The sequence below is a fragment of the Gavia stellata genome, chromosome 8, assembly GCF_030936135.1.
Source record: "Gavia stellata isolate bGavSte3 chromosome 8, bGavSte3.hap2, whole genome shotgun sequence".
NCBI lineage: Eukaryota > Metazoa > Chordata > Aves > Gaviiformes > Gaviidae > Gavia > Gavia stellata.
The window spans coordinates 43,714,055-43,972,977 of NC_082601.1; the positions used below are offsets into that span (position 1 = coordinate 43,714,055).

The 258,923-nt window shown below is 52.9% G+C and overlaps 9 protein-coding genes and 35 non-coding genes across 52 annotated transcripts; 21 read left to right on the forward strand and 23 right to left on the reverse strand.

Annotated features, from left to right (window-relative positions):
- Positions 1-19,369: 19,369 nt before the first annotated feature.
- POFUT2 (protein O-fucosyltransferase 2) lies at positions 19,370-33,802 on the reverse strand. The gene is made up of 9 exons (XM_059820403.1): positions 33,645-33,802; positions 32,559-32,809; positions 31,308-31,452; positions 30,851-30,961; positions 26,828-26,894; positions 23,289-23,414; positions 22,532-22,712; positions 21,547-21,670; positions 19,370-21,268 (listed from the first exon to the last, which is right to left on the reverse strand). The coding sequence occupies exons 1-9, from the start codon at positions 33,800-33,802 to the stop codon at positions 21,115-21,117; spliced, it is 1,317 nt and encodes a 438-aa protein (XP_059676386.1). The 3' UTR covers positions 19,370-21,114.
- A 96-nt stretch (positions 33,803-33,898) lies between these two features.
- On the reverse strand, positions 33,899-35,063 carry YBEY (ybeY metalloendoribonuclease). Of its 2 annotated transcripts, none has more exons than XM_059820681.1 (3): positions 34,998-35,063; positions 34,235-34,303; positions 33,899-33,989 (listed from the first exon to the last, which is right to left on the reverse strand). In XM_059820681.1, exons 1-3 carry the CDS (start codon positions 35,061-35,063, stop codon positions 33,903-33,905), a joined length of 222 nt encoding a protein of 73 aa, XP_059676664.1. In that variant the 3' UTR covers positions 33,899-33,902. The 2 variants fall into 2 exon arrangements, with proteins under 2 accessions (XP_059676664.1, XP_059676663.1); XM_059820680.1 differs by having other exon boundaries at positions 34,725-35,063.
- A 170-nt stretch (positions 35,064-35,233) lies between these two features.
- MCM3AP (minichromosome maintenance complex component 3 associated protein) lies at positions 35,234-61,812 on the forward strand. The gene is made up of 28 exons (XM_059820341.1): positions 35,234-36,038; positions 36,134-36,357; positions 37,053-37,131; positions 39,006-39,153; positions 40,261-40,457; positions 41,389-41,528; positions 42,031-42,228; positions 42,451-42,719; positions 43,386-43,548; positions 44,125-44,285; positions 45,512-45,756; positions 46,498-46,688; positions 47,669-47,769; positions 48,731-48,862; positions 49,474-49,587; positions 50,104-50,256; positions 51,596-51,793; positions 52,101-52,169; positions 52,857-52,991; positions 53,411-53,564; positions 54,016-54,274; positions 54,642-54,739; positions 56,083-56,473; positions 56,583-56,840; positions 57,580-57,709; positions 58,733-58,939; positions 59,591-59,741; positions 60,226-61,812. Exons 1-28 carry the CDS (start codon positions 35,234-35,236, stop codon positions 60,382-60,384), a joined length of 5,529 nt encoding a protein of 1,842 aa, XP_059676324.1. The 3' UTR covers positions 60,385-61,812.
- A 240-nt stretch (positions 61,813-62,052) lies between these two features.
- TRNAS-GCU (transfer RNA serine (anticodon GCU)) lies at positions 62,053-62,134 on the reverse strand. Its single transcript has one exon. It is a non-coding gene; the product is annotated as a tRNA-Ser (tRNA).
- Positions 62,135-62,245: 111 nt separating this feature from the next.
- Positions 62,246-62,318, forward strand: TRNAM-CAU (transfer RNA methionine (anticodon CAU)). The gene has a single exon. It is a non-coding gene; the product is annotated as a tRNA-Met (tRNA).
- A 226-nt stretch (positions 62,319-62,544) lies between these two features.
- On the reverse strand, positions 62,545-62,617 carry TRNAM-CAU (transfer RNA methionine (anticodon CAU)). The gene has a single exon. It is a non-coding gene; the product is annotated as a tRNA-Met (tRNA).
- Positions 62,618-62,827: 210 nt separating this feature from the next.
- TRNAS-GCU (transfer RNA serine (anticodon GCU)) lies at positions 62,828-62,909 on the forward strand. Its single transcript has one exon. It is a non-coding gene; the product is annotated as a tRNA-Ser (tRNA).
- Positions 62,910-63,965: 1,056 nt separating this feature from the next.
- LOC104253591 (vitelline membrane outer layer protein 1 homolog) lies at positions 63,966-64,663 on the forward strand. Its single transcript, XM_009807097.2, has 3 exons — positions 63,966-64,007; positions 64,094-64,209; positions 64,354-64,663. Exons 1-3 carry the CDS (start codon positions 63,966-63,968, stop codon positions 64,661-64,663), a joined length of 468 nt encoding a protein of 155 aa, XP_009805399.2.
- A 610-nt stretch (positions 64,664-65,273) lies between these two features.
- Positions 65,274-65,347, reverse strand: TRNAT-AGU (transfer RNA threonine (anticodon AGU)). Its single transcript has one exon. It is a non-coding gene; the product is annotated as a tRNA-Thr (tRNA).
- A 291-nt stretch (positions 65,348-65,638) lies between these two features.
- Positions 65,639-65,710, reverse strand: TRNAP-AGG (transfer RNA proline (anticodon AGG)). Its single transcript has one exon. It is a non-coding gene; the product is annotated as a tRNA-Pro (tRNA).
- Positions 65,711-66,004: 294 nt separating this feature from the next.
- On the forward strand, positions 66,005-66,086 carry TRNAS-CGA (transfer RNA serine (anticodon CGA)). The gene has a single exon. It is a non-coding gene; the product is annotated as a tRNA-Ser (tRNA).
- A 740-nt stretch (positions 66,087-66,826) lies between these two features.
- Positions 66,827-66,898, reverse strand: TRNAA-UGC (transfer RNA alanine (anticodon UGC)). Its single transcript has one exon. It is a non-coding gene; the product is annotated as a tRNA-Ala (tRNA).
- A 250-nt stretch (positions 66,899-67,148) lies between these two features.
- Positions 67,149-67,220, forward strand: TRNAP-CGG (transfer RNA proline (anticodon CGG)). The gene has a single exon. It is a non-coding gene; the product is annotated as a tRNA-Pro (tRNA).
- A 277-nt stretch (positions 67,221-67,497) lies between these two features.
- Positions 67,498-67,569, forward strand: TRNAA-UGC (transfer RNA alanine (anticodon UGC)). The gene has a single exon. It is a non-coding gene; the product is annotated as a tRNA-Ala (tRNA).
- A 288-nt stretch (positions 67,570-67,857) lies between these two features.
- Positions 67,858-67,939, forward strand: TRNAS-UGA (transfer RNA serine (anticodon UGA)). The gene has a single exon. It is a non-coding gene; the product is annotated as a tRNA-Ser (tRNA).
- A 531-nt stretch (positions 67,940-68,470) lies between these two features.
- TRNAA-CGC (transfer RNA alanine (anticodon CGC)) lies at positions 68,471-68,542 on the reverse strand. Its single transcript has one exon. It is a non-coding gene; the product is annotated as a tRNA-Ala (tRNA).
- Positions 68,543-68,812: 270 nt separating this feature from the next.
- TRNAP-CGG (transfer RNA proline (anticodon CGG)) lies at positions 68,813-68,884 on the forward strand. Its single transcript has one exon. It is a non-coding gene; the product is annotated as a tRNA-Pro (tRNA).
- A 293-nt stretch (positions 68,885-69,177) lies between these two features.
- TRNAA-UGC (transfer RNA alanine (anticodon UGC)) lies at positions 69,178-69,249 on the forward strand. The gene has a single exon. It is a non-coding gene; the product is annotated as a tRNA-Ala (tRNA).
- Positions 69,250-69,600: 351 nt separating this feature from the next.
- Positions 69,601-69,672, reverse strand: TRNAP-AGG (transfer RNA proline (anticodon AGG)). The gene has a single exon. It is a non-coding gene; the product is annotated as a tRNA-Pro (tRNA).
- A 529-nt stretch (positions 69,673-70,201) lies between these two features.
- On the reverse strand, positions 70,202-70,283 carry TRNAS-CGA (transfer RNA serine (anticodon CGA)). Its single transcript has one exon. It is a non-coding gene; the product is annotated as a tRNA-Ser (tRNA).
- Positions 70,284-70,559: 276 nt separating this feature from the next.
- TRNAP-AGG (transfer RNA proline (anticodon AGG)) lies at positions 70,560-70,631 on the forward strand. Its single transcript has one exon. It is a non-coding gene; the product is annotated as a tRNA-Pro (tRNA).
- Positions 70,632-70,982: 351 nt separating this feature from the next.
- Positions 70,983-71,054, reverse strand: TRNAA-UGC (transfer RNA alanine (anticodon UGC)). The gene has a single exon. It is a non-coding gene; the product is annotated as a tRNA-Ala (tRNA).
- A 379-nt stretch (positions 71,055-71,433) lies between these two features.
- On the reverse strand, positions 71,434-71,505 carry TRNAP-UGG (transfer RNA proline (anticodon UGG)). The gene has a single exon. It is a non-coding gene; the product is annotated as a tRNA-Pro (tRNA).
- A 947-nt stretch (positions 71,506-72,452) lies between these two features.
- TRNAP-AGG (transfer RNA proline (anticodon AGG)) lies at positions 72,453-72,524 on the reverse strand. Its single transcript has one exon. It is a non-coding gene; the product is annotated as a tRNA-Pro (tRNA).
- A 529-nt stretch (positions 72,525-73,053) lies between these two features.
- TRNAS-CGA (transfer RNA serine (anticodon CGA)) lies at positions 73,054-73,135 on the reverse strand. Its single transcript has one exon. It is a non-coding gene; the product is annotated as a tRNA-Ser (tRNA).
- A 276-nt stretch (positions 73,136-73,411) lies between these two features.
- TRNAP-AGG (transfer RNA proline (anticodon AGG)) lies at positions 73,412-73,483 on the forward strand. Its single transcript has one exon. It is a non-coding gene; the product is annotated as a tRNA-Pro (tRNA).
- A 384-nt stretch (positions 73,484-73,867) lies between these two features.
- On the forward strand, positions 73,868-73,939 carry TRNAA-UGC (transfer RNA alanine (anticodon UGC)). Its single transcript has one exon. It is a non-coding gene; the product is annotated as a tRNA-Ala (tRNA).
- A 1,013-nt stretch (positions 73,940-74,952) lies between these two features.
- Positions 74,953-75,026, forward strand: TRNAT-AGU (transfer RNA threonine (anticodon AGU)). The gene has a single exon. It is a non-coding gene; the product is annotated as a tRNA-Thr (tRNA).
- A 663-nt stretch (positions 75,027-75,689) lies between these two features.
- On the forward strand, positions 75,690-75,771 carry TRNAS-GCU (transfer RNA serine (anticodon GCU)). Its single transcript has one exon. It is a non-coding gene; the product is annotated as a tRNA-Ser (tRNA).
- Positions 75,772-80,906: 5,135 nt separating this feature from the next.
- Positions 80,907-81,203, forward strand: LOC132317434 (beta-keratin-related protein-like). The gene has a single exon (XM_059820757.1). The coding sequence runs from the start codon at positions 80,907-80,909 to the stop codon at positions 81,201-81,203; it is 297 nt and encodes a 98-aa protein (XP_059676740.1).
- A 5,624-nt stretch (positions 81,204-86,827) lies between these two features.
- TRNAP-CGG (transfer RNA proline (anticodon CGG)) lies at positions 86,828-86,899 on the forward strand. Its single transcript has one exon. It is a non-coding gene; the product is annotated as a tRNA-Pro (tRNA).
- Positions 86,900-87,069: 170 nt separating this feature from the next.
- On the forward strand, positions 87,070-87,141 carry TRNAA-UGC (transfer RNA alanine (anticodon UGC)). Its single transcript has one exon. It is a non-coding gene; the product is annotated as a tRNA-Ala (tRNA).
- An 893-nt stretch (positions 87,142-88,034) lies between these two features.
- TRNAA-CGC (transfer RNA alanine (anticodon CGC)) lies at positions 88,035-88,106 on the forward strand. The gene has a single exon. It is a non-coding gene; the product is annotated as a tRNA-Ala (tRNA).
- A 1,737-nt stretch (positions 88,107-89,843) lies between these two features.
- Positions 89,844-89,915, reverse strand: TRNAP-AGG (transfer RNA proline (anticodon AGG)). The gene has a single exon. It is a non-coding gene; the product is annotated as a tRNA-Pro (tRNA).
- A 794-nt stretch (positions 89,916-90,709) lies between these two features.
- On the reverse strand, positions 90,710-90,781 carry TRNAA-UGC (transfer RNA alanine (anticodon UGC)). Its single transcript has one exon. It is a non-coding gene; the product is annotated as a tRNA-Ala (tRNA).
- A 359-nt stretch (positions 90,782-91,140) lies between these two features.
- On the reverse strand, positions 91,141-91,212 carry TRNAP-UGG (transfer RNA proline (anticodon UGG)). Its single transcript has one exon. It is a non-coding gene; the product is annotated as a tRNA-Pro (tRNA).
- Positions 91,213-92,152: 940 nt separating this feature from the next.
- On the reverse strand, positions 92,153-92,224 carry TRNAP-AGG (transfer RNA proline (anticodon AGG)). The gene has a single exon. It is a non-coding gene; the product is annotated as a tRNA-Pro (tRNA).
- Positions 92,225-93,128: 904 nt separating this feature from the next.
- Positions 93,129-93,200, reverse strand: TRNAA-UGC (transfer RNA alanine (anticodon UGC)). Its single transcript has one exon. It is a non-coding gene; the product is annotated as a tRNA-Ala (tRNA).
- A 409-nt stretch (positions 93,201-93,609) lies between these two features.
- On the reverse strand, positions 93,610-93,681 carry TRNAP-AGG (transfer RNA proline (anticodon AGG)). The gene has a single exon. It is a non-coding gene; the product is annotated as a tRNA-Pro (tRNA).
- Positions 93,682-93,957: 276 nt separating this feature from the next.
- On the forward strand, positions 93,958-94,039 carry TRNAS-CGA (transfer RNA serine (anticodon CGA)). The gene has a single exon. It is a non-coding gene; the product is annotated as a tRNA-Ser (tRNA).
- A 486-nt stretch (positions 94,040-94,525) lies between these two features.
- On the forward strand, positions 94,526-100,680 carry FTCD (formimidoyltransferase cyclodeaminase). The gene is made up of 14 exons (XM_059820667.1): positions 94,526-94,579; positions 95,384-95,567; positions 95,948-96,076; positions 96,267-96,355; positions 96,608-96,787; positions 96,876-97,013; positions 97,317-97,448; positions 98,115-98,176; positions 98,948-99,077; positions 99,216-99,377; positions 99,638-99,681; positions 99,763-99,901; positions 100,309-100,404; positions 100,594-100,680. The coding sequence occupies exons 1-14, from the start codon at positions 94,526-94,528 to the stop codon at positions 100,678-100,680; spliced, it is 1,626 nt and encodes a 541-aa protein (XP_059676650.1).
- Positions 100,681-105,792: 5,112 nt separating this feature from the next.
- On the reverse strand, positions 105,793-135,551 carry COL6A2 (collagen type VI alpha 2 chain). Its single transcript, XM_059820306.1, has 28 exons — positions 135,382-135,551; positions 130,456-130,587; positions 128,916-129,514; positions 128,595-128,615; positions 127,834-127,899; positions 127,207-127,260; positions 127,053-127,097; positions 126,842-126,868; positions 126,537-126,563; positions 126,391-126,435; positions 124,390-124,443; positions 123,937-123,999; positions 123,603-123,665; positions 122,565-122,654; positions 121,627-121,689; positions 121,156-121,218; positions 120,960-121,022; positions 120,360-120,422; positions 119,892-119,942; positions 119,462-119,497; positions 119,040-119,102; positions 118,735-118,797; positions 118,410-118,445; positions 118,119-118,164; positions 117,383-117,535; positions 116,678-117,130; positions 116,305-116,343; positions 105,793-107,373 (listed from the first exon to the last, which is right to left on the reverse strand). The coding sequence occupies exons 2-28, from the start codon at positions 130,556-130,558 to the stop codon at positions 106,766-106,768; spliced, it is 3,057 nt and encodes a 1,018-aa protein (XP_059676289.1). The 5' UTR covers positions 130,559-130,587; positions 135,382-135,551; the 3' UTR covers positions 105,793-106,765.
- Positions 135,552-158,345: 22,794 nt separating this feature from the next.
- Positions 158,346-184,180, reverse strand: COL6A1 (collagen type VI alpha 1 chain). Its single transcript, XM_059820434.1, is given in 35 exon segments — positions 158,346-160,382; positions 161,160-161,189; positions 161,612-161,810; positions 162,017-162,191; positions 162,498-162,607; positions 163,697-163,830; positions 164,707-164,715; positions 165,605-165,641; positions 165,983-166,018; positions 166,791-166,856; positions 167,346-167,408; positions 167,889-167,924; positions 168,009-168,059; positions 168,546-168,608; positions 169,099-169,161; positions 173,118-173,180; positions 175,545-175,607; positions 175,782-175,817; positions 175,906-175,959; positions 176,132-176,194; positions 176,630-176,692; positions 177,461-177,514; positions 177,761-177,805; positions 177,907-177,933; positions 178,300-178,326; positions 178,416-178,460; positions 179,302-179,355; positions 179,632-179,676; positions 179,777-179,797; positions 180,006-180,026; positions 180,112-180,234; positions 180,435-180,594; positions 180,917-181,117; positions 183,010-183,139; positions 183,947-184,180. Coding segments are annotated over 35 exon segments (3,087 nt in total). The 5' UTR covers positions 184,056-184,180; the 3' UTR covers positions 158,346-159,771.
- An 18,044-nt stretch (positions 184,181-202,224) lies between these two features.
- PCBP3 (poly(rC) binding protein 3) lies at positions 202,225-224,572 on the reverse strand. Of its 8 annotated transcripts, none has more exons than XM_059820152.1 (13): positions 224,504-224,572; positions 224,124-224,147; positions 223,088-223,120; positions 222,244-222,360; positions 221,728-221,859; positions 221,287-221,415; positions 218,445-218,519; positions 215,337-215,378; positions 211,030-211,105; positions 210,200-210,259; positions 207,200-207,252; positions 204,037-204,206; positions 202,225-202,261 (listed from the first exon to the last, which is right to left on the reverse strand). In XM_059820152.1, exons 1-13 carry the CDS (start codon positions 224,570-224,572, stop codon positions 202,225-202,227), a joined length of 1,017 nt encoding a protein of 338 aa, XP_059676135.1. The 8 variants fall into 8 exon arrangements, with proteins under 8 accessions (XP_059676135.1, XP_009816283.1, XP_059676134.1 ...); XM_009817981.2 differs by having other exon boundaries at positions 211,030-211,108; XM_059820151.1 differs by having other exon boundaries at positions 218,376-218,519.
- Positions 224,573-258,923: the final 34,351 nt, after the last annotated feature.

Sequence of the window (258,923 nt, forward strand, 5' to 3'; positions counted from 1 at the left end):
AAACGACATCAGCCCCTCCGTCTCAAACCTGGCAGCTCAAACCCTGTTGCTGCTACGAGCTGCAGAGAGGACTCGTTCCTCTCGATTCGGGCTGCACGTGCTGCGAGAGCAGCTCCGCAGCGTGTGGAGAAGGCGGCCTTCTCTCCGGGGCAGTGGCTGGCTGTGCTGCTGGAGCTCTGTGCAGAGCTGATGCCAGGAGCTCCGTGTGCAGGGGCCACCTGAGCCTGCGGGGGAGGCTGGGTGCCTCTTGGCCTCTCCCTGCCCGCGGCACAGCTCTTCTCTAAGAGCACTTTCTGTCACCCCAACACGGCAAGACAAAATCCATGTTTAATAAAGACAGAGACCCAGGAGCATGAAAAGGAGAGAACAGTTAATGGCTTTTTAGGCCTGTGTAACTTCATACTTTCTAAGGTCAGCTGAACCTAACACTGTGTACAGATGCAGAAACAAACCTCTGCAGGCAAAAAGGACAAGACAAGAAAAAAACCAAGCAAGGAAGTGATCCGCTTTCTAGGCTGTTCGAGAGCCTTGCTTTCTGTAGCTTGTCCCACATACTAGATGCTTTCCCAGAGCAGGACTTGGCCATCCTCTGGTGAATGGCTGTCCCTGCAAATCTGGAGCTACTTCTCTTCTGCCCATCTTTCTCCGACCAGCGGGTTTTGCTTTGGTCTCTAGCGTTCCAAGGGCATTGGGGAGGAGGAGAGAAGGGGTACTTGTGCTCAGCAACAGGTGCCCAGGCATGCCCCCCTTAATGCTTCCAACAAAGCTCACGGGCAGAGCCCAGAGCTGTGGGGATCCCTGAAAAACTTGTCCTTGGCCATGTCCACCAATACTCTCCCAGCCATGAACCACCTTTTGTTTCCTGCCCGTGTGCTGCTGGCTGGATTATTGAGGGGTCCAAGGTGCCTTTTTGGCTGGCACCTGTGGAGCTCCTTCAGTGCTGTGCCGCTGCGGGGCAGCTTTGCCGGCCTGGGGGAAGACCCTGAGGGGATGGGGCGGTGGGAGGCCCTGAGGGGATGAACTGGTGAAAGACGCTGAGGGGCCAGGGCGTTGGTGTGCCTTCAGGTGTGTCAGGGCAGCTGGAGACCCTGCGAGGATGGGGTGCTGGGGAGGCCCTGAGGCAACAGGGTGGCAGGAGGCCCTGAGGAGACACGGTGGCGGGAAGCCCTGAGGGGATGGGTGGCAGGAGGAGATGAGGGGCAGAGTGGTGGTGGGAGGCCCTGAGGGGATGGGGGTGGTGGTACGTCTTCAGGTGCGTCAGGGCAGCAAAAGGCCCTGAGGAGCTGTGGTGGCGGGAGGCCATTCGGGGAAGAGGTGGCAGGAGGCCATCGGAAGACCCCACGCAGCCACCTCCTTCCTTGGCACCCTGCGTCTGTGGTGCTTCCCCGAGGTGGCTCCCATCCCTGTGGCAGAAGCCCTCGAGGCCAGGCCTCAGCAGGCTGGTGAGGATGCCCCCCAACATGCCCAGGCTGGCCTGGCTGGGGGAGAAGGAGGAGAAGGGGGCCTCACGGGGGCACATCCTCTGGGTGCTGCCGACGAGGGACAGTGGGCAGAGGCAGGGCTGGCGACCAGCCTGGGGCCCCGGGCTTGCCCAGGCCACAGCGCTGTGGCCGAGACCCTGATGACACAGCGCTCTGGGCCCACAGAGCTGCCATGACCGTGTGGAGGCTGATGCTCTCCTAGCACGGGACTGCAGAGAAGGTGCTGCCTTCTGCATGTCTTTCCTTTGTGGAAAGAAAACAGTGGAAAACCCGGGCCCTGAAGCATCTGGGACTTTCAGGCGAGACTGACCAGCCGTGCCCGCTTTCCAGCAGCTCACGGCAGTACTGGACATACCCACAGCCCGTGGCCTGGCCACAGGTGCCAGCTGCTCCGCTGGCCTGCAAGAGCAAGAGGAAAGGAGAGGAAAAGCTTTTGCCTCCCGGGCACCCGCTCTGCAGCGCTCACGTCTCATGTGGCAAGGGGTGGATGTGGTATGGCACGCTGCGCTAGCCCATTTCTGTCCCTACGGCCTCTGCTGCACAGGCACTGGAGCTGCAGGAGCAGCAGAGAATATAGCCAGAAAATAGGCAGGGTGCCAAAATGAAATTGCTCTTGGAGGTGCCAGAGACCCTACTCTCGCCTTTAAACCTGCATCCTTTGGGGGACAGGGAACAAGCCCACGTGGGGTAAGAGTCAGGCAGTGATCCAGCCCTCACCTGCTTTGCAGGAGCTCACTCCCAGCTATGCTAGGACCTTCCAAGAGGAAACTGCGTTTCAAATGCCATAAATGTTCAAGGAAGAGTTTCTTGTTTCCAGGGAAAATGCTGACATTTTGGTCAAAATCAACATTTAAAACATGTTTGGTTTTTCAAAGGAAGCTGGTTTGGCTTTCTATCCAGAATTTGCAATTTATTTATGATCTCTTCTAGAGCCAATGTCCTACACGGTATATTTTGGCAAGCCACAGGGAAGCTCTTCAAGAGTTTTTATCCTTTGTTTCTGCAGAAGTGTTTCTCCCACCACTGGGGTTGGGGTTGGCTGTCAGAGGGGTTGGTCACTGTGGGAAGCCCGTTTCCCCTGAGTTGTTCCTATCTTCCAGTGGAGGCACGAGGCATGGTGCGTACCCATGGCGTACCCATGCCCATGGCTTAATGAAATCTCTCATAGTCTGTGAAATTTGGGCAAGGGTCTAGGAGAGCGGCACAAGAGTTTGAGACTGGTTGGTTGCTTTTTCTCCCCATGAGTTTTTGCCCTGAGGCAAAGCTCGTTCAGGCCCCAAAGCCACCATCTCCCTTGGTCTGTAGTCGAATCTCCAGGGTTAGAGGCCAGGCATATGGCTTGGCCTGCAAACCTCACCAAAGGCGCCACCTTTACTGTGAGGGGTTGTTAATTGGTTCGGTAGGACCCACGCCTCTCGGGCCATCTGTTTGGAAGTAGCCGCGTTCTCCCTGATACTGCTCTGGAAGAGCCTTGAACCTTTCAGCAGACTCATGAATGTGCTCCATGGTGCTCCATGAAGCATAGGACCAGTTCATCAAAGACCTCGCATGGCAAAGTCGGGTGCATACGTCTTTGCTGGATCTTGACGATCACAGCCAGAAGGGGCACCTCTAAGCATCGCCAGTGTGAACACTGTAGCCCGGTGCTGGTTATGGGGACACTGGCTATGGGACTTGGGAGAAATAAACTAGATGGATCAACACGTGTGGGCCAGCGCATGGCATTGTAGGTCCAACATAGCAGTTGTGAATTGCTCCGGTGCCATCCAGTGTAACAAGGACCTGCCCATGCAGGCAGAGGCCGTAGCCAAAATACAGGCAGAGCTGAACTCCGGATGCGGTGGAGGAGAGAAAGGCAGGGACAAAGCGAGGACAAAGGCTCTTCCTATGCTTCCCAGAGCAACATCAGGGAGAGGAAAAACAGTGAGGGTGAGGGAAAGCCTAGCTAGCCAGATAACTCGCTCCAGCCACGTTCCCTTGGCTGAGCTGGACATCGGCACTCCTGCCACAGAGCTCGGGCCCTGACAGTGATGATGAGAGACTCCTCACCAGCAGTCTTGGGGTTAGCTGCCCCCTGACTCAGGTAGCTTTAGGTGAGGAGGGAGCATTGTGAGCATGAGAGGAGATGTAGACTGATTTTGTTCCCAGGCAACAGGGAGGAGCTCGTGCGTTTTAGATGTTCAACCCAAGTCGCTTCACTGGACAAGTTGTTTCTGCTTGTCCAAAACTGGGCCCTTTAACAACTTTCCGAGTTGGGCAGCCAAGAGTAGAGCCAACCAGAGCCATCAGTTGCTTTGGGAAGCTGGCACCGTAGTGCCTTGGAAAATGCTGCACTCACCTGGCTGTGTGCAGGTCATAGCAAGAACAGGGCTGTGAGTCACACTGGACAGCAAATGCAGTAGAAAATGTTCCCTTGGACTGCTCTTAATGCATGGTCCTATATGCTCACGTGGGTTGCCTCAGTTACTCTTGCATTGCCCTTATTACTGTTGCTATTAGTTATTGGGAAAAAGGAAGAGCCTGATTAGAGCAGGACAAAGAGGTGAAGGAGAGCTCCAAGATGCACACAGCCCTTCTTCCCTTTTGTTTAAGGCTGACTTTAGAGAGGACGTGGCCTTTCTCCAGCTCCAGTGTCCTCCTTACAGCCACGGCTGAGGAGCACCTTAAGAAGTGAACGTGAGAGAAGACAGCACGTCACCCTCTTGGGAAGAGGGGAATGACGCGGGCCATTCATGGCATCTTCCTCTGATTTGATGGGAGGCAGAGTGCTCTAAAGACTGGCTCAGGAAGCCAAGTATAGGCAAAATGTCAGCTTCCATCTCCCCCAACCCACCCCCTCCAGCTACAGCTGACGTACGGCTGCAATTCACCGGCTGCATTGTGCCTGGGAGAAGGATCCGTTCTCAAAACTGTCCAGGACAGCTGGAAATCTGACACCTTTTGCCTTGGGTGTGCTGAAATCAGTAGGTCTGGTGGAGAACGTGTCCCCGCAGAAGGAGACCTGCCACCCCACCGATTCTTGAGAACCGTGGCACCCATCTCCTGCCCCAAAGACCTGTGTCCCTGGGTGACTTGTCTGTAAGTGGGCAGCCAATGTCAAAGTGCACTGATATCTGGGCGCTTGCAGGCAGCTCTTGTGAGGAGGAACTGGAGGAACCAGGGGCACTAGTTGGTATCTCTCAGAATACAGAAGCTGTCGTTCCTTCCTGCAAAGAGATTTTTCATGGAAGTGATTATCTGCAGCACAGGAATATCATGAGCTGCTGGCTTTCACAAGTCAATTAGACTTGTACAGAGATACTTCCAAGTTTTCTTGTGTACTTTTGCCTTTTTTCTTGCACTGTGGAAAAAATGAAGCCCAGTCTCTGGCGCTCAACACTCCAGTTGCTGTGTATTCGGCTGCTGCTGCTAGCAGCTGATATCCAAACAAAACTAGGTGCCTGCTGTGCAAGGAAATGCACAGCCATGAACAGGGAGGTTCCCCGGCGAATAACAAGGGAGACGCTTACTTCGGGGAGTGCAGAGGATGGGGATAAGTCTGGGATGAGAACTTGTTCTGTGTCTCTGATTATGACACCACCACCCGGAGGGAGCAGCCAAGAGAAGCGCTGGAAGCAGACATGTTCTGCCACTTCCTGCTGCCAGACGGACACTGGGCAGACTCATTTCCATAGGCCTGGAAGACTTGATCCAGGAGCAATGGGATGGCCATGCATTGGCAGGGAATGGCCTCCAGCAAGACCACAGCAGGAGCCTGTACAGCAAAGTGTGAGCTTGTCAACGGGGCCATCTTTTCAGCGGATCCCAAATTCGGCACATGCACACACAATCGTGACACTTTCTCGCCCATCTTTGAATGCTTTGTGAGCTCACGCCATGTTGCTGTCAGAAGCTTTGCCTCTAGAGCACCCCAGCGTGACCCATCTTCTCAAGCAGAGCAAAGCAATATGGTTACTTCCCTCCATCACTGAATCTCATCCACATGTATCCCTGCTTTTCTTCAGTGTCTCTTCCTCCTTCCTCTCCTAGAGCACACAAATCCCCCCATTTCTTATGTGCCCCGTGGCTCTTGATGTGTGATGCCACAGGCAACGTACGTTGTAGGTATAGCACTGTTGCAGAGCTGGCTTTCTTGTTTGCGGGAAATAAGTCGCCTGCAGAACATCCCCATTTCTGGGGAATGTTTGTACTGTGCAGGTGCTCAGAAGGGCAAAGTGAGGTTCCTCTTCCCAGCCGTGCCCTGTTCCCCTGTGGAGCTGAAAATCGTGTCCTGGGCCATGTCCACCAATACTCTCCCAGCCATGAACTGCCATTTGTTTCCTGCCCATGCGTTGCTGGCTGGACTGTTGAGGGGTCCAGGGTGCCTTTTCAGCTGGCACCTGTGGAGCTCCTTCAGTGCTGTGCCGCTGCGGGGCAGCTTTGCTGGGCTGGGGGAAGCCCCAGGGCACGGGCGTGTGGCAGCGTGTCACAGGGCCCTTTGTGACCTGCCGTGATATGGGCACTGCCGAATGGATGGCACGTGGCCATGTGTCACAGGGCCCTTTGTGACCTGCTGTGATATGGGCACTGCCGATTGGATGGCACATGGCCGTGTGTCACAGGGCCCTTTGTGACCCACTGTGATATGGGTGCTGGTGGTGGCACGGTCACCCCACAGTGCCCGGAGGACGCAACGGGACAGGACGGGACGGAGTGGGGCTGCGAGGAGCCCCTGCGCAGCCACCTCCTTCCCTGCTGACCCACGTCCACGGCGCTTTTCCAAGGCATCTCCCATCCCTGCGACAGGAGGGCCAGGCCTTAGGGGGATGATGGAGAGATCCCCTAGCATGACCAGGCTGGCCTGGATGGAAGGGGAGGAGGAGGAGGAGGAGAAAGGCGCTGGGGCTGCACCAGTAATGCAGCCTGATGAGGTGAAGGAGGTCCAGCTGCTGCAGGCGGGTGAGTGGCTGAGCTGGGCCACAGGGCTAGTGGCTGCAGCCAGCTTGGCCCCATCCCATCGCTCGTGGACATCTCCAGGGAAAGAGGGGACAAGGGGATGGGGCTGTTCCCCACGGCTGGCTGGGCTCCGGCCATGCTTCATCCACTGGGCACCCCCAGCCCCAACATGCAGCCAGAGAGACGGGGGTCAATGTCCCCACCAGCCCCTGTGCCGAGGCTGGCCCTGCCTGGGCAGCGCGGGGCTCGGCTGTGTTCTCCAGCCTCTCCCGCAGCCCCTCAGCTCTGCCTGCGCTCGGTCTTTGCCAGATCCAGACTGGGACCTGCCAGAAGAGGAGCAGGAGCAGGAGCTGGAATACACCCGTGCCCTCTTCCACAGGAGAGCACAGGTACCCGCGGACATCTCCCCTGGGCTGGGCCTGCCCTCGCTGCTCAGCCCAGCACTGCCGTCACGGCACTCGGTGTCACATCCCCCTCTTGCCTGCCCTTCCTTCTCCTGCAGATGTTTTGGGAAGCCCTCGAGCCCACTGAGCGTGAAGACACCACCATCACGGCCATTGAGGCCATGGTAGACTCCTACAATGCAGAGGCTTGTGCTGCTCTGCTGGATGTGCTTGTGGAAAGTGACGCCTACAATTTAGAGCAGGTAAGCAGCCTGTGGCCAGGGCTCGAGCCCCCCCGGGGATCGTGTGCCCCCGAAGCTGCGCCCACTGGCCACCCAACAGCCTTTTAGGCCAGCACGGTGTGGTGGGAAGGGAAGCACTTCTCGGGGGAAGCTGGGGAAACGGCTCGCTCTGACAGCACTCCAACTCCCAGCCATGTCTCCTCCAGGTGCCCAGGATTGTGAGGTGCATCTACCGCTGGCTCACGTCCAACACGGATGGGTCTGCCCAGCACAGGCTGGACAACACCCTTCTGGAGCTGACCCACGCGCACCCCCATGATGTGGTGGTGACCCTCCTGCACTGGGCCCCATGGTGCGACAGGTACGGAGCGCGCCTGCCTGGAGGGCTCAGGGCTCACCAGCCTTTAGAGCCCATCAGCCTGGAGAGCCTGTCCCATGTGGGCTGCCAGACAGACGGAGACTTTCAGGACCTTCCGTGCCCTCCGTTTCCCAGCCCTGGCATGTCAGCCCCACAGACCACTGCCATGCTCCCTCCCGGCCCCTCAAGGCACTGTCGCTTGGCTGCCTGCTGCCCGCACGGCCAGGCTCGCTGGGCGCTGCCAGCGAGGAGCAGTGGGCAGAGGCAGGGCTGGCAGCCAGCCCAGGCCCCCGCGGTTGCCCAGGCCGCGGCGCTGTGGCTGACACCCCGCTGACACAGAGCTCTGGGCCTGCAGATCTGCCGCGACCATGTGGAGGGCGATGGTTTCTGTGAGCAGTACTGCAGAGACGGTGCTGCTGGAGCTGCTCTGCGTGCTGGAGGACTGGCCACTGCACAGCATGTCCACCTCCGACGGGGACAAAAAGGATGTCTTTGCCCTGGCCGTGAGTTTCTGGAGCAGACCTTTGCTTGCCCCCAGGGTCGCCGCTCCTGGCGGATCTCCATCCTCCCATGTCACTGCATCTCCCAACCTCATGTGGTGGGCTGGAAACCCGGCTTAGGGGCAGGTTTAAGACCAGCAAGGCCGGGTGTTCCCCCTGCATCTCCCGTGGCCCAGGGCAGTGCCTGAGCCTCACTGTCCCATGCTCGGTCCCTATCACGGGGACATCTTGGCACTGAGCACTGTCTTTGGGTGTTTTGGTTCCTGCAGGCAACCAGGGTGCTACGGGAGATCCTCCAGCTGCCCACGTGCCCAGAGGGGTTGATGGTGCATTTCCCTCGCCTCTTCCTGGCTCTGCTCTGCCAGGTGCACTTCAGTACAGAGCAGATGCCAGAGGAGGTCGATACCTTCTGGAGGGAATGCCAGGAGGAAGACTGCCTTCCCAGCCAGCCCAACAGGTGCTCCATCGCAGTCCTTCCATCCCTCCCATGGCCCCAGAGCTGGGGCCAGGGCTCCCAGTGTGACCTGGGCTTTGCTCTGCACACAGGTTTGCAGTGCTGACCGTGAAAGCCCTGCTCTGCCGTCTTGGCTGGAGGCGTGTGGTGTTCGAAGTCGATCGTAAGCGTGGCTGGGACACACTCCTCAATGCGGAGACTCACCACTGCGCAATGGGTCTGCTGGCCAGGTGAGAGCCCCCTTCTCCCCGCTCCCCCCGCCGTTTCTCCCCTGCAGATGGGGTGCCCCACACAGTCCCCTTGGTTGTGGGTGAGAGGGACTTGTCACCAAGAGATGGCCCAGGAGAATGGAAAAGCCTGCGAGAGGTGGGTGCACGGGAGCAGCCAGCTCCCAAAGTGCCAGCATCCCCTCCCGTGGGGCCTGGGCTGACGGCACCGAGCCGGGGGTTTGTCTGCAGGCAGCCCCAGCAAAGGCAGCCCACCGGGGCAGGGCAGGATGTCCTGAGGGCCAGGGGCAGAGCCTGGGGGACAGGAGTCTCCCATAGGCAGGAAAGGGGTCTCCTCTTCCTCCTTCAAGAGAAGGCTTTGGGGCAGGAAAGGTGTTTTTCCTGTCTCGTCGCCAGAGGAGCCTGCTGGTGTTGAGCACTGCCTTTCTCCTGGTGAGGGGTGCTGGGGAAAGACCAGGTCTCTGGGAGCAAATGCTGCCGGCGGCTGGAGCGGAGTGCAAAGGGGGCCTTGGCCTGCCCGACCCCACTATTACTTGTGTGGTAACAGCTGGATGAGGGGAGCAGTCAGTCTGGGAGAGGTTTGCCCACCCTGCTTTGGGCTGACGGTGCCTTCTTTCCCCTGCCAGAGAGTTGCGCAGTATCTCGAGACGCTTGTGTCACAGCATGTTGGGCTACCTGGTCAAGCTGCTCAGCAGGAAGGAGCCACGCTGGGAGGTCCCTGCCATGGCGTTCCTTGTCGAGGTGAGCCTGATGGTGAGCGCTGCCTCGCTGCCTCCCACCACTCTGCCCTGTCGTAGCCGCAGCTGCGGGGGGAGCCCAGTCGGTGGAGCTGGGGCAGAGGGTGTGCTCCGCTTTGTGCCTTTGGCCTTGGCTGCTGGAGTGACATTTGTCCCCACCTGTGTTTCGTGCTCGCCTTGTGCCAGCTCTCGCTCTTCCATCATGGCTCCTTGAAGGCCGAGGAATCAGAGGCTGCAGAGGCCGGGGCAGCACAGCAGAACGAGCGAGAGACCTGCACCGTGTGCTCCGCAGCGCAGGGCAGGGAGCCCAGGGGCTCTCCGCAGGCGCTGCTGCCTTTAGCCTTGGCTGCCCGGGACGGTGCCCGTGCCCTGTGGGTGCTGGCTGTACCCAGCCCTGTGCGGTGCTGGGGTCCTGCTGGCCGGGCACCCCTGTCACTGCTCTGTGTGTTTCAGCTCCTGGCCTGCCCTGACATAAGCGGATGGGGTGACTGCATCCTGCAGCTTTTTCCAAGGTACCTGCGGAGTGAGTGCAGAGTGATGCGTCGCCTGGGGCTCAGAGGCCTCATCGCACTCTGCAAGAGACGCATGCCGGTGAGCAGGGGGCAGGTGGCTAAAGCCATGCTGGCAGCGTGGGGCTGGGCAGGGCATGCTGGGGAACACAGTAGCTTGGACTGGGCTGGGCTTGGGGAGCTGTGGTAGCTCTTCCCACCTCTCCTGCCTCCCTGTTCACCTGTCCGAGTCCTTCCGGGCAGTTCTTTGGCTTCTAGCCCCCGATGCAGCAGTGTAGCCTTGAACCACTGGAGTGGTTTTGTCAGTGCAGCCTTTCATGGCTTCACAACACGGCGTTGTGTTCCACACAGGCCAAAAGAATGCGGTTCCTGCTGCGAAGTCTCATAAAGCTACTGCAGGATGCAGATGGGGAGATTATTGGGATGACGCTCTCTGTGCTCGGCAAGCTGGTCCGTGGCGTGAACATGCCAGTTGCCAGCACAATTGCTCTGGAGCTGGCTGAAAGGCTCTGTCCACTCTTTGACAACGTAAGGATTTGTGCCCCCCACCACGGGCGCTGGCTGCTGCCAGGAAACTTTGTGCCTTGTGCATTTCCCGACCCGTGCCCAGGTGGGCCTGGAGCACATGGTGCTGAGGTCTTGCCCTCTTCCTTTCCACCAGGATGCCTGCTATGTGCGACTGGTCTCCATTCGCCTCTTCCGACACGTGATGGAGCGCGTAGCGGAAGAGGGAAAAAAGCCACTGGAGACGCATGTGCACCAGAGCTTACTCCCACTGCTCTGCCACATGCATGATGAGAACCAGCGTGTGGCAGAGGTGAGGTTTCTGACCTGCTGGTGTTCCCATGGGAGGTGGCTCAGCTGCCTCCTGGCCTGGCGCCTGGTGGACTGCAGCGCTCCAGCCTCCTCCTGGCCTTGGCTACAGAGCAGCAGCTCTGGTGGGACCTCTGTCCTGCTGCCCCAGCAGCACCAGGTGCCCGAGATGGAGGTTGCCCCACTCCTCTGCCCAGGCACCGAATCCGCCAACGACGCGTTCCCCAGCCGCGGCATCTTCCCACCAGGGGCCAGGAAAGGCCCTGAGCCTTGCCCAGGTGCAGGGGACGCAGGTCCTGTGCCCCGGCCAGCGGTGCCATCTCCCAGTCTCTGCTGCTCTGCAGGCCTCTCGGGAAACCCTGCTTCAAGCTACCAAGTTCCTGAAGAACAGAAAGCTCAGGCAGCTGCTGAAGAGGGAGCAGACATGGGCGGTCGGCAAGTGCCTGGTAAGGATGGCCCCGAAGCCCCAGACCCAGCCGGGACAAGCCCCCTGCCCTCAATGCCCACTGGCTGGGGCTGGCAGCTCTGCCCTTCCCTGTGCACTGATGCAACCCATCGCCACCAGCCTGCACCCCACACACGCTCCCTTCCCTTGGGCGTGCTGCCCTGCAACCTCTTCTCCAGGCTCCTCTCCCTCCCCGAGCGCGGTGGTTCCGACGGAGCCCCAGTCCAGCTGGGCGTTGGCAGCACGGTGGCACCGCAGCTCCCTGGGGAGCACCCAGGCCTCTGCTCCCTCCAAACCTCGGCACCAGACGGCTGCTGACTGGGCGTCGTGGGTGTTCTGGCAGGGGAGGCCAGTCCTGGGCACCAGGGACTGCCCGGCCAAGGCAGAGAGTCTGTGCCAACCCCACCCTCTATCCCTTTGTGCTCTCTCCAGCTGAAAGAATACAGCTGCAGAGGAGACGAGTACCTGCACCAGTCCCTGCTGTACCTGCAAAGCCCACAGGAGACCGTGCGAGAGGCGGCCGTCAGGTTCATTGGTGAGCCACAATCCCCTGGGGTCTCTCCCTGCCCCACTGCAGCTTGGCCATAGCCCCGGCTGTTGCACCTGCAGCAGGAATCAGCCAGTGGCTGTGGAGCCCCGACTCCCCAACGCGGGGCCCACGGGGCTCCCTGCCGCCCTCTCCCACCCCTGCCCTTGGGCGTCACGCTTGGGGAAGAACCTGGGCTCAGGGCTGCCAAGGCGAGGAGGGCGTGTGGCTGGGCTGGCAGGGCCGCTGTGGGGAAGCTGTGCCGCTGGGTCCAGTGACGGGCTGTGTGTTCCTAGGGCTCGCTGGGCAGCACATGAGAGGGCAGCAGGAAGAACTCCAGATCATCTACGAGGGTGAGTGAGGGCAGCGGGGTGTCAGCAGGGACTGGCAGGGAAGAGGAGGGGGAAAGACCCTGGGCACGGAAGTACAATCTGCCTTAGCCGGGGAGGGCTCTGCTCCCTGTACGGACAAGGGGCGGCATGGGCAGAGCAGAGAGAGTTTTCAGGGGCACGTGGGGTATTTGTGGCCAGCACCTTCCGGCTGATCCCATTGGCCCCTGCTCCCTCCTGGCCATGGGAAGAGCTGGGTGGGGTGGCCCCGGCAGGAGGGCTTCCTGGGGTCCCCGCACACCCGGGCTCTGACCTTGGCTCTGTTCTGCTCTGTTGCAGCCCTTGAAGGCATGACAAACGACATCAGCCCCTCCGTCTCAAACCTGGCAGCTCAAACCCTGTTGCTGCTACGAGCTGCAGAGAGGACTCGTTCCTCTCGATTCGGGCTGCACGTGCTGCGAGAGCAGCTCCGCAGCGTGTGGAGAAGGCGGCCTTCTCTCCGGGGCAGTGGCTGGCTGTGCTGCTGGAGCTCTGTGCAGAGCTGATGCCAGGAGCTCCGTGTGCAGGGGCCACCTGAGCCTGCGGGGGAGGCTGGGTGCCTCTTGGCCTCTCCCTGCCCGCGGCACAGCTCTTCTCTAAGAGCACTTTCTGTCACCCCAACACGGCAAGACAAAATCCATGTTTAATAAAGACAGAGACCCAGGAGCATGAAAAGGAGAGAACAGTTAATGGCTTTTTAGGCCTGTGTAACTTCATACTTTCTAAGGTCAGCTGAACCTAACACTGTGTACAGATGCAGAAACAAACCTCTGCAGGCAAAAAGGACAAGACAAGAAAAAAACCAAGCAAGGAAGTGATCCGCTTTCTAGGCTGTTCGAGAGCCTTGCTTTCTGTAGCTTGTCCCACATACTAGATGCTTTCCCAGAGCAGGACTTGGCCATCCTCTGGTGAATGGCTGTCCCTGCAAATCTGGAGCTACTTCTCTTCTGCCCATCTTTCTCCGACCAGCGGGTTTTGCTTTGGTCTCTAGCGTTCCAAGGGCATTGGGGAGGAGGAGAGAAGGGGTACTTGTGCTCAGCAACAGGTACCCAGGCATGCCCCCCTTAATGCTTCCAACAAAGCTCACGGGCAGAGCCCAGAGCTGTGGGGATCCCTGAAAAACTTGTCCTTGGCCATGTCCACCAATACTCTCCCAGCCATGAACCACCTTTTGTTTCCTGCCCGTGTGCTGCTGGCTGGATTATTGAGGGGTCCAAGGTGCCTTTTTGGCTGGCACCTGTGGAGCTCCTTCAGTGCTGTGCCGCTGCGGGGCAGCTTTGCCGGCCTGGGGGAAGACCCTGAGGGGATGGGGCGGTGGGAGGCCCTGAGGGGATGAACTGGTGAAAGACGCTGAGGGGCCAGGGCGTTGGGGTGCCTTCAGGTGTGTCAGGGCAGCTGGAGACCCTGCGAGGATGGGGTGCTGGGGAGGCCCTGAGGCAACAGGGTGGCAGGAGGCCCTGAGGAGACACGGTGGCGGGAAGCCCTGAGGGGATGGGTGGCAGGAGGAGATGAGGGGCAGGGTGGTGGTGGGAGGCCCTGAGGGGATGGGGGTGGTGGTACATCTTCAGGTGCGTCAGGGCAGCAAAAGGCCCTGAGGAGCTGTGGTGGCGGGAGGCCATGAGGGGAAGAGGTGGCAGGAGGCCATCGGAAGACCCCACGCAGCCACCTCCTTCCTTGGCACCCTGCGTCTGTGGTGCTTCCCCGAGGTGGCTCCCATCCCTGTGGCAGAAGCCCTCGAGGCCAGGCCTCAGCAGGCTGGTGAGGATGCCCCCCAACATGCCCAGGCTGGCCTGGCTGGGGGAGAAGGAGGAGAAGGGGGCCTCACGGGGGCACATCCTCTGGGTGCTGCCGACGAGGGACAGTGGGCAGAGGCAGGGCTGGCGACCAGCCTGGGGCCCCGGGCTTGCCCAGGCCACAGCGCTGTGGCCGAGACCCTGATGACACAGCGCTCTGGGCCCACAGAGCTGCCATGACCGTGTGGAGGCTGATGCTCTCCTAGCACGGGACTGCAGAGAAGGTGCTGCCTTCTGCATGTCCTTCCTTTGTGGAAAGAAAACAGTGGAAAACCCGGGCCCTGAAGCATCTGGGACTTTCAGGCGAGACTGACCAGCCGTGCCCGCTTTCCAGCAGCTCACGGCAGTACTGGACATACCCACAGCCCGTGGCCTGGCCACAGGTGCCAGCTGCTCCGCTGGCCTGCGAGAGCAAGAGGAAAGGAGAGGAAAAGCTTTTGCCTCCCGCGCACCCGCTCTGCAGCGCTCACGTCTCATGTGGCAAGGGGTGGATGTGGTATGGCACGCTGCGCTAGCCCATTTCTGTCCCTACGGCCTCTGCTGCACAGGCACTGGAGCTGCAGGAGCAGCAGAGAATATAGCCAGAAAATAGGCAGGGTGCCAAAATGAAATTGCTCTTGGAGGTGCCAGAGACCCTACTCTCGCCTTTAAACCTGCATCCTTTGGGGGACAGGGAACAAGCCCACGTGGGGTAAGAGTCAGGCAGTGATCCAGCCCTCACCTGCTTTGCAGGAGCTCACTCCCAGCTATGCTAGGACCTTCCAAGAGGAAACTGCGTTTCAAATGCCATAAATGTTCAAGGAAGAGTTTCTTGTTTCCAGGGAAAATGCTGACATTTTGGTCAAAATCAACATTTAAAACATGTTTGGTTTTTCAAAGGAAGCTGGTTTGGCTTTCTATCCAGAATTTGCAATTTATTTATGATCTCTTCTAGAGCCAATGTCCTACACGGTATATTTTGGCAAGCCACAGGGAAGCTCTTCAAGAGTTTTTATCCTTTGTTTCTGCAGAAGTGTTTCTCCCACCACTGGGGTTGGGGTTGGCTGTCAGAGGGGTTGGTCACTGTGGGAAGCCTGTTTCCCCTGAGTTGTTCCTATCTTCCAGTGGAGGCACGAAGCATGGTGCGTACCCATGGCGTACCCATGCCCATGGCTTAATGAAATCTCTCATAGTCTGTGAAATTTGGGCAAGGGTCTAGGAGAGCGGCACAAGAGTTTGAGACTCTCTGGTTGCTTTTTCTCCCCACGAGCTTTTGCCCTGAGGCAAAGCTCGTTCAGGCCCCAAAGCCACCATCTCCCTTGGTCTGTAGTCGAATCTCCAGGGTTAGAGGCCAGGCATATGGCTTGGCCTGCAAACCTCACCAAAGGCGCCACCTTTACTGTGAGGGGTTGTTAATTGGTTCGGTAGGACCCACGCCTCTCGGGCCATCTGTTTGGAAGTAGCCGCCTTCTCCCTGATGTTGCTCTGGAAGAGCCTTGAACCTTTCAGCGGACTCGTGAATAGGAGCTGTTCTTCAAAGGCCTTGCATGGCAAAGTGGGATGCATATGGCTTTGCTGGATCTTGACGATCACAGCCAGAAGGGCTGTGTGAACACTGTAGCCCGGTGCTGCTTATGGGGACACTGGCTATGGGACTTGGGAGAAATAAAACTAGACGGCTCAACGTGTGTGGGCCAGCGCATGGCATAGCAGGTCCAACATAGCAGTTGTGAATTGCTCCGGTGCAATCCAGTGTAACAAGGGCCCGCCCGTGCAAGCAGAGGCCGTAGCCAAAACACAGGGAGAGCTGAACGCCGGACGTGGTGGAGGAGAGAAAGGCAGGGGCAAGGAGAGGAGAAAGGCTCTTCCTATGCTTCCCAGAGCAACATCAGGGAGAGGAAAAGCAGTGAGGGCGAGGGAAAGCCTAGCTATCCAGCTAACTCGCTCCAGCCACGTTCCTTTGGCTGAGCTGGAGATCGGCACTCCTGCCACAGAGCTCGGGCACTGAAGATGCAGGGCTGCGCTTCAGTAGCTGGGGCTGTGGGTGGAGGCCCCAGTGGAGGGGCTGGTCAGGGCCATCAAGGCCTATTAGTGCCCTCAGGGCCCTGACAGTGATGATGAGAGACTCCTCACCAGCAGTCTTGGGGTTAGCTGACCCCTGACTTGGGTAGCTTTATGTGAGGAGGGAGCATTGGGAGCATGAGAGGAGATGTGGACTGATCTTACAGAATCATCAAATCATAGAATCATTTAGGTTGGAAAAGACCTTTAAGATCATCAGGTCCAACTGTAAACCTCAACCTGCTAAGTCCACCACTAAACCATGTGCCTAAGCGCCTCATCCACACATCTTTTAAAAAACCTCCAGGGATGGTGACTCAACCACCTCCCTGGGCAGCCTGTTCCAATGTCTGGCAACCCTTTCAGTGAATAAGTTTTTCTTAATATCCAGTCTAAACCTCCCCTAATGCAACTTGAGGCCATTTCCTCTTCTCACAGAATCACACAGAATCACTAAGGTTGGAAAAGACCTGTAAGATCATCAAGTCCAACCATCAACTAACCCCACCATGCCCACTAAACCATGTCCCACAGTGCCACGCCCACACGTTCCTTGAACACCTCCAGTGATGGTGACTCCACCACTTCCCTGGGCTGCTTATTCCAGTGTTTCACCACTCTCTCAGTAAAGACATTTTTCCTAATATCCAGCCTGAACCTCCCCTGGTGCAACTTGAGGCCGTTTCTTCTTGTCCTGTCGCTCGTCACTTGGGAGAAGAGACCAACACCCACCTCTCTGCAACCCCCTTTCAGGTAGTTGTAGAGAGCGAGAAGGTCTCCCCTCAGCCCCCTCTTCTCCAGACTCAACAACCCCAGTTCCCCCAGCCACCCCTCATAAGACTTGTGCTCCAGACCCCTCACCAGCTTCGTTGCCCTTCTCTGGACACTCTCCAGCACCTCAATGTCCTTCTTGTAGCGAGGGGCCCAAAACTGAACACAGTACTCGAGGTGCGGCCTCACCAGCGCCGAGTACAGGGGCACGATCCCTTCCCTACTCCTGCTGGCCACACTATTTCTGATACAGGCCAGGATGCCGTTGGCCTTCTTGGCCACCTGGGCACACTGCTGGCTCATATTCAGCCGGCTGTCAATCAACACCCCCAGGTCCTTTTCTGCAGGGGAGCTTTCCAGCCACTCTTTCCCAAGCCCGAGGGTTGGGTGCCGCATGCTCTTCGCTGGGAGCAGGAGCATCCCCGCATACTCTGATTGCTGCCACTCCCTGGGTGAGCACTCACCATGACATGGACACCCACCTCCACCCCTTCAATTCACAGATGCCCACAGACCCCAACAGGGAACCACGGGCAGGAGAAAAATGCTCCGTCAGCCAAGGCTGCTTTAAACAGCCACATCCCGGCCATTGCTCTGCCGCCTCCCAACCCCCAGTGCTACGGCCAAGAGGCTCCTGTGGTCTGCTGTAACCCATGTGGTGCCTGTGGGACCGATCAGGGAAGGAAGGCTGGAGCAAAACACTTGGGGAACCCAGGTGCAGCAGCCAAGAGGGAGGTCTGCCCCGGGAGCGAGGAAGCCGTCCCTGTCCCAGGAGGCTACCGTGTAAAAATGCTGTGATGTCCAGAGACAGAGGGTGACAGAGCAGCAGAGCCGCACCTCCCACTTGGGAAGGGCATTGGGAGCTGAGAGGGGTGCCAGGATCCGGCCAGCGAGGTGCTGGGGGGCAAGAGGTGCAACATTCTGGGTTCAATTTTATAGAGGAGAGAAAGGAAAGGCACAGGGACTTTCTTCTCATCACATCAAAAAGAAACACCAGGGCTTACAAGGCCACACAGCAGACCTATGGACATGCCTGGGAGCCATTAATCTTTACTCCTTTCCTTCCCCAAATGAAACTGTTCACCAAAAGAGGGGAAATAACCCCTGCCTCACCGTCCAGCTCTCTCAGCAACCATCCATGGCTGGTTACAGTTATCTGTATGCACTATCATAATTTGAAGGCAACCGTGGTTGCTTTGATTGGTTTTACAGGTACCCAGAAACCCTCCTCCAGTGCCAGCTGCAGGAGACAGCAGCCTTGATCCAGTGTGGATCTGGAGATCTGGCTCTGGGGCTGATCACAGACGGACCTACTGTCTCCACCTTGTGACAGGAAGGCTATGCTGGCAGCCAAGGAGCTCTATGGCCAAAAAAGGACATACTGAATAAAAACGCAGCAGGCGCCTACGGTGGCTGTGCAAAGGACACGATCACACCTGTGCTTCACGTTTCACTTCCTCTTTAAAACTTCCTCTGCAGAAAGGAGTGAGAGCAGTCACAAAACACGTCATGCTTGTCCTTGAAGGTGGAGAGAAAACCCGTTGCAATACTCTCTGTAGATATTCTTGCATCTCATGGAACTTTTGCTCTTATTTTCACATTGATGAATGCATCTTCCAGTGTACACTGAGACAGAGAGAACTGATCCTGGAAGTCCACCTACTCTAAAAATGGAACGTAACAGCATTACTGCTAAGGATACAAATCTTCTAAGCTTCCCTGTGCGATGGGGTAGCAAGGTCTGCTCTGTTCAGTTCCTTGCTCTACAACCCAGAAAGCAGCAGACAGTGGTAGAACACCAGCAAATGTAGAATTACAGGGCAACAGATGTTTTGGCGCAGACTGCCAGATAGAAGGTGCTCTGGTCATGTGTACGCGCATCATTGAGTATGTGTGTACATATGTATGCTTGTAAATACATGCATTGTCACTGCAAAGATAAAGGAGAGTGATGTCTCAAGATCTTGTAGACTTAAAAAACAAGAAGGAAATCCCACCCTTTCATCCAGTGCTGTCACCTTTCCAGCTTTTTATTGTGATGACAGGGATTCAAGGGAGAGGGGATGTTGTTGGAACCCCTTGACCATGGGAGCTGTCACCCTGCTCTCACCTCTCTAATCCCCATTTTCTATTTGAGCCAGAAAGGTGGGTCGTTTCTACCATCTACTTGCATATGTGAGCTTGTCCTCTGCTGCTTTTGACTCTTTCAGCAAGGCTGAAACAGCACAGCCAAAAGACCCGCTGCTCCTCTCTGGGTGCTGTCCCAGGGCTGCACAGCTCCTGGGGGGGGAGAGGCTGAACCTTATGCCCAAGCAGAGCCTCCCTTGTGGCAGGTTGTACCTGTAGCTTCCTGTGCTTTTGCTGGGCAACTCTGAGAAAGGCCTGGCTCTGCCTTCCCTGTGGCCCCTTTTATCTAGTGGAAGACAAGTTAGATCCCTTTCACCTTCTCCAGGCTGAAAAAGCCCAGCTTTCTCCTCCTTTCCTCATACGCTGTATACTCCAGCTGCTGATGGTTTTAGCAGCCTTCCTCTGGACCCTCTCCTGTTTGTCTACATCCCTCCTGCAGCGAGGGGCACCGAGATTTTTTACCAGATGCAGTCTCCCAGTGCCAAGAACCGTAATGCTGGGTACACTTGCTAATGCAGCACCTCAGGCACAGACAATGAAAAAAACCTTGTCACAGCATTCAGGTTTTATTCAAGTTCCTCTTACACTGGAGTCCAATGCTAGGGAGCCAGGAGACAGCAAAATGCAGTTTAGAAAGAAGTAGGGAGCATAGACACGTCACAAAATGCTACAAAGCTTTTAATTTTTCTTAATGAACTGAGGTATACATTAAACATAAAATGCCACCACTGCTTTACATGTCGCACAGGCTAAATGAGAACACTTGACTTGGCAGGTAAAGGCACTGCTTTGAAATGCTGGTCTCAACACTTTGTTGCCAGAGAGGCTCAGCTGCTGCATGGAGATAAAATAAACAGCTGGTAAAAAACAGGAGAGCTGCTGCTACCACTGTCTGAGAAGTCTTCACAGCTGCCTCTGCAGTTGCACAGGAGGAAACAATCTCATTGTCTGGGAGCATCTGTGAAATGCCCACTGCACAGTGCAGGAGGTTTATATATGCTCCTACTCAAGCCAAGAGGAAAGAACAAGTGAAGGGTCTGCTAACGGCAAGGTAATCTGGTAAAACTGACTTTAAGGAAAAATGCCTGCTTCACCTTTTGAAATGTCTCCTAGTCTGCTTCTGAAAAAAGTTTCTCCTGCTTAACAGAATCATGTAGATCCGCAGGGCAAAAGACCTGCCTGAAGCACAGAACGGAGCAGAATACTCGCCAGCAGCCAATTCTACACAGCAGGAGACTGCAAGAGCTAGAATTGGTACTCATACAAAACCCTTCTCAAATGGGAGCTGCGCTTTTCCTCTGGTTGGTGGTGTAGTACAGGATTCTTCCCCTGTACCACCAGTCAGCTGCCTCCATCAGAGCACAACCTCACCTGCAAGGTTTCCGACTACTAGGCTTATACACATTATCTCGAGGCCCAATGACCTTTGCTGTCTGTGATTGTCCTCAGTTTGCTCCCTTGCATAAACTGAAAGCAGGAATGCAGAAAATTAATTTGTTCAATTACTGGGATGATCCATTTAACTGATGTAGAAACTTGAAAGGCCTTTTAGCATGCTCCCTAGCAAAGCATCACCGTCACTGAACTGAGTGACTGGGTGATCCCAAAAAGGTGCTGACTTTTGCATCAGTCCAACTGAACAGGTCTTTGGGAGGACGATGGTGAAAAAAAAAAAGTTTCCTTTGTGAAGGTAAAACACAAGAAGAAACATAACTTTTCTTTTACCACCCTATAAACCCCATCTTTGTGCCTCTCTCAGCACAGACCCACTGAGACTGCTATTAGAAGCAGTTGGTGTTCAGGTAGAAATACCACCTCTTCTTATTGAGCACTGTTTGCATCAGACAATTAGAATGTTCACAAATTACTATTTGAAAAGGGAAGATTTCCCCAAGGAACGGCAGAGTTTACGCACAATCTGCAGCTCACATAGTGCAGGTTACAAAACCAAGATGTGTTTTTTGCTATCAGAGAGGCAAACACTGAACAGAACAAAAAATAAAGACAGAAATGCAGTACAGACCGCAGCTATGTTACATTTATGAAAGTTAAAGCTGTTGATCTTCTTCCTCAGAACTCCAAAGAAAGCCGCGACTTACTTCATTTGTTACTCAGTTTCAGGACAAAGTTTTGCCTTTCAAGTCTCAACTGCAGTGTCTGGTATTGTCCTCTAACCCTAGCTATGCAGAGAAGTGGATCCCAGGCTGACTTAATTTCCTTCGCTCCCATCAGTGCCTGGCTAAGAAGGTGAATATTGCTTGTATTTCAAAATCCAAAAGTCAAGTAAACACAGAGAAGAGTGTAGAGAACTGAGTTGTAGTTTGGCCAAAGGGAGGTATTCCCCTGTAGTTTTTCCTTATTCTTTTGAGCTCACCAGTACTGAAGTCCTTGGATGTCTCTGTATTTTAGTATACAATTTTCCAGTGAGTTGGCTGCTCACAGTTTTTTTCCTTTTCACCGCAAAATCGGTTGTAAGTTGTTTTTGGAGCAAATCCCAAGATCTCCCTTTCCTCATGGATCCGGAAGGAAAATGTTGAAACTGAGGTGCCTATAAAATACCTGTGAAAAAAATCAGAACAGGTTTGTGAAGGGTGCTAGTTTTTAAAATGCGAGTAATTGATTTCAGTCCAATGAACTTTAATGTTCATTGAAATTACAGGATAGTGAAACTATCATATATATTATATATACACAATATAACTATTATACATCTATTATATGTATCAATTATATAATATGTCATATATGATTTGCAAACAACTATATCTGGGTCAAAAACAATCTTCAGTTTTGTGACAGTAAGATTTGGCTCCTCAAAGAAAAGTCAAATTTGCTACCTTGCATGCGCGCAGATCCACTGGTCAATCACGGCCAAGCCTCCATCTTTGTAGAGTTCCAGCTCCTCCCAAGAGGGTTCAAACCTCACCATCTCAGGCAGCAGTTTCTTGAGCAATTCAATCTCTGAAAAAGGGAAAGATGCAAATTTATTTTTACGTTATAAAGAGCAACTCACTGCTGTCATAAAACATAAGCGTTTAAGGAAACCCTGGGTGAACAAAGCAAGCGAAACCAAAACCTACCTACAAATTTTGCAACACGTTTGCCAAACATCAGGGTATTGTTTGGCAGGGGGGGGAGCCAGTGGGGCGGAGACACGGTGCCGAGTGTGGCAATTCTCAAGGGGTGAGGAGGGTTGCAAGGGGTAGAACAGATGCTACCACTAGCCTTGCTGACTAATCCTACAGGGTAGGCACACCAAGAGGCCTTTCCTGACAGCAAACTTAGATTAGTCATAGCAGATGCCACGCCCTGGAGGGTTATTCTAACATCACGAATTGAAACAGATCCCTAGATACTACCAGGACAGAGATACAGCCCTGGGATAAGGCTGGGGGGGGGGGGGGGGGGGGGCACCCCACGCTTGGGGGTTTCTAAGCCTTGGCCACACACAGCCAGGTCCACCCAAGTTTGGCACTGGGGGCAGCCAAGGGGAAGGCTGGGTGGGAGACTTCAGAGGACCCTTCCCACTAGTGCGTCTGAGAGTCTCTGAAATGCTAAGAAAAAAGGTGGGATGGAAGAAAGAGGAGGAAGAACAGGCAAACTCAATTCCCAATTTCCCATTCTAGAGACTGTCAAACCTCCTATGGGAAATACCAATTGAATGGTTTGATACCAGCTATTCAAGCTGGAAGGCAACAGCTGTTTCAATTCCCCATTCAATGATGGAGGCATATGAACTTCCAGTCATGTATAAAAACAAAGTGGTAATTGCTGCACTCATTATCAAAAGCTATCAACCCTAAACTGACTGTATCTGCCTACCCTCCTTGACAGCATCAGTGGCTACAAAAACTTTTTCAAGTTTATGCATCTCCAAGAGGCTGCGGATTTTCTTCACTGCTCCTTGCAGGGAAGGCACGTCTTCTCTGTGACCCCAAATGAAGTCTTTCCTTCTGAGATGAACCCCAAGGTATGGACCACCTAGAGCTGTGCCCATCTTAACCTAAGAGAGAAAGATCAATAAACTTTAAAACTTGAGAGCACCACTATTCATTCACAGTGAAAAGGCCTGAATGCATAATCTCTGGATAAGGCACTGAATTACTCTAGCTGCAGAAAGTAATTTTAAGGTATGGATTGGCAGTATTTTGGGACACTTACTGCAACGTTTTGATCTTGGGTGGCCTGCATCATACAAGAGAAACTAGAGTGTGAAATCTTTGTAAGCAAAAATTGCTCTCCTTGACCAAATCCACAACTGGCAGTTTGCAGCTGAACTTCACACCCACAGATGATGTTGTATACAAGAAGAAATACAAGTTTCCTTCAGTGAAACAAGGGTAACAGAAATCTAGCACCCAGAACCAGTCAGCCACATGTCAACAGACTCCGTTAACTCACGTCACACAGGGAGAAGAGGGTACAGTAGGAACATACATGTCCACCTCGATCTGAGCAGGGAGAGCTAGATTCACATGTACCTTCCAATGTTCCCTGTAGTGTACAGCCAGGAGTACCACAAGTGAAAAAAAAAAAAATTACTACATTTGTTATGGGAAACAGACTGTTATGATTTTACCTTCATCTGTGTCCAGTCCTCCTTGTAATGAGTCCTGTCTGCCTCATCCGTGGATTGAAGATACTTGTTTCTAAACTCATCTCCCAGTACACGGAGGTGTTTAGCAAACACCATGCTCCGACGGGTCTGTTGGAATAAAAGCAGACGCTGAGTCAGAAAAAGAGAGAGACAAAAATGACTAAATGGAGATAGTTTCACATATACAGAGCTTCCAGGATGCAGTTACTTCTGATACATCCATGCAGCACTACAAGCAACAATTTCTAACCTTTCATCTGAGCTTTAACTGTTTAATCCTAATCATAACCACATTTATAAGCAGCATAGTCGTCTGGCCCTGCAATACATAGGTGTACGGAGTAGACTGTAGTTATTTACACAACAGAACACATAAAATACCAAATTAAACACTCTAGCAATGTACCTCACCTTTGGAAACAAAAGCTGTGCAAAGACTTTAGCTTGCAAAACATCCATAAGAATAAAACCTGCTTAAAAAAATCATTGTCTAGCCACAGACACTCCTATCAAATTCAGTGGAAAAGTGACAAAAAAGGAATTATTTCCTTCACCTGTGGATAATAACCTCTTTCAAAGATTTTGTGATGCAGTTACCTCTGCACACAGTTACACATCACCTTCTTACTAACAGGAACACGCAACAGAACTAAGGAAATCCCGTGTGACTTACACCGCTTACAAAGGACACTTAGCAATTTGGTCTAATTCTTAATTTTATATAAGTCTGTAGTCTGTTGTGCGATGGGCACCAAAGAAACTGCACCGAAACCACTTCTCTTCAATTTCCAACGGCCTCTCTTTTCTCAGCACAGAGAAGCCCGCAGTGGACAGAGTTTGCTACACAGCAGAGAAGACAGGCAGAGCATTACTGGTACTCCAAGACACAGCCACACTGATCGTGCCTTTGCCTTGCTCTAGCAAAGAAGCAGGAACTAGAATCTGCCAGCCTTCTTTCACCTTTTTCCAGGGCAGCTATTTCTCCATATGCCAAACTCACTGTGGTTGAACTCCGTATCATTCAATAAGACACAAAATAATTCAGTCTTCTGTAAGATCCATCACACCGGTACCTGGAGATCCACACCCCTCTAAATGTTTAATGGAAGTACAAAGCCTGCTCTTCTAGCATCTTCAGAGAGATCAGCACTGGTTTTCTAATCCCATCCCAAATCCTCCAGCAAAACATTTACATTAAGGGAGGATGTACACACTCTCTGCTGCAGAATGCTCACGCTGCAGTTCAGAGACACATTTTCCCTCCTTTTTGTAATATGTCAACACAATATGATCCTGTCCAGCCAAGTCATTGGGTACCTTACCCAAGATGTGATGAACATGGTATGCTCAAGAGGCAGCAAACATGTGTATACAACCCATGACAGTGCAGCGCACTGGGGAGGACAACAGTTATCTTTGAATGCTACGCTTGTGTCAAACTCCTCTAAACTTCATCCCGACTGACTGTGCGACTGCCATGTCATGTTTGGCACTCACACAGTATGCTGTGCCTAGTTTTTCCTGGGCACAAAGCACTCCTCTGACAGCAGCTGTTCTGGATGAACACTTATTTTGCAACAGCTTATGTAAAAGAGAAAATAGATGAATGTGTGAACCTCCACTGATATACTTCCTGAAATTGATGCTCTCTGTATCTGGTTATCCTCTTATTTAAAAGTATATGTTTCAAATCTGCACATGCGATATTGTCACCCTTTCCAACTACCTCCAAGTTTTGCTGCTTCTCCCTTTTTGTCTGCAAAGAAACAGAGAAGGGAGAGGTGCTCCTCAGAGGTGCATAGAAAAAGACCTTGGCCCCTGGGCCCAAGCTGCAGCAAGGCATCTTCTGTTTGGATATCAGGCAAAACCCCTCACCCAAAAGAGTGGCACAGCTGTGGGACAGGCCCCAGAGAGGTGGCGGATCTCCATCTGTGGGGACTTTCCACCTTTGGCTGGACACAGCCCCAAACCACCAGATCAAGTTCTGGAGTGCAAACCTCAAGGCAGGACTGCTGAGACACCTCCCCACCTAGATTTTTCTGTGATTTTAAGTTTGTGAAAAAAACCAAAACAACATCAGTGTTGGTTATGCTCCCTTTCGCGTACGTGAATTGAATGGTACAGATCCTCTAATTATTTGAGATCGTCCCCCCAAAAAGATGAAACCAAATGCAAAACTGCTGGCTTTTCTAGAGCTGTCCTTAGAGAACTTTCTGCTTCCATACAGACAGTAAAGTGCTTATGTGGTCTACATGCTACACTGATGCTCTTCAAGGGATTCAACAGTTGCTCCTAAACCCTTTTGGGAGGTCTTTCCTGCTCTGTGGTCATGCAACCATTAAGAATTGCAAAACAATACCTTTCAGCTTGCAATGGTAGAGAGCCTAGACAAAAAAAGTGACAACAGTGAGAGCAATGTGGTTTGACATTAAATTCAAATATTTTTGGACACCAAAGACATAGGTTGGCTGCAAAGAGAAGCTGGCTTGTTACAATTGAAAAACTTCTTTGAGAGAAGAGGGCGTCTGTTAGCAAGATTTATAAAGAACTCCAGATGTTATCAAGAGAGTTATTAAGAAAAATACAACCACCAAAAATCATGCAGGTAGTTAAAATTGAAATAAAAGAAAGAAGAATATTTTCCAAAAAGTTTTAAATAGTTTTGAGACAAGTTTAAATTGTTGAGGCAATGTTTAAAGTGTCACTGTTAAGAAATGTGTGTTATGGATCCATATGGATTTCATGTCTGCTTTTACAGGACTACAGGACTACAGGTCAGACTCGGAAATGCTACATGGGCTGCATTTCTCTGTTTGGAAAGTCACTCTCAATGAAAAATTCATAGTTAGCAAACTACTATTTGGTCCATTTCTGAAAAATAGGCCATATACCAAGTGAATAGCCAGACGCTTACATCTTACAAGACTGAGGTCTATCTAACTTGTTTTGTAGTATCACAAGAGTCACTTTCTCTTACAAAGTTTAATTATATCGAGCACTCCATATTGTGTTCCATTTTCCTGTGGCTGAATCTTTAACTTTGTCTTAAAACTTTTCCCATAGGAATTATTTTACCATAGACCCTTGGGGGGTCTCCCAAAGTGTTCAGGGTTACCTTGAAACCAGCGGGAATTTTGCCATCAAAGCCAATGGGGCGACAGTTAGGACAATACTGAGCACTTTTGGGAATTCTTTTGAAAAGTCTAATCTTGAGACTGACTAGCCAAGAAACTGCACTAAGACAGTTCCCTTCTGACTGCAGATGTGTTGCATAGGGGACATCCTTCTAAACACCACGCCTTGCAGCACTGAGTCTTTGGGGACAAGACATCAGGACAAATTCCTGCATTACATTAATCCACAGCAGCCTGAAGACCATCTTTAGCAAACACTGCTGAAACATAAGACACGAGTTACTTGCAAGAGAAGAAACCCGAGGAAAAACTGAAGCACATATCGGTTATTGAATTTTTATCAGAACAAAGTAGAAAGTCTAGAGAAGCTAACTGGAAAATACTCACATTCCAATAATCTTTCCCTCCGTAGTGGTCATGAAGAAGGTTTTCAGCTCTGTCTAACATCACTGACCTATTAAAAATTGTAAAACTGAGTGCAGTTCCCTTAGGAATAGAATTTACATTATGATGTTTTTTTATACAGTTGAGAGGATAAAGCACAGGCTATGATCTGTTTGCAATGGGAGCACAGTGAATGAGGGACAGGCTGCCAATCTGTTCTGTATAAAGCAAATTGTAACCCATAGCCTGCTGGGGAGAGAAGGGGACTATGCCACTGTGTGTTCCTGCTCTCTTCCTTAATAAACGGTACTCTTAATTCTGACAGTTAAACACAAACAAGCATTAACAAGTCCTCACATAGTCCTCACAGTAGCTGCTGCTGGAGAAATAAGATTGCCAACAGGGAGAGTGATCCAAGGGGGAGAAGAAACCTATGAGATGATGCTCAGCCTCAGAGCACGTGAAAGCCTCTTGGAGGAAGCAGGAGTCATGCTCACAAAAGCAAAACCAGAGGTGTCTTCCACGTGTGGAATAAAATGTCCTACAGTAAAACAACAGATCAAAGAACACACAGACACTATAAAAACATGCTTTAGCAACTAAGCACAAATTTTAATTTTAAAATTTTTCACTAGTATGGAAACATCCTGTGCTTTTCATAAATACACACAGTTCGGGATTGTGTACTGGAAACATAACCGCACTATCCAAGTTCTAAGAAGCAGAAGAGATTTTGAGAGTTTTGAGTATCCAAGAGCATAGGGGATGTAGGCTTAGTTGGAGCTCTGAGAACACCAAGTATGAGTGAACACACAGAGAAATGCTTCTGCTGAAGGGGGTCAAAGTCATTATCTGGACCTTCTACTAAAATGAGAGGAAGCAAATAACCAATCGACTTTAGATTAACACTGCTGATAATCAGCTGGACGCTTGCACGTAAGGCTACAAATAATCTGGAAAACAGACTAGTCTGTGCTGGTGGAGAAGCAGCACTGCATTTAACAAGAAGCTTGGAGGTGACTTGGATTAATAATATGAATGTATCAGGCAGATTCCTGTAAGTGACCACACCTGAAGAATAATAATACAGTACTAGGACCATACAACTGATTGTCTGGCCAAAAGGGCAATAAGGAAGATCAGAGAGGCTACGCTGCACAAGTCACCATAGCCACAAGGGATTTCAACTATGCCCAGGTGGGCTGGGCAAGTGTCATAGCAGGACATGACGAAGCAACTGCAGTTTGAGACACTGTCAAAGACAGTTCCATGAACCGACTGGGCAGGGAGCAGCTCCTGACATCGTCCTGAGCAGCGGCAAGACACAGACCAAAATCTCACAGTGGAACAGCTACTCTGCGACAGTGGCCATAAATGTACTCATCTTCAACATCCTGCTGGATTAACAATGGCCAAAGGAAAATCACAGCAGTTGCATTCAGTTTCAAAAAGAGGACTAAGCAAAAATGCAGAAGTAGTGTCTAAGCGAAGAAAACAGAAAGGCTCATAAACTCCATGAAGTTAAACAGAAAAAGGCAATAAAGAGGGTCAAAAAAGAATTTGAGCAAGAAGAAATAAAGGCCTTCAATCTAATGACAAATCTTCATTCCAATACAAAGAAAAAGGAAATTAAGGGCTTAACAAGAACTTAGAGAATGTAATGTCATGACAGAAACAGCTAATGTCATTTTTTGCAACTGTGCGCTAGGTGGTAGAGCTGAGAAGATTCACATGCGAGAACTACTTTTTACAGGGGAACTCATCGGAGAACATGTCTCAAACCAAAGTGTCCACAGAAGTGTCCAGCGATGCAACAGCTAGACAAAATGAACCAAAAAATGTCCAACACTGGGCAGTATTCACCCAACAGTTGTCAAGGAACTCAAGGATGAAGCAGCTGCGCCACTAGTTCTGGTATGCAACTTCTCGTTTAAAACTCCAATACAGCAAATGTGATGTCAATTTTGTAAAAACGCACTTGCGGAGGTCTGGGATGCAACGTAGCAGTAAACCTGATGTCAGTACTGGACAACTTAGTTAACAACTATTATAAAAAACAGAATGAATGGATACCTAAAGTAAATTGGAGAAGTATCAACATGGAGCTCTGAACTCTGAACAATCAGAGTAGTCTGAGCACATAAGCACTCATGCAGATAAGGGAAATCTCACTGACATTGCCTACCAGGATTTCCTGACAGCCTTCGTTAAAGGCTTTTAAGAAAACTTAACGGCAATGGCACAGGACGGAAGGTGCTTGAATGGATTAAAAAAAAGGTTAAAGACAGGGATAAGTGTCCAGTTCTCATTGTAGAGGGAGCTCATAAGTGGAAGGGATCTGCTTTTAGCTATATTCCTAAACAACCTACAAAAGGGTGTGAACTTTGGGGTGACAAGGCTTGCCAATCATTTTAAACTGCTCAGAGCAGCAAAGACAAAGGCCAATTGTGAAGAATTAGAGAAGTTTGACAACTGGCCAATAAAGTGGCAGATGAAATCTAATGTAGGACTGCATCTAGTAAAGAAATACTGGCTTCATCTGGTAACTAGAGGGTTCGATGCTCAGGAATGAGGACAGTTTGATGCTAACGTCAAGGCAACACTCAAAGGTCAAAAAGAGGAACTTGTATATTAGGGATTACCATAAAAAGAAAGCACTCAACAGAGGATGTCATTATACCACTATGTAATGGGTTTACCCACACTCAGTGCGCAGGATCCAGTTGAACTGTAAAGGTTCAGAGAATAGCAGTGAGGATGACCAAATGTATGGAATGTCTTTCACACAAAGAACTGATGAAGCCAGGACTCTTCACACTGCAGAGGAGACAACTGAGGGGGACTATGATAGACAGATGTAAAATCACGCGTGGCATGGAGGTGAATATGGAAGAGCTGTTTGTTCACTGTCTCTTCCACTACGTGAACTAGGGGACATTAGATGAAACTCGAAGGTAGGAGTTACAAAAGGAGGTGGGTTTTCATAGGATGCACAGTTAAGGTGCATTTAGGTCCTTTAGGTCTTGTCCCAAGATTTTGTGGATGCTAACAGTGCACATGGGGGTTTAAAGGGAAGCTTGCACAGATCCATGGACTCCCTGAAGGATATAAAAGATAGGAAGATCACTCTTGGCTCAGAAGGTCAGTTTTCTGCTGACACTAGCAAAGATTATGGTGTAACTCCTACAAAAAGAACATTCCCGTTAAAAAACAGGACTGCTTCCTCTGCTCCCAGCGGGAAGTACTACAGATCCCCACTGCTCTACTTAGCGGAACCTTCATCTCATTTCCAATTAAATTCTATTGATGTCAAATTTTTGGATATTTTTGCTCTCATGGCAAAATTGCACTTCAGCTTACATGGTTTGTGTTTCTCCTACGGATTTATTCCCCTGATGTATTCATAGACAGTAATTATTTCCTCTTCTTGTTCTCTCCTCTACCCCAGTAGCTTTTGCTTTGCTATGATGTCTTCAGTTGTTACAGGGTCACTCACAGCTGACTTTGCTACTGGGATAATGTAAGCGTGCTCCACCTCTCACGTAAGAGCTTTCCTTTCCTCTGACCATCCTAGTGGCATCTCAAAGCAGAAAGATGAAACGCGCTGCTTGCTTTCTCTAAATCCAGCTCACACTATTGAGGATGGACATCACAGGATCACCTTGTGATCCGAGACGTGGGCTTGGGAAACACTGATTCCACTCTGTTCATTCCCTCTTGACCCAACATCGAAGAGTAAAGGAAGGAAAGGTAAACACAGGACATTTAGCTGCCTGAGAGAGAATATGAAGGTGCTCAAGGCTATCTCCTCTTAGATTTTAGCACCGCAGCATTTAACCTAACTTACATTTAGGTGTTTCTTACAGAGTAAATTCCTTTTGTAATGATTTTAATGGATTACAATAACTCAGTGATGAAGTACCACAGCAGTGGGACATAGCCTGTAAGTCCCCCCTGCTCTTCCCACCTGGCAATGGGTTTGTGGGCACACAATACAACAATAAGTAGTAATACAAGGCAACTCACTGCGCTGAAGTGTTCTTCAAAAGGATGGGAGCCACAATAGAGGCAGATCCTTGGACAGACAAACAGGAGACGTTTAGGCCCCGCGTTTCCTCGTAACCCCAGAACCATCCCCTGAAACAGAACACACAGTACTGATTCACAGGCTTGTATTTTAAAATAATGCCATATATAATGAAACAAACAAACATTACACCCTAGAAAGATGATATATAACGCAAATAAACCAGCCAGCTCCTTTACACTGTTCTTGTGCGAAACAACAACTTTCTAAAATTATATCTTCTACTACCAATATAACATTTTATTATTGATGGGGTTTTAAAAACAAAGTGAACCCCAAGCATTCAGAGATTCATAGACAACACTACAATAACCACGTAAATCTGTTATGTTAGAGTAGGGAAATGTCTCACTGAATACAACTAAAATGAAGACTGAAAGGACTGCTAGGTGTTACCTGTAGTACTCATGTTTGTCTTTGGAGTACATAAGCTGCTCGATACATGGCCTTTCATCTATTTTTTCTTCCCATGTTCCTTCTTTCCATCCTTCTGCATAGCCTTGTAGGACATAAATCTGTTCAATGAAGGGCCCACCTGACTCTGAGCAAAAGCAAAGCAAAGCATTTGTGAGCATGAAAAACCACATGATAAAGGTATGAACTAGCATTACTTGCAGTTAAAAATCTGCTAGAAATGTTAATATTACACTACGCTTTCTCTTCCCTGTTTTCCTTATAAAAAAGGAAATGAAGTTCTGCCTGAGGCAGAAAAACTAAAAGGGACAGGGGATGTGACAACCTGCAACTCCGCCCCAGCTATGCGTGATTTAATGTGCCAAACAGAACTGAACCGCCGTGGAAACGTAAATTTAAAAGCTGGGTAAAACACTCCATTGAAGCACAGAGGTTTTCAATGCTGTAGGTAGCTGCTGCAGCAAGAGTGCCTCTAAGAAAATGACAAGTACAAGCCGTTCTTCCCCTAAATTTCAGGGTTTCTAAACACTTTTTCCTGAAACGTAAGGGACAACAATCCCTTCAGAGCTCTTTGCAGAGGTGTGACATTTGGTGGCCTTTATTTCCTTCGCTGAAAACAGTCCGTGCCACTGCTGCAGATTTTAGCATTTGGTGATTAGCTCAACAAGGAATTAAATCCTAAAGGAACCAACTTCACTGTTTCCATATTCTTAGGGAAAGCCTTTCTCTTATACACCATTTTGTACACAAAAAGCAGGCGATAAGTATTTTGAGTATGTGCAGCGTCGACGATGAAAATGTAAGTTCACTGAAGAACCTGCTGTACAGCTTTTACTGTCCAACCACCTCCAGAAAAAGGTGGCTTGTCTGCATTTCAACAGAAAGCTGCAGGCTGCCTCTCTCTCTCTCTCCTTAGAGGGTTGTTACTAACTTACTAACAGGTTGTTATGGCCAAAATTACACAGAAGTATCTCTGACTTCAACCACAGGCATTAACTGTCTTTCTCTGGGGTCCCTAGGAAGTCGAGTGCTACATCAAATGAGCTGCCAAATAATTGGGTTATTTCATCCTAGGGGTTTGCTACTCAGCACAATCCTTTCCCATCCCTCCTCTCGCCACCTTTGACTTTTTTTATTTCACATATAAGGATAAAAGCACATATAAGGATAAAACTGTGAAGAAACCACCTCAAATATTTAGTCAGTTGTAGATTGTATGATTCCATACTCTACCTGCAAGGAACTGCTCGTATTCAATGACAGGGATGTTCCTGTTCAGGCTTGGGAGATCGAAGAACTCGGACCAAGGGATCCGGACCTGGAGGATGTCGGGGCTCTGCCAGTGATAAAGACGTCCCCAGGGAGGCAGAACTAACACCCAGTTTTCACTTTTCAGCAAGGTTTTTACAAGGGAAGCAATGCGAATGTAGACATCTCTGCGAAGGTTGAACCCTTCAGGAGGATTTACATCATACAAAAGGTATCTGGGGAGAACAAAGCAATCTAATTACTTCGGGGAGTTTAAACCTTTTACACGTTGTTTTGGGGTTTTTTTTGTACCCCACAATCATATGACGCAGCTCTGTTGTGATGGAAACTGTTCCTTTTTCATGAGTTTGTGGTACTGAGATGATGGAAGGGGATGAAGTAAGGGAAGGTACAGCAGCGCACACTGTAGAGGCTGGGGGGGGGGCGGGTAGCACCAGGCTCTCCTCGCAGGACATCATCAAAGTGGCACATGCCACGAGCCTTTCCTGAGGAGGGGCAGGATGCGGGGGGGCCAAGGAGTGAACCCGTCGGATGTCTTACACATCCTGAGGGTAACGTGGTGTGTGGCGAGAATGATGAAACAACTGGCACGTTACTTGGGCTAATTCCTGTGAGCTGAACACGAAGGCAGGAGGACACGTTCAGGAGGGACAGAGGAAAAGGGCACGGGTGGCCCGCCGCAGGGCAGACGAGCGGATGTCCCCAGGCCACACTCAGAGCAGGGAAGCCCCCAGGCAGCTGCGATGGCCGCATTTTCCAGAAATGACCCAAACAGCGCTAGCACGCCAAGAAGGACCTTTACATGCCCGCCAGCCGATGGCTCACAGACAGGGCAGGTCACCTGTGTGGGGAACCTGCCGCGTCCCCTAAGGACACCTCCTGCGATGAGAGGCAGGTCCCGGAGGAGAGAGGGGCTGGCCCTGGCAGGCAGGACTGGCCTGGGGCGAGCGGGCCCGCGCTGGGGCTCTGCGGGGGGGAGCGGTGCAGCCCAGGGGCGGCCCTGCCGGGGCCCACAGCGTCCGGGGCGGGAGGGGGGGTGGTGCTCCTCACCTGGTGCGCGGCGCGGCAGCGGCGGCGGGCAGCGAGGAGGCGGCGTGGCCGGCGCGGAGGGCGGCGGGCGGCGGTTGGGCGGCGTGCGGCGGCGGGAGGGCGAGCGCGGCCAGGCCCAGCAGCAGCAAGAGGCGGCAGCCGGGGCCTTGCGCCGCCATCCCCGCGCCGCGCCACGTCCGGGGCGGCCCCGGCGGCGGCCCGGCCCCTCGCTGCGCGGGCGGGAAGCGGCGGCCGCGGGGGGTCTCCGGCGCGGCTCCCTCAGAAGAGGCCCGCGGTCAGGGGCCGGAGGCTGGTGCCGGTGAGCCGGTTCAGCTCCTCCAGGATCTCCACCTCCTTCTGGTACATCTGCGGGAGGAGGGCGCGGGAGAGAAGTCACGGTCGGCGCCGCTGGCACCACGCTCCGCGGCTGGGCTCGGTGTCAACGCCAGGCACGGCTCTGGGCAGCCGCCCGCCCGGCGGGCCGGACCCGCAGGTTCCCTGCCACGGGGGTGCGAGACAGGGAGCCGCTTTCCACCCGCCTCCGACCTGACAGGGGCTGGACACCGCGCGCCTCCCCCAGCCCCAGGGCATCGCCATCGCCATCGCCGTACCTGTTGCCACTCGCGTTTTGTGTTGTGCCGGTAGCCAAGCAAATGGCACAGTCCGTGGGCTGCTGTCACCTGCGCGCAGAGGCAAGGACAAACGACACGTGGGACAAACGCAACCCCAAGGCCGGCCGCTCGCTTGCGCAGACGGCCCCGGCACCAGCGCCCGCAGCCCGCCCCGCCCGAAGCGGGGTACGAGGGGCGGACGGGGACTAACCCCGTGCCCGATCGTTTGCCGTTTTGCCAGAACTTGCAGGGAAAAGCCGGTACCCTGCGTGCAAAACGACGAAGATCAGGTAGCGCCCCAGCTCACCAGTTAGATACGTTTGGAAACACACAGCTCATCTTTCAGGGTCAGCTGCAAGCTCATCGCCTCCTTCTTTAGCCCGGCCGGGCTAGGAGAGCGGCAGCCGCTACCCTGTCCCCGGGGGACACCCCGCGGCTGCCCTTCCCTGCGGCGCGGGGCCAGGGGACCGCCGCCCGCGGCGAGGCTCACCGCCAGGACGCTGTCGAAGTCCTCCCCGGTGGCGCGGCACTGCTGGTGGATGTACTCCACCCCCAGGAAGATGTCCCCCAGGTTGTACTCGTCGCGGCAGCGCGGCTGCGGCAGCTCCCCCGCTACCACCCGGTGGAAGGGGAAGGAGAGGACGTCGGTGGGCTCCGGGCGCTGCCGGTACGCGCCGTTGAGACGCCGCATCAGCCCGTTACCGGCGCAGACCAGCCCCACGTCGAAGCGGGAGGCGCCCAGAGCGGCCCGTAGGGCGCACACGGCACGGCGGAGCGGGGCGCGACGCACCGGCACGGCCCGCTGGGCGTTCCGCAGCGCCACGCTCATGATGGCGGCGGCGGCGGCGGCGGCGGCGGGACCCCGGCTCGCCCTTCCACGCCTGCGCGGCCCGGCGGGACCCCGCCCCGCCCGCCCGCGCCTGCGCGGCCCCGCCCCGCCTTCCCGGTCCGCCCCGGCGGCGGGACCCCGCCCCCGGCGGCCGAGGAGAGGCGGCCGCCATGAACGCCGGGGGCCCCTTCCGCGGGCCGCCCGCCTTCCCGCCGCCGCTGCGCTTCGGGCAGGCCGCCGTCTTCGGGCAGGGCGGCGCTGCCGCCGGCCTCCCCTTCGCCCCCGGGCCTGCCGCCTTCGGGCCGCCCTACGGGCTAGGCCAGGCGCCGGCCTTCGCGGCGGCGGGCAGCAGCGGGGCCCCGGCGGGCAACGCGGGGTTCAGCTTCAAGCCGCCCACCAACCTGGGCAGCTTCCCGGCGCTGGGCGAGGCGCCCGGCGGCGGGACCTTCGCGGCGCCCGAGTTCCGCTTCAAGGCGCCCGAGAACGCCGCTGCCGCCTTCAAGCCGCTGGCGGGCGGCGAGGCGGAGAAGGGCCCGGCCGCCCCCGCCGCCTTCACCTTCTCGCCGCCTTTCGGCTTCGCGCCCGAGGCGGGCCCCGAGGCGGCGGCTGCGGCGGTGGGGGAGCCCTTCTCCTTCTCGCGTCCCGCCGCCGCCCTGGGCCGCCCGGAGGAGAAGGGCCCGCGGCCGCTCTTCGAGGAGCCGGGGGAGCCGGCGCCCAAGGGCCTGAAGCGGAAGGAGGAGCGGGAGCGCTCGCCGCGGCGGGCGGCGGCGGGCGGGCGGGCGGCGGTGGCGCCGCCGGAGAAGCGGGCGGTGCTGCTGAGCCGCCCCCGCGGCGGCGCGCTCTTCGGCCGCACGCTGCAGGAGGTGCTGCGCAGCCAGGGCCGCGGGCACCGCGACCGCGGGGACGCCGCCGAGCCCGAGCGGGGAGCCGCCGAGGAGCCGCCGCCGGCCGAGGCCCGGGAGTCCCCCCGGGAAGGTAGGCTGGGGCGGGGGGGCGGGTGGACCCCCGCGGCACCCCGCCGGCCGGGTGTCACCCTGCTTTCTGAGGTGGCTGCCTCCTTCTCCTCACAGATGCCGCCCCCGTGGCCCCCGCCCGCCGGGCTCGGGGCAGCGAGAGCACGGAGGGGCTGGGGGGCCTGTCGCCCGGCGAGCTGACGGCCATCCAGTGCAAGAATGTCCCCGATTACCTCAACGACAGGACGGTGCTGGAGAAGCACTTCGGCCAGTTTGTGAAAGTCCGGCGGATCATGACCAGGCGCAATAAAAAAATGGCTGTTGTCCACTTCTTTGATCATGTGAGTATCGGAAGCAGGCGGCACAAAAGCAGGTTTAAATCTGAGCGCTTGGGAAGGGTCCAGCTCTGGTGAGAACTGCACCCCTGTGTGGTAACGTTGTGTGTTTTTGAGCTGGGGGAAAGCTTTGTATCATTAGCACTGGATTACAGACGGGTAGAAGCGTACTGAGCTGCACCTAAAACGTAGTAGCTGCCGGAGCTCTGCCTGGCTTTAGCTGTCCTGTTAGCATCCAGCTCAAATCACCAAACGGATCTTCCCTGTTCGTTGTCTCACGTTGCCCAAACCTGAATTACATACGTTGCTGCATTCTTGCTCAGGCTTGGCAGCACCAAGGGCAAGGTGAGCTCGTGCGATCTCTGCAGAGTGACCTGCTTGCTGGAAATACTGCCATTACATCAGCACTGAGGTGTGTTGAGGAGCCAGTTCAGAGACTGCGTGGTCAGTTCCTGTTTTGTGCTTAAAAACACACCTTTTGTCTTAAGTGCTCTAAGTTTGCTGTAGCTCTTAGAAAAGCAGCAATTTTTGTGGAAACCATTCCTGCTGGTTGCATGTACGTCTTAAGTGAGAGATTAAAATGCAGTAATCAGAATTTTATGGAAATTGGTGAATGTTTCTCTGGCAAAAACGGCACTGCGCGTTTTGGTGTTGTGATGCTAATAGGTTTTCATACTCTGCTTTTTTTTTTTTTCTTTCAGGCCTCTGCAGCTCTTGCCAGGAAAAAAGCAAAAGAATTACACAAAGACATAGTAACATTTTGGCAAAAGAAGAAAACAAGTAAGTCTGCGTTTCCAGGTGCGATAACTGGGCGATACACAAACGGCATGGCATCTGGTCTGTTCTTGTTTCCTGATGTGCAGAGATCGATACAAAGATGATCTCCACAGTAGGAATGTTACAGTTCCAGAAGTATGATGGTTCTCTGTGACTTGTGCTGGTCAGACTGTTTGGTGCGCATTGAGTGCACCCCTTTACAGAAGCATAAAAATAGGTCTGCATTTTATGTGACATCCTGGCTAGCTCTGTCTGTGGCAAAGGCTAATAGTGAATATGCAAAGGAAGGGAAAAAGAACAGTATAAAGCATGCTTCCACAATAATTTTAATTTGCTTTAACAGCCTGCGGCTTGGAACCCTGGGAGCCAGAAGGGGTGTCTTAGCATTTGGAGAATTTTTCTCTCGTGAAGTTACCCAGTTGCTTTTGTAAGCTAGGTGAACTTACAGCATCCGCAGTACTGTCCTCTGGTATTGAGGAAGTTTTAAGTGAGCGACTGCAAATCACAGTTGGAAATTGCACTGTTTCTTTCTTCAATTCCTGTTGTCTAAAACATTCTGCTTGATCTGAGCTAAAATGCTGTTTCAGCCATACAAAAGAGCTGAGGACACTTGAAATGACAGTGTAGTTTTACAAGAGAATTTAGAAACTGTTCATGCAGCCACACAAGAGGAATATGGTGATGTTAACTTTGTGCTCCTATCTAGAAGTAGGATGTTCTTTGGGGATGTAAGAAAACCCAGTTTCAAATGCCTCGCTGCCTGCTTCAGGGCATGGGCTGGGATGTGGGCTTCCAGCTTCCAAGAAAGTGTCCTGAGAACTGAGTTAAGGAGTACCCTGGAGTGAGCATCTGTGTCGCTGAGGTTGCTGTTCTGCCTATCAACAATTACATACTGCTTGAACCAAAGAGAGAGAACAGTGTGTGTGATTGGCCTCCAGAGACCTGAGCTTAGAAATAGGAAACCGGGATTCCAGACCCTGCTTGGGATTAGGGTGAGAGATGTGAATGTTGGCTGTTCACCGCCTAGGCGAATACTTGAATTGTCAAGTGCTTCCCTTTCTTTAGCTTTGTGACTGCTGCCTGCGTACCTTTGAGATCCTAGCCTGGGGATATGCTTCAGCTGTCAGCAAATGAATGGTTCACCACAGCTTTGACCAACCACAAACTCGCCTTCCAGAAAAGCAACATCTGCAGAGTAGCCTTCCTGAGAATTAGTATCTTGAAGCAGCAGCTATATGGGTGCCTGTTTGCCGTTGTCATTTTATTGTGGTGTTGAGTCTATAGAAGCGTGAATGACAGTGTTCTAAAATAACTAATCTGAGAGAATTTAAGAAATCCAACTGGTTGAAAATTTCTTCCTGGGAGAAGAAATTCTCCCTTCCTGCAAGGTGTAGATAAAACTCTTGAAAAGACATGCCAACCTCAGTCTCAGCTTGGGTATGTGAAAGAAATAATTAAAATGCTTCAGCAGGAGCACTGGGAATTGTGGTTTACATAGGTGAAATGGTTTTCATCTCCCGTAGAGAGTTATGACTATATCCCAAACCCGAGAGAACTTAAATTCAGATGATGATCAGACTTCGTTTACTGCCAGTCTGCTGACCAATTATACTTACTGCTAAGTGATATTTTATTGAAAAATAAAAGTCTTTACAGAACAGTGAAGCTGACTAGCAATTGGTAGACTTACTTGGTACAGCTTCTAGTGCAAGTTGTCCTGGAAGTTTTGCATACGTGTACAAAACCATGACTCTTAGTTTTATTTTCTAATAGTATTTTTTAGAACAAACTGTTCACCTCCACCCCCACGGGGAAAAAAGAGTTGTTGCTTAAACTATTTGGCAAGTACCTGGCTTCACGTTTCTATGTCGCTTCAGGTCCAGCGAAGAGAGAATTTTCATCCAAGGAGAAGAAAGCAGGTGAAGATGAAGGAAGGCAAAGCAGTGAAGAGCAAAACTATCAGCATTCCCCTCTTCGAAAACCTTTAATAAGATCCTCTGCCAGCAGTGTCATGCCTGGTAAAAGGTACGTCTGCTCCTCTGGGAATCCATCTGGCAGAAAACACGGTGTGTGGGGAAAAATGATGATCAGTGTGTGCCAAATAGTCATGTTCTTATTGGGGAGTGTGCTTCCCTCGTCTCTTCTGGTTTGTCTGAATTACAAGCTCACAGATCTCACACTTTGTCAGAAGGATACTTCTAACAGCTTATTAAGGTCATTTACTTTGGTCTGTGTATTTCTTTTGAATGTTTTGTTCCTAACAACATGAGTAACAACACCTGCAGCAGTGAGGCATAAGGGAATTGAATGAAACAGTGCAGAGCCAAACCAGGACCAAGCACTAATGACGCTGTTCTGTGGTCATGATTAAATGAGCTTCTGAAGAGATTAGTTTCATTTGTAGGCAATTACAGTTCTGTGGAATGAGAATTCCCTTTTTAGAGTAGCTGGTGAGTTTGGATTGTCGTCTTGTCTCACTTCAAGTGAATTGTCTTTGTATGGGAATCCTCCTGTTTCGTGTCAGTCGCTGAAACGGCAAGGTTGTCATCTTTCTGTGGTACCTTAATGGTGTGTCTAGTTTGACAAAAGTAATTTGGTATGCGTAGTCATATAATTAAAAAATTAGTAATACGTTGTGAAGGAATGAATGTTCCTTGATTTAAAAAGTATGTTTGTATCTGGGCTCTGTAAAACCTTTTAGTGATCTCTGTTGCTATAGAAAGCATTCGTGTTTTTCACACCAAACAGCAGGCTAGTTCCTGGCTTAAAATGCAAACTGCTGTGCCATAGTGATGCAAAAATGCTGCAACAACCATCTGGTTCTGTCCACTCTAAGACAGACTCAGTAATACCATGTCTGTTTTACAAAGGTTGAGGCTTTCACAACAATCAAGAATGCTTGGCAGTGTTGTCAAGGCAATGCTGAGGATTTGCCCAGATTAACTCTCAGTGCTAGTGTTAGCTCATAACAACCTTAGTATGTCAATACACACTTTGTTTATTTGATACATTGCCTTGTGAACAAAGTAATCTTCTAAAACAGAGATGTTGACGTCTTAAAGAGCAATGAACTGATTAAGGCCGGGGCATGCATTGGTGCATTACTGATAAAAAAAAATCTTCTATTTTTAGTTCTCCAGCAAAGAAGCCTGGTCTTCGAAAAGCGCTGCAGTTTGAAGCAGATCTGTTTGATTCTAGTTCTGAAGGGCAGAGCTCAGAGGCCTTGGGAGCTTCATTGTCATCTCTTGGTAACCTGGTAGGATTAGTGGCCGAGACATCTGAAGAAAGATACCGTCTTTTGGACCAAAGGGACAAAATCATGCGACAAGGTAATTATGCCAGTTAATGAGTGTGACATCTGCTTCTCTGCTGGAAGGAAATAAGTGTTTGGTGTCTGTTGCAAAGCTCTTGTGATACTGTGGAAATGGCTTTAAAGAGAGAGTTTAACATGGAGCACTCTGTAATATACTCTTCTATTGCACGTATATATATAAATTTCTTGTAGAACGTGCAAAAATCTGTTTTGCTTATTGCACATGCTTATTTCTTGTGGAAAGTGAATAACAGACTGTTCATCTTCTGTGAAGGAGGCCGTGTAGGGAGATTTGCATCCCTGCAGGTTCTTCAAAGAAAGCTACCCAAAACCTAACTCTAAATTCAAACTACCACACAGCTGGTAATTATTTCAAGAAGTGGCCCTTTGTTTCACAGTGCTGGGTTGTAAACCCTTCCATCCTGTTCTTGCCATTTCAACGCTGACCCTACTTCTAATTTGAGATCTTATTCTTAATATTGACAAACAGATTTCTCGTCCACTTGTCGTGGAATTGTGAAATTGCTGGTGCTTAGTTAGGACACAAAACATGGGGTATCTTTTGGAGGCTTAAATCTTTTTAGCAAAACTCTGGATATCCAGGTGGGACGGTAAGAGAAACTTCCCCAAAGGAGTGGTGCGACCCTGGGGCAGGCCTCAGAGTAGGGGAGCCCCATCCTTGTGCATTTCTGACCATGCCACAGTGTGGGTACAGCCTAGTTATGAGTAGAGGTAAGATGGGAATCTCTAGAGACCTTTTCCCACCAGCTTTTTTTGTGAACTGTTGCCCTGGCAATGTACTTGACATCTATCTATTGACCAATGTACAGACTCCAGCTGAGGCACCTGGCGTGCATAGGGCTGTGTTGGCACATCAGGGTAATAGCTTGTCATGAAAACAAAACTGAGAGATGCTTAGTGTTTGTTCAATTTTATTTATTTATTAGCTCGAATAAAAAGGACCGATCTTGGCAAAGCAAAAACTGTTGTTGGCACTTGCCCAGACATGTGTCCTGAAAAGGAGCGCTACATGAGGGAGACGAGAAACCAGCTCAGTATCTTTGAATTGCTTCTAGGATCTGACAAGGTATGAGCTGTCTGTATGCAGGGGTTTGTTGTTCCCAGGACATGTTTGCTTGCTGCTTATATAAGGCTGTCAGTGTTTTGTTGATTACAGGGTTAATTCTGGTGGAAAAATTCTGGAGGCTGTTTCTTTAATGTCTTTCAATGCCCATTTGTAAAACAAGAAGGCTAGAGAATTGCTTTGTCACTCTAAGTCACGTCTTTTATTTAGCCACAGGCAGGCTTTTAGAACACTTTCTGACACTATAGGGCAGCAGTATACATTGTCTTGAAGGTTATGAGTTGAGTTTGAGACTAAGTCAACACTTAGGATCCTGTCATAAAAGAAAATAAAATATTTGCTATCGTAGCAGAATGGACATGGGCTGTTGGTGTGAACAGTGGAGAAACTCCTTTAATAGTCTGCTCCTTGCTAAAGTAAAGGCACGGATGGGATGAAATCCTCTGTACTCTTGAAAAGCTGAACATATTCCTTGGACCTTGATTCTTTTCTTCACATCTTGCAGGTAGATCATGCGGCAGCAATCAAGGAATATAGCAGGTCTTCAGCAGATCAGGAGGAACCTTTGCCCCATGAATTGAGACCCTCTGAGGTGCTGAGCATGACCATGGACTATTTAGTGACAAACATTATGGATCAAGGAGAGGGGAACTACCGAGAATGGTATGACTTTGTCTGGAACAGAACTCGTGGAATAAGAAAGGTAAGCGCTGGTGGATGGAGATGTTTGATGATAGAAAGCAAAAGATCATATAATGCATGCTGTAAAAAGTGAAGCGAAAAGCAACAGTAATTCTAACCTTTTGAATTGCAAAGTGACTCAAAGCACAGTTGAAATGAGTTTTTCAAAGGTAGTGCCAGATGACTGTGCTCTTCAACTGTAGTTTAAAAATACACGCAAAGCTTTCTTTATCATTCTGGTTAGGATATAACCCAGCAACATCTCTGCAATCCGCTGATGGTGTCTCTGATTGAGAAGTGCACTCGGTTTCACATCCATTGTGCTCACCACTTGTGTGAAGAGCCCATGTCCTCCTTTGATGCCAAAATCAACAATGAGAACATGACTAAATGTCTGCAGAGCTTGAAGGAGATGTATCAGGACCTGGCTAACAAGGGGATTTACTGCAAGAGTGAAGCAGAGTTCAGAGGTTATAATGTCTTGCTGAACCTCAACAAGGGTGATATTCTCAGGTGGGAACAACAGATATCACTTGTTTTCTTTCTTTGCTTCTGGGAAGAATTGAGATTAGGATAAAGTCCAAATTGTAATGGAAGTGAAGAGCTTAGTTGCAAATTTTTTTTGCCAAAGAAGGTGTACTGTAGTAATGTTTTATTTGAAATTTTCAATAGGTCATTTTAAAAAGTGTATTTTTTTTAAGAAAAGAAAAAAAATAGCTTTGTTTTGTCTCCTTGAGTAACTCACTAGAGCTTATGCAGGTAGTAAAAAAAACAGCCAAAAAGACAAAAAAGTTAAATCTTCACTATTCTCAATCAAAATTTTTTTTTCTCTTCCCAGAGTGGTATCCAAGCTTCACTGCTTTGTCTGCAGTAGGACCAAGCAAAAGCCATTTTGTGGGCAGTGCCATACTTTGCTTCTATGGTCAACCTCTTAACTGCCTTCCTCCCTAGACATTGGAGTGATGTACCTAAATAATATGTTGATTATGCGAGCATCATTAGAGGATTAATGATCAGTAAATAATTCTGCGAATTTAATTCATAGCAGTTTGTTTTGGGCAGGAGTTGCATGTCTTGCTTATAGCTCCTAATTTTAATTCTGTTTTGTTACAGGTTGCAATTGAATTGTGATTATTAATATTGAAGCAAAAGGTTTGTGTCTGTCTGTTGTCTCCACAGAGAAGTACAGCAGTTTCATCCAGAGGTTAGGAACTCTCCTGAAGTTAGATTTGCAGTTCAAGCTTTTGCTGCCTTAAACAGCAACAACTTTGTGAGGTTTTTCAAGTTAGTGCAAGCAGCTTCCTATCTGAATGCCTGTCTGTTACACTGTTATTTCAACCAGGTGAGAAAAAGGCAGATGGATACTTTTTGAAGTGTTAATCAGTAAAACAGCCTGGGACTTCTGGGAGGAAATCTTCTTAGCAGAAAACTTGGTAGATATTTAGCCTTAAAAATAATGTTATTCTTGCTTCTTCAGAAGCGTTTAAAAATTTGTCAGGAGTTTTCTGCCATGACATAAAAGGCAAATACTAACATGCTGTTCTCAGCACTTTTTTCCCGTAACTGTGTACAAATACATATTATTTCCCCTGAAAATAATTGGGAAGCAGAGAAGTAGGCCTGAGACTTTTGCAAAGGAAATATCAACCAGCAGTTTCAGAAGCCCTTGCAAGCTGCTTCTGCACAAGGATTGCAAAGGGATATGCTCAAAACAAGCACATTGAAGAGCAGCAGCAACTAGAAAGCAAGTGCATAGAATTTAAAAAGAAAGTTAAATCTGAATAGTTGTTTGTGTGGATATTTGTTGACTAAGTACTGATTTCTTTTAAACATGATTTTCATGTTTATAGTACCCTTGTAGCTATTTTGGGGTCTTTAACTTAGTAGTTACGTGGCTCTTCCTTTTATCTTCCTCCAGATTCGTAAAGATGCTCTCAAATCTCTCAATATTGCCTACACTGTGAGCACCCAAAGATGCACAGTGTTTCCCTTGGATCACCTGGTCCGCATGTTACTGTTCAAAGATTGTGAGGAAGCAACCGATTTTATAAGTTATTATGGCCTGAGTGTATCTGATGGGTAAGTGTAAGGAAAAGGGCATCTGTGCCTTAAGATGCCTAGTGGGGTTAGACTGACGTTAGGCAAAGCGTTAATGTGGATGGGTTGCTCCTGCAGTTTGCTACCAGAAAAAGAAAAGAACAGGCGAAGGGTAGGGGCTGGGCTATGTAAGCAACACACTAGAATAGTGATGGCTGCAAATCTTAATAATCTGTTCTATTTTTATTGCTGTGTTTGTGAGTTCTTTAATTTTGCATCTTCCCCTCAAGAAGTGGGGTTTGTATTCCTGTAACTTCCCACAGTAGCTTTTTTTTTTGCATTTGTACATCTTTTTTTACTTGGTTTGATAAGGTGACAAGGGATTTCAAGGATACAAAACTCCTTCAACCTTCTGGAAGGTGGTGACAAACAAAACATTTCCCCCAAAGGAGAGACTGCACATTGAGCTCAGTCTCCACGGGACTCCAGGGACTTCCTCCGTAGAAGGAGATGTTGTGGATAACCCAGTAGGGAAGAAAACCCCACAACTGTTTTGGGTTCTTATCTTGCAGTTGAATTGTAGTAAATTGCAGCTCTGTAGGAAATGAGGATACAGTTCTGCTTCGCAGAAAACTGGTATTACGATGATGCGTGTAGGGCGGGATGAAGCTGAACAGTGCCAAAGAGTTTTTAGAGGATGTTGGAGGCCAACAGTTTGCAGATAAGAGTGTCTGCCCTGGAAATACTTATGTTGTAAGGTATGCTCATATGGACTTGCAATCTCAAGAGTCTGGAGAAGGCAAAAAACTTGATCATGCCAGTTAAGGTGCTCTATTTCCTATTAACATTCTGTTTTGAAATTATAAATTAGCCAGACTACAGTTACCAAAATTGGAAGAAGATTGCAGCTTTTAAAATTACTTCTGTAGATAGCCCTGGCATCTGTCATGTGGGATGTAGTCCAGGTGAAACGTGCATGAATAACACACACAGTGGATAAAGGTTTAAAGGAGAAAGAGACAAAACGGTCCATGAGGGTGCCCAGAAATGTTAGTGCAGCTTGTACTCTGTCCTGGGAGGATAGCTGTGAGGACAGTGCTCTTTGCTTTCCCTGCTCTGGTTCTAGCCAAAGATTGAAATCCAGGCTCCAGGGAGCAATCCTGAGTGCCCAGTGCCTGTCTCGCTTTGCCCTGCTAAGCTGTCCAACTGGAAAACTTCTAGATAACTGGAGCTTTGAGGATGTACTTCTGTTTCTTATTTTTCCCCAGTGCTTATGTGGAACTGAATCGCTCAGCTTTCTTGGAGCCAGACGGATTACCCAAACCACATAAATCGATGTTTGTCAGCCAGAAGCTAACTGTCTCGGTTGGGGAGGTTGTAAATGGTGGGCCGTTGCCCTCGGTGCCTCACCACGTGCCTGTGTCCAGCTTCAATGGACAGAACAAGTATACTGGTGGAAGCACCTCTGTGGATCAGGCTAGTAGTAGCCAAAAATCCAGCGTGGAAGCAACAGGTAAGAGCAAACGTGCATTTTTAGGTACTGCTCGGGAACATACTGCTGGGTGAGCTCTGTGAGAAGTTTTATTTTGCAAAGTAGAAACTGTTGTTGGCTCACTTGGGTTGAAATTGCATGGAAATTTGGATGTAATGAAAGTATGTTTTGATTTAAATGTACCTATGTATCTGTAAAAGCTAAGAAGCAACCTGATTAATAAAATGTATTTCCCAATACAGGAAACACTGTAAAGGAAATGAGCGTGATTTTGCCAACATAGGTGAAATAACTAGATATTTGGCTACTTCAGACAGCCAGCTTCCCTTTTCAGTTTGCAGATTTTGTATTGCAACTGTTTGTTCTCTGTGTATAATCATGTTGTTTTTCAAGTTGGCGGAACGTATGCTTTTTTTGTCCTTGTTGAACGTACAGATATTTTGAGTTTACTCGAGATGTGTGTAGGTGCTAGGTGTACTTAAAACAGTTGTTTTATTGGAAAGGTACGTACTTGGTATTAGAGGTAATGTGCAATGAAATTTTTAATTTTTTTTATAAAATATTCATAAATATAAACTAGTTTCTATGATATGATTGTATTTTTAACTTCAAGGCAGCAAGTTTCTGTTATGGACTTGTTTTATGATCTGGTGAGATTTATCAGACAAGCTAGCTTTTGAAAATAAGAGTAGTTTTGCTTCTGTTTGTGACTGACCTGGTTTCCTTAATTTTTCTCTTCCACACCGCCCCCCCACCCCCAAGAAGGAAGAGTGGAGAACAAAGGTGTGGATTTAGATGCCGCAGCAGTAAGAGTCCAGCCCCCAGCTCATCTTCTGCCCTCATTGTTACCTCGTCAGCTTGTGCCGGTGCTGGCTCCTGTGCAGGCACTCTCCCAACCTGCTGGACAACCTGACCCTCTCTCTTCAAAGCCTCAGCCTGTCTACACAGACACAGTAAGGAAATTTAAACCCATCATGAAGTATTTGGGAAAGATGTGTGAAATATAATAAAAGGTAACTGAGTTCTTAGGTTGTTTTAGTTTTCCAGAATCTGCATGTGTTATGTAGAGTCAAAAGGAGACACTCTCTGCTTCAGTGCTTTGGATACTTTGAGAAGTTGTTTCCTTGGACTATTCTGAAAATGGGAAGTCTTGAGTGACTTCACATGCGAGGCTGAAACTTCAGTGCTTGCTCCAACTAGTTCATAGGATAAACAGTCCTGTCTGTTTAGCACTTATTTGAGAAGCCTCCAAGGAGAGAGTCAGAAAGTGATAGTAAAAGTGATTATCTTTTGACATAGTAGGTAAACTTTGCTTTAGTGAATAATATTGAGCTGTTCCTTAATGGCACGTATGTCAAATGAGACATGACAAAGTTTCTTCTTGTGGATATATGACTATTAATGTTGGATCTTGAATGTGTACCCTGTGTATCTGTGATGTTCACCTTTTTCTCCTTCCCACACATGTTCAGATATGTACTAATGCTGAACCAATCTCAGAGTGTCTCATTGCTTTGTAAAGTACAGCTGCCATATTCTACCTAAATGTGGCTACATTTCAGTGAAGATTAGACCTGGTCATTTGGAATTAAATCAGCTAGAATGAGAGAAACTCTCAAGTAAGAAAATGGGAATCCCTCTCAAAATTCACTTTTCGTAGCTATTATTTCCTATCTTGACTTGCCCATATATAATACGGAAAGCTGCTTTTGTTTCTGGGCTGTTATTAACCTTTTAGACAGCCTAAAATTTCCAGGCTGTTGTGTTTGATTAAGTTAGCTTAGCTTAGTTTGTAAGTAGAACTACAGATGATGTTGCCAATTACAGTCACTTAAACAAGGCTGAAAAGCCTCGCTCCCAATTCGCGTGTGTGCCGAGGCCATCCTAAACAGAACTGCATCTTGCTTCAGTTGCTTCCCCTGCTGTGTTGTAGGACATTGCTGAAGTGGTGGACGGGCTTGTGCATGATGTCCTCAAAGGAGAGTGCAAAGAAGTTGGCAGAGCAGGAGTGGCTTACGTGGCTGCCGCCATCTGGTAACGAGCATTTATTGCTGGTACTCCTGGAGTCTGTCATCAAAGCTGCAGTTTGCCATAGCAGCACCAGGTGTGAAGATCATAAAACTAAGCAAGGCAAGGTCTGTAGTGGAGATGCTCTTACTGATACAGTTGAGGGAAAAGCAGACTTTTCCTCAGATGTCTGCCACCTCTCTGTTTCACACCAGCTAGCCTAATGGAAGGCTAACTGCAAACCTCTGTAAACCTTGCCTTGCATGACACTCACACCACTGCCACAAGAAACCTGTGTTGTGGAAGGGAAGGTGCCCGAAGGGGGACAAGAGGAGTAAGTCCAGATCTGGCTGCTTCTCTGCTTCAGATAATGCTTCCTGTCCAAGGCAGTTGGTAGTGTCGTAGATGTGGGTTTGTGACCAAAACAGTGTTATTAAAGCACCAATGTTTCAGTTATTGCTGAACAGCACAGGGTCAAGGTCTTCCTTGTTTCCTACTCTGCACCTCCATGAGTAGGCTGGGGGTGCACGGGAGGCTGGGAGGGGACACAGCCAGGACAGCTGACCCAGACTGACCAAAGTCCATACCATGTGATGTCATGGGCAGCAATAAAACTGGGTTAGAGGAAGAAGAAGGTGCGGTTTTCTGGCTTCCAGGGTGGCTATTGATTGGAGACTGTCTGGGTATTGGTCTGCCTGTGGGAGGTGGTGGCTGACTGCCTTTGCTTGGTGGGGATCTGTTTTTTTTTTTTCCCTTCACCTATTACAGTGTCTTTATCGCCATCCACGAGTTTTCCTGGTTTTGTTTTTCCTATTTTCTCCCCTCCTGATGCAGGGAGGGGAGCGAGCCAGTAACAGTGTGGGTGCTTGGCTGGTGGCTGGAGTCAGGCCACCACAACAGAGTAAGGATATGCTTGAGAAAAACACAGACATAGGGCTTTGAATGAAAACTTTCTGGCTTTGAAAAGAGAATTGCTGTTTCTGCACAGCACCTCGGAGGCCACTGTGGAGGAACTTCTGACTGAAGTGATGGGGGAGAGCCTCAGACAAGTGGCTGGAAGCGTGCTTAGTGCAGAAAAGGAGCGTGTCAAAGAAGAAAGGCGCAGAGTGGAGGAAGAGAGGTGAGTTGCTGCTTTGGCTATGGGGCAGGGTGGGCTGTATACACCCTTAGTTGATGTAATGATACCTGGTGCCAACCTGAGTCCTTGCAAATGGGCTCAGGCCCTGTGTCTTTCTGCCATGCTGACAGCACTCTGTTTGTCTCACCTTGAACTGCCCTGGGATCTTGCAAACAGGCCATCCCTTTTGTGTTCTTGGGTGACCTGCTAGTTAGTATTTGGTGACCTCACAGAGCCACTGTGAAAATGGTGGGTGGGAATTTGGGGAACTTTTATTCACCCAGAGGTTCCAGAGAGGGAGATGTATCCGGCCCTGCTGTACGCAGGAACTTTTACTTCCGAGTGAGCTACTTGTCTGTACCTTACTGGGGTAAGAATAAAATAACCCTATTGTTGCCTGTATTTTTGAGGGAAACCTGCCTCCATGCAAAGCTGTTTATCTTTAGAGAGAAACAAGGTAGTGGGAACTCAATTTTAGGCAAATTAACTGTCCAACGCTGTGTGTAGCGCTTACGTAACTAAGCGGCAGGTTTGCCAGTGTAAATCTTTTCACTTATGTAAATCTTGCCACTCTTGTCATGCCACTTCTATAAATCTTTTCTCTGTCCTTCTAGGCAAAAGCAGGAAAGAGAACAGTTAATAAAGCAGTTGAGCCAGTTGGTGGGTATGGAGTTAATGGAAGAAGTAATAAAGGAGAGTGTTCAAGAAGTTTCAGCCAATGAGTTAAAGTACGTACAACATACTGTATGTTACACTTTGCTGTAGGATGCTTTCCTAAGGTTAAGAATTTTGTTAGAGAGTGATGGGCTTCTTGCTTCGCCTTCTCTGAGTTAATCTTCAATAAGCTGCTTTGAAGAGAGGGTGGGTGTACTTGATCGTACAGTGGGCTGCCAGTTTGCAGTCGCACTGTGTCAGGCAGTAGCGGTCCTCCCGGGTGGAGGGAATAGAGGCTTTGTCTAGGACAAGGCTACCCTGTGTGCTTATTTTTCTTCTGACTCCCTTACAGCTCAACTGTGGGCTCTCTTGTAGACTCTTCTTTGGAAGCCCATGATCAGTGTAAAACTTGAATGACTTCTGACATATTACAGGTCTTATTTAGAAGGGGCATAGAGCACAAGTGTGGAAAATCCCTCCCCTTTGCTAAATGTGATGCTTTTCCCTGTTTGCACCTCAGCTAATTGTATTGGCGTTTGCTTGCAGTCTTCACCTCACTAGAGGTCTTGGTTTGTTTCATTTTGCACTAGATGTGCCTTAGAAAGAGACCAGCAAGCCCGTATTGCCCGGTGTTCAGAAGAAGTCTGTGGTCACATCATGGACCTCTTTCTGGAGGATGAGATTTTCCAGATTGCTAAGGAAACCCTTCAGGAGCTCCAGTGTTTCTGCAAGTACTTGCAACGGTGAGTTGCCACCCTGTGACACAACTGCTTTCCTTGGGAGCATTGACAAGGAGTGGTTAATAGAGTTTGAACTAAGCTGTCTGGTTGTGTTCTTTTTGCTGTTGTCTTGTCTCCACTATAAGGGTAGACTTGCAGTCTTCTTAGAGGCTGGTAATAAGTTATTCAGCTCTATGAGGGAAAGGGAGCACACCTCATCAGAGTCAAGTAATGAGCTTGATAGGAGATTTCAGCTTCATTCTATCTGAAAACTTGTAAGAATTTCTCCTTGTATTCTTTCTGTTGGGTGCTTGTTTTTCTGGATGTGCACTAATTCAGTAGCTGTTGTAGTGCTCCAAGGCAGAGATCCATTTCCCCCTGTGCTGTGCTGCCCCAGTGCAGCCAGGTTGAGATGTTTCAGGTGGCATTTCTCACCACTGAAGAGGAAGCAGCAGGCTAGTCTCTTTTCTCTGGAGCACCTTCCCTTGCAGAGTTCTTCCTGTCCTAAAATTGAGGTCATGTGTCTCTTCAGGGCATGTGTAAATAGGCTTCAGTGCAATAGGGACAACTAAGGAGGAGCCTAAAGATACGTCAAACAAGTGTACGTGCAGCAGTCAAGAAAATTGGATGATGCAGGAATATTTTTATAAGCCCTAAAAATACCTGAGGAAATGCAACAAAAGGTTTTTAATTCATAAATTGGCATTTTTGTGTTATAATACTATTGGGTGCCACCCATTTTGAATCATTTGATCATAGGAAGATACACAAACATCTAATGATAAAGGCCTTATTGTATGTTCTCTCCTTGTTGATGAATTTGCCTTTTTAAAAGTTCCTTAAAAACAGAACAAGAAAAAAAAGCGTACCTTTCTTACTGCAATAGATGTAGCAAAACTATTTTCAGCAAGTGCTTGAGATACCAGAAAAGCTTTCTAATAAATCATATGTAAAATGCTATATGTGCTAGGCATAGAATCATTTAGATTGGAAAAGACCTTTAAGATCATCAGGAAGGAAAACTATGCTTGAACTTTTGCCTGGGGAGCACAGGACAAGGCACAGCCCAGCTGAGGAAGGGATGAGATGGAAGAGGGGCAATCCTGCTTCCCTCCTGTGATCTGTCTGGCCACTGAGAGCAAGTGCAGCTTGCAGCTCTGTTTGAGCTGTGACCTTGTGGCTGTGTGCAGAAATACAGCCTGAGCCTGCTGCACCCCTGACATGCACCACCTCACACTCGCCGCTGAGCAAACTGACTTGTGGGGTGTTTGAGAGCCCAATCCAGGTTGAAGAGCAAAGATGAAAAAACCTGTTTGGTCTGCAGAAGAGTTTATTAATGTGACCTATTTATTCTCTTCCAAAGGTGGAGGGAGGCAGTGGCAGCTCGAACAAAGTTGAAACGTCAAATGAGGGCATTTCCAGCTGCTCCCTGTTGCACGGATCCAAAAAATAAACTGAAAGCACTGTCCCCCAGTGCAGAGTGGCCTATAGCCATGGAGAACTTGTGCAAGAGAATTGTAAACCTGGGGAACGGAGGAAAGCTGGGAATCTCTTGCACGAGGTAAGGATACTTCTAGTGATGGCAGTTGGCAATCTGGTTGATTTTTGGAAAGTAAGTTACAAAGTAGCCCTCTTATTCCATTGTGAACGTTAATTGTTTTGCAAAACTGTTTGTTCATAAATACCCCTAAAAAGGCCCTTTCTTTACAAATGCTGTGACAAAGACTGAAAATCCAAATAAATCCTTCTTCTATTAACAGCAGCTTTATAAAGTGTCTGCAGTACTTCTCAGGTCTTGCTCTTTCTTAAATTTGGTTAAAGTACCTGTTTTATACCAAAAATTACAACCAAGAATATTTTATTTCCAGATTGAATTGGCTGAGAAACAAGACAGCGCATGAAATAAAAGTTCAGCACTTTTGCCAGCTATTGTTAAGGTACACTGGCATTTGATCCTTGTTTTCTTTCTAAGCAAATTGTAACGTAAATAGCAGAGATCTCGAAAATGTCAGTAATGAATGGCAAATCATAATCATGTGTCCGCTTACTTCTAGAAGTATTTTCCGGATGAGGGAAACTGGAAGATAAATACATGAAAGTGTTAAGCCATCTGATCCTATTGCTGTGGATGTAACTTTAAGGATCTGATGGATGTTATGGGGTTTTATTTGTACCTGGGTGGGATGGTGCCTGGGATGGGGTGTAAGGGGAGAGGAGTAAATGAGCTGTTACCAGCCTGGCTTGTGGCATGAAGGGGTTGATCTAGATGCTTAAAGTGCAGCGGGAGGTCTACCTTCTCATGGCTGGTCATGCACTCTAGCAGCCTGTGTGTTTATTGGAGCAGGGTACTGAGGCAATGTGGAAGTGAAGTAATAACACATGTGGTCCCATAATCCCCGAAGTAAGGCTCATATAACAGATTTAGCAGCTGTAATTCTTGAAGGCATCTGATCTGTGGTGAAATAGATAGGCCACAGATCTAAAGAATTAGCCCTAATTTTGGACTGTTTGAACTGGACAGTAGCTACTTACAGTATTGTAACTTGTTCAAAGCAAGAACAACATTCCCCAGGTGGGAATGATCACTAGGGGGTCTTTCACCAGCTTCTGTCTCTCTCTTTAAGTGATTTAGCTTGGACTCCCCTGGATCTTGTCTCGTTAATCGCTGAACATCTTCCAGTTCAACAAGAACAGGTTTTTTGGAAGGTACTGTTGGTTTTGCCAAGCGATGAGGAATATGCGGAGGGTGATCCCAACAGGTAAGTAAAAGTTGATTGCTGGGTCCCTTTCTCACACAGGGCAGTCAAATAGAAGAGTAATAGTATATAGTTCTTGATATATATGTTTTTCCCATACCATGTCAAATTTCCAGTTTGGTTTTTTTTTTCTCCAGAGCACTCTAAAGAGTATAGCTGTAATTTATTACAGTGGTCTTTGTCTTCTCCTGACATTGTTCATTGAATTCCTTTTGCTCATACTGAAAACAGAAAACCTTGAGATATGTAGCAGTGTGGAGAATTTCAGGACATTTAACAGCTATTTAGCAAAATCAAAGCAATATGAAGGTTGGCGTTATGATAGATTGTGATGTCTTAGAGGTGTTGGTGCTAAAACTCTAAAATGCCATTTTTTAGAACAAAACAAAAACCCCAAAAACCCACTCTTTCTTCTTTGCTAGGGTACTGGTGGATTGGTTGAAAGCCAAATTTATGGGAGACGAAAGCTGGGAGAAAAATGCTTCAGATACAGAAGGTAGAATTCAAACACTGACGCTATTTAGTTCTCCTGGCACGCAAGGGAGCGGAAGCATTAAAGTCAGTGTGTGTATAAAGGTAAGTGAGAACAATTTTGTGATACCTAACAGGCCATAAAAGCAGGGTGTGCTCTTTTCCAGTGGATGTTGTGCGGAGGCTTTTCACGCTGTGTCCTGTCAGATGGAGGGAGGTGATACTGGGAGGGATGGGGTTGTTGAAGAGGTCTGAAAAAAGATGGATTTTGTCCTTGTTTCCAGTCAACCGAGTAAATACCTGCCTAAATACAGTGCAATAGTTAGAACCTCAGTCCTCTCAATTCCTGATGCCAGATCAGGTGCTGAATTGCACTTTTGTGCTCACCTGCATCTATTGGACACTTCTGTCTAACAACTCGTCTTGGGATTTGTAGAGCTCCTGGTAACGAATGTCAAAGCTGAATGCTAATGATAATAAACTGCAGATTTCAGTATGAAAATACCTTTGTTTAGCTTTAGCTACATTACTGTTGTCATCTTTGTAACTTCTATAGGTGGTACATGGTGCGCTGTCCGACGCTGAGCTTGATACAGCTGAGATGCAAAAAGACTTGCTTGGAACCAGCGGTCTCATTCTTCTCCTGCCCCCTCGAGTTAGGAGTGAAGATGTTGCAGAAGATGATGTTTATTGGCTTTCAGCTTTGCTGCAGTTGAAACAGTTGCTTCAGGCCAAACCTTTCCACCCAATAGTTCCCCTGGTGGTTCTAGTCCCCAGTCAGGAAGAGGAGGCCACAGAGAAAGAAGTAGAAGAAGGTACGTGATTATTTCTGTGCCTTGAAAAAACAACGTGAATGTTTAGGGCTGCCCCAAGTAGAACTGTCCTGGCTAGTGCAGTCTCTCAAATACAGTGTCGAGTAAAGGGAGAGACTCTGAAGTACAGTACTTTTCAAAGCATTGCTAGAAATCCAGAGGCCTTAAGAACTGATCAATATGGAAAGAAATTAATTTTCTTTTGGCTTCCGGTTTTCCTTTGCACATGGTATTTGATCCTGAGAGTCTGGGGGAAAGATGGAGGAGAGAAGTGATGCTGTGAATGTATGCAGAGTGTGAGACTAGGTTAGAGTAGGAGATACGCAGAGAAAGAACGAATGGGTATATGGCGGGTTTTCTTATTTTTAAGGTTTGATGCTGCAGGACTTGATTTCAGCCCAGCTTATTTCAGACTACACCATTGTTGAGCTCCCAGGTTCTATCAATGACTTACAAGGCACCAGAAGGGTAAGAACAGCAACTTAAAACATGAAGAGATGCTTGACTGGTTCATCATTAACCTGTCTTAACAATAATTCCTTATAAGACTTAGTAATTATGTTCTCAGTAGCATAAATTGCAACTGTATATTGTGTAATGGGATGCTTTTTCTGTTATCGTAGCTTGTGTTCAGAAAGCTCTCGTGCCAGCTTTTTCACACACCTGAATTTGCTGGAGTCCAATACTTGTTAATAGTGACTCCAATGTCAGCCAGAACTATTCTGATATTAAATATTTCTGCTACTTTTCCATTATTTGTGACTGTTCTGCTTTTTAAATGACTATAGATCAGTGGCATTTGCTACATAAAAGATAGTTACTTCTGTATAATATTGAAAACTGCACTGAGACCAGGATACGTGGTAAATCCATTCTTGTTTGTGGTGCCTGTATTGACTAGCAAGGGTACAGTTGCCACATAACAGACGAATGCTAGTGGTGGGTAAGCCTTCGTACCCTTAAGCTGCCAGTCCTAAAATGCAAAGGACCCTTTGTAGCTCTTCTAGCTGCTCTAAGATCACCCAGTATTACTCCATCTTGGTGGATGAGAATGAGGGATGCCTCTGTCCTCTCACATACGCTGAGAAGGATTGTATGAATCTCTCTCCTTGACAGCCTCCAGACTCCAGCCTCTCCCCTTGCCCTTCCATTTGCTGTGTGCTTGGGAATAGTGGCCTGGAGACTAATCAGAAAGCCATGATGGAAAATTATACTTACACGTCTAAAATAGCTTTTTGTGGATGAGTCACAGCAGGGTGGGTTGGAGAGGGTAATGACGAAGAGAGGCCAAGCTGACTCAGACCAAAACCAGCTTCAGCCCAGTGTTCCTTTCTCATGATATCTGAAGGTGCCTAGGGAAGAAGGTGAGAACAAGACAAGCCCAGAGCGATGCTCCCCCCACAAACCCTGACAGCTTGCATCTCTTTGCAGTTCAGGAACTGCCAGGATCAGACATGGCTTCTCTGGGTATAGTCACCCTGGACTAATTTCTGTGAATCTGTCCAATTTCTCCCACATAAGTTTTTGGCATCCTCAGCATCCTGCAGCAGGGAGTTCCACAGTACAACTGTACCTGGTGTGAATAGCCTCTTTCTGTCTGTTCCCAAGCCTGCTGCATGTAAATTTAGTTTATGACCACGTAGTTAGAGAATTACTGTTGCAAATACCTGGATAATGATGGTTGATTTATTTGTATTTTGCTCCATAGTATCTTGAATACTGTTATGTCAAACTTAGGGTCGCAGGATTGAATCCTTTGTGTCCTGATCACTGCAGAGCAGTTCCAACCACCCATGTTTTGTGTGTCATAGATCTCTGCGGCTGTGGGCTGGCTGGTTTCCCAGTGCCCTAATTCCCTTGAGCTCTGCAGTCAGACCCTTCGGGAGTATATTGAGGATGGGATTGATGGTGAATTTGGCAAGCGCTTCTACCATGACTGGAAGGAGAGGCGTTTAGCTGGCCTGCCATCTCAGGAGCCTGGGGTCATCATAGAGCTGTACAACAGCGTGCTGCAGTTTCTTTCGGACGTGGCATCCTCAGAGCACCTTTGTGACTTGTCTTGGCCTGTTACTGAGTTTTCAGAGCCTGGGGGTAACAAGCTGTTGCCCCACCTGCAGTGGAACATGGCTGATCACCTGGCCTGGCTGAAGAAAGCTGTGCTGTCCTTCCAGATCCCGTACCTAGATCTGCCTCCATTAGGTGGTATGTACTTCATTCTGTGGTATCCTCTTGGTGGCACATCATTCTCTCTGATGTCTGTAAGGTGGGTAGTTTGGCTCTGTCACAAATCCCTGTAACTTTTTTTCCATAGCTCCTTGGCATCCTGTTTGCTGCATGATTTTTCAGTATGTGTCTCAGATTGCTAGTTCTTCCCATACTCAACCACTGATCCAGTCTCAAGTGGAGAATCTGCTGAGCAAAACTTACCAGAAGTGGAAAACCAGAACATCTGGGAACTCTGATAACGATGGACCTTCTGTTGATGAGATCCCTTGGGATGATATCTTGGCAGTCTGCATTGATCATAAACTGAGGGACTGGAAACCACCCAAGCTGCCTATTGCTCCAGGTATCGCTTGTCCTTCTACAACATAGATGATGCTTCCTGCATAACTGTGTTTAATAACTTGACAGTGGTGCCTTTATGTGTGGCAGTGAGTGATATGTAGCAGGGAGGGAGCTATAGTCTCCTCCTGTAGAATGACACTGTGCTTACTGCACATCTTTCTGCTCTTTGGAGTGTGTATTTAGTGTTGATTGTGACTTGACTTGAACTTGTGATTAAAAATTTTGGTTTTGTGTGGAGGAATATGGTCAGAGTCTTTCAGCCCTCCTCTCCCAGTAGGAGAGGGTTTACATTCAACCGAAGGCCAAGAGTTGATCCCTCAGAAGTCATGTAAGCTCAGGTCAGCTGAGATGGCAGGCTGCTGCTGTTAATGAGTATGTCTCTGGTTCTGTTTGCTTTCAATTTCAAATGCGTGGCGGTTTTTTTGGTGCCCTGTTTGGCTTAACTATGGGGAGCCTCTTTTAATGAAACGACTGCTTAACCCATTGAACAGTTAACTTGGATGCACTAGGATTTTTAAAATTAAGATAAAGCAGCATCTCACAGTCTTTCCCAGTAATCTGGTATCTGTTGAACAGTAAGTCAGCTCAAGAAGGCGCCTTTTTACATGCAGATTACAACTTAAACCTACTTGAAAGTGAACGCACAATTTTTCCTCAAGTTGGCTTTTTAATACTGGGCTTTTCTTCTGAAGGGAAAAATCTGTTCTAATAATAAACGTTGGGATTGGGTTTATTCACAGAAGCAGTAAGTGAAGATGGTGAGATTCGTGTGTACTTCTTCAAGGAGCATTTAAAGAACTTCGTTCTCCCTCTTTCATGGGAACAAGCCAGACTGCGCACGCAGGAGGAGATCCGGCAAGGCCACGAGAGGTGAGGTGGCTGCTGGCACTGCCTGTGGGAGTAGCATTCAGCTGTCTGTTGTGCCATCAGAGTTGCTTGGTGAACTCCAAGGAGGTTGCTCGGGGCCTTTATGATGAACATATAGTGCTGTCATGATGCTGAAAACCAGCACATGGCATCCGGCCAGAACATGCTTGTGTGCATCTCCTCGAAATGATGTACAAGGGTGTGCTGAAACAGGGTAGTAAGTAGGTTTTATTTCTGCAGGGTTACTCAGCTCTCAAAGAAATGGATTGCTTGGGGAGTGCTTAAAGTGTTATAAGTGGAGAAATTAACTTTTGCTAAAGAAAACGCTGCTGAGGTTTTGGAATTAGGCTTGTACTCTAGGTACAGAAAGCAAGGAGGAAAAACAGTGTGAGGTTGGGGAACAGCACAGAAATAAATCATGAGCATGCCCTTTATTTAATAGTGCCCCCTCCCTTACATTCACCTTCAGTTGCAGCCTGGACCTGACAGATGAATTACATGTTAGATGATTTGCAGATTTACTCTTTGGTAATTGCATGTTAATTTTGCAGCATTTTGAATTCAAAAGGAGGCTTTGTCCCCAACTTGTGGGAAGACATCAGGGAATTCCCACTGCTAAGAGAAAATGCTAGAGGTTGAGGGGGGAGGGGAGGGTGCCTTAGTGCTGTGTGGCATTAAAGTATTTGAGATCTCAAGAGTCTAGCTCACTTCCCTAGCCTTGTTCAGAGTGAAGCCAGTCTCTCTTCCCTCTTGGAAGCTTAGCTGCTGCCCTGCTGTGTAACAGGAGATGTTGGGTAGGTACCTTTCTCTGGGGTGAATCCCAGCCCCCTGTCAGATTAGTTCCTCCCAAATCCCATGCACAGATGGTGGTATGTTGAACCCTGGTACAAGGGAGTTGTATCTCCAAATGATCAATTCTTACTCTCTGCTATTTCCAAACTTCAAGCCAGTAGGGAAAAAACAACATGCTCATATCAATTTCTGTGCTTTTATTTGTTTTGGTTTTTTTTTTCCTCCCCCCCTCAGGTCAAGGGTAAAGTCTCCCAACTCTTTTAAGAAACCCTATAGCATCTCTGTGATGCCAAGTCAATATGGTTCTGGCATGAGCATGCTATCAGGTCAAGAAAAGAGCATTCCCAGTGCAGATGAATTCACAGACACAGCCTCGGCCCCAGAGCTTCTCTCAGAGCGTCTGTTGGCGCAGTTGCAACTGGAGAAAATAGAAAGCAGGAGGTAAGTTCTCGGAGCTGCATCCTTTCCTTGCAGCTCTGGCCCAAGGTTGTAAACAGTTTCTAACTTGTATGTGGTGGGAGGCTGAAGTCTGACAGTGCTAGGAAACAGCCTAGACTATCTCCAATTTTCTCTCGTTTCATCAAGCACATCAGTGCAATGCAGTTCCCTCCTAGCTCCTACTTGCATCACAGGAACAGTCCAGGATGGTAGAAATACTTCGAGCTTTGAGGAATGGTTGGAAACTGTGGTCAGTTAAGCCACCAAAATAAAAGCAGTGCAGTGTGTACAGTAGTCTCTGTATCCTGCAGTATCACAAATGTCTATAAAGTCCACTTTGGGATGTCAGTTTGGTACCTGTGGCAGTGCAGATCAAAAGCTTTAGTTCTTCAGCTTTGTGAGGTTGGTTTCTTGTCTTTGCTGCCTTCCCCATCAGTTGGGTGTCTTCACTCTGTGTGGCTCCCTTCTCTACCACAACCTTCTATGATGGATTTTCATCATAGCAGTGAGGTATGTCAGACCGTGTCGGAAATGACCATGAACATCAGATCCTTCTTGGAGACGCTTCTGAACCCAAAACTCCTTGTTAACTCACTGGTTACAAGAACAAAGCTGGGCTGCAGTCTGACTGGTGTGCTTGATCTTTCTGTCCAGGTTTGAAGAACAGTTGCACCAACGTCTAGCTGAGGACATTGAGCCCCTTGGTGATTTCGTAGGTCTTCCTCTCTACCTCCCCCAGTCTCTGGTCTCCACCCCAACTGTCACCCGTCCGTTGATGAAGAGTCCCGTGTCATCTGCTCAAGAGGTAAGAAAGGGTGGTACTGAGAATTGACTGTAGGTCTGAGGAGTGCAGGTGCCAAACCTGCTGTAGTGACAAAAACTTTAGTGGGAATTACCTTGGTGTGCAGTGTTGGATAGACTTGGGAAATAAGAATTGATAAACTACACCTTGGAAATAACTTCTTTCCAGGGAGGAGAATGCTTTCTGCAGATCGGGAATCAGAGTTCTTCACAGGTGTTAATGCTTTCTGCTGCTGGCAGGCATAATGGTATGCCTCGTGGTGCTGCACTTAACTTAGGGAATCACTGTTGTGGGTCGGCTTCCCCCAGCTAAAGGAAGGCTGGGGCAGAAATAGCAGAACACGCTATTTTTGCCTTACCTCCTCGGGTGTGGGGTGCTGACCTCCATGGTAGTTCTCAAAAGTGGGGGAACAGCCAGTGAGCCGAGAAGTTCCTTGTTGGTACTGAGTAATGCTTCTCTCTGTCTCATCTCTTTTCCTTCTGCCCAGGCTGGGAGTCAAGAGGGATGCAAGCTTTTGGTGGATGAGCTAAGCCCCACGCTGTCAGACAGACTGAAACACTTGCAACGGCTCCTCAGAGCTAACAAGGAGGGTGAGGTTGCCTCTGAGCTCCACCTATCTGCTCTGGTGGATATGGTAGATATTTGAGCAGAGCTGAGATACATGTGCAGACCGAGAGACTTGGTGAAGAAATCCAGATCCGGGTGATTGAACAGATAAGTTCCTGGGGCATGTTCCAGGAAAAAGCAGGTGTCCTCCTGGGAGAAGAACACAGAGCAGACCTGGGGCCCGGGCCCTTCTCATGTGGCTGCCTTCCACAGAGATGGCGTGTTGTGGCTCCCTGTGTCCCTTTGGCCCGTTGCTGAGCTCTGGCTGGTCTGGGCCTCCCTCCTTTTCTGCTTCACAAGCATGGAGACAAGTCAAATCGTTTTCTTGGAAAGCCTTATATTGACACTTTGGTCATTTTTCTTTCTACCAGCTCTCATTGTGGGTAAATGTAGCTTCACTAGGAGAAAGCTATAAGGTAGCAGGAGCCCCTGGGAAGGTCAGAGCAATTGCTTTCCATAGTCACAGTCCCGAGATGTTCCAGCTCTGCGCCTGCTTGCTTCGTGCAGAAGCTACCTCACAGCAGCACTGTGGTTTGAAGTTGCTGTTTTGCAACTGTTCTGTCTGACTGTTCTGTCATTCTCGAGTCGGTGCAGTGCTTGGCCATGTTTTGTACTTAATGATGCTCAGTGCAAATCCAGAAGAATTTTTGTGCTGCTGGGCCCAAGTTTTATTGTATTGAATATTTACGGCATTAAAACCAGATGAGTTGCTTATTCCACAGATTAGTTGTCATGCTGGAAAGCAGGACACTTTCTTCAGTCTTCTGTAAACAGCTATGGAGAAATGATTTTCCTTTTTTGGAAGAGCAGATTACCTGCATTCTCCAGTATTTAAAAAGCTGTGGCTTTGGAAGTTGAAGACCTTTGTTTCTAGTTTAATACTGATTCCCAGTAAATAGTAGGAAGACGTACTTCATGTCTGCAGTACTCCTGTACAAGTCATCTTCTTTTCTAATACAATAGCAGCAGATTTTTCTCAGACAGAAACTTCTGCCTGGTGGAATAAAATTACTGCAGCTTCGGCAGTAAACACTGATTATCTTGCCTGCCAGAGACCAGTTGTCTGACTTGCTTCTAATTTCATTTGAAATTCTCAATAGTCCAAAACTCAGCTGCCTTCCAAAAAAGTAATTTTATAGTTGGGTTTTTTTATAGCATTTATATTATTTCTCTTAAATCTAGAATAGCAATAGTAGCTTGATACTAACTTGAAATAAGAGATTTAAACTGAAGAAATGATGCTTTGAGGCTGTTCACACTTTTGTTGGGCTGAGTTGTGTTAACTTTGACTGGTTGCGTGCAAAGCGAAGCCTGTGTGCTGCTCTCCGCTAAGCTTTACCCCAGTGCTGCCGTTGGTCTTCTCACTTTACCTGGAATTCCCCTGTAAAAACCCAAAACTGTTTTGGGACGCGGTTCACACCGTCTGCTGTAAATGTGTTTTGTACCTAATAAATTTTTGGTGGCTTGAAATGTGCCATCGCCTCCTTGCTGTGCCAAAGCTCCTGCTACAGGATGCTCTCGATGTGTGCTGCTTTATTTAATCCATGTATGTAAAATAGCCAGGTTTGCCAGCCTGGGGGGGGCAGCGGTGCTGTAGAGGCTGGTCTCGCTCCCTGGCAGCCCCCCCCCATGCCTTCTTGCTCCAGGATCTCCTTCGCTGCGGCTCCGGGACGCGGTGGGGAGAACTCGGGGGCGGCAGCAAAAATCCCGACGAGGGTGGGATTCGAACCCACGCGTGCAGAGCACAATGGATTAGCAGTCCATCGCCTTCACCACTCGGCCACCTCGTCCCGCCCCGCGCCGCCCGCGGCCCCGCCCCTCCGCGTCGCCCGTACCTCTGCGTGCGCCGCCTGTAGCCGCGGCGTGGCCGCTGAGGGCCCGGCCCGGCGCGCTTTGCTGTCGCCCTCTTAGCGCAGCCGGCAGCGCGTCAGTCTCATAATCTGAAGGTCCTGAGTTCGAGCCTCAGAGAGGGCAGCGCTTTTTGCCGCCCGGCCTGGCGGCGGGTAGCCAGCTACCGCGGGGCGGCTGCGGCGCCGGACCGGCCTTTTTGCAAGGCCGCCTCGCCGCGGCGGGGAGGAGCGGGCCCTGGGGCGCGGGGGTGGACGGGGCTGGGCCCACCGCAGAGCCCCCTCACTCGCGGGGCAGCAAAATGGCGGCCCACCCGCAGCTCCGAGCAAGGCGGGGCGGCAAAAAAAAGCACTGCCCTCTCTGAGGCTCGAACTCAGGACCTTCAGATTATGAGACTGACGCGCTGCCGGCTGCGCTAAGAGGGCGACGGCGGGCGAGGCCTGGGCCGGGCCTCCGGCGGGCGGGCGGCGGGTCCGGCCCTCAGCGCGGCGGGCGGTCCCGGGACCCCGGGACCCCGGGACCCCGGGACCCCGGGGCCGGGCGGGCTCCGTCGGGGCAGCAGCGGCCGCCGTCAGGCCGGCGGCGGGAACGCACGCCGGTTAGCGAGGGGCGGGGCTGCGGGCGGCGCGGGGCGGGACGAGGTGGCCGAGTGGTGAAGGCGATGGACTGCTAATCCATTGTGCTCTGCACGCGTGGGTTCGAATCCCACCCTCGTCGGGATTTTTGCTGCAGGGCGGGGGGGGAATGGGGACAGCCCGAGTTGGCGTGTCCGGCGGCCGGGGCTGGCTCAAGCTCCTGCCTGGCACACGGGGACCCTGGGCTCGACTCCCAGCAGTGTCTGAGCCCCGGGGGGGGGTCTAGTAGCAAGTGCCTGGTCCGCCATGGCAACTGCATTCTCCCAAGGGGAAGAGGTCGCCAGTCCCCCCGCCGTAGTGTTTTACTGTGGAAAGGGGATGGCAGGAGGAAAACCCGGGCAGAAGAAATTGAAGAAGCATCTAAAAGGGCAGCCAGGTCCTGGCATGGAGGTGGCTGGAAGTCTTTTATCCAAGACTCATGGAAAAAAAACCACTCAGAAATCCTTAAAAGAACTATTATCGGCAGAAGGTGGCTGTTAAGCAATAAGACAATAACCCTCCGAAAGAGGAGGGCGCAACCGGAAAGCAAACTGGGACAAATGCAGCGTGAAGTCACAATGAAATGGATACCTTGGGGAGCGAGCGCAGAGGAGATGGGATTTCCATTGGAGGTGTCCGTGAACGTACCTCTTCCTTTTAACTGCAAAAAAGAAAGAAAGACCAAAAAGCGGAGTGCAAATCCCATCTTGCACAGGATGGGAGCCTGAAGGGGGAGAGGAAGGTGGCTCAGTGCCATGCTGCCCCGAGCCCTGGTTAGCACCGGTATGCCCGGTGGCTCCGGGCGAGCTGCCCGGAGAGGGACCCAAACAAAGAGCTGGTGGAACGGCTCCCTGCACCCCACCCGGCGGGGGGATTAGCCCTCTCCTGCAGCTAATCCTGGCCACCCGACATGTCCGGGCACCCTGGGAAGGTAACTGAGACGCTGCCAGGTCCCTCCTGCCAGCCCTGCTAGGTATGAGTCTGGCAGGCTGCCTGCAGGGAGGGCAGCCATGCCGGGGGTCAGGTCCTGCACACGGGGCTTGCAGGTGCCGCAGGGCAAGGGCAGGAGCGGGACCTGAGTGGGAAGGATTCCTTGGTCAGTGTCCAATTCCTTGGCCGTGTCCAACAGGGGACCCTGGGGAGACTGGCCTGGCCGGAGATGTGCCCCAAGGGCTCCTACTCCAGCGGCATCAGCTTCAAGGTGCAGCCTCTGCACCAGTGCCCATGGCTGGTCTGGGGACCCCGCTCCTGCGGTGAGTTAACCCTCCGACCTCTGTTCCCTCGCAGGTAGAGGCATCCCAGGGGGTCATGGAGGACGACACAGGGCTCAACGGGATTCGGCTGCACTGCTCCCGTGGCAGGGACCCCAGTGGTGGCTACACAGCCGAGTCCCAGAGCGGCAGGTGAGCCCCCAGCCCCTCCCTGTCCCCTCCCCGTGGCTGGATAGCCTTCTCCACGGCTACCCCCAGCTCGGAAGGGCTTGCACTCTCTCCTCCTCCCACACCCCCCGGCCTTGGCACCAACCGGCTTCTCTCTCCCCCATCTAGGTGGGGCCACTGGTCAGAGGCCTGCTGGTGCCCGCACCGAGGGTGGCTGGCGGCTGGGGGCTTCGCGCTGCAGGTCCAGGTGCCCCAGTGTGGGCTCCTGAGCGATGAAGTGACCGCCACCAGCGCCTGCTTTGCCTGCTCTGACAGTCACATCCTGGAGGGGCCGGGGTCCGCCTGGAGCCAGTGGGGTGGCTGGAGCCCCCAGTGCCCCAGGGCAGTGTGCGGCATCCAGATGCGGCAGGATCCTGCGCGGGGGCTGAAGAGGGACAACACAGCCGTGAGTAATCTGTGTCTCTTCTGCTGCCTGTAACAAGCACTGGAAACCCACTGCAGGGCACCCGATCCCATGACGCAGCTCCACAGCAGAGCCTGTGCCTGAGGTCCCCTCTCCCAGGACCCCACATCCACCTGGAGATGCCTTAGCCCTGGTACCCTCAGGGGGCACCTTCCCCTCATCCCCATGGGCTCCATCATTGCACAAGTGCTGCTGCTGGGCCCCCAACACCTACCCCACTTCCCAGAGATTCTCCCAACTCGTTTCTGCCCCCACCCAGACTTCCAGATATTCCCCAGCATCTACAGGACTGTCCCTGTCCTACCCTGAAATGAGCTTTCGGCAAAAACATGCACCCAGACTATGCCGGGGCAGCATTGTCATTGGGAGGGGGCAAACTGGGGCAGAGAAGTGGGGAGCCACGGCCGGCCCTGCCAGGACGCCGGGATGCATCTCCCACTAAAGGGGGTAACCGAGAAGTTGCAGCTGGACACTCCTCAAAGGGCAAAGGATGGGACGCTGCGGGCACTGGCAGAAATCCCGATAGGGCAGAAGGGAGTGGGGCCACTGGGGACCCCTACTCAAGGCAGAGACCCCCAGCAGTGCCCCCAGCTTGGGGCAGGGAGGAAAAAGAGCCACGGGTCCAAGGCACCACTGGGAGTCGAACCCAGGATCTCCTGTTTACTAGACAGGCGCTTTAACCAGCTGAGCCATGGTGCCCACATACCCCACAGCCATGGGGTGCCCCACAGCCACAGGGTATGCCAAGGCCATGGCCATGGCACCTGCCCAGCCCCTGTCTCCATCCCACTACCACCTCAACACCAATGTCAGAGAAATGGGCCTGGGCACAGGGTTGGGACCCCAGGAACGGGGGGCAGTCCTGTGTGTCACGCTAGGCTCAAAGCCCCAGCAACTGCGGGGTGTCCCTGGGGATAAAAGTCAATGGTGAGGTTTGGAATGAGCTCTGTGCCAGCCGGGCAGGAGTGGGGCGGTGGGTGGCCAAAAGGAGGGCTCGTCCGGGAGTTGAACCCGGGACCTCTCGCACCCTAAGCGAGAATCATACCCCTAGACCAACGAGCCGGGGTGCACAGCTGCCCAGGCACCCCAACCCTGTGCTGGACATTGGGGTGCTGGGGGGGGGGCAGTGCTGCCCAGGGACCCCAGGGCCCCGGGCGCCACTTTTTGGGGATGGGCCGTGCTGCCAGGCCTTGGGGAGCAGAGCGGGGCTGAGGGTGTGTGCACGGATGCACTGGCCACCCTGGAGACTTTCCTGCTTCCCAGGACAACCAGGTGCCCAGGGGAGACCAATGGGTGCCCGGGGCAGGTGTCCCGCTCCCCCCCGCCCACCCCCCCCCCCCAGTCCTTGGGGCTAAGGCTGTGATGGCCGAGGGGTGAAGGCGTTGGACTCGAAATCCAATAGCGTTTCCCTGCGCAGGTTCGAATCCTGCTCACAGCGAGAGCTTTTACCCGCTGCTATGGGAGCCAGCCTGGGGCTGGGGTTGGGAGGGTGGGAGTGGGCTAGGGTCCACGGTAGTCCCGGCCCTGCACCTCACCTCCTCCCTGGGAAGCAGCTTCTGCACCAGGGAACCTGCTCCCTGGCAGCCCAGGAGGGTGAGGCAAGGTAAGGCAGGGAGCCATGGACCACTTGCCCTGGGGCCAGGTGAAATCCTCCTCTCTGAGGAAGGACCACCCAGAGAGACTGGGGACCCACAGCCATGGGGTGTCAGTTGTGGGTTTATGTGCAGATGCTTTTACCAGTGGGCCGGTGGCCAGCTGGGACCCACACCCAGCCCAGGCCTGTGGGGCCAAGGGGGAGGGCTAGGGAGCCCAACGCAGGCTTGGGGTATGGTTCCACCTTCAGATGCAAGAGGACCTGGGTCCAACTCCCAGAGGAGTTCTCCCTTTGGGCAAAGCCCACCCTGCTTTTGTCTGGGGAGTACAGAGCTTATTTGGGGTCAGCTGTTGGCTTTCGTCCTGTTGTTCCCCCAGACAGTCACCACAGCTTTGGGCTGGGAAGGGCAAGTGGGGCAGCTCCCTCTCTCAGGGGTCCTGGCACCCACTGCGCCCACTGTGCACCACTGCTGCCCTCCCAGTCCTGGGCCAGCTGCACCCGCAGGCAGCCCCAGGGCTTTTCTGTGGGGCCCTGGGGGTCTCTGCCAGCCAGTAGAGAGCGGGGTCTGGGGAGGCAAAAGTGCATGGAGATGCTGGGGGTTGAACCCAGGGCCTCTTACATGCAAAGCAAGCACTCTCCCGCTGAGCTACATCCCCTGGTATGTGGGCAGGACTGTGCCCAGAGGTCCCTGATGACCCCCGTGGTCCAGCTGCCCCCACAGCCACTGGGGCGAGGGCAGTTATGTGCTGTGGCCACCTCCAAACGCTGGCCCCACATCCTGGGTAAAGTAAGATGGACTTCCCAGCTCCAGGCTGTGCCAGAGGCAAAAAGCAACAACAGCCACCCTCACCAACCCCCAAAATTGTGGGGCGTAGATGCTGGGGGTGCATTGGGGTGCAGCACCCCGGCTCGTTGGTCTAGGGGTATGATTCTCGCTTCGGGTGCAAGAGGTCCCGGGTTCAACTCCCGGACGAGCCCTCCTTTTGGGCACCTACCTTCCTCGGCTGGTGCATGGGACCGTGGCATAACCAGGGCACCATGAGGGCAGCGGTGCCCAGCACAAAGAGGCTGGTGCTATGTCCTAGCTGGCTGCGTTCCCGTGGGCAGGAAGGACCCCCAAGAGCTGGCAGCGTGTGCCCTGAGGGTCTGTTTTTGGGGTCAAGGCCCTTGGGACAGAGCAGGGTGAGCAGTGGGCAGTGAGGCAACAGTGAGGGGTGAGGGGACTTGTTCAGGGCCCCACCCCTGCCCATGCAGAGGGGATGTAGCTCAGCGGTAGAGCGCTTGCTTTGCATGTAAGAGGCCCTGGGTTCAACCCCCAGCATCTCCACGTCTTTTTCCCCATGAAACCCATTGTGTCCCTGCGCATCGCTGGAGGATGCTTCCCTTTGGTTCCTGCCCTCTGGCGAGGCTCTGCTGCTCCTGGATTTTTTCCCAACTCTTGGTAAATACCCCCGGATGTTCCCTTTTCCCAACCCTGGCACATGTGAGTACTGGGGCTGCCAAGGAGTACTGGGACTGTGCAGATGCCCCCACACCAGGCTGGGGGGTATTTTCCCCCCAGAGGCAGACCCCAGGGCAAAGCCTAGGTGTCCCCACCCCAGGGGGGATGCCAGGGGCTGTGATGGCCGAGGGGTGAAGGCGTTGGACTTGAAATCCAATAGGGTTTCCCTGCGCAGGTTCGAATCCTGCTCACAGCGAGAGCTTTTAGCCATGGCTGGAAGGGGTAGGGGGCCAGGGAAGCCCCATCGCATGGGAACGCAGCACTCTATGCAGTTGTCCTTCTCCTGCGCTGGGCACTGGTGGGCCTGTGGGACCCTGGGTTCCACTCCCAGACGAGCCCTTCTTTTGGCCACCCACCACCAGGCACAGCCCCTGCATGGACAGGGCACGGATGGGGCGACGCCGCCCAGCACAGGGGTGACGGGTGGCCTCACTGCTTGGAGCGAGGTGCTGCCTGCTGCCCCATGGGCAGAGACACAACACAGCCATGGCCAGGGCTCATCCCCTCCTGGGTGGGGAAAGGGCTGTCAGGGCAGTGGGGGATGGCAGAGCGGGGCCCTTCTGCCACCACGTCCCTGCTGGGCAGCTCTGCCCCGGGGGCCGTTGTGCAGGGTGCGGCCACGCGGCATCTCCTTTGGGGATGCCTTCCAGAGGTAGAAGTGGAGTTTATCACCACTGCCGCGTGGTGGTAAAGTCACTGGAGGAGGTTTGTTTGAGGAGGCAAAAGCTGGAGATGCTGGGGATTGAACCCAGGGCCTCTTACATGCGAAGCAAGCGCTCTCCCGCTGAGCTACATCCCCTTGCCTGGAGGCTGCCTGGGGGCTACCTGCTCCCAGGGGTCCTGCTGCCCGCTCTGGTCCTCATGGCCCCATGGCTTTTGGAGTCAGGGCAGTTACAGCCCATGACCATGTCCAGGTGCCAGCCCTGCAGCCTGGGCAGAGCAAGGGGGACCTCCCAGCTGTGAACATCCCTCAGGGCCAAAAAGAGTTTCCTCAGCTCCCACCTCACACCAACCAGTTCCCTGGGAACTGGAGCTCAAGCAGGGGGTTCCTGCCCCAATGTAGCACCCCGGCTCGTTGGTCTAGGGGTATGATTCTCGCTTCGGGTGCGAGAGGTCCCGGGTTCAACTCCCGGACGAGCCCTTCTTTTAGGCACCTGGCTTTCTCAGCTACTATGCGTGGCCCCAGCCTATGGTGGGACCAGGGCCAGGATGGTGGGAAGGCACTGGTGCCTGGTGCAGCGAGGACAGGCAGAGTATTTGGGGTGGGCACTGCCAGGGTAGAGCCCCTTAGAAGCACCAGTGGGAATGGTGGAGCGTAGCCCCTGATGGTCTGTTTTTGGGGCCCTTGGGGAAGAGTAGAGTGATAAGTAGGCAATGGGGCAGTGGTGGGGGGTGAGGGGAGTTGCACAGGCCCCCAGTCCTGCCCATGTACAGGGGGATGTAGCTCAGCGGTAGAGCGCTTGCTTTGCATGTAAGAGGCCCTGGGTTCAACCCCCAGCATCTCCATGTCCTTTTGCCTCCCCAGACCCCCCTCCCTGCCAGCTTCAGGGCTGGCAGAGCCCCACAGAAACCCCCAGAAAAGCCCTGGGTTTTCCTGTGGGCATGGCTGGCCTGGGGCTGATTCCCAGCACCTGCAGCCTGTGGAGAAATGCCCGCAGCTCTTTCCCTCCCCTGCCTGGGCACTGCGCAGTGTGGGGGCAGCTTGTCTCACTTCCCCAGGGGGTTTGGGGTGAATGTTGGTGTTTGCAGGGGCTGCCAAGCTGCTGAGGCTGCCCGTCTCCCCTATGCTGGGCAGCGTCACCCCATCTGTGCCCTGCTCGTGCAGGGGCTGTGCCCGGCGGTGGGTGGCCAAAAGGAGGGCTCGTCCGGGAGTTGAACCCGGGACCTCTCGCACCCTAAGCGAGAATCATACCCCTAGACCAACGAGCCGGGGTGCACAGCTTTCCCCCAGCCCCAATCCTGTCCCCCCATGGCCCCACAGCCCTGGGGTCTGCACAGGCCAACCCATGCCCAGGACTGGTGTTGGGCAGCTGCCCCAGGTGCTGCCCTCTCCCTCCCCTCTGCTCTCTGGCCATCGGCTCCCCCACGTCGCCCAGGGACGAGGCACAGGGCGATGATGGGGAGCCACTCAGCATGCATCTCAGCAAAATGGTCCACACCTCCCCACGCCACTACCCCCGGCAGCTGCTTCCTCACGTCTCCCATGTCTGAAAAACCTGGAAAACAGCAGGGGAGCCTGTGTGCCTCCTGCTCTGGGGCCATTACAGCCCCTGCCTGGGGCATTGCTGGGGACTCAGCCAGGGAGCAGGTTCCCTGGTACAGGGGAGGAGGAGCAGTGCTGGGGCTGTCCTGGCTCCCATCGCCCTCCCAGCCCAGCTCCCCCAAGAGCCCCGAGGGTCCCCAGCACGGGCGCTCCAGGACGGGCGCTCCAGGACCTGGAGCGGCAGATAAAAGCTCTCGCTGTGAGCAGGATTCGAACCTGCGCAGGGAAACCCTATTGGATTTCGAGTCCAACGCCTTCACCCCTCGGCCATCACAGCCCAGCCCCAAGCACGTGGGGGGGGACCCCTGCCCGCAACGCCAGGCCCCCGTTGGTCTCCGCTGGGCACCCGGTTGCCCTGGGAAGCGGGAGAGTCTCCGGGGTGGCTGGTGCATCCCCACACACAGCCTCAGCCCTGCTCCGCTCGCCAGGGCCTGGCAGCAGGGCCCATCCCCAAAAAGCGGTGCACAGGGCCCTCAGTGCCAGGGGCAGCACTACCCCCTCAGCACCCCAATGTCTGGCACCAGGTGGGGGTGCCCGGGCAGCTGCACACCCCGGCTCGTTGGTCTAGGGGTATGATTCTCGCTTAGGGTGCGAGAGGTCCCGGGTTCAACTCCCGGACGAGCCCTCCTTTTGGCCACCCACCGCCGGGCACAGCCCCTGCACGAGCAGGGCACAGATGGGGTGACGCTGCCCAGCATAGGGGAGACGGGCAGCCTCAGCAGCTTGGCAGCCCCTGCAAACACCAACATTCACCCCAAACCCCCTGGGGAAGTGAGACAAGCTGCCCCCACACTGCATAGTGCCCAGGCAGGGGAGGGAAGGAGCTGCGGGCATTTCTCCACAGGCTGCAGGTGCTGGGAATCAGCCCCAGGCCAGCCATGCCCACAGGAAAACCCAGGGCTTTTCTGGGGGTTTCTGTGGGGCTCTGCCAGCCCTGAAGCTGGCAGGGAGGGGGGTCTGGGGAGGCAAAAGGACATGGAGATGCTGGGGGTTGAACCCAGGGCCTCTTACATGCAAAGCAAGCACTCTACCGCTGAGCTACATCCCCCGGTACAAGGGCAGCAGTGGGCACCTGGAAAAGTCCCCTCATCTCTCCACTGCTGCCCCACTGCCCACTGCTCACCCTGCTCTGCCCCAAGGGCCCTGACCCCAAAATCAGAGCCTCGGACCACAAACTGATGGCAGCACCCGCTCTGCTCTGCAGTGCCCAATGCTGCCTCCAGCTTTCCCACCCCTTCCCCCATCTGCCTCCCTGCCCATGCACCCGGCAGCACCTTGCTGCCAGCTCTTGGGGGTCCAGCCTGCCCAAGGGGACGTGCCAGTTGGGACATGGGACCGACCCCGCTGTGCTGGCACCACTGCCCTCATCATGCCCTGCTTACGCCATGGTCCCATGTGCAGCTGGGGAAGGTGGGTGGCCAAAAGAAGGGCTCGTCCGGGAGTTGAACCCGGGACCTCTCGCACCCAAAGCGAGAATCATACCCCTAGACCAACGAGCCAGGGTGCTGCACCCCACTGCACCCCCAGCCTCTGCACCCCACACACTTTTGGGGGTTTCGGGGGGCAGCTGATGCTGCGGGCAGCCCTTGGCACACTCTGGGAGCAGGGAGGTCCCTCTTGCTGTAGCCGGTCCGTGGAGCCAGCAGCTGGAGGTGACCGTGGGACATCAGTGCCCAGCATCTCCAATTCCCACCATCTCCAGGGGTTTTCTTCCTCAAAACCATCTCCCTGGCCCTTGTAGTTGTTGAAATGGCTGATGCTTTGCAGCAACATCCCCCGCTGTTCTTCCTCCATGGGGCATCCCCCAAAGCCGATGTCCCCCTCTCACTTGCCTTTCTCATCATTCCCAGAAAATCCACAGAATCACAGAATCACTAAGGTTGGAAGAGATCTGTAAGATCATCAAGTCCAACCATCAACACAACACCACCATGCCCATTAAACCATGTCCCACAATGCCACATTTTGAACACCTCCAGTGATGGTGACTCCACCACCTCCCTGGGCAGCCTGTTCCAATGCTTCACCACTCTCTGAGTAAAGAAATGTTTCCTAATATCCAGCCTGAATCTCCCCTGGCACAACTATTTCTGATCCCTCTCACTGCTTCCTTCCCCAGTCCCCTGGAGCTGCTGACCGAGGGGTTTGGGAGTTTGCAGGCATCGGGTGTCTGTTGGGTGCCCCAGGCTGCCAACGGGCCAGGACAGGGTGGGGGGGCTTTGGGGCAGACCAAGGGCATGGTTGTCTGGACACAGACCATGGGTCAGGGGCTGCCTGTAGCTGTGCCGGGGGGGCAGCCAAGCGGCTGAGACAGTCCCGGCTGCAGTGCCATCACCGAGCCCACACCCTGCACCACAGTGCCAGGCAGAGCTGCCCACTGGGGATGTCACCCCATCTGTGCCCTGCTCGTGCAGGGGCTGTGCCCGGCGGTGGGTGGCCAAAAGGAGGGCTCGTCCGGGAGTTGAACCCGGGACCTCTCGCACCCTAAGCGAGAATCATACCCCTAGACCAACGAGCCGGGGTGCACAGCTTTCCCCCAGCCCCAATCCTGTCCCCCCATGGCCCCACAGCCCTGGGGTCTGCACAGGCCAACCCATGCCCAGGACTGGTGTTGGGCAGCTGCCCCAGGTGCTGCCCTCTCCCTCCCCTCTGCTCTCTGGCCATCGGCTCCCCCACGTCGCCCAGGGACGAGGCACAGGGCGATGATGGGGAGCCACTCAGCATGCATCTCAGCAAAATGGTCCACACCTCCCCACGCCACTACCCCCGGCAGCTGCTTCCTCACGTCTCCCATGTCTGAAAAACCTGGAAAACAGCAGGGGAGCCTGTGTGCCTCCTGCTCTGGGGCCATTACAGCCCCTGCCTGGGGCATTGCTGGGGACTCAGCCAGGGAGCAGGTTCCCTGGTACAGGGGAGGAGGAGCAGTGCTGGGGCTGTCCTGGCTCCCATCGCCCTCCCAGCCCAGCTCCCCCAAGAGCCCCGAGGGTCCCCAGCACGGGCGCTCCAGGACGGGCGCTCCAGGACCTGGAGCGGCAGATAAAAGCTCTCGCTGTGAGCAGGATTCGAACCTGCGCAGGGAAACCCTATTGGATTTCGAGTCCAACGCCTTCACCCCTCGGCCATCACAGCCCAGCCCCAAGCACGTGGGGGGGGACCCCTGCCCGCAACGCCAGGCCCCCGTTGGTCTCCGCTGGGCACCCGGTTGCCCTGGGAAGCGGGAGAGTCTCCGGGGTGGCTGGTGCATCCCCGCACACAGCCTCAGCCCTGCTCCGCTCGCCAGGGCCTGGCAGCAGGGCCCATCCCCAAAAAGCAGTGCACAGGGCCCTCAGTGCCAGGGGCAGCACTACCCCCTCAGCACCCCAATGTCCGGCACCAGGTGGGGGTGCCCGGGCAGCTGCACACCCCGGCTCGTTGATCTAGGGGTATGATTCTCGCTTAGGGTGCGAGAGGTCCCGGGTTCAACTCCCGGACGAGCCCTTCTTTTGGCCACCCACCTTCCCCAGCTGCACATGGGACCATGGCGTAAGCAGGGCATGATGAGGGCAGTGGTGCCAGCACAGCGGGGTCGGTCCCATGTCCCAACTGGCACGTCCCCGTGGGCAGGCTGGATCCCCAAGAGCTGGCAGGAAGGTGCTGCCGGGTGCATGGGCAGGGAGGCAGATGGGGGAAGGGGTGGGAAAGGGCAGCTGGAGGCAGCATTGGGCACTGCAGAGCAGAGCGGGTGCTGCCATCGGTGTGTGGTCCGAGGCTCTGATTTTGGGGTCAGGGCCCTTGGGGCAGAGCAGGGTGAGCAGTCGTCAGTGGGGCAGCAGTGGAGAGATGAGGGGACTTTTCCAGGTGCCCACTGCTGCCCATGTACAGGGGGATGTAGCTCAGCGGTAGAGCGCTTGCTTTGCATGTAAGAGGCCCTGGGTTCAACCCCCAGCATCTCCATGTCCTTTTGCCTCCCCAAAAAAACAGAGCAGAGCAGTGGGTGCCCAAAAGGAGGTCTCATCCAGGAGTTTAACAGGGGACTTCTCACACCCTGAGCAAGAATCATACCCCTAGAACAACAAGTCGGCATGTACAGTCTGGGACCCAGGCCAGATCCTGTCCCCCACAGCCCCACAGGGCCCCTGCCCCTGTCCTGCCTACGCTGCCAGCACAAGCGCAAGGGAGAGCACAGAATTCCCTGTGCCCAGGAGTTGTCTGTGCTGGGGCTCAGGGACCTCCCCAGTGGAGGGTCCCCCTTGGCAGCTGGCACGGCTGGAGCGTGCTGCGGGGCTGTGTTTCATCCTCGGCGTTTCAGCTTTCCTGCTGGGTGGCAATGGCCAAGCAGGGGCTGGTCCCCTTCCCAGGTCCCCTTCCCAGTGCCAGGTTTGGGCCAGGCCAGGAGGAGGTAAATGGAGCTGGGTGAGCACTGGGTGTCACCAAGCACTCGCTGCACTGGGGAGCTGCTCCCAGCCACTCTCCTCCTTGGTGTGTCTCATGCACCTCTCAAAAAAATGGAGACTTTAAGGGTGCCTGAGCCCTCAGAGCCCATACTGACATTTTTTCGGATGGCCTTGGGCACTCATGATTGAGCCGGGCTGTCAGGCGATGCTGTGGGGATCCCCGGGATGCTGGGGTGAGCAGCCAGAGAGAGAGCCGAGATGGAGGCAGTCACCTCGGGGCAGTGCAGGGGCTGGGGGCAGCTGGCAGGGCTCTGCTGGGGAAAGGGGAGGGGGGCAGCAGGTCCCTGCATAGTCTGAGACCCCAAAACCCAGCTGGTGCTGGCAGGGGAGGTGTTGGGCTCCCTGTGCCAGGGGCCCAGGTCAGCACTGGGGGTGCTCGCAGTGGTGGATAGAGAAGGGTTTGGGGGCTGGGGTACTCCAGACCTGGGGCAGTGATGTGGGACACGTGGTGGGGTGGGGGCAGGCAGAGAGTCAGGTGTGTTGGGGGGGCACCCCATGGCTGTGGGGCAGTTGGGCGCCATGGCTCAGCTGGTTAAAGCGCCTGTCTAGTAAACAGGAGATCCTGGGTTCGACTCCCAGTGGTGCCTGGGCCTGGGGGCTCTTTTTCCTCCCTGCCCCAAGCTGGGGGCACTGCTGGGGGTCTCTACCCTGCCCTGAGCAGTGGAGCCCCCCCACCCCTCTGTCCCAGGTGACTCCACTCTGGGGGAAAGGGGTTTCCTTCTGCCGCCTCTCCCTGGGGAGCTCACAGTGGAGAGATGACCCAAACTATCTCTAGACCCCAGGGGATCTGGGAAATAAAGAGGTACATCCGATGCTTGCTGGAGCCCCCCTATCTCCCCCATTAATTTGCACAACTGCTGCTGAATCCTGCAGGAAACCCCTTTGGGCACAGGTTGGGGGTGGGTGGGTGGTGGTGTGGGGTGATGGAGACCCGCAACACGTAACAAAGCCTTGGGCACATACTTCTATGGCAAAAATAAATGCCACCCTGCCCTTTGCCATCTTCTGAACGCAGGGACAGAAGGGAGCATGGAGAGGGGCAAATGCATTGCAAACACCGACTTGCTGCCCTGCCCAGCTGCCCTGCAACAGGCCAGTGGGCAGCTGGTTGCCACGGCCAGGCAGACGGGCTGCCAGGGCTCTGCCTCCTAGCCCGGCTCCCTGGAGGACACCCTGAAGAACCAGCCACAGGTTTGCAGCCTTTGGTCAAAAAGGAGAAAAAAATCCCCAAAAAAAGGGTTGGAGCAGGGGACGAGGTGGCCGAGTGGTGAAGGCGATGGACTGCTAATCCATTGTGCTCTGCACGCGTGGGTTCGAATCCCACCCTCGTCGGGCCCCCAAGGACCCCCACCCCCAGGGAAGCTTTTGGTGCAGCACCCGGTGTGGTCAGCTTCCTCTTGCCTCTCTTTGTTTTGCTCTGCCGTGTTAAATACATGTCTGCCTCTGGATTGCTGCTCCCACTTGCCAAACCTGCTCACCGTTGCTCAGGGACCTGCGTTGCCCTTCGTGTGCAATGTGCCTGGCCCCACGCTCCCGTGGGGGAGCAGGGTAGTGCCTGCCTCCATTCCCCAAGCCCACCCACCGGCTGCGCTCCTGCCAGCCAACTACATCTTCTCCAGGAGGCAAAGCACCAAACTGTGGGTGGGGAAGGGCAGCAACAGGCTGGCCGTGCTGGTGGGCAGCGAGGTGGGCACACCCTGAGCCTGCACTCTGCTTTTTTCCCTTCTGCTCTGTCAGTCAATTTATCCCTTTCTGCATCTCATACGGCAGCCCAGGGGCATCCCTGTCGTGCTGATGGGAGCCAAAAGCCACCCCTGGACAAAGCTGTGTCTTGCTGAGCCATCGCCACATCCTGGAGGTGCTTTTTCTGAGGATGGCATAGCTGCTGCGTGTTGGCAGCTCCCTCCTGTGTCTGCAGCAGGGCTCTCAGTGGAGGTTCCTGGGGAGAGGAGAGGGTGACCTACTGCAAGATGAAGAGGAAAGAGGTAAAAAGACCTGCCTGCTGGGACGTTTTTAACTGCTGAAATCCCAGCAGTCGTGCAGAGAGGGAAGCCTTGCATTTCTCAGAGCATGCTTCGATGCAGCTGGGGAAATGCGTTGTGCCACCCCTGCAGGTGCCCTCCCCCCTCCCACCCCTTCTTTCCGCAGATGAGGATGTGACCAAGCAATGCTGTGGCTTGGAGGCAAGGCGAGACTCAGGCTTCGCTGCCCACACTGCAAGCCCTGCACTGGCTTTTTGACCTTCCCTGGGGCCACGTTTCCTTCCGTGCCCTGGGGGACCAGCTGGGAGCTGCTTCCCTCTCCCGAGCCAGAAATGGTGATCGGCCTCATCCTGCCACGCTGCTGTGGGATGCTGCGGTGCTTGGCCAGCTCTGCCACCCTGGGAAAGGGGAATGTCCATGCCTGGACAGCCAGCTGCCCTGCAACAGGGATGCAGGAGATTTCCTACAGAAAAGGCATGGGTTTTGGTGCACAGGGGTTACAGCCCCGGAGAAACACCAACTTGCAGCTGGAGACAGTGAAATGGGAAGGGGTGGTGGGTGCAGGCTCCTTCTCGGGCAGTGGTGCATGGCACGGGGGCTACTGCAGCAGGATGGAACCTGGAGGCTTGCAGGGCAGAGGGAGCTGTGAGAGGAGACAAGCTGACTCCCTCCGGACACCCTTCAACTCTGCTGGGCTGTGTCTGCCACGGCACATGCCTGCCCCTGCCCTGGCATGTGGTGATGAGACCTCCTGGGGTGGATGTGCCAGCCTTGGTGACGCCGTGGAGCATCAGCCCACCCAGGGACCTGGTAATTATAGGGGACGTGTGGCGGCATGAAACTGGATCATCCGCAGCCCCGGGCTGGCACACAGCAGCTGGAGCCTGGCTCTCTTCAGCGGCACTAGCTGAGGTCCGCTCCCCGGTCTGCGCACAATGGCCCTGAAGCACCCCGAGTCTGCCCTGGCAAGGAGACAGGCAGCCAAGGGTGCTCCGCGGCTGCGGTGGAGGGGCTGCCGCCCGGGCGTCTCTGTCTGTGTCAGGATGCTGCCTCCTGGCACCGGGGTGTCCCACTCGCCCATCAGCCGCCTGGGAGCGGTGCCCACATGTCCTGCTGCCGGCAGGTTGGCTGTGGCCCCGGGGCAAGCCCTGGGTGAGAGAGCTGGATGCAGGTGTTGCTTGGAGATGGGATGCAGTGGGTCTGTTGCTGCTCCAAAATGTGTCTTTGCTTTTGGCTTTCAGGAGAAATTCTGGGGCAGGGGCAAGCTTCCACCCTCCAGCTGGTCTCAGAGACATCCAGCCCTTGGGTTGCTGGAATCAAAATGCAGAGCAATGAAATTGGAGTTGCAAAGTGCTGCTGGGGCTGGTGATGGGAAGGGAAACGCAGGGAGTATTGGTACAGGGCCATGTTTCTCCTCGTGCCCTTATCTGCAGGAAGAACCAGGGCTGGGATGGCCACACATCCTGCATCCACTCCAGAAGTTAAGAAAATGGGTCTGATGTGTTTGCTTTGGTGAAATTTTCTCGATTTTGTGGTTCCTCCTGAGAAAGTCATGTCTCAAGCAGAAAGTGCTCATTCCCTGTAATGAATAGGGATTGGAAAAACCAGTCCTTGTCTTTCTCCCAAATACCTGCATTTCCAGGAAGAGCTCTTTCCCCTATGGTTTTCCTTTGTTTTAATCGCATTCATTACATAAATCTGATTATTTTAACTTCCTGACACGTGCCTTTTGTTTCCCCTGTCCCCTTCTCCAGGCAAAGGACTTGTTTCAGTACAGAGATCCTCTCACATTCAGCAACATGCCCTCTCTAAGTGCCCCCGTGCATTTATTTCAAGCATCGCTGCATCTGTGGATATTCTTCTGGGACACAATGGTACTACAATGTAAGCAGAACCTCAAGTACTTAAACTGGGTTGCAAAACTGAAACACACAGTGAGGCTGCAAATCAGAAGATACCAGCCTGTGTCTGGAAGCCTGGGAGTCCCCCAGGAAGGGCTGTTTTCGTTGGGATCATGGAAGTGCACAGAGGCACAAAAAAAAGAAAGAGAGATGGAAGATGAATAGGGAAGAGGAAGAAACCCTGACTGGCAGAAGAAGCGTTTAATTCTTAGGCTGTGGGTCCAAGGTGCACCTGTGGCATCATTTTGTTATTCAAGAGTGGTGCAAAAAGCAGCAAGGTAAAGCTTTCTTTTCCTGCTCACCAAATTGTCATTTCGGAGGTTGTGATGAACCCACAGCCTCCTGCCTTACTCCAGCAGGCTGCAAGGTTGCTTCTGTCTGAAGCACGTGTCCTCGGCGACACCTCAGAAAAACTGATTTCCTCTTTCCCCTTCCAGAATGATGTTAAAAATAGCTGGGCTTGACCCCAGCATCTCTGAAAGGCTCTTTTGCCCTGGCAGGCAGGGCAGGGAGGAGTCACTGGGGACAATTCAGTGCTATCAGCCATGGCTCTGCAAGGTCAAGTCACCCTAGGAACTAAAATGACCCCCAAACAGCGATGCTGACAACCCCCAGCTCCACACATGCATAGTACATGTGCCCCGGTACTGCCATGGTTTATTCTGGGGCAGATGTTTGTGCCTTCATCTGGGCTCTGCTGGCGTGAAATGAAAAGCCTTCTCCAAACTTTCCTTGCCCCTAGAGCCTGATGGCTCATTCCCCTGCTTGGGACCACGTCAGCGACTCCCTCTCCCCAACATGCAGGTGAATCACATTTAAGTGCAGGTCAGGACTTTTGTGACTCCCTGGCTGTTTAGCAGCTAACAGGCTTTCAGCAGAGCAATCTGGTGTCACACAGCAGCCTGTAATTAAAAATGTCTTGACGATGTCCCTCCATCACAAGGAAGCATAGCTGTGAACTTCTGGCTCACCGCTGTTAGCATATCCAAAGAGCAGAATGGAAAGGCTCTTGGCCTCGGAAATCAGCTCACTGCGCAAAATTAGTCAGTCTTGGTGTGCGTCACCTTCAGGGGTGGACTCCAGAGCCCATGATTACTTTGCTTTCAAAATTTGATGTGCCTTCCAAGCAGAATTCATACCCCAGGCGTGAGGAATAACAAAAAAAGGCAAAATCCTCTAAGTTGATCCTAAAGCGTAACAATTTGCTCATGCCAGGCTAGCTCAAGTCCCCGTGTCTGCATCTGTAGCACCTGGGCATCTGGGGCAGAAATGCCCTCTGGCATTTTTCTCCCAGCTGTGCATGGTCCCCCAGCACCCTCACCCCTGCAGACCCCCTGCTTTTCCTGCCGTCGATGAGACTGCTGTCGCAGGGTTTACCTACAAATGCATGTTTCTTGTGTTCAGCCTACATCCCCGAGCTCACTTCAGGTGCACTGGGCAGCTGAATTTGTTGTGCTTGGAGGAAGGAGGGGAGCAATGTGCCGGGGATGCGCCTGCCCTAAATTCTGTTGAAATGCTCCCCTGCCTGGTGGCATAAGACCTAAAATACACTTTGGCCTTAGGAAGCAAGGTAATTACTGCCTGTAGCCCGCATCATTTCAATCTTACTCAGTATTAAATGGAAGCAAAACATGACAGATGAAAGAGGGAACTGTTTAATCAGCCGGGGGAGCTTTCCAGGAGAAAACTGCTGGTTGTTGGGGAGTTTCAGGCGGAAGGTATGCACCCACTCCCCCGGGGGCCAGGGCACCCTATAAAACCCCGCACAGCACCCGGCCCCACCACCCGCTCCCAGCTGCCGCCACTGCCTCCGTCTGGGTAAGTCGTGACGGGCTCCGTCTCCTCCCCACTGAAGCTGTTGCTTTCACCGATGCCTGGTACCCGGCCCTCCGCAAGAGTTCAAGGTTTGTTACCTGCCTCCCTCCCGCCTGCAGAGGATGTCGGGGAAGGGTTTATTTCTACTGCAAAATGGGGAGTGGAAGGGGTTGTGGGATGCAGGGCTTCCACGATCTGTAACCGCATAGCTGGGCATATCCTGCATGGTTTTCCTTGCTGAAGAAAAAAAAGAATAGCACATGCCCAGGGTGCAGGGACCGATGTGTCCCCGTTTACGAAAGGGCATCAGAGGTCCCTTATGTTTTGGGATGGGATAGCTCAGCTCACGTTAAGTCCAGCTTGTTCACTTGTATTGATTTAAGTGGGTTTTACTACTACATGCGTCTCAGTGAGCATTTCGCTTGCTGAAGGCTTGCTGCCAGTTTGAAGGCAGGCAGCGTGCAGGAGTGGGTCTGCTCTCAGTGCTTTCAGAGTCCGGTGCCTCCAGCTTCCCCAGGTGTGCAACTCAGACCAAACTCCTTGCTTTCTCCCGAGCGGGTTATGGGGTGAGGGAAGGGGGAAGCCAGCTCCTGCCCATTTGGAAAGCTTTCCTTCAGGGTTTTTAAACCGTCCAAACTCACCCTCTAGCTAGCTCTCCCACACCTCTTATTATGGGAGCTGTTGAATGAGGGCTCAGCAGAGATGGACCAGCCTCTGCCCTGCATTTATGCCCTGGCTCTGGCTTTCAGGTGTACGTCCTCGCCGAGCGATGTCCTGCTATGACCTGTGCCTGCCCTCTTCCTGTGGTCCCCGGCCACTGGCCACCAGCTGCAACCAGCCCTGCATCCGCCGCTGTGGGGACTCCACCGCCATCATCCAGCCCCCCACCGTCGTGGTTACCCTGCCCGGGCCCATCCTCAGCTCCTACCCGCAAAACACGACGGTGGGGTCCACAGCGTCAGCGGCGGTCGGGAGCTACCTCCGGTGCTGCGGGATCCCCATGGCCTCCAGTGGTCCCCGCGGGCTGGGGAAGGCGGGACTGCTGTGCCTGGGCAGCGGGCTGTAGGGGTGTCCCCGGCAGTCACCTCCTCCCACCGATGACAGCAGAGCAGCCGCGTCGGGAAGGACAAATGAAGCACAGGACCAAGACTGGGGAAGAGGACTAAGGAAATGCCCGTGGGTTTCCCAGCTGTGGGGGGCACCCGCAGCCCCCCCCAGGAGGAAGGGAGCCATGCGAGCTTGTCACTCAAGACCGCGCCTCTGTATACCTTTCTCTCGCTAAGCCTTACTTTATGTTTCCGCGTAGGTGTCACACCCTGCAGTGCTACACAGCATTTGCTGCTGGCTGGGCGAAAATGCTTATAGCGGGCTGTAGAAGGAAGATGATAGTTATGGGGCGGTAGGGCAAAGGAACGCCTTGTAGGGATCGGCTCGTCCTGGAGTGGGGTTTGTCCCTTTCTTTACCGAGCGCTGGAAATGCACTTCTCATACTCTGAACTGGTTTGTTCTCCTTCTCCTTCTCATTAAAGTCATGCTACATCATAGCTTGAGTCTTCTGGTGGTCCTTGTGCCTCTGGTCAGGAGGGGTAACCTGCACTGGAGGCAACTTGTTGCTGAGGGGAGGTTTCTTTTTTGTCTGAAATGGGAGTTTCTGTTGTTCAGCTGCACACTGGGCTGAAGTAAGTGTGTGGTTTGCTGTGACTAGCCTGAAGGCAACTTTCTCAGCCTGGAAACCTCTCCTGCTGCCCCATAGCAAGTGCCTGCTTAGGGAGGGCTTCCCACAGGAGCAGACTTGTTGCCTGCTCCCTCAAAGAGGTGTGAACATGAAGGTTTGACATTTCAAAATGGCATTTACCCTGTGTTTTGCAGCAATTTTTTGGGTGAGCTAAGGAGGATGGATGTGGGGTCAGGGGAAAACAGGCAGAAGTGGGCTTCTTGGGAGATGCTCCTTTGGATGGTCATCCTATGCCCAACTCACCCAATGTTTTATGGGTGACAGTGAAGAGTAAAAAATTCCTAAGATATACCAGAACTCAAGCATTAGGCTCTTTATTCTTACTCTTTACACAGCATGTGGCAAAAGGGGCTTTATGCAAATAAGTATGTACTGACTCAAACCTAGATAGCCCAGGTGGCAGTGAGGCATGTGATGTGTCTGCATCTGGCTGTATCTCTTAACGAAGCAGCAGAAACATTTTGTTCTGTGCTGCTGCATGCACACATAGACATGCACATGTACAAGCATGACATTTGCCTCGAGTGAGCCCTATGAATAACATGAGCTGAATATACCCATGTCCCCATGTTAGCTCAGTATGAGGGCTCAGGGAATGGCATCCCACCCTGGATACGGGTGCACCTTGTCCAGCAGCCCATGCCCACAGTAGCATCTCCGTCCCCGTCAGAGAAAGAGGGGTGCCTGCAATGTGAAACACGGTGCAGGGTTACCCAGTTTTCCTCTGGACACGCAGACATTCAGGAGCCCAAATTTGCCGAGACCTGTGACCGAGCACTGATTGATATGAGGTGTCACGGGGAGAGGCATCCTAACATTTCCCATAGACACCAAGCATGATGGACACTCAGACCTGTGGTAATGCCATCAGGAAAGACATATAAACATAATGATAAGGACATGAAGAAAAAACTGTAATTTCCCCATGTGCTCCAGATACAGAGGCAAGAGCAAAAGCTGGACTGGTGCTCAGCAGGGAGCTTTGCTCTGCTGCTGAGTGGAGAGACCTGCGAGTCCCATGCCCATGAGCTGGTCAGTTAGAGGAGGACAAGCATAATCCCATCCCCGGCCCCAGCCACAGCACAGTGAGCTCCATACTGAGCTCTTTCCAAAGACTAGAACCCAAGATTTTAGTTGAACACATTAGAGAATGGAACAATAATTTTTTTACAGGGAGGGGATGCAGGTGTCTCCGAAAAAGATGCCAGGCATTGAGTAAAGCCTCTTTTTAAGATGCCAGGTATCATCAAGCAGAACCTTTTCAGCTAATGGAAGGAGGAATAAGAGCACGACTAAGTCCTCCGTGGGTATTGTTTAAATCTTCTTTCACACGTTAAGCATTTTGCTAGTGTGACAATTTGCATAAAGCTTATGACTGTTTATAATGCTGAGCTTGTAGGCATGTTGGTCTTCAAAAACTTTTGACCAAGCTCAACTGGTTTTATTGCTCAGGAGATCTTCACGGAGGCGCTCCTAATTTGGAGAAAATTTACGTGGCAATTGCTCAGCAGTCAGAGCACCAGGAGAAGAGAGGTGTGGTTTCACATCCCTTTCCAAGGACTGCTCAGATATTTTTATCCCAGCTCCAGGATTTGTCCACGGAGGTAGGATGCAAAATTCTCCTGAACACTGCAATGAGTAAAAGCACTGGATTTCCAGCAAAAGCTTCATTAGAAAGCTGCAGGCATCTGGGGCTGGTGCAACTCTCTTCCAGCAGTCTGATGCATAGGACAGTCCAGGATGGAGCAGGGAGACAGAATAACGACATTTTTATGTGGCTTTTCACTGAATGACTCCACTGTTGAGGTTATACAGATTTTTTTTCTGAAGAATCAGTGTCTCAAAGGAGACTAAAATCCACACAGGTCCTTGATTTGACTTGAAAATTGTGATGCCTTAGTGCAGACAGAGTCTGGGAGGTGAGGACCTCGGTGCCCTGCAGGGATCCCCGTCCCAAGGGACCTGGCACCCTGTCTCCCATGGGTGCTGTGACTCCCGGCTGGGAGCCGTGCTGTCTTGGCTCCCAGCTCAAGAGCCGTCCTGAATTCACTCTGCCATGTATCCCCCCCAGACAATGCTTGCCCAGGGCAGGACCCCACAGACCTGCTGATCAGGCCCTAAAATACAGGTTCCTGCAAAGACAGCACAGCGCAGCCCTGGTGAGAAACAGGGAACCACATACCAAGACTGAGAGGAGAAACAATGCTTAGCGGGTGGAAGGATACACATGGAGGGAAATAGCTGGGTCCGGGGGTTTGGTCCCAGCATTGCCTACTTACGGCTTTCAACAGCAGCAGGAGGAAGCATTTCTCAGAAAAGCCTGGAGCTTAGCCCAAAAGCAACCCTTGGGCCATGCCTGCATCTGTTGAGTTTCATGTCTTCTGCTCACCTCCCATCTTCCCTCACCTGCTCATGTCCTTGGAGGAAACCTTCTCCCTGCTGTCACTCATCATTCTCCTCCCGCAGCAGTCATTGCTTCCTGGAGACCACTGTTTCCCTTCATTTTCTTTCTTCTATCCTTTGCTTTGGTGAAGTCAACTGCACCAGCAGAAATTACAGTGCACAAATCACAGTGAGGTACTCCAGCTCAACGGGGCCTGGGAAGGTGATGGTGGTAGCTCCCCATTGCAGGGTCACATCCATTGGGGGTGTCTGTCTCCTCTTTGGGGTGCGTGTAACCATGGGGACACCCCAGCCTGAACCAGCACATGTGGCAAATGGGCTTGCTCAGGTTTCTCTACATTTGCCTGCTTAGGGAAGCCAACAGAAGCAGCCAGTGAGCATTTCTTACGGTGGTGGGTATTTTGCCTCCCTGGGGATGGAGGAGATGGGGAGGAGGAATGAAGTTGTGGTTTGAGTTGGAATAACTGGAGAAGCACAGAGACTTGTCATGGAAAAGGGAAGACTGGTATGAGTAGCAAGAGAATGGGACCATCAGGACTGCAAGCCCCAGGCAGCATGGGGCTGGTGATAGGGATGGAGGGATTGGTGGTGGCTGGATGATTGCTGGATCTACACAATCCCAGCACAACTGTCTGTGGCTGCTCTGCACATCCAGATGAGGAGACAAAAATCCTGGAGACTCACAGCAGTGGGACAGGATGAAGAGACAGATCCACTGCCAGCGCCTTTGCTGGGTTGCAAAAGGTGTATCCCAGCCGAGCACCTGGGTGCCAAGCTGAGGGCAACACCAGAAGTCCTAGCTGGCCTCAACAGGCAATGTCCCTCATTCTCCTCACCAGGGCTAGGACTCCTGGCCAGAGCCCTTGGGGACATGTATCCTGGAGCCAGCCAGCTGGAGACAGGGCCCCTGGAGCTGGGAGCCTGCAGACATGGCAGACTGAGATGGGACTTGTTTGCCAATAAAAATCTCCTTCCTTGCCCACCAAAGCATTGCAATGCAATTTCCCACCAAAGCAGAGAGGATGCCTGCTCTTAGGCTTTAGGAAGGGGAGCAAAAGTGGTTGCATGGCTGGGATAAGAGGCAGGAGAAGGTACCACTGAGAGGACATCCCACCCCAGGCACCCATGGACCGACTGCAGAGCAAGGGTTCGCTGCGGTTTCTTGGGGTGCCCTCCCTGCCACACAAGGGCCCTGTGCCAGCCTGGGGAGCCAGACAGGCGATGGCTCCAGCAAGGGCTCCGGTTCTTCCCTAGGGCTGGAAATCCCATAAAGCAGGAAAATAACAGGCCACCCACATGTGTGAGTCACGGGGGAAGAAACGCAAATCAAAAGGCACTGGCATCCTGGTCTGGCCCTCCTGGTGCTACCCGTGGGAGTGGGGCTCACAAGGCTTGCACCCCAGCAAGCCCGCAGCCCTGTTGGCTCCACCAGCACTGTGCCTCACCCTGAGCCCAAATCATCACCAGACACTGCTCCTGGCTGTCCTACACCCCCCTTCTCCTCTGAGCTTCTCCCCCTGGGGAGGGCAGCCCTTGGGAAGAGACAAGGATGAGTGCAATGAAAGTGGAGCCCAAATCCCAGCAGTTTTCAAGGTCCTGGGAGTGAAATACTTGTCGATGTGCATTTCAAGCTCAAGATTTGTTCAATTAAGTATTCCAAGGCTGTTAATTCACGTTTGCTGAGAATTAGGTGTCTGCACTTTTCCCAAAGACGAGATGGGTGATCTGGTTATTGCTGCGTAAGGTGGCTGGTGTTAGCGCTGGATGTGTGGGGCTGAAGGAGCCGGGCAGCTGTGGTGGGTTATGTGACCTGGGTATCACAGGGGTGCAGTGCTGCCCCTGCCCACTCCTCCCCACTCCTCCGTGATTTGCAGGGCAGGGGAAAGGAGCAGAGCTTGCCTGCGCTGCCTGCAGCTGATTTTTCCTCCAGGTTCCCCCGGGTCAGCTCACGGGGTTTGGATGTGCCCCAGGGAGGGAACCCTTGCTCTGGCACAGCCTGCAATGCAATATAATTAGCATCGGAGGCTCGCTGCAGGCAGGCTGTCTGAAAATCAGCTCTTCGCCCTGTTGCCCCTGCAGCTGTCCTGTGTGTGTGGGGGGGTGCCCACCAGCCAGGGCTCCTGCAGCAGCTTGCCTTCCCACCCCAGCCAGCACAGCTACAGGCAGCCCTACCCTCAGGGACTGCATCCAGACAAAATCCCCCTGGTCTGCCCCAGAGCTGTCCTCCCACTCCTGCTCCCACAGCACCCATGAGAACCCCAGTGCCAGCACCCTGCTGACCCCCATGGTTGGCAGCCCCTGGGGGCTGGGAAAAGGGAATGGCTGGGCATATTTCCCAGTAACCCAGGACTCGCAGCTCCTGTCCCTTGTTCCAAAGCCACACCAGCACCCGTGGGGCAGGGGAGAGGGAGATCGTTAGCCCTGGGACCACGTGAATTGGGTTTCTGAGGGGTGGTGATGGGAGATGGGGACACCCAGGAGCCATCAACTGTGCCTGTGGCCATGGGTGGATGGAGCACAGGGGATGAGGGCAAGTAGGATGGCTCTGCCCTGGCTCGTTGGTCTAGGGGTATGATTCTCGCTTCGGGTGCGAGAGGTCCCGGGTTCAACTCCCGGACGAGCCCTTCTTTTGGGCACCCGCCTTCCCTGACGGTGCATGGGCCTGTGACATAACCAGGGTGTGATGAGGGCAGCGATGCCTGGCACACTGGGGTCAGTGCCATGTCCTGGCTGGGCACATCCCCATGGGCAGGATGGACCCTCAAGAGCCAGGAACAAGGTGGTGTTGATGCAGGGGGATGTAGCTCAGCGGTAGAGCGCTTGCTTTGCATGTAGGAGGCCCTGGGTTCAACCCCCAGCATCTCCATGTCCTTTTGCCTCCCCAGACCCGCCTCCCTGGTGGCTTTGGGTCTGGCAGAGCCCCACAGACCTCCCCAGCAAAGCCCTTAGTCTGCATGCAGGCATGGCTGGGCTGGGGATGCTTCCTGGCACCTGCAGGCTGTGGGTGTTCTGGGGGAAAACCACAGCCTCAGCTGCACCCCTAACACCAAAATGTGGGGGGCAGAGGGGCTGCAGGTGCAGAAGGGGTGCAGCACTCTGGCTCGTTGGTCTAGGGGTATGATTATTGCTTAGGGTGCAAGAGGTCCCGGGTTCAACTCCCAGATGAGCCCTCCTTTTGGGCACGCACCACCGGGCACAGCCCCTGTGGGGACAGGGACCTGTGGGACAGGGCACAGACAGGGCGACGATGCCCAGCACAGGGGGAACGGGCGGCCTCAACAGCTCGGCCACGTCCCCTCTACTAGGACAGTCCTGCCACTGCTGGGAGCCAGGTGCTGCCCACTGCCCCGTGGGCAAAGAGACACATCCTGCCATCTGCTTTGGGGACCGTTTGGCCTGTGTGGTGCCTGGCGCCGTGGTGGACAGGATCTGCACTGGGTCGTGGATGCGCACCCTGGCTCAATGGTTTAGGGGTATGATTCTCACTTAGGGTGCGAGAGGTCCCAGATTATACTCCTGGACGAGCCCTCCTTTTGGGACAACCCCTCCTTTGGGGACTGCATCCCTACTGCTCTCTGCAGACCTGGTGGAGGAGGGTCAGCTGCCTGCAAACAGCACCCCAGGGCATGTCCAAAAGGTTTCTCTTTCAATCAACACTGGCTTTAGCAAGTTTAGATAGTGCCACCTGTGGTGCTTGCCCAGGGACCTGCTGCTATGGTGCCAGGGACAGTGTGCCCTACCTGGACATCCCCCAGGCAAGGGGATGTAGCTCAGCGGGAGAGCGCTTGCTTCGCATGTAAGAGGCCCTGGGTTCAACCCCCAGCATCTCCATGCTTTTCCTCCCTGAAAACTCAGCTGGGCTACCGGGCGAGGCGGCGGGAGCAAAACTGGCTGATGCTTAGTAGGGAATATCACTTTTCTTGCTTCATGGGACATCTCCAAAGCTGATCTCACCCTTGCATCAGAGTTTCCCCTCCTTGCTCCCTGGAAATGCCGATGGCTTTTACCTTCCTAGCTATCTCCTTCTGTGGAATAATTGCTGGAGGTAATTTAGGAATTAAATTTATATTAAAGGTACAGCATTGAAGAAATCTTCAGGGTGGAGTGTGGCGAATATGCAAGGAATTCATCCCACAGAAGTTCCCTAGGCAACCTTAGATGTTGGCAACACCAGGGGAGCTTGGTGCGCTGACTCTAAGAGAAACTGCACGGAGGGTGGAGCGGAGTGAAGACACTGCGGCCAGGCTCTGTGATAAGACGGGAACTGGAAGTTACTATGGAACTGACAAGCTGCATATTTACTACCCTGAGCTGCATATTTACCACCCTGAGCCAACAGTCTGTCATTTTTTGACAAAATACTATCCTTTGGGTGAACTTTGCTCATTATAATCTCATTATAATACCAGAGAACACACCTCCATCCCAAAGCTACCCACCTCCAAGGTGCGACCACCCCTCACTGAGCTTGCGCTCTGAATTTTTCTTAGTCTATACCTTTAAAAGTAGACGAGAAACTTTTACACCAATTACAATAGAGGTATGTATGACTAGAGTCACTCAAGCTCCACCTGTAAGGACAAATAATATAAAATGGCTTAAGAGAGGAAGGATGCCAGGGAAGATACCATCGCAGACCACCTTTGACACCTGGGATCAGTCGACGGGCTGAGCCTCTCTTCCCCCCCACAGGGACGCCTTTGGGTAAGATCCGAACACTTGGTTATACCAAGTGCTTCCCCGGGAAACTTAGAAATCTCTATAGAGTTGCTTTATAACTTAAAGCGTTTGTAGCCAGGCTATATTACTCACATTCTTGGTATCTGCACATGCTTTGCAAGCAGTAATTTTATCACCGGCAATCCAAAAGAACTTGTGTATCTGTTGCTTCAATAAACTGCACTATTCACTAATCTAGCCGTGAGAGTTCTCATTGAACGCCACCAAATCCCTTAAGTGTGGCCATGCTAGTTCATGGAACGCGACTAGACTGAAAGTGTGCAGTGTTACAAGTGTATCCATAATCGTGAGAGTTCAATACATTGAACGTGACCGGGCTTGTAACATCCTGGCGGTGTTACGAGTGTATCCGTAATCGTGAGAGTTCAATACATTGAACGCGACCGGACTTGTAACACAGAAAAATTGGGCATCACTCAGAATCTAAGCCTAGCCGCCCCCAGCCCCTCTGATATCTGAGGACAAGCTGGAACGCAAGGGGGTTTATTTTCTGCCAAATTGCCTTGCCCTTTAACGCAACACCTTCTGCCCCAGGCAGAGCTGCCCAGCGGGGACATGGTGGCAGAAGGGCCCTGCTCTGCCATCCCGCACTGCCCCGACAGCCCCTTCCCCACCCAGGAGGAGATGAGCCCTGGCCATGGCTGCACAGTGTCTCTTTGCCCACGGGGCAGTGGGCAGCACCTCACTCCCAGCAGTGGTGGGACCATCCCAGCACAGGGGAGGTGGTCGAGTTATTGAGGCCACTCGTCCCCCCTGTGCTGGGGAGCGTTGCCCCATCCGTGCCCTGTCCATGCAGGGGCTGTGCCTGGCGGTGGGTGGCCAAAAGAAGGGCTCGTCCGGGAGTTGAACCCGGGACCTCTCGCACCCTAAGCGAGAATCATACCCCTAGACCAACGAGCCGGGGTGCACAGCTGCCCAGGCACCCCAACCTTGTGCTGGGCACTGAGGTGCTGAGGGGGCAATGCTGCCCAGGGCCCCGGAGGAGCAGAGCGGGGCTGAGCATGTGTGCAGGAATGCACCAGCCGCCCTGGAGACTTCCCTGCTTCCCAGGAAAAAGGGGCAGCAAGGGTGAGCTGGGACAGGAGGACCCAGGGTTGCACCCGAAATGCCCCTTCCAGGCGTTGTGATGGCCCTGGGGGAGCTGATGGCCGGAGAGCAGAGAGGAGGGAGAGGGCAGTGTCCTGGGGCAGCTGCCCAGCACCTACAGTGGGCACTGGTTGGCCTGTGTGGTGCCCACGGCCGTGGTGGACAGGATCTGCAGTGGGTCGCAGATGCGCACCTTGGCTTGTTGGTCTAGGGCTATGATTCTCGCTTAGGGTGCGAGAGGTCCTGCGTTCAACTCTTGGATGAGCCCTTCTTTTGGCCACCCACTGCCTGGCACAACCCCGGGCGGATGGAGCAAAGCTTTCTGGCACAGGGGGGGACAGGTGGCCTCAAAAGCTCGGCAGCCCCTGCCAACACCAGCATTTGCCCCAAGCCCCCAGTGGAAGGGAGACAAGGTAGCCCTCCACTGTGCAGCGCCCGGGGAGGGGAAGCAAAGGTGCGCGGGCATTTCTCCACAGGCTGCAGGTGCTGGGAATAAGCCCCAGGCCAGCTATGCCCACAGGAAAACCCAGGGCTTTTCTGGTGGGTTCTGAGGGGCTCTACCAGCCCTGAAGCTGGCAGGGAGGGGGTTCTGGGGAGGCAAAAGGACATGGAGATGCTGGGGGTTGAACCCAGGGCCTCCTACATGCAAAGCAAGCGCTCTACCGCTGAGCTACATCCCCCTGTACATGGGCAGGACTGGGGGCCTGGGCAAGTCCCCTCACCCCCCACCACTGCCCCATTGCCCACTGCTCACCCTGCTCTGCCCCAAGGGCCCTGACCCCAAAATCAGAGCCTCGGACCACACACACTGATGGCAGCACCCGCTCTGCTCTGCAGTGCCCAATGCTGCCTCCAGCTTTCCCACCCCTTCCCCCATTTGCCTCCCTGTCCACGCACCCGGCAGCACCTTCCTGCCAGCTCTTGGGGGTCCAGCCTGCCCACGGGGACGTGCCAGTTGGGACATGGGACCGACCCCGCTGTGCTGGCACCACTGCCCTCATCATGCCCTGCTTACGCCATGGTCCCGTGGCCAAAAGAAGGGCTCGTCCGGGAGTTGAACCCGGGACCTCTCGCACCCAAAGCGAGAATCATACCCCTAGACCAACGAGCCAGGGTGCTGCACCCCACTGCACCCCCAGCCTCTGCACCCCACACACTTTTGGGGGTTTCGGGGGGCAGCTGGTGCTGCGGGCAGCCCTTGGCACACTCTGGGAGCAGGGAGGTCCCTCTTGCTGTAGCCGGTCCGTGGAGCTGGAGGTGACCGTGGGACATCAGTGCCCAGCATCTCCAATTCCCACCATCTCCAGGGGTTTTCCTCCTCAAAACCATCTCCCTGGCCCTTGTAGTTGTTGAAATGGCTGATGCTTTGCAGCAACATCCCCCGCTGTTCTTCCTCCATGGGGCATCCCCCAAAGCCGATGTCCCCCTCTCACTTGCCTTTCTCATCATTCCCAGAAAATCCACAGAATCACAGAATCATTAAGGTTGGAAGAGATCTGTAAGATCATCAAGTCCAACCATCAACACAACACCACCATGCCCATTAAACCATGTCCCACAATGCCACATTTTGAACACCTCCAGTGATGGTGACTCCACCACCTCCCTGGGCAGACTGTTCCAATGCTTGACCACTCTCTCAGTAAAGAAATGTTTCCTAATATCCAGCCTAAACCTCCCCTGGCGCAACTATTTCTGATCCCTCTCACTGCTTCCTTCCCCAGTCCCCTGGAGCTGCTGACCGAGGGGTTTGGGAGTTTGCAGGCATCGGGTGTCTGTTGGGTGCCCCAGGCTGCCAACGGGCCAGGACAGGGTGGGGGGGCTTTGGGGCAGACCAAGGGCATGGTTGTCTGGACACAGACCATGGGTCAGGGGCTGCCTGTAGCTGTGCCGGGGGGGCAGCCGAGCAGCTGAGACAGTCCCGGCTGCAGCGCCATCACCGAGCCCGCACCCTGTACCACAGTGCCAGGCAGAGCTGCCCACTGGGGATGTCACCCCATCTGTGCCCTGCTCGTGCAGGGGCTGTGCCCGGCGGTGGGTGGCCAAAAGGAGGGCTCGTCCGGGAGTTGAACCCGGGACCTCTCGCACCCTAAGCGAGAATCATACCCCTAGACCAACGAGCCGGGGTGTGCAACTCTCCGGGCATCCCAACCCTGTGCCGGACACTGGGGTGCTGGGGGGGCCATGCTGCCCCTGGTCCCTGGTGCCCTGGGCAGAGCTTTTTGGGGACAGGCCCTGCAGCCAGGCCCTGGGGAGCAGAGCGGGGCTGAGGGTGTGTGCAGGGATGCACCAGCTGCCCTAGAGACTTTCCCGCTTCCCAGGAAAGCGGGGCAGCAAGGGCGGGCTGGGACAGGAGGACCCAGGGTTGCACAGGGAGACCCATAATCCTCCTTCCAGGGGCTGTGATGGCCCTGGGCAGGAGGGGCACAGCCTTTCTGAGGTTTTCCAGGTTTTGCAGCCCTGGGAGACGTGGGGAAGTGGCATTTTGCCAAGATGCCAAATGGGCTCCCCATCATTTCCCTGTGCCTTGTCCCTGGGGGACCTGGGGGAGCTGATGGCTGGAGAGCAGAGGGGAGGGAGAAGGCAGTGTCCTGGGGCAGCTGCCCAACACCTACAGTGGGCACTGGTTGGCCTGTGCAGTGCCCAGGGATGTGGTGGACAGGGTCTGCACTGGATCACTGATGCACACCCTGGCTCGTTGGTCTAGGGCTATGATTCTCGCTTAGGGTGCGAGAGGTCCCAGGTTCAACTCCTGGACAAGCCCTCCTTTTGGCCACCCACCACCCTGCTCCCACCTGGCCACTCCCCCAGCACTGATATTTGCCCCAAGAGACACCCTGAGCCCCATGGGGAAAGGACACGGTGTGTACCCACACCGTGCAGGTGAGGGAAAAGGCCACCAGCATTTCCCCGCAGGGCAGGCCGTTGGGAAGAACCCCTTTGGCAGCCCGGGGCTTTTCTCTGGGAGTTTGGGGGTCTTTGCCAGCCCCACAGCTGGCAGGTAGGTGGGAGTGTAAAGGCAAAAGCTGGAGATGCTGGGGATTGAACCCAGGGCCTCTTACATGCAAAGCAAGCGCTCTCCCACTGAGCTACATCCCCCTGCTTCAGCCTCTGGCCTCACTTTCTCATCACTCCCAGAAAATCCCTGTCGCTGCTTCTTTCCCCAGCCCTCCGGAGCTGCTGTCCATGGGGTTCGGAGGTTTGCAGACTGGGACATGGTTTTCTGCACACAGACCCCAGGCAGAGCTGCCCAGCGGGGACATGGTGGCAGAAGGGCCCTGCTCTGCCGTCCCCCACTGCCCCGACAGCCCCTTCCCCACCCAGGAGGAGATGAGCCCTGGCCATGGCTGCGCCATGTCTCTTTGTCCACGCCCTCGCTCCCAGCAGTGGTGGGACCATCCCAGCAAAGGGGAGGTGGTCGAGTTATTGAGGCCACTCGTCCCCCCTGTGCTGGGCAGCATCGCCCCATCCGTGCCCTGTCCGTGCAGGGGCTGTGCGGCCAAAAGAAGGGCTCGTCCGGGAGTTGAACCCGGGACCTCTCGCACCCTAAGCGAGAATCATACCCCTAGACCAACGAGCCGGGGTACGCAGCTACCTGGGCACCCCAACCCTGTGTGAGGCACTGGGGTGCTGGGGGAGCAGTGCTGCCCAGGGACACTGAGGCCCCAGGCGCCACTTTTTGGGGATGGGAGGTACTGCCAGGGCCTGGGGAGCAGAGCAGGGCTGAGCGTGTGTGCAGGGATGCACCGGCCGCCCTGGAGACTTTCCCACTCCCCAGGAAAAAGGGGTGCCCAGGGAAGACTGCGGGGTGCCCAGGGCAGGGGGCAGGTGTCCCCCCCCACATGCTTGGGGCTGGGCTGTGATGGCCGAGGGGTGAAGGCGTTGGACTCGAAATCCAATAGGGTTTCCCTGCGCAGGTTCGAATCCTGCTCACAGCGAGAGCTTTTATCTGCTGCCCCGGTGCCCATGCCAGGGCTCCTGGGAAACAGCTGTCCCCCACCATTGCGTAGTGCTGGTGGTCCTGTTGCAGTGCCCTGGACGGGAGCAGGCCGTCCCATCTGGTAACCACAGCATGGTGCTGGGCGCAGGGGATACTTTTCTTCATGTGGCATCACCTTCTCCTAGCAATTAATTGGTGCTGGTGGGTAATTAGTGTTGAAGGCTTCCCCTGGCAAGCAGGCAACACCCTTGTGCTTGGAGCTGCTCCAGATGCAGAAGGGACAGTACCACATTGTTTATCCAAGACCCTTTCTGACTCCTGGCCGCTGATCAATGCAGTTAATGAGAAACCCTGGCTCGGGGAAGAGGCAACGGTTGGGTGCTGGGAGGCTTTTGCTCTGCAGTGGGACAGGAAAGGGCAGGCAAAGCCACAGGGTGCGAGGAGCCGAGCCGGGGGCCGCAAGGTGCAGGCAGACCCTGGGACCATGGCCAAGCTGGTGGAATGTGTCCCCAACTTCTCGGAGGGGAATAACAAGGAGGTGAGGGAGTGTGTGGAGGGGCTGAGGGGTGGGTGATTCCAGGGTGCGGATGGCTGGGCTGCCCTGGCGGAGAGGCCGTGAAGGCAGCACCTGCTGCCAGACTCTGTGCTGCCTCTTTTAAAGTGCTGTGCACCTTTCCTTGCCTGGCTAATGCCGAAAATGCCCAAAGGCAGCCCCTGCTCCCTTTTGGCACCTCGGTGAGAAGTGGGGGCTCAGACCCACCCGCCCTCCCCACCGCCTGCAGGCTGCTATAGCACCAGGGCTTGGGGTGGTCTGGAATACCACCTTAGAGAAATATTGCTTGCCGTTGTTGTGCCAAAACATGCTGTCCAGGTTAATGGGATCTGTGCTGGGCATCAGCCCTAGGCTGAACTTTGGCCCTGCTGGGGGCAGGGCAGTTAAAATTGAAATAAAACCACTGCTTCCCCAAGGGAACAGGCTTTGCAGAGCCAAATCTGTTTTAAAGCTAGCAGGGGACAGTATCCTCAGGAACAGAAATTTGTGATGGTGCTCTCCGCCTTGCAGCAGCAGACGGGTGTCTATCCGCCACCATGGTGGGTTTGGGGCTTGCTGGGAGACAGGGGTGTCCCAAACCCCCTTTGTAGGAATGGGATACTCGTGCCTTTGGATCCTGCATCCTCTGCAGCGCAGGGCTGCATCCCCACTGATCATGGGGTCACCCCCAACCCCAGTGCCGGTGGGAAGGGGGAGACCTGAGAAAAGGCGTCCCCCACCTTGTGAAGCTGGGGCTGTGGTCGGGGTCTGGCCAGCTCAGCCGCCTTGCCCCCCTCTGCCGTCTGGCAGGTTATCGATGCGCTGGGGCAGGCCATCTCCCGGACGCCGGGCTGCGTGTTGCTGGACGTGGACGCTGGCGCCTCCACCAACCGCACCGTCTACACCTTCGTGGGGTCCCCCGAGGCCGTCGTCGAAGGGGCACTGAGTGCGGCCCGCGTGGCTGGGCAGCTCATTGACATGAGCCGGCACACGGGTGAGCTTAGGGGTGGCGCAGGAGCTGATCTGGTGCTGAGCATCGCTCAGCTGCAGTGCGTGGTTCACTCCAGGTGCACCTTGCATGGCTGGAGCTAAAATCAGCTGCTGGTGGACAAGCACGGCATGTTACTGCACCTGCAGCAGGCAGCGCTGCCGGGATGGGTGGTGGTGGGATGGTGCAAAGCCCTTGCTCATCCTCCTGATCTAGAGAGGCTGAATCCCTCCTGCCCCTGGGCTGGAGCAGACATTACTGCCGCAAACTCAACTTTCCTCGTGGCAGCAGTGCCCAGTCTGCAAAAGAGGCTGGGAAAGGGCTGTCCTCCCTCCTTGTCTGCTTGCTCTTCCCAGCTCCCATCCTTATGTCTGTTCCGTCACCAGGCGAGCACCCTCGCATGGGGTCCCTGGATGTCTGCCCGTTCGTGCCGGTGATGAACGTCAGCATGGAGGAGTGTGTCACCTGCGCCCACGTCTTTGGGCAGCGCTTGGCAGCGGAGCTGGGGGTGCCTGGTGAGTGGGGGCCGGGAACCTCTGCCCATCCTGTCCCACCCCGCATGCTTCCAGCTGTGGAGAAACTGCATACCTTTTGCAAAAGCCTAACCAAATGAGGGTTGCTCCCAAATGGGCAAAACCAGAGCCCGCTAGATGAAGAGCCACCAGCCCCTGCCCTGCGGTGCTCACCCCCGGCTCTGTCTTGCAGTTTACCTGTATGGAGAGGCGGCACGGGAGGAGAGCAGGAAAGCCCTGCCTGCCATCCGTGCCGGGGAGTATGAGGCGCTCCCCGAGAAGGTGAGCCTGGTAGCACCTGGCTGGGCAACACAGGCCAGGCAGAGGCGAGCCACACCTCCCCGGCTTTGGGGAGGGTGCCGAGGGCTGGTATAGTCCCTTTGCACCAAGAGGAGCTGATGAAATGCTTTGGGTGCTGCTGAACGTGAAGGTGGTCACGGCAGATGCCGGCTGGGGAGGGAAATGCTGTCCTTGGGAGGGTGGCTTGTGCTGCTCAGCGGTGCCAGTGCAGACGCTCTCCTCCCTCCTCCCCAGCTTGCAAAACCAGAGTGGGCTCCTGATTTTGGGCCCCCAACCTTTGTCCCCCATTGGGGGGCCACAGTGACAGGCGCCCGGACCTTCCTTATCGCATACAACATCAACCTGCTGTGCACCAAGGAGCAGGCTCACCGCATCGCCCTCAACCTCCGTGAGCAGGGTCGCGGCACCGACCAGGTACCCCTGTGCTGGTGGCACACTGGGAGCAGACCTGCTTGCCCCTGCACCTCCTGGGCCATGCCTTGACTGTGGCAGTTCTTGGCAGCCCGGGCGCTTGAAGAGGGTGCAGGGCATTGGCTGGTATTTGGAGGAAGAGAATATAGCCCAGGTTTCGACGAACCTGCTGGACTTTGAGACCACGCCGCTCCACGCTGTCTACGAGGAGGTCCGCCAAGACGCGGAGGTGGGTGGCGTGGGGCTGCACACCAAACTTGTTTCAATGTGGGGTTCGCAGAAGTTGTGTCCCTCCAAGTTTTTCTCCCCATCCCCTGGTCAGGCTCTGCTTTATCACACGCCCAGCTCAGCCAAGCTGGGCAGAAAGCTGAACGGCATGAAAACCCCAAAAGTTCAGCAACTTGCTGCTAGCCTCCAGCTCCTCCATTGAAGGCTTTTCTATGAGCTCCCCAGGTCCTGGGAAGGGATAAGGACCTCCAGGCTGGGGTGTTAGCGGCTCTGGGGACAGTCACGTTTCTGATGTCCTTCACAGGCACTGAACCTCCCCGTGGTGGGTTCCCAGCTGGTGGGGCTTGTCCCCAAGAAAGCCATGCTGGACACAGCTGAGTTTTACATCAAGAAGGAAAAACTCTTCATCCTGGAGGAGGAACAGAAGATCAGGCTGGTAATGTGTCTCCTCCTGGTACCAAGACAAGGGTGGGATCATGAGTGAGACACACCCACCCCCCTCAGCCTCCCAAAGTGGCACTGAGCAGAGATTTGGGACCACGGCAGTCCCCAGGCATGACACTTGTCTCCAGGGATAGTGCCTGGCAAGGTGTGAGGGCACAGTGAGTGGGATGAGTTGCTTTATTGTCCTGAGGACACCGAGATGCTCGGGGAGCAGAGAGCCCATCCCTGACATAGAGTGGGCAGCAGCTGCCCAGCTTGCCTGCATGGAGGTCAGGAGGGGAAGGAGACCTCCCCAGAGTTCAAGGACAGCGCGTGGAGTTATGGGAGACTGCCCCAGGACCAGCATAAGCTGGAAAGAGGAGAAGGGATCTGCTTTTCAGCTGCAGGAGGGAGGGACTTTTCCACCCTATGGGAAACGTGCTAGATAAGAGCAAGCTAATTATTTATCGGTGCAGTTTCCAGTCGTTTGTAGGCGGCCGTGCACCACCCCCAAGTCCGGGATGGGACGGGCTGGTGACGCCAGCTGTCCTCTCCCTGGGTGGTGGCCTGAGCAACTCTGTCCTAGGGCTGGATCACTCACAGTTAATTAACAGCAGGGAACGAGGATGCAACGGGACTTATTGTGACGGGGCTGATGCGGTGGTGCTGCTCCTTGCAGGTTGTCAGCCGGCTGGGCCTGGACTCCCTGTCTCCGTTTCACCCCCGGGAGCGCATCATTGAGTAGGGACCCTCGTCCTGCTTCTCATCATGGTGCCCTTCCCTGCCCGGACAGGGGGATCCCGCTGCCTGCGTCTTGCACTCAGCTTGTTTTGGGAGTGGCGCCTGCACCCAGCTCCTCTTCCTACCTGGAGGACATCTCTGCTGGGTGTTGTGCAGGCACATGGTGGTCCCTGCTCCCAAATGCTGATGGTTGTGAACGTGGGGTGGGGGGACTCCAGGTCACTTGGGCAGGCAGCGGGAGCCGGTTTTGTGGCCAAATTTGAGCATGTACGCTTTAAATCCTCCACCCCAAACCCAGCCCAAATTTCACTGCTTCTGGCTCACACGCTACCCTCCAAGGACAGACGCTGTGCTGCAGCGCCTGGTGTAAAATGCATGTCTGCAGGGAAGGAAAATCCACCCGGGGCTGAGGTGAAATCAGGATATGCACTTTAAGTCCTTGTCGTCCTGCCCTGGGGACATGGCTGCAGGCATGTTTCTGTTCCACCAAATGCCATTTGCACAAGCCTACCCTGTCTAATGCAGAGCAATCCCCCACACCACCAGGACATGTGCTCCCCAGCTGTCCGTCTGTCCCTATGGGGCTCCTTGTCCTCTCCCCCACCCTCCCACTGGGTTTTTTGGGCAAGCCCCCTTCTCAGCCACTCGCAGAGCCAAGGAGTGGATGAAAACCTGTTGGAGAGGGCAGTGCCGGGTGAGAAGGGACTGGGTAGTGGTGGTGGGTGTCCCTGTACCTGAGGGGCTCTGACCGATGGGGCCGCTGTGCTGCAGGTACCTGGTGCAGGCAGGAGAGGTGGACGGGGGGCTGGTGGCCAAGCCGCTGGGCGCCTTCGTGCGAGCAGTTGGTGGGAGGTCGGCAGCACCAGGAGGAGGCTCCGTGTCCGCAGCTGCGGCTGCCCTGGTACGTGTTCTACACTGGGACTGGGTCCCTGCCTGCCTGGGGGGTCCTCTGGGTGTGCTGAGCCCCCCAGAAGAGCCGGCACGGCAGTAGTGGTGGGCGCCGTGTCCTGCTGGAGGATTTACCTGCGTGCCCTCACAGGGAGCGGCGCTAGGCTGCATGGTGGGATTGATGAGCTATGGGAAGCGGCAGTTTGAGGAGCTGGACCCCATCATGAGGAAGCTGATCCCCCCCTTCCACCAGGCCATGGACGAATTGGTGGTGATGGTGGACGCCGACTCCCGAGCCTTCAGCAGCTACATGGTGAGGTCCCACTGGTGGCAGATGTCCAACGGGGAAGCAGGGGGGCATTCCAGCTGGGATGGGGGCTGGCATCGCTGCGCCCCAGGTGTCCTTAGAAGCAGGGCTATGACCTTGGCCCAAGTCAGGGCCAGGGGAAGAGACATCATCACCTAAAGGAAGTTTGCAAGAGCATGGGAGCTATCGGGTCTGCCCTGGCCCCCAGTGCAAGGCACGCAGGGTCTTGGAGCAAACGGCAGAAATTTGCTTTTCTTTGCCTTCAGGAAGCTATGAAGCTGCCAAAAAGCACCCCTGAAGAGCGGGAGAGGTGAGCTGGGCTGGTGGGGACTTGCAGACTGGGGGACCATGGCCACCCAGCACTCACCCCCGGGCTGTCCCCCCCTCCCAGACGCATGGCTGCCATGCAACAGGGGCTGAAGACAGCCGTGAGGGTGCCCTGTGCCCTGGCAGAGAAGGTGAGCGGGCTCTGGCCTGCTCTGAAGGAGCTGGCACGCCACTGCAACCTGGCCTGCAAATCCGACATCCAGGTATGGCTCCAGGCTCACACGCTGCCCCAGCTGGGGCTTTGGAGGCTGCCACACTCACTGCTTTTCCCTGCAAGGTGTCCCATCATGTCCTGACCTCCGGGATGCATCTCTCCAGCCACGTTTCCCAAACTGGCCAGCGGTTTCCACCCACTAACTTTTTGACAGCTTGCAACCCTTATAGGAGAGTTGACCTCCACCAGCCCTTGCCTGAGTTTTCCCACCTGTGTGACAAGGCCATGAATGGTTCCCACTGCCGGATCCACGTCCTGAAAATACTGGGTTGGAAAGTGTTGCGTGCCACTGGGTCATGGAGGGTGGGAGTCCTGCAGTGTAAGAGTCTGCCCTGCTGCAGGACTGTATGGTGGTGCTCTGGTTCAGCAGGAGAGCTTCTTGCTCTCTTTTCCTAGGTGGGAGCCAAAATGCTGGAAGCAGCTGTATTCGGAGCTTACTTCAACGTCATGATCAACCTCAAAGACATAACGGATGAGAAGTTCAAGCTTGCGGTAAGCAGGGGCCATGTGTGTGCCCCGGCTCTGGTGGCGGGGATGAGGTGGGACAGAGATGGAGATGAAGCCCCTGGGACCCTTCATGTCTGGGCACTCCGTCCCTTTGCCACCAGCGGGATGCATGGGGTGGATGGCTCTTCTGTCCTGTTGAGTGGCAAATGATGCACCTTCTCCCTCCCCATGCAGATGTCGCAGAAGGTCTCCGGGCTGCTGGAGGAGGCAAAGCAAGGCTCGGCGTTCGTGCTGGCGCTGCTGGAGAAGCGGGCGGCCTGAGAGGGGCTCGGGGACGGGCTGAGGGCTGTGCAGCAGCAAATACAGCTGGGAAACACACTTGTCCCTGCCTGGGCTTTTTCGGTATCTGCCTTGGGAGAGCTGCTCCACTCACGCAGATCCCAGCGCCATGTCCCCTGCTGGCCTTTCCCTGGCCAAGGGTGATTTTTGCTTTCTGGGGCTCAGACTCCAGTCTCCATCCCCTCCTCCCTAGGGCAGAAGGAGCTGGCTGGGCTGGCAGTGCCTGGGGCCACAGGCTCCCAAGGGAAGGGATGGCAGGGACCCGTGGCACTGCACAGGAGGAGATCCCAGTGCATGGGCACCTCTTGACCCCACACACCCCTGTATGTTTCTGTGCCCAGAAAACCCCTGGAGACACCCCTCTGCCCACAGGGCTGGGGCAAGACCTGACACAGTCCATTTCTGCGAGGTGTCTTTTTGTTGGTGCATGACAAGACCAGCCTGTTGCATTGCTCACTTGTCTGGGAAGGGAGCGTTACCAACATGAGGCAGCATGGGGAGTGTTAGAGGGGAGATGGGGATGGGATGGGAGGAGCTCTGGCCTCTCTTCATAGACACCCCCACCCACCCCACCCCCCCCCACCCCCGAGAGGAAGACCTGAGCATCAGGGCATCCAGCCCTGCCTCCTGTCTCTGTTGACTGGGTCTGATGGCAGATATCACCTCTCCCACCCGTACACCATGGCAGCACCCTGTGCAGCTTCACAGGGCATCATTAGCTGGACCCTGAGCCCTGCTGTCCCACAGCAGTGCCTGTGGGAGGGTGACCCCCCCCGTGCCAGCCCCCCCCCACCCCGGACACCGTGCCCATGCTGGTAGCACCAAGCCAGTGTTCGTGGTGAGGACACCTGACTCACCCCATCACCTGATGCTGGGAGGTGAAACCACCACCCTCTGTCCCGTCCCCTGTTTTTATCAGCCCTGTGGGACCTTTGTGCCAGCTGGGAGTGGTGTGTTGACATTTCCCGCGTGCCCATGGTGACGACAGTGGCGCAGAGAGTGGTACGGCTGGTTCCACCACTCCGCAGTGTCACTCCTGCCCACCGCACCCCTCCTCGCCCAGGCCAGGCCCCGGTATTTAACGGGTGCCTGCCACCCCAGGAGAGCTGTGCCAAGGACAGTGATCGGCTGTGCTGCTGGCGGCGGTGCTTTCAGACGTTGCTTTTCTGCAGGTTTGGTGAGCAAAAGCAGCTCCCTGAGGCAGCGGCACCTGGCAGGGCTGCAGGGCAGCCGGGAAGCATGGGGGCAGCGGGACCGCAGGTGCCCATGGGCCGGGGTGCACCATCCCCATGTCTGGTGCTGCACCAAGACATGGTGTCCCCAGCCCCTTGTGGTCCATGAGGTTGTGGGCTGGGCACCCAGGCTCAGATGGAATTAATTTATTATTTCCATTAATGATGGAAACCACATGCCCAGGCTTTGGGGTTGCACAGAGGTGGGAACAGCCACTCTTGGGGTCGGCAATGTCACTCAAAGGGATGAGGTGGCTGTCGGGGTCTGCGGAGGGATGGCACTCCTTGGGAAGTGAGCTCAGTTTCTGTCCAGGGCAGATATGTGGGGCAGAGGAGCTGGATCCTGGATGCTGGCAGGGCGATGATGTCCCTGTGACAGGAGGTGCCATGAGGGAGCACTGACGGTGCCTGTCCTTCCCTTGCAGCTTGGGGGCCACGGAGGATGTGGAACCCCAATCCAGGTGAGGGGCTGCGGCGCTGGGCAGGGATGCTGGTACCACATGGCCATTGGGACTCGGAGAGGGGCTCAGTGCAATCGCCACAGGCACCCAGGGAGGATTACCTGTGTGCCAAAGGGGAGTGGGGCATCATTTGTGAGGAGGGGGTAGACCAGGAGGGGTACTTTGGGTGCATGGAAACACCAGCTCCCTGCTTTGCCTGTCCAGGGAGAGCCCGGCTCTGGTTGCTAACAGCCCCCCTCTTCTTCTAGGCGTGCCCGGAGGGGTGCCACCACCGCAAGTGCAAATTTGCCCACCTGCTCCTCCGGGATACCCTGGTCCTGGCACTCCAGCAGGTCCCTACCCTGGCTACCCTCCAGTGCCACCTGGCACCCCCGGAACCTATCCCCCTGCACCCCCGGGTGGCTATCCCTGTGGCCCCCCTCGACCTGGCTCCCACCTGCCAGGGCAGTACCCCCATGGGGACCCCCTGCCAGGGCTTCATCCCCATGGGCACCCCCATCCGGGACCACCAGGAATGCCGGGGTGCCCACCACACCCCTCTGGCTGCCATCAGAAGCACCATAAGAAGCACAAGAAGAAGCACTCCAAGCCCCATGGAGGCAAGGTAAGAGTGAGGTGGCAGCGGACCCTTCTGAATCTCTGCTGTGGTCCTGCATGCCACAGCATCCTCTTATACCCTGCGGCGGCTGGAGTGGGCTGCCAACACCTCCATGGCTTTTTTTAGATGTGGAGACTGCCATTTGGTTAATAAATAGGTGAGCGTGAGTCATTTCAAGTGAGTCTTTGGAAGAGTGATCCATGAAATTCCTTGAAGCCATTTGAAACAGTGACACAGCTCAGGGTGTGCCACAGAGTGTATTAAATCCCAGGACTTTGTCCTGCTCACCAGAGAGCAAGTCGTGCCTCCGTAAGGGACATCCCCTCAGTGTCCTGCAGCAGAGGAGCAGTTCAGTTCCCTCAAAAAACAAACAAAGAAGAACAACAAAAAAAGGAAAAACAATTCTCTGTGCTGGGAGTAGATGCTGCAGAAAATGCCATTCCAGGGACAGGCACCATCCAGAGTAGGTCTGAGTGAGGGACTGCTAAACAAAACTCCAGTTACACCAGCAGAGGTGGGAGCATTTCCCAAACCCTTAAGCTCCTCTTACCGTGTAACAGCTCTGAAAGTGATCTGCCTTGACATTTGCCCTCGCTGGCAGAGAGCAGGACCTTTTTGTAGTTTGCTTAATCTGCCTGAACAGCCTTATAAAGTAATAATAAAAAAACCAGCCCTCTCATGATATGCGTGTAATTATATTCTCCAAGCAGAAAAATAATGGCTCCAAACTCTAAAATATGGTTTGTAACAGCATAACAATAAACATTGCAGTGATGTTATTAGTAGCCATTTTATCTTCAAGTCAAGGTATCCTGGCTGGGGTTTGCTGTCTGAGGCCATGGTGCTGTGCTGACTCCCACCCAGGCTCATCCTCCACATGGCCCCCAGGGCTTTGACATTAACTAATTACCAGCTTGCAATCCTGAGGGCACCCCATTTGCTGGCGTGCAAAGACACTGGGGGAGAGGTGGGTCTGCAGCCACCACGGCTGCAGGCTCAAGCTGGACCCAGCTGGGCACTAGGAATGGGCACCCTCCACAGGATCGCAAACACTTATCAGAAATGGTGTGAAAGAGGGTTGTTTCTGTGCTACCCTAAAGTTGTTTTATCTTCTCCAGCACTCCAGCAGCTCAAGCAGCTCAAGCAGCAGTTCTGACTCTGACTGAAGAGGACATCTCCCACCCACACAGTGGTGAAGTGATGAAGCATGAAGCCGAACGCCCCGTGGGAACTACCTGCATACGGCTCTGCTCCTTTCTCCTTTCTCTTAGAGCAGCGTTTTGCCTGTTGAGTGATTTTCTTGTTTTTAGCTTGTAAATTCTTTGACCTGGAATCACTGAGACGATGGGCAACAGCTCCATCCTCTGTCTTTTGGGAGAGCTCACTGAAAGTCATCCCCGAGGCTGCAGGTAGCAGCACGGGGAGTATCACGTGCTGGTTTGCAGTCTGCTGGTGTCCGTGTGTTTTTTCCTGTGCAACGATGCCATCTGCTAACGTGGATCCCACCACCCGTAGAAGTCCTTACATTTGGCATGAGCTTTCCCAGCTGGAGCAGAGGGGGTGGCCGGGGAATGCCGTAACTTCCCTCTTGCTGAACTGTATGGGTTGCCATCCTCCACGCCAGGGTAATAATTAATAGGAAAAAGTAGTGAGCTCTCTTCGTGAAGCCCCTGAGCCATGGCCACGGGACTGTGGCACGCTCGCTAGGAAAGGTGAAAAGCATGTCAGTGCTTTCACCACAACAATTCTAACACAGGGCTGCTTTTGCTGCTGTTTTATTTTTGTTTTACACATTGTCATGGCTCAGGAGGACCCTTCCCAGCACTGTTATCAAGAAGGCTTTGCTGCCAGCCAGTGTGACTGGCTGCTGGACCAAATGGCACAAATATGAGCAGCTCACCATGGCAGAGGTAATCTCCAAAAGAGGTGGCGCAGCCCATCTCACCCAGGTTTACTGCCAGCGCAGCCTTGTTTATCCTTGTTGCACTGCTGGCTGGGCGTGTGTGCGTGCTGGGGCAGTGGGATTTCACTCCTGCTGCTCCTTTGCAGATGCAGTGGTGTTTTGTCCTGTAGCCCTCAAAGCTCCCCTACAGCTCTCCTTTCCAAAGGAGGGAAAACACGGCAGGGACACTGCAGCACGCATGGCCACAGCTCCACACCACTGTGCCCTTTCCTCCACCTGCGCTGCTGGCTCCTCTGCACCCCGTGCCTGGGGTCCCCTACGGACAACCCAAGCCCTGCCCAGCCTCTCCTCCCCATCCCACCTCCACCACAGTGCATGCGACCTTACAGAAATGCCCCTGTCTTTGGAGGGTTCCCCTGCAAGAGGGGCTGAAGAAAGCATGGGGAAAGTCCGACTCAGGTGCAATGCCACCTTCATGATGGGGAACGGCACAGCCCTCCTCAAAGAGGGGCACCTGAGGACCCCTGCTCTCCTCACCCATGAACAGGTGAGGAACATAACGCAGGTGAGGAATGAAGACATAGCCTTTGTCATGCTGAGAGACCACAGTTTGATGGGGAAGGTGTGGGGCCAGGGGGCAGAGGAACAGGTCTGCAAGGGGACTGCTGGAGACAGCGGGGAGAGCCGGAGGGGCCCCATCAGCATCCTGTGGTCCTTCAGGTCCTCAACAGTGCTCCGTTACGCCTGTGCTGCAGGGACCCCTGGCCTTGTGCTCCAGCATTTTCAAGGAGAGCCAGAATACAATTTATCTGGACTTACCAGCTTAGCACCAGAATCAGCTGCTCATGAAAAATAATTTAAAAAAGAGACAAACTACAGAATAAAGAGGCTTTTTTGGGATAGGGTGAAAAGAGTTTATTTATTTATTTTTCCAGACAGCACAATTCAAGTTCAAATCTGGGCATTGCTCAGCAGATACCAATGGGAAGAGGGCACCATGGTTGCTTTGAGCACATTGGGATGACAGGGAGGCAGCTCCAGCGGCTGCCCAGTATTTTGTGAAATGCTGGGAGGCATGCTGCCCCTCTCAGCCAGGATTTTGGGTGCAGTAATAAATGAACAGGCTCTGATGAAGGTCAGAATGGCAGAAGGAAGCAAGGGAGATATGGCCCACAGGAAAATGAAGATCTTAAAGGTGATCTGTGAAATTTAGGATAGTTAGAGCCCCAAAAGGAGCATCTGCAGACAACTGTAGAGCACAGCAAAACCTCTCACCATCCCGTTGCTCCCTGGAAAGAGGAGCAAGCCACCAAGGCCCACGCAAAAGGAAAGCAAGTTGCTGACCGTTACAAGCAGCATGTGATGTGTCATAAACTCACTCGGTTCTCTCAGGGCAGAAGTATTGAGAGAATAAAAAAGATGAGATCATCTGGAAAAAAGTTTGCTAAAGAATGGGGGATGTCACAACTATAAAGCTCCTCACAGGACGCTGAGGGATATTGAGAGTTTTTGAAAACTAGAGATGATCATTTGTGCTACTACACCGGAAAGGTTTCTCGGTTCTCTGACAAGCCCTCCTAGGATTACAGTACGTACAAAAGGCATGGCTTAGTGTGTGTAAAGCTTTACAGAAGTACGTTGTATGGCTCTGTATCCTGCTTGGTTTTAATTAGCACCATAAATGTAAGATGCACGAACTTTCATCATGAAAATAAAAAAAGAGCTCTGGATTTTGGCTAGAAAGGAGGACCCAGACGGCAGCTGTTCTGGGCCAGCTCAGAGTTGCTAGCAACCATACAGAGGGAAGAAAATGAAACAGGTAATATCGGGGGTGTGTATACTGGTGAGAGGAGAACATGTGCACTCCCTTCATTTAACATATCCACCTAATGAACCTGTCAAAGAAGCTGGGCTGGGAGAGGCTGTCATAGTCCTTCTCCCGGAAGATGGCTGCCCGGTCCCCGAGGCCAAGCTTCAGCAGGACGTCCATGTCTACGTCACTCCCGAGAGCCACTACCGTGGGCATGACGTCTTGCTTCTTCATGGAGTTGATGGCCTCCTCGAGGTTCTTGCTTCCTGTGATGCCGTCAGTGATGAAGATGAAGGAGAGCTCAGCATTGCGCCGGGCGAGTCGCTGCCCATCTCCTGGGCTGAGCACAATGTTGTTGATGGCATGTATGATGGCTGAGCCGATGTTCGAGGATGAGTCCAGGTACTTGATCTGCGCCAGGGCGTTGGAGATTTCCGTCAGGTTGTAGGTCAATGGGAACACCACATCCTGGTCCCTCTCACTGCCATACTGCAGCAGCGCAATCCTGGCATTCATGTTGTCGCTGTTGCTTCTGGCCAGTGTGAGCTGTTGGGCCACCTCCTCCACAAATTGGTGGGCCCTGTGGAAATTCTGCTCCCCGATCCTTTCAGAGCCATCGAGCAAGAAGACAACATCAACGGGGCGCTGTGTGCACTGGGCCACTGCAAGCTCTGCAGGAGAAAGAAGAAGACAAGAGTTGGGAGCATAAGAAAGCCTACACGATAAGGTTGGGGCTTGCCTCGGGCAGTTTGGGTTGGAGTTGCCTCCACGCATCTTTGTCCAAAGAAGGACGAGCCCCACTCTGCTGCCAAAGCCTGTCTTTGCAGTTGGTAATGTAAGAGCTTTGCTTCTGATGCCCTCAGGTCCTGGGCACTGGGTCTTAACGAATGTTAATTCTGGGGCCTATGACAGACCTCCACAAGCATCCATGAGATTAGACAGGTCTGTGCATTTCAGTCCCAGAATTACACCCACCTTCTTACAGTAATGCCCATCTCTCATCTGTTAACAGGAATATCCAGAGATTAATCGCAGGCAGCGTCTGCAAACCTCTCAGTTACTCCTAGAGAGTGGTTTACTTTCAGAATTACTTTTCACACAATCTGCAGGACAAAGCTGTTTTCATACCTTTCACCCAGATTAGTTTAATCAGCAATCACTAATTCCTGAAAAGCTTATAGAGGTTCAGTCATGTGATTGGAAAACAAGATTCTCCTTGTTGATGCACCTGTATGTGGTAAAGCAGCTTTTGTAATACATAACAGATCAATATTTGAGTGAAACACAGCGGGACATTGTTCTTCAGTCACTCAGAACAGTCCTGTCCACAAAGCAGGCATATGAATACACGCAGTAAATGAACTCAATTAGAAAAAAAAAAAGGAGAAAATAGCAATATTTGGAAACAGCTGTTAGTCAGGGACCTTTCTTTTGTTCCTTTGCAGTAGTTATGTGTATCGCATTTGGTGTTCCTCTCCGTGCACTGTTTCTCTGAGAAACACTTCCATTACTGCACTGTTGAATTTTCTTCTTCTTCTTGAATTTCCTTCTTTGCTGAAAGCACTAGTCAGTAATATGATTGCAACAGCAGTATTGATATCTGATGTACATGCTGTGGCTGGTCACCCTTTGAGTTGGCAGCAGGCCAATGGCCGTATCACTGTCAAGCAATTCTGTGGCTCTTTTAGACTGAATCTCGAAAGGGTGAAGTCCTGGAGCCGATGTCATGTTGTGTTGCATGACTGGCAAGGAATAGGAGATTCTAAAGCAGCTCCAGCTTGAGCATCGATTTCTGGCAAAGAGGGGTGACTTTTGGGACAGGAGTATCACATTAGGTTGAATTTCCACACCATGAGCAAATCCAACTTGACAAAGTGCTTCCTTGGTGCCGAATGCTGTTACACCTGGATTCAGCATGATGGGGTGCTGAACTAGCGTAATTCCTTCTATGAGCTGAGCAACAAATGGCTCACTGTTTAGTACATTAGTACTGTGTGTGTAGTCAACATTTGGCAAACAGCAAAGTTATGTTTTAAGCAAAATAGATACATGCACTCTTAAGACTAGAGAGACAGTGTCCAACGTGAATCCACAGAATCACTGAATCACAGAATCACAGAATCACAGAATCACTACGGTTGGAAAAGACCTGTAAGATCATCAAGTCCAACCTGAAAAAAAAAAAAAAAAAAAAAAACAAACCCAAAAAAAACCCAACCCACGCAAGCCAACCACCACACAACAACAAGGCACAACACACCAAAAACCAACCCACCCAACACCACACAGCACCATGTCCATCAAGCTACATCCCACAATGCCACATCCACACGCTCCTTGAATACCTCCAGGGAGGGTGACTCTACCACCTCCCTGGGCAGCCTATTCCAACAGCACAAGATAGTGTAGCAGAAGCTCTGATGGTGCATATCGTTCAGCTCGCAGACTATTTGGCACTACTTCCATCCATGGTAAAACAGTCAAACCTGGTGCAGGAACTTCTGCTGGTACTTGCAGTTTAACCGAACTTGTTAGAAATTGCAAAAGTCCGTGATTGTTTTTGTGTCATGTTCCCTGACCTTGTAGGCTGGCATTTCTCCTTAGCCCACACTGTAAAATATACCTACAATGATGGCATGCCTTGAATGGTGCTTACTGTACATTGTCTTACTGTGAACAACAGCCTTCTGCAATGCCAGTTCCAACTGCAGTAGAAACCAATCTCCAAGCGATGCTTTTTCCCTCATGAGCTTTTTGAATATCGCATTTCCAAATTCAGCTGTGCTACTCCACTCCTTTAACGCAATAAACGTACATACTCACCTCTGGCCAACCTTCCTTGAGAAATGTTGTCTAAAGGTACATTGATGCTGCAGTTCCTGGTACGCAGGCGCTGCTGCCACAAGGATGCTTTACCTTGGCAGCCCCCGCACTCGTGGTCCTCAACTGCTCTGTGCAGTCGTGGAGGGGAAAAGGCAGGAAGGCATGCCCCTTGCAACCACATAGTCCGAAATCTAAGTAGGGGTCTACAACAGCAGGAGGAAGCAGGGGGGGTGGGGGGGGTGGGGAGGAGCAAGGGCTGCATATCGTCTTGGAGAAGTCTTACCAGGCTGTCTCTCTTTTTGCCTGTCTACATGTAGTCGTGTTTCTTGTGATGACAAGAAAGATCTACCCCCCTCCCACATGACCCAAAGCAAGCCTTAAGAGCTCCTAGTTAAGCAGACAGCAGCTGAGAGCAGCATCACTTGCAGAGCGTCAGCGAGACCGTAACGCATGGCTGGCTTTCCAGGCAGCCTCTACTGCCGGAGCACTGCCCCAACACTCCTCTTGCTGCTCAGCCCTCAGGGGTGGAGAAGGCTGCCTTCGAGCTGTGTGATAAGATGCCTTTACATATGAATTATCCCATAGGAACATAACATAGATGCAAGCAGTGCAGCAAAACCTTGGGTTTGTCCTGCTCAGTGTCATGCTTCGGTTGCAGCTTGCTGAGGCTGAGGACCCAAGCGCCCTTTCCTGCAGCAGGGAACAAGATTCTCATCCTTAACTGGGAGATAAGTTCTCAGAGGCACCATCATGAATCAGGTCAACTAAAATCTTCATGTCGTGCTTTTAATTGGCACACTGGTCCTTCTCATGCAGCTTACATGCAAGGCATGAATGCCTGCAGCTCACCATACTGCATACCGTGTGCTAGGACACAGCTGAGAGTGTCTAACAGAGGCAGCACAAAGAAAAGAAATACCATCGATTTTCCTTGCCATTAGCAACCCATCTAGCTATGTGCATGTGCAGAGTAACCCACCCATTCGCATCATGTTCCTGCTTCTTCTAAAACCTGGGTAACTTGTGTTTCCTCTAATGTTTCATAGTGTTGACAGTGGAGACAAAAGTGACAGTGAGATGGGGACTGAGCTCCCAGCCCTTTCTGGGCTTTCCCCCTGTCACAACCCCTCCCGTGTCTTTGGGGAGGTGTAGACTGTCCTTTCCCCAACCCTGTGTCCTTCCTTTATCCAGCAGCTTCACTGAAGGAACCACTGCTGTGATGAAATCTACCTGGTTTTATCAGAGGGATTAGCAAGGACTATGTTAGCAAAACACCACGACACCCACTTGCCTTTGTTTAACAACGGCCAACGCAAATACTGCTCAGGCAAAGAGATATTTTCTCTCTTCTTTTTTTTTTCCCCGATAATGAGATGAAGGTTTGGGGGAGGTAAAAAAATTTGTTTCCAATATTGCACTGCTTTGCTAGGAAATATTTCCAAAAGAAATTAAATAAACAGCCGCTGTGTGATGAAATGAAATAAGCACCCCCTTTGCTGAAGTCTTGCTGAATCTTCGTCTTGTTCAGCAAGACATCCCAGCCCCGAGATGTTCTCTTCAAATCAGTGGGGTTTGGGGGCTTTTCTTCTAGCATCATGGCTGGAGCAGCTTAACTGCTCTGTGTTTAGTCCTCTTACTTGCATCCCAGCAGGCTAAACAACATGGTAATTTTGGGGTAAAAATCAAAACAGAGTAAGGACCTTGGCTTTGCACAGACTATCTGGAATATATGTATTATGACCAGACCCTAGCATATGGACTCAGATACAGGCTGATCCTTTTGCCTTCACCTGAAATGCGGAGCACAGCATGTAAAGCTCTCTGAACTCTTTTCCCTCTATTATATGCCAACAGCAAAGTTCTCTGAGCTCCCTGTCCCTATAGACTAGGAGCAAAAAGTGCTGAAGCCTTGGGAGAAAGATTATTTTCGTGCAGCGCGTCTGATCTGCTTGTGTGCTGAGAGACGCAAACACCTCCCCTGCGTGCCTGTCACCAGATGGCTTCTAGCCTAGACTGGCAAGCCCCAGATGTTGAAGCAGAGCTGGACGAAAACACTGCAATAAGTTCAAAATGGGCAGGTTCCTCGTTCCAGTTCCCACGCCTGAGCTTGGCAACTGGCTCCTCTCTGCACACCTGGAAACATTACAGCCCAACCGCATTTTTGAAGACCGTACATCCCCCTTCTGCCCATTAAATATGAGATTTGCTCTGTATACTTTATTGCAATAATACCGTGGCAGTTAGAGAGGCTGCAAAATTCATTTGCTGGCAGTAAACACTTCTAGTCTTGTGTCCGCACACGAAACGCTGTTTTCTCTTTTCGGATTGAGAGGGCAGTAGTTATTCTGGAGGCAGGAATGGCAGTCATCTGCCTGACTTTTTGTGAAAACCGGGGGCAGCTGAGCTCATGGAAATATCACTCCTCGTCTAAACACACGTACCCACAGTGCAAATGGCGGGTCTGTAGTCTCTCTGAACCAAACTAGCCCTGGGTATGGATTGAATGGTATATACTACAAGAAGTTTAAATACTTGCTTTTAAACAGCTCATGTAACGCATCACAGAGGTTTGACGGCACAGTCATGGATTTTTGCTTTGGATCGCCTGGCCCTACATAACCTTTATCTCTTGGATATGAACAGGTACATGTTGCTAATTAAGACAGAAGAAACACAAATGTACAAGCAGAGAAAAAGGCAGAGGGAGCTCATACAGCTTCTGAGAGAAGCACTCCCCAGGTTTCAGTGCTTTCGATGGAAAGCCAGGGATGCCCCCTCTCCCGTACTGCTTGCTCCTTCCCTTCAGTATCCCCAGCTAACCATTGAATGGTTGACAGAGACACTTACTGCAGCGAGAGGAGATACACCTTGCTTTGCCAGTCTTGCCACACAAATGGTTTGCAGGACCTGAAGAGACCCCTCACGGTAACCCAGCAAGAAGATGCAGAAGATGCTTCAGAAACAGTCAGCAAATACATACATAGGAAGGCATGGGAAAAGCGCATCTTTAGGCTCTCTGCAAACAAGGGGCTCGCTCTGGCCCTCAGCCACGCGTGTGCCAGCAGCCTCCTTGGTGGAGCTTGGTGCTCATGCATGGCTGAGGGCTGGGGCACGCCAGCCTGCCAGAGCAGGGTCGGAGCGCAGGAGGGCTGGAGAGGAGCAGCGTGGCTGCCTCAGAGACTGAGGCAACGCAGCTCCTCTGCAGAAAAGCAGTGGGTAGAGCAAGAGCATCTCAACATCGCTGGAGAAAGCTGCCATGCTCATCAGCCAGCCGAGCCGGAGAGGACTGCCCCTTGTGTCCCAACCCCGACTGAGTGCAACCAAGCCATTTCACTGCCTGTGTTTCTCCTAAACTAAAAGCATCTACCGATGTACCTGTCCTCTCTGCCAAACAGGCACTTGAGGAAAGATGATTACCACCTCCGCCCAACCTCTGCCTCCACCCGTTTCACATGATCTCTAACAGAGATGTCAGCAAAGCCCTAGCACGGTTTCTGGGTCCCCCACAATCTCGCTGTGCACCATTTTGAAGGTGTCAATGAATAAGTCCATCCACTCTTGCCGCTCATTTCCAGTGGCAAACTTGGCTTTTTCGGCGGTAAAGGCCAAAGTGGCCACCAGCTGGGTGTACATGCTGGGGTCCTGGGTTTCCCGCGTGGAGTTTAGGAACTGGGCGATCGAATGTATGGTGCTGGGGAAATCTATGTTGACCCCCTCTTCCATGGGGCGGAAAATAAGTGGGTTTACGTTCCCAGGGTTCCTGTCATCTGCAAGTGAGCGTCAAAAGAATATTTTCAGGGCTTGCTAGCAATGGCTGTGTCCCTGAAAGCTACTTGGCATTCCTGCGTGCACTGCACCAGAGAAGAACAGAGCTAACGAGGACAGAGAAGTAAAGACCAAAGCCAGATTTTAAATCTTTCTACCATGTTTGTGTCTGAGGAACCGTGGGATTTGTACTGAAGTCACTCAGACATCAACTGAGAGACCTCAGAAAATTGCATGAAATCTTAACTGCCCAGTTCCTTCCTACTCATTCAGCATAGGCACGATGGAGAAAGAGCAGCGCTTAGGAAGAAGGCCACGGGGTCCAACTTCTTTCTGCATGTGGGATTCAGCCATCATGTAGCTTTGAACTCTGCTACATGCAGACTGTACACATGATGCTGTACAGACAGAAAGACATCTAAGGGACAGCATTGTGTGAACTCCTTGCCTGGCACTCAGCCCGCTGCACTTTGGCTAGAGTCACTGCCCTGCAGTGTGCAATGCTCCTGTGCAGTGTCTGGGCTAGTCAGGAGCCCGAGAGCCTCTATTTCCACCTGGCTGCACTGAACTTAAATTAAAAAAAAATCCCAAAGCTCAAAGCAAAGCCTTTTGCATGGGTTAGAAAGAGCCTCACAGAGCATCATGCGGTTTCTATCGAAGCAAGTGGTCAGTTCAGAGTTGCTCAGCATTTGACCCATTTAACACTCCAGCATCCTGTTAACACTGCAGTAATCAACGGGCGGTAACAGGGAGACAAGGGTCTGCCCTGAAAACACGAAAACACTGCAAACCTTAAGCAAAGCACTGAGGCAGCATGCCTTCACCTGCAGATGTGAACCCGAAGTGGCAACATGGCTGGGTCTGCAAGGCAGCAGGGAGGAAGCCAGGGTGTATGTAATACCTGTCCCTCTCCGTGCTCTGCTAACAATACCCAGGCTGGAGCTGGGGTACCTGGCATGAGCAATTGATTTGCTCCTTAAAGTGCCAGGATTGCAACTCTTGACAGCCGTGGGGCCAAGAACAGGGCTCGGTGTAGCTGCCTCCCTGACCTGAACCTGTCTGGCCTGTCTACGACTGCACACATGCATTGGATGTGAACGAAGCTCACTCACATACCCTGCGAAGGGCACCATCTCCATCCAAAGGGTTTGCAGGTGAATTGGCACCAACTCTTGAGATGTTCACGGAGAACTGGAGGAAGCGGAACACTGAGCAGAGAAGTCCAAGGCTCTGTCACATGCCTTATGTGACATCTCATCCAACATGTTCCCTTGCCAGTAGGCAAGTGTGATCATTGCAAATCCTTCTAAATGGTGACAGAAATGTATCATCACGGACCATCCAGTGCGGCGGGTGGAAGGCGCTTTGCCCAAAGGCCCCTGAATCCCTGGGTATCACTTAAAACTTGATCTGCTGGGCCTAGCGCAGATCCTTGCACACCAGGACAACTTTTGCCCATGCTGAGATGGGCGTACTGGCACTTTCACAGGAGGCCCACACCTACCCAGCCACATCACTCCACCTCCCATGTCCTCTGGGGCACAGGTGTAGGGCCTGCACTTGACCTGGCCTGCCTACGTCGTGGCTTGAGGAATTCACCTAAGAGGGAACCCTCGCAGATGCCTCCTCAAGCCACTTCTGTTCTGGTCCCCAGGACTGTCAGGTACCAGCAAACTGTTCTCACCTTGCATCAGGAACAGGAACACCCAGGTGCACTACAGGGAAAGGACCACCAACTTCGTCTTGCTTTGGAGGGCTTTGATGGCCCAAGCCTAGGAGAACATGAGCGCACCACTGCTTGGGTCAGTCCCTCTCCTGCAGTGTTCCTCAGAAACAGGGAGGCTGCAAAGACCCAAACCTTTGAAGATACCTGAGCAGTCACCAGTGTGGCATGGGGAAGTCGCCTCCTTAGGCACAGATCCACAGGACAAAGCTCCTCAGAGGACACTGCAGAGGAGCCTGTGTGGAGAGCTCAGCATCACGGCTGGACATTGTGCTCTCTGCATGGCCAGGTGCAAATAGTCAAAATATTAGTGAGAGATTTTAGATGGGAATAATTATAGCTTTTCTGTTTTCAGATTTCTGAGCATCCTGGGACCAGTTTTCCTTTGTTTCGTATGGAAATGAAGGGACTTCTTTAAAAATGAAATTTGAGATTCTGTATAATACCGAGTTGAAGCTGGGGACTTTCACAAAAATATTCATGGCAAGAGTAGAGATAAAAATTGCAAGAACCGGCAAAACTTTGTCCCCTATAAGCTTTATGCATATCAGCAAATAGTGCATCTACTGTACTTAAACAGGCACAGAAACTCAGACAGACAGGATCTCTAGGAATTCAGGTTGCAGATCTGCCGCTTAACAAGCAAAATGTGATCAAGTAAAGCTACCTGCAGTGAGCAGCAGCCGTCTCCTTTGTACCAGAGGATCCTTACAGCCTTTTTCCTTTAATCCAACATCCTGAGTTAATTGTTAATTAAATACAGCCAGCGTTAGAGAAGCCAAAGCTTTGGGTCCACTACGGTGTCATTTTCCAAATGGTCCCTACCCCCTGCTCTGCCCTCATCACTCCCAAGGAACATCCTGCCCAGTGCTTCAGGTTGGGCTCTGCATTTCAAAGGTCACACAGGCGGGAGAGTTTAGCAAGGGGGTTTTGACTTGATGTATAATAGAGACATGGAACAAGTGAGAAATTAATTGCCGAGTTTGGAGGTCAAAACCTGGTGGCTCCCAGGAATTGGGACAGGGAGAAATAGCAGGGCTGATCCATGCTGGTGCACTAACATGGTGCACTTGTACCTACCTGTGCAGAGAACTCAGAGAGACAGGAAAAGAGCAGGAGATGAAACCCTGGCGCGTCTCCTCATGTAAAGTAACACTATTTCCTGAACTCCTGCCATCCAGAGGGAATGAACAGGGTTGCACACATCCCCCCTCCCACTCCTGAGCCTTGTGCACGCTCCCCCGGACCTACCACTTTGTGCAGATGACATGAAGCTACTTGTAATGTTTACCTGTCTGACAGGGCAGCTCAGGGCAGACGACCTGTGGATCTGGAAGGAAAACAAACAAGGAAAACTGAGTGATGTGCTGTCACCCCCCTTCACAGCTTGCACAGTCAGCATGGCAGGGCAAGGTCTCTTGCAAGGGGAAAGGACTCCAAAGGACTGCCCCAAAAGGCTGGCCCGTATCTGAGGAAGGATTGTTTATCCAGGGCTACATAAAGGTCAGCCCCCACCATGAATGACCCAATTTACGAGCTATTGGCCAACCTGCTGGGACAGTGTCTCTGCAATCATTGCAACGCACCGTATATGCCCCCCCCAAAAAAAACCCTGGGGCTAGAAAACTCCAGTTTCCATAAGCAGTGCAAGGACAGGTACAGACCTGGGCAGAGGACGTCCTCCATCTTGTCAATGAATTCCTCTGCCACCAAGTCTGAGAAGAGCCTCATCTTCTGGACTCGCTGGGGTTCATTGCAGGCGATGGAGACCAGTGTCTCGCTCTGTTCTGGCTGATCAAACATGTCTCCAATGCCAATGGTGTTGACAACCACATCTCTACCGCAAAGAGCCCCTAGGTTCTTGTCATCATCCCGTGGGTCATAGCGCCCATCCGTGATCACCACAGCAAACACTTGGGCTTTCTCTCGCCTGCTTTCCTTGATGAGCTTGTTGTAGGCAAACTGAAGGGCAGATGGTGTCCAGGTGCCTCCAGCAATCCACTCCAGGCGCTTCACTGCTTCCTTGAAGCTCGACAGTGAATCAATGCGCTCATCATCAAGCTTGATGGCTTCAAAGGTCCCCTCGTGACTGTACTGCACCACCCCAACACGGGCACCTGCCAATGAAGTGTCACGTTACTTGGCTTTGCATCCTCAGTGAAAAGTGGAGAAAGTCAGCAAACTTTCGTATCAGCAAAGAGCTGCCCCATTGGCCTACAACGATGGAAATGGGGAAAAGCAGAAAATGCTGCAAAAATGCTGGACAGATGGATTGCAGCCCAGAGCAGCTACAGAAAACATGGAAGCTAGAGGGATCCAAGACCCTTTTCTTTTCCCTGTGACCCATTCTGTCCCCACACAGTCCAGACCTGTCTGTGACTTGGGGTCCTTGGCAATAGAGCCCAGCCGGCTGACCACGTTGACAACAAAATTTTTCTCCAGGGTGAAATTGGTGTAGCCAATACTCTCTGAGCTGTCTATGACAAACATGATGTCCAGGGCACCGCAGCGCTTCTCACAGTCTGGGTAGAGGGACAGAAGGAGGAAAACACGAAGGTCAGTGGTGGTGGGAACAAGAGCCACCAGGGCAGAAGAGACCATCTATGGGAATATGGATACAGTTAGCACCACACCAAGCATCCACAGCGTTTGTGGTGCTGCCCACAGCTGGCAGCATAGGGAAGATTTTACATACAACTTTCTGTCAACATATATCAAAAGAAACCTTTTTAATCTTGCTGTGTAATACACTCTATCCTATCATCTGGACCATGCACCTCTATATTACAGCTCACAGCTTCTGCGATGGCAGAGCTAAATTTTGGGAGGTAAGCCAGGCTGCCCCTGCAGTGCCACCACACTCAGTGGTGGGCTGGGACTGGGGTGAGCAGGGAAGGACTTCCTGTGGTGTCTCCTCTGCAGGGTGCAGCGCTGTGCAAAGTGGCAAAGAGCCCACCGTGCCGGCAGCTCAGTGCAAAGGGCAGCTCACAGGGCAGAGCTCCCTCAAGGGAGCTCCTGAGGAAGGAGACAGCCTCTGGTGACCCCCTTTCCCCATCCCTCAAGTGGTCGTTCCCCTGCCCTGGGGAGAGGCGATGGTCTGCTCACCACAGCATCCGCACGTCTCTCGCACGTAGGTCATCACGTCGCAGTCCTGCCAGCAAAGGGGTGCAGGGTGAATGCCTCCCTCCCCTTACGCAACATATAGCCCCTCTAAGGGAAAGGCTCCCCTTTCCCTTCCCACCCAGCTGGCCCCCTCCCCTCTTTCCTTGGCTCCTGTGGGAATCTGCCAGGCAGTGTCAGGATCTGACTCCCCGTTTTGTTCTCAGGCTGTGCATGGCAAAGCCACGATTGCCCCAGGAGGAAGAGCACCGGGGGCTGCAGGGCAGTGCTACTTACAGTCAGGCCAGGATCTCCTGGTGGGCCAGGTGTCCCCTGTAAGGAGAGCACAGGGATTTCAGGCACAGCTTTCCCATGAGTTCCCTTTTCGGGAACTAGATGTCAGAGCCATCAAGAACATGGCTTTTTGCAGAGGTCTGCCACGGGAAGTGTAGGAAAGCCTCGTGGGGAGCCAGCAGACACGTTTGGCAGCTGGTGTCCCTTCCAGCAAGTCCTGCTGCGGGGGAACCCGTTGGGCCCGCTGGGCTTTAGAGCATCAAGGAGAAATGGGGATGAGAGGAGGGAGCTGGAGCATCTGCTCAGACACGATGTCATGGTACTGTACCTCGGGGCCTGCTTCACCAGTTGGACCACGTGGTCCGGGTTCCCCTCCTGGGCCAGGATCACCCTGGAGAAGAAACAAGGGTTGAGTATTTCCCCAGCAAGGCTGGCCATGCAGCCGCTGGTGTTCGGGGCTCTGCCTGAGCCCCTCATCAGGCACAGGCCTGCTGAGCGTGGTCACCAGCCTGCCGCAGCTGAGCCTGTGGACACGGGGCAGGCAGGAGAGCAGGCAACGCCATCCCCGGCATGCCTGGCAGAGGTGTGGGAGGGGGATGCTGACCCCATGGGCAGTACGGGAAGTCTGCTTACCGGTTCCCCCTTCTCTCCTTTGGTCCCTTGCACTCCTTTTGGTCCAAGCTCACCTCTTCCTCCCTGCTCAAAGGAAGCAGAAACAGATCCGGCACGGAGCACATCTGGATGTGCTCAGGCAGAGGTACTGCTGCTACGAGCCCATCAAAAACACGCGCCCACCTCGCCCGGGAGAGCACCTCTAAATCAGCAGCTCAGCACAGAGCAAATAAACAGTGTTTACATAGGCATTAACTAAGAATAAAGAAGTTTTGCAAAACATATTTCAGATGGTTTCAAAAAGAGATAGGCTTGGGAGATATATCCAGGCTCCGCAGCTGCAGGGAATAACCAGGGCCTTGGCCACCACCCGGAGGGTCAGGCGACAACTACTCGGCATTTCAGCCATTCAAGAAACAGGCGATGGAGACAAACACACTCACCTTGGGCCCTGGCTGCCCCTTCTCACCCTTGTCACCCTGCAAAAGGAGAGGAGGGAGAGGTCAGTGCCCAACCAGTACCAGCCCTGCACCATGCACGCATACATCTGAAGTCTGCAGTGAGGGGCACAAAGCTGAATGGCAGGTGTAGTTTCAGGCTGATGGTTGGGGTGGTGGGTGCAACCACCTCTTCATCACCGCCATCGAGGCTGGAGTCCCCAGAACCTCTGCCACAAGGCTGATGGAGCCGCGGCCAGGTTCAGTCCCGGTGTTCAACCCCCTCGCCCCCCTTTGCAGGCTCCCTGTTTTTGTGACCCTGATAATTTTTCTTCCTCCTTCCCTCTTCTCCCAGGCTGCTCAACTCCATCAGCAACCTCCACCAAAACAGGCTTCCTCGCGGCATGTATGTCTGTGCTGGATGAGGCATACATACCTGCGGTCCTCTGGGTCCAGGGTAGCTAAAGCCAGGTCTGCCTCTGTCACCCTTTGGTAGAAAAAAAATGACCCGTTAGAAACCAAACCCAGCCTTTCTGACCCGGCGATGCCAGCGACAGCCAGACCAATTTTCATCTTCTCTTGGGGTGAGACAACACCAGGAGCTATGACTTCTGCAACTGGCCCTGAAACATTGGGAACTGCTGTGCGGAGCAAGGCTTCGCAGGGTCTTGGGGATGTCGCATGCCAGGGACACCCCTGAATCTGTGCAGGGTGAGGGGTGTAATCAGAGCTGCCTTGGCCAGAGCAAGACCTACATCTCTGCCCCACAGGGAGGCTCAGGTTTGAGCCATTCTGTTTCCAAGGCACACAAGTTTCTGCAGTGAAAACTGCCTTTTTTTAATAATAAAAAACAAAGCACACCAAAATACCCTTTCAAATGCAGAGTTGTGTTCAGGTACTTCACCTTTGGTCCTGGTGGTCCAGCATCACCTCTTGGGCCCAAGTCACCAGGGTCCCCACGCGATCCCTGCAGGAGTGTTGGGGAGAGCGGAGCGAGTGGGTGAGGATGTTCCCTGCGGCTCCCAGGCCACACGGGGGACCATGCTGGAGAAACCAGCTCTTGAGATGATGCTGCAAGACCATCTCCCCTCCCAATGAGGTTACTGTGACAGTGACTGATTCAGCACTTGGGTTCCCGTACCCTGTGGAGCCACACGGATGTCATGGCACTACTGCCCTGATGGGGTTCTGGACTAACCATAGACCCAGGACAAATGGGCACCTGGGGAGCCCCATCTTTCCTCGCCCCGTGACCAGCTCTGATGTGGTTCCTTCCACATTTTCATGTGAAAATCTGGGACTGGGAGTGATGGAGAAGCAGGGACTCCTGGGTCCTGCAATTCTCCTTGCCCTGGGAAGGGCTGGCCAGGGGCCTCTGGGCCTCCCTGAGAAACGGTCAGGCAGGGTCCCCTTGGGAGAGACACTGCAGCCAGCTTATGTCAGTAGGGCAAGCTCTCACCACAGAGGGAGGACATGGTCACACAGATGCCCCAGGATGACTTACTATCTTGCCCGGTTCTCCCACAAGACCTGAAGGGCCTCGGGGTCCTGGTGGTCCTTGGTCTCCCTGCAAAGCAAAGCAAGACACAAGAATGTACAGAGGCAGGTGTGCATGAAGAGGAAAGCCAGGTGAGCTGCCCCGGACGACAGCAGCGCTCTCCATCCCTCCTGGCTGTCACCAACCCCTGCTTCGTGCTTACCCGTGCTCCTTTGCTTCCAACCTCACCGGGCAGGCCTCGAGGACCCTCTGGACCAGGATCTCCCTGTGAGGAGGGTAAAGATATTGCTGGTCAGGGATGTCTCAAATGCTGTTTGCGTGCATGGCAGTGCTCCTTGGAGCGAGGAGGCATGGTGCTGTTCTCAAATCTGGTGTTTCTTGGCTTGAAACACAGTGTCAAGGCAGTGTGCCCTCTGAACATGTCTCTTAGCCTTGAGCTTTGCTGCCCTTCACCCCGTCTCTGAATCAAGCCCTGGAAGAAGAGGCTGTACCTGCTGCCACCAGGACAGGCATCGGGCACAGTGGGAGAAGAGCACACGTGCAGAGCCCACTGGGATCTGCAATTCCCAGCTCTGGTGTTGGACACTTCATGGCTGGGCAGTAGCATATCACACACACCAGCCCTGTGCATCTTGGGCTTGTTTGCAATGGTCTGGGCAGTTGCTTTACTCACCCTTTCTCCTTTGGCCCCAGGAGTGCCTTTGCTGCCTTTCGTCCCTGGATCTCCACGTCGACCCTTGGCAGACACAGAAAGTCACATAAATGGGATCGGAAGATGGACGCTACCTGTACAGTGACGCCTGGCTGCCCTGCCTTCTCCCTCCTGGCCCAAGAGAAGTCTCCTTGCCCCCTTAGCAAGCATGTGCCTGGCAGCAGGGGAGCAGGGATGCCCATGCTGGCACTGCTTGGGGGACCTTGCCTTTGGCTTTTGGGAAGCCACAGCCAGACTATTCTTTCAGGAGGGTGGTCACAGCAGTGACCACAAACACCAGTGGTTCATTCCCTCAGGGTTAAAGACTCTGCTTTACTTCCAGCTCATCCGGCACTGCTTCCCCCACCACATCTTGCACAAGGACACAAGCCAGCTGGGCTCTGGCCTCTTGGTGCTTGTGGAGCCATGCTGCTGTATTCTGCCAGGGAATGTCATCTCCAACCCACTCCTCAAATTTTGCAGTGCCCCATCATATTAGCTTGGGTCTGCGTGGCACCATCGATGTGATGACATGGGTGCGATTTGATGCTGCCATTTTCAGAGAGCTCTACCGTAACAGCCACCAGATCTTGACTCTGTGAGCTCCTGTGAGAAGCCAGAGGCTTGGGGAACTTGCTAGAATACAGCCGAAGTGTCCCTGGGCATCCACAGAGGCATTTGTCTTTATGTGGGAATATAGGATGTTTCTCTAATGTGAAATGGTTAACATCAGGATTAGGATTATGGAAGTACTGCTCTGTGAAGATGAGGAAGACAAGGAGATCAGTATCTTCACATCTTTTGGGATGCAGAAGGCAGGGCAGGCAGGCTAAACAGGGCAGTTTCTCGGAGCTCATCCATGAAACTGCATCAGGCTCCCATGGTGTGCCCACTGCCCAGAGAGCTATTCAGACACTTACAGGCTCTCCTTTGGGTCCAGGAGGTCCCGTTTCACCTCTGCTTCCCTTACTTCCAGCAGGCCCTTGAGCTCCAGGGTTGCCTGGAAGTCCCTTGGAGAAGAAAAAGAAATACAATTGTCAGAAGAGAGGTCAAGGCACACACACACCCCCCTCCTGTCCTGTGTCAAGCAGTCCACTCTTGGGCAGATGTGTGTGTGAGCACACAGCTTATGCTCCCACACACCTACCATGCCTATGTGTCAAAGCTACATGCACAGGCTCCAGCCTTGGAGCACTGTGATGCTGTGTCACCTTTTCTCCATCAACCAGTGCAAAGGTTGTAGTCAACTCTTGCTGTAAGTCAACTCTTCCTTACAGCATCTGTCCAGCCCTGCCTAAAGCTGGAGGGCTATTTCAGCATCCTCCACTATATCTGAAGTAACTGGCCATCAGGATAGCATACCCTTTGGCTATAAGGTCAAGTGCAGTGGGTAAAGCCGGCGTTGTATCTCTGAGCAATTAATTGTTAAAGTTTACTCACATGAATAAAAACAGCCTGTAAACACTGGCACTGCCACAAACGCTGAGGAAGTCATGAGACTGTGGCAAGGGAAACCACAGCCAAACAGGGCCTTTCTGCTCAGGAGGAGATGGGAAGAGAAGGAAAGATGCAGTGCAATGGATGGGCTAGAAAGGTAAATCCTCCTAAGTCTATTTTGCCTGCTTTTCTCTGCTCTGGACAAACGCTCGCGACCCATTCTCATTTTGCTCTGGGCAGCTGCAGGGATGTTGTGCCGTTCCCTCTCCTGCTGCCCACATGACATTTCCCACTGTGCTGGTGGGGACACGCATGGTGGGAGGGCTTACTCAACCACCCAGGGGCTTGTGCTTTCTCCGTGCTGGTGGGCTAATTTGCAGAATCACCAGGATGCCTTGGCAAGCAGTTATCTTTGTGCTGCAGCTGCCCTATGACTAGCAGTCAATACCTCTCCAGCTCCATGCCACATGGAACAGACCCTAGTAAGACACTGGAGACACCTGAATGCTGCATGAACCTACCGGGCTTCCTTTTTCTCCTGGAGGTCCCGGGGGTCCGCTGCGACCAGGCCGGCCAGGATCTCCCTGAAACAGCCAGAGACCAATGGTCAATGCCTGTGTCATCAGGATGTTGCTGTGCAGCACTGACGTGCATCATGAGAAGCCCAAGGAGCAGGGCCAGCAAGGCTCTTCCCTTGGCTCCTGTGTCTGGTGATGGGATCCAGACCCCAGGCAGACAGAGCCTATGGGCTCCATGAGTAGTGAAGGATTTAAGAACAAATACAGGCAATGGTGTTTAGCTGTCCCCACTGGTGGCCTCTGCCCACACTCTGCTTGCTGTTCAGAGCACTTGTACCTTTATGCCTTCATCTCCTCTTTCACCTTGGTCTCCTGCATCTCCTGGGTAGCCATCAGGGCCCTAGGGAGGGAAAGAACCATACATTTTGCAGTGGCAACAATATGCACTTTCCCTGCAAAATAAATCAACCAGCTTAGAAAGTTGCTTTAGAGACTAAAATAGCTCTTGCTTGTTGCTAGTGTTGATGAAAGGAGCAGCTCCTCCTCTCTATGTGGAGGGGACAGTCACTGGGGTATCCCAGCTTACTTGCCCATGGAAAGAAGGCACAAAAAATTCTGGCAGTGCTCCCTATTCCGGGGATCCCAGGCTTAGGATCAGATCACGTGATCAGTTGGAAAATGGGCCAGTAACCTCTCGTTGGCTGTGTATCTCTGCATACATAACTCATTCAGCAGCTAAAGTTGGGGCGATACATCTGATGTGCCTAGTGAAACAGCAAAGCATTCCTACCTTGTCACCAGGGTCTCCCTTGCAGCCCGGTGGTCCAATTCTCCCCAGCTTGCCCTAGAGAGAGAGCATGCAAAAGCAGACAACAGAGAAGCTGTAAGTGTCTGAAGGGAAAATACAGCTTTTCCTGTTAACAGTTACTGATTTTTAACATCGTCCACTGACCGTACCCGTGATCAGTTAGAGAATAAATAGCAAGTGTATTCCTTAAACAGGAGTGTGGTGTGCAGAGACAAAGGGAGGAGGAGAAAGTAGTTGAAATGCCTCGAGTGGTAGCACGGGTGTTGGTGGGAATTCAGGCACGCTCATCCCACACACCTGCCCTGGATGATGCACACATCCCTTGAGGTTGGATTTGGTAGTCACTCACGTCCGCGGTTGTGCTGGTCCTCTGGCGTGCATCTCGCATCAGAGCAGCTCAGGTTCACAGGAACCATGCTACTTGACAGACGTCATGAGAGCAGTGACCACCTTGCTCTGAGCCCCAAAACGGCTTTACTGGCAGCGCTTAGAGAGCTCACCCCAGCTAGAGAGCAGTGGTGACTGAAGGACTTTTGCGTTTTAGACCTTTCCTGCAGAAAAGGACCTGGGGGTGTTGATTGACAGCCGGCTGAAGATGAGCCAGCAGTGTGCCCAAGTGGCCAAGAAGGTCAATAGCATCCTGGCCTCTATCAGAAACAGTGTGGCTAGCAGGAGTAGGGAAGGGATCGTGCCCCTGTACTCGGCGCTGGTGAGGCCGCACCTGGAGTCCTGTGTTCAGTTTTGGGCCCTTCACTACAAGAAGGACATTGAGGTGCTGGAGCGTGTCCAGAGAAGGGCGACGAAGCTGGTGAGGGGTCTGGAGCACAAGTCTGATGAGGAGCGGCTGAGGGAACTGGGGTTGTTCAGTCTGGAGAAGAGGAGGCTGAGGGGAGACCTTATCACTCTCTACAATTACCTGAAAGGGGGTTGCAGAGAGGTGGGTGTTGGTCTTTTCTCCCAAGTGACGAGTGACAGGACAAGAGGAAATGGCCTCAAGTTGTGCCAGGGGAGGTTTAGACTCGATATTAGGAAAAATTTCTTTACTGAGAGAGTGGTGAAGCATTGGAACAGGCTGCCCAGGGAAGTGGTGGAGTCACCATCCCTGGAGGTGTTCAAGGAATGTGTGGATGAGGCATTGTGGGAGATGGTTTAATGGGCATGGCGGTGTTAGTTGATGGTTGGACTTGATGATCCTACAGATCTTTTCCAACCTTAGTGATTCTGTGTGATTCTGTGATTCTGTGATTCTGTGATTCAGCAAGCATTTTAGGAGTGGGAAGAATCACAGAATCATTAAGGTTGGAAAGAATTTGTATTATCTCACAAATGGCTGTGTATACGAGAAAGTGCAGAGCAAACCCAATGTGTGTTAGCCAGCGGACAAAGCCAGCTGAAATAATCTCAAATTAGGCTATCCTGCTGCGGTACCTCTGCATGTCATGCAGGTCTAAGGGAGGTCATGGCCCTCTACGCTCACCATAGAGGGGACAGACTATTTCAGGGACTTTGTCACAAGGTACTTGAACCTGGCTTTAGGGCTTTAATATTCAGAACAAGCAGTAGCTTAGAGATGAAATTTCAGATTCTGTGATGAACTGCCTTGAAAATCAAATTTCTGCAAAACTTTCTGTGTACATGCCCTGTAGGGGTCACTAACACTCAAGATGAGATCTCTACACCCAGATGATCCGGCCCTATCACCTCCTGCAGCGGGAGCACAGCCCTGGCTACACATCTAGTTCCGGAAGAGAGCTTGCTGATGAAGGGATAGCACCTCTGTGACCTGAATTAATTCATCTCTAGCTAGCTCACATATTTCTACAGGACATGCAGAATAATGTGCAAGTAAGGTCACAGAAACCTCAGTCAGAACAAAAAGCTAGTGTGTGGGATGGGAGAAACTAAACAACCTGTGGAGACAAGGGTGGGTAAAGAAATGAAGCAGCAGCAGCAACATTACAGGGCCCTCCTAAGTGGTGTTACCTTCTGTCCATCGGTGCCGTTCCTGCCTGCCAAACCAGCAGCACCCTGGGATCAAGGGGAAAAAAAGAGGGATCAGTGATCTGTTAACATACACTCAAGGGTTGGTAGCTGGAACAACATGCAAGTTAGAAAATGTCCTTTCTTACCCTCCGTCCATCGGATCCGATCTCGCCCTGGGGAAAGAAGAGGACAGGAGTCAGCCGCTCTGCCTACATTGCCTCCCACCCATTTACATCGTAAAAACATCACCACTTCACAAGACCATGAACAATGCCTGAAGGAGGAGACAGGCTTTGGGATGGCCCTGGAAATCCCTCCCCATGTCCGCAATTACATATTAATAGGGTTGTTATTCTCCCCATTACAGCTAAATTCTCCCTCTTTGCAACAGAAAGGTGCCCTTCCCACCCCACAAGAGCCCAGATATGCCATTTGGTCTCTTCTTTCTCACCTTCTCTCCTTTCAGCCCTGGGACTCCCTAGACAAAAAGAAGATAAGAAAAACCCTGTGTTAGTGCCTGGGGATCAGCAGGAGCTGAGGCAGAGGAGCACCGGGGGTCTGGGGTGGGAAACGGGCAGGTAAGAGGGAAAAGCAGCGCTCCCCCTGCTTTACCAAAAATCAACGAATGCAAAGAGCTCAGTCATTGGCTATGGGATTCTTACCTTGGGACCAGGGTATCCGATTGGACCTTCAATACCTGGGTCACCCTTAAGGGAAGAAGACATGGAGTTAGTTCAAGCGCGGCAGAGATGCGGCCCCAGCTAACGCAGGGACAGCACTGCTGGCTGTGGCGGCAGGGGACTTCCCACAACTTACCTGTCGTCCCTTCAGCCCAGGAGACCCTGGCTCACCCATGTTCCCCTTTGCACCCTAAGGAAAGAAAAAAACCAACATAAGTCCGGGCTTGGTGCTGACTGTGAGAAAATGGCAATTTCTGGGAGCATCAGGCTCACTGCGGCTGCTCCTACAGAGCTTGGGGCAGCGTGCTAGCGGAGCAGGACCTGCTTTATTCTGGGGAAGCTGGGGAAAGGCTGTATGGGGAGGGCAGCACACAGAGCTGGGCAGGAGAGTGGGACACCCTGCACAGGTGAGAGCTCTGCTCTTGAGGGTGGGAGAATTGAAGACAACTGCTGCCTCACTCCTGTTGTCCTCAGGTGCTGAAGGTGCTGGCTGTGTCTGGCACGGCCAATGCCGGATGCCTCTCTGCACTGCTGTCAATGCATCAGCCTTGGCATGGACATGAGGAGACCCCGGTGCTGGCTGTGTGCTCCATTCACTGCAGCACGGCAGTCTCCCAGGGCAAAGTCAGATGCTGGGGAATTATTTCCCACCTGGATGTTATGCCTGTGAACGCTGCTGCAGCTGAGGGGAGATCTAGGGCATCCTGCAGTGTCCGTGGCAGGCATGGGCACTATTCTCTTCCCACAGGTTAGGGCAACTTACCTTCTGCCCTCGGTATCCCTTGGGACCAGGCGGACCTGCAATCTCCAGGCAGCTCATCTTGTAGCACTGAAATACAAATTAAACAGGAGGTGTAACCGCTGTGCTGCAGCGCGCCGGCTGCTTCACGTGCTGAGCCAGCATGCACCTGAAGCTCAGCTCTGCACCATGGCTCTCCACGCACTTTCCCCCATGACCACAGTGCTAAAATCTACTATGGCTCCAGCTGGGTCAGAGTTGCGGCAGCAACAAGCATGCAGAAAAACGCTGCCTGTCACATTCATTATGGCTTGGCTCTGGGCTCAAACTGAAAGAACAGGACTGCTAAGTGTCAGGCGAGGTGGTGTGGGCTTGCTCTTTTGGGGCCATCAGGGGATGTGCATGCCCTTTGGAGCATCGCTCTGCACACTCCCCCCTACGTATGCCAAACCCTGTCCATGTGATACCAGCAGGGCAGGAGCTTCAGCTTGCAGAGCACCTACAAAACACGCCTCCAAAGTGATAAAATGAGCCTATTCAATAGACCTGAATTCATTGCAGATGAGGGGGAGGCAGAAAGTGAAGACTCCAGTATGCCATTTTAACCACTGGGTAAGGGGATGGATCCCCAGGTTCTGCGCTGATCCACAGGTGGGCAGAGAGCTATCCCGTGCAGCTTGCTGCAAAATCCAGCCTGCTACTTTGGGGTACGAGCTGGTCTTCTGTAAGTGAGGCAACTTAAACCTGTGTCATGTGGCAATGGCATAAAGATGCTGCTCACTCACCTCTCCATAGGCTTCGTGTTTCTGCAAAGGAGAAAACAGGATGAACAGAATCAGTTAAGGTGGTCAGCCCCAAGAGAAAAACAGCATTACACCATTGGGGAACAGAAATCAGAGATGCTGGAGACTCTGTTTGGCCCATAAGTGCTGAAAGGACGTAGAAAAGGAAGAGAAACAAAATGGAGGCTTTTCCCTGCTAGAGATGCTCTCTAGAGCCCTGCCAAAACCCACCGCGGGGCCACTCAGAAAGCTTCCCCCTCATCCATGTGCTGCATCTCTTGTCCCCTCCATTATATTCCCTGCACCTCAGGTGGCACTCCGTACCATAGCTTGGATTATCCTCTCAATGGTGTTCACATCGATGTCCAGGGTGTCTTTCTGCGTGATGGCGTAGTTGTTGCGGTACAGCTCGTGGGGCAGGTTAGCGATCTCCCGCAGTCCCTGCTCGTAGACGTTCTCGCTGGGGGCCACTGCGAAGAGCTTGATCCCCACATCTCGTGCCCTCTCAGCCTGCACCTTCATCCCCCCACAGGGGCTGCCAGTGACATGGCCATCAGTGATCACTACTGCAAAGTTCACACCCGAGGCCATCTGGGTCTGGATCTGCTCTGTCATGTTGGAGATAGCGCAGTCCGTGAAGGTGCCCCGGCCAAGGTAGTTAATAGCGGACAGCCTGGGGAGGTATATGTCTTTGCTGCTCGTTAAAGGGCTGTAAATTTCCACCACATCCGAGTAATGAAGTCCACCAAACTGCCAAGTGATGTAGACTTGGTTCTGGTAGAGCTCATTCTCCAGTTTATCAATGAACACAGGGATGAACCGCTTTATTTGATCCACAAGGCTCTGGATAGGCACAGTCTGCAGAGCAACACTCTCCGAGGTGTCAATGATGAAGTACACATTGATGGGGCAGTTCCTCTTTTCTGCATGGAGACAATTATTCAGACCACGTCAGAGCACATCATGCACCGCTGCACCCCTTCACTGTCCCCCAGAAACCTGGACTGAGAAGCGTATATAGACAGCACATAGAGAACAGACCATAGAGTTGTGAAGAGAGCAAACCACAGCACGAGGCACAAGGTTCATCTTCCTGCGAGGGTGTTGCAGCTCTTACTAATGAGGACTTTTTTCAACCTGGGTTGGAGGAAATGAGGAAACTGAGGACTAAGTGCCAGGTTTGAACAAAGAAGAGCAAGGGTATGACTTTTGCTCTCCTGCGCTAAATGAATGCCCTGCCTGCCAGGCTGCTGGTTGCTCTCTGATTTATAACCATTTTCAAAAAGATTGTACCCAAGTGCGATACTGGAAAAAGCACAAGTCCCACTTAGCTCTAGCAGTAGCATCTGTGTTTGGGTCAGATGACTCTCCAGTGCCCAGGACTTCAAAACCCTAAGATCTGCTCTCTATGAATCAATCTTGAAAATCTTGCCCTTTTTTGGAAAAGTCAGGCTGGACATGTAAATCACCTCCTCCAGATTGCAACTGAAAAGGCCTGAAAATGTTAAATTCAAAATGGACTGTTCTCTGACATCAGATACAGAGCTGAGCTCTGGCAACTGACTGGTATTTATTACTGCATCAGCTGGGAGAAGCCATCACTGGCAGACCCCAGCTCTTCACTTTCTACCTCTCTGCACTCCAATGCAAACCCAGAAATGGGAGTTTCGGTGGAGGGTGGTGGTCCCTACTGACGGATCGCTACCCCAGGGCACTGCCCAGGAGTACAAAGGGGCAGGAGAGGTGTAACGTGCCACTGTCAGTTCCTTGTAAGCAGGCTCTACAACTGAGCATGGCCATTGCTTTTGGTGAAATTGGTGCCCACAAAGAAGAGAGACACCCAAATTATCTGGTTAATTAATACCTGCACAGGAAGTAGGACTGACTCCAGGATCCCCATCAAACTGAGCATGGAGAGGAACTAGAGCCACACAAAGGAGAGTGGAAAAAAAGGCTTCTCGGAACATCTCAGCAGTTCCTCTGGATGTTTAGATGCCTGTGGGAAAGCACAAGTTACATGTTAAGCACGATATACAACCTCTTATCTCTGCTGGGAAGATACAAAGCCAGCCAATGCTCCTTGTAAACCCCGTGTGTGAAAAACATGACCTCTCCATCACCATGATGCATTACTAGGCCACTAATGTAGATTTTTGTATTGACTTGAAAGCTAAGCAGTTAAAATGTTTACTTTGTTGGAGTATGGACAAATGATTTAAAAGTGCTTTATCTTCTCTGTCAGTCTGAAGGGACGGATCAGGTGGTGGAGCTATTGACAGTGCATCAGGATCTTCTGATTTCATGGTTTCTCTCCAGGTGTGTGTTTGTCCACTCCATGACCACATTGACTCCATCACCCCTGATCAACGCAGGTGTAAGCATCCATGCTCCTTTCTTCGCCTGCTTGGACAGACCACCAGTGAAGGCGTGTAGCAGGTCCTTTCCACCTCCAACTTGCCATGTGGGTGTGGTGACGCCTGCGTATACCGAAAAGGTACAAAACCCCTTGCTTAATAGCACTGCCTTGTAGGCTGCACAACCCATGGAGTGAAAGGATGAATAAACAAGCACCTGAAGAAAGGCATATCTTTAGAATTCAACCCATCACTGGGCCTCCGACACCCAACTGCACATGAGGGTATATTTTGTGTGGGGTTATGATAACTTAAGCAGCAGGAGAATTAGAGATCTAGTCTGAAAGGTTCTTGGGAACGCATGTGTAAGTGTTAAGAGGAACCCAGGCTTTGAAAGGATATCCACAGGCAAAATCCCAAGCGACACTTATCAACAGCAAAGAATATGGAAGAAGAGGCAATGCTCGCCTTTATGTCTAGAGGACAATCGCACTAACCAGCATGGCCCCTTGGTGGCACACAGCCCAGTAGTAGCATAGACACTTTTCTGCCTGGCGGTCAGCACAACACAAACGGAACAGGAGCATGTGTGATCGTTGTTAGGAAAAGAAGGCCTGAGTCCAGGCCAGAAAGAGAGCTTCTTCCTTAAATGTCTTTTTTTGAGTAGCTTTTGGAAGAGTCCAAGGCTTGAACGGACACTGAGAGTGCATTTGGCTGCATTGGCAGTACAGGGGGAGGACAAGTTAGTAATGCAGCTGAGCTGCCACCTTAGTTGCATGAGAAATGGCATCACCTGAAGAATACAGACAGCTCAGGTCCCCCTGCATCTCTCTAGAGACCTCTCTCCACGTGGTCACCAGCTATTCCCCGGTGCAACATGTCCCGTTCCAGTTTACACTGCAGGCTGCAGTGCATCACAGGGTTCTGCAAACTGGTTTATGCTGGAAAGGGTTGTTCCTATCAGTACTGCCGATATCCTTACAACAGTGACAGCCTTCCTCCTTACTAAGGCTTATGCATATGACACAAGCCTGTGGGGGCCAGTGCTCAGGCTGGATTTTAGATAGGGGAAGGAGAAACCCTCATGCTCTTTGGAGATCTCCTGGGGGAAGGCAACAAGATGTACAGAGATCCGAAAGCTTCGGGAAAACCAACTTGAGGTGCTTCACAGGCATGGCTCAGCAAAGCCTTCTGACATCGAGGGCCTCTCACATGCCTCCAGCTCAGCAACCAAATATCTCTACCAAGTATTTAATGGGTTGTTTTCCCCCACTCCAGCTCAGAGAGGCTGCACAGCTGTTTGCAAAGAGACCTGACTGTGGCCTCATGAAGTCCCTGCATAGGTAGGTATGGCTCAATTTTCATTGCGCTGCAGAGAACAGAAGAGGTACCATAAGGATAAAATGCTTAACTTTAACGCTGAAGGGGTATTTTAGTTAAGAACAAGACTTCCTCCCTCTAGCCTTATTACAGGCTTCCCTCATCTTGTTTGCCCTCCACAAAGCAGAGCTGCAGGAGATCCTGATCCCTGGTAGGACACAACAGCTTTTGTGCCTTCAGACAGCACCATTTTAGAGCCAGTCTTTCATGAAGGCTGAGGAAGCTGGAGACATCAGCTTTTGGAGAGGCTGGGAGCACTGTAGGCTTTGGCCAAGTGTTTGACTCACAGATGACCGCCTCCTGAGTTTCACTACCTCCCTCCCTCCCTCCCTCCCTCCTGCCATGTGCGCGTAGGTGGGAAAGGCGCCGTGCAGAAGAGCTGCTCTCCAGGCAGAGCTGCGAGGAGCAGTTAAACTGCATGGGCAACCAGGGCCAGCTCGGGCACAGGACTGCCCCTTCCCGCAGCCCGCGGGGCTTTGGACTGGATCAGCGAGGCACCGTGGACTTTGCCTCTACACGGGCAGAAAGGCGAGGCAGAGAAGTGACAGCACTAGACACACTTCACTTCTTTGTGGTCCTGTTGCACACAGTCTCCTTTATTTCACTCTGTCACAAGCACTCCGTCTCCCTCAGAGGAGAGGGATCTCTGTCCCTCGAGCTACATTAGCCTTCTGCTATACCAGCATCCCACCTGGTCATTAACAGTGAATGGACACATGGGGTCAGGCCCCTCTCCCCACCTAAGGGGTCTCCAAGGCTGGGGTGGGCGACGGTGCCTGTTTTGTCACCCTCAGAGCACTACCAGCTGTTGAGATTCTCTCTCAAATCTCATAACGTTTGATGTTTTCCTTAAAGCTCCACCTCCTGCTGTGAAACTCTCAAATGGAAATCTCAGATTTCACCAGCAAAAGGGTATATTTCAGACTAATGTATTTTTTGGATGTTGAAGACAATTTTTGAATGCTGACAGTCCAGAAAACTAATGGAAAGAGTGAATTGGGAGCTGACTCATTACGTTTGAATACTTGGGTCTGCCCATCCTGTCCTCCCTTAACCTTTCTCTCTCTATAAGAGCAGGACCATGATATTATAGGAACAAGGCCTTACAAGGATTTCTCTTGAAATTTCCTTCTCTCAATATTTATATTGTTGGGTGATGCATCTCTTTCCCCATGAGATGAACACAAAGAAAAAAAAAAATAGGGAATCTTGAGCAGTGGTTTTGGGTGCTCTGAATAGATTTTGAGGGCACTGCTTTGCACCATCCTCCCTGCATTAGGGTCTATGCTCCCACCTAATGCCTCAGGTGCTCAGGAAAAAAATGCATGGTCTTCTCTGCTGCTCCCACACTCAGATCCCAGGTGACCTGGCTGTTACCCACATAATTGCAACAGTATATGGAGTTATCTACACAGAGCCCTGCAAAAATGGTGGTCTTGCAGGGGGACCTGCGTTCTCTGCTTGTGGGTACCTCTTCCCACCCTAAGCAACTGAACTAAATGTAATATTAAGGCGAACAAGTGACTTACTTGCAATGACTCTTTCAAATGTGCAAATTACAGCTGGCTTATTTGCACTCACACATCTGCTTATCAGATAGATCAGATTTTAACGCACTAGAAAGGTCACCTCATGTTCCTGGCCAGGCAGAGCCATGGTCTGTCTTATCCCACACACTGATATTTCTGAAGTTCCTCTTGGTGCACTGTATATTTCTCCTTCAATACCACAACACCTATTATAGCTGAGCAAATTGTTCACAAGTTCACAAAAATTCAGGTGCTCTGCTCTCTAAGCTAACTCTGCCTGCAAGGAGCTTATTTAAGGCCACAAAAATTGCATTACTCTCAAGAAAGGAGAATTATGCTAGCTATGTCGTACGCAGAATAAAGTTTGAAACCGCACTGCTGCTCTGACATGGACCCAGTCCCAACTTTTTTCATGGCCGTGTCCTGCGGGCAGTGTCTGTGGTGCCCTCCGCTTGTGCAGGCAGCATTTTACTCCACTAAAATGTTTGCTAAATAAAATTTGGAACAAAAAGCTGTTATAAATGCACCTCCTCTTCCTCGTTTGCGTGCCTACGCTCTGCACATCGCATGCAGAAGGAATTTCAGTGGTTGTTGCAGCCACCACCCAAACCTGCCCTGCAGTTTTAGTCCCTGGGCACACCACCCAGGGGAAGGTTTCCCAAAAGCTGCAGGGAACCCACCTCTTCTCCAGCTCTCCTACTGCAACTATCCCAGGACTTCAGCCAGGGAAAGCCCAGGCCGCAGGAAGGCTGCAGGGAGCAGCTCCCGCCCGCTGCTCCGGCCGCAGGATGGTGGCTGCCCCCCCCGGGGGGTTGCCACAGCCCCCTGGAGCTTTGGCTCTGGCAGCCAAAAACCTCCATTTTACAGCACTCATGCAGATCCCCGCCACCAAAAAAATAGCTGACCCGAGGAGGCAAGTGCAACAAGCTCGCAGGCATTTCCAAACCTGCTGTTACCCCCCCAAAATAGAGGAGCTTGTGCTGCTGCTGACGCTCAGCGTAACTAGGAGACATGAATCCCAGGTTAGTCTAATCCATTATCTCCTGAAATTCCGAAAATCGAAGAGGAATCGTGCGGCAGATCAGGCGCTCTGCTGCACAGCGGCAGCGGAGAACCGAGCTGCTGCTGCCATTGCGTTGGTGTAGCTGGTGAACTCAACTCAGTTGCCCCAGGGAAGAGTTCGGTCCAACAGGTCCCACACAGGGAATTTTCCAGACCTCTGGCCCTGGCAGATGAGAGACCGTGGCTCACACTGCCCGCACCTGGGAAAAACTCTTGGAAAAAGGCCCGAACTAGCCAAAAGCTGAAAGCAATGGAAAAATATATATTCTCTTATAGCAGGTACTGTCTAAAGACGATGTGCCTGAAGCGAGCAGCTGGCCGGAGGGCCCGTGAGCAGCGGCAGCGGCTGCGCAGCCCACGGGGCACAGGCCGGGATTTCAGAGGCTGGCCCTTCTATTCCCAGCTGGAGAACCGTCAGCGAACAGCCGCACGACGGCTGTACGAGGAGAGGAAAACTCTGCCTACCTGGAAAAGGAGGTCATCAAAATTTCCTCCAGGAAGGCTCCGAAACGTCAGGAAAAAGGCTTTGTGGGGTGGCTTGTATCAGGAAAGCTCCTGCATCCCCAGCTGGAAGGGCGAGCTCCCTGGCTCGGGGTGCTCGGGCTGTGTGCGGAGCAGCGGCCGGGAGCAGCAGAGGCGTCTCCAGCCCAGTTCCTCTGTTCCCTGGAACTGCCCTCTATATTCCTCCTCCTTCAACATCAGGCAGAACCTCATTTGTAGTAGCTCCAGACATCCACGGAGAGTCACTGTGGGTCTACCCACACCTCGGGACGGCCTCCTCCCACCCGCTCCCCTCCCAGGGCAGACGCTGGGCTGGGGAGAGGTTGTCATCCTTGGAGCTGAAGGCATTTTTGTTTTAAACAAGTTGGAAGAAGTCTCATTTTTCCGTGATGAGAGGCCCCTTTTCGTGGTTGGCATTGCTGCCCCACATATTTATACCATCAAATAGTGTTCCTCTTTCTGCACCCCTCTCCGTCCTTCTCCTCTTCCCATCCTAGTAACGTGTCCTGAGTGGAACAAATAAAACAAGAACATTTCAAAAAAAAGCAACTTGCATCTTAGCCTTTGCAAATATCCAACTCTTGCTCAGAGTCATCCAAGTCTGAGTGTTACCTCTTTCTATTGATTCATTTCTGGGTTGTGTTTTTCTGTTCTTGTTGGGTTGGGGGTTTTGGGGGGTTGGGTTTTTTTTATTATTTTTAATTTCACGGGCAATTTTTAGCTCTGCTAAATGAAAAATAGGGGCTAATATTCCAACAAAATATGGAGAACAACAATGACTTTCAGAAACATGGCTTGTTATCCCTTGAGCTATGACTTTCTGTCTCCAAAGTTTTGTGTAAACGGACAGTGTGAAGGGACCAGAATCAGGCCACAGCTGCCAGACAAGATAATCACAATGGGGAAACCCAATTTAACTGTCATTTCATTCTACTGACTCCCAAGTAGTGACAAAAGCAAAGGATTTGTCTCAAGAGGTCTCAGAGTAAGCTGTTAACCCACCGGTCCTGATCTACAAGAACACGTTGCTCAGGCTGTTTGTGTTTGCGAAAAACATCTGAATTACTAGGTGGAAATAATAAACCCAATTCTGTGTAGCTGCTAGTGCTTGAAAAGTTACATTCATGGAGTATCTTGTCTGTCAGCATCTTCACCAGGAGTCCTCTGGTGGACTTGGCAGTGTTAGGTCTATGGCTGGACTCTATGACCTTAAAGGTCTTTTCCAACCTAGACAATTCTATGATTCTGTGATACTCAAGCAGCACCTGTAGGAACCACAGCCATAAGTAAGAATTTTACATGCCCGTTTCCCTGTTCATCTCAAAGCCCCATGACAGAAGCAGGACTCATCCTGGAGCAAGGGGACACTGAGGAATAAGCATACCTGAGAAACAAAAGACTAACTTGGTCTTTCTCACCTACCTAGGCATCCATTTTCATGACATTTATAGGAATATTATCTTCACACCTCTGTCATAGATGGTCACATCTGGCGAGTTCATTTCTTATGTTGAGGTGGTCTGATACACAGGCACACTGAAGTGGTAGTATGTCTTGTTTACATAGAAATTCAGACAAAATAACCTCAAAACAAGGTGCTGCTTTTTTTCTGGATTTGTTGGGCTTTTTTACAATCTTCTTTTATAACTGGTGGCCTTAAAGGCCTGAGCTAGTTCTCTGTAATTGAGTTTTTGTTCTTGTGAATGGGATGAGAACATAGGAAGCTCTAGAGGAAAATGGGCATGGGGCAGGAACTTTTTGAGACAGTACCAAAATTTTATCTAGCATCTTCTTTCTTCTTTGTAATGGGAATCAAGATGGGCAAAGACATTTCTTTCTGTGTACAGTGATGTCTTTTATATGTAGTGCTTGCTATATATATATATATATATATATATATATATATATATATGGAGGTCTGTCCAGGTGAGGAATCACTCCCCTTCACTCGTGGGAGCCTCATTCACTACGTCTCTTTGGCTCCTCTTCCTAATCCTCAGATCAATTGCCTTCCTATCTTTTCTCCTTTCAGTGGAACTGCAGATCTCATGGAAAGATTTTTGCAGAGAATGGGCATGGACATGGATTAGTTGCTCATCCCTTAATCTGACCTGCATACTTTTATTGCTGCTCACAGAACACACTATACACTGGACAGATATTTAGTATTCAATTACATTTAAAATGGAGAGAGAGGAGATGGAGGAAGATGAAGAGTAGAAAGAAAGAAGGAAAAAAATGCTTGATTTTCTGCTCTCCTCTATGACTCTGTATTGAGTTTGAAGTAAGGCAGTCAGTGAGGCATGGATGGCTACTATTTCATTTACATCCCCCTGTAGACTTAAATGCAATTTATGGTATGTTTAATTGTTACTTTGTAAACTTTATGGCTGCTCCCTGTTTTCTTACATCTGAGTTGTAGCCCCCAATAAAATGCAACCTCCTATTTTTAAATCACATACATACCTATGAAACAGCTTCATGGGACTGCTGTGGTTCTCTGGAAAACAGCTACTGTAGTTTCTTTGCGTCTGTCTGCAATTGCATCCACCCTTCATGTGATTCTGAGATTATACAGTGGCCTCCAAGGGTCTTGTTTTCTAAATATGTGAAGAGAACCAAAATTGAGGCCAAGATTGTTAAGCACTTAGTGAAAACAATGAATGCTAGTTTTCAAATATTTGTAAGTATGTGGTTGATAATCTCAGCATTTTCACTGACGATGAACAGAAGGATGGATTTTACTCCCTTTTGTAGTTGCCATTTTCTGAAATTCTTCTTTCCTAACTCAATTTGTACAATGCATTTGTATTCTTCCCCTGCAACAGGCAAACTCCTGCTCCTCTGAGGGTCAGGGTTGTAATTCTGCTGTTTGCCTTGCTGACTTCTCTCAGCACCTTAAGTGCCACAGTCTTGTAGTCCCTGCAGACAAGGCTGCCTCCAGCCTTCTCAGTTTCAGCCAGTTCTTCCCTGTGTTTGAGTAGCAGGTCCAAAAATGCATCCCTAGTCAATTCATTCATCACCTCCATCACAAAATTGCCTTCAAACCATTCCAGAAACCTCTTGTGGTGGTCGTGCCCAGCCACATTGCTCTCCCAGCATAGCGAGGTGGTTAAATCCGCTCATGAGTACCCAGGCCTGTGGCTGTAAGGATTCCTCCAAGCATCTAAAGACAACTTCATCCACCTTCTCTTCTTCATCAGGTGGTCTGCAGCAGATGCCTGCTACATCACCTCTGTTGGTCCACCCTCCAATCCTCACCACCCTTTGTGCGGACATTGGGTGCAGGTGGCTCAGCTGGCTCTGAGGCAGGTCTTGCTCATCCTCACCAGTGCCCAGGAGAAGACATCTATTAAAGAAACAAAAGAAGAAAAAACATTTATTTTTCTAGATTAACCCAGGTCATGTACGTGAGCAACAGACCCCACTGTGTTTGACGTTCTTCAGTTGCAGTAAAATCAGACACAAAAGGGAATCTTTCTGAAGAAAAAAACAAATGTTCATTTGATACCAAATTGCAGCAGCATTTCCTGGGATTTAGGCCATTAAAGCCTATGGCTCCAGGATGTTTAGAGAGTCATCGTGAACACACAAGTGCAATCTGAGGCTTTGCATACTTTTTCCGATTTTAATATTCTGGTGTTAACTTTTAAGTCCCCTACACTATAGCAGTTCTTATTTACTTAGCACCCCCTTTTTATATACAACATTTGTGGGCTCGTAAATTATTGTTTCCTAACACATAAGGAAGTACTGTTTGGAGTTTCTAGAATTTTGTTTTAAACAGCCCCAAGGATTTCCCAACCTACAGCATTACTGAAGCCTTGCCAGATGCAGGCCCATGTCTGTGACCTTGTGTTTTTTCACTAGAGCTCCAGATCCTTAGAGGATGGTGACATCCCAGAGACTCTACGTTGTTTAGATACAGTAGTGGGAAAATGAGCAGCCAGAAATGGAGGTGGCGGGCCCCCATCTTCCAGCTGGTCCCACACTGCACAGACTCCAGAGGAGCTTACAGAGGCCACCCTTAATGCCACTAGTGGGGCATTAGCGTGATGCAGCTTGCTTTTGTTGGTGGGCTGAGGGCCCATTTCGGTTCTACTCTGCACAGCAGAGGTTTCATCATGAGAGATCACCCAAGGGAACAGCATGCTCCTGGCTCTCTGTCCCAGCTGCAGGTTACTCCTTGCCGAGGCTTTGCTCCCACAGCCAGCCGTGAGCCTGCTTCCCCACCATTTCTAATAATCCCCCTGAAGTGTCCGTTTAGACCTCACTAGTATGGAGACCCTTGCTCCAAGTTTTATTTCCCACAAGATCTCCCTTCCCAGGATCAGTTTGAGTACACTGGCTTGAAGAAATGACAGGGATGCTCCGGGGTTCCTGAGCCAAGCTACTCTTGCTGCACAATTTCTTTGGGTCTTTGAATTTTGCCCTTTTGAAATTGAGGCCATATTTACGAACTTGTTAATATTTTACCTTCAGTTGCTCAGTCCAGGCTTATTGTCTAGAGTCAGCTCTCCTACAGTGCCCTGATGGCTCACCACTTCTGGAGCTGTTCCCTCCTGTCAGAGAGAAAGCCCAGGGCTTCCAGCTGACCATTTCTGGGTCTCCTTGCCACCGTGCAGTGGGTAGAAGAGCCATCTCAGGCATTTCAATGCCAGGGGAAGTGAGGATGCCCGGGGCTCTCCCAGAGGTGTCAGGTAGCAGCAACACATTCGTGAACCCAGCAAGCAAAAAATGGGTGGACAGAGAGCAGAGAGAGTGGGGAAAGGACGGACTGAAACCCTGAATACTGAAACCCCAGAATACTTCCCCTTTTACCAGTTTCACAATCCTTGCTTTTTGATGCTTTCATCTCTTGCAGCACATATTTTCCACACAGCCAGTCAAGACGGTTGAGTCCCAGAACTTGTTGACTCATTGGGAAGAGCCTTTGCATAGTGAAGCAATTGCATTCCAGCTCCCTGGCAAGGCAGGACCTCAGAGAGGTGGCTGATGCCTCTGTGATCTGCAGTACATGCTGGATAATCCCGAGCCATCTTTGTGGAGATTTCAAACCATCTTTAGTTTCATAGCCCAGGGTAGGGAAAGAGTTAAGACACAGAGTTTGTGTCTTTGGGGCTTCGTGGTGAAGTACAGCGAGAGCAGAATGACCCAGCTGCATTTGTTTTATTTTCTTGTCACCGGAGAAACGAGAAGGAAAAACTTGCAGTGGTGTTTCCATGAAACTAAGAGAAAAAACCCACATAGTTTATAGAGGAAACCTCATTCCCCTCCCCAACCTTTTACCAGTGATGGTTCAAAAAATGTACATTTTTGAACTTAGTCACATCCCGCCCCACCCACTGTCCTTAACATCATGTACAGACCTAAGAAAGAGATTTCAGTTTCCTTTTTCTGCCGATGAACTTCTATCTAAACATTTGCTTTTTTCAGTGCTGGAGCCTGGAGGTACTGCCTCCCCATGAAATGACTACTCTGGCTAAGGTTACAAATAAAATATAGACTTTCTCTGTTAGATTTCAGCTAACTGTATGAATAATATTCCCTCAAGACATACTCATTATATTGAACCATAAATCTACTGGGGGACACTTTTGCAATGACTAAGGGGTATAAATAGAAAGGAAAGGAATTAATTAGTGCCTTATCCTGGGAAAAGAGGGGGCTGAAAGGGATCAGATAGGAAAAAAAGCCTTTCCTCTGGATGTGGGGGTACAGCAGTGTGGGCTGCTGGGCTGGGAGAAGGCTGGCCCCGGTTGGAGTGACATCCCTCAGGAGTCTGGTGGCCTGGCAAGGACACATTAGGGCTCAGCAATTAGGCTGATTTATTTGAAATGCTAATCATGTCTTTAATCCCAGCTTTGTCTCTCTGTAACCACACTGTTCTCCTGCCCTCGGGTCTTAAACAAATGTTTCCAACATCAGCCCTTGCATGGTCCTGAATCCTTGGGACAGATTATGCGTAATTCCCATTTCCACAGGACCAGTAAAAAGGAATTAGAAAGGAAATATGAAAAAAAAAAAAAACCTTGAAGCCAATGAGAGGCTTTTTACTGGCTTTAGGGACCTGTGATTCAGGTCCTACATGAAAAGCAGTGACTTCAAGGTTGCAACTTGTAACTAAAGATGCTCACCAAGAGAAAGTATTAAGTTTAGCTTCTTGAAAAGCCCTAATTGTCACAACCGCCCCGGGGGATGGTTTAGCACATGGGTGCAATAGTGTAGCAGTCAAATATGAGCCCAGGTCAATACTGAAGGCAGCAGGTAAGGTCTGCCAGCATAGCCCTGTGCTGGTACACTGGCAGCAGTACCTCTAACACCGTCTGAAAGAGGCTTGCCTTGCCTTCCAGGAGCACAAAGCCACTGAAAAGCCTTCCCTTGAGTCTCTCCCTAACTACACAGTAAGGTTGTAATTTTTATCTTATAGACGTTAAAGGAAATATAAACCCTCCCTCCCCAAACCACAGGACCTTTTGGATGCAGGCAGCAAGGACGCCAACAAGGGTCTAGGAGAGGATCTGATAGATGCTCACATGAATCAATGGATTGATGGGCAAATAACACTGCACAGGTAAACGCCAGCAATGAGTAAGACTGAACAGTAATATCTTCCAGAGTTTCTGCAGTGGTAAGGAACTGTATCTAGCTACTCACTAACAACATTGCCCCCAAACTCTCTGGAAGATGAGTGCAGTCCTGGAGCACGTGGAAAGGAGTCCATGACCCCAAATTTGTCACAGGTGAAACTAACAATAATTTGCAAAAATTTTGCACAAATTTGCAATTGTAATAATTTGCAAAATAATTTGCCAAAACAAAATTTTGCAGCTAACTCAAGTCTTGCTAACAGCGTATGCCACAGGATACAAAAATGCCTCTGAAATGGACTGATAGAGACCTCTGAAATCTGAGCCCACTTCAGCCACCAAGTCACAAAGCAAAAGCCCAGAATGTCTCCAGCCCTCCTTGGACTGACTTTATGTGCTGAGCCCTCCCGGGACTTGCTTTCTCCTGCCAGGGTAGAGGCTGCGGGGAGCTGCCCTGCTCTCCAGACATGCCTGTCCCAGGGACCGCGGTGGGCAGCCACCCAGCAGCTGTTCCTCGGGCTGCAGAGCTTTTCCACTGCTCGATGGCTGCTGCTTTTCACATATTTGATGTGAATCCAGGGAACCCTGTGCAGCACTTCGGCCCAGCTCCCTGGGTCACGTACAGCAGAGCATTGCTTGTCTGCTTTTGGCACGATGCTTAACACCTCCCCTTCTCTTACGCACATACATGCTCGAGTTTTTGCTCTAACACAAAACGTTAGAGGCCCTTGTTTCATTTGGATTGATGCTCAAGAAATGTCTAATTCAGTAATGAAGCATCCTCCTGGCCAAATACAACATTGCAGTAAAATTCACCTTTACCATCAGGTGAACCTGCTACTGCTGACAAGGAAAACGGTATTTGTCATAAAAATTTGAATGGGAGTTTTATGCATATAGGAAATGTAATATAATTAGACACATAATTAGTGTTAAGAGAAAGATTCTTATCTGAGTTGGTTTCAAAGGTCCTCCTACAAAGTAAAACCAGAAAAAATAACCACCCCAAAGCGAAAAATATGCTGCATTATTAACTTGTATTCCTCTGAGACAAAAGAAGCAAATACTCTGCAAAGCAAGTTAGCAGTACAGAGGTACAGAATGAGACAAATATTCCATTGTTCCTTGGATTCTATTTCGATGGTACCTTAAATCATCCCAAGAGAGCAGAGTCACAAGGAAGTTAAAATATTTTTGCCAGGGATGTGGCATATGCTTTTACCAGTGTAACTGAATGTCTGTGCTTTTCACTTGAGCATTAACGTGAGCCCAACCTCCAACATCAAATAAAAGAATTTTGATCACATGCACTCAATAAATAACATCCTGTGTTTATACTACTTCTCCTTAACACTGCCAGTGGAACTTGAATGCTTATCTCCAGTCCAAAGAGCCTTGAGATTTTCCAGTCTCAGTATGTGATACATAAAATTAAGAGTGGGGAGGTGAAAGTGCAGGCATGCACTCACTCTGTCTTTACATACATTTCTTTGCCCTCCCTTCTGTCCCTCATCTATCCAGACTCCAACAGCTCCACCTACAAAGATAAAAGTATAAACAAGAGAAGCAGAAATGAGCAAGAAATCATGCATTATTTGTTTCTTTTATAATTATCTTCTTGGGCACAGAAACCAGTTTTTCATTTTAGATGAATTTAGATGCATTGCTCTGGCAGCCTAAAGGGTCCTGAAATGGTTGACATTACCTCCCCAAGTGCCTCTTCACACAGCAACATAACTAGTGCAACCACATTAAAAATGTGCCCCGCCACAAAGCAAGGAAGTAAATTGTTTGTGCCTATCCTAAAATTGTGGTGGTGACTGTGGCAGGCTGACCGGTCTGCCCACAGGAGAAGCTTCAAGACTTAAGATCTGAACCGTGTATGAGACCAGGCAAACATGAGCACCCTGAAAAGCAGCCTGCACGTGTTTACACACCTCACTGCCTCGCAAAGGCAGGATTGATGTTCTGTCTGCTTAGCACATCTCTGTCAGACATGAAAAAATCAAAGGTGCATCTGTGATCAAGATATGATCAGCGTAGCCCACCCTCAGGGAGGCACAAGGATAAGCATGGTGAGAAATGTTGAAGGGTGCTGGAAAAGGGAAATGGGGAAAGAAGGACTTGCAGGACCCGCTGAAAACCCTGTGGGGAAATCAGCCTCCCACATCCCTTCTGGGGAATCCAGATAATTGAAGGCTGTAGAAGTGCTTGATAGAAAACCCCAGACCAGGGACAATTAAGTTCTCCAGGCCTCTCATCAAGAACACATGGATCCCATCGAGAGACCGCAGCTCGGCCGGCAGTGGACAGACATCTCCTTGGGGGAGGACTGGAGGCTGGCAGCATCTGGCAACAGGAGACAGTGGGCAGCAGTTGGTTTTGGCAAAGCCTCTGTCTTGTTTCTTCTCTGCGAGCAAACAACAAGCTTGCCTCCGGTGCAAGGCTTTGCTGTTGAAATCTTTGGGAAGAGGTGTGGGAGCACCGGAGGTGCCAGGGCTACATTTGCCCCTCTGCAGCCTTGGTTGTAAATGCTGCAGCCGCCAGAGAAAACCCATGTGGGCTCCCTGCCCGCCAGCGGCGAGAGCAGGGATTGGCACTGGCTGGTATGGAGCACACCGGAGAGGACCCGAACCAGAAATGCCAACAAAGATTACAGCCTGGGTTTGCTACCTCTTCGCTGCTGAGACCCATGAGCAGCACCAGCCCCAGTTTCAATAGCATCATGATGACTTAAAAGTCCTGCTTTCAGGGAAAGCGTGTTTCCAGAACCAGGAGCTGCTTTCATGCAGCCCAAAGTCCACATTTCAGGGGAACGTGTATTTAAGAGCCGTCATTTGAATATACATTCATTACAAACACTTTTAACATCATCACAGCCTTAACATACAGGTGCTACAAACTCTACCCTTCCTCCCAGGCAAATCGGATGAACATGATAACACTGTGTCCATGCGCTCAGTAAAACAAACCCTCTCTTCCTACGAAATACCAAAATTAAGAGGGTTACAAGTTTAAACACATATATGTGACAATCTCCACCCCTTGTCCCTACGGAGCAGGATACAGAGTTTACGCTGTAATAAACTCCACCCCTTGCCTGTGCAGAGCAGACATCCCAGAACATGCCAGCCGCTTGAAGATTCACTTATTGCAGACTCCACACAGCGTCCCTCCGTGAGACCGCAGGATCGATCAACTGCTCCACATATCCCTCCACTTAGTCCTGCATGAAGACTTTCTCCCCTGCACAGGACACCATGGGCCCCAGCAGCCTGTTCTCATGAGCCATCAGCTGCATCCCACCAGCTCCAGTGTCCCAGCAGCATCATAGCCACTGCAGGAGCATCTCCCCGTTTCCCTGCAGCTCCTGGGCTGGTGCCTCTGGATCGTGCACGTAGTGATGGTCCCAACTCCAGGGCGACCGGGGCAGGGGCTTGGAGCAGGTCCCATCCTAGGTCTGCCCAATTACCTTCCCACCTGGGAAGAGTGCTGTGGGGTGTCCCCTAACCCCACAATTCTCTCCCATTCTTCTCCCTGCCCGGGCCAAGAAAGGACTGGCTAGGACTCGAGCTCTTGAGAATGGGGTAACACACATACTCTCTGCACCCTGAGCCATGGGGTAAGGGATGCTACAACATAACATGATGGTTTTAAATGGCTCCCATCTTCTTTTCTTGAAGCCTTTTCATAACACAGGCCAGAAAGCCAAGAGCTGTAGACAGGACTTCATCAGCAGGGCCGGGCAATAACAACACGTTTGTTCTTCCCACGGTGGCTCCCTGTTCATAGGAGCTGAATGCGTTGATTGTGGAGGAATCAGCTCTGGCAAAGATTAGGCTTTTTTGGCTGGAAAAATCAATGCTCTGTTTTCAAAAAGTTTCTCCAGAAATCATGTGTTTCTACAGAATACCCAGAACCCAGCCAAAAGTTTGAAAGGAAATAATTCAGACATGGAGAGGTTATCTGTAACCTGATGAAGAGGCAGCTGCCAGGTCAGTGCTCCAGTCTTTGCACCTTTTCTGCCTTGCTGGGGGGTGGGAGGGGAGCCCCACTTCACCTGCAGCACCTCTGGCCCGTCAGTCCAGGTTTCACTGAGGTATGCACTTAATTTCCACAAAAGTACGTGGAGTGAGAGCAAAAAACATGGGGCTTTCAGTGCCTTGCTGAAATCTGGCCTTAAATGAAAGATCAGTTATTTTTCCAATCCAGTGCCCTGGGTGAGGAAAATATTTTTTTTTTCTCAGTTGTTCTCAGCCCGCTGCTCCACGTTATCCATGTGAGCAGGAGATGGGGAACTGGCAAGCCAAACAAGGTGTGAGAGCAAGATGGGGTCCATGCTGCATCCTAGTGCCATTCTCCCAGAGGCTCCAGCCACAGCCACTACCATAAGCTCTCAGCAGGCACATCCCTTTTCCAGCTCAGGTCACGACTTTGCTTTATCTGCCCTAAAGCTCTTCATAAGCTGGGAATGCCTTTTTCCATAGGCTTGCTGGAGCACACTGTGTCATAAACCTGCACGTCTGTAATGCATGGGGGAAACCTGGATCCCACATGCTGTGTCTTTCTGTAACCAGATCCTCTCTTCCTGGAGGCTAGCAAGGAGCATTCGGGAGCCATGTCTCCTCTTCCCAAAGCTGTAGCTTCCCAGCCTGTGGCACGGGCACAGCTTTGAGGGTCTCCAGCACCGCCTGCTCACACGGCAGCCCCTTCTCCGGTGCCCCTGCCAGGACCAGGGGTGGTACCCAGCTGCTAGCAGGGACAACCAGGTCAAATGGCTGCAACTTTCTCCTTTACAGCATATCTGAGCCCTGGGCAAGGAAAATATTGACAACCGCAATGACATCTGTACTCCTGCCACCAGATAGGCACAGCACCCGCTTTTGGCCAAAATGATCCCTAATGAATCCCTTGAGCATCCTGAGTGGTGTGCTCCTGTAAGAGATGCTTGAAATGCAAGGTATGAATACACACAGCTGGTTTCTCCCGATGTAAACCTATGGCCTCCCACTTTGGAGACTTTCCATCTGTGTGGCGATTGGAGGCAAACGGAAATAAAAATCCCAGCCATAAATGGAAACATTTGCAAAGGAAGGGGGTAAGACCAGCTGCCAAGTTACAGTTACTGCAGTATGACTAAGCAGCAAAATCAGCACAAGATACTGTACTTTCTGTAAGCTGCTGCTCTTTCGCACAGACAAAAACCATGCAGCTCCCCCCACCACTCCTCCACCGTCCCCAGCTAGAGCTTGGTGACCAGAAACACAAAGACACTGGGAGCTAGCAAGCCTGGCTCGGGGTGCTCTGCAGCAGAGATGATCCCAAATCCAGCAGGATTACCCTGAGATAAGAAATCAGTTTATGAACCTTACTCCCCACTTTCTGAGGCCCTTCTGAGACTGGGTGATGCAGTAAAGAGGGGAGAAGATCCCTCTTTAATTTTCCTCTGTCTCATGTAATGCCTTGGGATTGCAGAATGCTTTCCTCTGAAACCCTGATTAGCCCAGGGACCTGCGGGGAGGCAGAGCAGATGACTTGCTGTTGCCTCTGGTGAAATGGGAACCAGCAGAATCACAGGTGAATGGTCGAGGCTGGCAGGTACCTCTGCAGATCATCCAGTCCAACACCCCGGTTCAAGCAGGGTCAGCCAGAGCAGGCTGCCCAGGACAGTGTCCAGCTGGGTTTTGAGTATCTCCACAGATGGGGACCACACAACATCTCTGGGCAACGGGTTCCACTGTGTAACCACCCTCACAGTAAAAAGAGTGTTTCCTTGTGTTGAGGTGGAATTTCATGTGTTTCAGTTGATGCTCGTTACCTCTTGTCCTGTCACTGGGCACCACTTCTTCATTACTTCCCAGTAGGTATTTATACACATGGATAAGATCTCCTGAGACTTCTCCAGTCTAGACAGTCTCAACTCTCACAGCCTCTTCCTGTATGAGGGATGCTCCAATCTGTTCATCATCTTGATGGCCCTTCATTGGACCTTCTCCAGTATGTCCATCTCTCTCTTGTCCTGGGGAGTCCAACACTGGACACAGCACTCCAGTACTGAGCAGAGGGGAAGGATCACCTCCCTTCACCTGCCCAGCAGCATTCCTCCTATTGCAGCCCATGATGCTGTCGGCCTTCTTGGCTGCAAGGGCGCATTGCTGGCTCACATTCAATTACAGATCTCGTCACACCACGTTGGGCAACTTTAAAGCCAGAATGGGTATCTGCTTCATGACATAGACCTAATTCTGGTAGAAACCATCCAGGTTGAGAACGAAGATGAAAAAAAATATTCAGATAGAAAAATTATTTTCAATTCAGCAGTCAATTCCTTACAACATCCTATTAAAATCACTTGCTTACTAAATTTGTCCTAACTTATCTGTAAAAACTATCAGGTTCCTATTCACTGAAGATTATTGAACATATAAGACTACATTTCAAATGTTTTAATAGAATAAAAGAGACCTTTTTGACTGTTTTGATGCAAGTTTCCTGGATAAAATGTCCAAAGTGATAAATCTATTTTTACCAATGCAGCACATATGTTCTTTCCAGTGGCTAACAAGCAATCATTCATTTAAGTGCAATGAGAAAACAGTGTTTGTGGGTCAACTGAGTACTTCAGTTCCAATTTAGCAACTGCACAGTGAACACATGCTTCTAATTTGGCTATCAAAATCAATGGACTGTAAAAAAACTGGAGACACAGTGGTCGCAGGCTTGATTCAACTATCTGAGCTTATGACAAATTGCACAATAATACACGGTGACACTGTAAAAGAGCTGAAGGATAGTGTCTACTCTTGGGATCGTAACTAGCCATGCACTTCTGAAACAGTCACCATGACCCCCTTTATAACCAGTGGAGAGAAATGGGACTTGTAGGGACCAGCTTGTCACCCTCTGACCTGTCTGATAGGGTTCAGGTTAATTTTACTCCAGACATGCTTATTTCTTGTCCCTGCTGTGAAGAGGTCCTAAATGATAATCTTAGACAAAGGTGTCTTCACTGAAGATAGCTCAAGCTATAGGCAATGACTACCCCTCAAAAAGGCTTATGAAAGAAGGCATCTGGCCTGGCAGTGATGTACAGGGTTCAGCCAGTATAGGCACCTCAGTAGGGTGCTCCCATGCTCCATGCACATTGGAGAGAGAGCAGAAAACATTATGCCAGAAGTGTGGCTGAACAGGAGCTTGACTTTTTTGCACATCACTGCCTTTGCATTGTGTCCCCTGTGCACTCAGGATGGTTTTCACAGAATCTTTTGCACAGGGGAGTCAAGGGAGAGAGGTTCAGTTCCCATATCTGCTACAGTTTTGGTCTTGGGCAAACTCTTAATGTCTTTGTTTTGCAACACCCTGCCAACAAAATAGCTCCCCAAATATTTTTCTAGCTCTTCTCTTTACCTAATAACCCACCAGACATCACAAACAACAAATATTATACAAACATCTTTGTTAACCACCTTGTTTAAAGTATCTTCCGGCATTACCTGTAGACCAGGCCCAAGACAGTCAGAAACTGATCCTCTCATTTCAAAGCAGAAGTGTTTATATTGTGCAACGCCTCCCTGACCCCATACAGATATGACGCAGTCATATATATCTCCGCTATGCAGGCCAGACACTGCTGTGTTATAGTTTCTCACACCAACTTGCCTGCTTGTGTGGATTCCCTTCCCTACACCAAAGAGGATACAGAAAATCTTCCCAGATAGCACACTTTCTGCCTGCGATGCTTGAGTTGTACCTATCTAGCAGCCAGACTGAGTCTATCAGAATGCCCACACAGCAGCCTGTCCTCAGCTGGATGAGACAGCTGGGATGTGGCATGCCTGTATCCTGCATAAAGAACGCCGCGGTTGACTCACCATTCAGTCATGCAACATCTACCAGCAGAGTATTTCTTGGCCATCTCTTGCCACATGCATGAGGGGTTCCCAGGCCCTGCATAAAACATACAACAATGTGAACCCAAGGGACCCTGAATTTGCAGGAAATCCCAAATCCCCTGGTGACTATGAAGAGTGGAGCCACTCAATTTGGGTTTGATAGCACTGAATTCCCAGCGCCCATCTGCTTGCCAATGAGCCAGCAAGACAGTCAGCTCGCATAGCAAAGGGGACAGCATGGGCTAGATGATGAGACATCAACTGAAGCTGGAAACTGTGGGGACCCTGAGACCCCTGGCCAGATTGCACAAGCTTGAAGCACATGTGGCCCTAGAGCAATATTGCCATCTTCGCATGCAGCCCTCCTCCTGCACCATGGGAAGCACTTGGTCTTACAACACCCAGCATGGGTCTTCCCATGGGATGGGGCCTATGAGACCCAGGGATGTTGCAGAGGGATATCTATGCTCCTGCCTTGCTTTGCAAGGTAGTAAATGACACTTTCAGCAGGACCCCGCTGCGCCCCAGGGGCGGTGTTTAGGTCGCATGCCGGGCTGCTGTTGGGACGGCTGGTTTCAAGTGCAGTAATCTGCCACATGTTCTCATTTCCCCTGCATGCCAGACCCCTTTTGACACACTTTTCAAAGGAGCTGCGGAGCTCCAGATGGGACTCATCCAGCCGCCCTCGGCTGCGTCTTGTTAAGTACGTGCCCAACACTTCCACGCTAGGCTCTTGGAGCCAGAAAAAACTGCAGTCTGCTGCTCATGGCCTGAGCTTTATCCAGGACAGGCTTGCCCTAGAAAAGCAACACGCTGGTTTTACAAGCTGCCTTTGAAAAATCTCAAGTACTTCAGGTCCCGTGGAAAATACTGTATGTAACTGTGTTTAGCTCTCACATTAACCAAGACATAATTTTATACGCAGGGATAATTTTATCACCAGAAGTACTATCAGAAATCCAGAGCCCTCAGAAACACTCCAGGCTGAATTTCCCATTTATGTAGAAATAAGCACGACTCAGACGAAGGAGTGAACGCTTTGCTTCTCCTGAGGGTTTGGATTCTTTTAGGGCAAGAGAGGGATTTTCAGGGATTTCAGAAGCTATAGACAAGCACTTCGAGCTAATATCCATGTTTATGAAGGTTTGAACTGCTTTCTAGAACTGAGCCAGGAAAGAAACACCAGCCAGGGTCTGACAGTTATGCCTTTTCTCCGTGCTTTCAGAGCAGTGAAAAACTGTGGGATCTAGGTGCCGACCTTACACGCTTATTCCTGCCCTATTTGCTTTCTCTTAAGCCATGAAAAATGCTAGCTGAGGGTTATGGGATTTGGCTGTTGGGGCAGAAGAAAAGAGATTCAGAGAAAAACTTTAGGGGCAACCTTAGGATAATGTTTAGGATCTTTAGGATCACATTGCACCAGACTTGTGCCATGTAGAAAAGCCTGATTTCAAAATGGGGTGCTCCAGACCCACACTGTCTGCAGTCTGTCCTTCCACTGCCTCTCCCCATCAGCTGTCTCACGCCAGGACCAGGGCAGTAGCAGCACAGGCAAAGGGGGCTGCAGGCTCCTTGCTTGCCTGCAGTATCTATTGCAAGACGTGTCTTGAAACTGCTGGCTGACCTCCATGGGCAAGGACCTCCTGCTGCCAGGGCTAGCCAGTGCTTGCGCTGGATATGCCTTGAACGCGGTACGAGGTTATGCAGTGTGGGGCTAGGCATCCAATGTCTGATTTGGTTCAGTCTGACTGCAAGAGATGCATTTGTAACATTGCAGAAATCCCCTTCTGGCTTACAGCAGTGTCTGAGGTTTAATATGCCAGTAGGAGTTAATCCCCCAGTCCTAACACAAGAAAAGCTTGTTTACGGAAAGCTGGAAGAACATCAAAAAGCCATTACCCCCCCATGCAAAGGGCAAGGAGAGATTAACAACAAAACTACCTACTTTGAGTGATTTTCAGTCCGACAGCCAACAGGAAGCATCCTCAGCGAAAGAAAAAATGAAGCGGTAGCAGGGATGATCCTGGGATCACCCCGAGACAGGGCAGGCTCTTCCAGGGAGGGAGCTAAAAGATAGGGTTTGATAAGACGGGGGGCTTTGCCCTCCCACCAGAGATGTTGGATGAGGCCCAGGTAGGTAGCTGCCAATGCCTGTCCCAGCCAGTCTATGAAACACGTAAGTCTGCTTTGGTATTTCATTTCACATCTCCCTGAGGGGTCAGAGTACAAATTGGCATGCTTAGGAAGGGCAAGTCCCAGTTAGTGCCTGAAATTTCTGTGAGGCTTTGGGCGTTCTCCCATGCTGATGTAAAAACTGTTGTAGACTTTTATGTTTTATTCCATTTTATGCAGGATTTGTCCGCTTTGCAGAAGCTTTTGGGGCCATTGGCAGTGATGCTCCATGCTGTAGCAGCCTGTGGTCCTTCCCCCGTGGGACGCAGCCCCAGCAGGAGACCCTGCCCCGATGGGCGGGAGAGGGAGCATTGGGAGGCACAGGTCATTGCAAAGCTGAAGCATCAGGCTGTCCCTTTTGAAACTGAGTGATTCAGGAAGCACAAGGTCCACTGATGGCTTTCGATCCTCAGCTTCTGGGCTCCACCATCCCTGTGTGCTGCTGCAGCAGCCAGACTTGCCTGCACATCGCAGCGCACATCTGAGGCATGTGGGTACTGCAAGGTCTGGCAGGCTGTCTCTCCTACTCAGTTTCATTCTGTAGAAGGATGCTATTTATTTCCTTTTGTCAAGCATCTCCTGGCCTCGGCTCTGTGACTGAGAGCTCTCCGAGGCCCATATTTTCCAGGATAAGAGGTCAAATTTCAAATTTCAGCTTCAAAAATTATTTGGTGCTGGCTGATTGTTACTGAAGACAGCTAACTCTGAGCATGTTCTGCTGATCCACACGTAAAACAGAGGTTGCCTTCCACAAAGGTTGTTTCAAAGTCGCCTGTATACAGACAATTTGTGCCTTAATCCCTTCCTAGTCTTTAGGACAACTGTGCAAAACAAATGTCTCAAGGTTCTCTTACCAGAAGTCTAGTTTGGGTTATTAACCACGGGGGCTCAGAAAGGCTTTGCCCTGTCCCTACAATACCTTTAGGATAGGTAGAGGTCTCAAAATTAAATAATCGTTGTGTAACCAACCCATGGGCCAACCAGAAAAGAAAGGTTGTCCATGCAGACTGTTCAATAACATATGAAAACAACCCCAAACAGACCCAGGACAAAGGAGTAATGGGACTCCCACTGCCATCAGATCCCTTACCAGTTTGGAGAATTTTTTCCAGATTGCTGCTATGATGAACATGTCTTCTACGAGGACCTTCTCCATAGGTGCCATGGCTAGGAACAGGCCTCTGGACTTTTTGCCATAGCCTTACCTTCAAATGCTCCCACAGGCTTCTGGCACCATGAACAGGAACCAGGTGTTCAGGTCATGAGAGAAAAAAGAAAACACAAATAAGAGGCCTCGGCTGATAAATGACTCTGTAAGGGAAGGAGGAACATGATCTCTGTGTCCACAATGGAGGTGACAAGAAGTAACAGGCTTAACGGCAGCAAGAGGTACTTAGGCTGGACACTAGGACGTGTTCTCCAGAAGCAGCACCAGCTCCATTGTTTGCAGCACTGTAAATAGCAGCAGTGATTTGCACTAAAACAGACTGTCTGCAGACAATGTAAAGCCTCCATGGAGCTTTTTAAGACTGGACAAACACCCATCTGACAGGTAAACTAATATGCAGCCTGTGGAGTAAAACATACCTTTGAGGTAGAAAACGGGCTTAATGACCTCTTCATGCCTTATTTCTCGGTGCTTCAGTGACTAAAGAAACCTAAATTCCATAAAGCAACATCTTTTACGTGGCCAAAAGCTTGTGGGGGAAATAAAATTTTTCAGACAGAGGCTTAAGTCCGTAGCTGTACCAGGACTGCTACAGCATATGCTTTGTGCAGTCAAATCAGATGACATTGTAAAAATAGATGGCCCCCAAAGTTTCTTGCATGATTTTTCCCCACTAGAAAACTCATCTAATTTCAAGAAATAGTTTGTCTCCCCAAGACCTTTGGAGTCACCCAGAACAAAGTGCCATAACCAAAAGTGAAGAAAAAAGAACAAAAAAATTTTCTCCAGAAGCATGATGTAAGGGGTAGGATGCGCCTGCATTGCCTCCAGCTTCTGCTATTTCGTTCTGTTTTCCCTTTTAATATATTACCATCAAGAAGAGATACCCCAGCTGCGTTTTCATGTGGTTCAGCGGTTTGGACGTTAAACTCTAACATTTTCACAAGGATGACAAAGCTGAGAAGTGTTTCCTGCGGGTGTCTGCAGCAATGGATGGGACCAGGAGCGCTGTTCTGCTGAGATGGTGGGCAGGTGGAAGGGCTGCAGTGATATTTCATGGGGATAAGTCACTCCACGCACTCCCAATCCTCACTGAAAAGGCCGTGTCAATGTCTCAGGGTGCTCCTGTGAGCACCTCTGTAGGTTCCATGTCTGACAGGGTTGACCACGTGTGTAAGAAATTATTTAAACGAAATGAGAAAAACAAAAAAAATAGAAATTAAACGGCATTGATTGCTCGGTTCAGAAGTATATCAACAGTTCTCTCAACTTCTTGGTGAGGCAACTGCTGGGCCACCTGACTGCGGCTTCCCTCCTGCCATATGTCCTCCAGAGCTCTCTGCTGCCGCAGGTCCCAGGAGCTCTGCCACAGCCTGCCAGGGGCAACCCAGGAATTGGGCTGATGCAACATATGCTTTCTGCAGAAAAGCATGGAAAGCAGACACTGTGGACCCAGCCCGATCTCCTGACAGACAGTGAGGAAACATTTTGAGGGGAAAGACCGTGGCAGAGTATGCTTGTTTTGTGTGGGTTTAGCTATGGACAACCAAAGAAGGCACTGTTAAGTGTAGATGAAAAATTCATTGTTTGTCTAATTAACGTCTTAGCCTAACCAGAATACAACAACTTATTTAGTCCAGTTATTATACAGGTACCTATAATCTAAATGACTTAATTATTGATAGGAATTAGCAAAACCTAAAATTATTATATACATGTCTCCCAGAGCTGCACCATGCTTTGGTGGTGGTGCTCCCCTGTCCTGTGCAACGCTTTGGGAGGCCATCAGCTTCTCAAATCCTTTTCCTGGCAAAGTATGATGATGACGACAGTGTGTGTTGGGGGTGAGGGGGTGGTCTTCCTCCATGGTCTTGAGTTTGCTCAGAATTACTTCTGTGTGTCAACCCCGTATTTCTTAATGGGTTACAGTTTTTCCTCTGCTGTTTGCCCACAAGCTTATGTGCACCATGATTCCTTCTCCTTATACAATATGGTTTCTTTTAAGGGAGAGATCCATGCAATTGGACAAAATAATGCAAAGCTTAAACTAAAACACATTTGGGAATAATAGAGTTAAAACAAACCCCAAACCCCAGGATAGCGAGAGGCATTTGAACAATCCGTTATTCTGCTGTTACAGCTAGGAGAAGCCAGACAATGGACCTCTGCTCCTTGGGAAAATCACAGGCACAGGAAAAGTTCTTAAATAATTTTGAAAACACAATTCAAAATCATCCTAGAGCAGCTAGTTATTGTATTACAGCTTGAGGTCATCGTCAACAGCAATTTGGCTGAGCTACAGGGCTGCAAGCTGGGGGAAGAGTTGCCCTGACAGTCCTGTGGTCTCCAGCAGTCCTGTGCTGTCCAGGGCACTGCCTCACAGAATCACTAAGGTTGGAAAAGACCTGTAAGATCATCAAGTCCAACAATCAACTAACACGACCATGCCCATTAAACCATGTCCCACAGTGCCTCGTCCACACATTCCTTGAACACCTCCAGTGATGGTGACTCCACCACCTCCCTGGGCAGCCTCTTCCAATGCTTCACCACTCTCTCAGTAAAGAATTTTTTCCTATTTTCCAGCCTGAACCTCCCCTGGCGTAACTTGAGGCCATTTCCTCTTGTCCTGTCACTAGTCATATGGGAGAAGAGACCAACGCCTCTAGGGAATGGGGCTGCCCAGGGGTGCGGAGGTAGCGTTCATGATTTTACCATGCCTTCCCATCGGTGGTGGGAGCAAGCGCTGACCACAGTGCAGGGAAATGACTTGGACCTCAGGGCTGTACGGGTACACCTCGTGCCATACTTGATGTCCATGGAGAAACAATGACCAGGGCAACCAACTAATCTGCAGCCCTGCTCCAGAGCTGTAGCCACAAAGCTGGGTAGGTCTGGACAGATAAACAGTGCCAGAGGGCAGGTGTAGCTGAGCCTCTTGGGGCTTCCCAAGTGCAAGCAGTCTTATGTTCTCATTTACAAGAGCTAACTGGGCAGGATATTTATCTCTCGCTTACCAGTTTACCTCTCTTACATCACTTTTTGCTCTGTCCTTTAGGATTGCAGTCCCACAGTACTGTCCCAGCCTGTTGCGTTGTTAGTTTTTTGCATTGCTTGTAGGGTACGTGTTCTAGGAGTCCTACCACATTGGTGAAGTGGCCTCAGCAATCCCCTTCTTCCCCAGCCATCACCTTGCCATGAAGGGCTGTGAATCAGCATTGCCTCAAATGAGGAGAATTTAGACAGAGGAAAACAGAGAAATGTGGCCCAAATTCTGTCATTGTTACATAAACCCCCTCGCTGAACATCTGGAGAACATCTGAAGTTTAACAAAGCAGGCCCGCAGGCAGAGGCATTTTTGACCTTCCTTGTAATGGAAGCATAAAAATCGAGACTGAAAAAAGGAGGATAAATATAACCAGAAATGGAAGACAAAATGGGTTCAGCATATCAGGGCCGACTTTGGCCCAAACACCTGACAAGGTCTCCATGCACAGGCATGGAGAGAGACAAGGCAACACGCCTAAACACAAGGTGTTGGGCACTGCTGAAAAATCCCTGTTGGTCCCTGTCTTCTGGGCAAGACAGCTCTTCACCAGGCTCTGTTTAAAACTGTGTTTCTCCTGGGCAAACTGGAATTTAAAAGGAATGTTTAGATTTTTCTCATGGGTAAAACTGACAAACACTCCAGAACTGAGGCTTGGAAACAGACAATTTTTGCTGGTTTGGGATTTTCTTCCCCTTTCAGTAAAGGGAAAAAGCAAGGGCATGGTTCGGGGGGGTGGTGTGGTGAGGAAAATGCACAGAAGCAGGAAAAATCCCTCCTGCCACCTGCTTTATTAGCAAAAAGCTGTAAACCAGCCCAAAGTCAGAGAGAGCTTTCTCCGGGTGTCTTTTGCATCCCTGCATTTGACATCGCCCAGCTGGGGTATGAGGGGAGAATACCCCCGGGAGGGTGCAGGAGCTGTGCAGGGGGGCAGCCCCCTTTCCCCACCGCTCCTTGCTGGCAGCAGTGCATCCCGGTGGCTGGGCAGCCCTAGCAGTAGATGTGTCACCCAGGGGCTTGTCTGTATCATACTCCCTTCCTTCATGGATGATTCACACCAAGGACTGCAGCAGACCATTAAGAAATATTTCTTTAGCTGTAACAATAACCGCATTTATTAGGGCAGACGTGAAGGCATTTTTTCCTAACTTTCCATGGAGAGGAGAGTGGGACATCTGATACAAACTGCAGTCACCCATAGAGCCTCCCCAGAGGTGCCCCTCAGACTTTCCAGCTGTGAATGAGGTGTCCCCGGTGCTGTGGGACAGCCAGGGAGCCCAACAAGCATCTCAACTGAGATGCTTGGCCAGGAGAGAGCATGACTAAGAGGATGTGAGACAAGGGGGAAGCAAGGCAGTGCCTCTCCGTTACAGAAACAGGACATGAATGGGGTCCCCTGTCTGGGGAGCAAGTGACTGTGCATGCATCCACAGTGAAAGGTTGCAACAAGACCCTGGGATGTACAGGTGTGGCCTGGGAGCTTCCCCAAAGACAGGCACCCTTTAGAGCTGTCTTAGGATGTAAAACAAATGTTTGGGGAACACTGAGCCTGGCAAAGCTAGATGAGATTTTTGATACATCCACCACTAGCCCTGTCTGCAAAGAAGCATCTCCACGTGCCCGGGAAATGAGGTACTAAGGAGAGATGCTGAACATAAGCAGAAAGCAAACACAGCTTACCTCTTCACCTGATGATCACCGTCCCTCTGTATCTGGTCTTCTGGAAACAGCAGCACCTACCTGTGTAGTTTTTGTTTCGCAAAGAGAAGGCAAACAGAAGCTGGGTAAGCAGTTCCCATCCTTTGAGAGCTCAGTGCTCTTCTCATAAAATTTTTATGCACTAAATTCATAGTATTTCTCACAACCATGGCATTCAATAATAGCCAGATTTGCAATGCAAAAGCAATAGATCTCTTTTCTTCTATCCCTTACAGTTTTATGTGAGAAGTTCTGCTGGAGTCCTCCCAGATCCCAGCAACCTCTATTTTACCGAATGGCTTTTTCAACATTTGGAGCCCTTGAAATTCAAGTCAGACAAACTTCCAACGGGATTGTGGAAAACAATTTATTTGACAAATTTCCAAAGTGGACAATTTTAGTAAAACACAGGCATAAAATAAAACTAACTCATACAATGGGGTTTTGGATACAAAGTAAAGAGTTTGGGATGCCGATACCTGGCAATCACTGTTGCTTTCTCTGAAGCGCATGAATTCATAGCGAGAGCACCAATGGAAGCGCTGAAACAAAATCTCACCCAGCCAAACCACATCTTCAGTGTGGTCCTGGAAACAACTGTGTAAACACCAAGGGCCCGCATCACACACGTAGTGATAGCACCTTTGTCAGTATATCTGTAGGGTGTGAGTCAAAGACCCTGGCAGATAATGGCAGCCTTTCCCTTGACTTTGCTGGGCTGTGGATGAGGCCCTAATTCAATATATAGTACAGTTAGTGGGTTTCCCTAGGGCCCAGGTGCCTAACTCCTAGATGGTCCTATAGAAACAGTACTCCCAGAAAGCTAACCGGGAATTAGACAGCTTGGCACTTTTGAAAAAAAAAAAATATAGAAAAAAATCCCACTAACTGGGCTCAGAGAGATTTTCCAAAATGGAGCTTGGACCATAACACAAGTCATCAGGTTATTCATGAGGTTCCTGGTTTCACTGTAGGACCATGAGATCAGTTAGTGAAGGAGTGCAGTTATGTAGCTTCTTCTAGGGTTTCCCCCCCTCCCTAATGGCTGCTGTCCATCTTTCATTTGGTCGGTGCCCAGCCTCCCTGCCCTGAATGGGAGTGTCTGCGCTGAGGGATGCTCCACCACCCACCTCCACCCCAGCTCTGGGAAGTCGGTGCCCCATCCCATGGCACCAGAGATGCTTCCACCCAGCTTGGGTAATGCAGTCCAGCCCTCCCCCTCAAGCATGGGAGACATGAATCAAACTTGCCAGCCATGACAATGATCCCCCCTCAAAGCTCGCTGAACTTTTCACTTGAAGCACAGTATTGGGTTAGGACCACTGTGAGCTGGGCAAGTGCTCAGCTAATGTATGAAAGAAAGAAGCAAATGAACAAAAAAACCTGTATCTGAAAAGAGCATAATCAGCCTTACGAGATCAGGCTAGTCCTTAGTGGTACAAAATTCTTCATCCTGATTCTTTCTTGGCAAAAGAGAGTGGGATGAGGTTGCTATTGGTGTTCTGGCAGCTTATTGCTAGGTGTGCTTGTGTTTGCCTGCTGTGGAGAGGGAGACAAAGTCATGGGCAGGGAGGAAAGTTTGAGGCTAACAGAGTAGAGATGCAGATGGTGAAGCAGGGGGAGAAGGAAGGGGACTACGCACAGCCACGCTGTGGCACTATGGCTATCTGCATAGATGCAAATTCCTCAGGTTGGTCAAGAGTACTGTAATTTTTTTTTCTTTTGTTGGTTTTCATTTTTAGGCAAGGCAGAAGCAGGCATGGCCTTGGCAGAAATCCACCCAGATGCTCAGTCAACGGCTATCTTCCTGGAGACAGTTTGGTAGAAGACGCCACGCAGCAGAGAGGTATAGTCAGGCACACGGAAGAGGTGGCGCTCCCCGTAGACGACATCGTAATCTGCGCTCTTCCCCGTGACCAGGACACGGATGTTCGGCTCGTTGGCTTGGCTGCCCACTGCCAGCACGTAGATCTCGATGCCAGCCTGCTGAGCTTCCTGCACAGCCCTCTCAATGGCCCTCGCGGTGACCCCTTGAGAGTTGCCATCAGAAAACACCAGCACCCTCTTCTTCGCCCCAGCACGGGAGGACCGCTGGTACAGTCCCGTGACGTACCGCAGAGCAGCGTTGATGTCCGTGGCATCGTTAATGAACTCCATGTTGTCGATGGCTTTGGCAATGACCGTGTAGTTGTACTGGAACTGAGCTTCCACTTTCTGCTGGTTTCTGCCACTGTACTGGACCACTGAGACACGCACAGAGTCATCAGCAGGCTTGCCAGCCTCCAGGAACCGCTCTGCCAGCCGCTTCACGAACTTCTTGGTGGTCTCGAAGTTCTTTCTCCCCACGCTGGTGGAGCTGTCCACCAGCAGTGTGATGTCCGCCAGCCCAGTGAAGGTGACTGTAAGGGGAAAGGCCCAGGGCTCATTACACCGTGTTTCTCCTTCTGCCTCTTCCATGGAAAGCTGGTGAAGTCACCAGCTGTCTTGAAGGCCTCTTGCCTTGTCAGACTTGGGAAATCCCCACTCTCTGGGTATTTGCTAGCTTGGTTTCCCCTACCACAGTGCAGTCCTACACTTGTCCTTTTACCTTTTCATTCCTTCCTTTATTTGGTTTATGACAGGCTGCATTCCCAGGTACTTACCTGGCTTAGATAATCTAGTGACTCTTGTTGCTTAAATACAGTGCTGTCCTTGCATGTCTGGGGAACCACTTCATCTCCCGAGGCTGGCTTCTTTCCATGATGAGTCTGAGGATTGCATACGCTTCTGACTTGGAGGTGTACCCCACTGAATTCCTCCCTGTACTCACTTTTCAAGCATCTTTCTCAAATATCCCTGCCACAGTGCTGAATTTTCCTTGTGCTCCCACCACCATAGCAATTGATCTCATTACCTGCCTCAGCTAAAACCTGTGAGGGCTAAAATTCGGCGGAGCCTTCTCTCCAGGTTTGAGGTGCCAGAAAAGCAACTACCTAGGCTTTTCCCCCAGGTGCTTTGGGCTGGCATGTGTGTGAGAGACCCTGCGAGTGTCTGACAAGGCTTGCTCACTTCTTCAGCCCAGGAGCCTCCCTGTTGCAAGAGGTCTCCAAGCTATGCATTCCCACAAACACAAACTCCCACTTCCCCCACCACAGCACCCACAACCCCTTTGTGTGGCACAAGGAGTCAATACTCACTTGGGCAGGTGTAGTCCGGACATTTCTTCTCTGTTAAGAAAATTAGGAAGAGTAACGTCACCAGCTCACCCAGGAAAATCACTTCTCCTATAGCTTCCCATGGACCCACAGAAGGGACAAACTCTCACCTCAGTCACAGGCACATTGTGCAAGGCACTGTGCAAAGCCTATAAACATGCACCAGAAAGGGCAGAGGTACGTGCTTGAAAAATGCTGTGGACAGAGATGTCCTGCAGCAGGAGAGGACTTGGACCTGGCTACAAAGTGTTCTGAGACACAAGATGTCCTTGTCCCTTATTTAATTAAACCTTGAACGCTGTTCTCTTCCCTCAATGCCTGCTTAAGAGCATGACTGGGGGAAGGCAAGGGAGGGCAGCCTGTGTCCTTTACCCTTTGGCTGAGGCAATCCTCACTACTTTCCTTACTGCCTCCAGCCATAACTTTTCACCCACCTTGGCAGACGTACGAGGTGATGTTCTGCAAGAAGGTGTCATCCAGAAGCTCGGCATAGTTGTCCCTTTGAATGGACAGTCCTGGCCTGGTTGGTCTGCTTAAACAAGCGATGTCATTCAGGTGATCTGGATTTGGAGGGTTCCGGAAAATGTCACCTATCCCAAGGGAAACCACCTGCAGGGAAGTTAGAGTCCATCACTGGATGCGTTCATCATCTAATGTATTCGTAAACTCAAATGCCTGTCACTCTGTGAGAGTGCTTCTAGTGACACATGTCCCCCCTGCCCTAGCCTTGGGTAGCAAAGACATGGAGACCCCAGAGAGCCTGCATTACTCTGATGCACAGCTGCTGTGTGGCAGTTCCCTGCAGCAGGGTGCTTCTCCTGTGCCCTTACCGGGGTGACATCGCACAGAGAGTTGAGTGGGGTAGGGTCCCGCAGCGTGTCGGAGCGTCCGTCCGTGATGACGATGGCGACGCGCTTGTCGGAGGTGAATCTCCGTAGCAGGTTGTCCTTGGTAAATTGCAGGGCTTCTCCAGTGTAGGTGCCCCCAGCTATCCATTTCAGGTTCTTGACTGCCCTGCAAGCAGAGACAACAGTGAGCCTGCAAGCCCTGCCCCATGGATACTGAAGGAGCCCCTGGGAACACATATCTCCAACACGTTTGCGAGGCAGGGCAACATTCCCGCATGGGGCTTCAGGTGGAAAAGTAGCAAGCTCTTAGCCTCAGCACCACCTACAATGCCACCAACTGCTACTTTCCACTAAAGAGCATTTATCATCATTGAAGTTGCAGGAGCTGCTGGCCTGGAGATGGAGGATGGGAGGTGAGTAGGTATCCCTAGGTTAGGTCCCTGCACAATGCACCAACACCCCACAGACTCACTGTTTGAGCGCCCCGATGTTGTCTATGTTGGCATCCCCCATGGCCACCAGCTCCTGCGTATTGTCGTGGCTGTACTGCACAACGCCCACACGGGACTCCCCAGCTTCAAACTGTTGGGAAAAACGAAGCCAGTTAGGGTCAGATACCTCAGGGGGCCCTGGAGAGCTCAGAAATCCTGCTGGTGGTTTGTACTGAACACCTTCATGGCAGGGTCTGCTGCCTTTCCTCTGCCTTATTCCAGGCAGGAGGAGGCCCAACAGGAGTGGATGCACTTGGGGACCAACTGGGTGAGCGGATCAGTGAAACAAGACCCAAACCCAGGTTTCCCAGCTCAGTGGTCTCAACACAAGTCATTGGCTATGGTGGGTGGCTAGGAATAGATCTTTTTTCAAAACGTCTGTTTTTCTTCCAACACAGTCGTTTTGCTGCCCAGTTCTAGCCTTTCTGCTTGTTACCGGCTCTTTGCCAGCCAGAGACCCACGCATGCCCACACAAGTGTCCAATGGCAGGTCGTTGTGGCTTTCCAGCCCATGTGCTACAGATGTGTCTGCTTATACCTTAAGGAAAGACTGGATCCCAAACATCCCCTCCGAATCACAGAGGTAAACAGAATTTCCCGTGCACAGCAAGTTAGCAGGGAAGAGTTAGAGGAGTAAGCATTTGTGTCCTTCTTCAGACTGAAAGACTCACTACTGGGACAATATTGCTGTTTTGGGCTGCAAAGGTCGTTTTTACTAGTGTACTTAACTGGTAACCCAAACCCAAGCTTGGGGTCAGACAAGGGTGCCTGGGGGGCTGGCCATCAGGGAGCTAGGGCAAGTTACAACACACCTCATGTGTTATCTACTCCAGCCACCTGAAACGCTCATCAGGACAAGGAAGAAACTAAGAGACTGACTGATCAGGCCAATGTTTTATGAGCCATCTGCTCTGGGACATGGAGGAAGAGTTCATAGCCACAGCAGGCAGTGTCCCTTTGCCCAGAGAGAGTCAAACATCTATATTTTGGGACAACAAACTGCTGTCTCGTCTCCATCAATTTATGAATCTGGGAGGAATCAAAACCCACCCCAGTTACACACTTGAAGCTAAGCCTTGTGGAGGCTCTTTGGAGTGGAGGCATCTCCCTGTTTTTCTGCTTGTGGTGAAAAATAACTGAGTGCACACAAGCGTATCCCGGCATTCGGTGGAAATCTCACCTTCACACGCTCATCCTTGCTCAGACGGTCAATGACTTTAATGATGAAGTCCTTGGCAATCTGGAAATTCTGCAGGCCAATGCTCTCTGAGCTGTCCAACACGAAGAGGAGGTCGACGGGACCACAGGTGCACTCTGCAGCAAGGCACAGGAGCGGAGGGGCTTGTGGTTTCTATCCGAGCAGCTCGCTCAGAGCAGCACGTTTTGCAGGGAGGCATAACAAAACAAGCAGCTGATGTCTGCTGCTAGTCCTGACCGGGTGGGTGCCTGTGCCCTATCTACCCGCAATGCACAGTGTAAAATAAAGCAGCAAAATAGCTGCATAGGAGACTTGAGAGTCAGTTTAGTAATTTTTCCATTTGCATTTTGCTCAGCGTCCCTTATAAGACACGTAGCATTTCCAAGCTGTGACTACCCTTAAAACACCCAGTAATTATTCCAAAACCCATTTCCTCATAAGCCTTCTCACTTCTTCCATTCACTCAGCCCAGGAGGACAGAGGTGACACTGGTGGGCTGGAGGAGGCTTACTCAGCTTGCTCCCCTCTTTCCCATGGCTGAAGAACACCATGTGCCCTTGGCTCTTCCTTCAAGCTTTTGGACTGCAAACCCAACCCATCGGGACAGCATCAGAGGAAAAAACCCAGTACATTTCTCTACAGACCAGCACAGGATTTGGAAGGAGGAGGACAGAGCTGGATCCACAGTGTGCCCTGAACAGACTTCCCTTTCAACTGCAAAAAGGGTGGAGAAAATCTGCCTACAGATTGCTGGCACAGGGCACCTCGACAAGTTTTCCAGTTCTAGGACCCAGCCACAGATGCCTCTGAATCTGTGCTGCACCCTCAGGGAGAACTCGTTGCCCTCCCCTGTCTTGCTCATGCTTGGTCCTCCCTCCCAGGCTCTCACTGTGTCTCCATAGCAGAAGGCAAGGGGCAGGGAAAGGGATGGGTTCAAGCAAGGAGAAGGGCTAGCAAATGTTTGCAGAGCAACTTTGCCAAGTAACACTCACCGCAGCAAGCTAGAGGACAAGGGAGAGAAAGAGAGAACGTTAAAACGCTTGACACAAGGGTTTTTCACACACTAATGCAGACTGCAGGTTTGTGTTTCTGCAAGCCCAAAGACACCTGGTCTGGACAATTCAAGCTCATGGAGTTTTCCCTCCCACTGGAAATATCTCTCTCCTGTTTTGGATTGTGATGCCCGGACCTGGAGCACTGCATGCAGCAAAGCTCTGTTTCTGCACATGCTGATGCATTCTTATTTAAATAAAAATAAAAGCTAATCCTGGAGGGATTAAGTAAATCACCAGAGTATAGAGCTCAAATTCAGTTCCCTAAGTACCCTGCATCCTTCCAGCACTTCATTACTGGCCGTGGGCCAGAAACCCTTTGCAGCCCATGTGCACTGCTGCTCCCCATGGCAGGACACCTCAGAACAGACCTCTCTTTCCTAAGGGGGAAAGTCACGCTCTGGTATTTAAGAAAAAAACATTGTGAAATGGTCCACGCAAAGGTTTTACACAACTTTGCTCGTATTTTCCCTGGAGGGTAATTGTGTATGTAAAGAGCCACAGACACGGCAAATCAGTCTGCAGCACGCGCAAGTGAAACACAGTTGCACGACCTACTCTAGAGATGGAGCTGGAAGTCCCTGGGTCAAGAGAAGGAACAGCAACATGCAAAAGATTTGCCTCTTTTGGGTTGCTGTCTCAACTGCAGGGAAGACCTCCCACCCCTCCCCCAGCTCATTGACTTAATTGCAACTGGTGGAAGGGGAGCAATGCCCATGGCATCCCTCTGCCTGCTGCCTGGGGATGGCCCAGCTCACTGGGGACCAGAGAAAAAGCAGCTGCCTCCCGCTCAGCCAGGAGCCGAGCAGGGCAGGAGGAGCGGTACAGGGATACTCACAGCACATCTTCATGATGATGTCCAAGATTTCACATTCCTGAAAGCAGAGGTAAAGAAACGTTTGAATAACAGCGAAGGCAGCTTCCTGGCTCCCAGGTGCTGCCCACCAACCCCGCCGCTGCTTTGTGCCCTCAAAGCAGGTCCTGATCTGGAAATGAGTGATGTACAAGCGGGGTGCGCTACAGAGGGGACTGGCTGGTGATGGACTGGCATGAAGGAAATCTGGCCAGCGTGACTGGCTGGGACAGTAACAGGGTCAGCTACCACCCAGCCTGGGAGCAGGGGGCTCCCTCAGCAGTGACACCCTCCCAGGAGCCGTCGTGCGGGGCAGGGGAAGCACAGACCACACAAGCAATGCCCCAAACCTGTCCCACTCACATCTGGTCCTGGAGGCCCCACAGGTCCTGGTGGTCCCTGTCAAACAGAAGAGTGGAGAGGGCAGTTACAAGAGCAGCCAGTCCTATCTGCGGCGTACTCTGACGATACCTTGCTAAGCAATGCTGAGTCTGAAAAAGTCTCTCGGCTTTCCAGCAGCTGGCCCCTGCACTGGGCTTTGAGCAGATACATCTGCTTGCATGCACGATGTCCTGGGACTGCATGGGGGTGAGGGGAAGGAGACCCACTTCCCCGCATGCCAAGCCCACCAAGGTTGGGAAGGCAAGCTCTTGCTGCAGGCAAGACATGGCTTGGCATTGCCCCCTGTTGCAGTTTAACCCCAGCCAGCATCTAAGCACCACACAGCCGCTCGCTCATACCCCCACAGCACCGAGGGGATGGATGGATGGATGCAGGGACAGATGGATGCCATTTGCTTGGAAGATGCCTCTCCTGTAGCCTCCAGGCCAACATGAGGCAACGCAAGCAAGTGGAGACTCAACATGAACTGAAACACTTTCAGGTTCAGGATGGCCACTCCGAAAGGCTGCTTGCCCTTACTGAACCTGATCATATAAGAATGCTTTGCTCATGAAAAAGCACAAGTGCCTGTATTTCCTGCCCTGATTTGGGATGAACATGATTTCAGAGACCCGTGTACCAGGCTGGAGCCACAGGTTTTCAAACTGCCTTGCTCTTGCTGTGAGCAGGTCCAAGCACAGCAAGTCTGTGGCAAGCCCTGCTGTTGGGAGCTCCGTCATCCCGGCACGCTGCGCTCATCGGTGCAAACCCTGCCAGGGTGCTCACTTACCGGCCGGCCTTCAGGTCCCCTGTGGCCCTTCGCTCCTTTGATACCCCTGGGTCCAGGGGTTGGGTTCTGGAATGAAAACAAAAACAAAATCTACAAATCTGTGTGTGTCAGGGTGCAGCACCTTCCCCTCCAGATGTCTGCTGAGCCCTGCTTGACCACAAAAATGTTATCTGAGATTGCTGTACCAAACCAAACGAGTTAGGACTTGGGAGGATCAGGATGGACACTGGGAAAAATCTCCCTCCACAGGACAGTGGTGCAGCACTGGTGCAACCATTGGTGCTATCTGGAAGCATGTAAAACCTTGCAGAGATGATACCCACCTCAACCTAACAGATCTGGAGCTTTGCCAGCCATAAGCTTTAGGACACAAAATGAACATCTGGCAAGAGCTCCCTTTGCCATCAGACACTGCTCAGCAGCAAAGGGCCCTTGCAGACTTACAAAGTCTGATGGGCTCTGACCCGCAGGCAAGTTAAGTGTTAGAGACCCAGCCCAAAGCTCTAGCACTGTGTTCACAGAGAATGATGATTCAGCTTTATACAGATGACTCACATCATTGCCAGGGTCTCCAGGTTCTCCTTCATCACCTTTAGGACCGACATAGCCTTTTGTTCCCTGAAAAATAGTACAGAAGAGACTCCTGCATGGACAGCTGTTGTTAGCATGGTGAAGTTGGTGCTGGCATGCAGTGACCTTGTGAGACCTGGCTTGGGAGGGGGGTGAAGAGCAGCGTATAGGCTCCCTAGCACCAAATTGCAGTGCTGTTGAAAGAGCTTCTTAGGTGGCCTTCGCTGTTACGGCACCATCCAGCTCCCCCTGGGTGGCACTGCCAACCCCAAACCCTGGCTCCAGGGTTGCATCAGAGAGCACTCAGCCCAGGCTGCTGCCCCTGGGTGTTACTACCAGAGCACCAAGGCAGGACACTTCCACCAGAAGCATCCACTGCAGGGAGAGGTGGGCAGAAGGAAGAGGGCTTTGTAGGAGCAGGCTGCTTCAGGGAGCTCATTTCACCACGCAGCTGATGGAGAGGCTCTAGGAGCCAAACTACTGGCCAGAGCAATTTCTGTTGGGTGCATGAGGAAGCAGCACACTTACGTTAATGCCAGGGTCACCTCTGTCTCCTGGCTGCCCCTGGGGATGGAGGAAAGGAAGCATGTTAGGTCGGACAAGCAGAAATAACAGTCTTACAGTCTCAAGGCAGCACAAAAAACTTACTGGGGCGCCTGTGAATCCGATTGTGCCATTCCCAGGAGGGCCATCCTCCCCCTGGAAACGAAAGGAGAAATATGTGAGATAATTAAAAGCAGACCCTTTAGATAGCACGGCAGCAGGATCCTGACCTCCTTGGACAGTTTATCTCCACAGCAAAATGTCTGTGCAAAAAAATATGCGACTGGTGGGTTGGACACTGGTGCAGCAGGTAAAAAGGCCATTTTGCTTGCGTGTGACCTGCACAGCCACTGAGAAGAGAGTGACACTGTCCCTCTCAGAGACTGGGGATATGGCCACAGACTGGGAACAGACTGGGAAGTATCAGGTCTCTGTTGCTGGAAGTACATCCCAAAATATGGCTCTTTGAGCCTGCAGATGTGACGCATATTCAGAAGCAGGCTGTTTGCAAATTTTCCCAGCATCTCAGCTGTGTATGAATATAATTGCTTTCCTCCCTGGGTTGGATCATGCTGTGTGGAACCAGCCTGTTGTACATCCTTTCCACATGGCATGCAATCCCCCCAAACAGATAACACTCACCATTTCTCCCATCAGGCCAGGCTCTCCAGGCAGTCCAGGTGCTCCAGGCAACCCCTTTGGGCCCTGGAAGGAGCAGAAGAAGCAGTCAAGCATTGCACACCATTCTTTAAGCTGGGAAGACGATGCCTTCTGAGGCAACTAGCTACCATCACGAGCCCGTCACGGGATACGTTTTTCTTATACAAGAGCAATGCAAAGCTGGATTTGGGATTCAGCTTACCCCCTGCCCTGGGGATCAAATCTGCTGGCAGATTCAGGTGGCTGCCCTTGTAGAGCAGCTCCCCCAGTTTCTGTGGTGGGAAGCCATGTGGCTTGTGGTGTGGCTATACCCTCTCCACAAAACGGCCTCTGGGAGGTGGGAAAAAGACAGACGTGGCCTTAAGGACCCATGAAAAATGCCCTGATGTATCTGCCAGGAAGCTAGCACCTGAATTTGTACGTACAACAGGTTTCCAGGATCGGAGGGATTTGGAGACAGCCCTAACGGGCAGCATCTCCTAGTCTTCCCTTCATTCCCTCCCCCCAGAAGATGCAGTGATGAAGCAGCACTGACCTCATTGCCACGGGGGCCATCATCTCCCCTGTAGCCCTTAGGTCCTGGGGGTCCAGCCTCGCCCTGGGGAAACACAAAGAGCTCTCACAACAGGGGTTTTCTCTTGGTGCTGCTCCTGCCCTGAAGGGCTGGTCCCTTCATTTCGTGATGTGGTGGGTGGGGGCATCTGCCTCGTGCCTTGCACCCGTCAGTGACTTACCACCGCCTCGGCCAGCCCCACAGGAAAGGACCTATTGATGGGGGTTAACGCAGGCGGGGAGATGCTTCAGGAGCTGTGCCTGGCTCCCCCTGTGCCCCCCTGCCTGCATGGGCTGCAGCTTCCCATCCTTCCTTATGCCTTGCTTTCTCTGCAAAGCCCCGTCGGAGGCAGTCCTGGCCAGATCCCTGCTGAGCGCGAGCCAGAAGAAGCAGCTTTCTGGGCCAAGGTGTGACACTGCAGGCATGAGTTGAACACCATGTGCTTTCAGTGGCAGCCGGGCTGCGGGAGGGAGCAGCCTCCGAGCAGAGCCTCCAAGGCCTAAAAGCCATCACTCTCCTCCACACCTCAGTCTAGTAACAGAGGACCTGGTGGGGAAGAGGACCAGGGAGGCAGGGATGATGCTTTCTATCAGCAAAGCACAGCTGGGTTGCACAGTGGCATCGCATCAGCTGTGACAGAGGTGCCCCCGGGGCAGAGAATGGTCCTTGGTGGAGAATGTCACCCTGAAGGGGACACAGACCTCCCTCCACAAAGGCCCGCCCCAGCCCTCGGGGCTCGGACACGTCTGGGTTGCAGCCGGGCTGGCGGAGGCCCTTTTGTGGCTCTGGGGAGTTTCTGTCCTCAGGAGGCTGCAGAGCCCTGGCAGTGTGTGCTGGAATGGACCAAAGCTGTCACGCTGCCACATCCCATCTGGGCAGCGGCTGCTCACTCCATCAGCTGCAGGGCTGGGCAGAGACAGCTAGAGATGAGAGAGGAGGAAGGAGGAGGTATTTTTTCTCCGAGAGCTCCAACAGATGTCCAAGGGACCCCCTCCACCTTCTGCTCTGTGCCAACAGCCCTTTGCGGGGTTTACTTGCCAGGAGATTGCTAATGATGGTGGGTAATGACTGGGTAATGATGCTCTTGCCCACAGGTCCAAATACTTGATCAAGGCAGCATCTCACATGGAGCCGAGTGTGCAACCAGTCCCCAGGCGATGGAGATGACAGAGGTAGGCAGAGGGAAGGCAGAGAGCAAGCTGTGGTGGGAGAGAGTGATGGCTCAGCAACTGGCCCCTCCAGCATCACTGCTGCAGGCAGTGGGCATGCCAGACTCCCGACCTCTGAAATGATTCCTGCGACAAGCCACGCGACTGCGGTCTCCTGGCAGGCGGAAGGCAGCACTCACTCAATGGTACCTGGGCTTCAGCATCACAGTGGTGCGTGCCCAAGAGCTTCCTCCATATTTTCAGTGCGTCAGCAGCACCTCTGAGCTTTTTGGGACCTGCCTGAGTGTGGTGGCTCAGCCTAGCCCAGCTTTGCAGCCACTCTCTCACCGCCCAAAAGCTGAGGAAGCAGAAATCCCCTCCAGCTGTCGCCTCTGCTCCTCTTGGCATGGCAGTGTCTGGGAGAAGCTGGTGCCAAACATCCATGCACGCCACATGCACCCTTCTTCCAAGGAAAGGTGTACATGTGGGTGCAGAGGACTTAAAATCACCCAGTGCAGTGCAGAGCACTAAAATGCTCAAAGGCATGTGACCTTATTTCTGCACAAAAGCCCAGAAGAGAGAAAGCTGGAAGGAGGGACAAGAACTCATGATCGTTCACATCAGCCAAAGCTGGATCGCCGGCACCCTTGGCTCACGCTGGCCATACATGTCCTCACTGTAGCACACAGTGTAAATCCCTCACGGCCCTGGAGGAGTTTATGAAGATGCAGGATTTGGGGTCAGGAAATCTTTAGCAGCTGCCTGTCCACTACCTTTCTGGGTGCGACAAGAACCACAGGAGGGATGGGCACCGTAGCCAGGAAGAGAGAGGGACCACCAAACCTGCCCATGAGGATCAGGGGAAGAGCGTGCTGACCTTTAGCTTCTCTCAGATAGAAAGAGGATGAATGGGAGTCACAGGTTAGCAGGAGCCCTTTCCCCTTGCCAAGAGAAATACGGTTTAAGAGCCAGAGCTTGCAGATAACGGCTTGAAAAACACTTGTGTTTGCCAAAGTCCTACTCTTGCCCAAGCCCAATTACGCATTTATTTTTAATTTGGCCAAACAAAAGCATTCTTCCTCAGCTTATGGAAAAAACGTCCTCGCTTTGCAACTGCTTTTGAAACCTCCCTGGAGTGGTGGAGGCGCTGGGGCAGTCTGGTCTGGGGAGAGATCGGAGCTGCTTCTGTAATGCTTCCCTCTCTGACAGGGGTTTGACTCAAGTTCACTGCTGGGGAGAGAAAACTGGTGTCCCAGAGACTCAGTGACAGCAGGGAGACTGTTCTTTCTCTTTTCTCCTCCTCCTCCCCACCAGTGAAGGCTGGCTGGAGGCAGGTTCTATCCCAGCCTGGCTCCCCACCATGTTTGCACAGCCTTGGCTCCCAGGCTTGCATCAAATCTCCACCTTAACTCTATCTTCTCCTGCCTTGAACCTGGAATGAGCCTCTACAACATGGAGAGCAGCTCCAGTCCTTCCTCCTTCGCTGATGTCAGCCTGCAGCACCAGTCCATTACACGCACACGTCCCAAGAGCTGCCTTCCTACCAGGGCCACCTCCCAAAATCAAACCTCTCGCCACAGCAGTGCCCAACAAGCTGGATGCTGCCAGATTCTCTTCGTTTGCAGCAGGAGCTCAGCTCAGCTACAGACAGCAGGATCTGGACAATCCTCCTGTGTGAATTTGGTGCTCTTCACTAGCACAAGAAAGGCTCAAGGGAAGCCCAACTCCAGGCAAGCATAACCCTGGCACGAGCATGTCCTCTCCCCAGGCTGCGGCACGGTGCAGGTCTGCCATGGAGTCACCCATGCTGGGGATAATGTGAAGGCAACAGCGGCCCCTTCATGGCTGTCCTGCACTCCAGATCTCCTTCAGGGCTCTTCAACACTTGCTCGACCGTAAAGGATTTCAAAAGCTGTCTCATCTTTGTCCACACACTGGTCTCCATGCTTCACCCCTTGTGGAAGTCCTGCTCCACCCATGTGGGAATGTTTATCTCAATATTTTCCTGTATCTTGGGCTCTGTCAAAACTCTGATGGTATGGGTAGGAGGGGAGTTGACCCACAGAGCCCTGTCCAAGGGTGATGTCAAAGCACTCTTGCTCGGGTGCAAAGAACCTGTTGGCCATTGCAATCAGTGCTATCACCATGGATGATTAACACAGCAACACCTCCAGACCCAGAGTTATCGACTGGGAGCTGGGTATGACTTTGGGAAGAGCCTTCAATTGTGCAGGGGACAGAAGCCTTCCTCAGGCTGGAGGTAGCCAGCTCTGCTCTCCAGAAAGCCCGTGGTGTCTGAGATCTGTTCCTTGAGGCACATGAGGACAAGCAGACCTTGCAGCACACGAGGCACATGAGGGCCAGACCTTACAGCAAGCAGACTTGAGGAACGCTGGCTTTGGGACAGACTGTCTCTGCAGATGCCAAGGGTGTCAGGGACACTTCTGGGGCCCCGTCAGGCTATCCCGACTGACACAAGATGTCTCATTGACTCCTTTGACCGAGGTGAGCAGCGTCTGGCCCCAAGCCTGAACGTTTTGTGCAATGCTGCAGCTTGCACTTGCCAGTTTCCAAATCTGTTAGACATGTTGACATCTGTTTCCATGGGACTGGGAAATGGCGTGGAGGTTGCTGTCCCCAGCCCAGCAGCCAAGTCTCCATTTTTTTAGCCCTGTTCATATTCTGGGTTCTCCTAGAAATCCCTGCCCCTCTTCACCAGCTTTGCTACCCGGTCTGGAAGATGGTGAGAACTTGCCCCAAGATGCTGTGGCATCAGTTAAGCCCCCTACCCCACTCTCCCCACTGCTCCAACCACTTCTACCTGGGATCCCAAAGGTTAATCCAAGCTCTTACCTGGTCGCCAGGTGGTCCAAGGGGTCCTTCCCGCCCTTGGTCACCAGGTGGTCCAGGCTCTCCCTGAAAACACACACAGAGGGCATGAGAAACTGGAAGACGGACAGGCGTAGGGTGCAAAGGGCCCTGCATGCAATGGGGAGCAGGGATGCAGCACTGATAGCACATGCTGGATAGAAATGCGGTCATCCAAACTGGGAGATTTTCAAGGCAGATTCAGGAGCTGGGTAGGAAACTATCAGAGGTGAGGGGAGAGAAAGAGAGGCTAGCATGGCCACCTTGAAGCCAAGAAGATAGCCCTAAGAGGAAGACCTTCTGAAGGATGGGAGTGCTTGCTTCTGGGTGACATGTGTCAGCCCATTTTGTGCCAGAAGAACAAATGCCTGGACAGATCCATCTTGCAAGGCTTCTGCAGATACACAGACCTGGCCCTGGCCCCAAAACTGTCTAGTGGCTTTTCCCAGCCACACTCTGCAGCCATGGTGGCTTTTCTAGAGCAGCTCCTGCCCTGGGAAGTCTGCCTGGAGAGAAGCTGCTGTCCCCATGTATGGGCAGAGACTCCAGGCTAGCAGCCTCCTTCCTCCATCCCATCTTCCTCCAGCCTGCCGTCCCTGAGGAGCTAAGGGGATTTCCAAGGAAATGAGCCAGCAGATGGGGAGGGACGTTCTCACCTCTCACTGCTGACGCTCTCCACTCTCCTTTGCTAACACTCAGCACCCTGAGTCGGGTTAGGGCTGTTTGCAGAGAACTGACAGTCCAGGATAGCCTGGGAAACCTGAGTCTGGGTGGTTTTGCACCCCAACAGCTCCAACAGAAGGAAATGCCCAAGGGCTGGACAGGACTCAGTTCCACTTTCACTTAACCAATGTGGAAAGGGACAGCCTTCCACTAGTCCAGCAGAGCTGTGTCCCAATGGGGCAGCGTATTTAACAGACCTGGTCTGGCTCTGGGGCACCTTCCCCATCTAGACCTTCAGCAAGGAGCAAGCAAGCCAGGGAGGCAAAAGGAGAGCCAGGAGGCATGGCCCCCACCTCTGCAGCCCAAGGGCTTGCTGCAAGTTCCTGGCAATTCAGGAGAAAGCTTTCCCCCCCGCAAAGTGGAGTGTTACCCCTTACAGGGCTGCATGACAGCTAAGAACAGAGCTTTGCACCTTACAGCCAAGCCACCCCCAAGATCAGCCAGCACCAAGTGCTGCAAGACAAGTATCTTTGCATGAGGTGCTGCTGTGCCTGCAGCCCTGGCATGTGGGACCAGGCAGCCCCCAGCCCGTGGGGAAGGGAGGCATTCAGAAGCTTCCTGTGACAGTCAAGCCTGACTTCAAACTTTGAGGAAAGTGGTTGAAATCTTGGTGACCTAAAGCTGTTGTTTGCAAGCTAGAAGCTTCTAGACACCCAAGCCAAACAGTAAATACAAAACACAACGTCCAAAGGACCCTGAGCGCCAGTGGAGACGTTTCTGGCGAGGTTATGCAGCCTCGTGCTTGGACTAAAACTTGGAAGGAAGCAGCCCATCGTCTGCTGAACAATTTAACTCCAGGACACTGGCGTGCCTTCATCTCCTGCGCACATCTGCCCCACACACCACGTGCGGCAGCACTGCTGCTCCCCAAGAGGTAAACAGGAAGGGGAGACTGCCAGCAGCCCCCTCCCCAGGGCTAACCTCTGACCGCCCCCCTCCGAGCTGGTGGTGGGTAATGGCTGTCCTCACTGCAGGGACAGGGGAAGAGCGGTGCGGCAGCGGCCGCCCAGCCATGCCGGGACACAGCTGGCCACCCGCCGGGATGCTGCTGCTGGATGCCCTGGCTCCCACCGCCCCCACCCTGCACAGCAGCACCCCTTGTCCCTCCCCGGCATGCGTGGCACCTCTGCTGCTTGCCACATGTTTGTCCTGGCCTGCCAAGGGCTCCTGCCTGTCCCTCCCAGGCTCACGCTCAGTGACTCACCCCCGGCAGGCAGGAAAAATACTTTCCTAGTGACTCCCACCCGAAAGAGGAGAGAAGGGTGTTCCCCCTCCCATCCCCACCCATGCACACTGCCCTGCCTCTAATGGCACTTGTGCCCTCCTTCCCAAGTCACTGGTACCTCATGCAGCCCCCCAGCATCCGGAGAAGGACACCTTGCTTCTTTGCTCTCCATCAACTGGTTTTGCAGCCACGAGGCAGGGACTGACCCCTCTCTACCTGCTCTTGGCTTGCTGGGCAAGCTCTCCTCCAGGTTTTGGCTGTTTGGTGTTTAGCTGCCAGCGTAAAGGGGCAATTGCCAGCTGACAACAGTAAGTCCCCCCTGGACTGGCAGGTAAAGGCACTGAGCTTGCCTGCTGGCCTGCAGGCTGGTGGAGTTAGCCACGGGGCACCTATTTCTAGTCCCTGGCTCCCAAGCGTGCCACATTTGCAAGCAGACACTGAAAGCTGCCCCACAGCGCAGTTACCGGCTCTCCTCTTGGCCCGCGGTCGCCTGGCGAGCCTGGGGGGCCTCTTTCTCCATTGCTGCCCTGCAAGGAGATGGTGGGAACACAAAATCAAGACCTGCTCCCAGCAGCAGCAAAGCCCTCCCTCATTGCCCACCTCCGAGTGGGCTCACCCCCAGCCCTCCTCCTCCTTCGCAGGGTACCAGCCCCTGCCTGTGTCCTGCCAGTGCAGTGCGCAGCAGTGATGCCCTTGCTTACCCGTTCTCCAGGAGGACCATCTGCACCTGGAGCACCCTGCAGAGAAATGACAGGGGTGGTCAGGCGGTGGGGATGTCCAGCAAGCATGCACAGGGGACATTGTGGGCATGGGCAGAGGACTCACCTCATCACCTGTCTCTCCTGCCGGTCCAGGCTCTCCCCGGTTTCCAGGCGCGCCCTGGGTGAGCAAGTCACAGGGGTGAAAATGAGACAAGTCAGGAGGTTTTGGAGCAAAGCCCTGCATGCTTGCAGAGCCTTGGGCAAGCTCTGCTTCAAAGCCAAGGCTGGTGCAGGGGACCTCTCCCTCTCACAGAGGGCAGAGGATGCTCACGCACGGGCGCTTCACCCACCTTCTCTCCAGGGCTGCCAGGAATCCCCTGTCGACCAGGTTTTCCGTCGTCCCCAGCCTCTCCCTTCACAAGGGCACAAGGTACCATCAAGACTATATCCAGTGCCCAGTGGTGGATTTCAGCTCCCATGGCACAGAGGCCATCAGGAGCCCCCATGCACCCCAAGCCCCTTTCTGGGCTGTGGTCTCTCCCCAGACAGCTCCCCATTCCCAGCAGTTTCCACCCCACTCCACCTGCCCAGTGTGAGCCATCTTTTCACAGCAGCCCCCCAATATCTCAGGGATGCTCGTGCCAGGCCGTGGGCACCCGCTAACCTCAGGCACACTGGGAGTCACACCAGCCAGATCTTACTGTGGGTGACAGGCAGCGTCCTCCAGCACGGGCTTGCCCCCAAGCAGTGCAAGGAGGCCAGCGATGGGTCAATCGCCACCTCTCGCTTTTGCAGGAGAGGGGTCCCAGCACCCCTCCTTTCACATGGGGCTGGGCAGAGTGGCTCACCTTTCCTCCCTTAGGGCCGTAAGCACCGGGATCTCCCTTTGGTCCAGGCGGGCCTTGAGCTCCCTGTTGAAAATAAAGGCAACATCACTGAAAACCAAGCTGGTATCACGCTCCGTGGGAAAATGAGCACAGACTGAGCATCCCAGCAGCCTGGCCCGCAGCTCTGCAGCGGGACGGACGGGAGGGACATGTAGTCAGGAGTGATACAGGGGTAGCATGGTACCCTCGCACCATGGAACCGTGCAAGCAACGCTGCAGCCACATTGCTGAAACACTGCAAAACTGAGCGTGCTCCTGCAGCTCAGAGGAAGACAGCAGAAAAGGTGGTTGTTGGGCTGCTGTGGCTAGACTGCAGTGATACTGGTGCCACCACAGATGTGTCATCTTGGGAGCACGGAAACAAGCAGGGAAACTGAAGAAATGCAGTGTCAGAGTAATGTTTTCCAGAGCCCTCCAAAATCTACAACATTTTCTGTGTGGCTGGTCACAGCAGGCTGAAATTGGTTAGTCCTGGGCTTGCCTATCTGGCACTGAACACTTCTTTGCCGAGTTCCCTGTGCTGAACAGCCGAACACTCCCCCTGGGGCTTCCCAGGCAGCCCCGTGCAATGGGGGGACATCTTGCAGGCAAGGACAAGGCAGACTGCCCTGGGGACACCCCCGAGGTCTCATGCCTGGGATGAGCATTGCATGTCCAGAGGCATATTTCCAAGCGTAGCAACACCCTCCCACAGCTCCCCTTCTTGGGGGGGCTCCCTGTTTCCACACGCCATCATGGTGGACCTGCTGCACTGATTCATTCACATGCAAGGGGCACCCACAGGGTACGTACGTCAAATCCAGGTGAGCCTTTGCAGCCAGGTAACCCGGGGTATCCAGCTTCACCCTGTCAGAGAGACAAAGCAGGGGTCTCCATCAGCAGTGCCCGTGGGAAGACCCCATCCATCATCCCAGAGCCCTGAAAGGGACACCCCAGCCCTGCCCCTGGCTGGCCAGGTGGATGGCCCTGTGGGGATGGAGCCCCACTGTCCCACATAGGACACTGGCCTCGTTCCCAGACCCCACAATGGTTTTGGAGGGGCAAAAGCCAGGGTTCTCAGGCTAAGCAAAGTGCCCCAGGGCAGAGATTTACCTTCATGCCATCGATGCCATCAATTCCACGCCTGCCCTTCTCACCCTGAAACAGAGAAGAGGAACCATGAAGAAGCAATTTCCAAAGACCCTTCTCCCCCAAGGCATCAACCAGAAAGAATAAATGGTGCAAAAGCAGAGGCTGACCTTGGCTCCTTTGGCTCCTCTCGAGCCCTGCAAAGGGAAGGAGAGAGATGTTAGGCCCCCATGCAGAGCAGATCCATTTCGCCCCACCGCATTGCAGTCCCCACACCATCTTGGTCCGAGGGTGCAGGCATTCACCGTGCCCCTGCACATCACTGGTGTCTCCCGTTCTGCCTGACTGTGCCCACTGCACGGTGCTTGTCTGATACCCAAGGCTGTGTCAGCTGCAAACTGGCTGATCCCGTCAGATCCCCACTCCTGGCACGGGCAGTGCTGGTGGGAGGGACGGATGCAGGGGCACATACCAGACCCCAACACCGTGCATCTGCAGGGGCAGCCTGGGTAACCAAGCAGGGGGACACAGAGATCTCCTCTCAACATCCTTGCTGTCCTCACCTTTTCTCCTCGACTTCCTTTGTCACCCTAGAGATCAAAGGAGAGAGGAAAACGGGATAATGAGAACAGTTGCAGCACAAAGCCTGTGGCCCATAACCCTGCACAGCCCCACGTACCTTCATTCCTTGGTAGCCAACAGGTCCCATGTCCCCTGGCCTACCCTACAGGACAGAAACATGATGTTACAGAGGCAGATACTGTCACCACCGTCTCCATGGGGCAGTTTCCCCCCAGGGTCCTGATGTGGGGCTCGGGCCCCAGCTGCCATACCATCCCACAGGAAGCTCTCCCATAACTCCGCTCCTCGTTTGCCCAGTCTGGGAGTACGGGATCATTGTGGAGGGCAGAGGGGACCTGCCTTCACCTCCACCCTCTCCAGCCCTTCCTGGGGGTGAGGGAAACTGGGTGCTTGGGGATATATCATCTGGGATGAAAGGGAAGGGCAGAAAACCCTTGGGAAGGAAAAATGCGTGGCATGGAGTTTCCAAATTGGGAATGCACAAGATGAGTAACTGCACACTCACGTGTGTGGGAGAAATGCACCTCCCAAAAATAAGTGTACCTAGTTTAAAAAAGAAAAAAAAAAAAAAAAGGAGGAGAAGGGAAATAGTTTCCTCCTGCTATTAGCTTATTATTTACCAAAGGTTTCCCTGTAACACTGCTGTGCTTGTCCTGTCAGAAGACGCGGGAGGGAGCCCAGAGTCCACCCCTGGGCTGGCATACATGAGTCAGAGATGTGTCCTCCAGGAGGAACAGCTATTTTGGGTGAGGAACAAGGAAGCCTTGTAGCAAAAGAAGAGGGGGCCACCCCGTTGCTCACGAGGAGCCACTGCTCGGTGGGTGGCTGTGGAAGAGGACAGCTGGCCGTGACCCCACTGACTACGCCATGAAAACAGAGTGATGCACAGGCAAGGGCTGGTGAAGATGCACCTGAGATGTCTGGCCAGATGTGGCCAAAAAATAGCCCCTGCACAGAGTCACCACGGCCGGTCCTTTACTTACTGGGTCTCCAGCATCTCCTTTCTGGCCGGGAAGACCTGGCTTGCCTCTTTCTCCCTGCAAGGGAGGACAGAAATAAAGTTAGCTCATCATACTCAGGAATAGAGCAATGACATATTGAAAGGAGAGCAGGGAGGATGGTAGCAGCCATGCTCCATGGATGTGGGGAGCAGATGATGCTGGCCGCATGGGAGTATGGTGTGGGTCCTCATCCACCTCTCCATGGGGCAGTGGTGGGGTGCCGAGGACCTGTGGCCCACCGGTCTCTGAGCATCCCCAGTGAGCCCGTCCCACCGCCCTGGTCCCACAGCATGGCCGCAGCCGGTCCCTCACCTCATTGCCTGGGTCGCCGGGAGGTCCGGGGGGCCCTCGGGGAGGCTGGAGGAGAGAGATACAGGTTAGACCAGCCACCGAGGCACAGCCTGGGGCCATGGGGATGTGAGGGAAGGGGACAGGAGGTCTCAAAAGCCCGACTCACCTGGCACTCAAAGGAGCAGCACTGCCCAGAGAGAAGGAGAAAACAGCATTAGAGGCAGCGGGCAGCACCAGGGCCAGGCTGCACCCTGTTCGAGGGGAGCTCCCCAGGCTGGCAGGGGCCAGGCAGGGCTGTGCCACCGAGCCCCCACTTGGCTGTGGGTAACTTTCAGGGGACGGGCTCAGGCACAGGATTGGGGCGGGGGGGGAGCGGGGCTCCAGGGGACACTCACCGATTGCTCCGTGTTAACTTTCTGCAAGACAAGAAAGAAAAAAGAGGGGGTTTGAGAGGGACAGGGGAGCCCGGGGAGGGCTGGGGAGGGGGCGGGCAGCACTCACAATCATGTCGATGATGGTGTTGATGGTTTCCTCCACGTCGAGCTCCCGGGTTGGCTTCAGGCTGGTGGCAGTGAAGTTGCGGCGGTAGGCATGGTCCGTAGCGATGATGTTGAGCCGCTGGTCCTAGGGTTGGGGGGTGGGGAGGGCAAAGTGAGACCTGTGGGCACCTGTGCAGGACCTGTCCCCAAAGACCACCCTGGGGACTTGCATCCTCCCTCCAGGGAGGTGCTCTGAGGGCACTCAGAGCCTCCTTCACTGTGATGGGTGTCCCATGGGCCCACTCAGGACCCCTGCAGGGAGCATCCCTGCTGCATTGTTCCTACCAGGTGGTTGGGGGAGATGGCGACGGAGAACACTTTGATCCCCAAATGTTTGGCTTCATTGGCAGCATCGTCCAGGCCTCCGCAGGGCTCCTTGTACCCTTCCAAGGGGTGTCCATCAGTCACCACGATCAGGTATTTATTCTCCTTGTGATGGGAGCCACTGCAAGGATTTAAACACAGAATTTAACATTGCAAGGATTTAACAGATTTAGCTGGAGAAGAGTGGCTTGGGCACTTCTGGACACTCACCCCAGGCAGTGCCCCAGCTTATGGTCAAGGCATGCCTCATCCCAGCAAAGCCAGAGCACTAGCAACCCACCACCGCCATGCCTATTTTGTGACTAGGTGACCTCCTCTCCCACCCTGGGGACAGCTCTGCACAATGCACAGGGATGTCCTAAACCAGAACCTCCCAACCTCTATCCACCATGGCCATACCACCAGCATCACTCCCTCTGCCAGCCCCGGCCCCACTGCCTTACCTGATGAGCAGCTCCTCAATGCCCCGCTTTATGGCACAGTCGGTGTAGGTGCCCTTCCCAATGTAGTTCACGGCTGAGACGCGGTTCTTCAGCTCGTTCCGGCCGCTGGGCATCGAGGTGAGGCTCTTGATGAGCACAACCTCATCACTGTAGTGCAGCGCCCCAGCGTTCCACACTAGGTTGCGGTCGCAGCGGTAGTACCTGCACGGACACACCAGGACACCTGCTTTCAGCACCTTCATCCACGCCCTGCCACCACCTCCACTTCACTTGCACCTGCCCACCATGCAAAATGGAAATCCTCTGCAAAACGCTGCAGGGCTTTGCCAGGGCTCCCTGCTCTCCTGCAAGGCTGGAATGTGCTTCACATGCAAAGGCCAGCTATGGGAGCCAGGCAGTTTGTTCAGCAGGTGGAAGGGCAAAGGGGAGCAGCTGGTGGGTGCGCACAGGGGTCAGACAGTTTGGCAGAGAGGCTTCCCGAAGAGGTACCAGGCTGCAGTGGCTGGAGCTGAGCAGTAGCATCTAAGCCAGACAGCCAGGTATATGTGTGCAAGACAGGTAACTGCCGAAACACCCCACCCAGGACTGCAGTGTTTTCCACTGCAGGATGTGTTAAAATCAGAGGGATGCCTCCCTCTGAAGGATGCTCTGACTCAGAGATGGATGAGTGTGTGTGTTGAAGCCCTGTCCTGTGCGCTGGCACAGCCTGCACCTGTGACTCCCTGGGACAGGGGCATCACGACTCCCTGTGCTTTGGCCAGTGCCACAAAAAGGGTCTTTTCAGGATGCTGGGGCCAATCCCAAAGGGGTGGAGTTGCACAGTCCCCTCACTTCCCCAAGGTCATCTTCTCTCTGCCCGGCAGGACCTTTCCCAAAGCCACCTGAGCATTGCCTGCTGCTCTCCCCTCCACCTCAGAGCTGCCGGCTGCTTCACCTTCATGCCAACCGCACCATGCATGCTGTGGGTGCCTGGCAGCATGGCGTGCCCAGTGGTAGCTTCAGAGCAGGTAGAGGGCAGCAGGGTGGGCACAGGGGTCGTTGGGATGGGCTCAGGACATCCATCCATTTGTCTGCATGGAGCAGGGGCTCTGGACAAAGCCCAGCACCTTGCTTAGAAGAGAGTCATGCTGCATTGATGGAGGCCTGGCAGGTTGTTCCCAAGCACGAGGCTCCTGGTCACTCAATGCCTTGTAAGGTAGCTCTCCTGCCTGGGCAATGGGCAGGTGAGCTGCTAACCCCTTCCCACCTGTCTTAAGATGGGAAATTTGCCCCTCCAGCTCGTGCAACACTGGGACATGCCCGCGGTGCCCCTCTGGGCACCAGCACACCTCTCCCGCTGCCGCAAGGACCAGGAACCACATGCCTCCAGGACTTGTGATGCTCCCGTGCATCCCCTGGATCTCCTGCCAGCAGGCGAGCCTTTGCCTCCAGCTCTTCCTAACATCACTCCCCTCCGGGATCTGGGAGCTTTGGTGCCCCTGGGTGCCCTCACCCTGGCAAAGCCAGGGTCAGACCAGGGTTGGTGGCTGCAAGGGTGGGTGAGGAGGAGGCAGATAAAGGACTGGGCAGTGGGGTGGATAAAGGGCACTCCACAGGGACCCCCAAAGCTGGGTTCAATGCTGCACGATATCCTGTGGGATGCCAGTTGCAGGGGAGGATTTGCTGTGCTGGTTGCCCATGAGTGCTGGGTTTAACATCAGAGGTGCCCTGCTGCCACCCAAGCACTTGGGTTGTCCTGGGCCTGAGCAGCCGGTGGCATGGGGATCAGCGTTGCTTTGGCCCTACAGAATAACCACCCGGCCAGCCGGAGATGGTGGGGATGGGCACTGTGTCTGCAGCTCCAGGAAGCCCTTGCTTTCCCGAGGGCGGGTGCAGGCAGCCCTGCTAAGGGCATGCTGCCGCCCTCTGCATGGACGGAACAGAAACGGGGAGGCCATGGACAGGGAGAGGGTGGAGACGCTCCCACCCCCCTCCCCAGCATCCCTGCTTTCTTCCTCTCCCTCCTCTGACGGGCGCATAGGGCGGTCTCAGCATCCCTCCCAGCGCCAGGACCCACCCTCAAAGCCACCCGGACAAAACTATGGGAGATGTACCTGTTTGTTAGCTTATCAATGAACCGGTTGGTGAAATCTTTCACTTGGGCAACCAGGTCCCCAAAGGGCTTCACCCTCAGGGCGACGCTCTCTGAGGTGTCCAGGACGAAGAACAGGTCCACAGGGCAGTCTGGGGAGAAGCGGAGAGGCGGGGGTCGGCAGGCGGCCCTGCTGCATCGCCTCCCCACCCCGGGCTCCCTGCGCCACCCGCCCGCAGGTCTGCAGCCCAGCTCCCCTCCTAGCAGGCTCTCAGGATCTGCACTAAGGGGACCGCTTTCACATCCTAACCCCACGCGAGACACGCAAGCACACATGCAGGGGTGAGGCTGCTCATTTCTGTTTTGGCATCAAGGGTAAGCCAGATCAGGCACGCATTCAGAAAACGTCACTTTGTGGCATTTAACAGCTTCCTATACATTTTTTTCCATTTACATTCAAAGGATATCTTTTCAAGACCAATACTAGTTATTATATAAAATAAGGTGCAGCTGCAGCAACCACTTAAAAAAATAAAACCAAGACATGATACCAATTAACACAACGAAAAATTAGTGATTTTCTGTCACACCCTGTCACAAATATCATTGCAGAGGAGAGCAAAGGCACCTTAACAGCCAGTGTCAAAACCAAAATCTTTCCGAAAGCTAAACTGGTATCAGCTCTTATGCCCCCCACTGCATCCCAGTGCTACTGGTAACACCTGACAAGACAGAGTCAAAGAGATAGAGCTGAAAAACCATTGAAAGTTGGTATGTCTTGCAGATCCTCTCTAATCCAACATCGCTCTCCTCTGCAACCACAACTCTTCTCCCAAACGTCCCGACAAAGCTGTATCCATGAGCGGCAGCGGAGGCGTCCGCCCAGGAGGGAAACAGCAGCTGGACTTCTCTGCTGATCCCAGGGAGGAAAAACACTGTGGGAAGTAGCCCAGGCTTACCTTCTGCGTTTGCGACCCGGGTGGTGATTTCTGGGCGCTGAGCCCACGAGCCCCCCCCCAGGAAGCCGGCCGGGAGCAGCAAAGTGAGTAGAAAGCCTCGCAGCCTCATTTTGCTTGGTTCAGATTACCATCGAGCTGGATCGAAGAAAAAATGCAGGGAAAGAGAACCCGGCAGCTGAGAGAGGCCGCAGTCCGGAGGCAGGAGTCGCTGAAGATATTTTTTACCACTTTCCGTGGGAGGAAGAGCAGGCAGGAGGGTAAGGGTGAGGAGGAGACTTCTCCAGCCCAAGGACAGAGGGAGGGATCAGGGGCTGTCAGCTGTGAGTCAGAAACGAATGAGGCATTTCTCCTTACCCTTTTTCTGGATGTCGCTCTACCTGCGATGGCACCCTGGGCACCGGTGCCTGGGATCTCCACAAGCCTCACTCAGGGAGCCCTGGTACAGTCGGTGCCCAGCATAAGCAACCCCCTTGGGGGTCAGCCTGCTCTGTGGGGTGGGGGGGGGCTCGGGGCACCTGCCAGACTGCTCCCTCCTGGCTCCTGGGCCAAGAAAGATGGGGCAGGCGGACAGGCATTCCCATCGCATCCCCACCTGCATGAGGGCTGGCCTGTGTTGCCCTGCTAACTGGGGGACTCCCCACCACAGGGCAGATCTGGAGCTGTCCCATGGCCACCCAGGGATGGGGGCACCACGGAGGCACCACATGTTTGGAGAAGCATCTTCCTCCCTGACTTTCAGGGCTTTCTACTCAACCCAGTCAGGAATCTGAGGGACAAGCTGAGAAAAACCCCACAGGGACCCCCACAGACTGCAAACTACCCCTCTGGGTCATGCTCAGGGCAGGGAGCTGGGATGGGGTCAAAGCTGTCAAGCCCAGGAGGTAGAAGGAGAAGCCCAAACCCTTAGGAGAGCCTGGGGATGAGCATCTTCCCATCCTGAGGGATGGCAGGAGAACCTGAGGACCTGCAGCAGCAGGGAGCTGGATCCCCACAGAAAGGCCCCCCAAGGTGTTGTAGACCATCCTCTCTCCATGGCCAGCACTGGAGACAAGTCCCATACTGTTGAAGTCTGACCCAGAAGCGGGTACTGCCAAACACCTTAACACAGTGGGAGCATTAATCACTATCAGGGAGAGAGGTGAGATGCCTGGAGGCTGATCTTGCTACAGCCGTAGCTGTAACCTGCTCCCACAAGTACAGGAAAGGACCAAAGGCTGACATTAAATAGCAAATTGATGGGTTGTCCAGGACAAGGAGGCACCTTGCCTTTGAAAGTTGAAATGAAACCCAGAGAGAGGCTTGATCTGGGCCAGGCAGAGCATCCTGTGGAAGCGCATAAGACCAGGATGGCTCCAAGGGGCAAAGAGTAGACAGCACGAACCCAGCCAGTACAAATGGTTCGCACACAAGTTGGTTGCATGAAGGCAACAGGAGACCTACTGCGCTGCTTCGTGAGGCCATGCAGGGCTGGCTGCCACCTCCATCACCCTGCCTTTCACACACAACTACTCTGACAGCATCCTTGTGCGAATGATCAGGAGAAAACAACATAGGCTTGGTTGTAGGGAGTTGTCTCAAGTTGAGACAACTGAAAAAAAAGCTGTAGCTTCACTGATTACAAATTACATGAGTGGAGGAGCCTGTCCACACTATTGAGGCAGATGCATCAAATAATGACTCTTTGGGTAGACAACATCCAAAGTCATTGGAAAAAAAATGCAGACTGTGCTGAACTGAAGCCTCGTAAACCCAACAACGCAAAGGGCACTGTTTTTCATGCCAACGCAAATTTATGTGCATCTGTGGAAGCTGATGTTAAAACAAAAGAAAGAGGAGAAACCGGTGATCTCAAAGAGGGGCAGGACTGCTGCTGGGCACCCCTGCACCCCATCCCTGAAGCTCCTCCAGGCCTTTGGAGAACCTCAGGGTGCCACGTGCCTTGGCTGAGGGGCAGCCAGAATAGCAGGGCTCCTCCTCGAAGGGAGGCTAGGCAGCATCACCAAACTGTGAAACAAAACTCTGTGTGTGGGGGCAGGAAGAGACACCCCAGCCCCAAAAGAGCCATGTTTTTGTTGTGCTGAAGAAAACATTTTTCCCCCAGCTGAAAAGCTTTAGCACCAGCATGAACCTGGCTGGTGTAAATAACCACCCAGGCATAGAGCTGGGTGGGCTTTGCAGAGCTGTGCTGGTGGCACCAGGAGATGAGGACACTGAAAGACAAATTTTCAAGGCCTCTCAAACCTACTGAAGATGCTCTCCAAGACAGCAAGCATGTCCAGGGACAAATCCTATTGCATGACAGTTCACAGGGGATCAGACCTGATTTGGCTCTCCAGTACGCCTCCTCAGGGCTCCCACAAGGGAGCTCACCAGGGATTTTGAAACCCCCGCAGAGGCTCCCGAGAAGGGGGGTGCTGGGAAGGGACCTGTCTTCACACACCAGCCCAGCAGAGGCATCCTGTGAATCTACACACCAGAGACGTTTCCTCTTTGCTTTATCTCTTCTTCTCTCCCTTTCCCTCCCAGGGAATTACCCTGAGCAGCAGAAGAGCCGATCCCCTCCCCTCCTTACAGGAAGGGAAAAGCAAATCCATCGCAGGAACAGCCCAGCCGCTCCACAGAGCCTTGCAAGCTGGAGGCCAGTCGGCTGTGCCAGCAAAGACTTAATGTTAATGGTATGGCTTGTGCAAGGCGCCTGCTGACCGTATATGGCTCCGCGCAGCTGCAGCCTGTCAGATCCCATGCACCCCGGCATGGGGAGCCAGCAAGGCAGGGCTCCCCCTACCCCGCCAGGGACCCCGCTCCCTGCCTGCCACCCAGCCGCCAGCCCCAGGGGCTGTTATCAGGTGCAATGTCCCAGGCGCATCCTCTCTGCTGTACTACCGGACCACAGGCTTGGATCCATGTCCGGCTTCAAAAGCATTTTAAAGCATTGCCTCTTCCAGGTCCACGGTGCTAAACCAGGGCCAGCAGCCAGCAGCATCCCCAGGGCACTGAACGGCTGTTTCCTTAGAAGAGTGTGGGCTAGTTTTGCAGAAATCCAGCTGATTGCTGGGCAGCAGTTTGCAGGCTGACCCCAGGGGTGTTGCAATCATTGGACCTAGCAACATGCCATCGTGTCGCAAAATCTAAGAACACGTGCCTGTGAAGGATGTCCTCTTTCCCTTCTTCTTCAGATGAGGCCAGGGAAGCTGTGCCTTATGGCTCTGCCACACCAGGTTCCTCAGGAGCGGGGGACCTCCTCCATCTACCTGTGCGGGGCTGGCACCCCTCCAGAGTGCCATGCAGATGGGCAAGGGAAGCCCCTCCGTGGTGCCTGCGTGCCCTGGGGGACAAGCACTCCCCACCCCAAGTCCCAGCCAAGAGCACTGCATTGCACAGCAAGCAATAAACTTTTAGTCCAATTCCAGACCAAACTGGGGTGCAGGAATAAAAGTGCACTCGGGACAGAATTTTTGCTTTTTCTTCCCCCAGACATTGAGAAAAGAATGAGTTTGCTCCATTTTTCTGCTATTAACTCTTTCACACAGCCTTTCTTTCCACTTAGAAAGTGGAAAGTCCACTTAGAAATGGAAAACGTTCCTTCTATAGCAAATATGGAAATGAGCTGAAATTAATTCCCTTGGGAAAAGACACAATCAAACCTGCTTGCACACTCATAACCAAAAGGTGCTTTGGAAAGCAGGGAAGGATCAAGTGCCAGGTTTCCAGCTCCATCTTCTGCAGCTGGGGCTACTTTGTCCTCTCACATGGTCCCAGGAGATGCCACAATTAAGAACCACTGAAATTTCCCTGGTTGCAACCACATGAAGCACACCAGCGTCGTGCAGCTGGCTGCGTCACCTTACCCCGACTCCTGGGGACCTAAGCGCCCAAGACTTGCTAAGTGTTTGGGATGGCGAAGGCGTTTGCTAGGAGAGATTTCCATGTGCTCTGGTTACCGCAGGGTGACCACAGGCTGCACATCCCAAGGCTGGCTGTGGGACCCTGGCCCCCAAAGGTGCGCGATCCAGCTCGCACACAGCTCAGCCACATCATCTCTGGCCGCCCCATCTCCGTGCTCAGTCCTGTGCAATGGGAGCAGCCATGGTCCAAGACCAGCGCCACGCCAACCACAAACCCCGCTGGAAAGAGTGTGGATTGTGGCATTTCTGCACATGATAATTTAGCTTCCCACAGCGGATCTCTGCAGGAGGAGGCAGTGGAGAAAACCCTCCGAGCAGGAAAGCATCACCTCTCCCAGCACAGCAGCAGCTGCTCTGCCAGCACAGGCGGGTGATGCCTTGCAAGCATCCATGGGCACAGAGCAGGCTCAGTGGCACCGGAGCAGGGTCTTGCACTCGTCCACCCCACCTGCAAAAAGGGCCCAGCAGAAAAGCCCACCCATGCCATGCAGCATCTGCCTTGACATCCCTACTCTAGAGTGGCACCTTTGCTTTGCCTAGCGCTCATATGGACCCTGCAAGAGGCAGGAGAGCCAGAATGTGGCGCTTCTCCCCCACTCGAATCGCTGGCTCATCTGACCCGGTGCGAACTTCCCCGCTACGCAGTTTGCCAGCTAGACTTCGCTCCTACCAGATAGGTTCGAGCTGGCCCAGGGGGACCCTTCCCTCCCTCCCAGCATCATTTGGGGACATGGTCTTCCCTTCCCAAGCTGTCCCATGGGTCTGATGCTGGTCCAAGGCGGGGTTTCCAGCCACCCCACCGGTCCAGCACACATGGGGTGCAAGTGCCCCCCTGCTCTGCAGACCCCTTGCATGCCGGCACAGCCAGGACACGGCAGGACTCTACCGACAAAGCCACATCCCCACGCCCAGGCTGGTGCGGGATGGGTTAATATTTTCCCCGTTACCTCACGCTGGCCTCTGGTCCTATGGAAAAAACAAACCATCTGGTAATAATATTTCTCTAATAGCTGTCTGGGTCTGTGGGAAAGCTTGGCTCGGCTTCTTAGGAAAGATGAGAGGGTCGAGCGAGAGGGGAGGTTGCGGATGCAGCGTGGGAGCTGGAAGAGAGGAGATAACGCTTTCAGGCTCCTTTTTCTGCCCCCCTCCCCGCTCACAGGGATCCTCTCCTCTCAGGGGTGCTGTGGGATGCCAGGACGTCACATGTTCGGGATACCGGGAAGGGCCTCCCCGCACTCTCCTGGGGACAGAGTCGCACCCTCTTCCCCTGCCCCACTGTGGAGGCTTGAAGGCAAGCAAAGCAAAACTCACTTTCAGGGCTCTTTTTTTCTCCTTTTCTCCAGGGAAAACGTACACTGTACGCTCAGAAAATGGAAATGACCCAAAGCGTAGGCTTTTTGGGGTTGGGAGCATTGGGGTTTGGGGATAAAACCGGCCCAAAACAGAAGGATGGGCAACACCTGCACTATTCTGTTCTTGGAGAAAACAAAAACTGGGGCAGGGGGGGCCTGGTTTTCTGACAAAGCTAGAGAAGAAATGATGGGAGGTGTTGATGCTGAAGAATCATTGCTTGCTAGCTCCTGGCCAAGCCCTTGGCAGGCAACCATGCTTGCCCCAGCCAGCCCATGCGGTGCCAGCAGCACCCTGGGACATGCTACCCCCAGCCCCAGGGACACCACTGCTGGGATAGGGGACAGAGCACCCACGTCTCCTGCGCAGCCTCTGGTGGAGCACGTCCAGCTCACACAGCATGAAAACTGGGTGGAAAAACACGCGCTAACCCTTCCGGCAGTTGGGCGGAGAATATTTTCCATTTCTCAGCAATAAAATGCGTCGCTTGGGCGATTCCCAGGGAGCGGAGCGTGCTCGCCAGGCTAGGCAGGGCACATCATCCTGGGGAAGGGAGGCACCAGGCGCTCGAGGAACAGCCAAGCAGCCGCCAGACACAGCCCTGGCTCCAGCTGGGGGGACTGGAAGCACTGGCTCCCACCCAGCCCCACAGCGGGGGGTGGCACAGGGCTCCCCTGCCTGGCAGTTTGCAGAAGCCAGGCCAGCCTGCATCACCAAACTGCAGAGAGATGAGCTACGTGGGTAGAAAATCTGGTTTTCGCCTGCCATGGATTACCGCACCACTTCTAAGACCCCCTCTCTGCATCCATGCGGATGCTCGGCAGCTTGTTGATGCACAACAGTGCCCAGGACCGGTCCCAGCAAGACCCGGGTGGAAGAGGTGGCACGAGTCTGGCAGCATTCCCCATCCTCTCCTGAAGCTGCACAGCAAAACCACTGATGCCCATGTGGTGCCATGCTTCTCCTTTCACCCCTCATCCGTTTTCCACCAGCTTGTCTTGTCTTTCAAGCTGCTGTAGTGCTATAGCACAGCTCATCTCTTCTCCCGCAGAGCCAAAAGACCGCACCTAATCACTTTTCATATAATTTCTGCCTGCTCTTGAGTGCCCTCCACTCCCCTAAACATGCTTTCATTTTCCATAGGTGTTGGCAGCAAGCCCCAAAGCCCTAGGAAGCCCAGAGGTCTATCTTGCTTGTTGGATACCCTCCAGATAATGTACCTCGTCTGGCTTCATGGCACTGTGCAGTGCAGAGCCAGCCTGACCCCTTTCATGCTTTCGCAGGGGGATGATTCACCCCTACCCAGGAGCTTACACGTGTCCGGCAAACCCCCCGAGGTCTCTGTTAGCCCATGCCCAGGCTGTTTCTGCTCCCAGTTTTTTTCAGTATAACAGTTTGTACTCATTATTTTTGTCACTCCAGCAGCCATCACGGCTTCTGGGGTGGCTGTGCCCTTCGAGAGCAGTCCTTGGATGCAGCAAGGCTTGCAGCTGAGCTCTCTTTACACCAAAGCCAGATCCAGCCTGCAGCCTTTTCCTAGAAGTATAAAACAAGCCAGCTACCCTTCCTGGCAAGGATGCCTTCCCAGCCCACTCCGAGCAGTGCCAAGCATCCTTCTCGGATCTTTTGCAGACAACGAAGAGCAAATGTAAACCATCCAGCCATTTTGCTGTCCTCAAGCCTATTTCCCCTGCTTATCCATGGCTGAAACAGCAGCAACAATGCTGAGCTGGAGGAGAAGCAGGGAGGACAGCTGTCCCTCAGGGGCACCGCTGGGGAGGAGCAGCTCTTTGACTGGGGGACAGCCCTTGGTCCTGTGGACAGGCACCCCACCACAGAGGTCTCCAGCACAACCCGCCTGCAAAGGGACAGGAACAGCCACCTTTTAAAAGATACCAGGCCACCAAGCAGGCCAGGGGGCTGGAGCACAGGGCACACAAGAAGAGGCGAGCTGCTCCATCCTGGAGCAGAAGCAGGGGTTACAAAGGAGACAGCAGACCAGAGGCCCCCAGCACCAGCTGCAGCAAGGGAAATCCCAGCAGGTCATAAAGATAAGCCTCTCTCCTTCACCATTTTATTTTTTAGAGGAAGAGCCAAAGGTAAACAGGCTGTTTCAAACCTCCAAACACTCACCCTCTCAGGAGGAAGCCACTGAACTCTGCAGTCAGCTGCCCTGCAGCAGAGAGCTGGAGGCAAAAGGCAGGAGTGTGGGGCACCTGCATCCCTTAATGCCTGCACAGGGGCACAGATGCTTTGTGTTTCAGCTGATGCATGCTGCAGAGGAGAAGTCAGTGCCTGCAGGTGAAGGACGTGGGTGGTTAACATCCCTCCACATCCCACCTCTCCAGCGTAAGCAGGGATTCAAGCCCTGTGGGTGGGCAGCAGTATTTGGGGCTAAGCCCAGGTGTTTGCACTCATAGCTCCACCAGCTCCTTCCCTGGGGCTGTTCCCACCCTGCGCTGTCTCTGTCTCTGGCAGTGTCTCCCAACACCATGCAAGGGTGCATGGCCATGCAAGGTGCTCATGGATGGCCCATGGCTTGTGGGGAGATGGGAAAGGAGCCCTGAGCCAGGCTGGCCCATGTTTCCCGGAGCATCGGTCTCAGTTGGTTACACCGCGCTTTAGGAGGGTCTCCATGGTGCTGCTGCTCTGACGAATGGGACAGCAGTGGGGACAGGTGTTTTTCTCTAAACCAAAGCATATGACCAGCTGCTGGGGCAGGAGAAACCCAGAAAACCTGTATTTTATTGACAAGTGGGTGCCAGGCCTGGAGCTGCATGTTGCGGGTGGCTTTGTGGCTTGCCTGAGCCAGGCACCGGGCCGGGCTGGCTGCTGGCACCCCAGGCACTGACACACCATGGGACCCAGCACGGGTAACAGTGTGCATCTTCTGGCCCTGGCAAGCGTTGCCTTTGCTGTGTCACCTCATCCAAAATACAGAGATTTGCGAAGGAGAGCAGGAGCTAAATTATTTTTTCTAGGCAAATTCCCATCTCAGGCGAGATAAAAGCCTCCTTTTAAGGATGGCACCAGCTGACTTTTTACCGCATAAGCTCCCTGGCTTTCTGCAAGCTGGCAAGGGTGGCTTTTCCTCCCGGGGATGCTCTGGGGTACAGACGCTGGGGTGGGGTGGGGTGGCAAAGAGCACCTTTTTTGCCCGTGGGCCCATAATGCTGACTATGAGTTGACCAAGGCCTCCCCAGATGGTGCCACGGGCTGACACTTCTATATAGGGCCAGTGTGATCGGCCTTGGGAGTGGGCGAAGGGGGTGCCAGGGATGGCACGGACAAGGAAAGGATGACCTCCCGCTCGGAGGCACTTGGGGCAAGCATCAGCGCCCATACAGAACTGGGGCTAGTGCTCCCTGGGGAGCAGGTTTGGCAGGGTGAAAAGCAGGCTCTGGCAGCAACGCTTGGGCTTGGCCAGTTGCTGAAACCCAGAGGGGCTGCCTGCCTGCCCGCAGCCCCTTCACAGGGCCAAAGAGGAGCAGGGGTGATGCGCACCGCGGAAAATACAACTCGAAATGGAGAAAAAGGTCACAGTGGGCATTTTTGCCTTCGTTTACCCACAAGGCAGAGGTCCGGACAGGCAGCGCTGGCTTCTCTTGGCTGCCTGGCTGCGTTTCAGCCCCAGGGATGGACCGGCTGGGGATGGACACCCCCAGCTGTATCGGGGTGCTAGGCAGAGTGGGGGGCTGAGCTGGCAGCTCCATTTCTGATTATCACGGGGTGATACCCCCTGCTCAGGCTGGCTTTACCCAAGGGCGTGGGCACGGGTGGGCATGGGTGGGTATGGAGGTCATTGCCGGGGCTGTTCACGTGGCAGGAAGGGCAGTGCTCTGGCATCGCTCCTCAAGTGAGAAATGAAGCATCCCGTAGAAAACACGTGCCCTGATGCAGCCCAAAATAGCACTGGGTCTGCTCCAAGGTATGGGGCTGGCCGGGGAGGGGGGGCTAGCTTGAGAGATGACATTGTGTGGGACTGGATGGGGAGCCCATACCCCATCCAAATTGCTGGCGGGCCCCACTGTGGGCTTCTCCCATCCAGGGGCCCGGCAGTGACTCACGCTTGCTATAAACACGTCTCCCGATGGATAATGAATCCCGGCCGTCACCGCCTTCGGGGAAAGCTCTGGATTTTCTTCACAGTGCTCCCCCCCGTCCCGCTCCCACTCCCCTCCTGGCAGCCCTGCTCCTGCGCGGGATCGTTTCCTGATGCTGAGCGGAGCCAGGGCTCTGAGGCCCTTTTTCCAGCCAGTTGTGGTTTGCTTAGTGGGCTGCGTGGGCTGAGTTTCCCCATTAACCCTTCCGGCGGGACAGAGGCTTCTGTGGTGCTGGGCTGCCCCACAGCATCCCACCACCCTCCGTGCAGATGCCCTCCTGCCCAAGCCATGGCTGTGCCAGCTGAGCAGTTTGTGCACCTGCTGAGGACCCCCTTTTCGTTCTCACCCCAGCGTCCTCCCGCTAACCATGGAGGGTACCTCAAGCAACAAAAGCTTTATTGCAATTACACAAATAAGCCACGAAATACATTGCAAAGCGGCAGAGGACTGAGGGGTGATAAAGAAGCGCAGAGAGGGGCAGTGGGGAAATGCTTGCTTGCAGAAGCAGGTACTGCTGCACGCTGGCTGCAAGCTGCTGTCCTCCTGTGAGCTGCTGCTCAAGCCCCCTGGTCCCACTGCTGCCCCATACCACAGCCAAGGGAGCAGGGTCTGTGCAGCCATGGGCAAGGGACTTTGGGCAGCCGGCCCAAAGGGTGCCACGGAGGAGAGGGAGAAGCTCACGGGAAGCCGGCAGCGTCTTCGGGGGGGCGGCTCAAGCATCAGCCACTGGCACCACGTCCACTGCGGCGCTCCGGTCAGGCGGTGAAGATGTTCCTCCCGTGGGGATCAGTGTCTGGAGAGCTAGGGGGTCAATCAAGGGAGATGGTCAGTGCTCAGCCGAGGCTCCAACACCCATGCCTCCCCCTCCCAGCCCCAGCCATGCCTTGGGCTACGTGGACACATGGCCCCACACAATGCCCAGAGCAACCCTCCAGCGTGATGTTGAAATCACTCGCATCCCGAAGGCCAAGCCTGGGCGAGGTGTGCCCAGGCAGAGCTCTCCTACACCAACACAAACCTCCCTTTGCCACTCGAGCTCGCACTTGAGCACATCCCATGCAAGCACCCTGGGCTGCCAGGTGAGCCAAGGTGGTATGCTGCGGGTTTGCCTTGTGCGCTCTCACTGGGTGCTGAGAGCAGCTTTTTGGGAGCTCCAGAGGAGCCATCCGAACATATCGAGGCCACGGGCTTTGTGCAGGGAAAATGCCTTGACCCCACACCGCATGCTGTGGACTGTCCCCATGCGGATCGTTGCCCCTGCCTGCCTCTCTCTGCCCCGCAAACATGGCTGTGAGGATGGTGACGGAGGAGAGCTGGTGCTGCTGGCCCCCATCAGCCTAGGCAGCGAGGCTTGGGGGTGATGGGCAAGGGCGAGTGCATCGGGGGGCTGGGGGTGATGGGCAGGAGCCAGCAGCCAGGAGAGGAGCACTGGGGAAGGGCGCACACCCCTGCCCCACCTCTGCCTGTGAACAGCAGAAAGCCTGTGAGTGGATTTTGTGCTTGGTGTTGCGCTAAGGGAAAAAAAGCACACCCTGCCAGTGTTCTGGCTGACAAGGAGCCGCGGTCATGCAGCCCCAGGCTGCCCCAGCACAGCGGGGATGAGCATCACAGGCTGAATCTTGCATCTGAGGTACACAAGCACATGCACATGAGCAAATGCTTTTTTCAGTCCAAAAAACCCCTCCGACCATTGCTGCATTTAAAGATGCGCTGCACCATCCTGTGCATCTTGAAATCATTGCATTTCAGCCTGAAATATTTGGAGGGGAAGTCTACTTGAGGCAAGAAAAGAAAAATTAATATGCAGCTGAAAATTTGTTTTAAACACAGAGATGGCGGTTTCTCTGAAGTGTCACGTTTGCATCTTTAACTGGCTTTTTATAGGCAGTGAGAAGCAGCGCACCGTTCCTCTGCAGCGCTCCCGTAAGAGATTTGGGAGCACAGCTGCGTGCTGAGTAGCACACAGCAACGTCCCTTGGGAAAACCACAGCACAGGCTGCAGCAGTAGCCTCAGGTTACGTCATCGCAATGTCTGGGTGGGAGCTCTTCCCTGAAGCACCCCACCAAAAAAAACCCCACTCCACTAAATGAGAGCTTTTGGGTCAGCATGTCATGAAGCTGTCTTGCTCTCCTTTGCACTGGGAAATCCTGTTGGATTTCTGTTGCGGTTCAACCGTAAGCCATGCACGCAACCCTGAATTCAGGAGTAATGCTGCTCCATTCCTCCAGCCCTCTCTCCTCCAGCTCTTCGTGCTTGGCTGTGCTGCCAGCTGACTGGTGGCCCGCTGCTGCTGTGCCACCGTGCCTGCGCTTCCCCAGAGCATCCTGCGCCCTGGCATCTCATCTGAAGCATCAAAAACCAGAGAGGCTCCAGAGCCAAGTGTCGCTCGTCCCCTTTTTGGTCCAGATGCAAATGCTCTTAGACACAGGCTTTCCTCCAGGAATAAATAATGGTGCTGAGATGTTGCCCGCAGGGAACCAGAATACAGCGCTCCAGGAGTGCTTCAAATACTTGAGTCCTCATGCACATCCCGCCTTTCTCTTTCGGGATCAAAGCAGTTCCTTCTAGAAACAGCACGCGTGTTTTAAATCAGCAACAGGCTGCAGTTCAGCATTGGGCTCAGAAATGAAGCCTCCTCCCACCGCTCCATTTTTATCTTGCTCATCTCCTAGCTGGTTTTGTTCCCCATGTGCGGAGCCGGCACGAGCGTCGTTTCTGGGAAGAGACATCCCTGTGGTTAAACTGCCTAAACACGGGTGTGGGAATCCAGAGCCAGTCTGGTTTTGCACTTGGCTAGATTTAGTCTGCAGGATGCCTTCTGAGCGATCTGGTGTCTCTTACTCCTCTTTGCAGGACAACTGTACTGAGGTGGAGTGGGAGGGGGGCTGCACATCTGGACTCGAAGGAGTTGCACATCTGGTACATTCAGTACTTCCTAAAAGTCACTGCCACGTTACCCTTTGGATGGAGGCCTGGGGCTCGACGCATAGCACAGCGGATTAAGATCCGCAGCTGCAATTTTTTTGAAGGGAAAGCAAAAATAACCCTCTCAGCAGAGCCCCAGCTCCCTGTGATATCCAACATGGGAGCAGGGGAATTTCAGAGACCGTGACCTTTCCACAAGTCATTCCACCCCGAGCTCTGTGCTTGCGCCAGCTGCAGACGCTCCCGCCACGAGCTAAGGCACGGCGCTCCCCCCCTGAGCTCAATGACCTCGCCTGGGACAGAGAGGGCTGGAGACCCTCAGGATGCCTCTGGCAAAACCTTGTCCTTCTGTTGCGAAATGCCAGGCCAGTGAGACAGAATGGGCTTGGGCCAGCGTAAGGGGGGGGCTTGTGCCACCAACCTCGTCCCTTGGTGCAACGGGTATAACCAGAGAGCATGGGGACACCCACGGGCAAGGGAGCTGCTAGCCATCCGTGCTTGCCCAGATGGGCTAGGGTGTCTCTATGAAGGTCCCAGCACTAATGAGACCCTTCCCACAGTGGGAAGGGTCCCGCTAGGTGGATGTCACCTCTGGTCATCAGTGGGAGGGTCACAAATACCCACTCCTTCACAGTGGGAAGGGTCCTGCTAGGTGGATGTCACCGCTGGTCATCAGTGGGGGGGTCACAAATACCCACTCCCTTCTCACGTCCAGCAGCGTGCCATGTCTTCTACAAGCTGATGGAGCCCCCCCACATCCAAATGCTGCCCACGCCCCGGCTGGAGCAGGATGCATGCGAAAAGCTGGTCAAGGGGGACACCTAGTGACCAGCCTGGGGGGGCCCAGGGCCGGGGAGCGGGGTACCTCCCCGGGGCTGAGGGCTGCAGCCAGGCAGAGTGAGGGGAGATGGGCTGCTGGGCCCTCATCCTGTGAGAAAGGTGTCAGGAAGGGTTTGCGCAGAGCCCGCGCCATCATTCCACCCCTGTGGCCAAGGAAAAAAATTAGATTAAGGATTCATCCCTCCCGCAGCACAGAGCAACCCCCCAGAAAGCCTACCTCTGCCGGCACTGGAGGGGTGAAATTACCCTTGCTAATGGACCATAAGTTTGAAATTAACATAATTAAAAGCGACTAGCATGAATACATAAAAAAAAATGAATTACAACTGAAAGAGAGTATTACATTTAGAGAGTCTTCCTGGTGAAAGTCACTTTCCCTTAGGGAAAATTCTGGTTTTTTCAACTGTATTATGTACCAGATTTGCAAATGCAGTCTAGGAAAAAAATGCACATAACCATACTCCAAACACTTAATTTTGGGAGCATGACCTGGGAAGGATATGAGGGGGAGTGGAGACCTTCAGCTGAAGCCCAAGGGGCCGAGAGCGGACCTCAGCCGTCCCCTTTCTGATGGACAGCCACCACACTCCGGGGGCAGGGGGAGGCATCGGACTATACTTTCCTGCCAAAGTAACAATTTCCCACAAAATAACGCATTCCCAAAGAGTTTGACTGAGTAATACTGAATTGGTTACTTCCAGAAACATTGAATCATTCTGTCTGGATAAAATGCATTGCTTTGAGAAAGAAAAGCAATGCATTAAAGCTATTCTGTTGATTGACTGGGGCGTTCACCTTATATTAGATATTCTCTCTAATATTAGAGATGTGCATATGTTTTTCCCAGTGGCATGGCTGTGGATGCATCACTGGAGCATTTTAAGTTCATATAAAATGCAAACCCAAGACATATCACAAGTAAAAGCAAAACATTGAGGCTCCTTCCAAAGAAAACAGCAAATCTCCTTTTGAGCCATACCAAAGAAATCAAAGACGAGTTTGATACATTCCTTGTGATGTTGTTGTTATCATTATTGTCATCAACATGTTCCCAGGAGATGCTGCAATTGTTTAAACACCTCTTTCTCCAGGCCTTGCTTAAGCCCAGATGGTGATGGATAAGCTGTTAGAGTCCCACATAACACTGGAGTTTTGGTGGGTTTTTTTTCAATTTGCAAAATAACCTGGGAAATGTGACCCCAAAGAGAAGTCGCAAAGTCAAAGGTAATGTCAGAAGGAGGGATGCCTTGGCCACGTCAGTGTGACCACATCCTTCACTGCACCTTCTCCTGCAGGATCCCACCTACTGCTTTCCACCCACTACCCTCTCTCCAGCACTACAGCAAAGGGCTCGGATCCTTCCCGCTCCCTCTAAAACCTAAATACACAGCAGGGAGAGGCAGCAGGCCAGGCTGTATCTCTCCCTCCACCAAGGAGGGGATTCCTGAGCAATGGGAGGTGAATAAGCATTTGTTTTGAAGGAGCATAGCACAGATTTATCATTTTTTGCATGCCCAGTTTGAGAAACCCCTGGCTTCGTTTGCAGGAGGGCTGGCATTTCCCAGCTAGAGTTGCTCAAGTGGCTTTTTCTATTATAAAAGGTCTCCAGATAGCTAAAATAAAAAAGCATCCTGTATCAGAGCAAAAAGCAGAATTGTGATTGGTTTGGTACAACGAGGCTCCCTTGTCTGCTCACGTCCCTTGGAAATACCTCAAGATTTGACGATCAAGCAAGCAGACGTCATTCAGATAAAGCAAGCTGAAATGCCACATGGAGAAGACAAAACCCAGCCCCATGCTCTGACCTCCGGGACAGCACATTCCAGCAACAGTCCTTAAAAACCATGTCCCGACCAGCATTGCTTTTTATCTAGGTGCTGGAAGATTTGTGAAACTCTCCCACTGCTCCACACAGAGCCAAGGCTGCAAGGGCACTGGGACCATCCCTTGTTGCAGCCCCGGGGGGACCATTCCCCAGAGTGCTCCCATGAGCCCAAGTCCTCACTGCAGCATGCATCTTGACACAACACCTCGGCTACGCGCCTGATGCCAGAGCGATTGCTCATACCTGACCTCCCCTCCTTCACCATCAATTCCTGCGGTGGCTTTACCGGTGGGCACAGTCTCACTGGGTGACGGATGTATCACAGTGGGCTGGGGTGGGGATGGTACCCAGAGGGGGATGTTATCTGCAGGTTCACTGGCATGGGTATAGGTGGAGAGGTATTGCTGCAGTCTGCTCCTCCTCTCTAGTAGCCTCTGAGCTCAGCAGCATCTGGCAGACCCAATCTGGCATTTGCTATTTTGGGCAGCGCTGTCTCAGCGGAGGGCGGGGGAATAGCATGGGGAGCACAAGACACACAGAGCAAAGAAATTCCGGGCAGCCGCGATCTGCAGAAACTGCAGATCCCCATGAAAAGCCATTCCACATTCATTGCAGTTAGCAAGCTATCAAGGTCCCCCGCCTTCCCCAGGGCAGAAGTGCCCGACAGATGTATGAACCCCACAAACGTGTTGCACCACCCCTCTTCGAGGGGCATCACCCTGGGCCACTGGCTGCCATCACTTTGCTTGGAGGGTGGTGGCAGCGGGATGTGGAGCTTCTGCTGACTAGCACGTGCCCCGGCTCACCACCCAGGCTGCCAGGGTGGCTCTGGCACGCTGATGGGTGGTTATTTTCATGCTGGGTCTCACACATTGATATTTTGATCTTTCAACAGGAAAAACACTTGGGCTAGACCAGAGTGAGGAACAGGAGAGGATGAGGAGTGCCAGTTGCCCACGGCTGACTTACCACCTTGGCAGGTGGCTCTGTGCTTGCTCTGGCCAGTCGGCAACTTGGGGAAGGCAACATTTGGTGCCTGGGCTCCCTCCATCCTCCAGCATCAACACAAATACAAGGGAGGGGCTGCTGCTGGGGGAGGTTACTGGCTCCACCTGAGCCCACACAGCACTGCCCAAAGCACCTGCGCTCCCCTGGATGGGGAATAAAGGGAGCTCTTGAGCATGTTTGGCTACTGGACCACTTGAAAGGCACAGCTGAATCCAAACTGCCAGGGAAAGCAGAGCAAGGGGTTGGGAATGGGCAGCAAAGCATCTTATAAAGGAGCTGGCAGCACCTTTAAATGCAGAAGCTTGAAACGCTCCAGAGAGCTGAGCGCGTGTGGGTTTTACAACACCTAGGCTGAGCAAATTGTTGATGCTCAGCGGCAGGGGCTGGCAGCCACCTCCAGCTTTCTGGAGCTTTGCCAGCAGTGGGCTCCTGGGCTGGAGGAATGGACCTCTAAGGGGAGGTGACGATGCCGCCTGACACACGGAGGGAGCAGGCGCGTGCTCTCTTCCTCAAGCAAACTCACCGCCTTCACTCTCTCTGAGCCGTGCTTTCATCCCTGCCAGCTGCTGAGCAGCTGCACTAGGCCCTGTGCTGGGACTGGAGCCCATAACCCCCTGCTCATCCTTGGCTCCACTGATGCGGTGGCATCACCTGGAGTCCCCACTGCAGCCCCGTGTGAGTGCTGAGAAGCCAGCACTGGAAGCAGGAGGAGAAGCGGTCCAGCATCCCAGCAGGAGAAGGGAGCGGAGCTGCCAGCGGTGCCTGCCGGCACTACGGGAGGAAGAGAGGGAAAGGCCATGAAGTCTCGTGGCTCACCTGGAAAAACAATATATTTCCCATGTGGTATGGTGCAAAAATGTATCGTGCGGCTGCTTTAGCTGCCTGGGGATATGGTGTATCGTGATCCCCTCATTTACAATATGGGAAAAATGTGTACCATACGTTTTGTACAGTAGGAGATAAACAGATGGAAAATATATTTGTTTCCCTGTTTAAGAAGTAGGGGACAGAAGTAAAGCCTGGAAGCAGAAGGCAGGGTTGGGCAGAGAGGGTCTTGGGGAAGGGTGTAGGACACAGACATGGCAGATCCGTCCAGACAAGGGGGCAGGGAGATATGTTTGCTGTCGTACCATAGCTTGTAAATTAATCTTAGGGAAAACCAAAGCATTATGCAAGCCAAGTACCCTCCCTTTTAAAAAAAGAAAGCCTAGAATCACTCAGGAAGTGCATCGCTCATGGGGATCTTCTCTAAATAAAAAAAAAATATGATGATGGTGACAATGATGATGATAATGTTTTATATACAACCCCCACCTTCCCTCCAAGCAGCTAAAAAGGTGCAGAAAGATGCAGAGGGAAGGATGGGGCTGGAGATGGTGGGGCAACCCAGGAGAAGAACAGTCGGAGCCCATCAGTAGCAGAGCTGCACAGACATTTATTGAACACAAACAACGACAAACACAGCCGGCTCGCAGAGCTTCCTGAGCTATCATCCAAAGGTTTTGCTCATGGGGATTGTCAAAAGAGTGCTTTCAAAGGCCCCTGGAGGTGTGAATCCCACACAGCTGAATTCTTCCCACTTCCAGTTGCTTGTTAGTTAAAAAAGAGGACCGTTTGTGTGTATGTGTGTGTGATTCCCTTCGTTTAGTATGAAAAATGGCTTGTCTGGACCCTGCCATGTTGCAAAGAGAGAAGTCTGCAGATGAACCCGTGCGTGCACGTTGGCTTGGCTCCCGCACGTTCTGCTTCCCAAATAACATGGGGTGAAAACTACGCCTTACCCTGAGGGCAGGGATGCGAGGTCACAAAGGTGAGCCAGGACAAGCAAAGCAAACGAAGAGGGAGCATCAAAGGAAGAAGGGTGAGAAAAGTCAGTACTCTGAAGCACGCACAGCTCTGAGTGGCGTCACACGTCCATAGGCTACAGCAAGCACCGCCAACGTCAACTCAAATGTGTAAGTAGCTATGCTAGACTGACACTAGAGACCCCGTCATCTTTTGAAGTCTTGCCAGCGGAAAAAAACCAAACCCCCCCTCCCCGCCCCCCGAAAAGCAGATGAAGTAATAACACCGTACGCTGAAAACAAGGACCATAACCAAAGAGTTCAGGAGCAGCCTCAGGAGCACAGTAAGGATCTCATAAAGAAACGTTCCAGTGTGTGCATATGCATGTGTATTTATATATATATATTCGTTAGTAAAGAAAAGAGTATCTGTGGAGGCAAAGGGAAGACGGTAAATGTACAGGCAGTACAGGCTGGGTGGAGTGCCGGTGGCTGGAGAGGGTCGGGTGGTGCGGAGTGGAGGATGGTGGGTGGAAATTAGAGTGCGCCCATTCCAGTGACCTCAGACGTCAGCCTAGAATAGACAGGGGCAGAGAGAGGGGTGGGGGGGAGACAAAAACAAGCGCTTAATATCCGGAGCAGAAAAGAAAATGAAGACCCTGTGGGGCAGCGCTCCTCCTCTGGCCTACGCCCCACTCAGATGGGGGCAGAGCATCACTGGGTGGCTTGAGTGCATGGAGGTTGGGGGTCTCCATGGAGGGCATGGCAGGCTGGAGCATAGAGCCAGCTCAATGGCCGGCTGCCTTCCCCTCTCATTACTGTTGCCATGTAATGCCCGTCCCTGGCACTGCACCGTGACAGAGGTGCAACCCTCCAGGGGTGCTGGCAGGAGACATCCCGGCGCACAGCTTCACTTCTACCAGCATCCCTCCCACGGAGGACAGACAGCTGTGCCAGCTCCCCTGGCTTCTTTGTTTTGCTCTGGTTTTTGAAACTACGGGACAGGCCAATCTATGCCCCATCCTGCCCTCCGCCAGGTCACCTCTGCCTCTGCCACAGCACAGGCTGCAGCTCAGCCAGCCCTTCCCAGTAACGAAGAGCCACTTGTTTTTCTTTTCTTTCTCTTGTCTCAAGAGGTGGGGAGGATTTGCAAGGAGCTGCGGGGAAAGCTGCTTGGCCATGCCGGCGGGTGCGGGGCCGGCCCCGTCCCTCTCCTGAGCGGCTGGAGAGGTGCCATGGGTGTGGGCAGCAGGACAGTGGGGCAGGACAGGATGGTGGAGGTCTGTTGCAGGTCGGGGCTGAGGTGGGTTGGGTGCAAGGAGGAGAAAGCACATACAGACCTCACCGGTGCTCCCAGCCCACTCCCCAACGAATGTCAGAGTCGCCGCCAACAGCCCCCCGTCCTCGGGACCCTGCCAGCAGTCTCCCACAGCCGCGCACATCCTGGGCTGGCGGCGGGTTGGCACAGCACCAACTCTGCCCAAGGCAGAGGGCATGGATGCGTGGATGGCCTCAGCTTGCATGGCTGTGCCAGGTGGGTGCGAAGCCCTGTCTCCCCTTAAGCTCCCCATCCACGACTCTGTAGACGCAGGCAAACAGGTCTGCGTGAGCACCCCAGACATGGCTCACCGCCAGCATGGAGCTGGTCCCCAACCCCTCTCCAGCTACGCCTCCCCTCTACGTTCCCCTCGCAGTCCCTTGCCAGACCCCCAGTCCCCCACGGCACAGGCAGCATTGCCCCCTGGCTGGAGGCAGCATCAGGTGCACTCAGCCCCTGCAAAGTCCTGCTGCACCAAGTTTTTTAGCATGAAAAGGAAGCAATCAGGCCATTCCCATGTTTTGTGTTTATTGGACTGATTAATTTAATTGGACGGAGGAAAGCCTTTGGGAGGCCTGGAAGCACGCAGAAGAGGCTCTGAGGCGGCAGTAAGCGATGATGGGATCCCAGCGATCAGGTCCCAAGTGATCTCTCCCCACCACCAGCTCACCTCCGTCCCCCTCCCCTTCCCCTGCCTTGTCAGCAGGGAAAGACGGCAGTGATTTTGCCCACCCATGAGCAAAATCCTCAAGCGAGGGTGGCGGGTGGGCAGGTGACCGGCGCAACCCGCGTTCGCTCCACCAGCAGCGAAGCAGCTCCCGGTCCCCAGCCAAAGCACCAGTGGGGTGAGAGGTCCCGCTGGTGACGACTGGTCCCCACTCAGAGGTCTCGACAAGCCACCATCCATCCCAGCCGGCCTCAGGAAGCCCCTCCTGGCCCGCGGTGCCAGGAATGAGTGCTGCTCCCACCGTGCCGGCAGGACGGGTTCGGCCGTGGTGGGAGGCGGCGGAGTTCGGCGAGGGGGGTCTCACCTGGCGTTGATGAGGTACTGCGCGAGGCTGATGTTTGCAGGGGTTCCTGTGATGGTAATTTGGCGCTCCGATGACCCTTCCGTGGCATTGGCGATTTTGATCTGCGCTCCTGACATCTGCCGAATTTCATTGATTTTGGTCCCTTGGCGTCCGATTATGCAGCCTATTAGCTAGAAAAGAAGCATGGAGGGAACGTCTGAGAAGTGGCAGCTCCGGCAGCCATGGGCGGGACATGAGTGCAACTGCACGGTGTCGGCCAGAAGCCCTCCTCCCTCCGCCCTGAGGCGAGAGTGACCTGAATGCTCATGAAAACAGGAGAGGGACAGCCCGTGAGTGAATCCCACCGGCACACAAGCATGGTCCTCCCAGGACATCTGCAGCAGCCTGCCCTGCTCTGCTCCTCAGGGAGCAAATTTCAATTATCTGCACACAATGTCTGGCATCTCAGAGGGCTTCAGGAAGGGCGAGGCATTATACTGGGCTCATTTCAGTAATAATAATTTTCATGGTCTAATAATTGGTCCATGTTTTTCAAGGGTCTAAGGATGGGAATAAGTCATGTTTCAGACTGCGCTCTGCACTTACCCCCTTGCTAATCATAGCAAATCTGAAGACGGTTATACAGGACGCCCGCCACCTTCCCCGGGGGACAGCCCAACCCCAAGTTCCCCCTCATCAGCCAGTGCAGCCACACACTATTGATAGCTTCATGTTGCTCACTCCATCCCACACTTCTTCTACCCTGCTGGGACACCCTCGCTGCCTCTGTTATCCCTTTCAGATCTTCCGGTTCAATGCTAGGACTCGCTGGCATTCACACTGTTGACAGGAGAGCACTACATGGCTGTGGCACCAGCAGAAGAGGAGAATCCTGCCTAAAAACATGTCTTTCACACTCTTGTGAAAAAATTAGAACCAGCTGGAGGCTTGAATTTCCTCAGTTGCCCACCCCTTGAATTTCCTCTGTGGTCTTCATCTTTGCTCTTGCTCATTTGTGCATCAAACTATGGTTCCCTCAAGCACTTCCACACCTTGGTAACAAGTACTGAGATGTCCAGCTTTACCAACACAGGCATGAGGTGTTTCTGTATGCCTTTCTTGGCCATCAGCATTTGAGCTCCTTTCCAAGGTTGTACCTGTGAATTTTATATGTGGGACATTCATCTTGGCAGCTGCTGGACTTCCATCACTGTAGAAGTGCAGACAACTACTCCTCCAAATGTTCACTGGTCCTGTTGTCAGTCCATGGGGCTACCTTAGTGGTTTGTCCTATATGGACCTGAATATACACCCCACTGCAGTGCTGGAAGGCTACCAACTATCTCAGGGGCTGCAGTGTGATGTTCAGCCCAAGAGCTGCCCATCCTGGTCTTCACGGCACAGAAATAACTCAGAGATGCTTCAGCAAATGAAAATCCCTTACAGCTGGAACCTGCTGGAGAGACCCGAGGAGCCAAACCTATTTGGAGAGATGGCCAGCAACATCCAAGCATCTCTGCACAGTGTTCAAGTTTCTCCTGACAGTCAGAGGAGTGACAATATGAATTTCATCATCAGCTTTCCTGCAACTTTCCTTTCTCTGCAGCGCAACCACAAGCAGATGGACACCACTAAAACACACCTGTAGACCCTCTGCTTTAAGAAACCCAAACCTATCCTCTGCTTCCTGCGAAGGTGGCAATGGGAATTTAGGAGCCTTCAAAACAAGTAAGCTACGGAGGCATTTTTCAGCAGGCAGAAAGGTGCAGGCGATGACATTTAACACTGTGCAGGTCTGATGAGAGCCAGGCTTTTAGTGAGCGAACGCTCTGAGTGCTCCCCAGTCCCGTGGCAGGTCTCTCGGCACATTAAAGGGGAGGAAAGGCCCCTTTGCAAGGGGTCACTTGATATTTCTGAAGATGCTTTCATTGCTGCCAGGGCCACAGTCTCCCACGCTTGACAGACGTGGCTGTTTCAACCTTGGGAGCACTTGCAGAGCTCCCCACAGCCTGCCGGAGGGGGGTCCTCACTGGATGGACAGAAGCAGACCTGGGATCAGCCCTGCTGCCATCTCCCATGGGCTCCTCTGCAGAGCCCTCCCGCGGCGGTTGGCCCCGGGGTGAAGCATTTCCGAGGGTTTCAGGTGGCAGATGCTCAGAAGCTGTTTCACTGCTGCATCTCTCAGGTGGAGGAGGAAGGAAGCCTCGCAAGTGTCCCGGAGGAGTGGAGGTGCCCGGCCGCTGCAGCCAGGCTCGCTGCCCTTCCCTTGCGCTGCTGTGCGTTGATGAACAAGCAGGAAGAAGTGGCAACAGCTGCCAGACCCGATCCAGAAACTCCTGATGAGGATGGGCTGAAGGTGCTTGTAGGTGATGGAGATGGGGACAGAGACTGGAAGTCATCCCCCCGGTTGCCCTGATCCTGAGTTAACCACCCACTGGTTATCAACCCATGGAAACTGTTAGGCCAGTCCAGAAGCAACTGAGACCCTTGGATCCAGGCGCTGGCTGTGTTGGGCTCTCCATCTCACCTCCTCCCACCTGAGCATCCCCAAGCACCCTCCTCGCACCACTCGGTGTCCAACGTGACTCCAGCCTCCTCCCAGCGAATATCCCAGTCCAACATCCCCTTTACCACAATGCCTCCATCTGTAAGACCCAAAAGCTGCCTGCCACTAGCACTAAGATGAGACGCACCGTCCTTCAGACACTTGTGTGGCATGTTGTGGCATCACAAACACTATTTACTTACCTCCTCTTCAACCCGCCTCCCCCTAGTATCTATGCTGGAGCTGAAACATCATCTCAGATCTGCCAGTGCTAGATTAAGCAGTTATAGTTTAATCAAGGCTGGCTGGGGAGCTCTCTCCCCTTCCCAGTGCTGTCAACTATGCATGTTTCATGAGCGCTGAGTTCACTTGGAAAAGGAAAAGGAGCGTTAAGGAGGATTGTACCTAGGAAAGCTACCGACGGGGCAAAGTGCAATGGGTGCTTTATGCTGCAGGCTGATCTCCAACAGACTGCACATGGCATGAGTGACATGGTGAAGGGGCATCTCTAAACATATTTAACAAACTCATACGCCTGCAGCTTATATATATATATACACACACATACACACACACATATATAAATGTGTGCATACACATACACGCGCGAGCGCCAAGGAAGCACTTGGATTTACTTACATCATTGGGAATGGTGAGTTCATGAGTACTGGCCGGGGGACTGGCATCCAAACCTGGGCATATGCAAGGAAAAATGGTTACAGCTTGCAGAGGCAGCGCGGTGGAGCTCTGCTGCTTTCCCGCAACAGTCAACACTGCAAAGGCTGCGTCCTGCTCCAGGGCCGGGAGGGGAAGGGGATCACACACTCTGGTACAAGGAGGAGGAAGACAGTTGCTACCTGACTCTTCTGGAGCTGGGTCCCACCTTCCCCTGCATCCCTCGAGCTGGCCTTGCAGGTGCTGCCCCATGAGTGCCTTGCTTCCCGCCCTCCATCCTCCCACTGGGAATGGCTTCAGAGGAGGGCATGTTGCAGCGCAAGGTTGCAGCATCGCTGGGGAGGGTCTGACGGAGGTGGGAAAAGCACCTTCCCTCCTCCGCAAGGCAGCAGAGAGCCTGCTGGCTGGGAAACCCAACCCTAGAGGCAGACAGCCTGCCAGTGGGAGGGTTGTCCACACACCCTCCAGCCCTCTCTGGACACGGCAGCACAGAGCCACTTGGTTACAACAACAGCTTGGTGCCCCAAAACCGGTCTCCCTGGGGGATCTGGTGGTGCTAGCACAGGGCAGCCTGCAAAGCACATTGCAAGTTAAAGCCCCACAGACTTGCACGCTAAATTTAAGCCAGACTGCTAAGACATGCATTCTAGCTGGACCTGGGACCAATAGTCCCTCTCACTGCCAAGGGAAAGCATGGCAAACGGTACGCAGCCAGCAGGCTACCCTGTGTGTGCGGCTCCAGAGGCAAGAGGACAGCATGCCGTAACACTCCTAGGCCAGGTTGAAGCCTGCCTCTCCCACAGGTTTCCATATTAAATCACCTCAATGCTGAAGCAGGGATGTCATACTGCAGATCTGCAAGAGAGAAGCTGTCTAGTGGCTCACAGGAATTTGCAGTAACCTCAAAAAAACCCTTATCCGTATGATACAAACTACTGAGGAAGGCTTTTAAAAGCAGTGTGTGCAAGAGCCCAAGACACTTGTGTGGAGTAAAGGGGTGCAGAGAAAAGAAGCACAAGGAGACTGGAAGTGCTGGGCTGCTATGAGACAAGACAGCAGCAGCACTGAATTCCTAGTCACCTTCCTCACGCTGCATGGCACTATGCCACTGCCTTAACCACGCTGAGCAACTCCTCCAAGCAGTGGCCAAGTTTTTTTGCTGGTCTGCAATTCCATTGAGGCCCTCTGCACCATGCAAGAGGAGCTCCCGTCCAGTTTTGCCAACCAACAGCCGCACGGGTTTTAAAACCCAGCAGGTCTGAACTGATGTCTGTCTGGTTACCGGCACTGTCAAAGCAAGATTTCTAAAATACTAAAATGAAGCCTTTGGTTGCAATCCCATTTGAGCATCACCCCTAGAAAGGAGAATATCAGGTATCCTTGATTAGCTCTTGCATGATTCCTGCGCTTTCCCACATGCACCTGCCTTACAGAGACGCAACGCCTGGGTACACCGCCCAGGCACCCGCTTGCAGGAGGTCTCCCTACCACGTTTTTCACTCGGGAGCACACAGAAAGGCAGGGAATGGGGATGCAAATCCTCCGTTCAGCAGCCCTACACCCTCCTTCATCCCTGCTGGGTGTACTAATGCCAAAGCCTGCACAAAACAGCTCCTGCCCAGGTTTTACACAGTGGGCAATGCTTAATGCTGACTTTATAGCACACTGCACTGGAAGACACATTTCACTAGCCCTGGACCACCTTTCACACCAAGCCTCCTAGCAGTATAGGGCAAGATGGACTGCACCTAACACAAAGATATGTCCCCCAGGGTGCAGATGTCCCCACCTCTCGGCCATACATTACAAGGCGCAGCTCAGTAGCCTCCTGGGTATGGCAGAAAATATCTTCCGAAGGGAGCACAGCACTGGGGATGGGCTCAGAGCAATGCTGAGGCATCCACGAGTCTTTGAAAATGCAGGTGTGGCTCCTCAGATTCATAGATAGGCCCCCCCGCCCAACGCTCAGATGCCACGGGTGCTGCTGAAAGTCCTTGGGGGCATGCGGTGCCATGGTACTGCATCACCCCCTGCATCATGACGGCCATTGAGGAATGGCCACGTCCTTCTCCATTACCTGGAGATTGTTTGGTTTAGCATACCAGATCTTCCCTCTCTGATACGCACATGCAGTCCCCATGGCTGTAATGTGGGGGGGTCAGGGCAGGATTAGTGCCATGGGCGATTGCAAAGGGCAAAGCAGGGCATGCAGAAAACAAGGCTGTGGAGGTTGGTATCATGAAATCTATTTTTGCTATAGTCTTGTGGGGTCTATTTACTTGGGCTACATTTGCTTTCATAGCTAGGCGATGGCCCCAGACTCTTTCGAGGCATGCATGTGATGCACCTCGGCTGGCCGCAGAGCATGCGTGTGCCCCAGGTACATCCAGGGGAGGTCTGACTCACATCGCCTATGAGCCTCCAGGTCTCAGGATAACTCCCCTAAGCAATGGTAGGTTATAAAAGATAAGCATGTTCGGCACATATGGATGAATGTGCGGGACATTTGACATCAAAATTTCTCCAAGATTACAGCCATGCTTTGGCTCCTCAGGGTCCTGGTCCACTAAAAATGCAGCTCACCCGGAATAGCTTAGAGATGGCTAAAACTGTGTCTTGCTTCTGTTCCCACAGGCATTTTTCTACTGTTTCTGAGCAAAGTTTATGTATAATTAAATGAAAAAATAAGGGTGATGACTCTGATGTCTTACTGTTACACAGATGGCAGTTACACGCAAACATCAAAAACCTAGGCAATAAACTCCAGGCACTTTTCTTTTGACATGCTGCACAAAGGAGAACGGCAGGCACAGTGCTGCCCAGTCTCTCCCTGCCAACCAAGAAAACCTGCCATCTTCTCCACAAATACCACAATTTATCTAGGAGCACAACAATGGCACAGTCCTATTTAAGAAATATATTTCAACAGAAGCCTATGTATTTCCCTGTAGCTTTGTGTTTTACCTGATGATTGGCCCATCAGATTTTGAGCTTCTTCGGAGGAATGTAAGGGCAGCTTTTCTCCTGAAGAGCAAAGAAGAAACAGGTTTAATGCTTTTGCCTTCAAGGAGATAAGCAATGTCACTTCATCTAGGAAGCTCAAAATATGATGAACATACTGTCAGAAAAGGCATTTCCAACTGGCACTTTGGCCACCACGTAAACAAAGGTACTTTAAGTATCTCCATCCCCTGCGCCCTATCTGCTTCCCAGGTCACCGTGAAATGCGTTAACAGCAACGTCAGCCTGGGGGACGAGGCTGCTGAGCCACGCCAGGGCTGGCTCTCCTCCTGTCAACGCGGCTCCCTACAGCTGCAGCTCCTTCCCATCGCTCTCCGCGGCGCGGGGGTCCCGTCCTGCCCGGCTCAGCACCGCTCCCTGCAGACACCGGGGCAGCATCCCCCGGCCAGCACCAAGCCGTTCCCCCCGGGAAAGCGAGGATGTCCCACTAGGGTCCGGATCAGTGCACGGCAGGGGATGCTACCTCCTCTGGGCAGGGAAGGATGGGAGACTGGCGCTCATTGCTTCTGCTGGGAAAGCCAGCAAAGCTGGGAGCAAGGTAAGCATGGCTCCGCAGGAACAGTCCAGGCGTCCACCGTTAATGGCTGAGAGCTCGCCCATGAGGACCGTAACCCCCAATCATCTGTCCTGTCTCCCTGTTAACCTTTCCCTGTGGACACTGCAACTTCAGTTTAACTTGTCCTGCCTGTTTCCATTAAATAGCATGAGTTTAGAGAGAGAAACTCTACAGGTAAGAAGAGAAGGATATCTAGAAAGGGTGTGTGGGTACGTACCAGGGAAAGCGGGGGTGGTCTGTCCAAGGGGAGTAAAGGGGGTTTGCTGCATAGCCAACTGGTGGAGCTTGGTCAACTGCTGAGGGGTAGGAGGGACATTAGAGCTAAGAAGGTTATTGTCATAGAGTACAACAAGTCACACCGAAAATCAAGAACAAAATTATAACGGAAGAAAAAAGGAAAACAAAACAAAAAAAAAACCAAACCAGGAAGCCATGGTGAGACATGGCAAAAACATTAGCAGAAGGACTTGGCCTGGGTAAAATGCAATAAAGCCCAAATCTTTTGCAGAAGTGCTTGGTCAGGGTCTGAAGTACGATACCAGCAAGAAGCCCAGTCTTAGTTTCCACCCCTCATCAAACGATTCTGCTCCTTTGCTGCGAGCGAGCTGCCGCCTCGGAGCACGGCCGGCTGCTGCAGCAGTGGCAGGACTGCTGCTTACAGCACTTCCAGCCACTGTCTTCCCCTCCTGGGCTTCACAACCTGCGACCAGAGGCTGCTGCTCGCTTCAGGGTAGCTTTAGAGCAGAGGAGCCATCTCAAAGGCACTGCCAGGCTGGTGGCCATCACGTGCCAGCAGCCAGAAGACTCTCTTTATGCTGCTGGAGCTGCATCGTGACCACTTGTCCCCGCAACAAATGCTCTCTTGCTGCACCTCCGATGGGAAACACCTCTGCGAGACAGACAAACTGCGGCTCATAACATCAGCTTATTATGAGCGCAAGCCCCTTAGCAGAAAGGGGAAATATGGGCTTCAGCCATGACCAGTAGGTATTTCAGATCCTTCTATCCCTTGTTGTGCCGGGTAGGTTTTCATGCCCTGTCAGGAAGCGGTTGCATAGAGAGGAGTTCGTTTGGAATACATTTTGTGCTCTGTTTTACTGCTCCAAATTAAAAAAAAAAAAAAACAATAAAACAAAAGAAAACAAAACAAACTGGACTGAAGTCTACCAGTGAGCAGGAGGGAGGGTCTTTATCACCTCCAACTCGGCGACTTCACAGGTTGCCAGGTTCACATCATCCCCCAAACACAAACCGCTCATTGCACCCATCCCCTCCCCGGTGAGGGAGAGGCAGGAGTTATGATTTCCACATTTGGGGGGAAAAAATACTCAAAACCCTCCCTGCTCCTGCAGCATGGCTGGGGAGGGAGCGCGGGGAGGTCTGGCCAGCAGCAATGAGGGGCAAGTGCTGGAGAGAGCAGACCCGGGGACTGAGCACACCGGGGGAGAGACTGGAGGGAGGCAGCAGGGAGGGGAAACACCTGCAAGTCCCCGGAGAGGTACCCGAGGGAGCCCTGCCTGACAGAGGCGTGAGGACTTCCAGCCTCCGCCGGCTCATGGGAGAGGTCTCGCTGCCCCACAAGAAGAGGTGCATGCACATCTCTCCCTGTGCAGCATGGAAAATAAGCCAAAGACGCCCTACAGCAGGTTCCTGCTGAAATACTGTCAGCTCCGGATAGGACCGGGCACAGCACTGCTCCTGCAGGTAGCAGGGACATCAGCATCCGCTGCTTTGTAATTTAAGAACTTTCCTGTTTTCTACCAAATTAATCCCAGGTGTGCCCTGTTTGCAGAACTCCTCGTTACAACCGGTCCCACTGGCCAAACTCCAGATGAAACCTCCTGCCTCTTTGCCGGCACTGCCAAGGAGCATCGGGGAGGCAGAGCCCCTCGGGCTCCAACCATGCCCTGGGGCAGGGGTCCTGCTTTGCCCGATGGGGGAAACATCAAAATCCTTTCTAATACTGTTCTACCATATTTTTAAGACATAGTTTGGATAGTGGTATTTAGCAAACACCCTTAATAACAGCAACGAAAAAAGCCCGCACGAGGAGAGTATGGCTGCGCCTAGGCACTGCGTGAAACACCTCCTCTCCCGTTTCCTGGAAAAAGCTGAAAGCAAAAACCTGAGACCATTTCTTCAAACACCGGTTTCCCCCGCAGACCAGAGGGGAATTCCCCCACCAGCGCTGCTGGGAGGGACAGGACAGGGCAGGACAGCCATGCTGGGACCAACGTACAGCTGCGCTGAGCATCACTAGGCACCCACAGCAACTCCTGGTTACATCTCACCGGCTGCCAGTCTGGTGCGTACCCAGGAGCGATGCCCTGGTTGGGAAGCTTTCCTGCGCTCAACATTTATTTCACTCCCAAACGCCCCTGACTCCCAGCTGCCACGGCTGTCCTTTCATCTCCCACTGCAAATTCTGTGAAGTCAGGTAGCTACACATCACATCCCAAATGGCTTACAAGTACCCGAGCAATGCTGAAGCCCTTCGTGAGCCAAAACTCCCGCTGACTTGGGTTTTTTTCCCAGGAGAGAAAATCAAGGCAGGAGCTCGCATTTTAGCTTTGGCATGCAAAATTCTGACCACTCTGCAGCCACGGGTCTGCAAAAGGCATCCACTAAACACAGACACGTGCAAGAGCCAGGGCCATGCCCTAAGTTCACGTTCAAGACTGTTTTCTGAACCGAACAGTGTTTAGAATGACCAGTCCTTGCAAGACAGCTACAAGAGTAAGGATGGAGCGTGTGGCCCCTGCACAAACAACTTTTTCCAGGTCTCAGCAAATCTGCTGGGAGTAGAGCAGAGTGCAGCCAGCAAATGTATTAAATGTATTTTATTCCTGTCAAACGGAGGAGTATAACAAGGAAAACACTCTTAAGCTGTCGCCACCGCTTGCAAAGGAAAGCTGGGACAAAGAATATATTGATCTATGCTCTCTAAATACGCAGGTGTATTTATTTATATTCCTCTTAGGGAGCAAAAGTGAAGCGCACACAATTATGAATATTTCTGAGCAACCATCACAACAGGCTGTTCAAAGTACATGCATACTGGTGTCACATGGAAAACCAAAGCCTGGCCTCCACTAAATTGGGTGAAATCACTGCTCCTAAGATCAAAATCCAGCCTACAACTCCTAATCGTTCCCACGGGGAGCGTGCATTCGTGGTATCAAAGAGCCTGGCCCCGTTCTCAGTCACGCAAAAAGTAATCCCATGATTCAATGCCCAACACACCCATCAGAAAGAGGAATACTGAGCCATGTCAAACTCTTCCCGTGTGTGGGATGGCTGGAGAGGACTTTCCTCCCAGACCATGCTGCTTACAATTAAGCTGCATCCCCAGAGCGGCATGTTGTGCTTAGCCCCCACTGCGGACCCCTGACTCACAGGCGTGCCAGCGAGAAGGGGCCTCTGCAATGGGACTCACCGAGTGTTTTATCCCCACTGAAACACACTTAGAAAATCCCAGCTTTTTCCAATGGCTCCCCAGCACGTGTCAGCCGTGACGACTCCAGAAGCCCAGCAGCTGTCCGCTGCCGGCAAGGAGCTGCTGGCATTGCAGTGCTTCGCTGCTGCTTTTAATAGAGAAATCTTTTAAAATAGACTCATTTTCTATTTCTGTCATTACTTCTACGCGCAGACATGCCAGCAGTCATTCCCTACATGTCCCCCCCCAAATGTGCTGTGGCTCCCTGACCCACCCCAGGCACGGGAGCCTGGCACGAGCAGGGGGATCTGAGCATCAGCAAAACACATCTGCGCTGCAAGCCCGCGTGGCGCCTGTCTCCGCACCAAGTAGCGCGAGACGAAGAGGGAACCGTGCCTGCAATGCCCCCCCCCAGGCGACAGAGAGCCAAACCCAGCGAGCCAGGCGTCAAACCCAGGGTGATGGCTTGGGTCTGGGGTCCAGCTCCCGTGGGGAGGTGCGGAGCCCTTGGCAAGGTGAGACCCAGCAGTGCGATGGCCGTCCCTCCTTTCCATCCCTCCGGGGATGCAGCTGGCATTTCGCCCAGCCTCAGTGCCTGCTTCCGAGTCACCCAGAGGAGGACCCCCAAAAAGGCACGTCCCCCTGCCCAGGCTTCACACGAGAAGCCACGCACCACTGGAATTCTGGCTTCTCCCCCGCCCCCAAGGCACTCAGCACCTAAATAAGCCCTTGGCTTACCGAAAGTTTAAGGATAAGGGGGAAAATAAAGGGGAAAGTCTTTTTCTTTTTCCTTTCCTTCACGTATTTTGATCATTTTAAGGCACAAAATGCATAGAGTATGGTTTGTTTCAAAACAAAGGGATAGCATTGAACAATGCAAACAATTTAGCATCAGGCCAAGTCCTCAGAATTAATAAAGTTTAGTGCTAACAGGTTAAAAGGCTATTCAAGGTATTACAGATACTACACACAGCCAGTTACTTTGAAAATATGCTATTAATATTATTGTCTAATATTAATATTATGTGAATTAACAGTAGCATGCAGGTAACATAAAAGGGTGTAAGAAAAATTAGGGTAAAACTCACATCCGGGTGTGGAATAGCGTATTGTCCCTGAATTGTATAGGCCTGCAAAAGAAAAAACAGATGTTATTAGGGCTGGCAGGAGACGGCGGCAAAGCCCCGTGCTTCCGCAGGGACTGCCATCCCCCTGCTTTGCTCCTTTCTGCCTGATGTGGGGTAAATGCTGTGAATGCAGGGGCTAAAGAGGATCTCAGCCCCCACCCTGCTCTGCCCGGGACCCCGTGCTACCCCCAAATAACCAAGCATGGGGAGATGAGCGTCGTGACTCTGGCACGCCTCTCCCCTCGCGCTGCTGCCGGTGAAAGCGGGGTGCAGGATCTTGATTTTTGGCTTAACCAGCTTAATTTTGAGGCTGGAGGCGATGAGGGAAGCACTTTCTGTGCAGCGAGCAGTTGCCCCGCGCGCCCCCCTCGCTAGCCCAGGGGAAGAGCTCCCCTGTGCCGCATTAGATTTGCTGAGGCAGCAAGTCCTTGGGGCGGGAGGGAGAGGTACCCCTCCGATCGAAGCTGTTGTACGCTGAGCTACCTAACTTGAAGGGCTTGGGCTCAGTTTGGCTTTTCCAAAAGGAAGGAAACAGCTCTTTAAAGGTGCCAGAATTGCATGGAGCAGGAAGACTGGTCTTTGCTGTGCAAAAGATATTCATCAAACCAGGATTATCTGTGTAGTGGATGCACGGTAACATCACCGCTGCCCTTCACACCTAAACGTGATCCTAGAAAGCAAGCCAGTGCAGTGAGTCTCTCTGTATTTTCAAGTGCACAACTCTCAACACGCTTTACATCTACCCAGTATATTCCAGTGCTCTGCTGGGGGGAAAGGCATTGCCGTGCAGAAAGCCAGCTGGTGCTGACGTCTCACCAAGCGTGGAGAGGGCTCAGGGACAGGCTGCCTGCACTGCAATGCCTTTCACCAGCAATAATTGACAAATCCATGCAAATATCTGCTAGGCAAATTGTTTAGTGTTTTTCCCATCGTTTGTAGCAATCCTCTCTCTTTTGTAAATAACCTGAAAATAAGCACCGCTGTGGGTAAAAAGCCAGACACTAGAGAGCCCAATATTTTGGACTTAACCAGCTAGCAAAATGTATCTCACTGGTTGACACATTATTCAGATGATTCTGAAAGAAATGGCAAAAGAGATGGATAACACTTTAAAAAGGGAGAGTAAAGATAGTCAGGAAAAAGGAAAAAAACCTTCTGAACCTCCTGCAAATTTGCCGCATCGTTTGCAAATAGCAAAGCGCTTTGTGTGAGGAAAAACCCAAAAATTCTGGAGGAGGAAGGAGGCAAAGCCCCGTGCACAGAAACAGCAGTCCCAGTGCCTGCTGACATCCTAGCACGATGGGGACTGGTGTGCCCGTGGGGACATGGCAGAGGCTGCTCTAAAAAGTTCACTCTCTCCTGGTGGTTTAATTTGGTCATTGTTTTTTGATTCGAACAATTGGTTAGAAAAAGTTAATTAAAGGCAGGAAGGTGTCTTGGACAGATGCAACCCAACTCCGACAGCGCCTGCCTGTGTGACCCCTGGCTTTCTGCAGAGGATGACATTGCACATGGATCACAGGGCCAATTCCTTTGGCAGTTGCCATTGGCCACCGCGTCCCTCAGCCTGCTGAGCTCCTGCAGGTTCAACCCACCCCAAAGCATCTCGCAGCACCACTGACTGTCACCTGCTGTCCTCTGCCCACCCCACCCGTGCCACCCCTCAGGCAGAGCCAAGGTGCTCGCCAGTGCTCCCTCAGGGGCAGCCGGGAAGAGGTCTCATTTCAGAGACGGTCACTTCTTCCCACGATGTCACTTCTGTGCAAGACACCAACCCTTCGCCAGCAGGAGAAATGCTACCTCCATTTTACTCTCCCTTTTGAGAAGATAAGTTCACCAAGCAGCTGGACTCAAAGCTCTTTTCCAGGATGGCTGCTCAGACCAAACGGCACACTCCTCCCGATGCTGGCAATGACTGAGATGCTAATTCAGCATGCTGCCTGAAATAGCCTGTGCTTTGGGCTTTGCTCCCAGCCTTAGTTTGCCCTTCTGCTATTTATTATGGTTGGGGAGAAATTAAATAACTTGTGTGGTGCTGCTCTGGATGGCATTAGCTGTAGCTTCATGGTGCTGGCTCTACCCGGCTGCTGGAGCTCCTGGCAAAGTACCTCTCCCGCTAGATACCAGTGCACCACAACATGGTGGCATCTACAGGCAGGTCCTCGATGACCCGGTGAGGTGAGCATATAAGGTGGAAAAAGCAAGCGTTCAAGTCCCCTCTTTAAAAGCAGCCGCCTGCTCGACTGCTCTTGTTTCATAAATGACATGCTGCGCACCAGCTCCCATGGCACGTGCGTGTGACGGTTATCCTGCAACGGAAAAAATCTGCCATTGCTTCCCAAGGGTTGCTAGAAATACCACATCACGACTGCAAGCCTGCAGACCGAGCACTGCGCAATGTCACCAAAGGCAATGCAACTCAGGCTCTCCTGCGGGCAGAGCTGAGACCGAGTTTTGCAGCAGAGGTTATGGCATTTTGGGGGGAAGCAGCATCCCGAACCAGCCGGGCACCAGTGATGGGGATGACCCTTTCACAGAGGCTGCCCCAAACAGAGGCTCAGCATGGTCCTGGAGTGGCTGGGATGAGCCCTTCCTATCTCGAATCAATTACAACTACGCAAAGTTATTTTAACTGGACTAGAGATGCCAGAAAATAAACACTTGCAGTCACTGTGAGAGCATGGTCACAGCCTCTTGTTCAATGAGGCTTTTCTCATTTTCTCCTTCACGCTGGTAACTGTTGGCAAATACTGAATTTGGGTCTAACGAAGCAAACTCCAGCCTTTTCTTGGTGCACAAGTGCCGGGCAGAGGTAACACCCTCTTTTCCCAGGCTGGCCCTTTCCTTATCCTCCAGCAGCCATCGCAGGAGCTAAGCCATCTGCCCAAGCTTGCAAACTGCCAGCGGTTCTGCAAAGAGCTTTCAGTCCACCTGCCATGGCACGCAACGGATGGGATGACACCATGCAAGTCAGAAGGCAAGAAACCTGAGTGCACTAACGGGCAGCGGCTGGTGCTGCAGTAAAAGGCTGAGGTTGGCAGTGGAGGCTGCAAGCGGGTCGGCTCTTACCTGACCACCTGCAAAAATGACAGGGGTGGAGGCGGGCTTTGGGCGGTAGGGAATGGTGGCACCTTTTGGTGGGGACTAGGAAAAGGGACAAGGAGAGGGAGAGAGAACATTAGAACAGCTTTCCTGAAACAGCGGCAAAAAGAGCGTTAGAAAGCACCCGACGGAGCACGGCCCCCGGGGCCGCTGCCAGCAACACCCGCACCAGGCAAACCGCGTTTCTGGACCGGAGGACACGGGGGAAATTGGTGTTTAATGGACAACAAGGACAACCTGGGGTACAGGAGATCCCCTGCCAAGGCACGGGCCCCTAAGTTGCTTCCGGGACCTCCGCTGCCTCCCTCGCCTTCACTCTGCTCTCCGCAAACTGCATCACCTGGTCTAGACTTGAGCCTGACGCTGGAATGCAGCACCCTCCTCAAAACACTCCAAGAAGACTCTCAAGGTGCAGCGAGATGGGGAGGTACACCCACGGACCAGGCTTTTCAAGCCTGGATGCCACGAGCCTCCTCGTGCAGTGACTTTTTTTGTAGCCTGAGAGCTCTTGCACGTCAACAGCCCGCCCTGGAGTCATACCAGCCCTGCCAAGCACCAGGAGCTGTAGCATGGCATTGTGAGCACAGGCATCAGAAGGAGTGAGCGGCCTGTCTGAGGGACCCAGCACAATGTTCAAGTTCTTTGACCCCCTCTCATCTTCCTCACCGCAAGAACAGGGTCACCTTCAGGACTTGGTTTGGTCTGCTGCCATCCAAGCTGAGACAGGGATGGCCATGCAGCGGATGCTGTAAGGTTCCGTCGTTGCAGTCAAGAGCTCCCATGCCCTGGTGGGACAAGTGGCAGCGATCGCTTTGGCCAAGGTGCTGAGCCCTGGAGGAGCCAGAGGCTGGAACCCCCCCTCATATGGCAACATCCGCATTTCCAGAGATCTTATCCTAGAGCTGCACAGTGGTAGCAGTCCATGTGAGCAGCCAGCCAGACGCCAGCAGCAGAGGCACCGACCTGTATGCACTTCCAGCCCTCCTCCTGCGTCAGTGTGACCGGGGACAGCCCCGCTGCAGCTGGCCAGGACATCTCACTCCTCCCTGCTGCGGCCTGACCAGTGCCTGGGTTGGTCCGAGCAGAAGCTGTAGTGATGTACATCAAGCTGCAGTGATGCATCCCACTACGTGATGCACAGGATCTTCTCACCCAAGTTATCTCTGTCGGTTTTCTCTTGAACGTAACTAACAGGCCATAGAAAAGATTTTGGAGGTTTCTAGGGATCAGGAGAGATTTCAGATAAAAGCCTCCTGGTTCTACCCAAAGCAAAATGACCCAGTTACTGCTATGTAAAGATAGGCAATATAAATTACGCTATCTCATGGAAAATTCTTCATTTTTTCTATACATTATTCTAGATGTCCACTTGTAGCAAAGTGGCATATCCAAATCTTCCTGCTAAGCACAGGTCTGCAAGAAATCTGTATGATCAAAGCACAGCCTCTATAACCGCAAACCTGCTTTTTCTTTTATTGTGTTACAAATCTTGGAGGGGATGAGGGAGGATTTCTGCTGTAAGATAATTTAAAACTGAAAGGTTATAAGGAGCATCTCTGCAAACTGTTAAAGTCAGAGGACTTTCCAGATTTCAGACTGCGAGAAAATTCATGGGTTTTTCTCTTTTCCATGTATGCTGAGCCATATAGAGGAGCAGCAACCATTGCTTTGGTTGGTGACAACAGCAGCCACCAAAGACTTTATAACACACCTGCAAGCATCACCTTGGGGCCCACCTCTGCCACAGTCCAGAGCATAACCTGGAGTCACCATGTGGCTAAAATCACACCCTCTAGCAGCAGAGTGTACCCGCCTGAGCATCACTACCAGCAGCGGTGGGTAACGTGACTCGTGGCACTTCCTCCTTAGCCATGTTGCTGCCAAACTGAAGTTGCTTACGTTTGGTATTGCTTCACCTCCATTAAGCCTTGGCTGAAGCTCTTACAGCGGTAAACACGCTCCTCCCTGCCGTGAAAGGGCAGCGGTGTGTGTGCTGTGCAGCAAGGCAGAGGTGGGTCTGTGCCCGTCCACCTCTGGAAGGCACCAGGAGCGGAGGGTGTCACCGTCCCATGTCCTGAGGGGTTACCTCCTGGAGCTTCTCCCATCCGAGGTGGCAGGTGTGGACGTGGGCATGTGGCTGTGGTCATCCCTGGCAATAAGCCATTGGTACAGCAGCATCTCTCCATGGCAGAGATCTTCAAGCTCTGGTCATCAGCATTTCTCCCAGAAAATGGCACCCTGGGCACACGTCCATGCACCCTACGGGCCCTGCTCTCCACCAGCCTTCCTCACTACCTTTCCCACTGTGCCTTGCTGGAGCCCGGGTTTGCGCTCCCAGCACCAGCTCCCCCAGCGTAGGGGATGCCTTGGCCTCCTCCCCCCAGCCGTAGTCCTCACAGGGCACTGCAAGCCCCGTGCAGAGAAGATCAGGTGCTTGGTGGAGTGGCTGCAGCCCCTGTCCCCTTCCCATGGCCCCCTCGGCGCTGCTGGGATACCAGACTATGGCTGTCCCAGCCCTCCTGGCCTCCTCTGGCACCCCTCGCTCCTGAAGCCACCCTGTGCTATGACACGAACCATCTCCTTTGGGGCACACCACCAGGCAGGTTTCCGGTGTGGGAATCTAGAAACAGCATACAAAGATGGCGGGGAAAACACACTGGGTGGGTTTCAAATGGAGGTACCAGGAAATGAGTGGTCCGACAACGCGTGGTGAAGGGTATGAGAGACACGCTCCACAGCTCCCAGTGCTGTTGTGGTGCCAGCTGGGTTTTTTTCCTATGTACTTTACCCCCTTTGTTACAGACTGTACCTCCAGCATCACCACACAGATCTGTTTGACACACTGGATAATTGCGTCGGGTGTCCCCGAGATTGTCACCGCCCGCTCCGTGGAGTTGGGCAGCATGTCCCCCGCCACTTGAACCTGAGCACCTGTTGACTGGAGACAGAAAGAGAGAGGAGGAGAAACCCCACAGCTGAATGCCTTTCTTTGCAGCCAGCTCCAGCTCCGACACCATGCGCCTCCCGAGAGCTGCACTGCCCCGCGCGAGCTCAGATGCGGTGCCCTGCCTGCACCCGCAGGAGCACACCGGCAAGGTCCCATGGGATGCTGCTCCTAAGTCAGCAGGACCATCCTGGGAAGCAACGTGATGCATGATGCTTGCAACATAAGAATCCCCCTTTCCAAGGCAGCTCTGGCTCCCCCTTGGAGCCACGATTACATGAAATAACAAAACCAGGTCTGTCTTACCTCCCTGATTTCCTTGATCTTGGAGCCTCCTTTGCCGATCAGCGAGCCACACTGACTAGCCGGCACGACCAGTCTCAGTGTCACTGGAGGTTTGCTGGTAGCAGTGCTGTTGCTCATTGAGTTGGTTATGTCCTTGAGAAGGAAGAATGCAATGCATCAGCCCTTGGTACCCAACCAGACACCCATCATCCAGGCCCAGCTAAATGCACTCGGCCAGAGAAGAGGGGTCAGGTCCCCCAGACCCTGGCTGGTCTGCAGCTGCACCACTGTGCATCCCTGCAGTTAATTAACTGCGAGTCCTCTGGGACACTTCATTGAAGCTCACTTCTCACCTAGTTAGAGATGTCTGGAAGGTTTTGTGCTGAGGTCATGTACCAGTTAAGCAAGTCCAACCAGGCATGCATGGGTTGGAGGTACCCAGGCCCATCTGCACTGCTGGCCCCAGCAGTGGGCACACCAGAGCTTGGTAGACCATTTTACTCTGCCCTCCTGAGGTAAAGGGCTCACGTCACTCACCTCCTCAAATTTGTAGGCAATCATGGCGAAAGCCTTGAAGATGGCATCGGTGGGGCCTGTGATGGTCACGATTCGCTCGGGGCAGTTCCCCTCCGAGATGTTGATCCTTGCCCCACTCTGGAAAGAGAAGGGCAGCCCTGGAATAACCACAGCCAAGCAACCAGCAGGGAGGCACCAAAGGTGCAGCCCTTCCTCTGGGTTGGATCCTGTCCCAGCCTGCGAAGGTTCAGCACCCAACATCAGAAGCTCAGGTTGCCCCAGGAGACCGGCAAGGTCGCTTGATCCCTGATCTTCACATCTGCCAGCCTCTCAACATCCCATCTACCCTTAAAAACTCCCACCCCTTCCCCCTGTGGTTCCGGCGCTGCCTTACCCCAACCCTCAGAAAGGGTTTCCAAGCATCCGTCTTGGGTCTTTTACTGCAGTGCAAACCCACACTATCAAGGCAAGACCAGCTTGTGGGGTCATTGCTTGTAAAAAGAAGAGTGTTGCTTACTGATCTGATAACTCCTTGGTAGCTGCAGGCACAAAGACCTTGGGCAAACTCAAGCATCTTACGAGTGACTTCATTTCACTGTTTGATTAAGAGCAAATTCTTGGCTCTGTAAAATTCCCATTAAATGTGATAGGAGTTTGATTGAGTACAGAGTGAGAAAACAGTACCAAAGAGCTCTGGGCACAGCCGGCTTGCGTGTCCTGACCCTGGGAGTCACTGCACGTATAGCACAGGGCAATGTGCAGCTCTGGCCATTGTGCTGCGTGCTGCCGGGCAGGACAGCCCAACGGCCCTTCCCACTCCTCTCCTCTCTTCCTACAAATCCTTCTACAGAGCAGTGTTGCTCACCTCCTCACGCATCTTTTTCACGGTCTCTCCTTTCTGAAATAGGAAGCAGAAACACAGGCTATTACTTAAAAACTCAGGACTTCCACCTTCAAAACAACCCTTCTGAACATGCATCTCTCTAATACGTGGCAACACACAGACAAACATTTGGGCAGCTCTGTGATGCCTGGCCCTTCATCCCCACGTGATGGGCAGGCTGAGGACCTGAGGGTGTAAGCCATCGTAGCCCTGCTCCCTGTGTCTGTAAGACACAACAGATAAACCAGTTACACAACTGCAGCTTCCACCTCCATTTCTACGTTTCCCATTAGGAGGAAAACCACATGGAAAAAGCTCAGAGACTGATCACACGTTGAGAAAAGCTGGCACTTTAGAGTGATTTCATAGGGCAGTTATCTAGTATCTATAGAGAGATCTAATATCTTTATATCCAGATATAAATCAGGTACAACTGTGAATCTTTCCAGGGCTGGATAGGCTGATGGAAAAAATAAGGTGCAAGCATATATGAGAAGCTGTTCATGCTGCAAATCTTTGCTACCACAAACCTGCCATTTAAAAACACCAAAAACCCAATCCTGTATAGCCAGGACTTTCCAAACCACCATGGCATGCACCAGGGTGTAGAGCACCTCATAAAGCTTTTCTGCACAAGCTAAGCGGCATCCTGTGTCCTCAGAGGGAAGTGTTGCAGAATTTAGATGGGTTCGCATGACATTTCTTAATCTCTCTTAATGAATGTATTTGACTGACGTGCCAGGGCAACTTGATCATAAACACCTATTCACCACCACAGTGAAGCAGCTGGAAATGGCACTAGATAAATTTGGTGGTTGTGGTTTTTTTTTTTAGGGGAATGTTCTTTGATCCCTCTGTGGGTCTCCCATCATTGCTGTCTCACAAACCCAGTGACACGCTCATGCACACCGAACATTTAAGGGACATTACAGGGAAGAGGTGACTGGCATCTAGCACACCACAGGCAGCAAATGGTGCAGGCAATAGCATTAAATACACATTTAAAAGATGTCGTTACCTTTCCAATGATGCTTCCGACTTCCTACCAAAAAAAAGGCAAACACAAAAGGAAAGACATTAGAAGACATGAAGACAATCCAGCCCAGAAGACATGAAGACAATCCAGCCCAACCCCATAATGAAGCAAAGAGCGGGTGCACACTGTCCCTAGCAGGACAGGGTGGGGGGGTCATGGATGAGAGGGGTCAGAGCACTGTGCCACCACGCCACCCTCCCCATCAGCAGGAGGACATCTGCTCCCATCAGCCCAGGGCTGCAGAGGCGGTGCGTGGGGCTGGCCAGACCCAGGCACAGCTGGAGCGGAGGCAGGAGAGGGAGCTGCGAGGAAACCCCCTCGCCGGGAGCCCCAAGGAAACCCCCTCACCGGGAGCCCCTTACCTTGCCATGCATCAGCAGCCGGATGGTGAGGGTGACGTTCAGGCCGCCTTCGGAGACCTTTGACTCCATTTCCTACCAGGGGATGGGAGACGTGTGTTAGTTGGGAGGGCAGCCCCGGCGCAGAAGGAGACAGCACCACGGCCGTATTACCTGGGGACAGAGAGAGGGAAAGGTTTTCTCTCAAAACAGGCAGGTTCCTCAACATGGGATGGACCCTGAAGAGCTGCAGAACATGGGAAAGCCACAGCTGGAGGAGCTGCAGGGAGATCTCACGGGCTGAGCACCTTCATGGGTGCAGATGGGGCTGCCCACCCGCCACAGGGACCATGCTGGGCACGAGGCCAGGAACAGCCCACAGCTCTGCGGTGGCTTTGCCACTGGCTATACGCAAAAGCCATGGCAGGAGCAAAGACTCAAGTGTCTGGGGTGGCACAGCCAGACTGCTCACCCACACCTGCGTGATCCCAAAAGCAGCTGTGCCCAGCTGAGCACATTGACACAGGAGTAGGAGTCAGCGGAGCAGCCTGGCCAAAGACCGACAGCTGAACTGGGACTTTAAAAGACCCAGGGCATCTACCTAGCAAACCAACATTCACCATTTCCAGTGTGAATACGGCACTCAGAAAATCAAAAGCCAGTTTTTCAGTAACCAGGAAATATCTATCTGATCACAGGAGCACGGAGCAGGAAGGATGGAGCTGGTGTCCAGATTACTACACTTCTGCGTTTTCATCCAGACCCATGAAGCACCCTAGCTGGGCACTGCATCTCAGGACCACGCCATTTCCAGCTATTCATGCTTTGCGTGTATCTAATGAAACCTCTGCGAGTTTTCCCAGTGCTGTCATGTTCCTTTCCCTTCCCATTCTCTCTCTTTCCTCCTCTGCCCTCTAGAGGGAAAACTGCCACTGATATTTTGAAGGCAGGGGAAAAAAATCACAGAACGACAACAAATCCTTCCTTTACTTTCCTGACGCCTCCTTAGCAGGATGTCTGCACGTGGACCAGGCAAGTGAAATGTCTCTGCAGCCTACTGCATGAGGAGACCGGTCCTGTCTCAGAGGGAGGTGCCAGCATCCTTCTACGTGCAATACCAAGAGATTTACAGCAATTCTCCCCCATGTTATTTAATCCCTCAGTAGATATCAGATGGGAGATTCTTCATCCTGGTCATGAGCATCTGGCATTTTCCTTTGCTCAGACAGGGACTTATATGACCAAAAAATGGGAGGTAAACCAGTTCTCAAGTAGTACTTTAATGCAAAGAGGCAGTTGGGATGAATAAACAGGCAGCAATGCATAAATCATGGCTGGGAGATGGGTTTAATGTAAAGCTTCCTCTTCCAAGAGGTTCTTATGAAACCCCAAAATGGATAAAACCTACATGGTTAGCAGGGAGATGGTACTCCCACTGAGCTAACAGGAGACCGGCTCACTGGGAATGAGGTGGCTTATAACCTACTTGCAAACGCTGATCTAGAGGCTGCTGGATGTTACAAATGAAAAAAAGTAAAACCCTTGCAAGAAGGATAAGAAATGAAATGTGTTGAAGATGTCAAGTCAAAAGGCACTGTTAAGGGTGGGGAGGAGGAGAATATTTCAGAGGAAGAAGGTGACAACATTGGGGACCAAAGTAATGGGAACAGGCTAACACACAATAGCACAACGTGTGATATCAGGAACTTTCAAGACTGAGCACACTGCAGGCAAACAATAAAGGTTTGTGTTGGTTAATCCCGTGGTGATTTCTGTGCATGGGAAGCAATGCTGCAATGGATGAACGCGCTGATTTTTGGACAACAGCGTTGATGGCGCTCCTGATGTGCCAGGAGATAAAGTGCCTGCACGGAAGCGGTGCCCCCGCTGCAGAGGGGGACAGCCTTCCCCAGGGATTAACTGTCCCAGGAGCAACCTAGCCCTGCCGCAGGGAAAGAAACAAAGCCTTGACACCACTTCAGCCACCCACGAGGCTGGTGCATGCCAAAACAGAGGCGCAGCTCCCCTTCCCGGCTGATGAGCATCCTCTGACAGCAGAGCCAGAGGAAGGCAGAGGCTGTTCACAGCTGATGGTCAAGGCATGTCCACAGGCAGTGGCTTTTCTGACTTGCAGAGGCAGTACTCACAAAGCCATCCCCCCCACACACACCACCTCGAGGGCTTTCTTTTAAAAGCAGCCCAACCACAGTGGCCTGGGCAGCTATGGCCCAGGGTGCCAGCCCCATGGCTGGCAGGTGAGGGTGGGTCCCTGGAGCAGCCTGGGCTTTGCCACCGGGGTGATGGACCCCAAAGCCCAGCTGGGTGGTTGAGGTGCTCTGAACCCAGGCACATCCTTACGGCAGCAGGAGAGCTGGCAGACCCAGCAAGGTGGGTCACGACTTGCCCGCTAAGGACGGGCCAAATTTGCTGTTTTGCTTTCATCAAACGTCCTACAGCGGCTGTGCCTACCGCGGGGGTGTCTGCCATCCCCTGCTCCACATCCCTCACAGGAGGAACCCTGCATCAGGCCGTTATGTAAATGTTTCCAATTGATTGAAAAAGTGGGTCATGTGTTAGCCAAATGCTCCTGGCTTTAAGATTTATCAGCATTATTAAATTAAACACGCTTCATGCTCCAGTGAGCGGGAAAGCTACATTGGCCTTTTCTTAATCATACTAGTGAAAGGTAAGTCTTTTATACGGGGGTTCATAAACTCAAAGGAAATGATGGGAACAATAGAGTCGAGGCATTTACCCTGGGCGCGTGCCTCCCTCCACAGCCCTCATTCTTCACGGACAAAGGGCTGGGAAAAATTATCCCGCAAACGCCATTTTGAGTATTTCAGAGCATTCCCTGCCTGGAGAGAGACCCATCTCGGACCCTTCCTCTTCATCGTTGCATTCTGCCTAGTTCACAGCAGCTTTGAAATGGCTTCTTTGTCCCTCTACTTGAAAGCCCTGAGGACACCATTACATCCAGTCCAACGAATAGAGTAGATCCAGAGCCCAACTCCAACCCAGTGCAAAGCAGGTGCAGCCCCGCAGAGGCCAAAGGCGCTGCATGAGGAGACAGAAGTGTCAAGTTTGGCCCTGAAATGGAAGTTGCACAGCGAGCCAAGCAAGGCTCTGTCGAGCATCATGCCTGGGCAACTGCAGGCAGAGGACCGGAGCAGCATCCCCCCACGCACGGCCATCGCGGGGAGCCGCCAAACGTCTTTGCACCCCAGCGAGGGGATCTCTGCAGGGTGGGGAGCGCAGTGCCCCGCGCCGATCTGCCCCAAAACAGCTGGGTAACGTCTTTCCAAAGGATGATCCCCTTGCAGAGCAAAAAGACCTTTTAAACGCAGCTGCCTTTTGGGGGAGTGCTCAGAGGAGGCATTGTCAGTACTCAGAGTAATTTGGTTCTTCCCTCTCCCTTGGTTTTGAGATTAAATATATTAAATTCCGTGAAATTTCCTTAATCTATGAGGAAGTCCCTGTGTCTGAAAAAGCAGCTCTGGCACTAGTGACCAAGGAGAAGAAGGAGAAGAGGAAGGAAAATGGAAACTCAGAAGAGCAGAAAGACTCCTCTTCCCCATGTGCAAACACACACTCCAATTTTTCTCCTTTCCACTTTTCTGAAGGTTGGAGCAATTGCCTAAGCTGGCACTTTATGCTTGCTGATACCTCACAAATACTGACACGCTCCTAAAATTTGAGCAAAACCTTCTAATTAGGGGAATTCTGAACACCATGTATTAAATTAATTTGATACCATGATCATCTCCCAGACAGGAGACAGCATGTGAAGCAGAACAGGGGGAGGGAGACCGAGCTGTGGGCTGGACTTTGTTCTCCAGCCTGGTTTCCAAATGGGAGCTGGAAAAGTGGATGCTGGGATCCCTGCAGCACCCTCTGGACGGACGATAGCAGGGGGCATGGCTGAGCTTGGGCAGAGCCAGTGTCCCTGCAGGGGCCGGGAGACATTGCTAGCTCCGCACTTGCTGAAGCCAGCCCTCCTCCTCCTCCTCTTCCTCCCCCCATGCATCCACTTGGGCTCCCTGGGCACGTTAGCCACGCGCGAACGAGTCCTGCGGCACAGCTCCAGCAAACGCTGCCTATGCCTCCTCTGCAAATGCCCAGTGGAGAGCCAAGGCATCTGCTGCCGGTACCGGGGGGCAGCTCCCCCGAGGCAGCTGCCGCCGCTCTGGGACCCAGCAGCAGCAGCCTGTGTTTCAGAGAAAGTGGTTGAGGCTTTCATAAACGAGCTCCATCACAAAACTGTTCTCTTGCTTTGGCACTAGCATTGCCACTGCCTGCAGACCCCAACTCCAGCAGGAGGGTCTCTTTTGTCTGCACTAAAGTTACCCTGGTGCCTCCGGGATGGACACACAAGGTAGAGTTTATTTGGTAGATCTGGTCATGGAATATTCTTATCAGCATTACGGAGATCAAATTTCATTGCTTCATCTAGGTATTTGTTTTGGGGCACAGTAATGTTTTGTTCAAGCTGTCCAAAAACAAACAGAGAGGACAACTCCATGCAAAAATGTCCCACAGGCATAACCACAGAATCACAGAATCACTACGGTTGGAAAAGACCTGTAAGATCATCAAGTCCAACCATCAACCAACACCACCATGCCCATTGAACCATGTCCCACAAACTCACTCCCTTCCTGAAAGGTTTGGATGGAAAGTTCACAGGCACTGCCAAGCAAACTCAAAGAAGAAAGTCTCTGTCACTCCCCTCGCTCACCACACAGCCTCCAGAAAAATCACGCATTTTTGACAGGTTTGGTCAGTTCAGGCTGATAAACGCCAACACCTTGGAGCCCTGTTGACCAAGATCCCTTGCCAACCCGTGCAGGTAAAGCGCAGGGTGGACGGGGCACCGGTCTGTCTGGGGTTGCTGTGCCACCTGCCCAGAGGACCACCTCTGAGACCCTACCCTGGAGCATCTGGGCAGTTGCTCAATCGCAATGCCACCCTGAAAAACATCCAACGCACTTCCCGGGCTCTTTGGTGCTTCAGGAGCCCCACCAGCAGAAAGCCAAGTGTTAAAGACGACCACTAAGCTTCAGTGTCCTTCAGCACACCACAATATGCTACGGCATGGCCCAGATTTCTAATGTGGTTGGCAGGCTTTCATGTCGGGGATTAGTATCTTGGCCAGAAAGTCCATCACTCAAGACAACATTTTCCACTGCGAGGGAGGAAATGTTTAAACACCTCTGACCTCTGAATACCCCCTTCACAAAACTCAGGCCAGCATTTTCTGACCCTTGGAAAATGAAAGATGTGCTAAATGTAGAGAAAAGCAGGGGAAGCCAGGAAAGAAGTTGCTTTTCTAATGTTTCATGCTTTCTAGCTTGCTTTCCCAAGGAGCACTGCCTGTCCACCTGCGTCAGCAGGAGCTTTCTCCCCACTCATCTCCCAGCAGCTTGATCCTGCCATTAAGACCTAATCCGGTGATTTTCAGCATTGCGTTTTAGCGTCTGGGAAGCACCGTGATGTAGCCAGCTCAGGATTATGACGACAAAGCAGTCTGGCCAGGTCAGGACTGGGGTGGAAGGAGGAAAAAACGCTAAGGCAGAAAACCAAAGTCAAGCATTCCCTTAAACCCAGGCTCCAAATGGAAACACATCAGCCACTGGCAGGCTTCAGCTGTCAGAAGATAAAGGTGTGCGAGGACAGTAGCACCATCTACATGACTGACACCAAATGCCATTTTGCAATAAAGTTGCATTTCCAGCTGCTGCCATTTCCCACAGACCATAGTCATTTTGTTTGACATTCCTGCACTTACTCTCCAGCTTCAGTAGAAATATTTTATATATCTCTAACCAAAAAAGAAAAAAAAGACACCCCACGCTACCTTGGTACATCAGCCAGCAGTATCTCCCTGCTTCTCACCTGCCCTTGATCTTTCCAAGCATCATGGGAGACAAATGTCCCTGCTCTTGCCCTCACAGCAGGCGTCTCTGAAGGCTTCATTCTCGATCACCTGCTCCCATTTCCCTGCTCTCCTCTGGGTGAGCTGTCTCCACTCATGGCCCAGGTTGTCACTCGTTGGCTGCTGACGAGCAATTATAACCCGCCTTCCCCTCCTTGCTCATGTGCACCACGTGGCTCTTCCAGTCTCACTTACCTTTACACCAATTACCCCAATTATTATTGTGGGGGTGAAAATGCACCTTCCTCTGGACCCTCTGCTCCCTCCGTTCCCCTCTCTGCTCTGCTGGCTCCTCTGCCCGCAAATTCAGTCCCAGGGCCATCAGAGCAACCTCTCCTGCTGCCTCATTTGCTATCTCCATGCTTCAGGTGGTCTTCTAACTCCTGCTTCTCCCACCAACCTCTTTGCTGGCTGCAACTCTTGGGAGCTCTTCTCTATTTCTAAACAATCATTTCCTACCATCACAGAATCACAGAATCACTAAGGTTGGAAAAGACCTGTAAGATCATCAAGTCCAACCATTACAAAAAAACCAAAACAAAACAAACAAACAAACAAAAACCCAAACCCCACCCACACCACACAACACCATGCCCATCAAGCCACGTCCCACAATGCCATGTCCACACGCTCCTTGAATACCTCCAGGGAGGGTGACTCCACCATCCTCCGCATCAGCATGGCTTTCTCCCCAGATCCTTTGCCCTCTAGAGAGCAGGGCTGTTTTTTTACACTGGGTGGCCCTCCAGGGAGAGATACTGGCTCTAGATATTGGTATTAGAGTTCAGGAGCAACTGGCTCCAGCCCTGTCACACTGTGGTGGGCTCAGCCATATCCCAACCAAATGCACACCTCCACTCTCAGACCAGCCCAAAGCTGTGCTAAGCCCGCTCTACCCTCCAGGAAATTCCCTGCTGTTTTCCTGGGTTTCCACTTCATCTGGTGTACCCACAAGCCAATATCAGGCTGTGCATCTTGCTTTGGGTGTCAACTGTACCAGCCTCATTTGCCTCTGCTGAACCTGCCTTACATTTGTAGGTTTTCAGTGGGGTTTCACGCATTTCAGAGCAATTTCTGACCTGATGGATAAACCAAGAGGAATAGAAACGCAGCATCACATACCTCCAGCACAGACCTGTCCCAGAGGGTGAGGAAAGCTGGCAAGTCTCTACAACGAAGAGTAGAACAAACCCCTGACTCCAGCCTGTGGACACTGGAAACCCAGGGAGGGATGTCCAGTAAGAGTCTCTGCTCATCTGCTGAGCACCATGTGGTTCATCGCAGCCTACTGCACCTCAACAGTTAACGAAGACCAGCGGCAGCCGCCCACAGAAGTGCAACCCTGGCACGACTGGTGCACGGATGCGCAATCACGTGTGAAATCAGAATCCAGCCCCGCATGTCAGATGGCGTTAGTCTCCACCGTCTCTACGGCGAGCCCGGTCCAAGGAGAACGACTGGTTTTGTCGCAATGGCGGTGCCATTATCGCAATCTTTTGTGTGAAGGCTAGCGAACAAAGCTGCAGCTTTTCCCTATCGATCACCCCAAGGATGAAGGTCTTGCACACAATAACTTCATCCCACGCCACAGGCCAGCAGGATGATAGCACCTACCTCTTGCCCTCATACATCTGCAGAAGACATAAAACCTGGAGGCTTACGTTAGTTACTGGGTTTAGGGAAAATTTAGGTAGCTGTACCTGAGATATATATCTGCAGAGTTCTATAGGATGCAGGATTTCCATTCATTCACATGAGCTGCTGCTGTGTTGCAAGCAGAGGTTGGACACACAACAGTGAGGGGAATTCAATTTCCAGGCTATTAGCAGGCTATTAGATGCCCTTGTGCAACCCAGAAAACCCTGTCTGGGCTGGTTTCAGGGCTCATAGATTGTGGGACCCTGGGCAAAATCTGTGACTTGAATCTGTTAAACCACCATCTCAACAAGCTGAGATAACCCTGCTTGGAATAATAACGGATTTTCATTTAATTTGTTCAATTTTTGTAGTGAATTAAAGCTGCTTTTGGAAGGCTGGGGTGAGCGGGTGGTGGGAAGAACGCACTCTAGTTCAGCCACTTCCAATTCACCCTGTTAGTTACTTTTGGAACAATTTGCCAATAAAAATAGTATTTTCAGTGAATGTCAAACTGCTGAAGTATATGGTAGATTTCAACCTATTAGGTGACGAGAGTCAATGCTTTTTGCACTACTCAGTTGGGTCCATTACAACTCAGTGACCAAGATCATGTGTCTGTGAGCCTTTAGCAAGTGCTGGGTGGACTCAAGACCCTGTGCGCTGGGAAAATAACATTTCCTGGGATAAGGAAGGTCACTTTGTCTCCTCCATCACAGCTTTTTGGTGTGCCAGCAGATTAAAGAACAGGTAAAACCGATCCATTACAATTTTTCCCAAAATACTGGCTGTTCCTCCATGCCCAAGCCAACTTTTTGGAGAGGCTGGGAGCAAGGGCCCCAGAGCTGCTGCTGAACCACCAAGGACGAAGCGTTGGCTCGGTCTCTGCTCAGCACAGGTGCCCTGGCCGCCTCAGTAAGGGAGAGCCAGCAGCACTGCATTGCACCCCCAGCCTGGACCCTGCCGCGGGGCTCAGCACTGCAGAGCGGGGCGAATTCTGCAGCAGCAACCAAAAGACAGAAAAAAACCCAAAGCTTTTCTGAATTAGCTGAAATGGCACCACCTTGCACTGCGGAGGCCGGGAAGATGACTGCTTCAGTGCCATGCTCCACATCTGCACCCCTGAACGTGCGGTGGGACACGGGGAAACACCGCAGAGGGCTGCTGGGCCGAGATGCTGGAGAATGGAGAAACTCGTGTGATGTGAAGGGAGCCAGGGCATCTCATCCAGCATTTCTGCAAGCACCAGCAATATACACCCCCTGGGCTGAGTCTTCATAGAGGGGGGATATGCCCTAAGTGGTAGTACAGGGGTGCAATAACAAGGCTGTTCATACTGTCCTATGTGGCATTGACCTGAAAGAGCCAGGGAAGCCTGGGGCGGATGAAACCATTTGAAGATGGCTGGGAAATGCTCTAACCTCCCCCAAAGAACATTTATCAGTGGCACTCCTGTTAAACCGCCAGGTGACTGCCCAGGTTGGAGAAGACAATATACTGGAGAGCAGAGCAAGAAGCCAAAGCGAGCTTGGCGAAGGGGAGAAAATAAGACACAGTTCAGCAAGGCAAAGCACTGAGCTTGGCTGTGTACAATTAAGCGCACGGAAACAGAGGAAGAGCTCTACATCCACCTGAAAAGGGCTGGGAGCAACAACTCAACTTGCAAGCTCAGGATCTGCAGAAGGAAACCAAGAATGACAAGGTGGGTCTTCACGGGAGATCCAGCCAGCAGAGAGCAACGCCAGATCCCTGGGGCCAGCACACACGGCCCGCGGGGAAGGGCTGGAGGAACCAAGGCTCTGCAGGACAGGAGGGTGGAGGGAGACAGGGCAACGGTCTTGAGTGAGGGGCTTAAACTGCAGCAAAGGAGATCCAGGTCAGGTACTGGAAAAGAGCTTCCCCACAGCCATGTGTTGTTGGTGACAATGTCATTCTGCCAGTCATCATTGTTTAAATCTTACAAACATTTGCGTATTTGCAAATAAAGCTCATCTCTGTTGGACAATTGCACCTATAACCTCGACACTGAGCTATGCCCAGGGTCAGTCATGCTTCAGGGATGCACCCAATTTAGCCTTTTTTCCCCTAGCCAGAAGCTAAGGAATGGGAGCCAGGAGGGAGCCATCTCGCACTGGGAGATGCCTCGACACATGCCCCAGGGATGCTCTGCTGGGGCCATGGACCAACTCTGAAGGACCCACATCTTGCCCAAAGGATGCCAGCGCATCCAGCATTGGAAACGCACCCCTCCGGAGATCGAGGGGTGAGAAAATCAGAGAGCAGTCCCCTATGTGCCAGTTTTTACATGCCATTTTTCAGGGGAAAGCCAAAGGACACCCAAAAAAGGATGCTCATGGCCATAGGTCCATGCCAGCTGCTCATAAAGGAGGATAGACCACGGGGAGCTGCATGGATCTCAGAAGACAAGTGGCTTGTCCTCCAGCAGCCTGGAAACGAGAGGGCACAGCTCTGCAAAGAGCTCCAGGCACACTCCTGGCATCCTTTTAACTGGGAGTGCAGCTGAAAGGAAAGCACCTCCGGGGCCTCAGGAAAGCAGAAAGCAACAGGCATGTTTATCCCACTTCCATGCCAGAGACTGCACAGCCTCAACTATAACCTCGAGGAGGTAACTCAGTCCTCACCTAAAAGGGCTGAATGGACTTAACCAGCACAAGACTTTTGCCCGTCCTGTTTCTACACCGCTGCTGCACGGATGTGTGCCTGGCTGCAACACCTGCAGAGCAGGCACCAAACCCCACACACACACACACCATTTTTCTTGATCCAGCCACAAGGGATGTGGCCTCCTGTCCCCTTATCCATCTCTCCACCTTGCTCCATCATGCTGCATGCCCTTTCAGGCATCCTGGAAAGCTGGGGCCAGGGGGCATCTGCTTCCAGTGTGTCCTCCAACACAGATGAGCATGCAACCAGGAGCATCTCCCCGCAGCTCAGAGCAGCAGGCATCCCACGGCCCCCCCATCCATGATCCCCCTCATTCCCCTCCGCCAGAGCCGGCTGGCTGCTTTGGCTTTAATCCCACAGGCAGCATCATCCCAATGATTTCCCTCCGTTTTCAATCTACTGATCTGGGGGCAGTCCACAAATCCCTTCATCCAAAGAGCGAAGCAATCTACTGCCTCATCTCACCCCATCTCCATTTCTCTCTCTCTCTAATCCCTGGAAACAGGGACGAGGCTTGCAGCGCATGGGCTGCCCTGGAGGGGTCTGTCCAGGTGCCAGTGGATGGACAGACAGACTGACCCGGAGCACACAGGGACAAACAGAAGATGGCAGGTCAAGACGGGCAAGGAGCATGTTGTTTTGACCATGCTCAATCTCTACAATAAACAACTGATTTAGCTGCTGATTTATTTTTTAAAAAAAAAGTAGATGCCAGCCCAACACCAGACTGTGCAGGATGAAAGACGGGAGGTTGGGGGCTACTCCTGTGAATGCCACCTAATTTCTCAAAGCACTCGGGGTAGGTCCTAGCCCCTCCTGATCCAGGGATGGGGGAACAGGCAGGTCTTCCCGATCCCCACCCCCAGGCTGGAGACATAAGGGACAGACTGGGTACAGCACCATCCTGCTGGTCCCCTCCACATTTAGGAAAATGCGTGGGGACCAAGCGAGATCGAAGGGAGAGCCATGACCAGCCTGGCCCCATAAATCCCAGCTCCTCCGGGCTCAGGGCAGGATCCAGTGCTCTGCCTGTGCCATTTCTCCACAAGCCTAAACCCATGACTTTCACCCTGGCCATAGATGCTCTTTGGGAATGGGAGACTGATGGGAAACATGGGAACGGAGACTCTTGGCGTCTCTTTCTGCCCTGAAGAAGCAACTTGGCATCGTTCAGTCAGGACCGAGTGGATCAGTTGGGATGCAGCACTAAGCCTATCCTTCCTTTTTCAAGCATCCATTTGCACAGGGCTGAAGAAGGCGGGGGGTGAGTACACGCTCAGTGGCCATCACAAGGCCACGTCCTGCCTGACGCTGACCCCAACCGAAAGCACCGCGAGGAAGGAGGATGCAGGGGCGGCGTGTGACAAAGCCAGCCGGCAGCCGTGCCGGCGGTGGAGCCAGGCTGCATGGCCCCCATCCTGTGCTCAGCAGTGGCGGTTCTCCCTGGGTTCGGACAGCGAGGAAGAGGACGGGGGCCCTCGGCGACCGGGGGTGGATCGCCACCGCGCCGTGCTCAGACCCTGACAGCAGGCTCCAAAACTGTCACTCCCGATCTGTTTTCACTTCAGCTAAACCTCAACCCCGATTAAAATCAAGGAGAAGCCGCCTTCTCCTCTCTCCTTCTCCCCGTGGTAGGTCCTCTGTAACCTCAGGTCTAAACACTGAGCAAAACGCACTGGCGAGGGAATCAGTGACTTTGCTCGGCTGGGAATCGGGGCTGCTGGGGAAGGGGCCGTGACCACCCCTGTCCCCAAATCAGCCACTGGCTGCAAGGGCACAGCCACTGCAGTGGCCCCATCCCTGCGGGGCTGCAGGTCCCTGCTGAAATCCGGGGTGGGATGCACCACCGACACCCCGAGCTGCCTCTGCCGCGAGCAGGTGGTACCCCGGCAGCTCTGGCGGACGGTGCATCTGTGGGGTGAAGCAGATCTGGTGTCAGGTGGGTGCCCTGCACTGGCACCCTCTGCACGCTACCAGCTCATTTAGCAAAGCCTGAATAAAATAAAGAAATTAAACCAGATATACATGTGTGCACAACCGCAGCACCAGGGTGGATGCATTCAGTGAGAAGCTGAAAAAAGCTCACTACAGGGATAGGGACAGCCCATTGGGGAAGCATTTAAATTCACTTTTCATTTCAGCTGGCCAAAAAGCAGCTGCAGAGGCCTGGCGAACTCAAGCCACGCAGGCTGCTGCCCACTCTCGCGCTGCAGGAACGGGGGCTCCATGACAGAACCGCCACCCCGTGCAGCACGTCCCGGGGCCGGGAAAGCATCCTCTGCTTCGCGAAAAGCAGACATGTTGCTTCGCTACAGATCGGAGCCAGGGCTGCAAGTGCTCCGCTGCCGGCAGGATCGGGCTCATCCCCGTGCATGGCCATGAGCCCCCCTGCTGCAGGGAGCCACTCTGGCCAGCAGCATGCCGCCGGCAAGGTGCCTGCTCCCCTTGCCGCACAGCAAACACCCATTTCCCACGCAGGTGTGTGACTAGGAGGAAAAAAAAATTATCATTGCCTGAGAAAAGCGGTCCTGGGACCACCGGTCCACGGAGGGTAAAAGGATCATTGGTAGCTACCCAGAAGAGCATCTTGCAATGTGGCAAGCATCTCCCCGTGCAGGTGCCCACAGCCCCTCCGCTTCCACCTCAAATCAGTGCTGGCCACTGCGGAAGCGGATTGCTCGGTCCGCTCTGCACAACCCATGCCACCGATTCTGACAGCATTCGTATTTTCTGATCCTACGCACTAAAATCCTACAGCTTCTCTAATGCATTTTGAAGGCAGAATTTGCACCTATTGCAACATGAACATTAAAAGAATGTTGAAACCACTTAAGGAGGTTTATTTTTCCCTTGGTCTTGATCAGTAGCCTTTTTTTCCCCATCCTGAAACGATCAGTTTTCTTCAGAAAGAAATGTCCTCTTAATTCAGCAAGATTAAAAGAACATTTTTTACAGTTATTTCTCAGGAAGAAAGAATTTCAAATTTGTTTTCGTATCTGAGAATACTAAATATGTTTACATAAATTAATCCATAAAAGAGGGGGAAAGTCTGAGATTAAGAGCTTCAGAAATATTACCGAATTATTTTGGAATTCTGTATTAAAAGCAAACCCCCAGATATTAGGAAAAACTGCTGTTTTTCAGGGTTTGGTTTCTGTATCAAAATGCAGGCTAGCATCTGTCTTTGCAACTGTCAAAACAAAGGTCAATCATTTTATGGAAACTTAAACACAACGCCCTTGATCCACTGTTTCTGGTTTATTTTTAAGCCAGACGTGACTTCCGACTAATAAAATAAGATTTTCTAATATGGTTCACATTAAAATTACATTATCCCAGAAAACTCAGATTACAAGGAAAATATGTCCGAGAATGTTTTCCCTTTCTAATAAGGAGATGATATTTTGGGATTGATTTCAAAAGCATTTAAGTCTTCTATAACCTTTGCAACTAATATTTCACTTTTCTACTTATAAAGCAATGGTGTAACCAAAGAAAATGCAACAGAAACGCGACAGTATCAGAAAGAATTTAGCCACCCTGAGTAAAATGGTTATCTGAAGGCAAACTGAAAAGAAAACAAAGCGAGCCTCATAATCAAATCAAATTTCCTCGGTGCAAGGAAAAAATTAATGGAAATAGAACCAAAAGGTAAAAATTAAATCAAATAGGGTTGGGGGTTTTATTATGTTGCCAGACTAAGACATGATTAACATCTATGTTATTTTAGTATTGATTTCTTTAAGGCAATTTGATTTGTGCTATTCCCACTCCGAGCGCATACATAAACGACGCTGTCCAAAGCCTGCACTGTAAATCACACAAATTAGGAATATTCTGGCTAACGCAGAGATGGACGCTTCCCTACCCAGGGACACAATCTTTGTCATTAGCCACAAGACATAGGTAAAACTGAATTTTATCAAAATAAAGCACACAGAGACATAACAGAGAACGAGAATATTGCAGAAGAATTTTGCAAAAATATTTTTCAAAACTATTTTGCAAAAATATTTTTCAAAAAAATTTGCAAAAATATTTTGGCAAATATTTTATAGGAGAGCCTTGAGGAGCAGCCATTAACTTAAGCTAACCCCCTTGCTCGCGCACCTATTTCTCCCATAATCCCACCTCCCTCCGACACAGACTTAAATTTCCTCTTAAATTTCCTCTTCCTTACGTGAAGAGATTCACTTAAGAAGGCTCTTAAGTGTCCAAAGCTCTTTTAACCCTTACTGGAGCCCCAAACCCAACTCATTTCATGATTCTTCCCTGATTTTCATCTGTAGGTAAAGTTGCACGCGGCAGGTGGTCTTCCACCAACACAATCTTTTAAATCTTCTTACCTTCCCCGAAGAGCCGCTTTAGTGACGATTTGGCGCGAGGGGGGTCCGGACAGATGGCCAGTCTTTTCACGTTTGGAAAGGATGAAAAATGCTACGGGGGAAAAAAAAATCCCAGTGATTTTTTTCACCGTACGGCGCAGAGGGCTCCGAACCTCATTGGCCCTGGGAGAGCCACCACGTGGCATGGGATGAAGAGCATGTGACCCATTTTCTCCCAAATCCCTCGGTTTGCTGGAAAGGGGGATGCACCCACCGCTGATGTTCTTGTCATTTCAGTGGGCTTTGATTTTTTTTTTTTTATTTTTTTAAAGGCCACTGAGCAAATCAGGTTGCCTCGAGGCGATGAGGGCAAACCAGCCAATGCTTTCAACATGAAGGAGAAAGGAGCTCGGGTACGAGACGAGCAACCGGGATGCCGCCCGTGTGCATAGGGAAATTTGGAGATGCTTTACCAGGGTGCCAGCAGAGCGGTGCCTGCCCACCCGCTCTGGGGACGGAGCCTCTGAGAGGGAAAGGAGGATGTAGAGAAACACACATTTGGCTGCTGGTGATGGGCTGTACTAAACCATCCATCTCAGAGGCAGGCAGCAGCGCAGGGAAGGACCAGGCTGAAGACCTGACTGGACACCCCAGAGCTCAGCTGGCTCCCTGAGCCTCAGAGGAAGGGGATAAGTTACAACTGCTCCATCACGAAAAAAAAGATTACCTCATGCCCCCGCATTGCTCCTCACCCCCCCCAGGCTGATGCCGTCCTCCGCTGCCCTCCCAGCTAATGCACGGTGGTTGCACTAACCAACTGCTCCAAGAGACAAGAAGTCTCCTGCTTTGGAGGCAGAGGGTCTGCTTGAAAGAGGTTTCTTGGACCAAATGCAGTGGAGGGAGTGTGGCACGCTCCGGGTGGGCATCGCCTGCTCCCATCACTGCACGGCCACGCCAGGTTCAAAGGGCATTTCAAAGTGTCCCCCCACTGACACTCACCAAACCTAAAATGCAGCACAATTCCGGGGATGTTCTGCCCCAGAAGGGTCCCCGAGGCCCCATGGAGCAAGACAAGACAAGCCACAGCTCCCCGCATCTGACTTCGACTGATGCTGGGGGTGCCTCCTTGCCCCAGCTCTGCATTTCCCAGGGCACAGCAGCAATGAGCTACCACATCCCAGCTAGTCATGGTCCGTGGGCCAAGCAGCTCCTGGCCTTCCCTGGGTAACTGCAGGTACCCACCCATCAGTGTCAGGACACTCAGTTTGGGGAAGGGAAAAGGAATTTTTGGAGCCCAAGACATCCTCTTGTTTTTCCTGTCAAAGCTCAAGCCCATAGGTCACACCAGTCAGAAGCTGCATTTTTCTGGCAACCTGAGTCTCCACCTGGCAAATCCCATCTTGTCGTGCCAGCAATACGCCTGTTCATCACCCCTGCCAATGGAAAGCCCCAGGTGAATCTAGCTCTGGCATCTGCCCTTGAATTTCAGTGATGTTACTTCTGCAGAGCAGCTGTCCCCAGGCATCCTCTCATCCAAGGGCTCGAGCCCTTCTTATCTAAGGGTAACACCTAAAGATCCTCGAAGAACCAGCTGAGCTTGGGCTTTGGTGAGAAAGCACAGCTCTGGCCACCTCCATGCCTTCTTGGCATCCCCACCACGTCCCGACCCAGCACTCAGCCCAGCTGCTGGTTCCCCATCACGGTAGTTCCCCTGCACACGGCTCTGCACGGGGACGGGAGGAATCAGGAGCACAGTCCCTATTTCCAGGTCCTTCCCGAGGCTGGACTGTCTCACCACGCTGTTATCAAAGACAGAAGTGCAGCCATAAAATGCCCCGAACGGTGTAGAGAAGTGCAGGGTTTCACCTGAAATCCTCTCTGGCTCAGAGGGTCACACTTCTCCAGCCACCAGCCAGACAATGGGGCATTTTATTCCAACAAATACAAGCCGAGGAAGAAACTTGCCATACTCAAACATAAACTATGGACACAGCCAAAAGTGCTCAGTTCGCTGCTTTCCCCTCCCGTGTTTTGAGGTGGCCAAGGTGCAAAGGGAGAGAAGAAACCCCCTCACCTTCCAGCCGTGAGGCTCCCCGTTCACAGACCCCTCATCCTTCCCCTCCGATGCCCAGCTAAATCTGGCTCCCCAGTAATCTTCTGAATAATTATATAATAGAGAGGCAGGCGGAGAAATAATTTTAGGCCGCTCTGTCAGTAGAAAGCAAGCTGGATTAAAAGATCAGAACAAGCAATACTTAGATTAAAATGGTTTGTTATTTTCAGCTGCGGAAAATCTGTGGCTAAAGCACGGAAGATGTTGAGGGAAGGAGCATTGTCTTTCTTTCCCCAAAAAAAGACAAGGCAAGTTCTATGTTTCCAACGTACGCTCAGGTTTTGTTTCCCAAGGGATCAAAGAAATACGATTTGCCAGTTCATATGGCATTTTATCTACAGACTTAAGACCGGCGCAGAGATACTTCAAGTTACATTTTGCTCTGCAAGCTGACTCCAAATTAAACACCATCAATGCATCGCTGCTTGTTAAGACATCAGACCCCCTGAGTCAGGAGAATCAGCGTGCGGCACGGCAGAGAACTTCATTACCTACGAGAAACGTGCCTCCTGGCACACAGCATGGGTTTTATCGGTACCAACGCCTTTGCCTTTAGCGTGTGCCTCCCCGCACCCCCAAGCTGATGGCAGGCAGATGCCATGGCCACGGCTGGGAGAAGCCCATCAGACAGCGGGGCAGCTCTCTGCAGGCGCCTATATGGTGTCCCCCTGGCCCCCAGCAAGGTCGGCAGCACGGGGTGCCACGCCGGGCCCTGCTCTGACTGATGGCTTTGGAAAGGCGTGAAGGGGAGGCAGGAAAAAAATGGTGAGAAAGGGACCCGACGCTGGGGGCCGAGCTCTCCGCAGGGCACGGCGCTCATCAGCCACATCCCAGATCAATGCCGCTAGCTTTGCTCGTTCACCTTCAAGTTCAGATTAAACAGAAGGGTCACACTGGGAAATCGTTTGCCACTGGCGGGCACGTCCCTTTCACCACCCCGCAGCCTCATGTCGCACCGTGGCCAACTTTTCCCTTTGCCGGCATGGACACCTCCCACCTGAGCACCTTGCTTGCCCCACAGCATCTCCAACCCCCAGCATCAGCAGCGACCACTTGTCACATTGCCTGGATGCGAGATGGAGCAGCAGCAGTTTCCCAGTGCCAAGTGGTCTCCAAAAACAGAGTCCTCTTCCAGGTGTCCCTCGCACCTATAGTTTTTCTATAAAATAGTCATGGTACTACAGGCACAGGATCAGCTCTGAGTCCAAAGGATGAAATCCCATGGGGCAAGAGGTCCAAGACACAGCCTTGAAGGTGGCTTAGCATTTAGAATGGAAACCACACTCTGCTTTGCATTTTGAGCCAGAAGCTGCTGGCTTGCACAGAGCTGGGCACCAGGCTCCTCTCCTGCCTGCGGATGTGGGAGAGGGGCCCGGGGACAGGCCTGGGAGAAGGGATGGAACGTTGGACAGGGACCGTGGGAAGGCAGAAAAATGAGGTTGGAGACCTTCTTGGAGAGAGGTGGGAGCTGCGGGATGTCGTGATGTTCATCCAAATGATGAACAAAGAACCACTTATTGCAGAAAAGTGTCTTCACTAAAGCCAGAGAATAAAACGCACTTGCGTTTGGGGTTATGAGCGCTTGCAGGAGTACAGTTGAGGGACTTGGTCCCAGGCTGGACACTCAGTCCCCCCAGCAAGGCCATGCCCTGGTTTTCCTGGAGTTGGCTATGGGGAGCCCTCGCCAAAGGCCTGCTGTACTCAGGGGGATGCCCGCAAGCGGAGAAGAGGCAGAGCCCTCCCGGGATACACTCTCAAGTGCATCCTTCCTTCAGCTCATGGCCTCCAAGCTACCAGCGGGAAAGCCAAAGCCACGCTCCACCCCACCAAAAACCCCTCTGTAGATGGATGCTGCTCTGGCTGGTCTCTCCCAGGGTTTTAGGTGCAGAAAACAAGGATTAGCAACTCTTTTAAAAGGAAAGGGAAAGAAGAGAGGTGGGTTTGTCTGTTGCCATAGCATTTCTGCTTTATGGAGCTGTCTTCTCACTTGGAGACACGTGTTCTTCTCTTCGCTAATGGAAAAAGTTGCCCCGCCATCCATTTGCAATAGTCAATGCCTGGAACAACACGATGGCCCCAGGCCAAAGCAGATCTATTTTAGTAACAAAAGCAGAGTGGCTGATGAAAATGACCCTGTCTATGCACTTCCCAGCTTAGCTCTTTAGCTGGTTTTAATGAACCCCTGTGACCAACGTGGCGGAAAGCGGGCGGCCGAGTGCAAGGAATGCGGAGGTGGCAGGATGGAAGACCTGCATGGACGCAGAACCGCGCCCGCCCCTTCGCAGAGAGAGGCCCCAGCAGCAGAACACACCTCTCATAGAAGCTCTTTTAGCGGGACTGCACTGTGCAGGGAGCAAAACCCCCTTCCCTTTTTTGCCCATGCTGCAGCATTGCCCCTCACACGGAGCCAGGTCCCTGCAGTGCAGCAGTACCTCTGTCTGCAGAGCCCAAGAACATCCTCCCTGCAGGTGTTTTATAGTCTAAGGGAGATGGCGGTGCAGCTGCAAAGACCCCCTAGGATTTGGAAAGGGACTGAGCTCTCCTTACCTTACCCTGCAGGCTGGCCTCGAGCTCCAGAGCGATTCCTCGGAGGGTCCGGTTGCACCAGAAAAGGGCATGCTGAGCGCGGGGCGGAAACCGGGGGTTCGCAGCACGAGCCTGCAGACCAGAACATGGCAGAGTTTAGGCGCAGACTGGAGGAAGGACACCCGACGGCCACTTACCGTCCACAAAAAGCGAATTTCGGAGAGAAATAAAACATGGTTCGGGTTGGGGGGGACAAAACAATCAGGAGCATCAACTCCAGGTTTTTTATGGGGCAGGCAGCAAAGCCCTGTCTATACTTTTCTCTACATTCAGAGCAGGTTTGGGCAAGTCCTGCCCCAGCTTCTACTGACCAAGGGAAGTCACCCAAAGAGCTGGGCTGTGGAGGAGGGGGTCCCTGGGACACGACCCCAGCAAGACCCCCCAGGTGACCGCAGCCCAGCAGTCCGGCTGTGGGGACTGCCCCCACAGGGAGAGCACGAGCCAGGGGTCTCCATTCAGAAATCACACCACCACAGCAATGGAAATCATTTTCCGTTTCCGTGACATGGGCACAGGGTTATTTTTATTGCTTTATTTTTGCTGCTGCTCCCAATAAGTTAACTGGGGCATGCATTACCCGTCAATAAAATCAATTGAGCAGCCTGAGCCATTAATAAGCTAAGTGCCAGAGGGCAGGAAAAACCGCTCCATCGCCCAAAATATTCTTTGGGCAGTGGGATGGGCGAGCTGCAGGCCCCACTCATCGCTCGGACTTCGTGCTGCTCTTGATGTGCCGGGGCAGCTTGTGTGTTATAAGGGGAAACCTTCCTCTTCCCGGTGACTCAGCAGCCACCGTGCTCATCCGTGGTGACCTGGGCACGAGGGGTTGATGCCGCTGCTGTGGGAAGGAGCCCGTCGGTGGGATGGGAGCCCACGGGTCCCCCGCGGTCAGTCTTCAGTCCTGCCTGCTGCTCACAGCAGCGTCAGCACTAAGATCAGACCGGGTTGCCCAGGGCTTTATCCCTTTGGGGCTTGAAAACCTCCCAGGATGGAGACTGCACAGCCTCTCTCAGCGACCAGCTATCCTCAGAATTAATGTTTTTTCCCCCGCAATATCTTATATGCCTCTCTGAATGGCAGCCATGTCCTTGAAGGTAGCAACTGCATCCCCAGCTGGTGTCACCAGCAAGCAGGACAGGTCCCAAACAAATTGCCAAAAAAAATTGGAAAGGATGGAAAACCCAAATTGTGACTCACCGTTGGAGGAGCAGCGGGGGCAGGTCAGGGAGGCCGTGGGTCAGAGGGCTGGGGGTCAGCAGTGGAGGCAGCAGAGGAGGACCTGGAAGGCAGCACGACATCTCAGCACCCCGGGGTGCCTGGCCAGCCCCCCGACGTGAGAACCCGCAAGAGCATTCTCCCGGCACCGCCACCATGGTCAAGGGCAACGCGGGGGATGGGGAAGCATGTGGGTAAAACAGCCCCAAGCAGAGGAATCCTTGGTGATTTTTTTATGCTGATTAACACAAACTTCTGGTCACTGACTCCAGTATTGAGAAAAAGAAGGAAAACCCCCGACCACGGCACCAGCTTCATCGAAATACATGTGAACGAGGGGGCTTAGACAAGGGTTCAGGATGCTGGAAGGACAAGGGGTTGCAAGAAAACTCCCCGTCCTGCTCCCCAGCGCTGGGGCAGGCGCAAGCCCCTCCATCCCAGCCCCACGGGCGCATCCTGCCTTCCTGCTACCCATGCAGGTGCAGAGCAGCGACCCACAGTCACACAGCCCACGAATTCACGAGGAAAGAAATTTTATTTGTCTTTCAGGTCATAGATTTGAGTTTATCCCAAGACAAGGCTTAGCATTCAAGAAATGCATCATTAAAGAATTTGTCAGCAGTTTTCTTAATCAAATATTGGTCCCTCTCCCAGCAGCTCTGCTTCTTGTTATGTTACAACCCTTCTGCCCTTATGCTAACATACTGCACAGTAAGATCCCAACCAGTGGTCTTGCGCTGTGCACCATGTGCACACCCATGGGCAGAAACTCCTGCCTCCAGCACAGCTTCTTCCTCTAAATGTTTGGTGCAGCTAGAATTGTAAGCCACTCTCAAAAACTGCTATTTCTGTGCCTTGCAGCCCCCTGAGATGCACAGGAGCAGGCCAGTCAAACTGCACACTTGTCTAGCCACCTAATTCATGTTTTCTGTGATTAAGGTGCAGGTCACCTCCAGGTACAGACAAGCCTGTGTTTCCCAGAGGACCAGTGCCGTGCTGTGGGCAAACCTCAGTTCCAGTACGGGTACGAGTGCACCTCAAGTAATCCAAAAGCTGCCTCCAAGCAGAAACCTCAGCACTGCAAAGCACGTCTTGACCACGGCTGCTTTAAGCATCCCCCAACACCTCTTGCAGGGCTGTTTCCAGAAGACCTCTGCCAGGCGCAGCCGTCCAGCAGCACCACCACGGCTGAAGGGGCACTGGCTGTGACAGCTGCCTGTGTCCCCACATCACACAACAGCAGCGTCTTGCTCATCAGTGACCAATGCAAGGCAGCCAGGAGTTGTCTTAAAAGGCAAGCTTGTGGACAAGCAACTTTTTGGTCTGCTGGTAGACTATCATCCTCACCATCATCTCCCAAATCCTCTCTCCATCATGGCTAAAGCTCCTGCACCTTGTGTCTGCTCTGGTAGTACAAGCAGAGGAGTCAATTATTTTTTTTCCTGGTTGTTTCTCTCCAATGAAACATGCATTGGTGCCACAAGAAAGACACCAGCAAGCTTATCATGCCAAAAGTTTTCTGTCTCCCGATCCATGGCAGTGGAGAGTATGGCTCCATCCCTGCATGGCCAGCTTGTCTGCTAGCTCTCATGGACTAGGTCCCATTAGCAAATTTGGTCAGCAGTGTTCACGAGGGGTCACCCCGCATGCTGAAGGAGTCTTTTGTGAACATTAGAGTGGCAGAGGTGTCCAGATCCCAGCAAAATCACACCTATTGCTCCCAGATAAAAGTACCTGAGGATGCGATGAATTCCAACGCACTGATGTGGCCAGTCCCCCCAAAAGTCAACCTTTGTAGACTACGACATTTCAACATCCTTAACTCATCCCAGAGAGGTACCAAACACCCTGAGCAGCACGGACCCTGCGCAGGGCAGCACTCCCCAGGGGCTCGGCAGCACCCTCAGCTTCACACCACCTGTGCATGCTGGAGGACTTGGCCACCTTATTCCAGCTGGCTCGAAATTTCACAACATTTCTTCTTGAGTGGGTAAGGAGGAATCACAGAGATGTGGCCAAATGTTCTCTGAAGATGGTTTGACCACGGGGCATCAATAGGATGCAAAGGTGAACGAACCATGTGCAGCTCCCCTCTCGTGCCCAGCCTCGAAGGTGAGCTGACGGGTACTTCCACGTGTGAGCAGGTCCTGCGCCCGCTCCCACGAGGCTGTGACAACTCCTCTGCTTTCACTCAGGCTGGGCAAGCTGGTAAGCACTGCTCTTGAGGACATCTGCGGGCATCCAAAGTGGCACCTAGGCATGGGGGCTGCCCCGGCACTGCCTTGGTGGGTGTCCAGAGCACCTCCGCTCACACGCTGCCCTGCTGCCCAGCCCAACCCAGAAGACCACACTGGTTAATCATTTTTAAGGGTCCCTCAAAGCAAAGCTTGCTCAGGCAAAACTAGATTTTCAGCAGCTCTGCCCAGAGTCTCCCCATCTCTGCACCTACTCTGGGCTGGAGATGCAGAAGCAGCCCTCTCAGGACCCTGGTGTGCTGCCCTATTCCACCATCCCAAATACTAGCAGATCCTCCTGTATCCCCTACTACATACCACACACCCCCCAGAAAAAAAAAAAAGCCTCCTCCAAAACCCAGCCTGCCTCTCCTGCAAACTCAGCCAGCCAAGCTGGACCTCAGCTTCCCCTCACCTGCGAGTCCTTGGCTGTTTGTGCCCATAGGGTGTCTTACTTGGCCCTGTATTTGGGACCATGGGGCACCTGCATGGGGTCCAAGGTCTGCAGAGAGCATGGACAGCTTGCAGACATCCTCATGCTTTTCTGCAAACCCCCAGGAAAACTCAAGTTCTGTGGGAAAACATGCTGTGCAGATGCTGAGGGATGCAGCAGATGGGATGGGATGGGATGGGATGGGATGGGATGGGATGGGATGGGATGGGATGGGATGGGATGGGATGGGGATGTTCTCCCACTGTATCACCAAATCCCTGACCTATAGTACACCTTATAGGTGGGAACCTCAGCAAGACAGCTCCGTCTGCATTGTCCTCCAAGGCTGCCAGCCCCCTTCGTGTCAGAGGGGACCCCGCGCACATCCAGTCGGGGTGCAGCAGCCCCTGCACTGCTGGAATCCACTTTGTTCTGCTGCTTGGGGTTTTCAGTGCTGCCGCTCATCGCGCAGGGGAGAGAACGATCCTCCCCTGACCTGTGTTCCCATCATCCGCCTTACTGGGTGTTTTATGCAGACAGAGGCAATGATTTTAATGTCCCAGTGAACAAGCTGTCGAGACGCATCAGCCTCAAAGGGCAGGCTTCAGCAATGGCTTCTCCTCCCAGGCGCTGCCTGGGCAAGGAAAACCGATTCCAGCTCTGCACACACACACGCCATACGTCTGCCACCGGTGCCTGTTATTTTCCAGCCTTTTAACGAAACATCCTTCAAAATCCAACTCCTTGAGAGGGGAAGGTGGTGAGCCCAAGGTGGGAGTGCCGTAGGTGAGCGGCCGCCGGGACGGCAGGGCTGCCGGGCAGGCAGAGCAGGCAGCCCTGCGGGCAGGAGCCGGCATGACGTGATGGGACCTGAGCACTCTGAAGCCGTCAAGAGTCTCGGCAGAGATGAGCTGAGAAAAGCCATGAGCAGACCTGACATCTGCCCCCTGGGCGGGTACCTAATGAGCGGAGACATTGTCCATTTGGGGAGACGAGGTAAAGTTAAAAGATTTCCGAGCTGACACCTGGCAGCCTCCATCGGTATTCCAGGCAAAACACCTAGGGAAGGAGAATGGAGGTGGGGGCCCAAAACCGGTCCCCTCAGGCCCTGCAGCTGTGGGTGAGCGGGATGGGGATGGTGCTGGTATCTCAGCATCTCATCTCTGCTGCCCAGAGCTCCCTTCTATGTGATTTTCTGCCATGTTAGAAGAGAAACCAGTGCTTTCTGAGAGCTGCCCCACTGGGAGCATCCCCGGGGTGGGGTCTGGCAGGGGCCCACACAGCCCCATGCCTGCTGAAAAGGTAGCAGCATGTGGAGAGCACGTTTCTGGGTCCAGCAGCACGCCAGACCTGCTCTTGGCTGAGATCTGGGCATGGGCAAAGGCTCCCATGTTCCGCGGTTCCCACAGCCTGGGAGCAGGACGGCACTCGGCAAAGCCCCGGCATCACCCGGCAGCCCCCCCCTGCCACTTCCACAAACCTAGTTCAGTCAGTCCCTATAAATCCAGTGTCTGTAAGCCACTTGTCATCAGCTCTTCCTTAACTTACCTCCAGCTTCTCTGCTACCCACCACCTTCAAACGGCGCCTGGTGATGAGACGGGAGTGATGGAGCGGGAGAGGGGAGAGCCCCGTATCGCCCCTATCACCTCCCAGTTTTCCCCTCCGGAAAACCTGGCTCTAAAAGCGCTTGTGAGCCAGAAATCCTCCTCCCATTTACTCCCAAAGCCCCAGCAGGCACGTCGTGGGTCCACCTGGGAAAGCCTGCACCAAGATGCTTTCCTCCCCACCCACCCAGCTGCTTTCCCAAAGGCCAAGGGGGTTTTACAGGGCAATCATCTCCTTGGGACCATCCTGGGTGGAAGGGGAGGTCCTTGAGCATCCTCAAGGCTTTCCACCAGCCAGCAACAGCTTAAAAAACTTGCCATTGCTCCGCACAGTTTTCATCAGCACCATCGACAAATACCCTCAGGTCTAAACCACATCGCAAGCGGGATTTTCACCCACATAGCTCTGGGGGTTTTTGCTCCTTTCTAACAGATATAGCCAGAAATGCCCAACCCGGGCTGCAAACCCAAGGCTGGCTTTGCCCGGGATGCCCAGGAGTGGGGACAGCAGTGGGGTTCCAGCCGCTCCTCTCCGGCACCTGCTGACCTGCTGGGCTCAAGCAGATGGAGCAGCCGCAAATCCCCCCATAAGCCAGGGAAGGGGACTAATCTCCTAGAGGACAAACCGGCTGGCGAGGGGGGGAAGCTCAGCGGTATGCCTTTTCCTCCCTCTTCCAGTAAATGTCAGCAGCGTCCGGCATGCCTGGAAGGACCCCAGCATCCCTGAGGGTAGAGGAGGCAGCACCGGGGGATAGGATACCCGGTGGACACCCGGTTTTGGGACAAGCAGACATTTCATTTAGGTCACAGCAAGCTAAGCCGTAAGTGCCCTACCCAGGGAGACATGGCAGCTGGTGTCTCCTTGGGGAAAACCACATCTGGTGAGTTTTTAAAACTTCCAGAGCACTCCCTGGTCACAAAGGGCTGAGGCTTCGCTGCACACGAGAAGTCCTTGGTGGGCTTAGGAAGCCTTAGGAGCAGCCATCGGGATGAGACAGACCATCCGCAGTGGAATCCCTGGTCCTTCCTCACCTTTGGGGAAGGATAGGGATTAGGTCCATTGGAGTGGGCTGGTTTAGGTCCTCAGGATGGGACCTGCAGAGCCAAAGATGCTCTCTCTAAAACCTAGGCATCACTGAAAGGATTAGGAGTGATGTAACACGCCGATGTCAAAGCGCTCGAGCCGCAGCCGAGCCCCGGCAGCAGATGCCACCAGCAGCTTCCCGGGACATCACCCACAGCCAAGCCCACCCCGTGTCTCTCAGAAGGGTGTTTCTGCCCAAAAGACCCCAGAGCAGAGGTCAGCCCAAGGAGACCCCGGGGTCTGCACAGCCCAGTCCTGATGCTGGGACCATTCACAAGCAGCCAACCCCCTCCAATTCATTTTCCTTCTGAGGCAACAGAGAGTGAGGAGGTCAGCAAATTTAGTGCCATCCTCTGTTCTTCTGCGTTGGTTTTTTTTTCCTTCTATCCTTTCTTTATCATTGTCCCTCTTTCCTCGCTTAAGGGCTGGCAAAACTACTCCTGTGTGCTTGCAAGGGAGAAACGTCTCGCCAGATATTGTCAGCTCTACTTGCAAAACTCTGGGGTGTTTTCTAGCCACGGCAGGGAGAGCTGCCAATGACAGGCACGTTAGCTCTCATAAACGCTTGAAAGGAGGAAGCTGCAGCCCAGGGCAAGGACGGAGACGGTACAGGCTGGGACGAGTGGCATCTGGGCAAGGTTTGCACCCTGGTCCTCTGATAGAGGGGCATGGATGGCCAGCAGAGCCCAGTGAAGCCCTGGCTGAGGTGTAACACACATCAGCATGGCACGGCATCACTTCTGCTGCTTGCCTGGGGAGCCAGACTGCTGGTGCAGAGCCCACATGCAAGGAAATGTCCCAGGAGGGAGAGGGTGAGCTATCTGTGTGTGTCCCCAGTGACCACGGCCACCCAAGCTGTGCAATAAAAACAGGCAACTTCAGGTCCCTCACTCCTCCATCCCCTGCCATGCGCTGCTGTCCAAAATCCCCTGGAGGGGTAACATATTTTCCAGGTGGGGAAACTGAGTCACAGAGGTGTCCAGACCAGCGAGGTGCCTGAAGAGGTCCCCCTAGGTGGATTTTTCAGCAGACACTAAAACCCCGATGATGCTACAGGGCTGCTTCTCTGCACCTTGCCATGCACTCACCATCACAGCCTCATCTGTCCTGCAACATCCCTCGCCCTGCACAAGCTCAGGGAGCCCACCCTGGGCGTCCCCGAGGCATCTTCCTCCCTTGACACAAAGCCTCCAACATAGCCAGATCAGAAGAATCTCCCCCAAAGCTACGAGATAAGTCAGAAACAGGGATTTTGCCCGCTGGCTTGGGGCTTTGCAGCTTCCCAAGCTTCCCGAGGTGCACTTCATGGAGCGGCCACCAGTAATCACAGCACAGCAGAGAGGCTCACCTGCCCCACGGAGTCGCACTGTCACAGGGCAGGGCTTAGTTTCACAGATACCATGGGGTCTCCTCTCTACAGCTCCCCAAAACATTGCCTTCATGTTATTAGTCAAATAAAAGCCTTTAAATAGTGAATCGTTTCTATATATGAAGGAAGGCCAGAGGCCCAGAGCTTGTCAGGCTGTGAGCATCTCTGAAGGTCCCTGGTCCAGCTCCTGCCCCAAGCAGGGTCACTCCAGACATGGATTAGGCTGCCTGGCATGAAATAATTTCACCCTGAAACCTCATAATGTTTTCTGACTCCTCTGTTTTTTGCCTGCACGCCGGGAGGGGCTCTCCCATGGTCTTTCCCAAAACACACAAAAGGGAGGAGATGTTCGCTTTCAGGCACTGAAACCTGGATGCCCTCATCCACTGCCATTGCCAAAAGTCCTCGTTTTTATCATTTCAGGAGTACAACGGGCAGCGGGGACCTCATCATAGCTCATCCAGCTTCCTAACGTCACCTGGGTAAGAGGGGATGGAGCAGCCATACACCACCCCTTGGCAGCACGGAGCAGGTCTGGCCTGGCCTTGCCACCAGCCGGTGTGACCTGTGCCGGGGAGGGACATTCCACCATCACCTCTGGAGTCCCCTGGGCAGCCCTGGACCTGCAGTGGGGCCGTTCCCGCCTCCTTACCCCCAGGGCTGGTCCCCTGCACAGCGCAGCTCGGAGGCACATCTGACGGCCGTTGGGAAGGTGACGGTGCCGCCGGCCGTGCGGCTCTTGCCCTGCGGACAAAAGGGGTGGAGAGTCAGGCTGCACCGCGGCAAAAGCATCCTCCAAACAACGCGCCCCAACGCAATGCAACGCACTTGCCTGCCCAGCGGCAAACCCCCCCAAAATCCCCGCAAGGCTGATGGAGCAAAGATGTCGCAACCAGAGACATGCAATCATGTCATGGGGGGACCTGGGGGGCAGAACCCACGTCACAGTGTGTTTGCACAAGGGGGAAGGTTTCAAGGTTTCAAGGCAGAGACCCACGGCAGCATCCCCAGCCCCATGCCAGCTGTGGTTTGGCGTTTCCACACATCCTGTGTCCATGCAATATTCACTACGAACACATTGGGGGGAGCTCCAAAGCACGCACATAGCAAAGCCGCACGTCGGGGATGAGAAACAGCTCCACGAGCAGCAACTCAGCTGCTAACGCGAGGAATAAGCAGAGCACTTGCTACCTCCACTTGCAGCAGCAGGTCACTTACGTTTCCAACTGCGTTGCTTAAGCTATTAGCATTTAGTGGCTTTTAAGAAAAGACCCTGTTCCCTCCTCACCCTGAGCCGATCATGGGCAGGCTGTGCTGGTGCTGGTCGCTCACCCCGCACCCGCCACAGCAGGTCCCCATCCTGGGGACACCCACACAGGCGCTCCAGCATCACCCAGCACCCATGCTGGAGATGCTGCCGTGCCCCCAGTTCCCTAAGGACAAGCAAGTCCTAGCACTGCTGGGAAGCAGCTTTTTCCCAAATCCTGGGCCAGCGGACTGGGACCCGCCAGGGCACTTGGATTTTCAGGAAAGCATCACCTTGCACGGGGAAAGTCTGGACAAGAGGGTTTACTCTGAGTGTGAGTCATCCTCCAGCCGCTGCCCTTGAAACAGAGCCAAAAAAGCTTTTACCCAAAGCAGACAGCAATAGGATACCAGATCCGGAGCTCCAGGATTAACCCCTCCCTGGGAGATGCCGGCAGGTTGCCCTCGCATGTGGACCCTTTCTCCTCCTCTGGTTGACCCTGGGTTTCCCCACTGCATGCGCCCACCAGGCTGGTGGACACGATGCCAACGCTCCCCTGGCAAGGCTGGGGGGCGGGGGGGACACACACACCGTGAGACCCTGGTGATGGGCTGCTGCCGGACCAAAGGGGGCTGGAAACACATTCCCCCCAGCTGGGGAACGTCATTTCTCTTCTGCATGTCTCGTCGCAAAGCCTGCCCAGCAAACAGGCCAGAGCTTGGGGTTCAGCAAGGGAAGAACCAACCAGCAAGGGAAGAAGCAACCGAAAAAAATAAGGTGGAAAATTCAAAGCGCTTCATTTTGCCATTTTCGGAGGAAAGCGTTTGGTTTTTGCACTGCTGAGTGCTTGCTTCATTTAGGAAGTCACCAACCGTCCGCAGCTCCTGTAAAGGGCTCCCCACCAATCAGTGTGCCGAGTCTCGATGGGCTTTCCCCAAAATGGGGGGAACCTGCCCACTGGAAAATCACATATTCCCTCCTCCACAGAAAACAGCCCCTTGGGGACACTCAAAGGAGGGACTTTCTGTGTTAAAAAGAGTTTTTCTTCTTTGTGTTTGCCCTGCAGGCAGTCAGAGAGGTGCCAGCACCCCGCTTGCCTGCCAACCTGATGAAAAGTGGACCTATTTCTGCACTGCTGCGCCGGGACAGGGCAGGAAGATGAAGGATGCCCCCGTCCCTGCCCCAGGTATCACTGCCCCAGGGCTGGGAGCGAAGGGTCCACCCTGGGGACACGAACACCATCCCCCGGCCTGGCACTTGTCTCCGACGTCCCCGCAGCCTCCGTGCAGGGGAGGACAGCCGGCAGGCACCACATGGATGCTGGCCGCATCTTAGTGCCGTTAATTCACCTCCCCAATTAGCAGAGCGAAGAAGCAGAGCTTCTGGGGGAGCACTGAGGCCGAGAGGAAAATCCACCCTTAGCGCTGCCGGCAGCTGCCTGAACCGTGCCCCCTTCCCGTGGGGCTGGAGCCCTGTGGCAGGCAGTGTGTGTGGGGGTCTGGGGACATTTGTTCCCCCTCCCCAGGCTCTGTGGGAGGGACACCACATACGCAGGGGTGGCTGCAGGAGCCCAGCCTTGCCGCAGGCATGCTGACCGGGTGGGTGGGAGCCAGCTCCAGCCCCAAAACAAGCCCACGCTCCCATGGGACCGTTGAAGAGAAGGGAAAGGAGCCGCGGGTTATATTTGTACCCCCTAACCTGGGCTGGAGCCTCCCGCCGCAGCCCCACGGAGCCAGGGCTCAGGCAGCACAGGGGCTGAGCATTGCTCAACCCACCACAGCAGTGCCTGGCAGCAGTTTTGGCACCCGCATGGGCCTGCCCTGAACTTCACGGCAGAGCTACACCTCCTCGACCATCATTTAAAGCAAGCTCAGATGGGGGGTTCCCTCTTGCATCCTCCCAGAGGCCACTATGGAAATGCTCCTAGAAAGCATAGAGTAGGTCACAGTCACAGAGATTTTGGGTGCCACCTTCACCTCCCAAGGGGCTCTCCATCCCCAGGCTGCTTGCTTACAGCAGGCACCGGTCTGCCATCCCTCCCCTCCACCCTCGGGGACCCCTGTGCGCCTCCCAGCCCCCCTCAGACCCCGGCACGCAGCAGTGCCCAGTGCATCTCTCACCAGGACCAGCCAGTCCCTTGCTACGGCATCCCGAGGGATGCGCAGATGCTCTCTCCTCTCACAAGGATGGAGAGACGACGTGCACCGTCCGCGGCTGCAGGCCGAGAAAGCCTCGGTCGCCTGCACCATGCTGCATGGCTGCAGCACCCAGCTTCGCCCCACACCCCCAACACAGTGGGAGCCCCTGGGGCATCACAGCCCCGAGCTGCCCCATCTGCCCCAGACTCACCGTGCTGCAAGCTGGGGGAGCACGGCCTGCGGCGTGGGGCTCTGCGCCATTCCCGGGGGGCCATGCAGCATCCGCACCAGGGTGGGGACGCTCTGCAGTGCAGCGGCCGCTGGAGGAGCCTGCACAGGGCTGGGCTGCTGTGGGGAGGGTGGCATGGACCCCCCCCCTCCCCAGGACGGGTCAGCAAGGCCTCACCGTGACCCTGGGGGGACTCGCCGGGAGGAGCTTGGCAGTAAGTGCTGCCCACTGCCTCAGGAGTGATACCCAAATAAATCTACCCCTCTCGACTCAGCTCCATGCGATGAGGGGTGATGGCTCCAGTGGGGAGGGTGCACAACCCCAGTGCAGGGCACCCTGTGCTTCCTCGGGGCACATGCTGATGAACCAGCCCAATTTTGGAGGAAGGACAGAAAGGTCCCGGCTGGGGAGGTGGACTCCCAGGAGATGATTTGCCCAACTGCAGAGGAAGCTTGGAGGCATGTGCTCCAGAAAAAAGGCCTGGGCCCCCTTCCTCCCCCCAGCACTGATGCTGGGGCTGCATCTGCCCCGGTTGGGTGCACCAATGAGCTGCTTGGTGAGTGCTTGGTGATCGGCACACCCAGAGCCAGGGCTCAGAAACAACCACTGGACCAACAGCAGCGGGACCCCGTAGGATGCTCACACCCGAAAGTCACCACCCCAAAGCCAGCAGCCAGGGCTTGCCTGCGCAGCTCCCTGCCATCGCCTGTCCCCACGCGTACTTCTCCCTGCAGCGGCGAGCGGGGGGCTTGGCAAGCCGCCTCCCTTGGGGACCCCCACTTGTGGGCCAGGACCACGGGGACAGCACTTTGGGGTTTGTTTCGGCAGAGGCCAGCCTTCACCGAGCCAAGCGGCATCCCGGGCTGGGAGCCAGGGATGGGAAAGTCTCAGCAGCCTCGCAGAGACGCACACCCGGGGAGGTGGCAGGGCATGGGGGGGTAGCCCCCCGGGATGGGGACACGGAGGACCCCCCCACTCTGCGGAGCCACCCAGGGTTTGGAGGGTGCTCGCCTCCTGCTCCCGGACTGGTTCCCGGAGCGCTGCCGCATCGGGAGCCGCCTCCTCGTCGCAGGGGCTGTGTCCCCCTTCCCGCCACCACCCCCCACCCGGGTCCCCGCGTGGGGAACCCGCCCCCCCGCCCCGGGACGGACCCGGCCGGAGCGGGGCCAGGGCAGCGTGCAGCCAGCCGGGGCGGGGGAGCCTCTCCGGCACCGGGCGCTCCGTCCCGGCCCCCCCCCCCGAGCCCGCCCCCGCCCAGAAAACAACGCCCCAAGGAAGGCAAACCCCTACCTGCCCCCCGGACGGACGGACGGACGGACGGGACGACGGAGGGACGGGCTGTGCAGAGCGGGGAGGGATGGGGCAGGGGCAGGCAGGGCTGGGCAGGAGGAGAGGAGCGGCGGGGTTGGGGGCCGGGAGGGCGCGGCGGGGCTCGCTCCGAGGGAGGCGGCAGCCGGAGGCGAGCGGGTGCGCCCTGCCCGGCCCCGCAGCCCTGCCCGGCCCCCCCGGCTCTGCCCGGCCCCGCAGCCCTGCCCGGCCCCCCCGGCTCTGCCCGGCCCCCCGGCTCTGCCCGGCCCCCCAGCCCTGCCCGGCCCCCCGGCTCTGCCCGGCCCCGCAGCCCTGCCCGGCCCCCCCGGCTCTGCCCGGCCCCCCCGGCTCTGCCCGGCCCCCCCGCCGCACCGCCCCACCGCCCCCTGCCCTGTCCCTGCCCCTGTTCCTGCCAGGTCCCAGCTGCTGCCCCAGCCCAGTGCCAGCTCCTGCCCCTGCCCCAGCTCCTACCCAAGCCCCTGCCCTGCCCCTGCCCAATCCTAGCTCCTGCCCCCGCCCCTTCCCTGCTCCTGCCCACGGCTCAGTTCCTGCCCCAGCCCCTGCCCCTACCCCTACCCCTGCCCCTACCCCTACCCCTGCCCTACCCCTGCCAGGTGTCAGTTCCTGCCCATACCCCTGCCCATACCCCTGCCAGGTGTCAGTTCCTGCCCATACCCCTGCCCATACCCCTGCCCATACCCCTGCCCAAGGCCTAGCTCCTGCCCCTGCCCCAGCCCCTGCCCCTCACTCTGCTCCCGCACCCGGCACTGCCCCTACCCAACCCCCTGCCCCTTGTCTCTGCCCCAGCCCCTTTCCCAGACCCCGACCTTCCCCCTGTCCCTGCCCTTCTCTGCCGCAGCCACTGCCTGTTTCCCAGCCCCTGTCCCTGCCTGCCCCTGCCCCTGCTCAAGCCCCTGCCCCTTCCCCAGCGCCAGACCTTGACACTGGCCCTGCCCCAGCCCCTGCCCCTGATCCTGCCCCTAAATCTGCTCTGCCCCTACTCAGCCCCTGCCCCTGCCCTAGTTCCTGCCCCTGATCCTGCCCTGCCTGGCTCCAGCCCCTGCCCGAGCCCCTGCCCCGGTCCCTGCCCTTGCCCCAGCCCCATCCTTCGTGCTGAAGCCAAGTCCTAGCCCCAGCCCCGAGCACCAGGGGATGCCAGCCCTCGGCCCTGGGGGGTTGGTCCCTCTGCGCAAGCCATCCGATGGGAAGTTGGGGTGCCCTGTGCTGCCAGCACCCTGCCCTCTTTGCACAATTGCATCTGCCAGCCTGGGCCTTGCACCCCCGGGTGGTATCGCAGGCTGGGGGGAGTCCGGCCAGTGACTGCAGCTGGTAGCGGCAGCATGACTTTGCCCAGGGACACAAGCTAGGGTGGGTGGGTGGGGGACCCAGGTGACACTGCTCAGGGTGACGCTGCTCAGGGTCATTAAGACCCACCGGTGCCCCCCGGGTGCTGGCATTGCCTGGGTGCACAGCATCACCCCGGACCCGGAGCCTGGGGTGCTCCTGCGCCCAGGTCCTGCTGCACATAAGGGACCCAACTCTGCCACCGTCCTGGCAAGCAGGGGATGAGGAGACAGGTCCCACCCAGGGCTGTGCCCCTGCGTGGGGGAGATGCATGATGGGCACGGGGAGCCTGCGGACATGTCTGCTGTGGTCTTGCTGTCCTCCCCAGAACCAACGCCTGCCCAGGAGGGGACACAAGCCGGCTTCTTCTGCAGCACCAAAGCTGTCCTGGTTTACTCCACAGGGAGGAAACTGCTTCAGGAAGCAAATGTGCCATCATTAAAGAAAGGACCTGGGGTGTCCCCCACCTAAATAACACACCCTGGCTCTACCCGTTTGGCTGAGAAAAGGAGAAAAACCCAAGGGAAATAAATGCTGCTCCAGCCCCCACCACGGTGGTTTGGTGGTGAGCATCTTCACATGGGTGTTGGGGGGCTGGATGGGACGGGAAGCCTCTGGGTGGGAAGATCCCAGGCTGGGGTGCAGCTGCCTGGACCCCTCACAGCCCTGGGCAGGGGGGTGTGACGATCCCTGGACATCTGGGATCCCGCTGCCGCACTTCCAGGCGGGAACATATAAATATTTCAGCGAAGTAGCCGAGCCCTGTCAGGTTGCATTTGCTTCTGGCAGGGTAAGTGCTGGGAGAGGGGGAGGAAAGGGGGGAGAGAAGATGCTCACAGAAGATGCGTCATCTCCCAGGGGATGGGGGCACCAGCGCCAGGGCCCGATCCTCGAGGATCTCCATCTCTGCTTAGTTTCCCTCTAGGGATGCTCTTGCCTCTGGTGCAGGGCTGCGGTTCA

Coding starts and splice junctions, on each gene's coding strand:
- POFUT2 (XM_059820403.1), bottom strand. CDS start 33,802: ATGGCGGCGCAAGGCCCCGGCTGCCGCCTCTTGCTGCTGCTGGGCCTG. Junction 22,713..23,288: donor AGGACTGGACACAGATGAAG/GTAAAATCATAA, acceptor TTTCTCTCTTAG/GTTAAGATGGGCACAGCTCT. Junction 21,269..21,546: donor TGGATCTGCGCGCATGCAAG/GTAGCAAATTTG, acceptor TTTTTTTCACAG/GTATTTTATAGGCACCTCAG.
- YBEY (XM_059820680.1), bottom strand. CDS start 35,063: ATGAGCGTGGCGCTGCGGAACGCCCAGCGGGCCGTGCCGGTGCGTCGC. Junction 34,304..34,724: donor ACTTCGACAGCGTCCTGGCG/GTGAGCCTCGCC, acceptor CTCTGCGCGCAG/GTGACAGCAGCCCACGGACT. Junction 33,990..34,234: donor CAAAACGCGAGTGGCAACAG/GTACGGCGATGG, acceptor CTCCTCCCGCAG/ATGTACCAGAAGGAGGTGGA.
- MCM3AP (XM_059820341.1), top strand. CDS start 35,234: ATGAACGCCGGGGGCCCCTTCCGCGGGCCGCCCGCCTTCCCGCCGCCG. Junction 37,132..39,005: donor TTGGCAAAAGAAGAAAACAA/GTAAGTCTGCGT, acceptor ATGTCGCTTCAG/GTCCAGCGAAGAGAGAATTT. Junction 43,549..44,124: donor TACACTGTTATTTCAACCAG/GTGAGAAAAAGG, acceptor ATCTTCCTCCAG/ATTCGTAAAGATGCTCTCAA.
- LOC104253591 (XM_009807097.2), top strand. CDS start 63,966: ATGTGCCCCAAGGGCTCCTACTCCAGCGGCATCAGCTTCAAG. Junction 64,008..64,093: donor CCAGCGGCATCAGCTTCAAG/GTGCAGCCTCTG, acceptor GTTCCCTCGCAG/GTAGAGGCATCCCAGGGGGT. Junction 64,210..64,353: donor GCCGAGTCCCAGAGCGGCAG/GTGAGCCCCCAG, acceptor TCCCCCATCTAG/GTGGGGCCACTGGTCAGAGG.
- LOC132317434 (XM_059820757.1), top strand. CDS start 80,907: ATGTCCTGCTATGACCTGTGCCTGCCCTCTTCCTGTGGTCCCCGGCCA.
- FTCD (XM_059820667.1), top strand. CDS start 94,526: ATGGCCAAGCTGGTGGAATGTGTCCCCAACTTCTCGGAGGGGAATAAC. Junction 99,682..99,762: donor ACCCCTGAAGAGCGGGAGAG/GTGAGCTGGGCT, acceptor CCCCCCTCCCAG/ACGCATGGCTGCCATGCAAC. Junction 99,902..100,308: donor CCTGCAAATCCGACATCCAG/GTATGGCTCCAG, acceptor CTCTTTTCCTAG/GTGGGAGCCAAAATGCTGGA.
- COL6A2 (XM_059820306.1), bottom strand. CDS start 130,558: ATGTTCCGAGAAGCCTTTTTTTCCACTCTCCTTTGTGTGGCTCTAGTT. Junction 126,869..127,052: donor TCGGATACCCTGGTCCCAAG/GTAAGAATCCCA, acceptor CTTTTTGTCTAG/GGAGTCCCAGGGCTGAAAGG. Junction 119,103..119,461: donor AGGGGCAGCCAGGGCCCAAG/GTGAGTGTGTTT, acceptor TCCTTTGAGCAG/GGAGGAAGAGGTGAGCTTGG.
- PCBP3 (XM_059820150.1), bottom strand. CDS start 224,572: ATGGAGTCAAAGGTCTCCGAAGGCGGCCTGAACGTCACCCTCACCATC. Junction 215,379..218,375: donor TGCAGCACCAGCCGCTGCCC/GTTAGTGCACTC, acceptor TTTCTTTTGCAG/GCCTATACAATTCAGGGACA. Junction 207,253..210,199: donor TCTGATGGGCCAATCATCAG/GTAAAACACAAA, acceptor GCATATGCCCAG/GTTTGGATGCCAGTCCCCCG.